Source organism: Pimephales promelas, chromosome 8 (assembly GCF_988280905.1).
Source record: "Pimephales promelas chromosome 8, fPimPro1.hap1.1, whole genome shotgun sequence".
NCBI classification, from domain to species: domain Eukaryota; kingdom Metazoa; phylum Chordata; class Actinopteri; order Cypriniformes; family Leuciscidae; genus Pimephales; species Pimephales promelas.
This window is the reverse complement of record NC_142776.1, coordinates 21,576,232-21,833,610: the sequence shown is the minus strand read 5'-3', so window position 1 is coordinate 21,833,610 and position 257,379 is coordinate 21,576,232. Positions and strand designations below refer to the sequence as shown.

The 257,379-nt window shown below is 37.1% G+C and overlaps 1 protein-coding gene across 5 annotated transcripts; it reads right to left on the bottom strand.

Annotated features, from left to right (window-relative positions):
- Positions 1-39,026: 39,026 nt before the first annotated feature.
- lpp (LIM domain containing preferred translocation partner in lipoma) lies at positions 39,027-256,113 on the bottom strand. 5 transcript variants are annotated; one of them, XM_089134150.1, is made up of 13 exons: positions 245,640-245,768; positions 229,039-229,197; positions 228,126-228,229; positions 224,211-224,257; positions 192,195-192,403; positions 162,629-162,735; positions 150,201-150,323; positions 115,067-115,642; positions 84,573-84,654; positions 68,353-68,522; positions 47,116-47,294; positions 42,941-43,061; positions 39,027-42,849 (listed from the first exon to the last, which is right to left on the bottom strand). In XM_089134150.1, exons 5-13 carry the CDS (start codon positions 192,382-192,384, stop codon positions 42,721-42,723), a joined length of 1,677 nt encoding a protein of 558 aa, XP_088990276.1. In that variant the 5' UTR covers positions 192,385-192,403; positions 224,211-224,257; positions 228,126-228,229; positions 229,039-229,197; positions 245,640-245,768; the 3' UTR covers positions 39,027-42,720. The 5 variants fall into 5 exon arrangements, with proteins under 5 accessions (XP_088990276.1, XP_039547411.2, XP_088990275.1 ...); XM_039691477.2 differs by lacking the exons at positions 228,126-228,229; positions 245,640-245,768 and adding an exon at positions 255,991-256,093; XM_089134149.1 differs by lacking the exon at positions 228,126-228,229.
- Positions 256,114-257,379: the final 1,266 nt, after the last annotated feature.

The window sequence follows — 257,379 nt, the reverse complement described above, 5'->3', positions numbered from 1 at the left end:
GTGCTCCTTTATTGAAGTCAAATATTCATTTCCCCAAAACGTGAGGAAGTCGACACAGACACATGTAAATGAAAATGCTCAGCAGTCCAAGAAATTCTCCAACTGGTTCGAATAAGGCTAATTCGGCATCTCTGGATATACCGGCAGATGCTTGTGTTGTAGGCTGCACAATGCCTATAGGATTACGGAACATTTTCAGCCTGGTTGCCCACTTGCATTCCGCTCGACTGGGCCTGGGCTCCTTATACGTTTGAAGCGCTGGAGTATGTAACTGTGTGCGGTTGCAGTGTGCTGGATGACTGGATAGGTTGCGGTAATGCACTGTATTACAAAGTGATCCTCTCACTAACTGAATTTGGGCAGCCAAATTGTAGGGTATGTCTCCCCAATTCATTTCTGCATCATCCTTAATCAGTCAGCTACAATCCTGACAGCAAACATGCAAGCGTCTCCTTTTAAAGCAAAGTGAAAGTACAACACCTCAGCAGGAAAAGAGCTGAGAGGCTGATGAAACAGGGGTCCACTTAGAGGGTTTAAGAAATCCTACACGTCCCTCGACCATCAAAGACAATCCGCACACAGCTCTACCCTCACACGCACATGCACGCGCACCGTGCTCTGACATGGCCTCTCATCCCCGCAGGAGGGCATTAAAGTTTGAAACCGGATTAATAGCTAACTCGACTCGCCGGCAAATTGAAAATCTCGACTCTCTGTATGTTCGCCTGATACATTCGGCTGATGTCTCGTACAGAAACTCTGCATCTGCAGTTGCCCATTTATAAGGAGTGTGCGTTAGGCTCTAAAAATAACCTTGCAGTGACCTACTTTTCCTTTAGGATTCATGTGTATTGTTTGCTTGAAATAAACAGAAAGGCGAAAAAAGCTTCAAAATTGTTCAGAGCTTTTATTTGGGAAATCAGATTGGGTACCTAAAACTTGTTTTGCTCATGATGAAGAATCACAGGAGGCAGAGTGGTTTTGTGACAGGTGTAAGGAGGGTATATCAGCCAGCCAGGGTTGTGTTTGTTGACTGTTGTTGTGTTTCCACATCTTTTTGCCCTCTGGGACATGATGCGCTGTGAGACGCAGAGCAGGGCAGCAGTAAAAGGGAAGTCGGAGATATCGGCACTGAGGAGATTGCTCTGACATGCTTGTCGGATTCTGTTCTGACCGATGAGGTTACCACGGGCGATGAAAAATGACACCTCCTGCAGTCTCCTCCGTCCTCCACACTCTTTCTTAGTCCTGTTGTTAATAAATGCAACCTGTCAACCTGAGCAACTCAGGATGTGGAGATGAAGAAGGACCAAGAAATTAGCAATCAGTCTTGGGTTTACGTAACGTAACCCTGCATTTTAAATGACTTGAGCGTGAAATGATCTTCTTTTCTGAGGAATCTCCAAGAAGATGGACTGTTTCCTGTTGTAGTTTTCCTTCTCTTGCTCGCTCATGTGATTTGATAGTGAAACCAGTAAATTCAACAGGCAGGTCAGGAAAGTGGGAGGCTCATTCCTCCTCTGGGATCCGATACTCTGACATGTGTGTGTTTAGCCCCAAGGGTATGGTTCTATGCCTCTCAGTAACACAACAGCAGTGTATGCTGGGACTTGCAGGTACCGCCGTATTTATGAAACATAAACAATGAATTTCTGTGGATATTAGGAAATCCTTTTTCATTCATAAATTGTCTCATTTAAATAAAGGCAAACATATACATACAGACATTGTTTCAAGCATTTCAGGGATAAGGCCCAAAGGTTTTAACATACATGAAGCACACCATCATATTATAGAAGTTTGCATAAACACTCAAGAAGCATTAGAACAGTTCCGCAAATGTGTTTGGCCACAATAATAATGTTGAGCTGGATTTGCGATCTGATGTGACTGGGGTGTTTGACACTGGGAGTCAAAACCCGGAACTCAACTCCCACCATATAGGAGTCCATGGAATGGACTCCTCGACATCAAAAAAGGGTCTATAATAATACAAGACTGCAGTCGTTATTTCTCAGTAAAGTTATTTTTTATTAATACAATACACTTTGGTAACACTTTATAATAACAACACACTAATAATCATTAGTTAAGCATGAGTAAACCGTTAATTCATCATTCATAAAGCATTAATAGACATTAATAAGCAGTTTATAAATACAGCTATAAATGCTTTCTTTTTGATTTAAAAGCATATCTATAATTTGTTAAATACTTGTATTTTCATCCTTTATTAATTATCAATTTATCATTTCTAAATGAAGAATTGCATTTTTTATAAACCAGCTATTTAAGAGTTTTCAGTGGTTCATAAGATTACTTCGAGCATGTAAGTAAATGATCAATAAACTATTTAAATGTATTCATACATTTTATTATTCAGACATCTAGTGATGGTTACTTAGCGTGTTAATAAATGCTTTATTAACATGTATTTATGCTGTAATTCAGGGTTAATTCGGGTAGTTATAAAGCATTTAGTAGTGGTCAGTTCACTATGTTTGTGAGCTCATCTAAAGTGAGGACTAATTCATGCCTTGTAAAGCATTTATAAAGGAGATTTAAAGGCTGTTAAATATTTCTATGTTCTGTATCACTGTGTTGTGTTTGTTACACTTTACTGTTTAGAAGATTGACGAGTCTTTAAATCGCCTTCATAAATGGCATAATAGTTCTCACTTTAGATGAGTTCACAAACACAGTTAACTGACCAGTAATAAACACTTTATAACTACCTGTTTTTACTAGATTTACTTACACTTCCTAAGTGATCTTATGAATGACTGGCAACTCTTAAACAACTGGTTTATAAATAATGCGGTAACACTTTAAAATAACTACACGCTAATAATCATTAGTTAAGCATGAGTAAACCATTAATTCATCACTCATAAAGCATTAATAGACATTAATAAGCAGTTCATAAATACAGCTATAAATGCTTTCTTCTTGATTTAAAAGCATATCTATAATTTGTTGGTAATACTTCATTTAGAAATTATTAATTGATCATTAACAAAGTATGAAACTACAATTATTAAACGCATTACAGATATGCTTATAAATCAAGAAAAAAGCATTTATAGCTGTATTTATAAACTACTTATTAAAGTCTATTAATGTTTTATAAATGATGAATTAACTGTTTACTCATGCTTAACTAATGATTAATAACGTGCAGTTATCATAAAGTGTTACCTACACTTTTAGTGTCAAATTAGTCAAATTTAACGGTGACATAACCTTGAAATGTTGAGTAGCCTATACTGTTTTACAGAGGTCACAAGAAACATGAAAAGTTCTACAATGAAAAGTACAGAAAGTAGGTGGCCTGTTCAAATACCCAGTTTTGGCCACTTGACATGCACGAGACTGTCCCAGGCCTGTCAAAAAATGACAAAGCGAAGTACACTTAACGCACATTAAATCCACAATATCTAATATTCTGCATCGGAGCAGTCTTTGAGGCTAAGTGTATCACATCATTCATCATGTTCAGGAACTGAGCTGACCCATTTTCGCATCATGTCAAATTTTTCCAGTGTATGTTAAATTAATTAAATGGTACATATGTAAACCATTATTGGTGCAGTGACAGCAGAGATTATGTGTTTTGGTAAAATGTTTACAGATGACACACCACAATCACTCACTGTTTAAGTGTCTCCAATGAAACAAAAGTCTGCAAAACACTTGCCGTCTTAATGCCCACTTGAACACTTTGGCCAAACTCTGGAAATACGTTACGTAATACCCATGATCATAACTTGTTTAGGCACAAAAATCTGAACAGGAAAGATAAAGATACTAAAAATAATAAATAAAAATACATTCAATAATGTCCACTTATTAATGTGTCTATTAACTATGTGAGTATTTAATGATTTATGGTTAGTTTACTCATTATGAACACAAGTTAACATGGAAAACAAAATTTATATTTATTGCATTATGTAATATCAATTAAGGTACAAAGCTGGCACAGATGTTATTTATTTCTAAAGTAAGCTAAAGTAAGCTAAAAACAAAAGCTGTTTCTGTGAAAGCTCTCAACTCTCTTTTTTAAAACTCAGACTCAATGGCCTTGGCTCATTTTATGTGAAGAACATATATCAGAACACATTTTCAATGAAAACACACTGTACACCCCCCCTACACATTATATTGTGTTTCCAAAAAAAAAAAAAAACTCCACTATAGTGTTTTTACAACTTCAAAGAGAGGAAAAAAATAGAGAGAGATTGATAACGACAGTCAAAAGAGAGAAAGATGTCAACTTGACCGTCACTCTCACAGCCGCTGTATTAGAAACACCCTCACAGCAGCGTAAACAAGTTTTTTTTTTTTCAATTTGATGCAAAGGTAATAACATACAAAGTACAGTGTTATAAATATACATTAAAAAAAAAATATATAAAAAACTTTGCAGCATTCATGATGCTGATGACTGTTAAATGCGTCATCACAGTCTGTGAAAAGAGTCCATGATGTGCATAGATAAACTGCTAAATCTTCTAAATAAAAACTGCAATATTTAATTAAAAAAAGAGACTTAATTTTGATTTCATGGTGACTTTTGTGATGTGGTTGTTGCTATTGTAATGGGTGTGTTGCAGGTTGAAGGAGAGGCAGAGTCAAAAGGCTCCGATTCAAACATTTACTAATGAATCAAATCCAAACAGGTACACGGATGACGGGCAGAAGGTAATCAGACACTCAAAACCTGGTAACATCAACACTACACACACCTTACATAAACGATAATGGACCAGGACTGAGGGAGAACACAGGGAATAAATGCATGGCTGAACAATAGGAACATAATCAGGTAAAATGCTGATTTCATGCAGCCGCCATTTTGAAATCGCTTCGGTGGGAAGAATCATAGAAGAGTCGTAAATGCGATGCCGTATTTATGTATAAATTAGTTATTCTAAAAATGTACACACATTTCTTTCATACTTTATATACAGTGAAATTCATATATAAATAAAATAAAATTTTATATATATATAATTCAGAAGGTAAAAAAGAAGCCGGAACAAACTATATACATAGCCTATATTGGATGAAACATCCAATAGTGTACTGTAAATCGCGGAAGCAGCTTCAGGTTGGTAGTCCAAGGCATTGTTGTCTATATGAAGAGCTCTTTTCCAAAACGCTATAAATCCATTTCAATAGTTTTCAGGAAAACTACATTTTTTACCTAGACCCACACATTTTGTGAATATTCAAATTATCCTTTTTCAAATGTTTTATTGGTTCAGTCTGAACATTTTGAACAATGATTATTAAATCAAACAACAATATTGTTAATGATAATTTAAAAGTTAATTTTATTATTTTCCAAAACGCTATAAATACATCCTTTTTTTGCATCATTTTTAGTAAAGTCATTTTTAGTAAAGTGTCAAACCTCAAACAAATAGTACCAATTTCAACATATGCATGAAAAAAACAAATTATTAAAAATGATCAATATGTGATAACGATATTCAAAAAAGGGATGGGCACCCCTCCAGCACATGCACACACACACAGGCTACATAACATGTGAGCAAAGCGGAGCAGCATGACGCGTTAAATATAAGTAAAAAAAAAATAAAATAAAATAAATAAACATATAGGCTACCTTTCACATTTGTGTTTAATAATATTGCATTACTTATTTTTATTATTTCATTTATGTTGAGTAGGCTATGAAAAGGGAACCGCATGAGATGAGTAAGATAGGATCAAAATTCAAAAGCCGCCCAATATCGGAAAATATTTGGAGTGCGTCAGACATGATTTTGACCACTTATTAAGTTTTGTTTTGTAGAAAGCTTGTAAATTTCGTTTCATATAAATTGTATCTTCATTTTAATAAGTGTTTCATCGACAAATTGACTGGATTAATACATTAGAAGTAAATATCAGACAATATAATCAGGACACAGAGGCGCGCAGGTGAACCGGAGCGCGTCTCATATATGAACCGAAACACCGCGACGCTTGCCTCACACAGGCCTGAGAACTAGGCTACAGAAAGCTTTAAATGTCTACTTTTAAACAAAACAATTAAAAACTAAAATAAATCGGCAACTCTCTGCGTATAGGCTAATTCAAAGTATGCGTTTCTCTATGCGCGTTCACTGCGAAGATGGCGAGTAAGCATCATCAACTTTATCTTTGCTGCTGACACTAACAGAAAACACTAGTTATTAATAAACAATTCAAATGTTTCATGCATAATCATTACTTTTGCCGGTTCTTTGTGGCAAGCTTTATGCATACGTTGAGATGCGGAATAGGCAATTAAAAACGCTCATATGGTTTCTCTCCCATTTAATTAAATCAATAGATTACTGATAATACAAATGGCTTAAATGATCTACTACTAGTCGACTACTAGGACTCATTTTGAGGAATGAATGAACATAATAAACCTCTGTTCAGAGTGCCGCTGTGCTGGATTGCGTGGAACGCTCATTGAATTTAATGATTTATCGCATTTAGCCTGAAAACAGGGCTGGCGCTTATTGCGTTTTGGAAAGAAACTGTATCTTGCAGTACATTTTAAACAAGGAAATATAGCGATTTGGCATGAAACGTTGATGGAGCAGTGAAAGGGTTCTGTCCACAGCAGAATGACACGACAAACTCATTTTTTTTAAAAATGCTGTTATCGCGGTTTGGAAAAGAGCTCTTCATATGTACTTCCGGGGTTATTCCCACCAGAGCCTCGCTTTCGATTTCAAAATGGCGGCTGCGTGAAATCAGCGTATAGACCGAACACAGGTAAATGAACTGATGAAGACAAGACACAGGTGCTGTAACTAAACACTAATGAGGAGCGGGAAAACTGGGACACAGGACTGAACCAAAAACACTAAGGAGGGAGAAACACAGGACACACCAAAACATTCTCATCCCAAGACGTCATCTAACTGACGCTTTTGACCATACGTCAACATCCGACATTTTTGGGTACCCTTTAACGTCAGTTAGATGACGATCCTAGGGCGTCATCTAACTGACGCTTTACCTTTAGCGTCAGTTAGATGACACGGGTAGCTTTAGGTCTGGGGTAGGGTTAGGATTAGATAGCGTCATCTAACTGACGTTAAAGGGTAGGCTACCCTAAAACATCGGATGATGTCTTGGGATGAGAATGGGCTGGACACACATGTAACAGCTATGGTGTTAGAGTCATTATTTAAAAGACACGACAACTTTAATGTCTATGCTACCGTGTTCTGGGGCCGGTTTCACAAAGCTATTTTAGACCAGTCTATAGTGTTAGACAAGTCTAAAATTTGTTCACTAGTCACAAAAATAAAATTTTTGACTTAATTTAGACCATCAAAATTAGACACCTTACCCCCAGGCTAACTTAGGTCGAAGACTCTATGTCTATCTGAAGTCTGACTACTATATCTAAGCCATAGATAGTCAAAGTATAAGGTACATTCCATTCGACCGTAAGTGGACAGCGAAGTGGACTTCTCAGGGTATTTCGCCATCTCAATTGAGATTCCAGTCCGAGAGGAACAAACATGTTCAGTTCGAAAAGCACTGCAAACGCCGTATAGGGAATAAGGGAACATACATCACTTCACAGGAGAGCAACTTGTCATTGTTCACCGGAGCCTCGTTTTTGATTTCAAAATAACTGCTCAGTGAAATCAGTGAATTGTCAGCGAAGTCCACTTCAGCTGATGTACCGTATTCGGGGAGTAGGGAGCAGTGAACACTGCATAGGGACCCTTTTGAAAGGAATGCACCTTGTGAAACTGTCATTGTTCAGTGACTAGTTCCGCAGGTTACCTTTACGCCAGTAGGTGGCAACAACTGAACGAAACACACTGCGTTGCAGAGAAAGATTCACATTGCTTTTGTCTTCGTTTGGAATTATTTTCGTTGGCGTAACAAAAACAGACCACATGTAAGTAACTCATTGTTATCTTATCTTGAACTGTTAAAAGAAACACACTCACATTTGTGCTGCTTGTCCTAATATCATTGCACCTGTGACCTGATGATTCCATGCTTATATTCTTGAAAACAGCTCTCTCTCTCTCTTGCTCGTGCAATATTGCTTAAAGGATGTATCAGCGATTGTGGTTAACGTCACTTCTGTTTGTGTTTGAAGCGAGATCCCAAACAAACCAAGTTAGCTCGCCCCTCCCTCCCATTTCGTGCATCATGAAAAAAAAATAACGATCATGTACGCGCATTTCTTAAAGCAACAAAATCACACTATTTTCAAATTGATCTGAATATATTATATATTCTCACACAGTTCACATAAAATCAGCACTAAGCTACTCACCTGTCCAGAAGAAACAGCGCTGGCTTATTCCTCAGCTCAAACTTTAACATGTTTGTACAGATTGCTAAATGCTTAGACCAAAAATGAAGATGCCAGGGCACCAGTGGCAGTTCTACTTTGAATTACACCCAGGGCGAGACCACCTTCGAAAGTTAGCTTACACTACAGGAAAGATTCATCTTTTTCGAGATATTGAAGCCAAAATTTTATCCTCTCCCTTTTTTGTTTTTGGAGTGAAGGTCATACAGTCTGTATCCTGAATTTTAGTCAATATGAGTCATAAGCAAAACCCTAAATCAAAGTATGACTGCTATACATCAAGAATCTGCTCATATTGCTATATTTGAAACCATCTGCTGACCAGTTTCTGCCCTTTGGGAGGAGATAAAGGACTAGGAAATTCCTGAAGCATAATTCATTATTAATTCAAAGATTACAGAGAGTTCCAGGAATGTCACCCTGTGAAATTAGAGCAATCTTGCTAAGTTGTAAACACAAATAAAGAGGCATTAAAAGTAAAATGGAGAGCATGATTTCTGTTTAATTGGCAATAGCAATCAAATGATTTAAGTAGTTTAAATTGTGCGATTGTGAGCTATCTGCGTTTCCAAGGATAACTGGCACTATATAATACAGAGATAGTTGAATTTAATGCTGAAATACTACACATGAAGGTAGGTCATATATCATATCAAGGCCTAGGATTTTGTGTGGATCTGTAGTGGATACATTCTTAGTACTGGAAATATTAGCAAATTTTTCAAATCAAGGTTCAAATTTTATGGCTTATCATTTCAGCCTTAAACAGGCAATTCATCTTAATTACCACTAGGACACTGGCTATTAACCAGTTAATATTGCATAAAAGCACAGGACAAGTACTGAACAAGACTCAATTCATACCTGTATTCTTTTCCACCAACAAGGATGCTTTGAGGTGCAGCAAATCCATTTCATAAAAGGGTAAAAAAGGAAGCATGTTTCCATAGCAACAGAAAAAATACAGTTTAAATGATGACAAACAGTAGGTCTCTGAACCTCCACCTACGTGTGTACTTGAAAAATACAACCTCTCAGAACCTCTCAACTTGGCAACTTAGTGAATTCTCACAACACTAATGGCTGGCAGCAGTCTTGGCTTAAATAGGTCACGGCAGGGGAATAATTGTATTAAGTCTGCTGCAAATAGACTAGGAATTGAACAGGAAAGAGGGCTTTCTGTATTTGACATTTACACAATAAAACCTCATAAAGATATTTAAATCAATTACAGAAATGATAGAATTGCTGAAAAGCTTCACATGGTAAAAAAGAAATAAAACGGAAGAACTTGAGCTCTTAAGAATTTCAGGAATTTTTGTAACCTGAGACAGACTTTGAGACAAATTGACGCTTAGCTGTCCCTGTTATAGACCCGCATGCAAATCTGATTCTGTTGAAGTTCTGGCTATTAAAGCAAACTTTTATAAAAATGTCCCTAACTTCCAGCACTTGCCAGTTGCAAGAAAGGGGGAGGAAGAGATGAATCAGGGTCAATAAATGATGACAGAAATTTCATTCTTTGATGAAGCATTCTTTTAACTTACTGTTCTCATTTTATTTTGGCTGGGTGATGGTGGTGTTGTGAGTGACTGTTTGTGTGTGTTTTATAGATGTCATAGTTTGGCCATCGCTTCAAGCCAAGTACAAGTTGTACCCTGGAGCAAGGCCAGAACTGAACACAGGAATATGAAAAGGGGACAACTGGGAGGAATTGAACTTTGAAAATAACAACAGGTATAGAGAACCTACAAAACGTACATACATATAAATGCATTGGCATAGAAATCAATTCACAAAAATTAGTCATTAAGAAAGTACAATTTTTTTCTTTATTTACTTTAACCTTTAGACTATTACTCAACAGCTCATTCCTTGTCTACAACAGCAGCAGTTTTTCTCTCTTTCTTTAATTTGCTGACAAACTTTAAGATTTTTGTGCAGATTGCTAAATGCTGAGACCAAAAATGAAGATGCCAGGGCACCAGTGGCGGTTCTACTTTGAATTACACCCAGGGCGAGACCACCTTCGAAAGTTAGCTTACACTACGGGAAAGATTAATCTTTTTCGAGATATTGAAGCCAAAATTGTATCCTTAATTTTTGTATTCATTGTCAAAGCAGTGCAGCAGCTAGCAGACAGAGCAGGCTATCTAGCGTGCTCATTGGCTACCCTGCAGCAACTGAGCCCGGCATGATGTCACGTCCAACGAAGGGCACTAATGCCCTCATCGCGTCAGAATGGGTGTGGCTTGACGTATATAAGGAGGGCTCTGAGACTGTCTCCCAGGTTTTCATCGACTGAAGTGAAAGTCGCTCGTGGAGTAAACACGGCAGGTTACGCAATACTCGTTCCCTCTTCTAGAGAGAACCGAGGTTATGTTAGGTAACCGATACGTTCCCTTACGAGAGGTTCTCTCTTATTGGGTTACGTTACGGGAACCCTTTGTCAATGCCATGCACGCCAAGCATCCACTTCATGAGTGCAGGGAATCCCAGGGATCCCAGATAACGGCAACTAGCAACGCGGGCTGGCACAATCACTCATAGGGAATACAGACCTGCGCTCTAAACAGAGTGCCAATCACTTTAGGGACATAGCCATGTCTAGGTTTGAGGACGACTTTAGAGTCATTTGGTTGAGAGAGGAGATCTGTCCTCACCGGAATCAGCCATGGGGCTGTTTGTGACAGCCGCGTCAGCTGCGGGAACCAAGTTCGGGCTAGATGGAGCACCAAGTGGCGTGTTTCCCTGATTCTCTTGGTTACCTGTGGCAACAGTGAGAACGGAAGGAAAGCAAACTGCGGGCAGCTGGGACAGATTTGGGCCAGCTTGTCCTCGTTCTTTGAAAAGGACATTGGGCAAAGTCTTTTGACACAAAAAAGGTCGACTTCCGCTTTGCTGAAAAGGCGCCATAGTGACTGGACTGTCTGGGGCTGCAGGCCCCTGGACAGCTTGTCTGGGCCGTTGTTCAGGTGGCCTGGCACATGTGCAGCTCTCAGAGAGCGCAGATGGTGCTGAGACCAAACGAGGAGGTGTTCTGTTAAATCGCAGAGGTTCCTGGATCTGACATCGCATTGATGGTTCATGTAGGACACTACAGAAATGTTGTCCCAACGGACTAGAACATGGTGGTACTGTATGAATGGGAGGAAGCGCTTCAGTGCGTTCTCGACCGCTATCATTTCCAGACAGTCAAAGAGAGCACCCCAACCTGAGTTGAAAGCATCCGTCGAGATGACCTTTCAATACAAGACAGTTCCCATCATCACTCCCCGCTGATACCAGTCAGCCGCTAACCAGGGCTGCAGAACCGTAAAGCAGCTCTTGGTCACTCTGATTCATTCGCAGCTGGAGGCCCAAGCTCGGCAAGACGCTCAAGCATTCAGCCAGAATTGTAGTGGGTGCATGCGCAGTAAGCTCAGCTGGAACACTGCAGCAGCTGAGGCCATACAGCCCACCATCCTCCTCTGAAATGTCTTCAGAGAAGCGATGCTGCCTTTCTGGAAAGACGTGGCCAGGTTTTGAACAGGGCACGTGCGCTGTGTCAATAAACCAGCCGTCATAGCCACAGAGTCCAGTTATATTCCTTGAAAGGAAACTGACTGGCTGGGCAGTAATGAGCTCTTGGTCCAGTTGATCATAAGACCCAGGCTTTCCAGATGACTGAGGAGCGTTGTTCTGTGAGATAAAAGTTCTATCTCTGACTGTAACAGAATCAGCCAATGATCCAGATAGTTCATAATTTGCAACCCTTGTTTTTCAAGGGGGCAAGAGCCGCGTCCATGCACTTCGGCTAAAGTCAGGCTGAACGCCAGGACGTGTGATATACCTGACTGTCACAGGCGAATCTCAAGAATAGCCTGTGACGGGATATTATCTGAATTTGAAAATAGGCATCTTTTAGAACGAGAGAGATAATCCAGTCCCTTGGGTGAATTTGCGCGAGAAGTTTTCTGGTCATGAGCATTTTGATCACTCTTATCATAAGAATTTTGTTCAAATGTCTCAGATCTAAAATAGGTCTGAGGGCTCTGTCCTTCTTGGGTAAGAGAAAATAATGGCTGTAAAAGCCTGATTCGCTCAGAGAAGGCAGTACCGGTTCTATAGCTCCTTTGCACAGCAGGTTCACTATTTCTGCATGGAGTAGATGTGCTACTTTCACATTCACTGTCGTTGCGGATCGTGCTCGAAAGCGCGAGGGCGGCCATCGAATTGTAGCGAATAGCCCTGTCTTATTGTGCTCAGCACCCATTCTGATACCCCTGGAATCACTTCCCATGCTTTTATATGTACAGCTAGGGGCAGAATGGCCTCCGGGTTCTGATCACGCACTTTGTGGGCTTGAGAAACTGAACCAGAGGAATGGGCAGCTTGCTGTCAGCGGTAGCAGGCTGTTTCATATATGACGTCCCAATTGCTTTGAATGGGGAGCGTTTTGTTGTCACTTTGTGATGCGCAAGTAGCGCTTAGTGTTTATTAGTAAGAGCGAAGTGTTTATTTGTAAGCGTGAGTGCTCTTGACCAGTAACCTATTTCTAAGGGGGCTGACAGGGTGAGATATCTCGACGGCAGTCTGGCCGTGGCGGGACCGAAGCGTCTTTTCCTTCTTGCTGCCGCTGGAAGGACATCACATGCTCACGTCGCCGCGAGGACGGAGGCTGAGCTGGATGTCAAGGCCCAGGCAGAGAGTGCAGATCATATGGCGGTCTCTGGTGCTGGGCGGGGCTCTGCACGAACCAGAGGAAGTGCAAGACATTTTTAAAAAAATGTCTCGTACTCTTTTAAAAAGGGGTGTTGCGGTGGCAAACACACACAGAATTGAGCTTAAAAGGATACTCGTCGCCAGATAGCGTAGCTCGCACGGATGGCTGAAGACGGCGAAGATGACCGGCTTCTTCAGGCACTGTCCTAAGCTGGCTTTGTTGCTTCCTCAACCGCAGCGGCGAAGAGCTTCACTGAAGAGATGAAAATCAGGGAGACAGCCACCGAGCCCCGCTTATATACGCTAAGCCACGCCCATTCTGGCGGGCTAAGACGCGATGAGGACGTGAGCGTCGCGCCGGGCTCAGTGGTAGGCTGCTGCAGTTGCTGCAGGGAAGTAAATGAGCACGCAAGACAGCCTAATCTGCACTGCATTGACAATGTATACAAAAATGAAGGATAATAATAAATAGGTTCCGTGGTGAATAGGTTCCATAGGTTCCAAGTCTTCAAAAATTAGTAAAAAAAATCTCTGCAAACTTCAAAAACGAAACCTGTGAAAATGCTGATGGGGTGCACATGCATATTACATGTTTAGTCTATAGGTATAGGTATTAGTCTATTATTATTCAAAGCATACTTCAATCTACAGAAACAAGTCCTGTGGGCGAAAAGCCTTGTTGATGCTAGAGTCAGATGACAATGGGCCGACTGATTCAAGCTGATAGAAGAGCAACTTTGACTGAAATAACCACTGGTTACAACCGAGGTATATATATATATATATATATATATATATATATATATATATATATATATAATATATATATATATAAACGTATTATACGTTTTTGAAATTTGTATGTTTAATTATGCAAATTTGGTATTATTTCATTAAATATGCACAATTTTGAATATATTTTCGGTAGATAGATCTGAACATATGTTGAAGCCAGGTGCAACATTATTATTTGGTCATTTTGTTTACACACAAGGTGAAAAAAAAGTTCAGAGGGATTTCAAGATATATGCTTTCATTAGGTAATCAAAATTTCCTTAAAATTGTCCATACCGATAAAAAAATCGATTTTCTCCATTTATTTTTGATTAAACTGTCACATAAATCAGGCCAGGAATGATTTGTTAACAAATCCCTCTGAAAATATCTTCAGAATACAGAATTCTTCAGAATATCAGAAAACTAAGTTTGGTGTACATATGTACTACATAGGCTGAAATATTTCTACTTGGAGAATGACAAAAAAAATAAATAATTTTGAGTAGGGCATTTGAAGATTCAAGTTGGATTTTAATACATTTCTCTTGGAAAAAAATGCTAAAAAAATAGAATAAATGCTCAGGCCCTTAATAATAATATATAATATTTCAATTTTAATGAAAACTGATTATTTAATAACATGACAGTCATATAAGGCCTACAACTGCAGTAAATCAATGAATTAACATTGGCAGAGTACACCACGTGATACGTCTGAGCAAATCACGTTAGCAGAAACCTGCAGTAGCCAATGAGTGGCCATAAACCCCTCCACCACGTTAAGGTGGCAGTTCAAGGAGGGGTCCTTGAACTGTCTCATGTATAATAATGTTAGTCTGTATTTTTATTTTAAACTAAAAGCCCTACTAGAGACAAGGGTTGTGAATTAGCTTTAGCTAAAACACTATGATCAGATGACTTAAGTTTATCTATGTTTTTTGTATCCGTCCCTATCTAAATAAACTTAAATTAATAATAAACCTACGATGGCATTAGGGTGAGTAAATCATGGGCTAATTTTAATTTTAAAGCATTTTTTTTTTTTTACAATTTATAATTTTTTTAAGGAAATATTTAAGGCAGTAGCTAGGTGGAGAGCAAGCGGTCTTTTGTGGCTGTTCGAACACTACTTGACTACATAAGCTTTTAAACTATGAAGGCAATCCGCTCCATTTCATTTTTTAACTATCTCTGGAAGTGTTTGAAAGTGGACAAGCTCAAAACGTTTCAGACCCTGTTAACATCTTTATTTAGTGTTGTCCACTTGTGATTGACCAAAATGCATCTTAATACGAGGTTTAAACAAAAGGTGAAATTAAATTGTAATCAGCATCAAACATGCAAAATTACATTTTGGGGTGGCACCCGGGGTCAATCAGATGTCAAGGGTGGCCAGTGTCCACCATGGACACCCCTCTAGCTCCGTCTCTTCACATTTGTAGTTGGTACCTTGACCTCACTTAAAAGGGATGGCCATTATTTACTCCCCCTCATGTCATTCCAAACCTGTTCCTTTATTCTCTGGAACATAAAAAGAGGTATTACTAAAGAATGTTGGTAATTAAACAGTACTACTGGTGCACATTAGCTTCCACTGTATGGACAAAAAAACTAAAAAAAAAAATTTTTTTTTATCTTTTAGTGTCATTAGAGTTTTTGGAACAACATGAGCGTGAGAAATTGATGACATAATTACAATTATCTGAACTAGTATATCTTTAAATTTGAATTCAAGTATACTTCTAAAATTTAATGGATTTTAGAGTGAAATTCATTAAAAATATTCAATGAGGGGGAAAAGAGGGGTCTAAGTGGAGTTCTGACCAGCTGTGAATGCATGATTTTTGCTTCTCCTTTTGAACAGATGTGATATTCCCTACATCTATGTGCATGAGCTGAGAATTATTCATATTTATAAAATATTTTTTGTCTGACTTTGTATAAAACAGCTATTTCTGATGAATTACTATTTGGTGAGACTAATTACTGTAGACTTGTGCAACCCATGACATGTTTCTTGGGAAATTATTAGTGTCATAACTTCCTAAACATCCTACAGAGAAAGAGACACGAACACAATATTCAATAAAGGAAAAAAATCAGGGTGGGACTTTTACGTTATTCTTTGGGAACTGATACTGAACAGAACTTTAACAGCTGGCATTATATATCAGGATTTGCCAGATTGAATTCGATTTTGCTAAATTTGTGGCATAATTTTTTATTTAGGAAAATACGCCACGAATAATTTTGGGGGAAACATATCAAGGGTTGCCCTAGACTACAGTAAGAAAATGAAATGTTAAAGATGTACAGTACTTCCAAGCAGTAATGTAGAGATTAATCCACACCATCGGTTTTTAAGTATGCAGTCTGCCACACGGCTGGGAAAAGGGAGGAACGAAACACTTTACTGCGCATACCCTAAACCGCTATCAACATCTTCAGATGTCTTTGATCATGTAGCTTCTGAATGATTTACCATGAAGATGAGGAGCATTCCAAACATGCTTGGCCAGCATGGGATACGAGTAACCAGCACTACACGGAAATCAGAATCGCCCCCAGAGACACCATTAAACTTTAACAGGGCACAGAGTTCAGGGGGCTCATGGCTGCCAAGTCAATTTTGAGCAGTGAACGTCCAATTAAACCCATCTAATGATCCATCCACACTCGAGAAAACCACTTTGTGTAATCTTACTACAAACAAGACAGTTGTGTGACAAACCTTTGCTCACGTGATGCAGGGATGAAGGTGACTGAAAAAAAAGCCAAAAAGGACAGAAAGATATGAAGATGATGCCGTTTCACTCGTCAGCTGAATAATTAACAAGACTTGACAAGATCCGTTGTGTTCCCACAAAGCAGATGTAACGCATTTGAAGCTAGCCTTTTAGAACATAGAGATCAACTCTAGTCTGGAGGATAAAAGGTGTCAGGAATATTTAAGCATGTCTTATATGAAATGTTGACAGCGTGACCCCCAAGGCATGAAGCGATTTGGATCTTTTAAGGCTGTGTCACTGAAGGGGCTCAGTCTAGATTCCAATATTAAACACTCACACCCTTTCATCTTTTTTAACTCCCCATCATGGGTGTGCATTCGGTTTCAAAGCGTCGGATGAGACCTAAGAACAATCAAGATTTGTGGCTGGAATTTCTGCTCCTGAATGGATCCCCTGAACTGCTTATTGATTGGCTCTATGAACATTTCACAAAAATAAAAGGAAGGCACTCGTGTCTCCGAATAATACGACTGAACAAATTGCATGCTGTGCCTCTGATTGCTGCAGAAAACATCCTTCAGATAATCTGTGTGATAAGCAGAAAAGCAAGTCACTGCTAAGTGATGACTTGCCTGGGTCTGTGTGTGTGTGTGTGTGTGTGTAAGGCAGTGTGAATGAACATAAATTGAAGAACCCAGAGGTTAAGCCAGGGCACATTTACGAACAACGTGTTATCGATTTGGCCAGTGCGTCATAGCAGCTCGCAGAGGCCGGGGTTGTCATAGTTACATATTAGAATTAACAGTGCACCCTAGCAACTGAAAGGTCAAGGCAATTCATGTCCGGATGAGATTTCTTGTAGGAACATGTTTTCTTGCTTATAACCACATTCCCCCAGAACACCTGACTGCTGTTCGACATAGAGGGGGCTTTAGCTTGCACAGTTTGTGCTCATAATTACTGACCATCATTTGCAGCCACATAAGGACTTATGAAATTAAAAGGCCAATAATGAGCGTGAATGTGTCTGTGGCAAAAAACAAGCAAGACTAATTACATTGTAATGTGGACTCGGCATCTGTCTATGCGCACCAGCTGATCTCAAGTTAAAAATAGCATTACTCAAATGCAAATATTCTCTGAAATGGGGAGAATTGTTGAATGATCGGTGAGCCCATTTACCAGATATAAACTCTACATTTATAAAAGTACTGTATGTGGATACCGAAATACCATCCTTAAGTTATTCCCAATAATTAGCATTAATGATTGGCATGTTGATGTTGGGTTGTGCTCCAGGTGCTCCAGGGCAAGTGAAAATAAGCATTTTTGAAGATAGAAAGATATTTATGTTAAAAATATTAATAAATTAAATGTGTATTTTTTTTTCTTCAAATACTGATATCATTTTTTTTGTGTGTCCTCGATGCTTTATGGATTTCAACAACATGTGTGGGGAAACAAGTACCTCCAAAAGAAAGACACAATGCTGGATTTATGGCAGTGGTGATGAAGCAGAACAAGCATCAGGTGCACTTTATCATGCACTGCCTGGAGTGCTCTGTTGTTACATCCCTTCTTGGCCACCTGGTTGTGTCTCCTGGATATGGAGGGCGAGGGACACAACCAGTTGAGACATGCAAAGTTGTATTCAACTCAAGGAGCTCGTCATATTAGGTGACATTTTTCGTCAACATGAAATAAAAATGTACAATTCTTATATTTTTACAGAATTTTTTGCATATAGCGTTCTATATGACGTTAAAGGATGAAAACGGGCTGTCATGATTTGACTTACAAAGGGTGTGGCTAAATATCCCCCACAAACTGACATTCAGATCTGCCTCCATTAAAGGGATACTCCACCGGGTTTTCATATTAAACTATGTTATTCCCTTAATTAAAACGAGCTGATGCATACCTCTCTCGTCTCAGTGCGTGCACTCTATCGCTCTGTATTGCCGCAAAACTATGTTAGCACTTAGCTTAGCCCAGTGCATTAAATATGGGCCAAAAAGAGAAGCGACCAAACACTTCCTCGTTTTCCCTATTTAAACACAGCTACTCGATTAGTGTAACTCGACCTAGGCTGGTGACACAAAATAAAACCTTGTGTTTTTCTAAGCGTTTAAAATTGATGACTATATTGTATGGCGGAATACCATAAAAAAGTGCTTTAGAGCACTTCAACTTGGCGCAATAATACCTTCACTCGTGAAAAGTCCTCTTACCGGCTCCCGCTTCCTCGCTCTCCCCCCTCCCTCTTATTTCCGTCAATGCAGCCAACGTGACATGCGACAAAGCGGGACACCAAACGATCTCTGCACTCGCAGTTACACACCGTATAAAGATCGACGGACTGCATTCCGGGGCATTGTGAAAGCTTTAACCTTTTAACATGGGTACGTAAAAAAATACGCACCATAGACGCACTGCAAATGTGTGAAACGGACGTTTAATACTAGACACACAACTGACATTAAAATGACAAGTTAAACAAAGTTGGACAGAATTCAATTTAATTTGGTACATTTTAGGTAGATTCAAAGTAATTTACCTACAATGGCCTCAAAGTTGTACATTGATGCCATGATATTGTCACATATGAACTACTGTATGACCAGCTGAACGCAGACATGAAGGACTGCATTACAGTCAGTAGAAACAGTTTATAAACATGCTTTGAAACAATGGATAACAAGTCGAATTCATCAGCCATCATTGTAATATTAAATATATATATATATATATATATATATATATATATATATGAAGGTATATACTGTATATATACCTTCAATGAAAAAATGTTGTCAAGTCAAGTGAACTAGAGATATCCCCTGCTTAGTGTGTTGGGAGCAGTGTAAGCAGCATAGGGACCCTGTGAATCGGAGTGCAGCTAATTATTGTAAATGGATTCTCTGTCATAGTATAGAGAAGATTGACAAACACATGGACTAGGAGCATGAAGGGGCTGTGCTTTTTTCACGAACCATAGTAAAAAAAAAAATAGATCAGAAAAAAAAAAACATATGAAATACAAACATAAATGTTGTACATTAAGAAAAAAAAAATCTAGCAGCCCGGTCATCTGCAAATTCAGCTTTCAAAATAGACTTCCGGAAGCAAACAAGAGCCAAGTTTGAGCGTTTCATAAGGCTAGAGAGTTAAACATTAATGTGAGACTATAAAAAGCATCCCCTCTACGGCTAGGTATTTAGTGATTGCATTTGGGTGCTAGTGTCAGGAAGCCTTTGGATTAGATTGCAAATTAATAAAGCACAATCATAAACAGAAAGACTTTCATGCATGCATCTAAATTTTATAGAAAGAATGAAGAAAAAGAGCGAAAACAACCCAATGCTCTCTAGACTTTGAAGAATGAAGCCTTTGTAAAATACAGCTGATTTATATGTCCTCAGGAAAAGATTCCTTTGCAACAAAGCCACAGGCAACTCACTCACACAAACAGAAGAGGGTCATGAAACAGACAATCTTATAATCCTGTCTTGCATATATAACAACTGTCTTATGAAAGACTGAGAGATAGCATGCATGGTGAGGGAAAGATTTTGATGAAAATTGCAGCTGAAAATACCTTTGAACAAATTGCTGGTGGGTTGGCATAACCAGATGTTCATCTTGTGAACAGTCATCATGTTTCACATCTTCTCTAAACAGCAAGTGAATAACGGTTACACCAAACAACTGTACAAAAAGATTCACTTGGTTAAAAAAATAAAATAAAATATGGTTACACTTTATTTTATGCTGTCTTTGTTTTACAGTGTACTTATACAGTACATTTAAGTATTGAGTAATATTAATGATCAATATGTTCAAATTATCCGTTCAAGTCGCACCGGAAAGATCGTATCTATGAGTTGAACACACATAAATGCCACCACGAAGTCCGTAAATACCTGTGGGACGCTTAGGATTTTCTTTGAGCCTCGATTTGTAGCATGGAGGATTACCACAAAACTCAAAGCTATTTCGCAGTGACATTTACACCAAAATAAGCTAATTGCCGGCACAAAACATGATAGCATTGTAATATAACAATAAGATAAAGATTAAAGGGGTGATGAACTGAGAAATCAAATTTTCCTTGAGCTTTTGACATCTAAGAGGTCATCATATTATAAGAATATCCTGTAAGTTTCAGAACGGAAAACGTTCTTGTTAGTCCAATAAAAGCTTTTATTGACACCAGCCTCTACAAACGACTCGTTTTTCAAAGTGGGAAACTATGACGTCAAAGAGGATAAAACACCACCCCCCCAGAAGAAGATCAACGCCTACTTCAACACAGCTGGTTTAGCCCCGCCCACCGATTCTCGCATTACACGCATAGCTAAATAACATAGATGCCTCCCTCGTGATGACAGACCGGATCAAAGATACCGAGCAATACAAAATATTGTGCGGTGCCTGGTTTTTGAAGAAGACAGTCGCTGCATAAGCTTCCTCTGGATTCCAATAGGACTGCATGGATAAACTTTATTTTTAATGACGTTCCAGCTGATGAGGGTAAAACATTGTCCGTCTGTTCGCTTAATTTCACTGAGGATTGTTTTGTAAACAAGACTAGATTTGCAGACCGATTAAGAACGGTGCCGAACGGTGTCTATATTGGATCTGACAGGTATTGTGCAACACATGGACTCTGGGTTGAACACGTGGGCGAATCATTCCGGTTGCCATTTTACAACACTGGATGTTTTCAAAACAATTTCCCCAAAGTGCACTGACGGGTGAGTTGAAACTCATTATAATATGCAAAACTGTTATCCACTCACAGGAGTGGGCGTTTACTTCCATGTCTTCAGTGCGAGACGCCCATAAAAACCCAGCGTTTTTCAGGTAGGCTCAAAACTAGGGTACAAAATAGCCTATTACTTATTCATTTTGATGTTTTTGAATGCAAAAACCAAGTGAACGTCATAAGTTGACCTCAGACAACAATATAGCAAAATTTTAAAAAAGCCGGTTCATGACCCCTTTAAAGTGACTAAATTAACGAAAAACATAAAAAAGCAAAACAAACCTGATTGTTTTTCATTTTCTTGAAATCGACTTAAAAAAAAAACCTTGCTGTATTTTTGTGTAGTTAATTATGAGAACCGCCATCTTGCTCCGACGAAAGTGACTTTAATACACCTGACAAGATGTGTAACAACGACACTGTAAAATTAAAGTGTTACCAAAATGCTCATAAAAACTCTTAGAGAACAAGCTCCCTCTTGATAGTCTCCATTGTGAGTTCTTGTTGATCTAAGTATTCCAGCTTTGTTCATTTGTACTAACACTTCAATTAGGCATTTGTGTAGAGGAAAGAGCCACTATACTTGTAGCTGATAAAGCAGTCTAGGACTTGGTGTCAAGCTGGCCAGTGTTGTATCTCCTGAGATTGTTTATATCCTTTGCCTAAAACTCTTTCAAACTGGGGCGGCCACCCATACTGTACCTTGTGCTTTCATGATGCAATGATAAGGCAATATACTGTACACAGCACTTTTCCTACAGCTTATTCCGTAAGCCTTAAAAACAGGATATGTGTTTAAAAAAAAAAAAAGACAACGAAAGTACCAGCAGTCAGCTGTTTTTATTAATTAATTGATTGGTGCATCTTGGTTAATCCATCCCGCTGATTTCAAGTCAGGATCTGAAGAACTGAAACTCCACTGTTTATTTACAAATGTCAGAGCAGTAATCTGCCAAATCCCACAATCCCCTTAAGCAGGACCACTTAATCCTTGACAAAATTGTTAGCAAGACCGTCACTGTTCAGTGTAGGAGGGAACCAGAGGCACAGGGAAGACATACATTTTTGTTATTGATCCAATTTAGGTTGAGTATTATTATTCAGATGTCCAATTTACGTACACACACGCCTCTCGGTGTATATATATATATATATATATATATATATACACAGTGATTATAATTTAGACATTTAATTTAGACATAAAACATAAACATAAAATATGAATCATGATCCTCTGCATTTTGTTCTCAAAAGTCTCTGCATATGCACAGTATTAACAACAAAGATCTCTTTAGGGATTACAATGTGCATCACCCTAAATTAAGTGCAATTGGGCAGACAGTGTGTATATGAGACAAAGAGAAGGGAGGAGAATGAGAGTTTGAACCATCTCTGCACAATGCACTTTCAAACATGTGGTGGGAGAAAAGTTCGACAAGTTTGATCTGAATAATTTATCACGTCTGTGTTTCAATGCACTTTGTTCTCTATCCAAAGGATATGCATTTTAAGCTTTAATACCATTTATGGCTGAAGTTATTATGCGTGATCAAATAATTCTCAGTCCAGGGATTTTCAAAGAAGGCTTCTTGTTTTAGTACTCTCAGCTGTCAGAACTTATGCAAGCCACATGGGCATGCTATCTTCTAGCTCCTTATCCCTTCCTCATTTCAAAATTACAAATATATAACTATGTCCTGGGTGTTTAAAAACTTAGCTCTTCATAAGAAAGGCCTAAATTATTCATAGCGTTAAACATTTATTTTGTTAGAATTTCACATTATCAAAGCGAACATTCTCCCAACAATAAATGCATGCATCCGACCGCACTACACTGGCGCGGCCTAAAATAATCTCGCTCTGTGATTTATTTAAGTTTATTAGATAAAGGGTCTCTAGGAACCTGGCCTAGATTTAATCACACACTTTGTTCATGAATTACATACATATTGAAAGGCACTGTAATTTTAAAAAGACTGAATTAACCAGAGTGATAAAATGCAACATGCATTTTGAATGTTTTGAAAAACAGTACACTGGTACGGTGAATAATGATTAATATGTCTGCTCAGAGCTAAAGAGGCTTTATGATCTCATTACTTATACACAAACATATAAGTATCTAGAAACTTAATTGCACTTCATAAAAGGAATGAATATTTCAGCAGCATCCAGCATCCTCACATGGGTGTCGTGAACCTCATCAGCGAGTGACTGAGTTCATCTAAATCAAGCGTGCGTTCCATGCCGCCGTGCTAAATTATTCACCATATTTATCTGTGGTCATTCAATATTCATATGCTTTAATAAATGTGGATTTTCAAGAGGGGGGTGGGAAATATATGAAGCACTACATACACAGATCTACGCAGCTGTCTTTAAAGGTTAGAAGGTCATGGAGTGAAGGATCTCTTTAAACTTATGAAGACTCTATTAGCTTTAGATGGGGCTGCAGCAGAGGCCCCTGGTGCTTTGGTGGGTAAAGTCAGTGGACTTAGCAGGATCTAAATGGTGGTTTGAGGTGCATATAAAACAGGCAGCGTCCAAGACCGGCTTACTAGTTAAGGTTACACAAAGACAGCGCTGATCCAGGAAGAGAACGAGGAACCGCTCACGAACTCCTGCCGTTGTAAAGGGCTGGGATTTTTTTTTTTACAGATTGTATCTCATCAAGTGAAATAAAGTAAATGGGTGAGAATATATTTTAACAGTGCAGTGCAGACCGCTGCTGAAAGTGGATGATGTGATTAAGGATCAAAGGTAAGGACATAACTGAGTGACACGGGAAAGCGCATCGAGCTGCTTTGAAGGGCAGAGCCATTCCTTTCTGAGCAGGTCAGGTTAGAAGAGAAAGCTGTCAAACACATTTCACCGAAAAAGCACCAGTGACTAAGGATTAATGCCTTGACAGAAATGGTCTGCTATCCTTTATTATGCAAAGAAGATAAAAAAGTGAATCTACTCTTCTGAAAAAAAAAAAAAAAAAAATTACAAAACCAAAGGGATAGGTCATCACAAAATGGAAATTATGTCATTATTTGTGACTTTTTTTTTTTTTTTTTTAAATGTGAATGGGGACTGGGGCTGTTAAAAAGGATGCAAAAGTGCCAAAAAACAGTCCATACATTATTAACAAGGTTCGGGAGGAACACGTTCTAATGATCAAACAATCAAGTCATTGCATCAAGCTGTCAGCAATCAGTAATCAACAGGTCCACTCAATCAGCACGAGTTAAGCCTATAAAATACACAGTTGACTCACCCATATTCCTCGACAGTTTTCAGCATTTGGTTTACCGCTTTGCTATGATGTCCCAAACGCAACTTTCACCATCCGATAACGAGCTCAACCATGCTCCGGTTCCTCCCCGGCATCTTCCTATCGTTCGGCCGTACCAACGATTCAACCTATTGGAAAGTGGACAGTCTTGAGTCTGAGACAAGCACTGATAAACTCTGATATTTAGGCCTCACACAGGATGACTAATGTGCAATTATACAACTTGTAAGTTACCTTGCAATCATCAAATCTCTCTCCTAAATCCACCCCAGGTTCCAAGGCGGCCAGCAGGCCAGGAAAAACTCGAGAGGCCCCGAATTCGCCTCGCCCGACTCTGCCACCTTCTCGCACAAGCTTCAGTTTACCGCACACTTCAGCCGGCAGCGCCAGGATTTCTGCGAGCCTGGGTTGAATCGCGGGATCCAGCAACAAATGTAACTTAGCCTAATGTAAAGCGGAGTGTCACGCAATTTGGCTATTTTTGAATGAATAAATCAAAAGTAATGATACAATAAATCAAATCTCGATATGTAGCCAAGTGTCTATGAATATTAAAGCTCAAAAACACTGCTATAGAAATTAACTCTGTTCTGCGCGTTTCTGTGAATGAGCGCTCAATGTGTGCTCTACTACACTGACACGCGCGTGACACTCGTGGAGTTTTCAGTGTCTATGAGGACATGTACACATTTGAACATCATTGCAGAGCTTTTATGAGTGACTTCACAAGAATTTTACCATTTCATTTGATAAAACTATCGTCATTCATTTGTATCATATACACACTCACAAACTTTAAAGTCTTCATGGTTGGTATATCACAGTATACCCTACAAAAACTCTACAAAAAAATAGACTACACCACTGTTCTTACTAAATGTACTGATACCTTCCGCACAGACTACCGATCCCTTAATACCTCTCGCACAGTCGATGCCATGTTTATTCTAGCTTTTTTCGGTTTCCTCAGATGCTCTGAAATGGAAGCTTTAGCGGTAAGTTCTGCCAGGAAGACTCAATTGTTGCGTCACTAATTACCTTCTCATCTACCCAATCGTGTCTAATACTTTGCGGTATATAAGACCGGTACTTACACATGTTTGAGTTCGCAGATGCTGACACTTCCATTGATCTCCATCCTCCCCCATCACCTCCAAGATGGTTCCTTCCCTTCCATCCTCCCCACCACCACCAGGATGGTACCTTCCTATACCTCCCAGGGGGTTGGCTGTGCACCTGCCTTCGTCAAGCATCTTCATCTCCTCCTCCATCCAGCAAGAATTGATCTCCCAGTGGACGTAACCAAACACTCCCAGTCAAGCTTTCCTGACTGGCGAGGCTTACCTTTTCCAATGCCGTGACCATTGCCACAAGAGCCCTCCCGTTTGAACATACATACTTATCCGTCCAACACTGTAAGAATTGAACTCCCATCGGACAGCTCTCCCAGCCAAACAACCAGGCTCTCCTTGAAATGCCAGCCTGCGAATCTCTGCGCTCTTTTCGGGGGGTCTTTAAGCAGGCGGCTGTCCTTTGCTCACTTTGCTTTATGGGGAGTACTCTGGGTTCGGGCCCAATATCCAAGCTCGGAGCCCTCCCCCCAGACATCACACCAAATACGCATAACCATTTACTCTCTGATCCTTTGTAAGTGTGAACTCATTAATTGATGTTTTATTAACAAGGTTCGGGAGGAACACATTCTAATGATCAAACAATTAAGTCATTCCAGCCAGCTGTCAGCAATCAGTAATCAATAGGTCCACTCAATCAGCACGAGTAAAGCCTGTAAGTCAAATCACCCATATTCCTTGACAGTTTTCAGCATCCCTCCACCACCCCATCTCCTCACACTTGCCTAGTTATCTCTCTAAACAGAGATACGAAGGGAGTACTCTGGGTTCGGGCCCAATTTCCGAGCTCGGAGCCCTCCCCCCGGACAGCACGCCAAATACGCATAACCATTTACTCTCTGATCATTTGTAAGTGTGAACTCATGAATCACAGGAAAGTGCTGAGTGTTAGAGAAAGTGTGGTTGTCAGGAGGCGCATCATTGTCATGTGTTCTGGGACTGTTTGGTGATTCAAAAATACTGGTTCGAAATCAAAGAAAAGTCCAAATTAAACTGACTCGTAAATGTAAGTACACTTTGATGGCCTAAGACACGAAACAAGCGGTTTCGCCGGTTTGTGTGAGAAAACAAACAGTATTTATATCGTTTTTACCTCTTGTAACCACTGCCACGTCCAAGTTACCTGGGGGTCTGGGCTTCGGTCTGCGCAAGCACCTGAAAGAGCCGGAAGAGAAAACTCACCAATCCCGGATGAGTTCGCGATAGCATACGTTGTTAAACCAGCTTCCATGTAAAAAAACAAACAAAACAAAAAACAAAAAAAACAAAACGGACCACCTTGAATGGCCTGGATTTTCCCAGTATAGTATGATATTCTATAGAACATTACAGTCAACATGAACTCAGGAACGTTGTCAGGGCTTGCATGATTAAAACGGCAAGGGTGAAAAACTGACAAGGTGCTTCACCATTGACCTCAAGTTCTACCAAAGAAAACCTAAATAAGGCCTTCAGAATTATTTTAAGATACCAATCAGAACACCAGCCATTAAACTGAACTGTAGTACATTGTTACGTGAATATGGAGGTTCTCACAGGGTGGCAAACTGTTTGTATGAAAGCATGGAAAACAAAATTATCTTAGCATATCTCAACCTCTAATGATCTCTGACTCAGTGGGTACTTCTCTGTTGCTTTGTTCTGAGTTTTGGGAAAATAGTTGGAAGTTACTGAGAAACCATAAAACTGAGAGCTCTTGCTTTCATTGGAAGGTTATGTTACAGTTTGCAGCCAGACTGAATTAAATGAACACAAGGTAGTAAATCTTTATGAGGGGCACTAGCAGAGCTCATAATTGATTAATGGTTGTCAATGCAGAGCAGACAGCTTGAACTTCTAAAATAGCTAGCGAGAGCATTTGTTGTTGTTGTTGTTGTTGTTTTCTTCTGGTTTTATTGGCCTTGTTGCCAATGCAGTGACCTGGGTTCTTCCACTGCAACATGTACATCTGTTTTGAGTCGTTTTTGATTTGTCAAACAAATCAACAAATCAACAAATAAATAATTGGAACAAAATAGCACATTAAACACTTTTCCACTCTTCTACAAAGGAATAATTAACACTAATTTGGAATATAGTACACATGCTGCATGGACTGGATTTATAATAATTTTATGGCGCATTTTGAAGGTTGAAATTTTCAATGCACATTCATCGTAATTGCATAGAAATTGCCCGATGCATTACTCATATTCTGTCCACAGAAAAAAAAGAAAGTCAGGTTTGGATGGAACAACATGAGGATAAGTAAAGTTAACGTGAAGACAACGTTAAAACATTTTGGGTGAACTATTCCTTTAGGCTAAACAGCATCTTTTATATGACCTTTTTGTAAATTTGCAGGGTGCTTGAAGAAATGCAGACACATGAAACCTTATGACCTTGCATTACCAATCAGCAGCCCAGTCCACCTACGCTAAAGATAAGCACAGTGCACAGCACAACCGGGGGTTTAATTACCTAGCGTAATCTCATTATTTTGTTTTCTAAACAGACTACTGAACAGCCTGCTAGCTGTGCACAACTAATTGCCATTTCTCGAGGACAGAGTCACTCAGATGAAAATCAAAGCCAACAGCAGAGGGTAAATTAGGACCACAACAGAATTGAAATATCAACCCTCAGGCAGAAAATCATCATTTCTGCCACATCACTGACCTTTTTCTCATGTTTTACTGCACATTGACTATCACAACAAAGTGAAAAAAAAAAAACAGATAAAAACAGTACATTATAGACAGTAAGTTAACTTTAATTATTTAAAAATTAGTTGGATTCCAAGCTAACAATGGCCCTCAAATTTGATTGGCAGAGTGGCGTTTCGAGCAGTATGTAGACTCGATTTTCATTTGAAAACATGAGATGTCTTTTTTAACTGTGTATTAACTGCATTTCTGAATGTTTGCTGTGATTGTACTTGTCAAATGTTTGATAGACAGAGGTGAATCGTTGTCATTTACGAATAAGAATGCATCTGTGTTTGAATCAAGATCGCAATCAATTTAATGATTAATTGTGCAGCTCTAATTTACAGTATAACATAATAAATGTATTATACTTATAGGGGCCGTTTCCCAGACAGGGTTTAAATTAAGCCAGGAGTTGGCCTTAATCTAGAATAGTTATTTCCATCTTAAAACATGTCTTTCATATCTCTGTAACCCAGAATAAATAAAGATTAGTTACACCTGGACTATGGAGTCCTGAACTAAAATAAATTTAAAACCAACTGTGCTAATCAGCATGATAGAGGTTGTCTATTGTAGTGTTACAAATTTATTAAATGTTTAATATATGTTCCAGTACAAAAGGATATAAACTGAGAAAGTATATTAGACTGAATTTAGCATCTGAGGTAAGAACAAGAGATTCTACTAGGGCTGGGTAATAAATATCGATTTCTCGATATTAATCGATTTTCATTTTTACGGACCGATATCGATTCTTAAATCTCAAGAATCGATTAGTCATCCTGTTTCATTTGAATGAATGGAACATTGTATTGCGGCTGCGCGCATCCAAAAAAATTGCATTAATCTTTGTCCTTGGTTACTATTGATATGAAATAGTATATAGGATGCTTTTCTGCAAAGGGGACAGGACAGCACCGTATTCACACTTTGCAGTCACGCGGGCAACAAACGCTGACAAAATGGTGACAAACAGTGGCCAGCCAGGGGAATTGCAGCCTTGCAAATTTCGAATACTACAGTCAATTAACTATTGAGAACATATGCCAGTGTCACCGAATGTTAAAATTACAGTAGATATCAAGAAAAGATTTGCATATTGTTTTTTATATATATATATATATATATATACACTATGGACCGGGATTTTGTGTCCTAAATAAAAAAATTGCATGAATACTGGGAGCGTGTGATCCATATACAGCACCCACTGATGGTTTCCTTGCTTTGAAGCTGGCAAAGTCTATACCAGACTTGGAGTTTGGAGATATTTACAAATTTTATAGAGACTCCCTCACCTTACACCGCACAAAAAATGAATGGTGCCGCAAGTATGCTCTGTGTGCAAGTAATGCAGTGTTTCAGAACCTCCGACCAGCTCTTTGTCTGTTATGGTGGGAAACTGAAGGGAAAGGCTCTCTCAAAAAGAAAAGGCTGTCTCACTGGATAACACAGTCTCATCCCAAAAAGTCATATAACTGACGTCTTGGGACGTCTTTTGACCATACGTCAATATCCGCCTTTTTAGGGCCCCCTTAAACGTCAGTAGATGGCGATCCCGGGCCGTCATACAACTGACGCTTTACCTTTAACGTCAGTTAGGTGACGGGGTAGGTTTAGGTCTGGGGTAGAGTTGGATCCCATAACCTCATCTACCGACGTTTAAGGGGGCCCTAAAAAGGCGAATATTAACGTATGGTCAAAAGACGTCCCAAAACGTCAGTTATATGATGTCTTGGGATGAGACCGGGTTGCACTGGATAGTTACTGTCACTGGATAGGCAACATTAGTGCTCCCTTGGTGTGACTCCTCTTGTCCTCTTGGGCTCTAGAGCATGGCGCCGCGCTAACAGACATCTGTAGAGCTGCAGGCTGGGCGACACCCAACAGATTCGCCAGATTCAACAATCTCCGAGTGGAACCTGTATCCTCTCATGTACTCGCTTCATCAGCTAGTACCGGACCCGCTCAGGTGTCTTCGCTTGCTCGCAATCCACTACACAGACTGGATACGTGCGATAATTTCTTTAGCATCCCGCAAGCCCAGAGTTCCTCCAGCACTGCTGACGTCGACACCAGTGTCTATATCCTGTAGGTTGGCTAGGTGCATCCGTGTGCATGGTGCCCCCCTCTGGGAAATGTGTATTTCCAATGTAAACCTCTTTGAGCATGTGTCTTTCCCTTGGCAAGCCACCTTGCCACCCCTGGGGTTGAAATATTCCACCTGAAGCTGGACACCCCAGTGTTCTCCAAATGCATCCCTCTGACAAACGTACCGAGAGTTAACATCTTTAATGAGGGAAATAATCCCACAAGGCATTGTGAATGCCAATCAAATAAGAAAAATATGGCGAAATTTAAAACTAATTTAAATATATAAAGAAATGAGCCAAAACATTATGATCACCTACCTAATATGCTGTTGGTCCTTCATGTGCTGCCAAAACAGCGCTGACCGATGCATGGACTCTACTAGACCCCTGTAGGTTTCCTGTGGTATACTATCTGGCACAAAGACATTAGCAGCAGATCCTTAAAATTCTGGTGGTTGCAAGGTGGAGTCTCCATGTATCGAGCTTGTTGGTCCAGCACATGCCACATATGCTCAATTGGATTGAGATTCTGGGAATTTATAGGCCAGGGCAACACTTTCTTCATCATATTCCTCAAATCATTTCTGAACAATGTGTGCAGTGTGGTAGGCTGTATTATCCTACTGAAAGAGGCCACTGGCGCCATGGAACAGCAATGTCATTAACGGAAGTACCTGGTCTGCAACAACGTTTATTTAGATAGGTGGCCCGTGTCAAATGACCCAGGACTTCCCGTGCAGAACATTGTCCATCACATCACTGTCACGGTTGGTAAATCCTATGTCTGCTTCTTGTCGCGTGTTTCTGTTGTTGTTTGTGTGTGCGCTGATTAGAGAGGCATGGCCGCTCATCAGCGCTCGTCAGCAATCACCCATTACCCATCACCAGCTGCAGTCTATCAATTCATGTGTATATATTCTTATCAACTTCTCATCTCCTTTGTCAGATCGTTGTTTGTGGTTCCTGGTGTGTGTGTTCCCATTGTCATTCAGTCGTGTCCTTCTCCTGTTCCGGTTCTTGTTCTTTGGATTACTGTTCATCCTTGGATTTTCACCACCACCACCACTGCACGCTGCACTTGTCATCTGACCATCGGAGTCCCTGCGCCACTAACCTGTCTGTCTGGACTTTGGAGTATTTATCTGTAAAAGTTTAGAGTTTAACTGCATTTGCTTCCGTCTGATCAATCATGGCAATCACAGTTCATCCACTGGCTTGTCGTTGTCCCACAGTGCATCCTGGTGCCATCACTTCCTCATGTAAACAGTGCATATACGATCGTCCAGATGATGTAAAAGAAAATGGGATTTTTCGGAACAGGCGATGTGATTGCGAGAACTGATTGTTTGCTTACACCTGTTCTACCCACACCCTAATATGCTATCCTCATTTTAAAACACTCCTGCCTGCCACTGATATATATATATATATATATATATATATATATATATATATATATATAAAAATGCAGTAGGTATTTAAAGGTTTATAATGTATTGTTAAAATATGGGACATTATTTTGATTATTGGCAGTTTGTTCCATTCGCAAGTTTTTGTTTTGCAAGTTTTTGTTTTTGCCAGTTTATACATTCCGTTTCCATTTAGTGAGTGTATTCATTTAAAAAAAAAAAAAAAACTTTCATTACATTCAGTTCATAAAGTTCATAAAGTACATAACGCATTATTCTTCCCTAGTCACTGGTGGAGGCAACATCTTTCTTTACCTAGAGCGACACTGTTGTCTAAAGCAAGTACAGCTCCATCTCGCTATGCTTCAGTGAATCACAAAACCAAATGTGTTTGTGATATGTCCACTGATATGGAGAGCTTTACAGATGTACGGCTGTATACAAAATTCCACGTTGTAACTCAAAGAATTCTAGTACAGACTGTAAACATTCTCAAGCTGACCTCATCTCGCCTCCACCAAACAGCTGGAAAACGTATGCTAATCTCTTTGCTGGCCTGAACACATTCTTTCTAATGTTATCAGGAGACATCACTTTTCTTAACGATACACCAGGAATCTGTCAGTGTTTCACATTGCTTGAAGTCCAAGGCTAGAGCTTTCTATTTATGCTGTGAATGTGATGGTGCCATGCGGTAAGAAACTATGGCAAAAAAAAAAAAAAAAAAAAAACTCATCTGAATAGACACACAGACACACACACACACAATGCATCACAGCATGACTAACCCCTCTAGGCGATATGTGATGGTGAATTGCGTTGACAGGCTGCCCCAACATTGGCCTCTATGTTTTGACGTTCTCTGAGTGTCTTTGCACGTTATTTACACAGAAAACAGTTTGTGCCCTTTACTTTGCTCTTCCTTTTCCTTCCATACCCTGCAGTCTCCATTTCTCTCAGCTCTCATTTAGAATAGACTGGAGGGCAATAGTATGGAAGTCTGTTTCCACCATAAGAGTACAATAACGTACTTGTGGCTCAAGCAACACGAAGGCCCTATTTTTTTATTAGGATGATTAGGCCCAAGTCTGGGTGGCTGTGAGACCGGTGTGAGGGCCCTTTCATTGCTGCCTGCAGCTTTAATGTCTTTTATAATTTATATATCAATACGTCACTATACCCCACAATTACTTTTTACTGTGCAATGTAACTTTATATCTCATATAATGTGACTATGTTGCTGTTGATCTCAGCAAGATCCTCAGAATAATGTTTTGATGGTGCCACAGTACAAGCGTAGGAGAATGAAGATGTGAATTGGTTACTTACATGACATTTCACCTTTAAAAATACCTCAAAAGCTTTACTCCCTGAAATCACATCTCCAGTGCTGTCCTTTCTTTAGCGAGGCTTCTCTAGGGCTCGGTTGACTCAGACATTGCATCACATCTCTCGTTGAAACCAGGGACCCACAAAATCAGGCCTCTAAAGCGAGTGCACCACCAGGGGCGATTCGTTTGAAAGCTAGCGATGACAGCAAGCTCAGAGCACATTAAACAACTAAGACAACAATGTCGACCTACATTGTAATGTTATGTAAATCTGACCCAACAACTGTTTTCTCTTAAGGAGCAACATTAGCGAGCCAGATCGTGGCTCGTTATAACGTTCTCATGCGCTTGCCACTTTTAGAAGCAGGCATTCAGAAATGCCATAGCCGACTCCTAGAGGGACCCTCCTGGCTTTCTCTTTTACATGCACTCATACAAACATGCTTACACAAACACACAGATTAGCAGCCACATCACGTTGGCCAGGGGGACACACACTCATCAATTTGTTTGTAAACAGCAGATTAGTGCGCAGTGAAACCAAGTCGTACACTGGGTCCCTGAAGGGAACACACAAACAAATAGACTAAACGCATATTAAGAGAGCGAAGAGGTACACAAATACACACACACATACATGAATTTAGCTGCATTTTGCTGTTTCTCTCTCTTCAATTTTACCATTAGGATAAACTTCCAATACAAATCTTCTTTTCTAAATCACATGCTTAAAGAGGTAAATGAGAGGTCACAGATATATAATGCAAATAATATACACTCAAAAAAATATATGTTTGGCTTTAATTAATTTTAATTTGTCAACAGGTTCCACATAATTGGATTACATTAAACAAACATAATTTGTTCATGTAACTTCGACATAATAGAATTATGTCATTTTAAATTACCCAATTTAAGTAGTCTCAACGTGAATTTTTAAAGGCTTCCTGACATGATTCAAAGGCATTTTATTATATTCATTCATCAATTTATATTGTATTTGATTCAGTGACTTTAATTAAATTGATAGATTTTAGCTAAATATTTGCTAGCAGAAGCACATATTAGCATCTTGAATGCTAAGATTTACATGCTCCTTCATTCAAAGCAATTGAAAATAATGAAATCAGTCGACAGCCAAATAAAATGCTCCACTCTTCTCCACAATGGTAACCCACTGTAATTTAAATGGTTTACTAATTCCAATGTAATTCAACATTAAACACTATTACACACTATCAAGTCTTCCCCTTTTCTAAATTTCTCAAAAAAATAAAAAACAACACATAAAATAACACTTAATTTTAACATTTATTCTCTCTTAATTCAACCATATGCAAAGCATGCTGGGAACTAAAATCACTGCCCAGTTTCAGTTAAGGCAACACAAATCAATCATGTAATCCAACACAAACTGATTAAGTAAACTTAAATTGTTCATTTAAGCAGATTGAACAAAATAAAATTAAGTTCGGGCAAAATGGCAGTCGGCTCGCACTATACTGCCATCCTCTGGATGTACACATTTTTTTTACTTAACATAAATGTTTTTTTACAAACATAAATGGTTTGTGTTTAGACAACACATTAGGATTTTGTACAGTTAAGTTGAGACACAATAACATAATAGAAAAAAACATTTAAAGTCAAAAAACACAATTATTATAAGTAAACTATGTATAAATATATTATGTAAAGTGCACAACCTACCTAGTTCATTTTGTATAGAGTGTATAGAATTGAGATTTGATCAAATACTGTTGTACTGTGACCCCAATCCTAAAGAGATCACACCATAATACTATTTGAAGCTTATGGCATGAAGTGGTCTCTAAAGACCCAAGTATTACCATTAGAAAACAAACAAACAAGCAAGTGAATATACAGTACAGTTTTATATCTTTCTTTAATATATATATATATATATATATATATATATATATATATATATATATATATATATATATTCCATTCCTCTGGATCGCTGTTAACTTTCAATATTGTGAATGTGTTGCTCCAATTTATCAATCTGAAAATTGCTGGACGACAAACACAGGATGACAAAACAAAGGATTAAATCTAGTAGGGACTCAGAGGGCCTTTTTTTAGTCTCTTAAATTATTGTAACAACTCCTTCAGCTTCATTCCAGTATCAAAACCCACTTGGAAAAATGCGCCGAGACAGTAGCAGTTTGAACTCATCTAAATTCTGATTCAGTTCTGATTGTCACTCAAATGCCATCTAAAGTAGCCATGTAAGTATGTTCCGCATGTTCATTACCACTGATACCAGCAATCAGCGTGATCATTTCTCCTTTAGGGTGTGCAGAGTATAATGGAAAACTGTCTCTGTTACCTGGTAAACTAACACAGTCTCATCCCAAAAAGTCATATAACTGATGTCTTGGGACGTCTTTTGACCATACGTCAATATCTGCCTTTTTAGGGCCCCCTTAAACGTCGGTAGATGGCGATCCCGGGCCGTCATACAACTGACGCTTTACCTTTAACGTCAGTTAGGTGACGGGGTAGGTTTAGGTCTGGGGTAGAGTTAGGATCCCATAACCTCATCTACCGACGTTTAAGGGGGCCCTAAAAAGGCGAATATTGACGTATGGTCAGTTATATGACGTCTTGGGATGAGACCGGGTTGGGTAAACCTGCCAAAATGTGCAAAGAGCTGAAATATAAATTTAAAGCAGCACTATCCAAGTGAAAAATAAATATACTAATATGCATTTGAAATATATTTATTAGTATATACATTTACATATTTATACACTGTAAATACATGGCAAATACTTTTAGTACAGTATATTCAACTTATATACTTAAAGGAGCTGAATATAAGAAATGTATTTCAAATAATCATAAAATGGCCCGAATATGTCACTAGACATTAAGAAATCATGTTCATTTAAAAAATTATATCACTAGGCGCGTTTCCATTACAGATTTGCGCAAAACTTTTGCGATATTTTCCAAATGTCGATAAAAAACTATTGCGAAATGACGGTGTTTCCATTAACCGATGTTATGCGACTAAAACGTCTTTTTTTCCCTCTCGCGATAAGTCATTCCAAAAATCATGGCAACGGACTTTGGTTTATAACCTATTTCACAGCCATGCACCGCAGACATTATTATTAATTAATTTTAATATTAATTAATGCATTTAATAAAGAACTCTATCTCATATTATGTCCCAAACGGTCGCTGCAAAACGAAAAATGAACGGTTGTTGTATTTTTAAAACGCAAAGTACACCAACATTTTTTGACCACACCAATGCTGCGCTATATACATCTCAACGAAATTTCAGATATTAAATTTCAAAATAAGCAACATAACTTAAAAACATGCGTTTTTTGCTCCTCATCCTCCCTGACTTTGCACAGTGTCTGTGCAACAAACACTAAAATTAGGTCACGGGCGATGTAGCCGAAAGTACAGAGTCAGTGTTTGCAAGTTGAACGCATAGGTTGAACATGCAAACTAACTCAAACGCCGTTTACAAAAAAAGGAATTAAAAGTTAAAACAACGATGTCGGACGATTTTGATTCTGTACTTCCGGATACGTTGCCAGTGACCTTTTGAACGTAATTACGTATTACGTGACGTTACAAAAGCGCCTCACAGAATAGAGAAAGGCTAGCATTTGTCCTTAGAAAAGTTACATTTTTGGAATAAGTTTTGAAATAACCGATCGTTTCGCATGATAAGACCCTTATTCATCGTCTGGTGTCGTTTAAAGACATTTGAAGCTGCATCTGAAACTGTTATTAACTGTCTTTTAGACCTTGGACCGTCTGGTTCCCATGTAAGTCCATTATATGGAGAAAAATCCTGGAATGTTTTCATCAAAAACCTTAATTTCTTTTCGACTGAAGAAAGAAAGACATGGACATCTTGGATGACATGGGGGTGAGTAAATTATCAGCAAAAGTTTTTTCAAAAGTGAACTAATCCTTTAAGCTGTGCTGTTATTTATAAAGATTACTTTGTTGTATCTGAAGCACACCATAATGGTACCATTGGTACAATTCAAGTTTACCTGGAATGCCATTGCAATAATTAGTAACACTATATTTTACAGTGTCCGTGATGCAGAGTAATTAATTAATTACTTAGTAGTAGACATTGTGATAACATGTAACAAAATGTAATTAACATGTAACTAAGTTATGGAACAACCTGTACTTACAGATTGTAATCACACTCATGTAATAGGCAGCTACAGTTACACATATGTAACAGGCCGAGTAGGTTACATACGTGTTACCAACTTGGTACAATGTAATTATATAAGAAAGTACTTTGTACTACTCAATGTAACAAGTACTATGTAACTATGAAACAAGCCTGCAGTTACACATGGTCATTTTGTACATTCTAAAATAGTGTACCAAGATTGTATTTAAGTGTACTTCATGTGTATAAGGTATGTAGTACAATTTTGATACACTTTATTTTACGTAGCTTATACCTGTGTAATATTATGTTATTGCAATGTAACTAGGAAGCTACCACATGCATTTAAGCTGTGAACGAGGGAATTAGGCCTAATTCAAACTAAAGAACACATGGATTAGGTTTGTAGATACACGTGTAGTACACTTAAGTACAATCTCGATACACTTTATTTTACTTAGCTTATCCCTGTGTAATGTTATGTAACTGCAATGTAATTAAGAAGCTACCGCATGCATTTAAGCTGTGAACGAGGGAGTTAGGCCTAATTCAAACCAAAGTACATATGGATTTGTAGGAACACATGAATTACACTTAAGTACAATCTTCATTCACTTTATTTTATTTTATTTACTTTATTTACTTTATTTTACGTAGCTTATACCTGTGTAATATTTTGTAAATTTAATGCAATTAAGAAGCTACTGCATGTATTTAAGCTGTAAACTAGAGGGTTAATTCAGATGGATAAGGTATGTAGATACACATGAAGTGCACATATGTACAACCTAGATACACTTTGGAAGGTACAAAATGACCATGTGTAACTGCAGGCTTTTTACCTTAGTAACATATTTAAGTACTTAAGTTACATTGTACCAAGTCGGTAACATGTATGTAACCGACTTGGCCTGTTACATATGTGAGTGTAATCACAATCTGTAAGTACAGGCTGTTCCATAACTTAGTTATATGTTAATTACATTTTTTACATGTTAATACAATGTCTACTACTAAGTAATTACTCTGTATCACGGACACTGTAAAATAAAGTGTTACCCAATGTTTTATTTATGACCTGTTTTATCAACATTAAGTGTAATTGCAATTGTAATGTCACCAAAATACATTTAAAGTGTATGCTGAGTGAATTCTGCATTTCAAAACTTAAATAGAAGAGTAGATATTGTATGTATATATATATATATATATATATATATATATAGAGAGAGAGAGAGAGAGAGAGAGAGAGAGAGAGAGAGTATATAAGTGTACATAAGTATACTTGGAATAGTTCCACTTTATAGCACAAACAAAGAAATTTAATACAACTTTAGTTTAACTTCAGCACTGCTTTTGGACAACTAAAATGTATTAGGTATAAACTTAGTTGTTCCAATTTAACAGACTTTAAGTATACAATGTACAATGTGCCACAAATACATTTAGTTATACTTAAGTACATATAAATAAATTGTACTTCAGTATACTATTTTTTTTTTTTCACTAGGGCACACACAAATAAAATAACTGACAGCAGAAAAGAAAAATAACCACTATGGAGTTTTTTCAAAAAGGTTTATTAATTATAGAGGAAGTTCTATGTGAAAAACATCAGAGTGTAAGAACAGAATCCAAGTATATACTTAGAATGTCACTAGAGCACAGATTAGGTCCTTACGTTATTATTTCTTAATGAAGGAAAAGAAAAACACATCAAACTGTCCTATTGATGACAGTTCAAATATTCTTACCACCAGTCCTATATCATGTATTTCAAGGCACTTGAATGCTGGTATTAAGCATTTGCTGCGACAACAGTTTCATATAATCAAGTTATTGCTAATGGTCACAAATGGAAAATGTAGTATAATGTATTTTGAATGTTACTTGAAAAGAACAAATTATCTTGAACAACTGAAATGCGCAATAAATGCTTGAAAGATGAAACTTTAATTCAAATCAAATCTATTTGAATAAAAGAACTTGAGATGGGTTTAAGTAGTAAAGCAAAAGAATTGTGCCAAGTAATACAGTAATAATTCTCTTTTCAATAACACTCTTATTGTTTTTAAAGACATTATACACTTAATTTCTAAGTTTTAAAATATTTGGTCTTTCTATATAAAAACTGGAAATAAAGATCAAGATGTTCAGTTCAAGATGCAAACATGCATAACCTCTAGGTAGTGTGAACAGGAGGAAAAAAAAATATGATTCAAAAATCATATCCCTCAACACACAGCATAAGCCACAGTGTTTGTGCTCGAACAACACCACCTCAGTTTCACACAGGCTAGAAAAGGCACAAATAGAGAAGGTACTAAGCAAAGGAGGTAGAGATTAAAGCACGGATGAAGCTCTTATTGCTTAAAGCTTCAGCAAATTTTATTTTACATACTGAAAAACTCCACAAACTGCCATAATAAATCAAGAGGAGCAAATAACCAGGTATTTATATCCGGTTTGCATATATATCATGACTTTCACATCTGAATTTACGCTTCAACCAGAGAGGAAGTTCCCTGGGGCATCACTGCAGCACACTGATACGACTAGGAAATTTCCTGAGGTGTTAACTCTCTAAACCTCAACATTTATTATGACACTCTGTAGATATACATACATAATTTCAGATTTTCCTAAACTGTGTGCACTGTAGCTTTAAGAACAGCTCGAACACTTTCTCTCTTTAAAAAAAAAAAAAAAAAAAAAAAAAAAACGTCTGCATATTCTTCTTGGTAAAGTGTCAATGCAAAAACAAAGAAGAAATTTGCATAATGATATCATCCACAAATTAAAAAAAAAAAATCCTAAATGGTTTCCTATTTTTAATAATACTTATGTGTCTATCTCTATCTTATGGAACTAATACTACAACAAATTCACAATTTAAGGATATTTAAAATTATCAGGTTGTGTCTCATCAGCCCTTTGAATCAAATTAGATAAAATAAAACATCCTTTCAGCCCTGATTGTCACACTTTAAACCTAATCTGACAGCTTTTCCTCTGAGAATTTTAAATTAATAGCAAATAGTTCTCATTCTGCCATGACATTATTGCACAATTCACTGTGCATATCTAAAGATGCATACATTTGATCCCTATACCTTTTCACCATGTTTCACTCATGATATACAAATAAATGCAATAACTGAGCACAATTAGAAGAAAAATAACACCAAACCACTACAAAATTCCAAGCGCAATATATTTCTTACTAAATTCACTTGAATTAAAGCGGTACACTGAGGAAGAAACAGGAAACCTCACTGAAGAACCACAACGTATTTATGCTTCTGAGCTACTGAAGGCCATTCACAGTCCTTAAAGGATAAAATACTCTTCTCATTAGATTTCAAAAGCATACAATAATATACATACAGGCTGTCCCAGAGAAAGTAAATGTAGCTCTTTGGTAACTTTCATCTCAAAGGAGTTCAGAAATGTAAATCGAGAGGCTATGCATTCACACTCAAAAACTTGCTGACGAAGCAGGTCCAGGTCGTACTATATATATACATATATATACCGTCATATCTTGTGAATCTTGGTGAACACGAAATCTCCAAGTTTTCAGGTTTATTTGCTACATAGCCATGTTTGAATGATGGGCAATTACAACTTCCAAGTATTTTTGTATTTAAGTATTTTTATACTTCATGTATAACTAGTAGCTCTATTTGAAAGTGTAGTAATATGATGCCTAGCGATCAGAGAGCATGTTCCCTTTTTAGAGGTAGATTCTATGATGTTCTATGAGGGTTTTTTTTTCTTCAACATCCCACTTCCCAAATGAACAGGACTTTTTGTTTTGCAGCTCTGTGAACATCTGAGTTAGAATCTAACAGTCTTGTCTATATGTTAAGGCCTACTTTGTTTAGGTGCATATAAGCAGCTGTAGCGGACATTTATCAGGGTTGCCAACTCTCACGCATCTGGCGTGACACTCACACTTTCAGCATCAATCTCATGCTTTCACACACACGCAAGAAATGTCACGCCACAATTCATTTTTTTTTAGCCATGCCTCATCAGTCTGTGTGCCGAGAGTACAGACTTCAACTATAGTTGCAAACGTTGTCGGACGTGCGTTTTGTGGGCTAGCTAATTGCTCAATAAAAATTGACTCATGGTACAAATTACGTTTTGGCAAATCGGGCAATTAAGTGGCATTTTTAAAACCCCCAAATTATCAAAATTGGTCCAGATTGTGTTGAGCCTGCCACACTCAAATGCGGATGCTGAGCGAACCTTTTCAGTTATTGGCCTAAACAAGATTGACACCACAGACAGTCACTTGATGGCATACTGTGGGAAGTTTGGATCATTTTACTGACTCGATTGTTTGATCTTGTTCATTTAAAGGGCTTTAAATGTTATACTTTTAACAGTCAAATTCCCCGAACACATCCAACTATGCAGTCTTTATCATATTATGAATTAAGAAACCCTTATAATGCAGTCAAAATAAATTACAGGGAACATAAATAATTACTTTACCTTCCGAGTCTTTCGTTCATTTGTCACGTGACTCGCAATGAACGGATAGTTCATTAATGGATCGAACCCTGCTTCAGATACAAACCTCTTGCAGAGGCAGTAAAGCAAGTACCACTGTGGCATATAACAGGCCTAATTTGTGAAAATTGTGTGTTGTGGTTTTCTGGGGAGGTGGAGTAACTATGTCACTTTTGTTTTGAGATTTCTTGTTGTTTAGATGTTGTTGTTTTACATGTTTGTTATTTGTTATTTAACCACCTCTATCTTTATTCTTTTATAGTGCAATCATTAAATTAATTGTACCTTTTGAAAAAAAAAATATATATATATATATGAATTCATACTATTTTTTGTTGTTGTTGCATAAATCAGGGTACTGATAAACAAGGACTGGCATTTTTAAAATTAGGGTTAGTGTTACCAAAACTTGTCTCTGTGGGTGCACTGAAATTGTACAGTCTCACTCCAGCCAAAGTCCCAAAGTTGGCAACCCTGCATTTATGAATACATATCTTCTAATAAAAAGGGTTGGGCAGAATAAATGAGTGCAATTTTAATAAAAGGCACAGTGTGTGGTGCATGAGTGACCAGACAAGTCATGGCCCCTAAGTGGAATGACAGCTTTATGTGTACATGTGCATTTGTCTGGGTATAAATATTTGTGTGCAGTGATGTGACAGGATATGGTGTTTCTCAGATTTTGATGAATGCAGTGATATTAAGGACCTGCATGTACATGTGTGTGTGACTCAGAGGTCAGTTGTAGCCTTGGCAGTGAGGGCTTGGATGCGACTGGTGTTGCAGTTTTTGCAGAGAACATGGCCATCCAGAGGGTAGCAACCCTGGTTGTCTCCCTCAGAGAGAAGGCAGCCACAGCCCTATGTTGAGCACAAACACAAAATAGTTTGACAATTCTGTTTACAAAATTATTTATCAATTTGTAGCCACACCAAAGTGCTTTTTACTCGCCTCACAACGATAGCACTGCACATGGAAGTCACGGTCTAAAGCCACAATACGCACAGTCTCCTCCTGTCCAGGTGATGGCATTATGGGCTCGTTACACACAGAGCAACGAGGGGCAAATTTCCTGGGAAAAAGGAGGGGGAAATTAGAGAAAGAGAGATTATGACAAAATAATCCTGAGGACAGAGTTTTCCAAAGTTTGCCTGTTATGACTTTTTATATAAATTAATTTGATAAAAAAAAAAAATGCTTAACACTCTACCGTTCAAAAGTTTGGGGTCAGTAAGATTAATACTTTTATTCAACATGGAGACATTCAATTGACCAAAAGTGAAAGTAAAGGCATTTACAGTGTTAGAAAAAAATATTTCAAATGAACAATGCTCTTTTGAACATTCTATTCATCAAAAAAAGAACAATCCTGAATAAAATGTTAGGAACACCATACTAATATTGTGTTTGACCCCCTTTCGCCCTCAGAACTGCCTTAATTCTACGTGGCATTGATTCAACAAGGTGCTGAAAGCATTCTTCAGAAATGTTGGCCCATATTGATAGGAAATTATCTTGCAGTTGATGGAGATTTGTGGGATGCACATCCAGGGCACGAAGCTCCCATTCCACCACATCCCAAAGATGCTCTATTGGGTTGAGATCTGGTGACTGTGGGGGCCATTTTAGTACAGTGAACTCATTGTCATGTTCAAGAAACCAATTTGAAATGATTCGAGCTTTGTGACATGGTGCATTATCCTGCTGGAATCAGCCATCAGAGGATGGGCACATGGTGGCCATAAAGGGATGGACATGGTCAGAAACAATGCTTAGGTAGGCTGTGGCATTTAAACAATGCCCAATTGGCACTAAGAGGCCTAAAGTGTGCCATTTAAAAACATCCCCTACACCATAACACCACCACCACCAGCCTGCACAGTGGTAACAAGGCATGATGGATCCATGTTCTTTTTCTGTTTACGCCAAATTCTGACTCTACCATCTGAATGTATCAACAGAAATTGAGACTCATCAGACCAGGCAACATTTTTCCAGTCTTCAACTGTCCAATTTTGGTGAGCTCTTGCAAATTATAGCCTCTTTTTCCTTTTTGTAGTGGAGATGAGTGGTACCTGGGATCTTTTGCTGTTGTAGCCCATCCACCTCAAGGTTGTGCGTGTTGTGGCTTCACAAATGCTTCTTTGCATACCTCGGTTGTAACAAGTGGTTATTTGAGACAAAGTTGCTCTTCTATCAGCTTGAATCAGTCGGCCCATTCTCCTCTGACCTCTAGCATCAACAAGGCATTTTTGCCCACAGGTCTGCCACATACTGGATGTTTTTCCCTTTTACACCATTCTTTGTAAACCCTAGAAATGGTTGTGCGTGAAAATCCCAGAAACTGGGCAGATTGTGAAATACTCAGACCAGCCTGTCTGGCACCAACAACCATGCCACGCTCAAAATTTCCATTTACTCATTTAGCTGACACTTTTATCTAAAGCGACTTACAATTGCTATATACTGTATGTCAGAGGTCGCACGTCTCTGGAGCAACTAAGGGTTAAGTGTCTTGCTCAGGGACACATTGGTGTCTCGCAGTTGATTCGAATCCGAGTCTCTCACACCAAAGGCATGTGTCTTATCCACTGCGCCATTACCACCCCGAAATTGCTTAAATCACCTTTCTTTCCCATTCCCATTCTTTCCTTTCCCATGAACCAGCAATAACTATTACTCTAAAATTACCTCAAACAAACATTTTTTCATTGTTTACACACCCATAAACATGTGTGACTTACAGTGAGGAAAATAAGTATTTGAACACCCAGCTATTTTGCAAGTTCTCCCAGTAAGAAGTCATGGAGGGGTCTGAAATTCTCATCGTAGGTGCACGTCCACTGTGAGAGACATAATCTAAAAAAAAAAAAAAAAAAAAAAAAAAATCCAGAAATAACAATATATGACTTTTTAACTATTTATTTATTTATTTAAGTATTTTTCTATCAGCTAGAATTCTGACCCTCAAAGACCTGTTAGTCTTCCTTTAAAATGTCCACCTCCACTCCATTTATTATCCTAAATTAGACAGACATGTTTGAGGTTGTTAACTGCATAAAGACACCTGCCCATCACATTCAATCAGTAAAAATCCAACTACTAACATGGCCAAGACCAAAGAGCTGTTCAAAGACACTAGAGACTAAATTGCACACCTCCACAGGGCTGGAAAGAGCTACGGGGAAATTGCCAAGCAGCTTGGTGAAAAAGGGTCCACTGTTGGAGCAACCATTAGAAAATGGAGGAAGCTAAACATGACTGTCAATCTCCCTCAGACTGGGGCTCCATGCAAGATCTCACCTCGTGGGGTCTCTAAGAAAGGTGAGAAATCAGCCGAGAACTACACGAGAGGAGCTGGTCAATGACCTGAAAAGAGCTGGAACCACCGTTTCCAAGGTTACTGTTGGTAATACACTAAGACGTCATTGTTTGAAATCATACATGGCATGGAAGGTTCCCCAGCTTAAACCAGCACATGTCAAGGCACGTCTTCAGTTTGCCAATGACTATTTGGATGATCCAGAGGAGTCATGGGAGAAAATAATGTGGTCAGATGAGACCAAAATATAACTTTTTGGTCATAATTCCACTAACCGTGTTTGGAGGAAGAAGAATGATGAGTACCATCCCAAGAACACAATCCCTACTGTGAAGCATGGGGGTGGTGGCATCATGCTTTTGGGGAGTTTTTCTGCACATGGGACAGGGCGACTGCACTGTATTAAGGAGAGGATGGCCGGGGCCATGTATTGTGAGATTGGAAATTAGAGCATTGAAGATGGGTCGAGGCTGGGTCTTCCAACAGGACAATGACCCGAGAAGCACACAGCCAGGATAACCAAGGAGTGGCTCTGTAAGAAGCATATCAAGGGTCTGGCGTGGCCTAGCCAGTCTCCAGACCAAAACCTAATAGAGAATCTTTGGAAGGAGCTCAAACTCCGTGTTTCTCAGCGACAGCCCAGAAACCTGACTGATTTAGAGAAGATCTGTGAGGAGGAATGGGCCAAAATCCCTCCTACAGTGTGTGCAAACCTGATGAAAAACTACAGGAAACATTTGACCTCTTTATTTGCTAAAAAAGGCTACTGTACCAAATATTAACATTGATTTTCTTAGGTGTTCAAATACTTATTTGCAGCTGTATCATAAGGGAGAAGTTGCAAAATAGCAGGGTGTTCAAATACTCACTGTAATTTCTTATATTGAACATAACAGTTTTTAAACTTAACAGTCATTGAAACTTAAAAAAAAACTTTTTGCAACAAAAAACAACACCATAAAAGTAGTAGTACAGGAAAGCTAAGTCTGATGTAGAGATTATTAGTGAATAGAGACTCAGGTTTGAGATGACCTTAGAGCGAGTAAATTATGACAATTTTCATTTTTGGAGTCATTCTTTAAAAAATGAATCAATACATTGTACATTTCAATCCCATTTAGATATTGGAAAGCGGTGTATAAATTATTACTCTAATTCAAATGGAAAGGCCATCAGCCATCAATAAACTAATATTACTATCCAGTTGAACTGATTTTAAAAACACAATTTTTTTTTAGAAAGGTCCACAATATATTAGTGTGTTCAGCAATTTCAGAACATAGGACAGGAACAGAGATAACAGAGAGAGAGAGAGAGAGAGAGAGATGGTGAGGATGTGTACACCAAGCAAAACAGTCAGGTGATTCAACTTCTTCATTGGGTTTTGTCAACAAACAGCAAAATGGAGGAAGTTCAGCAGATGGTGGCCTAATTAAACCACAGTAGTAACAATGAGTACAGTAAGGCACAACTGTTCCTCGACACAATAGCATTTCTGTTGTGATCACATTCTCATAATCACAGATTCCCTCTGAAACCTTTCAGTTCCTTGATACATACAAAAAAGCTGCTTTCGATATAGTGACATCACTGGACATTATATTGAAAATACATAAATTACCTGCAAATAAGATGATAAATGGTTTTGAATGGGATGTTTGAACCCTGATGAAGATTTATAGTCACACACTAAGATGACGAAAAAATATATATGTAAAGGAATGAATATCCCATGCCTTTACATTGGTCCTGCCTGAATGTAGTATTCAGAAAGAATCAAGCATATTTGTGTGTCTGGTCTTACTTGTGGAAGTCTTCGATGCAGTGGATGTGGTTGGCAGCGTCCACGGTGAAGGGAACACCGTCCAGACTCCGATGGCAGACCACACAGGTGAAGCACTGGGGATGATAGGCCTTCCCAGTCGCCCGCAGGATACGCTCCATTATGGGCTTACAACATATGTTGCAGGTCTCCAGGGTGTTCTAAAATCAAACACAATAAAGACCTTACATAACGTACAAGCTCAGCCAAAAGAAACTGTGAAAAAATAAAACTGAGATAGATGGATGTCAGCATATAATTCAAGCTCTGATATTGAGAGACGTGGCTTGGCAGTCGTAATAACCTTTAACAAATGCTGATTTACAGTGATACAAAATAGATCACTGGGAGGAAAAAGCAACTTTCCATTCTTTTGCACGAAGAACCATCTCACAAACTTAAGCACACTCACTCACACCTTGCTTCGTCCAAATGCATAAACGTGAAATGTAAAGAAAATCATACAGGTTTGGAACAACATGAGAGTGAATGATGACAGAATTGACATTTTTTAGTGAACTTGAGTGATCTGTATCTTTTATATAGCACTTCAGAATTTTCCCTTTTGGGTGAACTATCCCTTTAACTTTTACTTTATCTACAAGAGCAGCTTAGGCATTCTGATAGATAACTACTATTGAATTCCTTGCAAGAAACAAAGTCAACCAGTTTTAGAATGGCACAACATTTTGGGTGAACAGACCCTTAAATCCATAATCTATCAACATTTAATGGGTTTCTGGAGGATAATGTGAGCATCCAAATGGTTGTCACAAGTGTATCTCTGTCCTCAATGCCTCAGGGAAAATGGGGGAGGTTCTGATATAAAGTATATATAGCGAGCAATGAAATGAGAGTAAGATCTGATTAGCTACTCTCTGATTCACAAACAAAGTCATTTTTCACTCTTGCTTTCGTTCTGCGAGAGGCGCAGCAGTAAATACGTCCACTTTCTGATGACTGCAGGCTTTTCCTCTGCCACGGATGCTGGGCCGCGGGCCAGCTGATGACTTTTCGCTCACATTCCTCTTCTTAATGTCCACCCCGAGCCCTGGATTTGTTATTTCGATATTTCATATAAAAGAATCTTCTATCCCCCTCCCTCCCCTCTAGCTAAGCAATTACAGCAAAGGATGGGGGAAATCATTTGTGTGTGATCAATTATAGGATGACTTAGGATCTCTTTGAAAGCATGTGTGAGACAATCTTCGCATGAGAGGCTATGATGCACAAATATTTCCTGGATTTCTCCATTTGGGATTTGGTGGCCCAGACACATCTCAGTATGTGTGAGTACTCCAGGCTACAGCTGTCCTCTTTGGCTGCCTGTCTCTTTGGCACAGACACTCAATACTGTTTTCAAACACAGACTTCCATGCCTATGTGCATTTGTGGCAACACTGTAAGCCATCACGTTTTCTGCGCCAATGAGCCCTGCTGATTAGAGCTGACAGTCCTGTGGGTATGATCTTGGATAGCTGCTCACTCTAAGGGAGTGCGATATTTACAAAGAATGATATCTCTATTTTCTGGGATTTTGTTGATATTGATCATTTCACGAGTGTTTTCGGACTGGTACTTTGGCTGGTTTAGGCCAGATGTGGACAGCTGACTACCAAAGATTGTTATTTTCTTCACATTCTTTGCGGTTGAACACAAACTGTTGAGAAAGAAAACGCAGTTCCAGCTAGTAATAATGGTAATCCAAGTCTAAATTATAAGGTAACGTTAAGGTAATACCAGTTTTATCCAAGATGGCTGATGTGAGAAAAAAGTTTTTGATTCAAATATTTGATTAAATACTAAAACATATTGATACAAAAAAAAAAATGATATTTGTCTAGGCTAGGCTTTTTTGTGTGGTTATGTTAGGACTGCACTGTTAGCTTTGCAACATGCTAATATCAAACTATTTAAATCAACTGCGAGTCTCCCATGTGCTTTGTGTGACAATTGGCGGTTATGCGACACACCAAGGTGTTCTTGCCAATGTACTTTGCAATTCCAAATCTGTCGCTTATGACATTAGGAAGCTGCCTTAGAAGGCAACTCACTTGGTTTTGGAACAGATCTGCTGTATATAGAGTTTTCAGCAGCATGGACAGAATTTACTGGAAAGAGTCCCATGTATCAACACAGCCAAAATCTGTTTGCACTTCCTGTGCACTGGGATCATTTCCCATGCTCTCGATTCATCCGAAAGCTGAGGCGGAGGTCAAAGGACTTGACCCTGATCTCCTACGTTCCACTAATCATTCATAGATCAACTCAGATTTAGATCCCAGTGTCAGAGGAGACTTAATGCTGAAGGATCATCAAGGCTCAAAAAAGGCTGTAGGTACACCAGGGTCTAATTCGTCTCATTTCTTCTGTGAGTATAAGAGAAATTAACATTATTTCCCAGAGCAACACTTGTGTACAAACAATGTCCGTGCCACAATCCTCTGCAAATCCTGGAAACGGATAAAGCCTTTAATAAGCTTGCTGCTGAGAACCCTCGAGGCTTGTCTCATAACTCTGAGGCAAGGAAGAGGGGGAGGGGAAATATAGAAATACAATCTGTATATATATAGCCTTCAGGAGCACAGTCAAATGTTTAACCCGGGTTTAGACTTAAACCAGCAGCTGAATCCCTGCTGCTTACAGTTTTCTGAAGAAACATTCAAAAACAGCCCGTTTTCACAAAATACGCCGTGCCAGAGTCATCGTAGGAACTCTGTGGCGGTGAAGTTTGACCTCTCTTTCCCAGCACAGCTTTTCAGTTTTCTGCAGCTTTTATGTTGACGTCAAATCAGTTTTGATTTACATGCTGTGGATTTACTGTCCGGTAATAACTTTCAAAGATGGCTTAGGAAAATCTGCGCAGTTCACTGGTGGAAGAATAATGACTCGGAGAGCCACTAGAGGGCACTAGACGTCTACTCATGCTTTCAGTTTACTCTTCTCCTGCTAAAATGTGATATATTCACATATATTCCTCTTTTTTCAGCTTCATACATTTCTCTAAGTGTTTGCCCAGAAGGCTAAACAAACATCTAGGCAGATGAGGTAAAATAAATTTAGGTCAGACAGCCTCTTTTTGAACGAAAGGGTGAGTGGAGAGCACTGAAGTCAATTGTAGCCTCTTCTTTCTCTTGTTGCTTTTTCAATTTCCTGACAAAGTGCTCCGACACTCTCTCTTTCTTCCAGGCACTCTTCTTTTTGTGGGTGCAAACACGACACACAATTCTCATAGAGCTGGACAACAGAGTGGAGTGAGGACCTTCAGTCCATAAGAATGGCTAAAAAGTGACACAATCAGCCTTGCGTTTCACAAATGATGATACTCATTTATAGACTGGTCTAAATAAATCAGAAACCAAACTGTCTGGGTTGAATGAAAGAAGGTGAAAAATAAGTAACTAAAACACATATATGAAGGTAAATCACATGAGGTCTGTGTATACTGTAACCACCAACTGCCAATTCACAGCGCTCAACGTGAATTTAAGCAAAACACTCTGAAGTTACTGGATGTCTTCTTTGATAGGAGGCTTTATTAATTTTACATGATTCTCAGTTAGCTTGGTGACATGGATTTGTTTTGCACAGAATATTAAAACACCTGTATACCCTTCAATGTCAATCTGCCAACTATATTTACCTTATGCACATCATCTAAATAGCTTCTGAAATCTAAATAGTTTTAAAACCAAAAAGGGCTTTTATACTTAATTCTTGAGCAATGCCCCGAGACATCATAAATATATAATATAAGTATTTCACATAAAACTTTTTTAATGTCTGTCAGCACCACAATTACGTATTTATATGAAAATTTCAAATTAGAGCACCTCTCTACAATATAATTGTATACAGATACAAAAGAAAACCAATACATATCTGACTGCAGCTGAGAGGTCAAAGGTCAGTTGCATGCTCTGAATAGTAAAAATCTTTTTTTTATTTTTTATACACAACATGGAGACATCTTGTTAAGTGTGGTTTGACCTTTAAATATGGATTGCATATTTTTTGTGTGTTATTAGTAAACATTTAAATGAATATTAAATTAACAGTACATAGATACATGGTTTAAGAGAATGAGGACAGCTTTGAGCTCTAGCAATAACTGGTCTTGATAAATGGTAATGGGTCGACAGAAGGTCTTTAGCATGGAGCGGATTGAAAACCAGACTAGAACCAAACTGCTGCTTTGGATCCCTGGGACTGCGAGGCGCTCAGGGAAACTATCTTTTGAGCTACTTAAATAAAGAGAGTTAAAGGAAAGAGAGCTACAGGGGATTGGATATGAATGCAGAGGCACTGAGCCAAGAACTCTTAACGTCTTTTCCCAAGACATCACCCCGCCATTACATTTCAGAGACATTACTGTAGTGCCTTCACTATGGCAGTTACCTCAGAAGGTTTCACTGAAACTGTAGAATATCTCAACATTTCTTAAAGATCCTTTTGTGTGGAATTCATTTAAAAATCCATATTATTTGAAAACTAATCAATTTATCAGAGTAAATATAAGTAAAAGATTAATAGGGTCAATATCCTTGATAAAGCAGTTGAAAAAAAAAATTATTGTAGTCTAAAACACACAAGTTCTAAGAAATATGCCTGTAGTCATGTTGGTGTCATATGTAGGCCTATTTTTTTAAACAAATTAATAGGTCTGAAAAAATACATACATATATATATATATATATATATATATATATAAATATAATGTAGTATAGTGGCATTGACTATGAACCTTGCCTGCTCCCCTGCTTTGTATTCTTTCCTTATGGTGTCCATGGTGCCTGACTTCACATCAGCTCGGAAGCAGAATTTGACCTCTCTGGACACATGGCTCAGATCTATCTTATAACAGAGCCAAAATGCAGTAGGCAGCACTTGAAGTAACACTCCATCAGGTCGGGGTTACATATTTCCCTCCCTTAGAGGAAGTTATGCAAGTTTGACTGAAAGAAAGAAGCTCCCAAACAGGGTTCAAACAATCACATTTTTTGCCTGGTTACACCTATATTACACGAGAACCATGCAAGTAATGAAAATCAAGCGCTGTAAACAGCTCAATAGATACACACAACACACACACAAACAAGGACAACAGCGCGGAGAGAGGGAAGTCGCAAGGCAATTCATGCAAGTGCTATCTAATTGGGTCTCTCCTTTGAGGAATGCCAGCCAGTTAATCATGTCTGAATACACAGAACTCAATTAGTAGCTTGCTAATGCTAATGCAGACAGATATGAATATTTCAGCAGAAAGCCTCGAACGCATGCTTTGCTGCTGTACTTCCAACATCAAGGAAAACAAGCAGGGTGGATTCACCTGTCTTCATCACCCTCTGTACTTCAGCGAGAGAGCAGAGCGTGGGCAACGCTAACTCTTTCAAGATGTACGGCAGCCATGCCAGTTTGAGGGCAGCTCCAGAAAGGTGTTGGTTTGAGTTGTTGCCTGTTCCCTATATTTTACATCTATCAGCTTGGGCTGAAGGCAAGGTAGGAAGCAATGTCACTTGCAATCACACAAGGGAGTCGGGATATAAAAGAAAGCTCAGACATTAATTCTGTTTTTGATCTTTAGTGCTCTTGTAATTCTTCTAAAGATTTACGTGGCTGAAGCTTGTGGTCAATATGAACCATGTTCATACTGTAATTGTTGCTTTGTTTTCAAACTCTAGTGTGTCATAACCTGCCTCCAAAGTGATGACAGACATGGCTGTTGGCGCAGCCAGAGTGGGTGAAAACTTGCACTGTGGCACAGTCTGGCCAACAGGATGTGGGTATCATGCAACAGAGGACATGCGTTACCAGAAGCTTCCGCTGCACACAGAAAAATGAACCCTTATTGGGCCACCCTGGGAAAATGTCTCGGCACAGCCTGGAACGCTGTGGTTCCATTATACGTACAGCATGTACTCCATTACATTCGCATACAGGGCTTTTTGATGGAAAATTGCAGGTTCTTATACTTAGGACCACTAAAATTCTGCTAGGACCACTGCATGTGTCTCAAGGTCAATAAGGTAAATTAGTCTCTTAAAATATCAGACAATTTGACATTTTGTATAAGTCATATAGTGTGACTCCCCATATATTGTTTTAATCCTCTGGTCCTCTTCAAGTGTGAATAAAAAATGACAGAACTTTTTTATTTCAATGAAATTAATGTACTATATTTTAGTTCGATAGTTTTTTTTTTATTTAATATTTAGTATTTTCAGGGGAATTTTATGCTACTAAATTATATTTACGCTGTATTTATAATCCATTTATTCACTTTGTGAGCATAGACCTGAAAATTACATTTCCAACTTAATTTCCAATTTGTCAATCTTGAATACTTTAAAGCACAGACTTAAGTTTGATCTCTTTTCTAAAACGACACTTAGCAGATTGTTGCTGAAGTGAAAATAGTTTTAAAAAGTGAACTTAAAGTTTCTGAATTTTACATGTACTGTTATGAAAAATGTAATTGTTTTATATGAAATACATATTTTCAAAATCGCGTTTTACTCTTAAACTGCAAGAAAATCAAAGTCATAAAACTAAACAAGTTGTGTTCCAAATTTGAGCTTGAGCTTTGAGATATCTCAAAAAAGTAGCTTTCAGTAAGATTTTGTTTAGGCGCAGTACCAAAAGTTTCCACTAGATGAAATTAGTCTCCCACTCGAATTCCATGAGAAGTAGAAGTGTGACTATTTTTTCCGGATCATTTAACCTGTTTGAATCATGTCAATGTCCATTTTTTTTGTGTTCACATAGCAAGTACCAAAACCTTTACCAAGTTTCGAACCATTCCGATGAAGTTAAATAATAATTTTAAATGAATACTATTTTGAAAATAATTATTAAGAAGTGTACAGGTACACTCACATGTAAGGAAGAGGAGGAGAATGGGCTGACTGATTCAAGCCGACAGAAGAGCAATATTGACTGAAATAACCACTCGTTAGGGGTATGCAGCAAAGCATTTATGAAGCCACAACACGCATGAGATTGATGCGGATGGGCTACAACAGCAGAAGTCCCCACCGGGTACCACTCATCTTCACTATAAATTAAAAAAAGAGGCTACAATTTGCAAGAGCTCACCAAAATTGGACAGTTGAAGACTGGAAAAATGTCTCGATTTCTGTTGAGACATTCAGACAGCCCATTCTCACCCCCAAGGCGTCACTTAACTGGGGAAGCATTTGGACATGCTTCAATATCTGACGCTTTAGGCGCCCTTTAGCGTCAGTCAGATGACGCCCTAGGATCGCGTGTACCCTACCCCCACCCCACACCTAAACCTAACCGCGTCCTCTAACAGACGTTTTTCTTTAGCGTCAGTTAGATGACGCCGTAGGATCGCGGCCTAAAAAGGGCGCCTAAAACGTCAAATATTGAAGCATGGTCAAAGGTGACGCCTTGGGGTGAGAATGCGTTGATTCAGATAGTAAAGTCAGAATTTGGCGTAAACAGAAAAAGAACATGGATCCATCATGCCTTGTTACCACTGTGCAGCTAGTGGTGGTGGTGTAATGGTGTGGGGGATGTTTTTAAATGGCACACTTTAGGCCCCTTAGTGCCAATTGGGCATCGTTTAAATGCCACAGCCTACCTAAGCACTGTTTCTGACCATGTCCATCCCTTTATGGCCACCATGTGCCCATCCTCTGATGGCTGCTTCAAGCAGGATAATGCACCATGTCACAAAACTCAAATCATCACCAGATCTCAACCCAATAGAGCAACTTTGGGATGTGGTGGAACGGGAGCTTCGTGCCCTGGATGTCCGTCCCACAAATCTCCATCAACTGCAAGATGCTATCCTATCAATATGGGCCAACATTTCTAAAGAATGCTTTCAGCACCTTGTTGAATCAATGTCACGTAGAATTAAGGCAGTTCTGAAGGCGAAAGAGGGTCAAACACAGTATTAGTATGGTGCTCCTAATAATCTTTTGGGTGAGTGTGTGTGTGTATATATATATATATATATATATATATATATATATAGATATACACACATATATGTATATATATATATATATATACATACAGTATGAAGGCAAATAGTACATTTCTCTTTTTAAAAGATTTTCCTGTCTTGTAGGCACTCAAATCAAACTCTCTAGAATGCGCAATCTTGTGATTGCATTTCTCCCCATATTTTCTGAGAGAGTGTACAGTAAATCAGGCAGTAATGAAGCAGGCCATAGGGACCTGGCCATTTATCTAAACCAGCCTCCATCCAACAAGTTGTATGGATCTGAATAATCATGCGGTAAAAGTCCAAGAGGAAAGATGGGGAAGGGGGAACACGTTAAACACGCCCAATTACCAGAAATTATGATCTCCAATTAATTAAGTGCTCCAGGCAATTAAGTGTTCTGACAGTAGTAACACGAGCAGCCTGGCAGGAAGAGAGCAGTTTCGACAGGGAAGAGATCTGCAGGGTGCCACAAACATAGCACTTTGCTAACATAATTAACCTCAATGCCATTCAGCCCTGCAGTTCACTTGCATGCAAAAAAAAGGGAAAAAAAGCGGGGCTATCTGGCAAATGAAAGCAGTCTCAGCCATTAGTCTTGTTGAGCTGATCAGAAGTGTGCAACTTACATGGAACATGATGGCATTTACCTGTTGTTGATCAGCAGGGAGGCCATTTCCCCCACTGATCCTGGATTAAGAACTGTGAAAATATCGTTGTGTATTTAACATCATGGTTAAGGATTAGTTGAGTGAATAAGGTCAAAAGTGACCTTCTTAAACCTTAATTTGGCAAGTCTGATCAAATCTCAAAATAAGCCGAAACTCCAAACTTTATAACTTCTCACAGTGGTTCACTTTCAATTAAAGGTAGTCACAGCTCCAAAAGTTCAGTTGTAAACATAAAATTAAAATTATTTGTAATCATATGTAAAATATTACTTATATTAATGCCTTGGTGATAAGAGACTTCTTTCAGAGACATTTTTATTCTATTTTGTTTTATTTTTGCTTTGTGTTGTTAGTGTCTGTATGTAAATGAACAATGTTTACTCTTTCTCTGTGTTACCTGGAACAAGAAATTTCATTTATTTGTCAGCAAAAGCATTTTGTGTCATCCAGTGACACAAAGAGATCCACCATTCATAGAGATCCAGTTTGAAATGGAGAGACTAAAATCACAGACATTTTTCAGATTTTCCGTAGCAGTGTTCTCTCCATATTTAGGATATTTTGCAGCCATTTTCCACTAGATACTTCACTGGAAACTAAAAATAACTAATTTCCATGAAACATTTATTCTTTGACTTCTTGCATCCTGGAACAATATACGTTGACACCTTTGTGAATATAAGTTTGCTGAAAAGTATTTCCTACTCAACCAAGTCGATATTTGAATCTGGTCAAGCCTATCCAATAAAAGAAGACTGTGAGTGCCCTTGGACGGCAACATGCCCAATGCATTATGAGTGTTGAAGGTTTTTCCTAACTTTTTGGCAAAAGAGAAGACAACAGCCCATTTTTCTCAAGTCAGGTATAAGCGATTTCATTTTTTCTTTTGCCTTCCTACTGCATAGGCAACTATGTTCTTTTAAAAAATTCAAAACCATATTTTTTTTGTTCCCCTACATTAAGCTGAGACTTACTCTATACTTAACCTCTAATGGTGGTTCACTTCTTAATTCTAGGTAGTCACAGCTCCATAAATTCAGTTGTAGCCTGACTATTTACTACCCCATTGGGGCTTGAAACAGTGGATCAGTCCAAAACAGAAGCTAGAAGGCCAAAACAAGGAATTGGGCTGAACCAGGAAAAAAAAAATGGATATCAGTTTGTGACATAGACACTGGCCCATGGGGGACTTGGTCAAAGAGTTGAGCAAAATATTTGAGCCAGAGAGAATTTCTGTGTGTTCCTAAATATTTATGTAGAGAAGTAAACACATGTCAAAGCTGATCTTGCACTGGGGGAAAGAGCCACAAGCTGCACTTCCCCCACTAGAGCTCTCTGTACAAAGCTCTTAATTTATGATAATGTGCATCATCCTACAAACTTACTCAGAGAGAGGACACATACATTTAGCCTCAGCTGTTCATAAACCATGGCAAGGTATGACCTGTGTCACCATTACAAAAGTTCTTAAGGGGGAATTCAGAGAATGGACTCTTCCCACTGATAGAGGTGTATATTGCTGTTTTAGAGAATATCGCAATGTGGCATATTTTACATCGCTGCAATCCAAGGCACCTGAAATGACTCACAAAATGTATCCAACAATGTACACTCAACCGTATCCACTGATGAACAACTGCTGCCAAGCTAAACAGAAAATGTGGGTCAATGATATGACACCCGCTAGTTTCCCCCAAAATAAATATTCAGTATTTAATACAAGTAATCAAATAAAAACAGTACCAAAGATTTCGATTTCAAATAAATGCTATATTCTTTTGATTTTTTATTTATTTATCACAGTTTCTACAAAAAATATTAAGGAGCACAACTGTTTTCAAAATTTATACTAATAAGAAATGTTTTAAGCTCCAAATCAGCATATTAAAAGGGGGGTTGACTGCTTTTTTTTTTTCTTTGCATGATTGTGTTTACGGGGTGCAATATAACACGTATTCGTGGTTTTTCTTTTTTAAAAAGTCGTATTTTTCATAAACTTCACCTTTATTGAAAGCCGCACTTTCCTATGTCCTCGAACGGGCGGTCGACTTCCTAATTCTATGAAACCACTCCGTCAGAAACAGGCAGTGGGCTCAGATTGGTTAGTTTGGACCGGTGTGTGGTGATTGGCTAAACTGTCGCTCACGTTGTCCGGAAGGTTAACGCCCATAACCTTTACGGGCAAAACGTGCCTCCTTTCATGTCGATACTACAGTATCAGTTTGAGGCAGAATCAGACCGAGAAAGCGGCGATAAAGAGAGTCCAGCAGAACCTCACCACACACGGCTCTTACTAAACGTTTCTGAATGATAATTTGCTATTTTTTTTTTAACTTTATACACGTTTGTTTTACACAATAGCATCTGACTGGCAACAATAGCAACTGACTGGCTACTAATGTTAAACTCAAACAGCGTGGCATTAGATTGCGTTCTTAATCAAATCGAAAATAACGTCATAAAGCATTATATACATGAAAAATACGTTTACAACATTAGTACTTTGGTCCACAATGTTTGTACGCGTTTGTCGTAGACACAAAATAGCATAACTAGTAGCCTGGTGGCTATAAAGCCAGCGCTTTACATTTAAAATGATGAAGTCTTGGCCTACTTACAGGTTGTGTCCCAACAACTGCTGCCTCTGCTTTTAAAGTTGGAACTGCTTCATGTTTTAGTAACAGTTTCTTGTTGAATACGGCATTGAATTCGTGGAGATTCTGGAAGCTGTCTTCCATAAAATGCGCAGCACAGAGAGCTAAATTACGATCGTCATTTTCAGGAACATACTAGAGCAAACCTAGAGCAATGGCTGCTGAAAAATCTGCCGTCACAGTTATTTTAAATTGTAATATTATAATAATTTAATATATTACTCGTTTGACTTTTTTTCATCATATGAATGTGAGGCTTCAATATGAGGCTTCTTTCAACAACATTTAAAAATCGTATATTACATTGTTAGTGTTTATAATTAGTGTATATTTCACATATAATTTAACAATATTACTGAAAATGATTAAAATGTGTACACAGGCATGCATTTAAGGTGTAAGGAAATGGTCTATTTTTACTTGCTATTTACAAAAGTTGACGCTTTTATTGTCATTAAACTGAAACTTCTTAGTTTCTCAAAACTATATGAAACCCCACGAATACAAAGTTTACATTCTTAAGAACTTCAAAGTAAATGAAATAATTTTCTTAAATCATTAACCCATGTACACAAACATCTCTTAAAATTAAATTCTTTTTACTGTCTATACATTCTGCTGGTGCTGCACAAATTTACTAGCTTTATACTGAGAGAGGTCTATTTTATGTCTATTTGCATACAAACACAACACTCAGCCAACACCAAGAAACCAACTCTCCCATTCGCCAGAGAAACACTTCTGTTCTCTTAAAAGTAGCCCTTTTCAATCCAGTGTTTTACACCATAGCAGTTTTCAGGAACATTTGTCTCACACTACTAATCACACAGCTCCACAGAGAAGCCTCAAGCGCTGAACCTTCTACTCAAAATCCCTGTCAAAACCCCACAGACCAAATTAACAAAGGGCTAAAAGAAGAGGAAACTTATTCGGTGGCTCTGCGTTTCATTGCAGAACCATTGTGAAGGTGTCTATAAACTCTGATATTGTTTTTGCATGAATTGACTAAAAACAAAAGTGTGAATCCTGGGCAAACATTACTGATCTAACTGTGAACAATGTGCTTTTGACTGCATAAAATCAGTTCCCACTGTGCAAGATAACACTGAGATTGTGGAGTATGTGTAAGAGACTCGGTGAGCATGTGCAGCCTTGATTACATTAGGTGTTTGAAAACGAAAAAGGTCCGAGAGCGGGTACCAGATGTATACCACAGCTGCTGCTTTACAGAACATCAGGGTAAGAAGTGAAAACAACAGACAAGCCCACTGATGTCACATTAACAGGATTAGAGACCACTTCATGCAAAAAGGGGGATTAATTGAGCTGTGAATAAGTTTATCTGTATTGCACCACATTCAAACAAGCAATGATAAGTCAGTGATAGGTGTAGCCAGGGAAAGCCAGAGCACAAAGGCTGATTATTGCCACTTTTCTTTGTGGGTCAGTTGTGATGCTGAGAGCATATGAGTGATAAGACGACAGGAGAGCAGGAAGAAGATGACAGATAACAGAGAATCTCCAGCAGGCAGCCTTCCTGTCTATTACTGAAAGGAATGAATGATATCTAGTTGCACTGTTCAAAAGTTCTGTGTTGTCTATTGCCTAGAGGTGGAAACATGCTAACGCTATCAGTGCTGTTCCAAAGAATATGCAAAATAAGAGATTTGAACAAATGGCTTCGTATTTCCTGTTTGATGCTATAGAGAAAGATTACTGGATGTCACTGTGTGATTGCCTTTATTCCCAAACTAAACGGAACTGAAAAATACTGTTCACCACTTAAGCTACAAATATACATGTTTGCTTCCTACATGCAAATACCATTCAAAAGTTTGGAATCTAAAAGACATATATATATATATATATATATATATATACACACACACACACACACACACACACTAATGCTTGATTAATAACTACAAATTATAGCTGTCCATAAGGGGAACTTGACATAATAAATGCCCATATTTATAATCTAATAATTCTAAATGAAATGCAATAGATTTCATACAGAATAAGTGGTGACATCTGCTCCTCTTAAATTAAGGATTGAAATTAGTTTGCTGAATGCTCTTATGATATCTTTTGATGTCAAGATGACTTTTGAAGTCAAGATGAATCTAAATTTTAAAAGGCTACGATGAAGAGCTGAAATCCTGTAATGAAGCAATGAGCATTATGAAAAATTATAATTTTAAATCGGGATCCAACACGTTCAGATGAAAATTGTATTTAAAACACTTTAAACACACTTTAAAAAAAGGATGAAAAGAAGATGAATACATTTAGGCTCATTTCTTTGGTAGAAAGTAAGTGACATTAGATACATAACAGGTGTTTTTTTCCCCCCATCCTGCTCCCTAGTGGCAAACAGAGCAGTAAATTAGATGTTTATATAAGAACAATGAAAATATGAATGCTATGATCCCATCTCTGCTGATAAATAAACTGATAAATAATGTAAAATGTGCATTCTTCCAATCTTAAAAGATTCCTAGACTGACTCGCTGGCCTCATTTGAAGTTTTCCCCCAGCTCACTGGGGGACTGCCATGTCTCTATAGAGACCAAAGTCTCATGCTCATTCTCTAATCGCACAGAGGCGTATGACCCTGAGGATTAGGAGAAAAGAAGAAGAAATTACTTTCATTAAGAAATTCAGATTTCTTCCATCCTTTTGATCTTGTGCCAGAAGAACATTTATGCTGATGAAATGCATAAATAAAGTTCTTAAATTATCCCGGCTCTCTTTAGCGCATGGATCCAAGTTGGAAAACTTCCAGAGGAAGCAAGTACAGTACAATCATTCTGAGAGCTGATCAGTGGGGGTGATTCAAGAGATGGCCTGAGTCACCGATACGTCGACTGATTCATCTGTTGAAGAAGTACACAGAGAGACATAATAGTCTGATGCTGTTCTTTGGAACAAAGGTTAACTATTGCTTCGCTGCCCATTTCCTATTATTTTGAAGTTCAGCTGAACAGAGCAAGTGAATTAAATATGTGAACAATCTCAGTGTCTCTCTCAGTACATTGCATTGTGGCTTGAAATACAGGGAGAGAACATAGTCAGGCATCAGTCATCCAGTGACCTTAAAGGGTTAGTTCAGCCAAAAATGAAAATTCTGTCAGTATTTACTCACCCTCTTGTTGTTCCAAACCTCTATGTGTTTATTTGTTCTGCTGAACACAAAGGGAGATATTTGGAAGAATGTTTTAATCAAACAGATCTCAATCCCCATTGACTACCATAGTAGGAAAAAATACATACTATGGTAGTCAATGGGGAATGAGATCTGTTTGATTAAAACATTCTTCCTTTGTGTTCAGCAGAACAAATAAACACATAGAGGTTTGGAACAACTTGAGGGTGAGTAAATACCGACAGAATTTTCATTTTTGGGTGAACTAACCCTTTAAAGATTACATTACATTATAAACAGAAGGTACATTATAAACAGAACAAGTACATTATAAACAGAAGGTCTTATCGCAATACATGTCGGAAATGGTTTAATTTTGTGAGTTGTATTCATGTATTTTTGTTAATATTACCCTGTAGGTATTCTGATTACCATTGTTGGTATTTTGTATCCATGTGTTTATAATCTGTTTTATTTTACCTTGTAGGTAATTGATTACCATTGTTGGTATTATTGAGATCATGATCATATATGGTGTGTATTTAGGATATGTTTTGTTTTGTTTTGGTATTGTTTTGCTTTGGATGAGGGAGAAAGGCTTCCCCTTCTTTCCTTTCTCATGTTTTCATATATGTATTTATATTCAAAATTGTTATTGAGTGTTTTGATAATGTGTAAGGAAGCAACTATTATTGTTTTGTTTTTCCTGTTATTGGTAACCGGGGTGGGTTCAAATAAGTTTGACTTCTATCCAGTTTTGTTAAAGTTGATGTAAATATGATGAATTTAAAGGCTTGTACAGACTAACCAAAATGCTTCGTATTGCCTTGTCATGTGTAACTATTGTTTGAAATAAACAAATAAATAAAATAAAATATAATAAAAAGAGACAGTCCACACAAAAAAAGAAAATTCAGTCATCGACTCACCCTTATGGCATAATACAATTATATTTCCTTTTTTGTGGGAGAAAAAAAAGAGATTTTGAAAAATGTAAATTTAATAAAAGCTGCATTTGAACCTAAACATTCTTCGAAATATCTATTTTTGTTTTCCACTGAGGGAAAAAAAATGCGTATTTGAAAGAGGTTTGCATTTTTTGATGAACTGTCCCTTTAATATCTGGAACTAAAAAAACAGCAGCTGCTACGGTGTTGAAATGTATTATTAAAGATTTATTATTTCTAATTTGCCTATGCTCCCCTGAATATTCAGTGATGATTCTGTGAAACTGTGCCCTGTATTGAACTCTCAAGCTGGCACCATGCCCCAGTTGCAGCCGTAAGTGTAGATGATTTAGTAAGGGTTTGCTGAAAAGCTGTAGGAGTGGTATAGTGGTTTTGGCTTTGGTGACAGTCCTGGAAATTTATCTGATCCATTCTTTAGCAGTGGGCAACCAAAAAAGTCAGTGAAACCTCTGAGTCAGTGAAAAGTGGTTTTAATGTTTGGCCTTTCCTAAAGTATCAACTACCAATGATGCAACACAGGCTGTCACATAGTCAAAATAAATTTCACCAGCCAAAATATGAAGAAAAAACAAAAAACAAAAAGAACATAACATCTGTTTTTTATTGAAATGGCTGACCTAAAAGCCAATGTGAGATAAAAAGTTACATGTTAGATTTATGGATTGGCATATTTAATATTTGTAAGGGATAATGTACAGTCAAGGCGAATCTTTGTGTTGGAGTCCCGATCAACCAGTAAGGGTTTATTTTGAGAGAATAATCACCTGGCTGTACAGTAACCCATTGATTACATGGCTCCTTCCAATTAAATGAATGGACATGGAATATGAAATATTAGGTTAATAATAAAAATTGTGCGGTCAGTCATACCGTGTTGACCTGATCAACAAGTATTTGACAGTCGAATGCCACAAATGACCAATCTGAATCAAGTATTTCAGAGAGCTGTCTAATAAATCAATATACATGACACTTTGGCAACTGCATTTGTTGTGAAGTGTATTCAGTACTCATCAGTCATCCGAAAAAAATCAGTTTAGACCTGAGATGCCTAAATCAGGGCCTGTGTGATGACCTTTAAGCATATCTCCAGTTTGTTTTAAAGGAGCAATGTGTGACTTTTAGCGACATCTAGTGGTTCGGTTGCGAGTTTGCACCAGGTTTGCACTAAGGGCTCAGCCCACTGCTCACCCCTCCCTTTTGAAGAAGCTACGGTTGCTAAAACGGGACAAACATCTCGTCGGCTGAGACAGCAGAGAATAGCCAGAGTAAGCCAAGAGTGTGTAACATTGTCACTGTTTCTGTACCACAGTCCATTATAAACCACATCATGAATACTGTCTGTTTACAAAGCCATAGTCCGGTGAGGATCAAGGGTTTTAATATATAATTTAATAAAATAATAATCAGCTGATTGTCTCACAAACGTAACCAGCAGCACATTTCTCCACACATACTGTAGCAAACCCATAATACAGCGAGGGAGCAGCTATATATTTTTTCTAACAGGGTAGTAATAGTTTAGCTGGCTAATATGAGCTGTTACTGTGGCTGAGCTGGGACGCGTCTGCATGAGTCCAAAGGTCGGAAGTGCGCGCGCTGTTACAATCATGTCATCTCCGCATCCCATAGATACTATTTACTACACACAATAGGCTTTTTTTCTCTGATTTTTAAAATTCTTCGCGATCGACTTTAGTAAAAGTCTCTATCGACGGGTTAGTGATTCCTGTAACGTACTGTTTTACGGTCAATGACATGAATACTAATCATCAGCTGTCTCACGAACGTAACAGCACATCTATCCCCAACATAACAAACCCATAACACAGCGAGGGAGAACTAAGTTACATGAAACAATCCCAACTACATATTTTACACCACTCACAAGGGAAAAGTCACTACTCACGGAGTGTAAGGCTAGCTTCCAGCTTTCCGCTACTTCTCTGATGAAACGCGTTCTGTAGCGCTGTTTGTTCGCGTTCGGCTACGGTAGGAATATGACGTCACAACATGGCGACCTTCATAGAAGGGGATTCCCTCGGTTATGGAGCTATTAATGTCTCATTCTAAGGTAATAAAAACATTACGGCTAATTAAGTAAGTTCTTTATACACCACTGAAAACATAGTTATGGATGTCATATTGCATTTCTGTTAATAGATACTCAACTTTGTTACACATTGCACCTTTAACATTTTTAAAAAAAAAATATTTTTAATTGAAATGTAGTGAATATAACGCCAATGTTTAAAATACTTAAAATAGTTTTAAAGTACATATGATTATAGTTGAATTTAGACCATTTAATTTGGTAAACAAATCTGACCAATATTAACAATATTCTGGATTTTTTTTTAATTTGTATTGTCTGTATAAAAGAGAAGAACACTAAAGAAAGTGCTGGCTCAATAATACAGTGGTTTCTTAAAAGGGAAATAGGGAAACACTACGGCCACAACAGAATTGTAAATAGGCTACACGTGCCAGTGGAAATGGAAATAACAGTACAAACGGGAAACAATTATGAAATAAAAAGCAGTTTGAGGAATGGCCTGGTTTCTTTGTGAGTTGGGCTATTTTAGTGCTTACCGACTCAGGGTTTCAAAATGTTATACTTGTTACAGTAAAGATTGATCAAACAGAAAAGGACTTTTCTGCATTTTTGCTTTTGTCAACTCAGACAAAAAGTATGTGGTGTCTATATAAACACCATAATCAAATAAAGAATCCTTTTATAACAATATATCATTTGTTTTACAAAGCCTGCTCTCTTATATATAAAGAGCCGGTTGAGAAAGGTCAGACCAGGTTATTGGTGGCTGAGTGTGAACTAATTTGATTGACAGGTCTTCCAAATATGTGTCTATCATAAAGGTGTGAAAGAGTTTGCGACATCACAGACTTTAGCACTTTGTGATGGTATTTATTTAAAATGTGTTTGTGGATCTTTCTGGACCCAATGAATGAGCTATCTGTTCTAAAATACATCTTTCTCCATCGGTGGCCATTGAAAAATGAGCTGTGTACAAACTTGTGTACAGAATGGGAATGCTGATAGCCAGCTTAGTCCATCCATATTTGCTAACTAAATAAATTGAATCATAGTCTACTACTTTAAATATGATCCCTTTACGTTTCCCCACACAGAGTAGTTAAAAAATCTGCATTGCAAAACTTGAGTAAAAAAGTGTTTTGTAATAATGACAAGCAAAATATGATTCTCGAAACTTCCCATGTCTACCAGCACAGATGTTGCACAACTCTCAGATGTGGGAAAACATGACCAGAAAGTTTGTGAATTTTTATAAGAAACTCCTAACCTCTAGTTGATGAGAATGAGAAACGCTAATTGTTATGCATTACTGTAACTGTCACTAATTTCCGTTTCTCTTACTGTTCGCCTGAAGAAACGAGAATATTCAACAGATATTTCAGCAACAAAAACAAAAAGGGAAGGTGGATGGTGGAGGGAGAAAAACGAGGCCCTGATTTGCTTTCCAATCTACAAAGGAAAGTAATCCTATCTGGCAGTTTAATGTGATTTTAATACTCATGTTACATCTCAAGTGTGATTTGCCCGTGTGAATGATTATCAGATGTATGAGATGAAGTTGAACGTGACGCTTGGTCCTTTGCATGCGAGGCCACTGTTTGTCTAATCTTTCTGCCTCTTATGGATTTGACTACCGAGCTAACAAGTGTGAAGCAGCTCATCAGGGAAGAATAAGCAGTGTGACAGGAATAGGTGAATGATTATGAAAAGAGTAACGGTTTGGGTAACATTTCTGAAAGAACCTAAATCCAGGTTTTACACAGAGCCAGATGCAAATTGGCAGATCTTAGACAAGTCCTCAGAACACGGAGCTAACGAAAGCTGAAGCTAGCTTCATATGAAGACAAGGAAGCTCAAGCTTCAAAGAGCATGCAAACTACCGCCGCTGAAATATTTCCTCTTAGATATGTGTGTAGAAATGTGCAGAGTGACGAGTAAATGACTGTATGATCAACAGGTTGCAATGTGTTAGTGTATGCATATCTGTATATGTATATGCATTATGTACACAACCTTTTTTAAACGTTTGGGGTCAGTAAGATTTTTAAAATTTCAAATACATGCTGTTCTTTTGCACTTCCTATTCATTAAATTATCCTAAAAAAATATCTAACATAGTTTCCACAAAATATTACGAAGCAGAACTGTTTTCAATACTGATAATAAGGTGAAATGTTACTTAAACACCAAATCAGCATAATAGAATGATTATTGAAGGATAAAACGACACTGAAGCCTGAAGTAATGGCTGGTGAATAACTACATTATATAAAGCAAAATGTTTAAAATATATTAAAATAGAAAGAAATTTAAATTTTCTTAATATTACAGTTATTTCTGTATTTTTGATGAAATAGGTGCAGCCTTGGTGAGCAAAAAATATGTAATTTGTTTAAAAATAAATCTTAAAAAACGCCAAACTTTTGAATGGTGGTGTATACATATACACTCACCTAAAGGATTATTAGGAACACCATACTAATACTGTGTTTGACCCCCTTTCGACAGAACTGCCTTAATTCTACGTGGCATTGATTCAACAAGGTGCTGAAAGCATTCTTTAGAAATGTTAAACCAATATTGATTGGATTGCATCTTGCAGTTGATGGAGATTTGTGGGACGGACATCCAGGGCACGAAGCTCCCGTCCCCCCACATCCCAAAGATGCTTTATTGGGTTGAGATTGGGTTTTAGTACAGTGAGCTCATTATAATGTTCAAGAAACCAATTTGAAATGATTTGAGTTTTGTGACATGGTGCATTATCCTGCTTGAAGCAGCCATCAGAGGATGGGTACATGGTGGCCATAAAGGGATGGACATGGTCAGAAACAATGCTCTGGTAGGCCGTGACATTTAAACGATGCCCAATTGGCACTAAGGAGCCAAAAGTGTGCCAAAAAAACATCCCCTACACCATTACACCACCACCACCAGCCTGCACAGTGGTAACAAGGCATGATGGATCCATGTTCTTATTCTGGTTTTTGTAGCCTCTTTTTCCTATTTGTAGTGGAGATGAGAGCTACCCGGTGGGGTCCTCTGCTGTTTATCTGCCGCATACTTGATGTTTTTCCTTTTTCATACCATTCTTTGTAAACCCCAGAAATGGTTGTGCATGAAAATCCCAGTAACTGAGCAGATTGTGAATTACTCAGACCAGCCTGTCTGGCACCAACAACCATGCCACGCTCTAAATTGCTTAAATCGCCTTTCTTTCCCATTCTGACATTCACTTTGGAGTTCAGGAGATTGTCTTGACCAGGACCACACCCCTAAATACATTGAAGAAACTGCCATGTGTTTGGTTGATTAGATAATTGCATTAATGAGAAATTGAACAGGTGTTCCTAACAATCCTTTAGGTGAGTGTACATACATGCAGTATTAATATTTATTTCAGAGCTGTGGCAAAGAGGGTAGTTCTTTGCAAATAGGGAGCAGTTTTGCTATCAGAACCCCGAGTCCTGCCTGGCTCATGTTTAAAATGTACCCCCCCCCCCCCCAAAAAAAAAAAAAAAACTCAAATCTGCACCATCCTACCAACAGTTTTCCAGCCAAAAAGCCAAATCAAACTCACACAAACATTCATCAACATCATGAACATTAGAAATTACAGTACAAATGACGTACTTGCACCGGTTGTGCGCCTAAGATATTCTGTGTGACTAAAAATCTTAAACTCAATTATTAGTGTACGAGACCCAGTGTGTGTATAAAGAGTGTTCAGCAGATCACACTCACAATATAGCAGGGTTCACAGTAAGCCTTCTTTTCCACGGCATAAAAGGGCTTCCCTCTGAGCTTGGAACCACAGGTCATGCAGATGAAGCAGTGCACGTGAAAGACCTGGTCCATGGCGGTACAACCCGTCCCTTCACCGACCACATTCTCCCCACAGCACGCACACCGACCTGCAAAATACAGCATTGGAATTACTGTATGGATGGTGATGGCAAATTATATAAACTAAACAAAATAATAATAAAAAACATGGAGGGAAGATAAAAAATGTAGAAGTGAAGTTTAAATGCATAATATGCATATAGTGTAAACAGCATAATTTGCCATTTTCATTAAAAAAAAATAAGAAAAAAAAGCTATTTCAAATGGTTATCAAGTGGATATGGGTTATTCACCTTTTCCTCTCCTCCAAACCACACGGTTTCTGTGTCTATTTTTTATTTTATTCTTTAAATCAGATGTTTCAACTCTAAAGTACACTAACACTTCAGCTTTCAGGTTCAGAGATAATCTTGAATAAACAGTGTGTTTGTCGCCTCTTTCAAAACAACTTTTCATTGTGGTACAACCAATGATAACATAATCTACTCTACTGAGTAATTGCCCGTCTCACGGATAAAAAAAAAAAAAAATTAAAAGACTCAATGTCATAAGAAACAGAATATGAGTAGCATTTCTAAAGTTAGGTTGATACCATCTCCAGGGAATTTACCCTGGAGGAATTTAAAGTGTTTGGATTTTTTTTTTTCCTTTTTAAAAAGGGCAAAGTGATCGGTTGCCCTACAATTGTAGAAATCTAAGGCGCTTAATAAGGTCAGTCACTTAATAGAGACTGAGCTGATTTTTTTTTTTCTCTTTCTGAAGAGAATGGAGATCAATGCCTCACCGCTTGCGCAAATACCACCCACCATCTGTCAACTCGCCCATCACAACATGCTAAAACACATGAAGCTTATCACTCAGACGATGTCAGATGCGTAAAGAGCAGTGATATCTCATATTCAATTTAAAGACTAATAAAATCCATCGCATCTCTCTTCAGACCAATCTTCCCCTAATAGCCACATATAATGTCCCCACTGGAATGAGAATAAGATTAAACAAGACACTGGCACATTGACACACACACACAATCTTTTTATGATAAAACGAAACTTTGGAAGTGGAAAGAGCACAATCTTTGTGTTATAGGGCATCTGCTATTGCACCCAAAAAAGATCCTGATTGCATATTGTGTGACACGGCATTTGGATATCTGTAATTGAGTTGAAGCTATCTTTAATTGAGCTTAAGATGTCTCCAACTCAATGCAAAGATATCTTCAAACCAATTAATGATGCTAGCAGTTTAATTAGCAGTATCAGGAAATAATGCGCTTTAGAGCCATATCTTGTGGTGTTTTCCTTTTTACACATCTGAGGACAGATATGATCTCCAAAAAAAAAAGAGAATGTGAGATATTATGAATTAATTTCCTTAACTTTAGTTCTGTAGTTCCTCATTTTTCTTTTCTCTTTCTTTTGTGCTTCATTTAAGCCTGTTTTTAGAAATGATACACTCTCTGACTGCAATGAGAGCCAGAGTTCAAGCTTGTCACAGACAAAAGGCGAAGCAGCGAGCAGGAGAAATATCAGACACGCTCCCATTTTCACTGCTGAAGCTGTCGGCGGCATCAACAAAACAGACTGAACTTTTCCGCTCTTCAGATTAGATATCAAAGCCGAGCTGAATATGAGCACCTCTTCTCAACAAAGTTTAAATCGTAGATAATTCTCCTCGTGTGTGTGGATATCTGTTCAGCTCGATCGATGCATTGCAAAAAAGCGGTACTTTTATTTCGTTTTACAGTACACAATTTTTTTTTGAAACATTATAAAATAAGATAAATGTATTCAAGATGCAAACTGTGAGATTAAGAGAACACATTTTGAAATAAGTTCTGGAAGGGGGAGGGGAGGGGGGTTATATTCTCTAAAACAAGTCAAACCTTGTCAACCCTTGACCTTGATATTAAGCTATGTTGCTTTAAATGTACACTACAAAAAGTTATATATATATATATATATATATATATATATATATATATATATATATATATATATATGTATATATATATTTAAAAAAAATCTTTCCATTCATTAAAAATGTATTAAAAAATTAAAAAATGTAGCACTGTTTCTTCAAAACTATTAAGCAACTTAACTGTTTGCAACTGATAATAAGAAGAAATATTTCTTGAGCATTAGAATGATATTTGAAGGATAATATGACACTGAAGAGTGGAGTAATTGTTGTTTAATAACACATTAAATTAGAAAATTAAATGTTATTTTAAAGTGTAATAATATTACAAAATACACCTATTTTAAATCAAATACATGCAGTTATGTGCATTAAAAAAAAAAACCCTACCAACCCCAAACATTTGAATGGTAATAAAATTATTATTATTTTTTGTATCATTAAAAAAAAAAAAAAAAAAAAAAAGTGTGTGATGATAAATCCGCTTTATGACTGATTTTGTAGGTAGCCATACAGACCATTACTTTAATTAAAGGCACTGTGAAATGATCCGGCACAAGCTTTCCATGAATTGTCACACCTGCGTATGAAACAGCAGCATAATAAATGAATGTCATGTTGATAAATAATTACCACTTAGCTCTATGTTGCGTGGCCCATGTTGAACTGTCACTAAAACTAATGTGAGTTCCTTCACTGACGCTGAACTCTAGATAATTCCCCCTTCCATCCCGCTGAGCTGTACCTGCAGCAGGGTTCCGCTGAGGAACAGCACAGAGCAGGCGGAGGAAATAAAGTGGAGCCGTATGCCTGCCGCAGCTCCCCAGGGGACCTGTGGGGGTGGGAGGAATCCCAGGCAGAGGTAATCACTTCAGATGGGCTGAAACAAGAGTGGCACTGGATCACAGGCCCCTCTGAGCCAAACCAGTGTATGAGAAAGACAAGCACAGAAAAAGAGAAGAGAGAAAGTAAGTGAGAGTGGGGAATACAGCCAAGGGATGAGCGCAGGTCACCCTCAGGAAATCCTCTTTTCCATTAGTAGGGTGGGAATGCCTTGGACTCTCAGGAGGTACAAAGAAATCCTCAAATGCCTTTATAGGTCACTTTTGTCAGGTGACGGACCAGCTAAACTGCAGAGCACCTAACACTCAAAACAATTACCTAAGTAATGTACTTACTATCCTTATACCCTATATCTTAAATAAAAGATACACTTTTACAGATACATAACTTGCTATTTAAAGTAGCTTTAAAAAACGGGGAAAAAAATAAAATATATATATATATATATATATATATATATATATATATATATATATATATATATATATATATATACATATATAGTGTATTGTTTAATAAACTGATTTTGATATATTTAGCAAATTTCATATTACTATTGTTATGTGTGTGTGTGTGTGTGTGTGTGTGTGTGTGTGTGTGTGTGTGTGTGTGTGTGTGTGTGTGTGTGTGTGTGTGTGTGTGTGTGTTATTAGAGGATTATTTGGTCAAACTTTGAAGATAATTATTGGTCACACTTTAGATTAGGGTCCAATACTCACTATTAACTATGCCTTGGCTTTTGCCTCAATAAATTCCTAATTACTTATTAATAGTTAGTAATGTAGTTTGTTAAGTTTAGGTATTGAGTTGGAATTGGGAAGTATTAAAGGATGTAGGATATGGTCATGCTGAATAAGGCATTAGCATGTGCTTTATAAGAACAAATACATAGCCAATATCCTAGTAATACGCATGCAATAAATAAATAAATAAATAAATAAATAGATGATAATAATAATAGTGAGAATTGGACCCTAAACTAAAATGTTCTCAAGTATCCAGTAGGCTTTGGCTTTAGTGAATTTAGCAGTCGCCCGGGTTTCCACAGGCTATAAGTCACGTTTCTCTCAATATTGGAGTCAGTTGGGAATACAGTTAGAGGACCCACATAAATTGCATCAGCAGCTCTAAAGAAATCTACAGTCTCACAAACTGTCCAAAGTCACACACAAATATACAATGTGAAGCCTAATGTCTGCAGGCAGGAGATCAGCGAGTTACAACCGTCTCTGTAAATGTCAGCCTAATTGTTCTTTGTCTCATTTGTAGCCGCAAACATCTCTGGTGAGTTTATTTTTCAGTTTATAAATGACCACATCAGCTGCTCACGTATAATAAAAGCACCATTCATACATCTCTATCAAGCTCAATTGCTTTTCAAAAAATCCAACACTGGGCAGAGAGGGCTCATGAAAGAGCCTTCGCTCCCCTGCGTCCCTTGCTCTGGGAATGGAAGGCGAGTCTTCATATTAAAACTTCAAATAGTTCCTTTGTAACCAGAAGGGGTGGGAGTGGAAGAGTTCATTTACACGTTATACACTTTCTCTCCTCTTTCTTACAGTATATGCAACCTCAAAAAAAAAAAAAAGAGAGAGAAATAATAAGGATGGAATGAAGGAAGAAGAAAGAGGCCGAGTGTGTTGCTCACAAGCTTTGTGAAAGGCTTAAAGCGGTTAGGCATTTTAATTGGATAAAAGGAGAAGATTAAAGAGTTCTTGACTCCGTTCCATAAATAATTGATTTCTAATGTATTTGTGGTGGCAGGCAGATGCTGTTGTTTGGCGATGGTGGATGTTTTGAGTGGCAGGCCTGCTAAGATTTCCTGCACATCTCCGTCTCGCCGCTCTTTGTTTTTTCACGCTGCGATGCAAGAGAGGTGCATGAAAGGCGGCGCGAGCGCGAGCAGCAATTTTGATCTTACATTGCCGGAAATCAAAGATCACGCGTGTAAAGAGGGAAGGCAAAGAACTTTTTTTGTGGAAGGCCAAACTTTCCTGACTCGCTGAGAAGAGAAGGTGTGATTCTTTAAGGAGGAAACACAGCCTTCTCAGTACTGGGAGACAAAGCGCATCGTGACAACGCGCATGTAAACAAATAAGCACAACAGATCCACAACACATATTCTGGGCTTGTAAGAACTTTGTTTCTTCAGAAAGAATATTTTGCGGTGTAAACAACAGAGCGTTATTAGACAGAAATAGTAGCGATAATGCAACATAGATTCCCACAGATGGAATTCATCTTGTTTTTTAGGAACAATAGCAAACAGCACATTCCTGCAGCTGGAGTGAAAAGATTTAAAAAACATCTGTTTCAACAGCAAATTCCGCTCCAGCAAATTATGCTGCTCTAATTCACAAATTTATAACAGAGCAATGTTACCAAACACACGCTTTGAAACCCCCACCCACCCCACACAAAAGCTGGGGAGGAAAAAATAAATCTGTTGTGACAGGCTGTGTGTGTGGAAAGAACGAAAAAAGATACAAAGTCATGCAAAATGTTTATATATAGATTGCAAACAAACGTTATGGGGTCAATGTGATGCAAATTTTTTGTTTTATCCATTAATTACAGTAAAATTTTAATACACCTCTTCTGTAATAAGCATGAGTAACTTCTGCTCTAAGGTTAATACAAATTCATTTTTTTTTTATTAAAATTAATTAGAAAAAAAAGCTGATTTAATTTTTTTTTTAAAACAACATTTGTCCACAGAATCCAAGGCATGGCTTTATTCCCTAAAAGACGTGACAAATATTTATGAATAAGTAACCTTACCTTTTGTATTTACATTTAACATTATGCATATACATTTTACATTATAAATATAAAAATAAATGAAGAGTTCAGATGCAAAAGCCTCTAAGTGCCATTTGAAATTTACTTCTAAAATGATCATTTTTATCAAGCTTGTATATTTAAGTAATTTCACTTAAATGGCAATGAAGATTACCTATTAATTGTAATTTAAGTGAAATTAATGAACTTAAATATTCAAGCTTGATAAAAATGACCATTCTAGAAGAAAATTTCAAATGGCATTTAGAGGCTTTTGCATCTGAACTCTTCAAATATTCAAGATATAGACAGATATGTTATTATTTTTTACTTGGTTTACACAATATGACATTTTTACAGTCATTCAAACATTACTTTTCTGGAAAATGGAATAAAAAAAATTCAAAACCAAATGTCAGCATAAACGCAATATTTCTAATGACAACATTTCACAAGAAGTTTTTAAACAAGACTTTTAAAATATTTTTTGTGGATACTAAGTGCTAAAATGTTTTCAACAACAACACTAAAAGCTTCAAATTTCCACTTCTTTGTATTGGTTTGAAATTTCTGTCGTCTTCTTGTGTTTTCCCTATTCGCTAATTCTGTCTTTTCTGTGTGCAATAGTCCAAAAGCCATTCTACATAGCTGTATGACTGGTTTTATTCCAGATGACAAAAGGAATGGGTCTCATCAATGTGCTTCAATCTCTCAATGCCCCTTACCCATAACCCCCTGTAATCTCATTCCCATATCAGCAAATGATGATGAGGCAGAATGGGATGTGACTCTGGAGCAGGGAGAAAGGATGGGGGGTACATGCCACAATGCATTACCTCTCAGTCTGTCAGACCTGCAGGGCAGCGTGCAGATGACAGAGAGGGTGTGGGAGAAATGTATGGGTTACATGTCCTGGAAGTAGGTGGGAACTGTGACATGAACAGGTGCCAGAGTGTAAACAGGCCGAGTGAACAGAAAAAAAAAAAAAAAAAAAAACCGTGAGAAAGCGAGATAAAGAAGAGAGTTAGAGCGAGGAGGTGAGGGAATGTGTTGAACTGCACGTCTGTGTGGCACAAAACATTCTTTCTTGGGGTCAAACGCTCACCCACGAATGAAATCTAGCAACATGATTCATTGTAAGCCCTCCAGCTCCTTAAACTAGGCCTGCAACGCAGACAATCTTGCAAGCCTCAGTGGAGCTGTCTCAACGAAGCACAATCGCCGACCCGCGCTCTCCGACAATGAAGGTTCGTGTTAGATGATATCACCTCACTTGAACCATCGCGAAAAACAGGCCCTCCCTGACCATCTGAGGTAGGAGCTGGGAGAAGAGAGAGAATGAGTGCTGGGAAAAAAAAGAGCATGAGACAAAGAGAGAAAGGAGAGACTGTTTTAAGTGCGACTAGAAAGCAGTGTGTCCTTGGTCTTGAAGAGCGGAAACATAAACACGCCATACAAGAATAAAAAAGGCAAGGACGAAACAGCAGCCAAGACTCATGTGTGCATGGAAGAAAAATATGCAGAATCCAGACAAGGATCCAACTATATATTCAGGACCTAATTTAATTATTTAAAAGAATAGTTCACCTAAAAAAAAATACAAATAAAAAACCTTATGTTGTTCCAAACCAAAATTTTTCTTCCATAAAACAACAAGATGAATTTATGAAAAATATCCCGGGCATTTTATAAAGAAAGTGAATGAGGCCTGTCATATTCCATAATAACAAAAAAAAAAAAAGACCCATAAAAGTAGTCCATACAACTTGTGGGTGGAATTTTAATCATTCCGCGTTTCAGTACTAAATTGAGTTCATGGCACTTAAATAGTCAAATACATACAAAACAATGTCAAAATGCTGGTCTAGGTGTGTATAAGTGGTCAGTTATGTTTTAAGTGAACATAAGACAAATGCATGCGTTTAATGGATTCATGCATCAGACCTTAAAGTGACAGCAGCCTAACATCCCTGCTGCAAAATTATGAGATAATATTTTAAAAAACTATCTATATGGCAGTTTTTCTCTATGGTATTGAAAATTAGTACATATTTTTAAATCAAAATTATATTCATATCTATTCTCTTTAGCCTACAACTTGTGATGTCTTCTTGTTGACTGCGGTTTTTATGTCTTGAATCACTTTCGTCTTATGTATACTTTCATTGTACAGCACGATGATCAACTGTTGTTTCTTGTAATTGTGCTTTATAAATAAATTGAGATTAAGATCCCTGTAGATCTTTTTTTCTTCTCAAAGTTGTTTCAGCTATGCTTTCCATGTCCGATCCAGACCTGAACTCCTCCTTGTTTTGTTCAGCATAGGTACATATGGGCCTTTGTGATCAGCAATTATTGGGGAATGGCCTGATATTGGGGAAAGCATTTGACATTTTTATAGGTATTACCATTGTTCGCACATTGATATAGTGTACTGTATAATTTAGAGTAATGATGTTCTTACCATTTGCCTTACAGAACATATACCATTTGAAAAGTCTTCTCAGCTTTGTCTATTTCTTCAAATTGAACAGGTAATATGTTGCCCACAGTAAGTAGTTTGACATTTGGCTCATATAATCTGTGCTTTACCCTTGGTCGTGCCATTTATTCATAAACAAAAACACTTTTCTTACTCTTGCTAATGAACAAGGAAAAACTAAAGTGCAACTGTGGAGTCTAGAGCATCAGCTCTCGGACAAATTTCAGTGTTTGTATTCTCATTCACTCTTGGTCAGTTGCTTGTCTATTTTATTAACCAGAGACTTAACATTGCCCAAGGCAGGTAAGGAATGGATCTTTTCCTTTTGATTTTACACAAGCTCTCTTTCCCCAGCATCACTGTGGGAACCCATTGGCAGCTTGTAAACAAATGATGCTGCTTCTAGTTCAGCAAAACTATTCTTGAGCCCATTGTGGAGAAACATATTACAAATTCCAAATGGCCAAATAAAACGTGAAACATTTCCAGCTATGTCCTGTGTTTGTAGTTAGTAATGCTTTGATGTTAAAACATTTAAAATATTAAATATATTGGAAACAAAATATAACAGTTGTACTGTAACACTTTTGCATGCTTTATTTAAGAGCAAAACCCCATTTTATTCATAAATTACCCATGATCCATTCTAACTAAATGCTATGCTTTAAGTGCCAACTCTAAATGTTTCTTGAAGGACAATAATAAGCATTGGTTCACTCTTCATGTAGTTCTTGGCATGTTTTAGGGTTACAGTTCTTTAACATGACACAAATCCCATGTTTTTACATACACACAAGTGGGAGTGAATTTTAAAGCACACTCCTGAGACTTCGCTAAGGGCAAGTGTGTAATATGCAAATGCTCAACCAGAGTATCTAGGACAATGCACAACGCTCTCTGATAGAAAGCTCTATTAATACACTCCGGGACACTGTAGCCTTTTACAGAAGTGTTGATAATGTTGCGTTTGAAACACAAAGCTGAATGCCACTTGACCCATTTACTACAGTCCAACGTCAGGGGTCTTACATGCTACTGTATGTGTTCAAAAAAATCTCAAACTCTTCCAAGTTTCTTCATCAAGTTTTCATGCCAAGATGTCTCATAAATTATGAGAGCATCTCCAGCTGACTTTAGTTCAATTCCCGACTCCTAACCACAGCACAAAGAAAGGGAAAAAAAAAGTTTTGGTTGACCATTGAGTCATTCGCCTTTCGAAATCTTTAATCTGAGTTGTTCGAAATCTTTGAAAATTGTTCTGACGCATTTTTGCACCCCAGAAGTTTTATTTTTGGAGAACCAAACTGTGGAACTAAGGAGATGCTCCTCATCTAAACTCTTTTGAGAGCTCCCTAATGAGTTACACACACTCAATATCTCTGAGTACAAAAAAGAACAGGATCTCTCGCAGAGTACAGTGAGACAGAAATATCAATTAATCAGAAACTTCAGAGACAGTTTTGGTAGCAATTCACTAACATGGCATATAATGTACAGTGTGCCTCAAAGTCTGCATTATTGAGTACTGCGTCCCGCTTGTGCTCTTTAGAAATGAAAACACCACATAATGGAGGAAGGAGGTGCTGAGTGTGTTGGCTTGAACTGTGATGAATGCGGACGACTATAAGAACTATTACGGATTATGTTCTAGCACAGTGTACAAATGAATAACCACCTAACCAATCTCTGCTAATAATTACACTAATTTATCTAGCCTCAGACTTTTCTCAGACTTAAGGTTTGTTGTATTCAGGATGAGAAACAGAAGAAAAAAGATGAAGCCAAGTCCTCTGTTCCAGCAGTACAAACTACAATAACGCCAACTGAGGGAGCGCTAAGCGTCCAGCCGGGAGAGATCATGGCATTGACTCTGATTAATTTAGTTAATTATTAGCCTTGGGGTTCCAATTCAGCAGTCACTCACAGCACCCGTTCTATCCCCCATCCTGCCCTTTTAAAAGGAAGGAGGCCTTGAACAAGTAATCAGATGGGTAGCAATTACAGAGTTTCTTATACTCAAAGGGTTCTTCATCTTTCAGCCCAGATCTTCAGAGGAGTTCTGGACGACATCCTGCAGGATCATAAGATAAATCTTAAGGGACGGAGATTTGTGGGGAAGACAGGCAGAAATGGAAGAGGTAAGAAAGGAAGCGATCTCTTTATCCCTGCAATAGGTTTTTGACCCCATGAATATAATTTGACTATTTCTATTGAAATAGGACGCTGGACTGGGACAAATCAAATGGCTGTTTTAAAGAGGACCTCTTATGCTTTTTTATATTTTTGTAAATTAAAATTTTATTAGTTTTTTTATTTCTTTTTTTTTTTTCAATTTTCTTTAATGTGTTGCTGTTTCAGCATGAAAAAGGTCTTCAAAGTTACCTACTCGAAAGGGAGATATTCTCTATATTCTCAGTAAGCACCATTTCTAAACTCCCTGGAACTCCTCAATTGTAGTCTTGAGTTTCCTTCCAGGAAGGAACATCACACACACAGTGGTGTGAATAAGTGTTTGCCCCCATGCTAAAGTTGCCTAAAAAGAGGAATACAAAAAATCATCTTTTGGATATTGATCTTAATGCCTTAATTAGAAAAATGAGGAAAACTCCAACCTTTAAGGACACAAATTTTCTTTGTGAATGAATAATGTATCATAAATAAATAAATGTTTTTCCTTAAAATACAGGGTGCATAATTCAGGACACCCCTATGTTAAATTCCCATAGAGTCAGGCAGATTTTTATTTTTAAAAGCCAGTTATTATTTCATGGATCCAGGATAATATGCATCCTGATGAAGTTCCCTTGGCCTTTGAAATTAAAATATCCCCACATCATCACACACCAGTAGCGGTTCTAGGCACGGGCGAACCGGGCAGTCGCCCGGGGCGGCATCTCCTCATGTCACATGGGGGGCGGCACGAGCATCCTCTGTGCCGCGAAGGTTTTCTATTTTTTTATCATTTCGATTCAATTATTGGCAATGGCGCCCCTGCTTGCTGAGAAGGTGCCGTGCACAGAAGCGATATCAAGGGGGTCTCTTGATTAGTTCACGTATCGCGTCTTTTGCGCGCTCAAGGTCGTTATTTCAAATAGGCGATTAGGCGCACGGGAAGCGCGCTCATTATGCGCTTGCGGGAGGCGCGCTCATAACTTTTCAGTATGGGAGTGCACGTGCACCCAAACACTTGGGTGTTTTTTCTCTTGTCCGTAAATAAATCTTTTAGGAGAGCTTCAGCAAGCGTTTTTCTGTGGTGGAAATACATTACTAAAACTTCCTAGTCGTCGTGGAGAGCGCAGTGCATGGTTGTATAGCAACGACAGCCATGGGCAAATCGGTCCGAATTTTACTATTAATAATAAAAGATAAGCTACTGTGTATTATAAATGTCAGGAATGTATCTTTATTGTATCTTTGAATGTATCTTTATCTTTTTATAGAGATGATTGAATGCTGTGTGAGGTTTATATTTTTATAAAATCTTTTTTGTGTTAACCTTTTTTTAAGTTTAGTAGCCTAGGTAAAATAAAAGACACTCCTTTAAAACAAATCTTTAATGTTATTAACTTGGTGAATTGATTTCATTGTGTATTAGGCTTTTTGAACAAGATTCTGTGTAGGCTATGTGATCATGTTGGTCACTATATTCATGAAATGAAAATAATTTACATAATGATCCACTTTATGTGTTTTTACAGTAGCCTATATGCCAAGTACAGTTTTCTATTTTCTAAATAATCTCTGATTCTGTCCTTTTCCCTGACATTTTACGAGTGACTTTGGCTACAAAAGCTATTTTAGGTCTAGTTTGGATAGTTGTTAATATGAGAGCTGTTCAAAATTATTTAAGAGATAAGTATTGTGTTACTAAATAAGTATCTCTGACCATTTTACTTTTAAAAACTCCATTTCGTGACAAAGTATAGTTTAATGAGTCATAACTAAAAGTTTGCCATGCATATAATTCAAGGCAATAACCAAAGTGGTTAATTCCTCCCTTTAAAGTTAGATTAATCTAGCAAAATAACTGGATTCTATTAACTGTGTTTTTCAAATGAACGGTATGTGATTTTATTGTTGGGTATTTGTTGTTTTTTTGGTGTGGGGGAGGGGGGGGGGGCGCTCGAAGGGGGTCTCGCCCTGGGTGTAATTCAAAGTAGAACCGCCACTGTCACACACCTTCCACCACACCTAGAGATTGGCATGGGGTACTTTCCATAAGATCATCGTCCAATGCAAATCAAATCAGCTATTAGGCTAACTGAAGTAAAACCATGCCAATCACTAGGTGTGGTGGAAGGTGTGTGATGATGTGGGGATATTTTAATTCCAAAGGCCAAGGGAACTTTATCAGGATGCATTTTATCCTGGATCCATGAAATAACTGGCTTTTAACAATAAAAATCTGCCTGACTCTATGGGAATTTAACATAGGGGGGCAATGACTTATGCACCCTGTATTTTAAGGAAAAACATTTATTTATTTATGATACATTATTCATTCAGTCCTTAAAGGTTGGAGTTTTCCTCATTTTTCTAATTAAGGCATTAAGATCAATATCCAAAAGATGATTTTTTTATTCCTCTTTTTAGGCAACTTTAGCATGGGGGCAAACACTTATTCACACCACTGTATACACTATTATACAAAATAATCCTGTAGATACATATCCAAATTTTCAAATAATTTTACTTTCTTCTATTTCATCAACAACACGTCAGGGGCTAACTACGTTAGTTTAGTTGCTCGCATATAATGTTAGCTCACTCGATCCTTCGAGCTAACGTCACATTCTCCACCACATACTGTAAGTTGAAGCTATTTATTAGACAAGGCATCTAACGTTAGTCCATTTGTTAAAGGGGTGATGAACTGAGAAATCAAAATTTCCTTGAGCTTTTGACATCTAAGATGTTTTCAGAACTGAAAACGTCCTTGTTAGTCCAATAAAAGCTTTTAATGACACTAGCCTCTGCAAACAACTCGTTTTGGCCCTGAATTGGGTGTGTCAGATAAGGGAGACATGGGCTATGTCCTGTCAGTCCAAAATCCAATTAATTTATGTAATTAAATTAATGTGCTTCAAATGATTCCAAACAGTACATACTGTACAAGAGAAAGTGCCTTCTGGTCCATTATTCCAGTAGAGATTTTAATTCTGTATATCTGCTAAAAGTTGTTTTGTCAACTTTTAGGAGTACACTGCAATATAGACGCCTCCTCTAAGCTAACAGATAAAAACTAAAAGCCACAATTTCATGGGGTCTTTGACCTTTACATTCAATGCAGCCTCTTTCTCTCTCTCTCTTTTACATTCTTTAACCTCATCACACCACTGGATTTCCTTTTATTTTAGCCCATCTCTGTAATCCCAGGAGTGCTGTGCTCTTGGCTAGATGCTGTGGCTGTGTGTGACATTCTCTGTGACTGGGGATGCCTGGTTGACCTGGGTTCACTGCAGACCCATTTACAGGCTGACTAGCCTACATTTAACCTCCCTCTAGCCATTAAGGCAGTTTGCAAACACTGTGTATATACGTGTGCGTGCGTGTGACTGTGCAATGTGCACTCATGGCACGCGTTTACTCCAGGCCACTCTCTGCTGACACATGCACTGATGAAAGCAGGACACATCAGGCCAACCCACCCTCTCTCTCTCTTATTTCTTTTAAACCTTGATTCATGCAAACCATTTTTTTAACATACAGGGGACTTGAGTGCTTTTAAATTAAAGCGTGTGTCAATATAGAAAAATAGGATGCCAAACCATTCCTGAAAACATGTCAGGGTTGTGAGGTTAGGGGCTTCCACATCTATAAATGCACATATACACTACAGTTAAACATTTTGTTTAACTGTAGTTAAACAGTTAAACCAAGCTGAATAAAGCAAACTGAATCAACCCTGAACTGACTGAATAATGGCACTATTGTCTATTTTAGTTAAAGCAGAATTGAATTCTGTTTATTCATTTGTTTTTTTTGATTATCACTGTAAAGCTGCTTTGAAACCATTTGTATTGTATAAAGTACTATATAATTAAAGATGACTTGACTTTGAACATTTAAATGATTAACTTAAAATAATATTTATATTAAAAATGTGTGTGTATACATTATGAAATTTGGCCTCTCAGACAGTGGAGGAAATACTGTACATGTGGAAGGCAGAGCTCCATTTCCCCACTACATAGTGAAAGTAGAAGCTGACAGTAAAAGCTGAAGGGAAGAAGTGCAGGGAATGTCTTCTGCCACTTACGGTAAAAAAAGGGGAAACTGCTGGGGGTGGAGAAATGAATGTGAATGCAGCCAAACACACACACTTTACGGTTACTCCCACTTCTGCAGAGCAACAAAATTGTCTACTTACAGTACACCAGGGGTGCCCAGTCCTGTTCCTGGAGATTTGCCTTCCTGCAACATTCAGCTCCAGCTCTCATTAAATACACCTGATCCAGCTAGTTTAGATTTTCAGGAATGCTTGAGAATTACAGACAGGTGTGCTTGAGCAGAAATGGACCTGAACACTGCAGGAGAATAGCTCTACGTCTGAAAAGGCCAACTTCTATACTATACAGTAGGCGAAAAACAGAATGTGACCTGACTAGTATGTCCGAATTCATAGTATTCATAAACAGTAGGTGAAAAGTACCCAAATTACAGTGGTGGAGGAAGTACTGAATCTCAGTACTTAAGTAAAAGTACAAATATCGAGATAAATATTTACTTTAGTAAAAGTAGAAGTAACACAATGACAACCATACTTAAGTAAAAAGTAAAAAGTAAAAAGTACCTGATTTTAAATGTACTTTAAGTATTAAAAGTAAAAGTACTTGCATAACAATTTATTCTCTTATAATGTCTATTTTTTTTCTTGATTAATAAAACGTTTAATTCTAACCCGTTCCACCTAATACTCCTATAATGATGTTCAATAATGATGGAAAAAAATTGTTGTCACCATTTCTGAAACAAGCTTGCAATTAGGCAATATGCACATCATGCTTATGCTTACTATATATTAATAACTATGTTTGGCAGTAAACGCGATTCATTTATGGTGTAATTCTGAACCTCTTGGCTTTCCATAATCCTAACCAAACGTATATTACACACAGTGCGTTTCTTATGCATATAAAAACCAATTTTCGCGTATAAATTGCACGATAAACACACGTGTGAGACGCATTTAGTGTGACCCGGGTTGATGTATCTATGGCAACCAAACGTCACTGGTGAGACAAACGTGCAACGAACGGGCGGTCAGATTACGTCAGACGATCAGAAAATGTAATGAAAATGTAACAGAAGTTGTAGAAATGTAGTGGAGTAGAAAGTAGAATAATTGCTGCAAAATGTAATGAAGTAAAAGTAAAAAGTATGCTCTATTTATTTTACTTAAGTAAAGTAAAGATACGTGAAAAATGTACTTAAGTAAAGTAACAAAGTATTTGTACTTCGTTACATTCCACCACTGCCAAATTACCTACTACTTCTGGCGAGATTCTGAATGTGCATTCGATGGACACTTTACCAACCGATGAGGCCACAGGAGAGAATTTGTGAATGGAGGTGAAGCGACGCAACTGATACCATATGTCACAGGACAGTGAAAACATGGCGGATGTAGAACCAATATATACTGTAATATGCATACAATGTAGACAAGAAGACTTATGCAAAGTTATATGCTGCACACAAACTTACCTCTAATACTGTAAGTTTCTAGTGACCCTTAAAAGTACTTGGACATTTAAGTTAGTCCGTTTTGCAATGGATAATTACAACCGGTTATTTTGTAAAGTATACAAGATTTTTGTTAAAATGTGATGTCAACATTTTTTTTTTTTCATTAAATATTATTCTATTATATCTTGCCTCTTATCTCTGAAAATATCTTGGCAAAATCACCTTGTTTAGTGCAGAAAAATAGCGATTTATAGTGGCGAGCTCAAAATACTGTCTTTCTCTAATGCGACCATGTGTCGAACGCCTGGCGGAGGTACAAAAAAAATCGTCCATACAAATCATAAAAATAAGAATACTGCTGAGGTTTAGCTGACAGAGAAGTCAATGTACACTGGTCACTTACCAAAATATTCCTCAGTAGGGGGGTTGTCCATGTCATACAGCATCTTCTTAGTCAGGCGCTCCAGTTCCTCCTCAGGACGACCCTAAAACACAACACACCACGGTTAGACATACACTCTCAATAGGACTGAGAAACGATTAATTGCGATTAATCGTATCCAAAATAAAAGTTTGTGTTTACATAATATATGTGTGTGTAGTGTGTATAATTATTTTGTATATATATATATATATACACACACACACACATATGTATGTATATATTTAAGAAAAATGTGTTATTAATATATCAAATATTTATATTTATAAATACTGTTAATTTTGTATAAATATATATAAAGTATATTTTATTAAATATTTACATGCGTGTGTGTATTTATCTATACAAAATAATCATACACACTACACATATATATTATGTAAACACAAACTTTTATTTTGGATACGATTAATCGCGATTAATCGTTTCACAGCCCTAACTCTCAATCACACAATGATCAGCTTGTACTAAATGTATAAGAGCACAAATCTTGCAAACATTATACAGAAAACGTTGACATTTACGATAACACCAGGCTAATGAAATGAGTTGAAGCAACAGGTTTTCATGGATGTGCACACGCATCTCTTAATTAGAAGGATCACCAGCCTAACGAGATCATCAGCCTAACAAATAACTCAGACCGCAAGACTGTTGCTGAGGTTTCAGTAGTTAAAGTGAAGTCGGTGACAACTACACTCTCTTGATGCACTCAAACACCCAGAATCTTATCATGATGAAATTCATTAACTTCATCTACAGCTCATTTTTAATTGACAGGTTGTTCCTCTACTGTTATTGCCAAAAGAGCAGAGCTGGAGTGTATTTGTATTTGTTTGTATTTGCAGATCTTGCAGTGTGGTGAGGTGCACTATACAAAGGAAAGTGTTGGAGAATGTTAATTATAATAGTAACAAACTTAGTCAAACTGTTACTTGAGTCAATGATGGATTAGAATCGGGATTAATAAAACCACATATTACAAATCACATTTTAAGAGATACAATTTACTTTGTGCCTGTCTGAGATAAATGGGATAAGTGAAAAAAAGAATAATTGCCAAGTAAAAATCACATCTGTTGAGGATGCCATGAAGATCTGATCTACTATTAGTGAATAAATTACATATTACAGCTTTAATTTGGGCTCAGATACACTTATCATGCCTTTTTTCCCCTCAGTTTTATTTCACCACGGAATAACTGGATGATCAAATCCACCTCTTTGGAAGGGAAACGATCGAGCCAGGTAATCCACAGACTAACAAACAAACACCCAGTTTTAACCAAATGTCAGAGGTTTTCCATCCAAAACCATTAAAGATCACACAATGGCCATTTAACAGTGCAAAATGAGGTCAAACAGGAAACAAATACATCAACAACCCCGTTCAATTACAACAAAAACACAGTTCTGCAGATCACCGGGGATAAAGATAAAAGGAGCCAGAGGTCTGGATGCTTCTGGTGTTGGTTTTAACACAGGATCTGCCAATATGAGAAGGATGTAGATAAAAGCACCAATTACAGTCACAAAATCACAACCTTTGGTTTGTGACCAACAGACACAAAACACTTTCTGCCTCAGTTTAGTAACAACTTTATCAACCTTGAAGTCGTTCACTCATGCAGTTCCTTCCTCTATGGTAAGTTATATTACCGTTCTATTTCTTGTCTCAAGTTCCTGCACCAATATACATGCTGTCTGGCCTGTGAGACGCGTTCTATCAGAACGATGCAGAGCCGATGACTGCATCTCAAACTGATGTAAACTTGTAAAGCCCACACAAAAAACTTTTAATTCAGCATATCTCTACTTCCTGCAGACAGCTAATTATTATGTTGGCGGTTAATTACCTGTATATGGATACAAAATATTGTGGATGGATGCAAACCATCTAGGAGTACTCAGGAAACTTGTCTGCAGATCTATTTGTTAACCTGTGTCTGAGTATCAGGTAGACCCCGAACCCCTTCACAGAATGAATGTTTTCTAGAACTATGTGTGTGGATTCTCATTTGAGTCTCTCAATCGCTCCATGTGGTTTGACAATTTGACATGTAATTTAACAGTCTGAGTGGGCACAGTGGATTATTGTGTGGAAGAAAAACAACTAATTAAAAAGTGTTGTATGTAATTATCTCTCCTTACAACTTGTATAATAAACTGTTCTTTATTTATGTTAATATTAGCATTATATTTAGCATTATAGAGAAACAATTCTTAAGTAGGGGGAATTACCTCATATAGCTATCTACCTCATTGGCCTTTTACATATCTTGGCCTTTTCATGTGTGACTCTAATGAATGAAGACATCATAATCAAAGAATCCCCTGTTGTGAAAAAAAAAAATCATATTAAACAAGACATATTTTAGGAGTTTATTGAAAATTACTGTGGAAAAACATTGATCTTCCTACTGTGCAGTTCTGAGTGCAAGGTTGCAGATGACCGTGACACTGTGAAGTTTGGGTCACGTTAAGAATGTTAAGAATATCCTACAGAACTGATTTTTTTTTTCTGTGCATGTTAAAAAAAATAGTTCAAATGTTTGGGTTTGGTAAGGTTTTTTTTTTTTTTAATGTTTTTGAAACTAGTGTCTTATGCTCATGCTGTATTTATTTGATCCCCCCCCAAAAAAATACAGTAAAAACATGAATATTGTGAAATATTATTAGAATTTAAACTAACTGTTTTCTATTTGAATATATTTTAAAAATGTAATATATTCATGTGACGGCAAAGCTGAATTTTCGGCAGCTATAACTACATTCTCCACTGTCACATAATTAGAAATCGTTCTAATATGCTAATTTCTGATTATCACAGTTGAAAACAGTTGTGCTTTTTAATATTTTTGTGGAAGTATTCATTTCTTTTGGAATTTTAAAGTATGAATCTACATTATTGTTGTTAAAGACATGGCGATTAGGCTACTTAAAAGACACGGATATTCGGCTACTTAAAGCTACACTGTGTAACTCTTTTAGTTTATTCTTAGCTAAAAACACTTAGTTCTTTCAAAAATATATGTGCTCATTAATGTATATTTACTTCGTTCAAGTAATAAAGTAATCTCGTGAGTGTATAACATGCCATTGAAAATACATACGGGTAAGGGGTTCTAATGTCGGTCGCCATGTTGCCCCTCCATCTTGAAAGTACATTAGCCAGAGAGGGACATACCGGTTAATTCAAGCTTCGCCTTTCGCGTTTATGTTTGAGTTAACAATCATGGACGAGGTCGCACTGGAAGCCATGTTAATCTTGGACTACATTGGCCACCGTAGGAGTTAAAACGAAATCGGAATTGAGAGGAACAGAAACTAATATTCACTGGATGGTCATATACCTTTTCACCACTACATGGGGGTAAAAATCACACAGTGCACCTTTAAAAGACACGGATATTAGGCTACTTAAAAGAAGCAAAATCAATAACAATTGAACAGAAATAAGTTGAATATTCGTAGTAGCTTTTTTTTTTTTTCAGATTAAAGACTTAACCAAGATATGGACCTCAATCAGAAAATGATGTGTTTGCAATTGTGGCCAGTGATTGAAATGTTATTGTCTTTAGTGTCTGGAAAAGGTGTATTGCAGCTGATTAGTGATTAAGACATTGAAGGTTTTTCATTGAAGTACCGTCCACACTCACTTTAACCATTTAGTGGATTAATATCTGAACATCTAACAGTCGTTCATTCAAAAACCAAGACAGGAATAGAAGACAGAGTGAGGTAAAGAGGCCAGAAATATGTAAACAGACTTCTGAATAAAAAGAAATGCTGAATAAAGACTTCCAGTACAGCTACTTTATGCCGTGGGATGAAATACTCACTTGAGTGTAAAAGCACATCTCTCACAAGCTCAAAGAGCACTGTGCGCTGGTTTTTCAAGAACACGGTTAGGGTTTGCATTTCTGCAAGCATGAGGTCACTGTTCTCTTCAATAAAAAAGATTCCCTGAAGAGCCATTTCCTCCTTTTCTTCCAAAAGGAACAAATGATTGTGATATCCATGTGCCTCTGAGAGGTGTGATTTCCCTGGCTTTTATTGGACACTGACTGTTATCTAAAGAAAACAGATAGGCCTACTCAATGAATGTTTCCTTTGGCAACCCTGTAATCCCCCCATTAATACAAGCTGACTGATAATCTTTGTTTTAATTATACAGGATGAACACATTCTGTAGACTCTGGCAAAATCGTGGTACACCTTCCTTAAGCCCCTTTCACACATTGAGGCTTGCCATTATTGACGTGTCACCATATTTGATTTGGACTCATGTATTCATGAGATGACTGACGTTCTGAATTGATTTGAGAATTAATAATCACTTATACTATGTTTAACCCCTTAACTGTCACCCCCCCTTTTTGAGAATGGGGGTTAAATGCTCTATTCACACTTAAATGGTTGTAATTCAAGAATGCCTTGGAATATATACCCAAGTTTGGTTTTGTTTTAAAGAAAACACTCAGCAGATTATTGCTGAAGTGAAAACACTTCAAAAAATGAAAGTATGAAAAAGTTATGGAAGTTTTAATTCACAGTAAATCAAATATACTGTATTATATATTTTTTATTTTATATAAAATATATATTTTACAAAATATTTTTACTCTAAAATTACTATAAAATCAAATCCATAAAATCTAACCAAGTTATGTTCCTAATTTGAAGTTGATATCACAAAAATTGAAGTTCCCATGAGATTTTGTTTAGGCGTAGTACCAAAAATAGCCACCGGGTGCCATTGAATTCCATTGAATTTAGTTGTGTACATTCTGCCTTAACAAATTAATACATTTCTGTCCAAATATCAATTTTGTCACAAAATTTGGAACCTTGAGACTCAGACCTTTCTGACCATATGTGTTTTGTCAAGATTAGAAAAGGTTTTGATCATAAATTATGAAACATAAGGATGACCAAAAGGGGAGGAGCCTCATAAAATAAGTACCGTTTCTATGGTAACGCAACGTTCAATTATAAAATGGTTTTCACAGGATGAATTCTGAGTTTATAAGCTTTCAAATGATACCTAATTTATGATAACTACTAAAATATGTGATATAATAAAAAAGGCGATAAAAAATATTATTATATTTTAGAGGATAATATATACATATATATTATAATTTTTAGAGTATAATGTTATACTATACTTTTTATTTTTTATTGAAAAATACTAGATTATATGTTTTATTATGAACTTTTAGCATAAAAACAAAAGTTTCAATGATTAAAAGTGGGTGGATCAACTTTTTGTGACAAAGGTCAGACCTCCTGTTATGATGCAGATTTTTTTAGGTGCACTCTTGTCATAAATTCATTAATTACTCTTCCTACATAATTTTTAACACAAAACAGGGGTCGAATATTTAATTAGAAGTCTTAGACCTTTCCAAAAATATATAATTTGTCATAATTAGTAAAGTAAAGTTAGGCGTCCCGGTACCGGGACGGTGACAGTTAAGGGGTTAAAATGTTAGTGGGTCAGTACGATTTTTTTTTAACCAATTTTAACCAAGGATGCATTAAATTGAACAAAAGTGAGGGGAAAGACATTTATAACGAAAGTAAAAACTTTCTATTTCTATGACGAAAGTATAAACTTTCTATTACGAAAGTATAAACTTTACGAATCTATAACGAAATTATAAACTTATATAACAAAAGTATAAACTAAATATAGATATTTTCTATAGCGAAATAGATATAGATATTTTCTATAAAGAAATAGATGGATATTTTCTATAACGATAACGATAAAATATCTATAACGATATAGATCGTTATAGATATTTTCTATAATGAAAGTATAAACTTTCTATTTCTATGATTTCTGAAGGATCATGTGAATCTGAAGACTGGAGTAAAGGCTGCTGAAAATTTAGCTTTGCCATCACATTAATACAGGTAAAGTACTGTATATTAAAACAGTAAACAATTATCAAATTGTAATAATTAAAACTAGGGCTGGACAACGATTAATCGCGATTTATCGCATCCAAAATAAAAGTTTGTGTTTACATAGTATATGTGTGTGTGTATAATTATTTTGTATATATAAATACACACACATGCATGTATATACATTTTTATACATGTGTGTGTATTATATATACAAATTAATTATACACACTACACACACATATATTATGTAAACACAAACTTTTATTTTGGATGCGATTAATCACGATTAATTGTTGCCCAGCGCTAATTTAAACACAAACTTTTAACCAGGAGTGTACATTTTACTCTGTCCAACAAACAAAAGTGATACACTTGCAGTTTTTACTTTGGGAGCTTAAAACTTTTGGACCTCATTGACTATCATTTGAATGGACAAGTCCAGCTGAAAGTTTCTTTAAATATTATCTTTTGTGTTCTGCAGAAAACAGAAAATTATACGGGTTTGGAACAACTCAAGAGTGAGCAAATAATGACAATTTAAATGTTTTCTCTTTGATGTTCTTTAGTGAGATGTAATCAGCTACTTATTGTTTCAGTGAGCAAAATCCATGGAGTCTGATAGAATAATAGCCATTTGGATTTGAGCAGAAGTAGAACGGGGACGTATAATGACTTGGTGGTGTGCCAGAGGGGGGCACAGGTGAAGGAAAGGAGGTAGGGATGAGGAGAAGACTCAGTCAGAGGCTATAAACCTCGACTCTCACGCTGGTTTATCGGCATTCTGTCAGGAATCATTAGACACCACATTGTTGTTGTGTGTGTTCACCTGCTGCCCCCCACAGGGAGCATTCTCAGTGGGGCCATGGGCTAAACTCCAACCCCAAACCCCCACCAACTGCACCAAACTGCTTTTACTCTCCGCTGAACATCACTTTCTCTCATTCTCTAGCTCTCCATGACAGCATATTTACAAGCAAGAAACATATGCAACAAAAAAAAAAAAAAAACAAAAAAAAAACTTTCTACATTCTTTCTTCTCTTATTTGGGGTTGCCAAGCACAAAAAAAATTCTTTGGACAACTAAAATGAAACATGTTGGCTTCTGTTGTTGATTAAACTGAACACAAAACTTATAATTAGTGCACCACCGAGCAAATATCTTGACAAAGAAATGCTACACTTAAATGAAAATTTCCACCCATCCCCCACCGTCATGATTCATGAGGGGGAAAAAAATCCTTCATCTCTCACTATAACCCATCTGTGTGAGGATTGAAAAGAGATGGGCCTTTACAATAATGAGAGGCGCCACCTCCATTCTGGTGTTTAACATGATCACAGATGTTGAATGAGAAATTGACAGGGATTGTAGGAGAGAGGGAGAATGAGCAAGATACTCTTTTCAACTGTCATATAGGGTTAAACAACTTGTTGCTGTTATAAAACACTGTGTTCAATGGAAAATTATGCCAATTTAGGGACCCATGCCAGTTTTTTCCTAAACAAAGAGAGCAATTTAAGGAGTTTAATGCACTCTAAAAAATGCTGGGTTGTTGAGTTACATTTTTAAATTACATTTTTAACTCAATGGCGTGGTTTGTCCACATTTTACCCAAAATTGTGGTAAAAATGTAACCCAATGCTGGGTTTGTTCATATTTTACCCAAAATTGGGTTAAACAACCCAGCATTTTAGAGTGTATTGTAAATCTAGAATGTCTTTAATTTAACTACTAAATCCAAACTTTTCTTGAGAACTGTATATATATATATATATATATATATATATATATATATATATATATATATACATATACACATATATGTATGTATACAGTATGTGTGTGTATATATATATATATATATATATATATATACACACACATTTATATATATATATATATATATATACACATACTGTATACATACATATATGTGTATATATATATATATCAAAACATATATATATATATATATATATATATATAAATATATACATATATACATACATATATGTGTATATGTATATATATACACTTCTCAAGAAAAGTTTGGATTTAGTACTTGCATATTATATATATATATATATATATATATATATATATATATATATATATCAAAACCACATGAAGCCAACAAGAACATAACATGTTTTAAACTATTTCTTTTCTTCATCGTACACACTTTTCAATGGCCCACTTTTAATAAGTTATTCTCCTTATAAATTCATATAAATGCCTTCAAACATTGAAATGCTTTACAGTCAAATTTAACATAGAAATATTGCGGATTGGATGGCATTGTTTCAGTACCTTCCCATTCGGACCTTGTTTACAATGACATGCATTGCTTGGAATCAGAGTGTTTGTGTGTACATGGCGATTTGAAGTCGTGCAGAATGCGGACATACCACAAATATCTGTCATATTATGGTACAAGGCATTAAGTGAATATGTGCAACAAATAAGTACAAAAATACACCTGCAAAGGACAGTCGGCTACTGAAGAGCAGGAAGAAGCGAAGAAAACACAACAGAGGCAAAAACAAGCTCAAGGCCACCTACAGAGGAGCTAGCAAACACACAAATACCAACACACGCAGAAAGTATACATTTGCCTCTGCATAAATGGGTCATGTTGTTTTCAGCTCTAATTAAAAAGTAAGAGGGGAAAATACAACAGGCAAGTCTGAAGAAAGAAACTGTGATGATGGAGAGCTGTATGAACAGAAAACAAAAAACAAAAAAACTTGCCATTGATAATAATTAAAAAGAAAGATCAAGGAACTTTCACTACTGGAAGTCTGCACTGATACGAAGAGCATATGAAAACGCTGCGCTGCTGAGAGAAAAATCGGGTTTTTGCCTTGACGTACCGGTATGTAGCTTGCAATGTATGATGCTTCTCCAGCTGTATGACGGAGGTGAGCGTGCGTGTGTATAAAAGTAGGTCAGGTTTTGGGAACTGACACATCTCCGTGCTAACAGATAAGAGCAAATCTGAAGTGCTAAGAGCGGCCCTAGAAGAAGAAAGCCAGCTAGAGGAAGAGGGAGACACACAGAGAGGTATAGCGTACGGGTTATAAGAGGTGTTCATCGAGGGTTCAACACACAGTGGGAATCATAAGTGACAGTTAGCCGTTCTATGGTGTTTTTTTTTTTTGGTTGTTTGTTTTTTACCTATAATTACACACACACAAAAAAAAAAAAACTAAACATTTTCTCGGAACACATCCTCTTGTGTTCTTTCAGCGTGGCTGTAATTGCCGGTCGTTATGCTGTTCTCGCCTTTAGTAAAGGCGCCATTTATTTACATTTAAACACTGACGGGGAGCGTAATGAACATCTACACAGGTTCACACCTAAAAATCAATTTCCTGACTCTCTCCTGCACTTCAACCTTATGATTCTCTGGTCCGGCTTCCCTATCATTTGCTTGGCATGAAGAGAGTGCCGAGGTTCCTTCCCATCACCTGGCAACAAACTCTAGGCAAATGACAGACGATTTGAATGAGGGTCTGAAGGTTATCTCCTGTCCAAACACCAGCACGCCAAATTATCTGCTCCACAGACAAAACACTCATGCTATGAGCTCGATGCTTCCTGTCTGCATGCACCTATGCACAAACAGAATGTTATGAGAGACTAACAGTGCGGTTCAGCAACACAGAGGGGAACTAGAGCATGATGAGGGCTGGAAAGCGACAGTCTGTCTTATAGATGCCGCTCAGCAGGGGTCACTGTTTTGCAGAGAGGATGGTACAGTAGCACACAGTACACCCAGACACCCAAACACAATAATCTTGATCACACGAGGCCAGAAGGATATAACGTATGGGCACTTTTCGTCTTGTGGGAAGTAAACAATGTAACTAACAACTAACAAATGTTGAACGGTGCATAAATGGATCACAGGAGAATGTTAGTAAGACAGCATTGAACTGATCAAAAGCAAAAGTAAATACATTTATAATGTGTAAGAGATTTCTATTTCAAATTAATGATGTTTATTTAATAGACCCTGTTGGTAAACATGGTGACGTTTTTTTGTGGGCGGAGCTTAGGTGGAGGCAGAAAGATCCGTCTGGCCGCTTCACTAACGCTAGTTAGCAAGGATTGTTAGCTTGTTTTTTTTAACAATGACTGGAGAAAATCCGATATTATCCTAATGTGTAAGGTTACTCAGTGTCCAGGACTGTGATTGTTATTTCCAAAAGTTATTTCTAACGGACGGAACCAGATTGGCCGACCTGTAGCCGCCTACACACTCACTCAATGCATGGATGATCTGAAAGGATTAACGTACGTTACCTCGGTTGAGTGGCCTGACTTCTACATCTACCTTATAGAGAAACTGATCTTAAAGAGAAACTGAGGCCATATAAATCTTTAGATGCCTATATGGTCCTGTACAAGACTTGTGTGTACGATCCGCAGTTCTGTCGAGCCAGCGCCGAGACCACGACAATGTAAAGAGTGACATTACGGTGCGATTTTAATGATGTGAATATTTTCTAGAAATAAAAGTTCCAGATACAGCATATTCATTTTTCATCAATTCTTGCACCAAACAACACAACAAGATGACATTTAATAATAGTAACAATTATTTAAGCTCCTTATTATGTAGTCGAATCTGTGCTGTTTTGTATTGGACGCCTCCAGTTTTCACTTTGTTTTGCCTCCAGCTAGCGCCGTGACGTAACTGTGACGTCGGCGCAAAAGGGGTCTATACTTTCAATACATCAAATAATCCTGAAGAAAAAACAATGATTTCTATTAATAAAAGGAAAAATAGTACTGCTTTTAACATTGAATAAGAATTGTTTCTTAAGTAAGAATATAATTTAATTGTCTCTTTTCACAAGATACATTTTCCTAGATTTTATTTCCTGTACACATAACACACCCCATACTTCACTGACACCTTTCTATTTGGTAACCAAGCACACTAACTTCTGACAAGACGTTATAAAATGATTACATTGATTATGATTAGTATTACACTAGTTGTTTAGATTATCATATTTACAATGTACAGTAATAACCCTTTTCTAATTAATTTTCATATTTTAAGGGTAAATAATACATTTTTCAGAGTGGCCCCTGTGAAATCCCACTGTATACCGTAAGCCAGGTGTGACTGACAGGAAATAAATTAACGAGCTTCTCCCACCACCGACTTAACAATAGCAATTCCTTGGCTCCTCCGAGGACTTCTTTGGCAACAACAAACAGAGTGTAATACTGTAACTGATTACAAGTCTCATTGTGGTCAATTCTGAAATTGCTGACAAACAAAACACACAATATAGATACAGATTGATTGGCAGAGCAACGTTCTCTCTCTCAGAAAGAGATGGTGAAGTATTGATCTGAGCTGTAATTTACTCGCTCTAGGACCGTGGAGCCGAAGAGTGTCAGTGCTTTATTATTAACGGCCGGCGCAGGGCTCGGCCCGCCTGATATACAGCGAGCCCACTCTGACAAATGAAACACGCAGTACTGTAGTCAGCAGTTTAGGTCCTCGACAAAACATCCACGCTTAGCCAGTGCAGACACTGACCTCAAGTTTCCTCCAAATAGCCCATATGGAGCATGGAGCAGAGTTTCCTTCTCACAGAGCAGATATGTGACCACAAGCAGCAGAATGACAAGTTTGTAAAAGTGTTAAAAGAAGAAAATTAAACAATTCATACAGTAGATGCCACCAACGTCACTCCAAATAGAACAACGCCATATTTACGACCGATCTCACCCAGAACAGCCGCCCAAACTTTAGGCTCCGGCCCAGTTTTCTTTTATCCGTTATTATCTCCCCCAGACTTGCCCCAATTTGTCTTCCATGATATATATCATGTGCATAACCCCTCCCCATAGGCTACAGTGGGGATCGCTTGAAGGCCAATGGGCTGTGGCTGGATGACTAAAAAACGTAAAAGTAAGGCACCAATGATTTATATTCAATCATGGGAAATATAACAGGTATAATAAAAATAAAAATAAATAAATGTATGATTTTAGTGGTTGTTTGCTCTGACTAGGTAGCGTTGCTAGCTAGTTAAATGGCTAACAGCTAGTAGTTTGCCAGCTGTTAGCCATGGTTCACGGCTAGCTTTCATTAATCAGTGAATTTAAGAGTGGTACTGTAACTAAATGCAACCTTTGCAATTAATCTGTGAAGTTTCATCCCTGCTAGATATTCTATGGTCAACTGTAAGTGGTATAACCGGAAAGTGGAAGCATTAAGAACAACAGCAACTCAGCCATGAAGTGGAAGACGACTTTAAGTCACATATCTGAGGCGCATATAAGAGTCACCAACTCTCTGCTGATTCCAAAGCTGTAAATATCTCCTAACAACACAATGCAATCACTAGTAAAACTTCCTGTTGATAAAGTATCTGGTAAGAATCTGTTCTATATTAACAACGCATTAAATCACATTAAACATTAATAAACCATAACATATAAAACAAATGAAGTGATATTTCATGTCTCAAGTCAAGTAAATTATGGGTCTTTTTTGGACAGGCATCCAATCATAACTAACTTCCGGAAAAGGGGAAGTAGCCAATGACATTTGAGATTATTAAAATAGTAAGTCCCGCCCCTCTGCTGCCAAAACTAAAATAGTTTGAGCAAGCAAAATCAGCAGGAAAGTAGATCGAGCGCGATAGCGAGGGGAATGACCATGCGCGCGAGGGCTTGTATTGCGTGCAGAGGAGATGTCATGCACATGCGCACGGTTTGGATGCGCTTGCGAGTTCCCGTTTCCTCACGTGTAGATCTATTATCCTCTTGTGAAAGTCATTTACTGCTCATGCCAGCATCAGTTGTGCGCTCGTTTATTTTAGCCATACTGTCGATTTGCCGCCATAGAATTTACCCAACACAAGGAGGTTTGATTAAATTGTTTCATTAAATTGAAAAAAGTAGCACAAACAGATACAATAGAATAAAGATACAAGTAAAGAGAAACGTTTTTGAATAGGTCTAACACTAGTATTCATAAACAGAAACTGAATAAAGTAATCAAATGGAAAATAACACTGAGCAATATTTTAGTCCTGAATAAATTAAATACATAGGCTATGATTCCTTTAACTTAAAGCTATCTTTTGCTGTTTTGACAACAAAAATTAATGACAGACGCATATGGCTGCCGTCACTTTAAGAGCTAGTGCACGGATCCTGTGTTCATTATACTGTCACTTGCGTTTCATTAAAGACAAAAACCGACTGTGTTTAGAGTATACTCACGAAGACCGAAATTGACACAATTTTGCGTGTTAAAGCAATAAAATCAGCGAAAATAACTTTTGTTACTGGCCAGCTGTTTTTGAGGCGGATTTTCTATGAATGTACGCATGAAAATCATCTCAGAGAGCGTGCGAGCACTGATTAGTTTAAAACATAAAAAGAATTTTTTACTGGTAAGACTTAAAAAGACGTGAATATTCCGTCATGTCCCGACTCTCAAACGTGAGTGTGTATTATCGCCGAAGCACTTGATGCTTGCCTTGAACACATTTTGGGAGAAGAGATAGAAGACGCGGTACCGCTGAACACTCATGCTGTTTGTGAAATTACGTCTGGCAGATAGTTGTTAAAAGAATGATTTGATTTTATAATCTGTGTGGGTTATGATTGCGGGAATTTCCCGCATTATAAATGGGAGACCTGCGGAAATGATTAGAATTTTGGGCAATACCCGCAATCCCATGCCGAAATTCGAGCCCTGCTTGAGATCTACAAGGACATGTTATGCAAACTTTTACAAGGTGAACAGTTTAGTGTTACTAGGACAAGACTTGGGTGGGCTGGTGGAGTTGGGGATCTGGGGAGCAGCACCCCACAGAGAGAGAGAGGAGAAAGTTGGGGTAGAAGTGAAACCTGATTCGATGACATCCTACCAGCACCGTCAAATTGGTCCTTCAACCTTTACACTTTCAAACATTCAGCAACCAGAGACCAACTGCGGAGGCCCACAGCTACATCAATAACCAACCAATTTTAGATCTCTCAAGTGCAGTGCCAAAAAATGTAATTGATCACTTGTCACAAGGTTTGAGTATGAGTATCATTAACTAGAGAGATCAGCTAAATTAGACCATGGGAATTCTGTCTCAACACCAACAAGGTGAGAAGGTGTCAGCAAAGTGTCCATAAATAGCTCAAGTTCATTTAAAGTTGGATCTACACAACGTTTAATCTGCCCCAAAATTATGTAAAAAAAAATAATAATAATCAAATAAAAATAAAAAACACAGAAGTTACATATAAACTCAACTTCTTTCCCAGTAGGATTCCTTCCTAAGGTTCCTAAACAGACAGGACGGTCCAAAGTGTCCTTACTTTTCCAAAACAACTTCTCCAGTTTCCTTAAATCCTTGAATACATCTGCAACTGATCAATCATGACAAGGCTGATGTGTTCATTTTCTAGAAGGGTTGTACACGAGAACACTTCCTACATTGCAACACAAATAGAAAAGAAAATATAAATATACCCCCATTAGAAAAAACAAAACAACAACAAAAAAAACCTTTAATTTCAGATTCAAAGCACAACACAACATAATGCACAATCTGACCTCACTTACACTGTTAGCAGCATGTTATTGAGATTGGCTAGATTTTAGATATAGAACACATGCAGGCCATGAATACACTCTAATCATTGGTAATGATGTTCTAAAGCATAAAAGGCCAGCATTGATTATTGTTACATTACGTAAACCAAATACTGTGTGTATGCTGTATTTTTTCAGTACTCGGTACCAAACTATTCATGTAGAGCATGATACAAACAATGGCAATGTGATGTGTTTTGTTAAGAACAAAAATATAAAGAAACACATTTTATGCATGAAAATAATAATATTATATGGATGTTTTTAAACAATTTTTGAGTAAAAAAAAAACAACAATGTAAAGAAGTGTTGTGGGAAAACCCACCACATGGTGAAATTTTTACATACATATTTCACCATATAAAAGCTGGTATCATGCCCATTCCAAATCTGTTTTTATTTTTCCATAGCTTGTTGGTAGCAAAATAACTTTGGCTGATCGCTATGATTTTCAGGAACTGAATTTTGAGAAAGACAGGTTTATTTAACTGTCACCATCCCGCTAACGGGAAGCTTGGCACTCTTTTTCTATTGCCTTTTTTTCACATATTTTAGTAATCATCATAAATAAGGTATCATTTGAAAGCTTACAAACTCAAAATACATCCTGTGAGTCCATTATGACATCATTTGAGGCACTTACATCCCCAGGATTTAGAAGATTGAGGTGAGCAAGATCATTTAAGTGAGCAGCAATTTTAGACTCCGTTGTTCTCTTGTTCTCCATCTCGAGATAACGCTATATATACTGCGTCGTTACAGTTTAAACAGGATTGCCGCGAAATGAGCACTGAAACACCTTCATTGTACATGTCATGTGGTTTATTTTAATAGTTAAAAGCTCTTTGTAGTGTTAAGAGATTTTTTGCACCTCCGCCAGGCGTTAGAGAAAAAAGTATTTTCAGCTTGCCACTACACTATTTTTCTGCACTAAACAAAGGGATTTTGCCAAGATATTTTCAGAGATAAGAGAAAAGATGTAATAGAATAATAATTTAACGAAAAACATTTTTTTTGACAAAAAACTGACATTCAAACTATCTTTTGACCTTCCTGAAAACGGCCCAGTGCGACATCTGACGGTTTTTCACATTTAGATAAAATATTTTATAGTGGGGCCAATGAAAACTGATTATTCACACTGAGCTGATTTTTTAATGTTATCATGCCACACTAATAGTCTAAATTTAGCTGTTGTTTTTTAAACTCCTTTTAGGTCATAATCATTCAATGTTCTTCTTTGGAGAAGACCGTCAAAACGAAACGAAATAGATTGAGAGGTACTGCACTGCTTATGAGGGCTTTTTGTTTTAATGGTCAGCATCTGCTGTATTGGTAAGCTTCAATGTTTTCTTTTTTTCTAATGTATTTTTCTGAACTAGAATGTACTGTAGGAAGGGAAGGTTGCTGTTGTGCTGTAGCCAGAACCTCTTAAACTACACCGACCCTGCTGTCAATCAGTTTAATGGCTTGTCACTCTTCAAATTCACAAGCGAATAAAGAACAAGGTCAGAAGCATGGGATGCCATTTCCAAGAACTAGACCCATGTGCTTCCAGGGCTCAAAGTGAAGCAAGATCAAGAACATCTGTGTTTATAGAAGGTAACAAATAAAATTACTGAGTGTCAACAGTTTATCTTTAGCTATTTAATCTGGTTCTATTTCTTATATTTAATGCTTTTTGATCCAAACAAAATCTCCCAGCACTGAGAACACTGAGAGCTGATTTGGCTGTTTGTTGCTAGCTAACACTGAAGAGAAGTTACTCTCCAGGAACAGATTAAACCGTGTGTGTGTGTGTGTGTGTGTGTGTGCGCGCGCGCGCGCACTTGGTGAGCAGAGCAACTCCAATTGTGTAAAACAACTGAAACGCTGGCTACTCTGTTTTCACTTTCTGCTATGCAGTCTGTCATCAGAGCAGGCTTTGTTCCTTACTTATCGATTATGTGAGTGTTTCTAAACAAACAAACAAGCACTATGTCGAGTGAAAAATCATAAACACATTAATTTATTAAGGACAAAAGCTCTCTAGATATGAGGTGAATATGAGGGGCCTTAAGAAAATGTTAATAATTTTGATCTAATATAATTTTTGGGTGATAGTTGAAGAATATTGATTCAACAAAGTGCATTTTTCTCACCCTACTAGAACACTGTTTTTCTTGTTTTTTGTATAATCCAATCCGAATCCATTCTTTTGCAATGCTTTGGAAGTATGTATTTGTATTTTTCATGTATTTTATACAGTACTGAATTTAACCTACTACACAACCACTGTAATGGACACATATATGCATTGCTATTGTAAACGTAATGATTAATAAACAAAACAGTCTTTATTATAATCCATCAACTAGGAAAGAATGGGAAGAACAAAACAATCACCTTCACAATGACAATAGCAGAAAACTATAGGAAACACAGGACTTAAATACATGGAACAAACAAATGTGAACCAATTAGGAAACAGCTGAACAGAATGACTAGTCAATGAGTAACCAGTGAGACTAATGAGAACTAAGGCATGCAGGTAATAGAAACAAAGCTGAACATAATAGGATGTACTTGTTACAGCTATCACCATCCATACAAGTTAACCAATACTGGGGTTATTCTTCAAGTTTGATGGACAGTATTAAGACTGCGGGGACTACTTTGGGGAACAAATATCCATTCCACCATGCTGAGGGGATGCATGCTCTAACAGCTTAGACTCCATAAAACTAGCTATCAGAGTCACTCTTCCCATCCTTCACATCCTTCCTCTTCCCACCTGACCATTCATTCCCACCAGCTACAGCCCAAGCTGCACACACACACACACACACACACACACACACACACACACACACACACACACACACACACACACAAAGAAAAGGAAAGTCCTGGCTTACATTCTTCCTGCCTACCTTGCAGGGCTGAGAAAAAAGTATTAGCCCACGAACCCAAGAGTATTACATGTTATGAACACCTTCAAGGGAATATGGCCAAGGATTAATAGAGTATAAATCCTGGTCTGCTACTTCAGGGGTCATACAATACTCTCCAGCAATACTAATCCCACAGCAAAGGCCTACAAACCTCTAGATCCAGCACTCCATGAGGAGGCCTCCAATGATAACCTTTCACAATGGATTGTAGAAACAGCACCTGGAGAACAGCGACTCGGTATAACGACCCTCTGAGTGAGGGGAGCACTCTACAGTAGCTCAACCGCTTACTGCTGGTGAGCGGAGGCCTCAGCATGATGACCCTCTAGACACCCTCATGAGAGGAGGCTTAACCACACTCTACCCTTACAGCTTCACCAGGGAGGCTCCAAAAGAGCCACACATGCTGGTGTTACCTGTCTAGACAGGGCTTTAAAGATGAACTGAACTGAAATTTGAAAAAAGGTGACATAACAGATGTATTTTATTAATTATCATTGGTACAATTTTTAAAATGGCATAATTTGTTAAAAGGGATAAAATGGTACATTGAAAGTGTTGTTTTTGTTACACGGGCGCCGCCATGTTGGATTTCAACATTCGACTACGTCACTGGCATGGTAAGCCACTCCGCTGCCTACCCGCACCAGCAGAACAGCCGTAGCTTGTAAACAGTCTGAGGCGCGCTGACATGGCTGAAGAAACAGAATTTTTAGCGACACACTATCTAGAGATATGTACTTTCGTCAATGAGTACATGAAACGTCTGACAATGTCTGCATTAAATGTTTTATTTACACAAGTTACAAGTTCAACACATCACGTTAACGTTACTCGAATCCTTGATATTCGGCTGAGGGGAAAAGATTCCTGATATATAGTTCACGGTAAAGGATGGGATTCTCCTTTCTAAATGCACCCTCGCCCATAGAGTGAACTGCCAGTACGCTGTTAATCTAAACAGTCTGAGAAAAGTCTGAGAAAACAAGTTAGCCCAGCCTAGTCGCCTATTCGTAAAATACCCTGCTACTGATGGGGCGCTCGCGTCTCAGCTCGGACATCCATTAGAGACAGCATAGCCTCCCCCAACACGTTTCTCTCACCGAACAGCATCCGAAATGAACGGTGCATGGTGATGCATTTTTCGCCGATCAATAAATGTTCCAGGTTGACCTCTCTGCAAAAGATCGACTCCTGTGCAGTATGCATACTCCACAGCGCTCGCGCCCACAATCACTTCTCCCCAAACGATCCTGTACTGTAAGTGAAGCCTAAAACTGATCGTCCTCCATGTGGTGGTAGTCAGACACTACCGGCCTGTCCCTCGCGGGCTCAAATGCGTAATCCATGCCGTTAAAAGTGCTCATTTTCGTCAGTGTATATAGGACCTGCAGCTGTTGTCTATGGCGCTCCGCGGGTCCTACCATGCCAGTGACGTCATCGAAATTGCCAGCGCTAACAAGCGCAATTTTGCGTTGCTTATAAAAAGCTATATTAATATTTTTTATTAAAATGTTTAGTGTAATTTACGTTTAATTGTCATAAACAACACGTTTTCATCGTCGAATTTTTTCAGTTCAGTTCATCTTTAAAGAGTGGAGGCCTCAAATCTTGAATTGAAAGAAGGCCCAACACACACTCTATGCTACTGAAAGATCTATCAAGGAGGTTCAGATAGAGCCATACACTCAAGACCATTATCTAGCCAAGGCTCTGGAGAGCAAGAGATGACTAAATAAAACGAAAGGAGGCCTAACAACATGCTGCCCTAAAAACCATCTAACCAAGGAGGCTCAAGACACATTGGTGCCACCATCTAGACAGAGCTCCAAAGAACGAAGGCCTTGCATGACGACCCTCTAAAACAGGGATAGACATATGAAGGAGGCTCTCAGAGAGCCATTTAACTTGATATCCTTATCAAGGCGGAGATCTAGGGAGCAGAGGCCTCAGGCAAACAACTCTCTAGAATGAGAGGAGAGAAAGCCTTATGCATTTGGTGTCACCCTCTAGATAGAAATGATTTGTCGGAATGAGCTCACTACAGGGAGAAAGCACCTTGTCAAGAAATATGCACATAACCAAGAGGGTTCTACTCCATGCTCATCCTAAATGACCAATGGGAGTTAACAGAGGGCTATCTACAACCATTATAAACCTGTAATATGATTCTGTCTCTAGACTCCAGCACTCTCAGAGGTGCAGTGTAACAGGAGGAGTTTGCAACCCAGAGCAAACAAACCTCTTTCTCTTGGGGTCCAGAGACCAGAAGATCTCTGCACCTTCCTCAGTCAGCAGACCACAAGGAAGCAGACTAGACGAACCGAATGCTCAACTGACCATTCATAGCATCGAACCATCCTCTTTCTTAGGGTGTCAGGAGCCCTATTATTAAGGATTTTACTTCCATTTCAGCATGGAGACATTGCCATCAAGGGGAGCCAGCTGAGTTTGGTTGTTTTGTAGGATCTCAACACCCAAAATACTCCCGAAGGTGCCTTACGACAAGGAAGGGTTCATAAACAGGGGCGAAAAAGCCACTTCCTGTCGGGTTCTCGAGATGGAATGAGCTCAACAGGAACTGGAGGACCCTACTTCTTGACCCGTCTCAGGAGGAGGCTTCTGCTCTACAGTCAAACCTAAGGAAAAAAAATGGCTATCTAGAGTAGACTCCATTACTCCCGAACAAGTTCTCTGATACTCAGGCCAACACTTCCTGAAATGTTTTTCTGAGTGTAATCCATAGTGATTGCCTTAACATGTAAGCAAACAAACGGATCCTGAAGACAAAAGAAATTGAGGACGTGTACTACATGCACCGGTAGTGACGTCTCTTGTTGTCACCGGCCAATGATATTTTCACATTTAGATGTGTGCTTCAGACACCGGTCATGCTGAAGGCATTCCCTTATAGTGTAATACATTTGAAAGGGAACAGACTTATTGTAAAATATTATAAAAAATAAAAATAACTATTTTTCAGCACCTATTAGTCTCCAGTCACAAGATCTTTCAGAAATCATTCTAATATGCAGATTTGGTGCCAAAGAAACATTTCTTGTTATTATCAATGTTGAAACCAGTTGTGCTGCTTAAATATTTTGTCGTTGTTGTAAATGAAAGGAAATGAAAGAAAACTTTAATTTTTGTATCAATATAAAAGTCATAAAAAATAATAATAATGGTAATTAGCATTTTTTAATGCTAGTATACCTATGTGACGGTGAAATGAAGTCGTATAGACCTAAATGTGCAGTGTGTGATTTTTAGCTGCATCTAGTGGAGAGGTTACGACTCATCCGAAGCGTTGACATTTACATTTATTCATTTAGCAGACGCTTTTATCCAAACGACTTACAAGTGCTATAGATGTCATAGGTCGCACGCCTCTGGAGCAACTAGGGGTTAAGTCTCTTGCTCAGGGACACATTGGTGTCTCACAGTGGATTCGAATCCGGGTCTCTCACACCAAAGGCATGTGTCTTATCCACTGCGCCATCACCACCCCTGAGTTGCATGAGTGAGTTGCACTCACGATTGCAACCAAGAAAAGCTACATGACTGACAGAAAAAATATGTCATCATTTGAGACAACAGAGAGTAGCAAGTTAAGCAATAAGTTTCTTTCTTGAATATAATTATTACTTGTTTATCATTGTGTCAGTGTTTTATTCGCTGACTTTAGCTAGCTTCTGTGCACAAAGAACAACATAGTGACACGCTCTGTAGTAGTAGCAAAATGGCTATTTCAATGTAAGGGGAACCGTGGCGAATGTAGATAAATGGATCGTTCTAAGGTAATAAAAAACATAATGGTTCATAATGCAAGGTTTTTATACACCACTGAAAACACAGTTATCTATATTACATTGCATTTCTGTCTTCAGATCCTCCTAAATATTTCACAATGCAACTTTAAAATGAACTTAACATTCTATGTTTTATTAATTTTGAATATTGTGTGTTTAAAACATGTTAAAAGTAAAACTATATGTATAAAACCAAAAAGGTCCTGAAGTTTTGGTAATGGGCCAAAATTGGAACAATGCCAAAAGGGGATTGAATGAAGAGTATGTGAGGTCAGAGAGCATTTCAATGATGTCGTAGAAGAGGTTATTTTGAGCAGGTGTTGATGAGGTCCAATGCAAATGTTGATATGTGAGTCAGGAAGAAAAACGGCCTCTAGAAGCAGAAAACAGGAGAGACGGGTGGGGGAGCGCAACGTCAAACATACGAAAGCTAAATATTTGACAGCTGAAACCATCATTGACCTTCTAGGGGGCTTTAGCCGCCTGTAGGGGTTGAACAGTTGAGAATAATCCTTCCCCTGTCAATTGTCACTCAAGCTCAGCAATAACACAAGCTATCATCCAGCTTAGCCTTTCCCCAATTTAGAGAGAGAGATGCAGCAAGAGAAAGAGAAGGAGAGGAAGATCAGAAAAGATGGAGAGAGTTGAAGAAATCACTAAATGAACTAGCAGCCATGAAATTCCCCCTCCATTGGAAAAATGAGATCAAACGTTCACTGGCAGATTTGCTTAATTAAGTGTCCTTGAGCTGTGTTGATGTGAAAAGCCTTCACTTTTACACCTTACATCTAATATCAAATACGTGAACCAATCAGAGACGAGATCCTGAGGGGGTCAGCCAATCAGCATGCAGCCATGAAGACGACTGGATTACGGTCTCATAATGACGCTGACCCTCCGTGACAGCTCTCAATTAAATCTAATGATCACTGCGACGAGGGACACAAAGCAATAGCGTGAATGGAAGCGAGTATGTAAGCGCAGACCTCTCAATGAACCACGGCCAGGAAATGGTCATTGCCCGCTGCTTTTAAGCCATCTATTATTTGCTTGATATATGAGATTATTTATATATCAGATTAGTCGGTTTTGCATCGCGCTGAGGGTTATGGAAATGTCCCGACATGACATCTGGACAGATTGACAACGGTAAAGACAAAGTTGACAGCTTTGGCTTTTACTCTAATCTGGCTTTTATATTGTGCCGCTGTTCCGTTCAGAGATTTAAGTTAAAAGTGTGGCGATACATACGGAAAGGAAAATAAACAGATTATGGCTAAAAGGCCAGGAAAAGCTTCTCATTAGAACAACAGAATCAGTTGAGTTGGAAAACATCAGGATCAAATGCATTGTACTGCGAGAGAGGTCACCGCGCTGTCGTGTTTTTTTAAGTGTGGATTGCTTTCAAGGGGAAAAGGATTGTTTTAGAGCTCTTTAGAGTTCACGTTCGGCTGGATGTTTGATGACTGCGCTTGCTTGACAAGAGAGGAGTCTGGTAATAGTGCTCGTCTAAAGAGACCTTAGATTATGAAGCGGTGACAATGGAATCACTCAGTCCACATTTTCTTCGCTTCAAACATCGCTCAATCTTATATAATTAGATTAATAAGACCTAATTTCAATGAGTTGTTCATCAAGACCCAGCTGTTAAGAAACACTGAAAGTTAATCTGCAGCAGGCTGGTGAGGCAGGTGTAAAACACATGTGATTTCACAGTGTTTTTTGTCGGTTTGTTGTTGTTTTTTAAGGTGAGGGACATCCCTCATAAAAGTGTTAATGGTGGGCTTCATCAGAGTGGTCACTGTGGCACAGCATTAAGCACACACTTAATTAAAGTCCAATTACAGCTCACCATGAGACAAGGCCAAGCAATCTCAGCCACACAAAAATGGCTAGATGAAATCTTTTTTTTTTTTTGTCATGATATATTCAGTCATTTAGTTGGTGTGGCATTTCATACAGAATGAACAAAGAGTGTAGATATTTTTGTGTATGTGTCTATGCAAAAAGTATGAAATTGTTTTTAAAAAAAAATCTAATTCTACTAATGAGATCTGGTGGATAATATGGTATTTAAAGAATGCTCTTCTTTAACTCAATGTTTAGGAACCGACATTCTTTTATGAATTAATTGCAGACACAACGCATCTGCATTCATGTTCAGAACATACTGAAAATGAATTCAATAAGAATATTTGGGTGGGGGTGGAGAGGATGTGTGGAATCAAAGAGAATTCAAAGAGCCGTACAACATCTTCTTTTGTTGTTCTGTTGCACTATTTTGGGACTTGGGCTGCCATCTCACAACAGTGTACTTGTGTTTCGAATAATGTTTAATTTGTTTTCTTAATACATGAGGCTGTGCCCAACATTGTGATATTTATTTTGTGTTTAGTTAAACACAGTCCTTGAGCTATTCCCAAAGGCTGGGGCTGCAGTTGTTTGTACTAGTGCATAAAATCCTTGAATTAGTGTGGGCTCAAGGGTATGTTCTTTTCCCAAGATTGTGGCTGTGGAGAGAGTTTACGCAAAGACCACAATAGCCATCTTCATGAAGCAGCCAGTATAATAGCTCTCTGGGGCAACTCCAAAAAAGTATTTTAAATTCCTAATGCTTTTTGTCCTTTTGCATTTTTGAATAACACAGTTATTGTTAAAGTTATTGACAGTGTTGTTTCTTTTTGCAAAGCACTGCATATTTTCTGCTTCACAATAAATAAACAAACGACAGACATTTTTGCTGAAAAACAAAAAACTTTTGCTGATAATTTACTCACCCCCATGTCATCCAAGATGTCCACGTCTTTCTTTCTTCAGTCGAAAAGAAATTACGTTTTTGATGAAAACATTCCAAGATTTTTCTTCATATAATGGACTTCAATGGGAACCAAACGGTTCAAGGTCCAAAAGACAGTTTCAGTGCCTGTTTGAGGGCTTTAAACGATTTAAGACGATGAATAAGGGTCTGATCAAGCGAAACGATCGCTCATTTAAAAAAAATAAAAATAACAAAGTTTAAGTTTTATAAGCTCAAATGATCAGCTTGCTCTGTTAGGGTTAGCGTTAGGGTGTGATAGGTGTTCGTGACTCTCCTATTCGAACTTGTTCATCAAAATGAAAGGCGACCATTTGAGCTTATAAAACTTAAACTTTGTTATTTTATTTTATTTTTTTAAATGAGTGATCGTTTAGCTTGATAAGACCCTTATTCATCGTCTGAAATCGTTTAAAGCCCTTTGAATAGTTAGCAGTTTGCACTGAAATTTCTTTTGGACCTTGAACCGTTTGGTTCCCATTGAAGTGCATTATATGGACAAAAATTATGGAATGTTTTCATCAAAAACCTTAATTTCTTTTCGACTGAAGAATGAATGACATGGATATCTTGGATGACATGGGGGTGCGTAAATTATCAGCAAAAGTATTTCTTTTTTTTTTTTTCAAAAGTGAACTACTCCTTTAAAAGGCCATTATAATCTGTGTGGAGCAAGAAGGACCTACAATAACACAAGGAAAAAGTTACATCCCAATTGCCTGCCACTTATCATCCCATCACTCTTATGTATTAATAACAGTGTACTGTACTACTCTAATTGGAATGGATGTTTTACATCCTTGGGCTGATTGTGAAAGACATGACAAGATATTCTTGGAAAATTTTAAAAAGAGAAACAGTTTCTCAGGCGCCTCAGGCTGTCTTTCTGCAGAGGACTCGAAGGTAGTGACCTAGAAGTTCTGCCAAGGGGGAAGACCAGCGTTAAGACAGGAAACTGCCATGTGTCATTCATTGTTCATTCAGTGTCAACACCTTGTTTGTTCTCTAGTTCTGACCGATGTTCTCTTGCCTGGTTGAATTTTAGAAAGTCAAGATGTGCACCACAGCTTTTAAAGTCTTGTGTTTTTCAACCTAAGAACCTGACGATTCATGACATATAGCAAGGACTTGACATTAACACAAGCCAACCTGCCAAATACGTGTGGATTTCAGTGTTGGCGTGTAACGTAGTCACTCCTACTGGCCACTTTGGCGGGTTGAATTTCATATAAGATACATTTTTCAATTGTAGTCTTTTAAAAAGGCATCTGAAATAATAAATTAAGTGCAATCTAGTGTTGGCTGTAATATTGATTTTTCGATACATATCGATGCTGACATATCTGAAACTCTTTTGCAGAATGAGATACAAAAGATACCAGCTGTGTGTTCTCACTCAATCTCTCCGACAGCGAGTTGACACACAAACCCTTTACTCACTCGTTTTATTTGCTCCGGATGAAAATTGTTGGTGAATTCTGGCGAGGGATTGCACATACTGTATTGAACACAATTTTACTCATTCCCACAGATTTTGCGCTCACACCCTAAGTGCGTGCACATAGAGTATATTGGCTATATAAAACAGTATATGTGGGTCCGTGCGTCAGGTCTTAAAGTGACAGTAGCCTATTATACCGGCTGCCAGATTATGAGACGCTATTAAACATATCTATGTGGTCGTTATTTCCCTATGGTATCCATCTTCCAAACTGTGGCCAGTGAAAATGCTGAGTGGCTAACTTTGGAAAACCACTAGCCACAATGGCTTGTAAACAAAAAAAAGTTAATGTCAAGCCCTACATACAGCATATGTTAAATCAGGCTCCCAAATTTATGGGATGATCCCTTTGGAAAGGACCCCTTTCCTACAACATAAAGGCAGCTATATTTTCAAGAATGAAGACTCATTTATATAGTATGGGAGAAATGAATAAGTGTGATTGTATAAAGCCAACATGGAAGTTATTGGCTTTTATATTATAATTGCACTAAAGTAAAAACAAATTTACTTTTAAATATTTACTTTGTATTAAGATGAAACGATAAGTTTTGAAACTACAGTAATGTTCTAAACAGTTTTACAGAGAATATTACCTTAGAACCACCATTGATAAAGGTAAAAGTTTGAAATTGATCGTGAAGAAACAAAGTCTATAGCCTATGGACCTTTCTCACAATAACTGGAAATACGTAATTGTTGTGGTTGTTCCTGTCAACCATGAACACATCAGAAAAACCAGCCCGTTCTCATCCTTTAGCGTCACATAGAACGCTATATGACAAAACGGCGCTATATTACGCACATGGCACCCTTTATCGTTAATATTCACGCGAACCCAAGGCGTCATAAATCCTTTAGCGTAATATGAGACTACACACACCTAAACCTAACTATCACAGCGCGTGTTATATTACCGATAACAGGTGCCATGTGCGTAGTATAGCGCCGTTTTGTCATATAGCGTTCTATATGACGCTAATGGATGAGAATGCATTGGAAAAACACACCCGGGGAAGAGAAAATTGATTAGAGATTCTTCACAACTTCGAAAAAATTCAAACTTGCCATGGTCCAGTTGTTGATGACTTTGTAAAATGGTGTGGTGATACTTGTCTGCAGCTGAATGTATCTAAGACCAAAGCTATGACTATTGATTTCAGAACTAAAGCTCATTCTTCCCAATATACGTCCATTAAAGGTGAGAAGGTGGAGTGTGTGGAAAGTTATTAATATTTAGAGACTATAATTTACAATAAACTGCGTTTTGATGTGAATACCAAAAAAGAAGTCTGTCAGTTTTATTCAACAGTTATGCTCTTAGGTAGTGACCTTTTTTTTGCACTGCTCTTGCTATAGAACGATCAAAGATGAAGAACAGTTTATACAAATATTAATTTATCCCTTGTACACTCAGATTGTTAAATACTCAGAATGGTATATATTCATATTTTAAATGTATATGTAGCCTACTGTTGTGTGTTCTTATTTATCTTGTTTTATATTATGGTGTAATTAATTATGGTGGAACTACTTAATACACAAATCATAATACATAAATAATAAACATAAACAATGGCGGGTTAGTAAATGGTGACTAGTAGAAAAGATCACAGGATCAATAACATCCCTCCGGATAGCCTGAATCCTTTCCCAACTTCATCAACAGGGAACTTAGGGTAGGAATGAAAAGACAGATGGCTCCTTTTGGGTCATAACAAAAACAGACCGGTATGCAACTACTCTTACTAGCTGCTTGCGCTATTTCTTCTGCCCTGGGGTGCGTTTCCCAAAAGCACCGTTAGCCAACTATGGTCGCAAGTTCCGTCGTTATCCACACGGTTGAACAAGTTGGTTACCCGAAACCATCGTTCCAACGAACATTCGCAAACAGCATCGCAAAGTTGTGTAGTTTGAACGACAGCTTTCGACCTATGGTTAGAGGGATTGTTTCTATATTGCATGACATTTGGAGGTAATAAATCCTTATCTTGAGCAAAATAAGCAAGCTGACATTCAGTACAATCGGTGTATTTTATTTAGAATAAATACAAATGGAATTTATGTCTTTTAGTTTGTCAAAAGATTTAACGTGTAACGTGTTTGAAGAGTGCGCATGTGCGAACGTGCTCTACTATGCAAGAACGAGCCAAATATTGAGTCTGGTAATAAAGCAAAATAACTGAGAACAATTAGAAATAGTCGTCAGATTACATGTTTGTAATTTATATTAAAAAAAAAAATCGAGCGTTAAAAGTAGTTATTATTCCACCACGTGCGAAACCAGCGTTGTTGAACGATACTTTGCGACAGTGGGTTTCGGGAAACAGCTAGTTGAGTCGTGACTAGCTAGTTGATTTCTCCAACGATGCATCGTACTATGGTAATGAAGCAGCGAGCTACGTCGTTGTACGGGAAACGTACCCCAGAGTGGAAGAAGATTACCACGACAATTGCGTATTTCCAGTCACAAAGTTCTATATGTACTTACTCTGCTGCGAAGTTGACTTGTAAGGTTCTGGTTTAATGTTTAGGCGTCTATATAGGCTAAATCCTGCTCCTGGGCCACCACCTGCACATTGTAGCTCCAACCAGCTTCAACACTTCAAGTTTCTAGTGACCCTGAAGACACTAGTTGTCCTAAAGTAGTCGCATGTACTTATGCACTATGTACCGTGTAGGGTGTGAATTTTATACAGTTAATTTGTCATTTAACATCGGAGCCCCTCCCCGTCTGTATCATCCGGGTATTTAAATTTTACTTTTTATATTTGAAAAAAAAAAAGGTTAATTTTCATTATTATATTTAGGTGGTTAGAGCTGGAATTTTAAAGTAAAATAAAATGGTGTAGTAAGATTACATTTATATGCGAGCAGTATGTGTTTGGGTGATCATCTCTTGAGTGACTGGTAGCAGTTTGCAAAACCCTGATGGGCATCACCAAACACGATTAATCGCATTACCTAACCATTTACTAGTTACTTCCTTTGAAGCATGGTCCTAAGAAAGAGAATTCGGTTAAACTGACAAAAATAAAACAAATATGAATATATTTTGACAAAGCATCTCCATTTCTCTTTCAATAAATAATAAGTTAGAACTAGATGTCAAAGAATAAAATAAGAGCAAATAGAGTGAAAGTGAGAGAGTAATATGAATGTGTGAGGTAAGATAAAATAAACATTCAGTTTTTATTCAGACAAATAGAGTCAGAAATTGTAAATCCCTACAGAGAAGCGGCATTAACAATTCATAAAGGTTAAAATAACTGTTTATTTCGAAGATTTCAATGAGGGATGCAAAGAAACTCCCTGCTGTATTGCCATCTGAAGCAATTAAATCACATACCCACTAAGTAAAGCAGTGAACACACTTATGAGCCACTTACACTCACTCATGATCTTTAACACACACATACTCGCACACACATTACTATGAAACCAAGTCATCAAGTTGCTGTTGCCTTAAATGAGCTGTTATGACTTTATAAAAATTCAAGGTTTCATTTTAAATATGAGCATGTTTTGTGGTAACCAGACTTTGAAAATGTTCTCCCTCTCTCTCTCATACACAAACAATAAAATCATAAAAAAAACAAGCTATAAGCTTAAACAAACAATCATAGGACAAGAACGCAGATTATTAATTACCACAAATGTATTATTCATACATACACACACAAACAACACACACAGCTACACACTTTCAAAGTATTTTCATGAATTTTTCATTGTGCACAGAATAAGGACAGCTGTGTGATTACGTGTACCTTTCCATCACCACGGCCTGCTATTGGATAAAAATGAGAAGTATATTTCCAGAATATCCTTTCTGGTTTGCAGTGTTTTGCAAAGATGTTCAGACCCTTAATCAATGCTCTAATTGCACTATTCTAAATCCAATTTATTTCATGCGTTTTATTTGAAAGCACAGATTGGTATTATGTGAATAACAATAATTTAAAAAAATGTATGCAGAGAAATTAATAGTATGTTATTACTAATATACAAAAGAACATGTAAAGTACTTGATCATAAGTTTAACTTTAGTGTGTTAATATTACATTTAAACTATACTAAATGTACTAAATTCAGCTTCATTAATGCAAATGTGTAATTACATGACAAGTTTCAATAGAAATTGCATTAATGTATATTTTAGTTTACATAATTGCTTGTCAGTAAATAAAGCAGACAATAGATATAATTCTGAAATGACATATAAAGATGTACTTTCAGTCGTAACTGCATTTAATATAAAGTTAAACTACAATACATTTTCATTTATTTGCAATGCAATTAAGTGCTTGAAAACATTAAATGTGAAGTGAACGTAAATTATATTAGTATGCTGATGATACTTAATTTTCACAAGGATGAGTGGTGACCCTTCACAAGATCTGAACCCTTTTCTAGATGTGTTAAACACAAATGCTTGAATATTGTTTTCTACCATGTACTTTTTCATATTAAATTATTCAACAGCTCTGTTTTTTTTTGTTTTTTGTTTTTTGGACTACAGATTCACAACTTGAACAATAATCCATGTGTGTTTTTATCCAGAAAATATCATTTATTTAAGTTATACACAGGTAGCAGCCAATAGTAAGGCCATTTTGTCCTCTAAATAACATTTCATCCGGTCAAACAAATAGTGCATGCCATTTTAAAATAATTCAATATGTGTTTCAGTGTTGTAAAATACACATATCACAGACAACATAATTACATAAATTCATTAAAATTAGAGAATTGATTATGGGCCTGAATGCTTTTCTAAGTAAGCTTTTCATGGATCTGTTTTTGTTTGTACTACTGTTATTTGAAAGATGTAACCCTTACCTTATGAGGAACAGAAGGCCCACCGCCAAAGGGTGCCAAGCTGGCAGGAGGATCAGTGATGTAGGTTTTTTTCGGGGGAGCAGGCTGGTACCCTTGGGTGGATGGAGGAGGGGCGTGGTGAGTCGGTTCAGCTCTCCATGTGTTCTGACCCCCATAACCAGGAGCTCCACCATAGTGCTGGTCATGATAGCCTCCAGATGGAGCAGGGCAGAATCCCGGCTGAGGAGGCCCGTATGCAAAGTCAGGGCCTCTGGGTTGAGCCGGCATGTACTGGACCTGGGCTGGACCACGGACCGGCTGCTGCTGGGGTCCAGGCTGGGCGGCCTTGACCTGAACATTGAAGGTTGGCTGGCTCGGAGTAGAGGCGGTGGTGTAGGACGCTGGGACAGGCTGGGGCGCAGGCTGGTATTGGGGGCGTGGAGAAGATGAAGCTGGAGGAGGGATAGTCGAAGGGGCCTGTGGCTTCGGGGTGGATTTTTTAGTGGCGGTTAAAGGGGGCTGGGTTGGGATGACCATGCGGCGATAGCCCGTAACAGGGGCGTTGTTGGAGCCTGTCGCAGCTGGGCTGGCAGAATTCTATAAGAAATAAACAGATAAATTGAGAGCTTTTTAAATGTTTTAAAAATATATATTTTTAAATCAATGAAAATGTAATGATGACATGACAAACTTTTTGAATGTTTTTAAATGAATTATTTAAAAGTTAGTTTTATAGGCTGGCTGGTCGTTAACTAATGGTTGTTGATGATGGGACAGACATGTTACAATGAGAGGTGGTCCTAGTGAACATCAGGGGGCGTAGAACCTTCAAGCACCACAATTTAACCATCCCACATCTCACAGCGCAAGTACAGTAATTATGCAGCCTGTCTACTACAGATCGATCCACAGGGCAAGTGCAACAACCATCAGTTGCTCGTGCCCAGACCATATCCACTCATAAACTATGGCTAATAAAGCTTTGAGATTTAGAGTCAAGAGTAGGGTATAAATTAGTTTGTTAGACTGGACAGAGAGAAGTGATGGTCTGTCTGACGAGTGTAGAGACAATTGTGCTGATGCTAGCGGGCCGCATGGGACGGAGTCTAAATCAGAAAGATTTGTGTCCCTGGATTCCTGGGTGCTTTGGCTTGTAGCTCACCACAGAGAAGTCTATTCAACGTCCAACAATGGCTGTGTCACAGAGCCTGAGGACAGGCTTGATTTCTCTAGATGTAAAAAGATTATTGAAAATGAAAATAAGCACAAACCCAGTGACAACCATCAAAAGATCAAAATAAATCCTCGCTGTAGAGCATTTGGTGCTTTGTCTGCACTGTAAATGATTTCTGTTGTTTTCACAGGATTATACTGTTTTTCTCAACAGTTTCTTACTGTATAATCTATGTACAGTAAGTTACAGTAGATTTAGTTGTTTTCACAGTATTAAATTGTTTTTTCAACAGTTATGTACTGTGCACACAGTTGACAGTATGTTACTGTAGAATTGCAATGCATTCTGGGAAATTATCAGTTACTGTTAATCTAAATACAGCAGTGCAATTGACCGCGAAAAACACCACACACAGTTCCACGGGTAAAATTGCTAGCCTACTAATGTTATTCTTACATTTAAAATAAAAATGTAGCACTGGTTGACCATTAACAGTCATAATTTATGACATAATTTATGTCAGTGGGGTGTGCATGAGAGCATATTTGACTTTGGAAGAGTTTCTCTGTCGTGTCAGTGGTGCTGCTGTCTTTTCTGCCGACCTGCAACTTCTTCATCTGGTAAGTAATAATTCTTATAATGTGTATGCAAACGGATTCTAGCTAATAACTTAAAGTTATTTAGAATAGCTGACCACGATTTCTATATTCAATTTAATATATTCTAGACATTTTAATATAATATGTATATGATAGGCTACTCTTCAATGTAGCCATTTGGGATGTTACTGTAAATTCAAATACATTAGTACGAAATGACCGCGAAAAATAACCACAACAAGCTGCCATTTTATGAAGAAGTCTTCAGTTCCCTTCCCTCTGTAAGAACACGCAGGCCGTGCATCGCGTCGCTGTCGGTCGGCAACGTTTTCGCCATACATCTGGTTAGTAATTCATATTTTTATGCAAACCGAGTTACTTACGTTAACGTTAGAAAGAAGTGGCCGCGGAATGTTCTACGTCTGTAGCCTATAAGTCAGACGCGGATTTCTTTTATGTTGATAGCCTTACTTGATTAAATGTGATTTTATTGACATATATTTCATATGTAACCTCTTATACGGTCAAAATGGTCTAATCATTTTGTTATTTACCAAGTTAAGTCGGTGGAAGCCCAGCACGTTCATTATTTTATGACTTACAGGGGTTAGGAATTGCTAATCGATAAATGTATCCTGAAATCGGACATCCAAGGTTAGGATTCGGATTTATTGTTATAAAATTAAAGTGCCGATTCCTCTTATTGATTTTTTTCACGCTTATTTTCGTGTAAATCCTGACCTGGCGTTCTGCCATTATAACGTTAACGTTACCTCAGTGATAAAGTTGGACCGCGGAAAGCGCCCAAGGTGTATTTTTGTCCAAAATACAAAGCTATGTGTGACATTTACAGTATTTGTTGTGGTCTTTGTTAATCTTTGGTTATCATTAACAACACATACACGAGGGAGTTAGCCTGGTGTTGAACACTTTACTAGCGAACTTAGAATCAACAACAACAACAAAAAACCCGGGTCATACCAACTACACAAACTGCCTGGGGGTGTTCCGGTAGGAACCATTCACTGCATATACTACAGTATTGTCGGCTATAATATCATTTTTTTTTTTTTTTTTTTTTTTTTTTTACTATGTGTAAACTGACATGTACTCATTTGAAGGGAACGATGCCTTGTCAATCTTTTTTTAAGTCATGTAACTTAGTATCACACAAGCAAGATTTAGCCTACGTTTTCACGTGAACGTAAATGAATTGATTTTAAACAACAGTCCAACAAACAAGATTTTAGTATTAAGTGAATTACACTTTAGACATCATTTTGTCTGTTTTTGCTGTTTAGCCAAAACAACAACAAAAACGTACTATATTTTAACTGTCTTGTCTGTTCTCCTTTTCCACAGGTGTGAGCTGTGCATGTTAAGAAGACCCCTATCCATCTTGATGACCGATGAATTGTAAATCTAATCTAATTTAATTATTCTATTTATCTAACTACTACTACTATACCTTGGTCCAGTACTGACCCACTGTGAACATTTTAAACGGATTTTTATCCATCTGTGAAGTGTGAATTTTGTCTATCTGCAAGTTGTTTAGAATTGTTGTGTGAAAATAAACGTTACTGTACAGTTTAAGGTTTAATTGCATAAAAGCTTGGATAGAAAACTTCCTATTGCAAAAGTTAGAACATAAGTCTGCATATAAATAATTATTGATACTGTAATGCAAGTTTTTCATGGCACATGTGCATGATGAGGTTGTTTTGTGTTTAGTTTTTTTTTTTTAAGGACACTGGATAACTTGTCATTTTGTTATACTCATCTGGATTGGTGGTTTACTCGTCAAAGCTTTTAAGTTTATATGTGTCTCCCAGCCCTGCAAATCTGGTCCCTTAGATCGAAAGCAGCCAAAAACCCTTTAAAATCAGCAACTGACCAGTTAGACAGTCTATCTCAAACCAATAGAGAATCTTAGACTAGTTTAAGCTGTTTTACCCCAGCAGGGAGTGGGTGGATGAGTTGTTATGAACTATCTTTCTAATAGATTGATCAGATAGCACCCCTTTAATCTTTTCTATTTTACCTGTTCATGATAATTTTTGCATGTATTTATGCATAATTGTTCATGATTGTCATGCATGATTTTTATTGTATTATATTACATTTTTATTATTAATGTATTTAATTGTATTAATGTATTTAAATGTATATTATATAAATGTACTAATGTGTTTGTAAATACACAATAAACCTTGTGCAGTTTAAGCTTCAATTGTTCTTTTTTCTATTTCCCATTAACAGTTAAAATAATATTTCTACGGATTTTCTACAGGTTACACAGTAGCACTATAAAATAAATACAATAACATTTCATACTATACAGTATTATTAAAAATTAACAGTGTAATTCTGTACTTTAATATGGTAAGAAATTACAGTAAAATAATGTTATTTAATTTGCAGTATGCTTAACAATACTGTAGTTAGTGTTACGGTAATTTTACTGTTAAATGAAATACAGCAAGTACTGGATAATTGTTGCCAGTAAGTTACTGTTAATTTGACAAGAAATTTTTTACAGTGTGATTGAATTAAAAGAGATACTTCCATTCTATAATATTTGGCTGATTTTATTCATCTATAGAAGGTTGTTCTGTCATAACTAACCAGCTAAATGGAGACCAAAGAGACTCTAATTTCATGATGAAACATTCAGTAATACACTTCATGATAGCACATCATTGCCTCAAGCAGAATTGCACGTTTTAAACACGTCTGTGAAGTGAATGTGTCTTGTGGTGATGCCCATCTCTTCATGAATTCAGAGAGGAAGTGTTTGGTTGTGCGGGGAAAGGCACCGTTGCATCATGTACTTTAGATGGGTTTCATGGTTAAGGTGGTTTGCTGAAGTAAGTGGGTCAGAAAGAATTTCTTGTCACCTACTGTTAAACGAAAAAAAAAAAAAAAACGTCAAACTAAAATGTGGGCAATTTCTTTAGAAAGCGTTGTTTTTGTTTTTGCGTTAAATTGGATTACAAATGACAAGTGTATACATAGTGGTGTATTATACATATCTTGTAATTAATATTCAAAATAATGTGCTTTCACAATCTAGAATTATGCATGTTCTTCTCCATATTGCATATTTCAAAAATCTGAAAAAATATTAAGTACCAATAATTATGTTGTACAAATATATAATAATTATCTTTGACAAAAAAATGTAATAAGTAAAAAGTTAAAACTGAAAATCAAATGAATCATACAAATTGACAAAGCATAGCCAATAGTAAGTTATTATTATGAATCAAGCGTTATTTAGTGTGACCTTGAATGAAATGAGAGTGAAGATCAAACATAATGTAGTTTCATTTTATTTTTGAAAAAATGATTAACACACCATATTTTGCCAGCTTCAATAAGCAGAGGTTTTAAACCTGATTTCTTGTACGCCGTATTCAAAAATATATCAATTTGCTCATAACATACTGTATTGCTGTCTGTGCATATACTGTATAGCTAAAGAGGGCAGAAGTAAATGACTCCTCCAAGGTGACTGTGCCAGATACAATTACATATTAGAAAATCAAAGTCTAATAGTCTGTTTCAAATAGATCACCAGTGTTACATTCTCTATTATTGGCCTACAAACTAGCTGGCATTAACCTATGCTTTTCTTTTTAGGTTACCGCCTTAAGTCAGAAAATGAGAAATCAATTACTGTCTCCGTCACATGATGAGGAGAATGAAACTACATGCCTGAGGCAGAGGCTTGTTCTTTAAAGACATAAATACGGTCTGTTATTACTGCTCAAAACACTCTTGCATAGTCAGAAAGGGGATTGAGTGACACAGCGAGCGTGATGACCAATCAAGGTAACCAATCAAAGAGGTATATTAACCTAACAGAGCAAATAAAGATGAATGGCAACTCCTGCTCTTTGTCACGTTCCAAATTTACATTTAACAGCCCTCCTCGGGGAGCGGGGGGGATTCTTACAGAGTTCTGTCCTTAGTTTAACAGACAAAATCATCATGGATATGATTGTGTAAATGAAGGACAAACTGTATTTGACTTATCTTTATGTGTCTGAGCCGCAGCTACTGAAATAAAGAAAAAATGATAGATGATGGCGAGTTTGTTTTCTTATTTTATCTCAAGAATAATACCTCAGGCTCCATGACACAAAAATTAGATAGACCCGAAAAAGGCCCCATGAAATATTTCACACTCTTAACTACAATTTTGCGTCTCAGTGATTAGGGCCGATGTATCTGTCTGCATGCAAATGTAAAATACCCTAAACGTGCCCTTCAGGAAGTGAAATTACTCAATTTAAATGTTTCATGCTATTTTAAATACTTGATATTATTAATTTATCTATAAAGACCTTAAACCCTAACATTTACTTAGCAGAAGGCTGGAAATGCAAATAGGACCCTCAAAATAATTATATTGTCATGGCAAATTATACACCCATTAGATTAGAGGAGAGGAAATCACTCCTTTATTTGAGGGTGAAATCATGGGTAGAAGAGAAGATTGGGTACATCACAGATTTCCTTGTGCAAACAAATTAAGAAAGTTCTGTTTTATGGAAGTCTTAAACTATGTCAGTGAAACCATGGAAATCTGTTCACAACTTCTGTGTGATACGTTGTGTGTGTTCAAATGAATAAAGTGACATGGTTGTAGCTTGAAAGTCAATGGGTTCGTGACTTTCATACTTTCATTTTCATAGATTCAAACTATGGGTGTCACAATAATATAACGCTACTGACGATAACTGCGATAAATTATTAACAATAGTACTCTATGTGCAGCATATACACAATATCATTTTTGTGTATTTTCATGGTTTCACTGACATAGACACTCCAACACTGTAGTTGGCAGTATTGCAATGTAATGCTGGTTTTAATCATGAAGCGTAAAAAAAAAAAAAAAAAAAAAGATGATGCAGCGTGTAGCTTCTACTGTCAGTCAAAATGTCGGAGGACATGACAGGTGAAGGTGAGACATTCTATCTGCACTTGAAAAAAGTTTTTGGGGTTCTGTAAAACAAGATAAGGTGTTTGACACAATGTCTGCAGGAAGTGCAGATCAAGTTCTTTTTGTACGGTTACATTTACAAACGAATTTTTGAGTGTGATTCATTGGCCATAGAAAACAAAAAGGTCAGATATAAGAATTTGACTAATAGATACTTTTTTTAATTTCTAAAGATATTGCAATACTGTTGTAATTGTGAATAATAAAGCCATAATAAATGTGTGGAGAAAATATTGTATAATTACAACCCTATTACAAATGAAAAACTAGACGAAACATTATTCGCAATATATTATATACACTCTAAAAAATGCTGGGTTATTTCAACTCAAATTTGGGTCAAATATGGACAAACCCAAATGTTGGGTTAAAAATGCATTTAAAAAATGTACAGTTGAAAGTGAAAGTTCAAATTGGAAATTACCTTTTTGGTTACACTTTATTTCGATAGTCACTTTAGACGTTCTACTAATTATAAGTAACTTTTCAACTACATGTCAACAAACTCTCATTAGAGTATTAGTATATTATAGTAGACTGTCAGTAGACTGTTAGGTTAGGGTTAGGTGTTAGGGTTCGGGTTAGGAGAATAAGATTACTTGTAGTCGCCAAGTTACTTATAGTCAGTTGAATGTCTGTTGGGGGACCAACAAAATAAAGTGTTATCAGATATTAAGCAGACAGTCAACTAATCCTCTAATGACAGTTAGTTGACATGCAGTTGAAAAGTTACTTATAGTTAGTTAGTATAATGTCTAAAGTTTTAACCCATTTTTAATCCAACATAACCCATATTTTACCCAAATTTGGGTTCAAACAACCCAACATTTTTTAGAGTGTATAAATTACATGGCTTGGTTGAATTCTGAAGTAGAATGCAGTCTGTTATTTCTTGATAACAGACCTCTGCTAAGTATAACACACCGTAGCCATGAAAAACAGAGCGTTGCCATGGACACAGTTCTGTTCACTCTGGAGGATAAACTCCTTTAAATCAATAAACTCCTCTTTAAATCAATATTTTGTGTCAAATTATTTATTTATTTGGTAGGTATGTAGCCTAATAAGCGAGATAATGTAGAGCGATGCGGTTGTTATAGCGAATACAACCACTTGAGGCTGATCCTATATGTAACGTTATAATGTATAACGTTATGGTATATGTATGTAACTGTCAGTAATTAATTTATTTGCCAATCAATGGTCATTTTTGGCAAATTTTCACACATTTGCCAGTTACTGAGGGTTTCGAGTAACAAATCCACAACAGCTGGTGCTCTGTTGTTACTGTATATATCGTCGTCATAATTGTTTCGAATGCTCATTGGTTTGCTGGCAAATGGGGGATTTCATGCAGTCCACAAATCACTCGCCCAAGAGGAAAAATGTGCTGTCACTGCCAGATCTCGATCAACGAAAATAACACTGCATTAGATACAGAACTGACTAACACAGTCTCATCCCAAAAAGTCATATAACTGACGTTTTGGGACGTATTTTGACCATACGTCAATATCCGCCTTTTTAGGGCCCCCTTAAACGTTGCTAGATGGCGATCCCGGGCCGTCATACAACTGACGCTTTACCTTTAACGTCAGTTAAGTGACGGGTTAGGTTTAGGTATGGGGTAGAGTTAGGATCCCATAACCTCATCTACCGACGTTTAAGGGGGCCCTAAAAAGGCGAAAATTGACGTATGGTCAAAAGACGTCCCAAAACGTCAGTTATATGACGTCTTGGGATGAGACCGGGTTGAACTGACTAAATCTAATGAAAACAATAGTCATAAATTAAACAATTTTCATTGTAATTTAATTTTCTCCATTTTACGAAAAAAGGGGTGATGAACTGAGAAATCAAATTTTCTTTGAGCTTTTGATATCGAAGAGGTCATCATATTATATGAATATCCTATAAGTTTCAGAACTGAAAACGGCCTTGTTAGTCCAATACAAGCTTTTATTGACACTAGGCTCAGAAAACGACTGGTTTTTCAAAGGGGGAAACTATGACGTCAAACAGGATAAAACACCACCCCCGCAGAAGAAGATCAACGCCTACTTCAACATGGCCGGTTTAGCCCCGCCCACCGATTCACGCATTACACGCATAGCTAAATAACATAGGCCTACCTCGTGATGACAAACCGGATCGAGCTACCGAGCAATACAAAATATTGTGCAGTGCCTGGTTGTGGAAGAAGACAGTCGCTACATAAGCTTCCTCTGGATTCCAATAGGCATGGTTAAACTTTATTTTTAATGCCAGCTGATGAGGGTAAAACATTGTCCGTCTGTTCACTTCATTTCACTGAGGATTGTTTTGTAAACAAGACTGGATTAGCAGACTGATTAAGATTAAAGAACGGTGCTGTGGCGTCTATGTTGAATCTGACAGGAATGATGCAACACACGGACTCTGGGTCGAACATGTATGGGTGAATCATTCTGGTTGCCATTTTACAACATAGGATGTTTTCAAAACAATTTCCCCCAAGTGCACCGACAAGTGAGTTGAAACTCATTATAATGTGCAAAACTGTTATCCACTCACAGCAGTGGGCGTTTACTTCTAAGTCTTCAGTGCGAGACGCCCATAAAAACCCAGCGTTTCTAAGCTAGGCTCAAAACTAGGGTAGATAATAGCTTATTACTTATTCATTTTAATGTTTTTGAATGCAAAATCCAAGCGATCGTCATAAGTTGACCTCAGACAACAATATAAGAAAATTTAAAAAGCAAGTTCATGACCCCTTTAAACTATTAAAGACAGACCTTATTACCTTATTGTAAGTAGACCTATAGGCCCTGTTTACACCTGGTAGATGCGTTTTGGTTGATCGGATCACAAGTGAACGATGCTAAATAAAGATGTAAACAGGTTTTAAAATGTTTTGTGAGCTAAAGTGAGCTTATCCACTTTCGACCACTTCCAGAGGTAGTTGAAAACGCATTTGACAGGATTGCTTTCGCTTTTGTAAACACTCATGAGGTCAGTCAACAGCCGCAAAAGACCGCCTATTCTCCACCTATTGACGTAACCTTATGGGAACTGCCCTAGACAGATGGGGATTTAAACTTTGGTAAAAGTTTGGTATGAAGACGAAAAACGTACCAAGCACAATGCTCTCTCACCATTCCTGATATCTAACTTGTGTCTGTCAGAGCAGAAATTAAAGCTGTTGCTCTCTACTGTATATGTTTTTCTGTCGTCTCCGGGCGCGTTCATATGTAAATTGTGCGAGCCTATTTTGTCCATTAGATCAAAAAAAAAAAAAAAAAAAATCCATACATTTACCCACCCATAGACCCTTCTCTCAAAGAAATCAGGACAGAAGTGGTTGACAGAAGTGGACAAAAGAGACGGATTAAAACACCAGGTGTAAACAGGAATGTGTCTCCCTTGTCTACCAAAACTTAATACCATGTAAACAGAGCCTTACTGTAACTGTCTGAGGTTGTTAATTGATAGGCTATGAGTTTGTTAAAGTCACTTCAACTTGTTTTTTAAAGAATACATTTTTTTATTTATTGTACTTATATTTACTATAGTTATATTTTATATAAATAAATATATATATATAGAGAGAGAGAGAGAGAGAGAGAGAGAGAGAGAGAGAGAGAGATCCAAAGTATCTGCATTGCATTAAAATTGATTTATTGTGTGCGTGTTTTCCACAGAAGAAACTAAGTTTTGGAACAGCATATGGGTGAGAAAATGATGAACAATCCCTCGAAGTAAAACTTAAATGCCAGGACAGGCAGATCTAAAGCATATGCTGATACTGTACCTAAAGATGAACATTACCAACAAGATATACATTAAAAGTTTTCAGAGCAGTGGATATGACCAACTGTTGTAACCCAACCTTATCGTATGACCATTTGAATATGCACACATCACACACATTAACACACAAACCAGCTCTGAAGTGAATTAAATCAAATCAAATGTGCTGCTGTGTGTGAAGTGAACCAGTAGTCCAGTAGCTTCTCTGAACAGTCACTTACTTAAAAAACTTACTTTTCACTTAAAACTCTTTACAAAGACTTAGTGAGTCTAAGTAAGTCTAAGTCTTTACAAAGACTTAGACTTACTTAAAATGACTTTTACAAACAACTCTAGTGTTTCTCTGTAACAATTTCTCTGTAACTCCAAGGAAAGGCTTTTTGACACATTAGAATAGATTAGGAGCGAGCGTGCAGGGCTTGAGGGCCTGGGTAAATCTGTTAACTTTGCATTTTAAAACGAAAGGGCGGATGGGGGACGTGCAATTGTACAATTCAGAGGGGAAAACCCTAGCGCTACAAAAAGAGAAGTTCCTCTCGCCACCTTTTTGTTCTGTACACATACTTTGTGTCTGAACAGATGGGAGAGACGTCTCACTTCGGCCTCCTGGATTGCGGGTCAGGCAGAATCAAAGTGCGAAGGAAGTCTGTCAGCCAGAGAAGGTCTGCGTAGCCCACCCTTGTTACAGTATTTTCGGTCAGCTTTGCTCATCCATGTCACAGTCAAAGCTGTCGAGATGTAGTAATTGTCACCTCTTTAGGGGCTCCGATGCACTCACACAATGAAAAGCAGATGGGCACGGAGTATTGCGACTATCTCCTTCCACACACATTAAAAAACAATATCTTCTCTCTACACTCAAGCAATTTTGAGCACCCGTTTTAGAAAATAGGTTGATAAGTTATATTAAATAGGATTCAAGTTGTTCCACTGACAAAGGCCTTGGGCTGTTTTGAATTCTTGTCCATTTGAATATAAAATGCATTTGAGTGAAAAAGTGAACATTCCTTCAATAATCAAATGTCAAGCTCTGAAGAACATGTGAAACAAAAGAATCCACTTAGGTAATATTAGCTACCCTTTGAGTCTGAGCGGAAATGGAGTCTCTGCAACAGTTTCATAACCACTGGGCACACACACATACACAATCTTAAACCGATTATCCCTAACAACCTGACAGTATGCGTAAGGTCAAGTAAATGTCTTTAACTGTGTTCTTTTATTGTGGAAGAACCCGACCGTCACATATGAAGTGTGTTTAGGTGCTTAAATCTTCATAATTGCTCTGTAAAGAATGTCCTGTTAAATGTATGTTAAAAATAAAACCAAGCTGTGGTTGCCAGAAATTTACTGTAAAAACTACGAACACAATGTTTCCACTATTATGAGATAGCATATTGGTGCGTGTGTATTTTACATCATTAAGTTACATGATAGATATTAGAAATCTATTGAACAACTAAAATCTAGTTTGTACAGATCCAAATCATAATAATACAGGCAGTACCACGTGATGAATTAGAGTTCATTGTAATGTCCTGTACATTACCGTTAAAAGAAATGAAACAAAATGATTTATATAAAACATAAACATGATGTTTCATGCATGTCCTTGTACTGTTTTTACTTGTAAAAATCATACATTTGACTGTATTTTACTGTAAATATATATATATATATATATATATATATATAGCTTGTACCGTTCCAGTGGCGGCAAAATTGGGGATGTGTATTTGCTGCATTTTACTGCTAAGTGGCGCTACAATCACAGACTTTGAAAAATGTCAGTTTATTCTCTCTATTACGTAATCTGCTATGGCTCATTGAGGGTGGTAGCAGATAAATTAAAACGAATTCATAATCATAACACTGAAATTACAGTGCAAATTTAGAACTGAAACAAATGTACTTTCAAATTTAAGCAAAGTAGGCTAAACATTGTGTGCCCAGTATTTCTGCAATTTCGAAAAGCTAACTGAAACAAATTAAACTAAATGATCATACAACTAAATCATTATCAGGACTTGCTAACCGACGTAAGTTTGTTTTATTATATGAAGAATTAGGCTATGTTTACACGGAAACGATTCTGAAGAGAAAACGCAAAAGTGGCGTTGCGTCATCACTTTTTTATTCTGCGTTTAGACGAGCGTTTTGTGTGGGAAATCCGCGTGCAAATGGTGACGCAAAAGTGTGTGAAATTCAATGTAGTATGCACTTCAGGCGGCTAGGAGTGCATACTACAACAACACCAAGTCCACGCGCCTGCGTACAACCTTCACTGTCAAGCAGACTTTTGCGTGTTTACCGTTTACATGGGAACGCGGCGGTGGAGCGTTTTTAAGATTTCCACTCTGGAGGGTGGTTTCACTTGTTTTTGCGTTTTTAAGCCTTTAAAAACACTGTCGCCGTGTAAACGAAAGGCACATCCGATAAAATATTTTTACGCTTTCACCCGGAAACGTTCTCGTGTAAACGAGGCCTTAAATAGGCTTACAGTGGGTTGTCAAGATTAGCATAATTTTAATGAAAACATTTCTACCTAAAACAGTGGTAAACAGTTTAGAATTTTCACATTATATGGTAAATGAAACTTACCGTTAACTAATACGTTTTTTTTACTGTAGCTTTTTTTTCTCAGAATTTATCTATAAAAGCCAGTAAAGTGATTTTTTGTTGTGCCCAAACGTGAAAAGAGTTGAGATCTGAATCTGTCATTATCTTTATTCTCAAACATTGTGCCTTCTCTTAATCAGATAAGTCAAGTAAAGGTTTACCCGGAAGCTGTAATTGTGACTGAAGCAAGCACAATATCAATCACAAAACTGTCCATCAAAGACACTGTTCTCAGAAAAACTTTCATTTACACGATTTGAGTGGGAGTTTGTTTTTTTGAAATTCCACATAGGTGGCTTTCATCTCTCCCCTTCTGTTTCATTATGAGCTTTCGTTCCTCGCCTAATCATGTTCTTCAATAGTTTCACAGAAACTACAGACAGAAAAAAAGGTATTCCTCAGAGGGTTTATGCATGACCATGATACCAAGACATCAAAGATGTCAAAGCAAAGCAACGAGGAGGATCACATTTGAACATGGTACACATTTATCCACAAAGCATGATTTCAGGGAAATATTACTAATACTACAACTAATAATACTGATAATATTACAAGTAACTGCTGAACCTCATGGTTCGAGAACATCAGTAATGTAGGAGAATGTAATATTCAATGAGCACTATTTTGAATTCCCCTGTGTTAATGATAACAGAGTATCAGAGTCAGCTCTGTACATCATGTACATTTATATACATAATTTTACTGTAAAACAAGGCAAGGTTTATGCTAATAAAATAGCCAAAGGTTATTTTAGTATTAAGTTTATGCTATCACTTTCATCATTTGGAAAAGAGCGGCCTGGATATTCTTCAGCCAACTTCTGGATTGAAACAACATGAAAGTAACAACACTGTGACAAAAATGTTAATTTTTGACTGGTTATTTGTCAAAAACATACAGTGAGGAAAATAAGTATTTGAACACCCTGCTATTTTGCAAGTTCTCCCATTTAGAAATCATGGAGGGGTCTGAAATTGTCATCGTAGGTGCACGTCCACTGTGAGAGTGTCACTTGTCACAATGTATGATTTTTTAACTATTTATTTGTAAGATACAGCTGCAAATAATTTAAACACCTGAGAAAATCAATGTTAATATTTGGCACAGCAGCCTTTGTTTGCAATTATAGAGGTCAAACATTTCCTGTAGTTTTTCATAAGGTTTGCACACACTGCAGGAGGGATTTTGGCCCACTTCTCCACACAGATCTTCTCTAGATCAGTCAGGTTTCTGGGCTGTCGCTGAGAAACACGGAGTTTGAGCTCCCTCCAAAGATTCTCTATTAGGTTTTGGTCTGGAGACTGGCTAGGCCACGCCAGACCCTTGATATGCTTCTTTCAGAGCCACTCCTTGGTTATCCTGGCTGTGTGCTTCTCGGGTCATTGTCATGTTGGAAGACCCAGCCTCGACCCATCTTCAATGCTCTAATTTCCAATCTCACAATACATGGCCCCGGCCATCCTCCCCTTAATACAGTGCAGTCGCCCTGTCCCATGTGCAGAAAAACTCCCCCAAAGCATGATGCCACCACCCCCATGCTTCACAGTAGGGATGGTGTTCTTAGGATGGTACTCACCATTCTTCCTTCTCCAAACACGGTTAGTGGAATTATGACCAAAAAGTTATATTTTGGTCTCATCTGACCACATTATTTTCTCCCATGACTCCTCTGGATCATCCAAATAGTCATTGGCAAACTTAAGACGGGCCTTGACATGTGCTGGTTTAAGCTGGGGAACCTTCCATGCCATGCATGATTTCAAACCATGACGTCTTAGTGTATTACCAACAGTAACCTTGGAAACAGTGGTTCCAGCTCTTTTCAGGTCATTGACCAGCTCCTCTCGTGTAGTTCTCCGCTATCCACCTTTCTTAGAGACTCCACGAGATGACATCTTGCATGGAGCCCCAGTCTGAGGGAGATTGACATGTTTAGCTTCTTGCATTTTCGAATGATTGTTCCAACAGTGGACCTTTCTTTCTCTAAGCTGCTTGGCAATTTCCCCATAGCCCTTTCCAGCCATGTGGAGGTGTACAATTGACTCTTCGCTAAGCCCCACCCTCCCTAGTTACTGTTGCTACGCCTGTCAAGCTTTCGCGGCTGGACCATCTATTATAGTGTGGATGCACCCAGTGTCAGACATTCCCAATGAGATAATTAGTAATTTTTGGCGAACAAGTGAAATATCTGAGAGAGCAAGACAAAATGGATATATTCACGACATTATATGCAACCGATTAGAGAATAATTTCTTAAAAATTGAAGTTAAAGTCTAACGTTATAGTCCCAGCACGAGCAGCAGCGCCTCATACGCTGACCGTTCAAATGGGAAACACAAATTGAGGAACAGCTATGTTCATACACAGCAGGGTATGTGAAATTAATCTTAATAATTATAAATCAAACAGCTTATCAATAAATCTTGTGGAATAACACTAATACCGGGAGAGCCGCGATCGGATTGGGTTAAGTTAAGGGGTAACGTTAGTAGGATGTCGATTAACAAAATGCTGAAATATATTTTAAAGTATGTCAGTGAGCCTTTGTCTTGTCTCTTTAATCGTCTTATTTTACGTTATCATTATGACCAAAGAACCGTCAATATTTCCAAGCAATAGGTGTTTTTGTTAAGCATGTCGACATTTACCAGTAGTTGTGAATGGGTCTCGCACATAGATGCTAGATCACGCCAATCATTTTTCCCCTTGGCTTTTAGATTTCTGGAAGGAAAACAATTCCTCTCCACCGTCCAAACTTTTAGTATACCGGTATCAGATTTGCACAATCCATACGCACAATGCTTCAGCATGTTTCCCTCGTTCGAAAGCTTGCCAGACCTCCCGCGCATAGTTACAGTTGCTACGACATGATTGGCCAGTGGCGGTTTTCGGGCGTGGCTTAGCGAAGGGTCAATTTTGTGTCTAGTGTCTTTGGATAGCTCTTTGGTCTTGGCCATGTTAGTAGTTGGATTTTTACTGATTGAATGTGATGGGCAGGTGTCTTTATGCAGTTAACAACCTCAAACATGTCCATCAAATTTAGGATAATGGAGTAGAGGTGGACATTTTAAAGGCAGACTAACAGGTCTTTGAGGGTCAGAGTTCTAGCTGATAGACAGGTGTTCAAATACTTATTTGCAGCTGTATCATACAAATAAATTGTTATAAAATCATATATTGGGATTTCTGGATTTTTTTTTTTCCATTATGTCTCTCACAGTGGACATGCACCTACGGTGACAATTTCAGACCCCTCCATGACTTCTAAGTGGGAGAACTAGCAAAATAGCAGGATGTTCAAATACTTATTTTCCTCACTGTACATCATTTTATTGGAAAACAGGTTTGTGCTAATAAAAAAAGCCAAAGAGCTAAATAATAATTAATCATAATAATATTAAACAAGGATACAAAGTATATATATATATATATATATATATATATATATATATATATATATATATTACTGGAAAACAATGCAAAAAAAACAAAAAACAAAACGCTAAAGGATTAATTTAATACTAACAGGATAAAAAAAAAAAAACATATTTTCCTCTCTAGGAAATGTATGGACCTTTAGAAACAAGACAAAAATGATTGAATAACTGATGTCTTGCCGGTTCATGTTCCAAATACCCTTGGCTATTGCTGACTTATGGATGCACTCTCTTGATACCTAGTCCGAGAGGTCATGTCTAGGTCAAACATGTCATCAGATTTCGCGGTGGCCAATCAGTGCTCTCACGTCTCTGTGGGAGGAGGGTTTTGAGTCCTTGCTAATGTTTAGTGACAGAGCTTTTGAGGGTGAGCTGTTTAGCAGTGTTACTCAAGAGGGAAAACATTGTAATGTAAAAAGGCAGGTCCCAATTGCGGCTTCAGCATCTCCGACCAAAAGCCGGGCAACGCTATTGGTCGGATGCGTGTAAAACAGACACACGAGCGATAGTTGCAGTTTTTCAGACTAACACACAGTGACTGGCTACATGGAGTGCCAGTGGGCACACTCCTTTCTCCACAGTTGGCTGCTTCTGTCAAAACTCTGAACCTGCTACCATGTTGACCTTAAGGTCAATGACTGCCACAGGCAGTTGGGCACTGCATTCCCACTGGCCCCCTCCTACACTTTTATACCCATCTCTGTATCCCACTGCGTTTTTTTTTTATTTTTCTTGTCTCCTTCAATCTCCTTCGTCTTGCTGGCTGCAGCCTGCTCTGCCTTAGAAGGAACATTCCACACTAAAAAAGGTGCAAACGATTTAAAACTTTACAACTCTACAGTTAATTAAAGGAAATGTTCTGGCAAAACTGAAAATTCAATCATTATCCACTTACCCTCATATTGTTTCAAAGGAAACAAAATGTTTTTTGTTTTTTTTTTTTGCCATAAAATGAAAGCGTATTGGAACAGGGGTTGTCAAGTTCCAAAAAAATAAAAAGGTAGAAAAGCACCATAAAAATGGTTCATTATGACTCATGTACTATTGGTGCGTTCTATTATTCATCCGTCTCGGAGATCCGAATCGGACGACAGACGTTGCCTAGCAACACGCCCCCTTTCCTCGGATTTCTCCTCTCGGACGTCAGACAACCGTGAGGACACCGAGCAAGAATTCCGTTTCGGAATTCAAGATGGCTGCGCCCTGTGACTTGTAAGAATGAATTGTTTTAATTGTTTTTGAACCGCTTTGGCATTTTAAATGACGGTTATAATCGCTCGTATTACTGTGTCCCCTGTAGGTATGGGAATCGGTTGTTGTGAGTGCAGTTACTGACGTTGCTAGCATTGCTAACAGAAGATTAACATGAAAAACATTAATAAAGTGAACAAGTTCAAGTTCAAATGGCTGCGTTTTAATAAGGTGTAGTCATAATAATTTTTTTTTTTTTTTATGTAAGTGCCTGGTACTCGGCCAGTGCTACCATTATAACAGCTTTCCGGGTGGCGTCCATTTTTTTCTCCGACTCGGACGCGCAAAACAAATAGAACGCTTGAAGTGTGAACGTGAAGTCAAATCCGAGGTCCGAGTCGGATCGTTGGCTATAATAGAACGCACCATATGTTCCAAGTCTTCATAAGCCATCCGATAGCTTTATGTAAGAAGCAGCCTGAAATATAAGTTGCTATTCACTAAAACTTAATTATGAAAAATAATTATGTCCAGCGTGTTTTGGAGAAAAGCATTTACTTCAATGAAAGTTTTTTTTTGGACTTCTTAAATTTTTTAAATGAAAGATCAAATGAATAAACAATGCAGTTTTATTTTTTGCAGCCATTTTTGATCATCTCAAAAAATGTCTGTAATCTCATATCTCAATCTCATATCTCTCATTGTGGAGCGGAAGCATAAAAGGAGGAGCGGTGACGCTGAAGGACGAGAGAGACCATGATTAATGTTTCTGTTTTATTATGTGTGGCAGCAGTCGTCCGTTAGGGCGACTTTACTTTCGTTTTTGTATTTGTTTTTTTTTTGTTTTTTGTTGTTTTTTTTAAAAGTTGTAGAATGTTCACAGCTCCCGTCTCATATATATATATATATATATATATATATATATATATATATATAAATTTGGTCTTTTAAGAGCACATCTGGAAATCACTTTCATTGTTCGGACAAGAGCATGCCTGGATATTCTTTAACTTCTACAACTTAAAGTTATATCAAATGTTATATGTTTAAAATGACATGAAAGTGAGGAAAATGTAACCAAAATTTTAATTTTGCTGTTGTGTTTTCAATGGTTGCTAGGGTGATGCTAGGTGGTTTTTTGTGTTCACAAATGGTCACTATGGAGTTTTTATAGACTTTTTAGCTTAGTTAACACATGTTAATAGCAATTAAACAAACCAATAAACTAGATTTCTGACATCAGTGATGATATTGTTTACTACCTCTTAATCAAGGGTTAGAAAGACAAAATAGAAAGGTGCTACACATAAACTCTCACTTTTTTTAAACAGGCATGAATGTGTGCGAAAGTAAAAATCGACGTAAGACATTCCTCCTTTCATCACCTTTCAGATATTGATTATTGATTGTGTCTATGATGAAACTTTTATGAGAAACACTGGAATAATGAGCAGAAAGTGTTTTTTATACTAATATCTGAGTACTAAATAACAATTTTCAATAACACCAAATTATGATTTTTTTTAAAAAAGTTATGTGTTTTACTCTCCAACAATCAAAATTAATAATGTTGCTCTGTGAATACATAAAATAAATGCGCTGTGTCTAAATATGATGGTTATGGATATAATGGAAATCACTCAACCATATGACAGGAACATTGCGGTGGTGATGGCGCAGTGGATAAGACACATGCCTTTGGTGTGAGATACCCGGGTTCGAATCCATTGTGAATGTGTCCCTGAGCAAGACACTTAACCCCTAGAACTCCAGAGGCATGTGACCTCTGATATATATAGCAATTGTAAGTTGCTTTGGACAAAAGCGTCAGCTAAATTAATAAATGTAAATGTAAAATGTAAATGACAGGAACATTATTCATCAATATTCTTATTTCCTCTGTTAACAAATTAGTGAATTTGATTATTATTTATCTAAACAACGATATCACTCAAAAAACATATATTTTGTCAATTTTTTGTAGCAGCGGAGCAGTAATGTAAAATATGTATCGTCTTTCTTAGCAGGAGACGGACAACAGGATTATGTCTCAGAGTGGCAACAAAGCTGACAATAGCTTTAAGCAGCCGCACACCTCCTCCTTTCTATTTACAGGAGAGATAAGAGGAAATTGGGAGAACCGAAGAATGAAAGGCAGGCGACGACTGTTCTTCTATGACCTTCTATATGTTTGGAATAGCATGCTGTCTGCAGAGCAGAGTACATTTGCAGTACATTTAAATATGGTTAACTGACGCATTACGTGTCCATAAATTATTTTTATCAAGATTTTCGGGAAAATTGTACAGTCAAACCAAAATTTATTCAGACACCTTGCTATCCTAACTTACATAGAGTAAATATACTGTACAATAGTGTCTTGCACCAACTAGTAAAAAAAATATAAACAAATTATACATGGTGTCTGAATAAGGTTTGGTTTGACTGTACATGAAAGTTTAAAGGGAACGTGTATATCTTAGATGTCGGGACATGAAACCGCTTAATTTAAAGTATTAATTCACCCAAAAATTTAAATTATGTCATTAATGACTCACCCTCATGTCGTTCGAACCCTGTAAGACCTTCGGAACACAGTTTAAGATATTTTAGATTTAGATTTCCGAGAGATTTCTGTCCCTCCATTGAAAATGTATGCGCGGTATACTGTCCTTGTCCAAAAAAGGAAATAAAGACATCATCAAAGTAGTCCATGTGACACCAGTGGGTTAGTTACAATGTTTTGAAGCATCGAAAATACATTTTGGTCCAAAAATAACAAAAACTATGACTTTATTCAGCATTGTATTGTCTTCCGTTTCTGTTGTCAATCCGCGTTCACGAGTCCGCAGTGATGCTGCTGACGTGTATCTGGTGTGTCCGTGTATTCCGGTTCAAATAAATATGCCTGGGCAAAACAGTGAAAGTCTTCCTCTGTGTTGAAATCCTTAGACATGTTTGCGAAGATTGTTTAGTTTACAGCGTGCGTCTCCCTCAGACTGTAAACAAAGTTCGGGCGCACTGATAAAACGTCAGTGTTTTACGTCACTGAATTGACAACAGATTGACAACAGAACCGTAAGAGAATACAATGCTGAATAAAGTCGCAGTTTTTGTTATTTTTGGACCAAAATGTATTTTCGATGCTTCAAAAATGCTTTTGATCTTCGTTCTAGTCCTCTTTTTTTGTCTCAAAGTCTGTTTGCCATGGTCCAAAATGTTTGAACAAAACAACACCACTGTGAGCTTCCTGCTAACCATAACCCAGTTGTCCAGGTCTGTCGCAATGGTTACTATGGCAGTACGAGCGGAAACCGAGGGTAACACGGTTATGACCCCTGCTGACACGTCCCGTTACCTTGGTTAAAATCGCAATTTTCTCACGATTTACAAATAGTTGGGGAACATTGGGGATATTATAAGTAATCAACTAAACACAATATAAAATACTGGCCTAGAGGTTTTTGGATATTTTACTGGAAAAATCCTACATATTGTACCTTTAAAGCATTTTAATTAGTTAGCAGTAAATTCTCATACCACATACCATTTAAAAACTGCAATATATCTAATTTTATAGTAAAATGCAGTCAAACTTAAATTTTTTAGAAGAAGAACAATAATTCACAGTGAAAAACCCAAATGTACATTCAGTTGTGACAATTCACATTGGATGGTTTATTATTAAAATTATTCTTAGGTTTTTTTTTTCCCCTTACATTTTATAATGTTGTAAAATTAATGTTTATTGAATTATTTTAGTCTAATGTGTTCAATCTGTAAAACCTAAAATGTTTCTACCATATTTTTCATGATGAAGTTCAGCATGGCAACCACAGCTGAAGTTTTTTTTTTTTTTTTTTTTTTTTTTTTTACCCTAAATTTCACGGATTTGTTAATCTGTATGCTTGTGTACTTCCAAAAGTTAAAAAAAAAAAAAAAACTAAATAAATAAAGCTTCAAGCTGATACACAAATTTAAATGCACCACACAGATTTTTGTCCAAACAAATGCTCTTTAGGATGAGAATGTCCCTCCCCCTGATACAACCTGCAACCGAAAAATAAGTAACAAAATCATAAAGCTGTGAAAGAACTAAAACCTATTGTTTGTTTACAGCAGTCCTTTGTTTAGCACTTTTATTAAACCATCATTTTAAATGTGCTAGTTAATTTTAAATGGTCTTTTGGAGTGAAGGAATAAACAAATAAATAAACTTGTTTTAAATTTAGCATTAAACATTAAAGCATGTCACGCTAAAAGGACCTTTCAGAAATGTTTTACTTTTGACTACTTGTTTATCAAATTTTGAAGTGCCACAATTGTGCAGAGCATGTGACATGGATTACGCAATCTAGCATGTGACATAGATTATCGAGTCATATGATACCTTCCAAAGGGGCCAATCACATGTATTGCTCTTGAGACCGGCATTTACAATAAATAACATTAAAACATTTACGACAGTGATCAAAAGAACCAATGTTTTCTTGGGCAGGTACAGTAACATGCCCTCCCACCTGACCCCGAGGAGCCGCAGCACCCACACAGACATGAACTAAGGGAGCCGTATTAGGACCCTGAGCATAATGGACAGCACGAGCAGTGTGAAACGCAGGAAACGCAGCAAGAAACAGAGCAGAGGCAAATGACAAGTCATGATTTTACAGTCTCAGATCCAGTCCGTCAGCTCATGCCGCCTGGTAAATGAAGAGTCTTGACAGAGGTTTATGAGCAAGAGACAAAGAAAAGACAGTGATGGCAAAGGATTTAATTGAATAGAGAGCTTGGAGTGGGCCGAAGTGTCAGCACTTTAATTGTTGTTACAGAGTGCTAGTGATGTAACTCGCTCTATAAACACAATATAGGGACTAGAACGGAATGGACACTCACCAGAGACTAATGTGGCTGAGAAGAATATCGCTCAGCCTTGATGTAAGGACTCTCAATGATGTCCAATGCAGATGTGAGGTAATTATTCACAATACTGTGAGCACCATGGTACATTGTTAATATCCCAAAAGACCGTGCCAAACACAAAAAAAGCTCTGTTGGAAATAACAGATTTCCAATCCTTTGCAGCCCATAAGCCTTAACTCAGTAGTAAATTAGAAAATTAGAAACAAGAGACCAATAAAAAAGACCAATAAAATGTGGAACATCTTCCTGACTGTGATACTATAATTTAAAGAACAGAGTTGCTTTCCGAATAGGTTTCATTTCAATGAAGCCAAAGTTAATGCCTCACCTAACCTTGGATTCTTCTTCATGGCTTAAGAATGTTGAATCAAAATTTTTACATGTTCATACACCTGAAAATCAACTGAAATACAGTAAACACACAATGATGTACACAGTGTTTATAAGGTTGGGATAAGTGTGATTTTTTTTTTTTTATGAAAGAAATGAATACTTTTAATCTGCAAGGACACATTAAATTGATCAAGTGACAGTAAAGCCATTTATAATGTTATAAAAGATTTTTATTTCAAATAAATGCTGTTCTATTGAACTTTTTTATCCATTAAAAAATATTGATTAAAATATTATATATATATATATATATATATATATATATATATATATATATATATATATGTGTGTGTGTGTGTGTGTGTGTGTGTGTTTCCACAATAATATTAACCAACACAACTGTTTTCACAATTGATAATAATAAATGTTTTACTTAAGCAGCAAATCAGCACATTAGAATGATTTCTGAAGGATCATTTGACACTGAAGACTGGAATAATAGCGGTTGAAAATTCAGCTTTGCTTTCATAGGAATAAATTACATTTTGAAATATTCAAATAGAAAACAGAAAAAAAAGTATTTTAAATTGTAATACTATTTCACAAAATTACAGATTCAACTGTATTTTTGATCAAATAAATGCAGCCTTGGTGAGCATAAGACTCACATAAAGACAAATGGTTCCAAACTGATAAAAACACAAAAGATTAAATTTTGAAGTGCTGTTTGTCTATACAATGGAAGTCAATGGGGTCCAAAACAACATTCACCATGAGCCTAACGTCAGGTGTGGTCTCTCTTTCAGAGTGTGGTTGAGTAGCTGTGACCCCAGAGCGCCCGTGTGGAATGATACATGGACAACAGCAGCCGAGGAAGCACTCAACTTGTGCTAAACTGTGTGGAAGACTTCAATAATGCAGGGGTATGGGGCTCAAGACTTGAGATGGCTCCTTCAGGCCTAATGTCTTCCTCTCCGACAAAAATTTGTAAACAAAGTGTCAAGGATGGAAACATAAAGAAAGATCTTGTGACTGAGACTACTCTTCACTTCAGTTCCTTTTAGCAAAGTGCTAACTTGGGGTGGAAACCTACTGTACAGGGACCTACTGTAGCCATCTATGAGCGGATTGTCTTTTTTTTGTTTTCCCAAAAATATTTTTGTGAAGGTTTTAACTAAAATATTGATTTCTGGTGTAAGAATATGTATCTAATATAGTCAGGAGAAATATCAGGTTAACAAGTTTCAATTTGGTCATATTAGTTCATGCATTATACAGTATCAGGAACTAACATATTTTTTGTTTACAGTGTTTTTGTTGTAGTTTTACAGCATTTATTAATCTAGGTTCATTTATATAAATTCTATTTGCTCAAATATACCAAGCAAATACAGTAATATTGTGAAATATCATTATAATTTAAAATAACTGTTTTCTTTTTTATGTATTTTAAAATGTATATCTGTGGTGGCAAAGATGAATTTTTAGCAGCAATAGCTTTAGTCTTCAGTGTCACATCATTCTTCAGAAATCATTCTAATTTCCTGATTTGGTGGAGAAACATTTCTTATTGTTTCCAATGTTGAAAACAGTTGCTGCTTAACACTTTTGTGGAAACATTATTATTATTAAACATTATACCATTATTGCTGGTTTATGATACCTGATGCAATACTAAAAATAAAAAAGTGACCTTAATTTAACATAATACTTCAAAATAATGATTCCCCCACTCCTAGTGTCACATAGTGTCACATTCCACTCAACAGATAAAGTGTTGTGGAAATTAGGGTTCACGTACTGTACCAACCCCGAAGTGATCAAATAAAATGATTCCTCCCAGTTAAGTCTATCATCTTTCCTGGTAAATTTTTAAATTTAATTTCATTATATATCATACACTGTCTATTATAATGTTCTATTGTTGTAATTTTATTGTGTGCCTTGTTGTATTTTATACCTGTGAAGCACCTTGGTCAGCCTTGGTTGTTTTAAGTGTGCTATACAAATAAAATTGATATTGATATTGATGTATCAAAATGTATAGGCAAGACAAGTAGTTTGTTTAGGCATAGGTTGTAGGGAATTACCAACACTATCTCACGCCCAATTCGTACGAATTCGACGAATGATTAAAAAGTGTCTAATTCGTACGACCTCACTCGTACGAATTTGTACGATTTGTCTAAACCCATGTGATGGATAGGTTTAGGGGTAACACAGTCTCATCCCAAGAAGTCATATAACTGACGTCTTGGGACGTCTTTTGACCATACGTCAATATCCGCCTTTTTAGGGCCCCCTTAAACGTCGGTAGATGGCGATTTACCTGACGCTTTACCTTTAACGTCAGTTAGGTGACGGGGTAGGTTTAGGGTTAGGTTTAGGTCTGGGGTAGAGTTAGGATCCGATAACCTCATCTACCGACGTTTAAGGTGGCCCTAAAAAGGCGGATATTGACGTATGGTCAAAAGACGTCCCAAAACGTCAGTTATATGACGTCTTGGGATGAGACTGCGCTGTTAGGGGTGGGGTAAGGGGTAGGTCATTCGTACGAATTCATACGAATTGGCCGATTTGTAAAATATGTACGATATAGCAAAATTGAACTAATTCGTACGAGTGAGGTCGTATGAATTGTTACGAATTAGCCACTTTTTAATCATTCGTCGAATTCGTACGACTTGGTCGTGAGATCGGGTTGGAATTACAAACCTTTGCACATATATTCAAACGCACATAACTATAGAATCAATTCTTAATGCACATGTGAACGCCATCAGCGTTTATCACAGGTTCATGTTTAAAGTCTGTTTAGAGAGAAGAGTGTCATATTAGAGGCCCCTAACTTAATAACAAATAATCAATTAAACAGAAGTGAATCAATGAAAACTAATTTAGCTGGAAAATAACATTATGCAAGAACCGCTATAAAACCAAACCAATCTATGTTACCTTAAATTAGTTTATCTCTTAATAAGTTTATCTCACTCTGTAAATCGCTAAATGAGGGTGATTTGATTTGACATCTATTTAAAAACTACAATCACATGTCTCTGATCAGATTTATAAGCATAATCTAGAACAAAATCAAGCACAGGAAATGCTGTGAATAAACTGGATCTCTGTGATTCTTGTTTTCAGGGTCATTGAGTTATTATAGTGTTATCAATATTACTAAGCAGATTTCAGCACTGCATGAGTCAATAAACACGTGCAGCCAGACAAACAACAAACTGTTACAACCTCACAAAGGTCTTGTCCCACATATACAGTACTCCTCATTCCACAAGCCCTATATGACAAGCAGCACCAATGGTCTTTACACCTACTTCATGTACTCATGGACTCTCATTCTCTCTCAAACAAAGTGGAAGAATGAATACAACAGTGTTGCAAAACACTGCAAATCTTGATGGTTGTGGGAGGAGAAGCATCAATATTTTATTGTGAATGCTGTACCCTAGCTGCTCCCCGAGTGCAGATCAAACAGACTGGCCCATAAAAGCTCTTCAACTTAATATTTACGGCTAATTTTAAAAGAGTGGCATTGAGGTCACGAAAAAATTAAAAAAAAAAAAAAAAGACAATGAGCGAGGATAACCAATGTGATTGAAAGGGATGATGGCATTTCTGCCATTACCAGGAATAAAAACAGCTTGTCTAATGAAAATAAGTGCCAAGAATCACAGATAAAGCCTAATGTTCAAACAAAAACTAATGCTGTCAAAGACAATTTAACACATCCAAAGTTAAACAAATGTTTAACACTGTTTAACAAAACAAATAATTCAAACTGTTATAACTGTTTCATGGAATTCAATGTGCTAAATATCAACAGACATCCCAACTAGAATTAGCCCTCTGTAATTAAAACAGTGTAATCTGTAAAGCTTCATTTCAATGTCATTTGTCAATTTCCCTTAATTTATTTCTATGGTATATTTAACACGCGCACACGCATACACAACGCATACACAAAGCGTGGAACTTATGCTATTGTTGGATATTTTAATGTCACAAAAGGGGGTCACATAATGAGATAAGTCTCTGTAAGCTGCCGCTCTGATAAGGTTAAGCATCCCGTACATTTATGCGACTCTATGAGTTCATGTTTAATTAAACTATTACAACTTCATTTACAGCCTTCCTGGCTTCATATGATTACATTTTAATGCTTTTAAGAGGGGTCAGGGCAGTCTTTTATGTTATGGTTTTTCAAAATGATGAGCCCAACCATCCTTATTGTTTCACAGTTAATTCCAAGAGAGATACTTTCTCTATGCGCTCAACCAAAGTCAAAATTTGGGAAGGAAAATTCCTTAAGTAACTACTGAGAGATCGATGCTCTGCTAGATTTAATTCCCAAACCAAGTAAACTTGGAAAAAAAAAAAAAAAAAAAAAAAAAAAAAGCATTGTATAATAACCAAAAAGAGTAACGAGCCATAGAACTAAACTAAAATGTGTGGGACACACACACACAGTCATTGACCTCATGATCGCAGAAGTTACCGAAGACACCTGATTGGATAACGACAGAGTCCATTGAACATCTTTTTGCACCCTTAATTAGTAACTCCTGCTTTGTTTGACACATAACTGTTCTTTTCAGTAGATGTCATTTGCAGTTCATTAGCTGTAAGGTGGGAAAGCGTAACAGACCTGAAACATCTTAAACAGGAACTAGCTAAATCTAGAAGTACTTACAAAACACATTTTAGTTTACTAGTTTGTGTTTCACCAGAGAATTTCCCCTACTTATTCTTAGATGACTGTGAGAACGCACGCATTAACTGCTGACAAGGTCAGGGATTGTGTAAAATAGGGGAAAAAAAGGTTGCTGACTTGCTTATTTGGTAAGGCCATATTTGAAGGTACCTAATGTTTCATAGGGGGAAAGCAATTGAAATAAATCTGTGGCATTTAGACCTTTTAAATAAACTCTGAGTTTTCTCCATATAATGCACTTCAGTGGTAACTGGTTCAAGGTCCAAAAGACAGTTTCAGTGCAAACTGCACAGTGTTCAGATGGCTTTGAGCGATTCCAGACGATGAATAAGGGTCTTATCAAGTGAAACGATCGCTCATTTAAAAAAAAAATAATAATAATAATAATAGAAAAGTTTAAGTTTTATAAGCTCAAATTATCACCTTGCTCTGTTCTGTGATGCACTGTAAACAAAAAAAAAAAAAAAAAAAAACAGTTAAATTTATGGGAAAAATCCGGCAGCTGTGGTTACCAGAGTTTTCCTGTTAAAAGTACGGTAGCAACATTTTAGGTTTTACAGACTTTGACCATATTTAATTTTACAGCAATAAACCATATTTCATTATTTGATTTAATGTTAATTTACTGATTGAAGTATTAATATCTGTTTTGTTCAATTGCAATACACCGACAGCCATCAATCACAGCAGTAACGAGAGTCAAATCTCATCACAAGCAGCTCTTCCACAAGAAGGTTCATACTACTATATAGACACTGCACAGTGTCATTCACACAAACATTAAACACCATCATGGTGGTAGAATGTTGAAATTTAAAAAAAAAATGAAATAAAAATTAATTTAACAACATTAAATGTAACATAAAACCCTAATGAACATAACTGATAAGGAAAAAAAAGAAAATTATGAATAAACAGTTAAAATACATTAAATGTGAAGTGTCACACACGGAATTGTGGGAAAGTCAATTTACATTTTTTTTCACTGTAAATTATACAATGACGACTTCTTTTTCACTTCCAAAAACTGTAAATTTAACAGTATTTTACAGTGAAATTACATTAAATGCACCATTATATATCACAGTTATTTACCCTATAGTAAGGAAACTTTCTGTTAACCAATTAACAGTTTTTCACGCTAGCATTTTTACAGTCTTTTAAGGCCATTTCACACTGAGTACGAAATTTTCGTATGCTTTTTTTCGTGTTCGTCAGCCTAAAAATTCGTCACGCACAGAAACCTTGAACACTGAGTCCGATGCATATTTATTAAACCTTTGCGGGGAAAAAACGCAAAAATACAAAATGGATTCGTCAAGCAGTGAGGATGATTTTGTTGTCCTCTCTATAATATTATATTACGTCCATCCAATCCTGAAATTGTGCCAAGAGGAAGCACCTCCTTATCAATGAGTTGTAAATTTATCCCGAGCAATTCAAAATTTACCTCAGAATGTCAGTGGAACAGTTTGATGCTTTACTTGGCCCGGTGGAAGCGCTGGGCAGACAGAACAGCTGTATAGGCTGTTATATATTGTGCCCAAATAATACATTATCGAATTGGCTGCTCAATCACACCTTATTCGATCCGAAATTTCAATCTGATTGAAAGGGGAGGTTTATTCCTTTCATAATCCAATCGAGAGAAGAGAACATACTTGATCGAATTGAACACCGAAACTGAAAGCACTGTGCATATGTGCAATGATGTGCGGAACGATCTCCATAGACAGTAAACGAGCTCCCCCCGGCCCTAAATTGTCAAAAAACCTCTCAAAATGCTGGCTGTGGATGCGAAAAACACAGAAAATCGAACCCGATCCGAATTTTTTTAACGTGCGAAAATTTCCGGATGCGAATTTCGACGGCCCACCAGTGAAGTGCAACAACCACCAATGTGCATCCACCGGGATGATATAAAAATAATACTTAAATCTACAAACCATGGGTATAGTGACCCTATACACTTTTTGCAAAAAAGTCATTAGAAAAAAGACATTTTCTTGTTAGATTGAATATGACAAATACACTGAGGAATACTGGAGTTTGACATCTAGTTGTAAAAACAAATGAATGGGGGGAAAGCAAGTAAATAATATCCCAGGTTGCGGACCTGAGGTATGCGTTTCAGGATTAATTGGGATTTTTTTCCCCCCAAGATCTATTAAAATAACCTTTTCCTACTGTATGTAACTTCAACATGTAAAATTATTCAGGTGTTGAATAGCTATCACGTAGAGTTGTTTCTCTTATACCAATTGCAATTGTAAAATGAGATGTTCTCCCTAAAGAACAATTAATTACATTCCCATTAAGAGTATTTCTCATTCAACATGGTGGGTGTGAAAGGGGAAACGGCTATGCCAAAGTCAGAACTGCCTTTTGGATGGATCCTACTGTGTGTATTCGTGTATGTGAGTCAGGAGAGATGGGGTTTAATGATCACATTTCATTTGATCTTGTTACATCCACAGAGCACCAGCTAAAGCAAAGAGAACTATTTTGATAGGTTTGAAAACATCAGGTTGAGTCAAAGCTGCAATACAAGTCCAGCTGCCATTTCAGACACACACACACACACAAGTAAAAAATAAAAAATAAAATAAAAGACCACAAAGCAGGTCCCTTTACTACAGGTTTCAACCCAAACAGGGATAGTCATTATTCCTTAAAGCTTTAAACAGGGACGAAGGGGCGAGGGGAAGAGAACTTCTATTGATTTCTGAGAGAAGGCTCTGTGATTTGGGAGCACTGTGAACTGAGGACGCCTGTTACTCTCTGCTTGTACAAGTGAAAGATTACAGACAGAGCAGCTGTGCCAGTGGCCTTAGCTATAAAACCTGGCACATTAAACAAGCCCAGAGTCACTCTAACAAATAATTCATATAAGATAAACAGAGGGGAAAATAAAGGCCTGGCAGATCAGCTGGATTGATAAAAAGGTCAAATCAGCCAGAAGCAACAGCTGGAATGTAGGGGATTCCAGTAATGTAGGGGATTCCCTAACGCGGGGTTAAATGTAACACGGACCTATTGCATAGTTAGTCAGGATCAACCAGGTTGTGTTTCTGCTCTTTTTCTCTCACTGCCAGAAGACAGTCTCTCGCGAATTTGTGAAAAATACTTTGTGAAGATACTGGACAAAGGGTGTTTTGACACCTTGCAAGTTTTTTGACATCATAGTTTTGTTGATTTTTTTTCGGTTTCTGAGTTGGGTATGTACGTCCTCAAATCTAACTATATATTCCCTCTTTCGGTCCTGTTTGCTAAAACATAGCACCATTTAATCCAACTTTGTTGGACTTTCACAAATAATGTTGGAGTTTCACAAATAATGTTGCTGTGCATTGATCATGTGCATTTATTTATCAAAAATACGGCCTGTTTTTAATGCAATAAACCCTTTGAATTTTTATTTTTAATAATTTAAAAATAATTGGATTTTATTTTTAAGCTATTTTGTATTATTATTATTATTATTATTATTAATAATAATAATGTGTGAAACGGGCGTGAGTGCGTGTTAGGTGTTCCAGGTATTCCCAAATGTCCCTACAATATAGTAATACCAGAAATTGTTGCCCTTGTGGGGTCATTTTTTTTGGTCCAAATGAGAAAAACAGCTTCTAAATTTAAAATTTAAAATATGCATAAGTTTTCTTCTGTGCTTTAGGGGTATGGTTAGTAGATGCAAAATACAGTTTGTACAGTATAAAAATCATTATGTCAATGGAAAGTCACCATAAAACATGGAAAGTTTGGAAATCCAAATACAGTTAAAAAAATTAGCATTGATTTATAGAAATTATGCATATTTATCCATAGAGTTGGCAAAAAACATTTATTGTTCTGTAAATTGTGAGTTCGCTACAGTCAAAACAATTAACACACTATCACGTTTTAATTATTTCACCACATTGTTTTCATGTAACATATTACAGAAAAATAAAATTGTGAGCTTGTTTTAAGTCAAAACAAATCATGTTTTAATTATTTCACCACACTGTTTTCATATAACAGAATATATATATATATATATATATATATATATATATATATATATACTGTATATATACACACACACATACATTCACACACATTTTGTATTTATTTATATATGAATGTAATTGATCAATTTTATATCAGCAGTGTCTGATTTGAAAAGCAATGAATTCAGGCATTCTGGGAAATTTCTTCCATTATGTTTCACATAATGAAGGTTATTTGATTCAAATAAAATAGAAAAAAAATATATATATATATATATATATAAATAAAAAAAATATAGATATATATATATACACACATTTCTATGGTGACATTTCAAACCAATGATAAATGAATTACTTATCATCATAGCAGAATTATTTTTAAAAACAAATATTTCTACATTAACAGTAAATTCGCCATCTCTTGCTGTGCCATTGAAAAAAGCCTGGAAAACACTGGACATACCAAAATCATATACTCCACGCTCATCGCTCTGGTGGACAAACGCTGTCATAAATGGCCAAATGAGCAGACAGATATCAGAGCAACTGAGGCTGATCCTGAGATTTAACCCCGATACCAGAAATTACTCAGGCTGTTTTCTCTCTAACACTGTTTTCTCTTGCTGTATAAATTTTTCAAGTCTACTGACAAAAGCTTTCAGGCTCCTTTCTGTTACTTGTAGCTCTCACAAAGTACATTTACAAAGATCTGCACTTAGACTATATTTTATTTAGGAAAAAACTTACCTGCCACTTCAAAAGTGTGCAGGTGCATGACCTTTAAAAATGCGCGCCTGTCAATGTGTGTAGACATTTGTGTACTTTAAATGTGAGTGTGCATATTTTTTTGTGTGTGTGTGTGCGCGCACGTGTTTTTGTAGTACTTGTTACTAAATCAGCCTCACTTTGCTGAGAGCAACATTAATGTTTCCTTAGCACACTGTTGGCCTCTGCGTTTTCCAGAACTGAGGTCAAAGCCTGTTTCGTTATGAATAAAAACAGAGCTTTTGGCCCAGACACTGATATGTGACCTCTGGACGCCTCATCACTTTGTTTCCCCCAGGAATTTCTACAATGTTGCTCCATCACGACTGTGTCTTAGGAAACAAGGTGTGTAAAAGGCAGTACCAGATGAATAGGATATCCGAATGCTAAGTTTTCATGATATAGTAGTCTAACAATAGTGGGACAACATCTTGCTATCCAATGAGCCCACGGGAACCAAGGAACTGTCATACTGGCAACGTTGAAAAAAAAAAAAAAAAAAGTGTAAGCTCAAAAGGTACCAGTTCAATTCATGAGAATTTGATTGACAGAATTGCAATTCAAAGACAAAAAAAAAAAAGCATTAATAAACGAATGCACTAAATACACATACATAAATAAACTGGCATTTCATCCATCTATCCATCTGATCCATCCGCCGTTGTATGGCTTTTCAAAACTTCAAACTGTTTTGTCAAGTCAACATTTAAAGTTTTTCTTGACAAATTTAGGTTTTCTAATGAACATTTAACATTTAAATTTTGAATTGAAATTCTGTATCCTGTTTGCTACCTCAATATAAGAATTGACATTCTCAATTCGATTCCCCTAAAAAGTACCATAAAGGTTGCTCCTTGTGGCTAAATTTTAACAACACCCAAGTAAATCACTTTCACGGTGGCTGTCATCACAAGATATAGGACAAAAGCCAATGTGAACATGGCAGGTGTAGTATGTCCATTAATATATTTACATATAGAATTACATGTAGCTTAAGTGACAGATTTTCGCTACATGTTGCACAACTGTATTTTTCTTTTTTGAAGTGATCATATTTCAAGCAATTCAAAACCATTGTGGTGAACAGTTTACATCTTAAGTGTCTCAGCTGAAGGAAATAATCCTTTATTTATCAGCTTTAATTTATTGGCCAAATTTTCTTATCGGGCCGATAACGACAACATAAAAAAATTACATTTTCAGCCGATAGCAATATGGTAGCCCATATATTGCTCATCCCTATTTCCTAAAGAGTATTCTTGATCAGTGAGAAGTTCTGCAACTTAAAATTCAGGTCATATGAATACAAGAATTTCAACGGTAGCTATTTCAAGATTCAAGATTAAGAGTTGTCTAGTTTCATTACTTTTACAGAGCTGTATTTGTGCAGACTTTATGCTCAATAACAATTTTAAAAGAGTGCCTGTCGAGGACTCCAGAGATCAGCAAATGCAATAGACCAACCCCAGAGAAGGAATGAGGAACATAGACCGCTTGCCAAAAGCAGGGTGTTTCTAGTTCAGAGACGGCACTCTCCATTATTAAGCTTTGGCCATGTAATAAGGCAAGCTCTATCTGTGGTGCTGTTTGCCAAAAGGAGGGACTTGTGGTTGCTCCAAATGCAACAGCATTGACTCTGAATGCACTGGCCTACATTCATTGTGTGTTGAACTATTTAGTAAAGTGCCCTAGGGCTCTCAACTTGAGTGTCTGCTCTTAACTTCATTTGATATCTATTAATGATATGGGTCATTATAATTTTAGACTATAACACTTTCCAAAAATGAGAAATGACTGGTACACTTACACATTTTCATTTGTTTTTCATCTGTCTCGACGAACCACCTAAATTGGTTAATCTATTTTTGGGTGTGATAACAGGTTCCCTGTGTGTATGTGTGTGTGTGTTTTTTTTTTTTTTTTTTTTTTTTAAGAAGGGCCTCCACATTCAATTCGATTCACTGCTGGACTGAAATAAAGGCTAATAAATAAGATAGAGAAAAATTATAAGCAAGAGATTTTGAGTTATTTTCACAGGCACAAGTCTGCAACTTACACCGAATTATAGATGAAACTGTGGATGGATGACTTTCTTTTATTTCTCATATCCACACCAAGTATGCATATATTCATAGTGAATCTTCATTGCATAAAATATGTCAATATAATATCTCACTATGTCAACCACATTAACTTGTAAGGATAATCTAATATTTAAACTTATAGGTTTGGTCCTCAAATTTGATTGGCCGTAGGATACATTGTTTCAGTAGGAGTCGTTGAATTTACTTTTTTTGTTCAAATACACTGATTGATTCTTGTTTGGAAATATTTTCATTGAAGGAGGAGAGTATATTGTGTTTAAAATGTTATCTATTTTAACTTAGAATATTAACTTTATGTTTAGAGAGTGGTAAAAAATTATAACTGAATTATGTATAACATATTGATGTTTAAATGCAACAATTTCTAAATCTATGAAGCTTTCAGAATGTTTTTAATATGGTTTCATATTAGATTCATATATGTTCAGGTAATGTGGTGGGAGGAGGTTTGAAGGGGATTGTAATGTTTGTAATGATGGTACCTGCGGCGTGCGCGGTTTGTATGGTGAGCTGCTCTCTAGGTCAGCAAGGATGCTGGTCAAGGAGTCGATCTCAGCGTCCAGACTGGAACGTCTCTCTTCTATAGTTTTCCCAGGTCCTTTTATCTGAAACACACGGACACAATAACCTGTAATGAAATGAAGTCTTTTTGAAAAAAGTGTTGCTTTAAATCAGCTAACCCACCTAATCACAGTTGAACATGCAAGCTAAAAATGAAAGAAATATAACTAAATATTATACACAAAGAAAGGCAATTTAATGCTTAAATACAGCACATCTTCCACTGTGGGCTACCATTACACAATACCTTAAGCATTTAGTAATGGTTTCTCTCTTTTATTTGATGGTCTTTGTGTTTTGTCATTACATGTTCATTAAAATTAATCGTTGCCTCAGACATTTGGCTGAAAGTGAACAACTGTAACAATAAGACATGATTGTCTGGGAGAGAGTCTTTAGGAGAAAATCTTAATGATGTGAAAAAACAAAACAAAAACAAATAACGCTTTGTTGGTGAGACAGCTCATCTCATTAATTGAATCCCCCCCCCCATCTCTCTCGCTGTCCGCTTTATCTGTTTTCACTCAACTTGAAAGTTTCACTGTCTTCAAACTAACAATAACAAAGTCTCAATCTCACAAAGTTGTATTCACACTTTGATAGCAGGATTCTTTTTAACATGTTTACATCGAGGTAGCACGGCACATCCATAAATAAATATACCACCTCACTTAATCTAAATATTGGGTTTCAATTGATTCATGTGTAATGCAGAGTGTTCACACCAGGTAGCAGCACAAATTATTCCAGAAATCAAATTTTCATTTAGAGACCCCTTAAAAAAGCTGGACCAAATTTCCTGACCCATGTGACTGTAGACATCTTAATTATTACTTTCAAAAAATAATGTCCCAATATTTTTGGCAATAAAGTGTGTGTGTGTGTGTGTGTGTGTGTGTGTGTGTGTGTGTGTGTGTGTGTGTGTGTGTGTGTGTGCGCGTGTGTGTGTGTGTGTGTGTGTGTGTGTGTGTATATATATATATATATATACTATATATGTACACACACACACACACACTCACCTAAAGGATTATTAGGAACACCATACTAATACTGTGTTTGACCCCCTTTTGCCTTCAGAACTGCCTTAATTCTACGTGGCATTGACTCAACAAGTGGCTGAAAGTATTCTTTAGAAATGTTGGCCCATATTGATAGGATAGCATCTTGCAGTTGATGGAGATTTGTGGGACGGACATCCAGGGCATTCCACCACATCCTGAAGATGCTCTATTGGGTTGAGATCTGGTGACTGTGGGGGTCATTTTAGTACAGTGAACTCATTGTCATGTTCAAGAAACCAATTTGAAATGATTCAAGCTTTGTGACATGGTGCATTATCCTGCTGGAAGTAGTCATCAGAGGATGGGTACATGGTGAAAACATCCCCCACACCATTACACCACAACCACCAGCCTGCACAGTGGTAACAAGGCATGATGGATCCATGTTCTCATTCTGTTTACGCCAAATTCTGACTCTACCATCTGAAAGTCTCAACAGAAATTGAGACCCATCAGACCAGGCAACATTTTTCCAGTCTTCAACTGTCCAATTTTGGTGAGCTCTTGCAAATTTTAGCCTGTTTTTCCTATTTTTAGTGAAGATGAGTGGTACTCGGTTGGGTCTTCTGCTGCTGTAGCCCATCCGTCTCAAGGTTGTGCGTGTTGTGGCTTCACAAATGCTTTGCTGCATACCTCGGTTGTAACGAATGGTTATTTCAGTCAAGGTTGCTCTTCTATCAGCTTGAATCAGTCGGCCCATTTTCCTCTGACCTCTAGCATCAAGGCATTTTCACCCACAGGACTTCCGCATAGTTTCCGCATACTGGTTTCCCTTTTTACACCATTCTTTGTAAACCGTAGAAATGGTTGTGCGTGAAAATCCTAGTAGCTGAGCAGATTGTTGAAATACTCAGACTGGCCCGTCTGGCACCAACTACCATGCCACGCTCAAAATTGCTTAAATCACCTTTCTTTCCCATTCTGACATTCAGTTTGGAGTTCAGGAGATTGTCTTGACCAAGTTAACACCCCTAAATGCATTGAAGCCACTGCCATGTGATTGGTTGATTAGATAATTGCATTAATGAGAAATTGAACAGGTGTTCCTAACAATCCTTTAGGTGAGTGTACATACATACATACATACATACTCACCTAAAGGAATAATTCCAGCAGGATAATACACCATGTGAAAAAGCTCAAATCATTTCAAATGGCACACTTTAGGGCCCTTTGTGCCAATTGGGCATCGTTTAAATGCCACGGCCTACTTGAGCATTGTTTCTGACCATGTCCATCCCTTTATGGCCACCATGTACCCATCCTCTGATGGCTACTACCAGCAGGATAATGCACCATGTCACAAAGCTCGAATCATTTCAAATTGGTTTCGTGAACATGGCGAGTTCACTGAATTAAATGGCCCCTACAGTCAGCAGATCTCAACCCAATAGAGCATCTTTGGGATGAGGTGGAATGGGAGCTTCGTGCCCTGGATGTGCATCCCACAAATCTCCATCAACTGCAAGATAATTTCCTATCAATATGGGCCAACATTTCTAAAGAATGCTTTCAGCACCTTGTTGAATCAATGCCATATAGAATTAAAGCAGTTTTGAAGGCGAAAGGGGGTCAAACACAGTATTAGTATGGTGTTCCTAATAATCCTTTAGGTGAGTGTACACGCACTATATTGCCAAAAGTATTGGGACACCCCTCCAAATCATTGAGCAGGTGTTCCAATCACATAGCCACAGTTGGCCACAAAGTGGAAGCAATTTGGAACAACAGCAACTCAGCTACAAAGTGGTAGGCCACGTAAAATCACAGAGCAGGGTTCAGAGCATGCAAAGACGCAAAGTGCGCAAAAGTCGCCAACTTTCTGCTGAGTCAATAGCTACAGACCTCCAAACTTTGTGTGCGCTTCATATTAGCTCAAGAACAGTGTGTGGGTTTCCATGGCCGAGCAGCTGCATCCAAGTCTTACATCACCAAGTACAATGCAAAGCGTCGGATGCAGTGGTGTAAAGCATGCTGCCACTGGACTCTAGAGCAGTGAAGACGTGTTCTCTGGAGTGACGAATCACACTTCTCTGTTTGGCAATCAGATGGACGAGTCTGGGTTTTGCGGTTTGTGGTTGCGGTTGTGCCAAGTGTATAGTTTGGTGTTGGGTTGTTTTTCAGGGGTTGGGCTTAACTCTAAATGCTTCAGCATACCAAGACATGTTGGACAATTTCATTCACCCAACTTTGTGGGAACAGTTTGGAGATGGCCCCTTCCTGTTCCAACATGACTGCGCACCAGTGCACAAAGCAAGGTCCATAAAGACATGGATGAGTGAGTTTGGTGTGAAGGAACTTGATTGGCCTGCGACCCAAGCCTTCTCATCCAACATCAGTGCCTGACCTCACAAATGCGATTCTAGAAGAATGGTCAAAAATTCCCATAAACATACTCCTAAACCTTGTGAAAAGCCTTCCCAGAAGAGTTGTAGCTGTTTTAGCTGCAAAGAGAGGGCCAACTCCATATTGAACCCTATATATATTATTTTTTTTGAAAGTAACAATTAAAATGGTTTGGTCCAAGCTTTTGCAGGGGGTTTCTAAATGAAAATTGTATTGCTGGAATACTTAAGTTCATTAGATTATGCTTTGATTCATTTATAATGCATTTAATAAATGCACTTTACTTGAGCAGTGTGACACAACTGTTTAGTAAATTTGCAAATTACTCTGCATCTGGTTTCTAATATAATATAATATAAGGCAAACTAAGAACTTCCCAACTGTTCTAAAGCAAAAGCTGTATATATAACAATTGACTCTAAAGTCGAAGTCTTGGATGAGCAATACATCTGAAATCACTGACTTCTGTCCTTTATGTCAGAGAGGGAGCAAAGAACAAAACTATCAAAGGCATTTGAGGAATGGCAGCCATGTGACAAAAAAAAGGTGTGAGGAGCAGGCTTTGACAGCATTTTCACTCCTCATCAAAGGGGGCAAAACAACCTTCTCCCCTTATGGCTGAAGGACACTGATATCTCTTCTTGTCCTCTGTGGCTTCTTCTTTCTTTTCCATCATCTGTACATGACACTAGATAAATAATGCCCTTTATCTGAACTGACAGTTTTTTTGCGAGTAGTTTTGGTGAGTGAGCATTTAACACTGCGGCTATGATATAAATTGTAGTATTGAAATGGGGAAGTTTTAAATAACAATAATAATAATTTTTCAGGGGATACCCCGATATGTTTTTTTTTTTTTTTTTGTTTTTTTTTTTTGCTGAGGGTTAGGAGAGGAGAGGGTATTGCCCAAGGCACTGAGGATTTGGATAATTTAGATATCTGTTTGGATTACCTGTCACAATTTATTACAATCCTAACTTGCCTCTACTTGGAGCTTTCCAAACAATCAAGGGAAAGGGCAAACAAAGATTTACATCATCAATGCCAAGGTCTTTAACTAAGATGAACATAAACTTGGACATTGGGTGGTGATGGCGCAGTGGATAAGACACATGCGTTTGGTTCGGTTCGAATCCACTGTGAGACACCAATGTGTCCCTGAGCAAGACACTTAACCCCTAGTTGCTCAATCTCTGATATACATAGCAATTGTAAGTCGCTTTGGATAAAAGCGTCAGCTAAATGAATAAATGTAAATGTAATCAGAGGGGGACTAAACATTAAGAATGAAATGCACCTGCTGTTTGCGTTGTTTAGCACTAGATTCATTAAATTATTCAAAGCAGGTAACGGCACAAAGATGGATATAATGCCGAATCCTATTGGCTCCATTCCCGGTCTTATGGGTTCGTTCTGAATTCTAAGTGGCAATCGCACATATTTTACTTGGACTATACAAAACCTAAATTTGCTTATAAAAGCATCAGTCAAATGTAAATATGAGGAATAACTGCTGCCATAATCGATAGAAAATGTACACAAACATCTCCTAAATTAGCTTACAGTAAAAGCATAAACAATATATGGCAGCAATTAAATGTAAATATAGTATGCTATGTTGCGTGAATGTGTTGTGACTAAATTTAGAATGGTTTCAGAACAGTTTAGGTAAATAAGGGAGATAAATACACAGTGAGTTCCCTATGATTATGTGATCTAAAACAATTTCTGAGGCTATTTCCATAGTGCAATTCCCTGTATTGTTTCATTATTAATTACGCTGCGTGCAGCAATTTATAAAAGAATCAAGACTTTTTATTTATTTTAGGCATGTTCCTATAGCAACCGAGAATGAGTCATGGACATGCCACAAAAAGATTTGCACAAAAAGACAAAAAAAAAAAAAAATTACTGTAATAGCACATATAGCTATTGGAAAATGCACATTTACACAAGTAAGCGGCCCCTATTTTGAGATATGTTTTAGGTGAATTATCTTAATCGCATTAGGAGGACTGGGCAGTCCGTTCAACAGAAGGACATAGTGTTATGAAAGAAAAGGCATAACGATCTAATGAAGCACTTCCATCAGTTATGTAAGCCATCCTTTTGCATTCTGGTAAGCACCGTTTGAAGAGAGGAAGCTGATTTAAGTGCTGAGTTTAATGAAAAACCACAGAGACAGATAAGTGAAGTTAAATAAAGACTGCATGTGTTGCTACGTGTTCTGTTGCGGGAAACAAAATAATTTAGGCCAAGTATCATTTGATTATTCATGTTCACCACGGTACTCCGGCCTCTTCCTCTTGTTAGTTCTGCTTAGATGCAGAAATAATTCAACATCCCCTTTTCCATTCATGAAAGATGTAGAAAACTGGAATAAGGGAAAGCTGCGGGTCGAACGGATTGCCACTCGTTTTCGGTAAATACTCACACGCACATGAACACGGAAGTACTGTTATCAGAATCAAGGGCTAAAGGTCTTCAGGGGAACGGCGTGCTGAATACTACAAAATGTGCTTTGCTGTGGATTCCTTTCTATGTCACAAACCGTCTGCCGCCACTGATCTCCTCTCATCTGAGATGTAAAGTGGGATAAACTGACTCCAGGATGCCATTCATTTCTACAGAGGACTCGAGATCCTCGCCTCTACAGTCTGATGTCTTTTCTGTACTAGCCTAATTATCCACCAATAACACCGTCTGCCGTATGCTGACTCCATAGAGCTAGATCAACAAACGCGCTGATTCCCTCCGGACAGGCTTCCTCCCTTGCAGAGCACCATTCGTGGGAAAGCGATCCAGTGGGGGGTTTTATTAGAGCTGAGAACATGCCTGTAGTCACATTTTGAGCAGCAAAAAAAGTGGCCTTATTTATAAAAAATAAATAAAAAAAAGCTGAACCACTGATGAAGACTTTACAAGCGTCTCACACACACAAAAACAGCTGCGTCTCGGCGTCGCCCAACAGCGACAGCAAACCTGGAGACCAAAAGAATGCAGGAATACAGAAAGATTGCGTTAAACAATTAAAAATTCAATGAGTAATACCGATGAATATTGGGCAGAAACAGTTTTGAGGCTGTAGTTTAATGACTGGACAATTGGCGTTTGGTTCTAATGGGTGACTGACTCCCTGAAGGGGGGAAATGACTGAGGTGAACCAATAGGTGTCAGCCTTCTCTGTGCCCTCGCTCATTTCTAAAGGGGTGCCAAATGAACTACAGAGAAATATAAACAACTAGGGCACACGCCTGGTAAACAGCCACAAAAAAGAGATGCAGACTTGGCTTGCCTTTTGTCTGTTTGTCGTAAACACGCATGAAAGGGATCTGAAGGTTGCTGTGCGTATTAAAGCAAGGTTCATGTACCTTCAGGTCATTTTAATTTCTGCAATAGATAAATGAATGACTAGAATTAAGCCAGAGTTTTCTCTTAAAAAAATGATTTGCATGGAAAAATGAATGGACACAAAAGTATTTTATTTTATTTAATTTTTTTTTAATTGATGTCATTGGAGGAGAGGCTTTATTATGCTGAATAAACTGATTTCGTGGGGAAAAAGTATATCATTTAATGAATCGACAGCCAATCTTCAACTTTTTTTTGTTTTTGATTGATCTACATAATTTACAGCTGTTTTAAACGTCCCTGATCCCAATTCACATCTAAACACTATTCTATGCCATTTTGTAGTGATATAAAACATGACTTAACATTTCACTGTAAATAATTATGTCCATAAAGTGAGCAAGATTATATTTTTTTAATGTCTTTACAGTTCCAGAACATAAATCCTGCATCGATTCAGTCTTACACCTATTCTTTGTAGTGACAAGTTAATTATGGGCATATCAAGGTTAAACTGCACCATATCTTAGTGTGTTTAATGATTAAGAAGTTGTTCCCTGTAGTCCTTTAGAGAAAGACACCGGCAGCACAGATTCTCTTTTGGATTCAAAACTGCAAAATTCACCAAAAGGCGACAGCTTTGGGGCATTATTTGTAAATACATTAATCATGGAAGTTATTATCAAATATAAGAAGTTATTTTTTGTATTGTGGAAGTTACATTCAAACTCTTTGTGCCTCAAACTTCTAAAAGAGCAAGTGCCTCCTCAGTTTGAATGGACATACAGTAATGCCTCATTAAGTATATCCCAACTATTCATTAACAGTTTACAGTAATTCAGTCATATTACAGTTGCAGGCTGCACAAGACTTAATTGCTTATATACCAGTTACTTATTGATGATTTTCGTTTCACCTTAAAGGAACACTCCGACTTTTTGGGACTTTAGCTTATTCATTTTTGGGACTTTAACTTATTCTATTACTCCAACTCTGAACAAACTCTCTGCTGCTTACCACGGTGCGTCTCAGGTGCTGCGGTAATCACTCCGCCCAAGTAGCAGTCCTTCGCCTTCTGAGAATATAGTTCCCAATATTTATACGGTTAAAAGATGGCTGTGTCTCATATGACCTTGTTATTTGTACACTATGTGACTATACAAATCACAACATGTAAATAGGAAAATGTTTGTGTTATTTTGTCACTTATTTGGGATTAGTATGCTAGCTGTAGCCATTTACATCCAGCCTTTGTGCTAAGCTAGGCTAGCGGTGGGTACGTCAGACAGAGTTACAGCACGCACGGAGATGAAAAAGGTATGTATGGACTTATCTAAATATGGGGGATATGGTGAATAAGCTAAAGTCCCAAAAAGTTGGAGTGTTCCTTTAACATATTGTTAAAAAAGGAATATAAAGCATTGTTTCTCCGTCATTTACGTGGGTGTGCTAAATATCACAGTGGTGATGATACACTGTATAAGCTGCTAATCCAAAGTTGAAATATTATTTGCCAACTGTATCATTTATTCATGTATGGACACATTTCATATGGCCAATTCGGACCGACTTTTCACTGACAGTGTTTAAGATAAAAATGGGGGCTGATACACAGGCTTATATGCAGTATATTTGCTCTATAAGAGATGTAAACTTAAAAGAATTATATGTAACAGTCAAACATTTTAAAGAAATATTGAGACTAGTTTGCATAGTGGTAGCCTACATTAACTATTATTAAGGGGGATGGGACTAAGGCTATTTAGAAGACAGAGTGAGTTGAAAATGGCATTTAGGGCCCTCAAATCAAATATTAGCAGTAAACTAAATGTTTTACACATGAACCAAAACATTTAAAAAGCAGCTTACTTCTCATTATTTTGTTTCTTAAACAAATCAACAGACAGTTTGTCATTTCTAAAATAAAATGACCACAAGGGACACAGACCAAGCAAGTGTCCTGAATTTATATTAAAGAGCCCCTATCATAGCATTTGAAATGTTCCTATTTTTGTTTTGGGAGTTCCCAAAAACAGTTAAACGTGCATGCAAGGATAAAAAACACTTTATTTGTCTTATAATATGCATTTATTTTTACCCGATTTGCTCAACGACTCCCAAATGATTCGTTCGACGATTCATTTTCCCAAACACCTCTTTTGAGTGACGCGAATCTGCGGCGATTGGACAAATGACCCAGTCAGTTGTTCTTGGTAAACCGTAGGCAGAGACTGTCGGCAACGGAACGCCCATAACCAGGATTATAGCTTGTCAAGTGTTGAAAATTGTATATAGTGTTTGAACAAACGTGTCAGAAAAAGTGCACTTTCAACACGGTCCCTTACTCGCGTCTCCGTCAAGAGCGAGCTTTCCCGGCGAAACTCACATTGCGGTGGCTTTTGAGGGGCAGTGCTTATTATATAGAGCGAAGTCATATTTGGCTAAGTCGTTTAGGAGGTAATTGCCATTTTTCAAAGAATGTCTGGTAAATATCAAAAACAAAACTAACTTTACCCCGCTTAGAAGCTGCGCGGAGTGTACACAACACACACAACACAATATAACTATATTGTGCATGCTACAGAAAACATAAAGGCAAACATTATTAATAATACTTACAGATTGTGATTTGGAGGAGGACGAACCTGATCCATATACACTGCATACTGAGCCCTCCTTCGGGAACAACCGGCTTGGGAATCCACATTTGAATTAATTTATTTTTTTGAATGATTCGTCATTAAAATGATGAGAACACAAGGTTCGGGCTTTACTGTTGTGGTATCGTTGCAAATATGAACTCTAACCATTGATTCTTCACATGCTCGTCCCTGGGCAATTAAAACAAGTGGCTGAACTGTCTTTGCAATGTAAAACATTGAGAATGTTATGTATCTACGTCACGACGTAACAGCTAATGACTCGTTTCAAAAACAATTCATTTCATAGACTCAGAGTCGACTCTCACTTTTGAAAGACAATAACTTTATATACGGTGCACTTTCAGATATAAATCTTTGCAGGATGTTTTCATTCCCTTAGAGCTATATTCCACACTACATGAACAGTCATTTTCAAAAATCCATTATAGGTGCTCTTTAAGGTTCAGATATCGAAGATCACTTTGAAAATCAGAGATTCCAAATCTGACTTAAAACTGGAAAGTGCTTAGATTCTGACAACAGCAAACAAACAAACAAATAAAATAATAATAATAAAAAAAACACAAAACAAATGTCAGGTCAGGTCAATCAATTAATGTTAGTGATCAGGTCACTAATTAAAAATGCAAATTTTTTCACTGTGTGAACTTTGAACAAAAGGTCAGATTGCTTTGCTTCCACTGAAACACATGATTTGGGACCAGTAGCGGTTTTAGGCACGGGCGAACCGGGCAGTCACCCGGGCGGCATTTCTTCATGTCAGATGGGGGGCGGCACGAGCAGTTAAAAAAAATCCTCTGTGCCGCGAAGGTTTTCTATTTTTGTATCATTTTTATTCAATTATTGGCAATGGCGGCCCTGCTTGCTGAGAAGGAGCCGTTCACGGAAGCAATGTCAAGAGGGTCTCCTGATTAGTTCACGTATCGCGTCTTTTGCGCGCTCGAGGTCGTTATTTCAAATAGGCGCACGCACGGGAAGCTCGCTCATAAACTTTTCAGCACGTGCACCCAAACACTTGGGTGTTTTTCTCTTCTCTGTAAATAAATCTTTTAGTAGAGCTACAGCAAGTGTTTTTCTGTGGTGGAAATACATTCGCTACTAAAACTTCTCTGTCGTTGTGGAGAGCGCAGTGCATGGTTGTATAGCAACGACAGCCATGGGGAAATCAGACCGAATTTTACTATTAAAGGGTTAGTTCACCCAAAAATGAAAATTAAGTCATTAATTACTCACCCCCATGCTGTACCAACCACGTAAGACTTTCGTTCATCTTCGGAACACAAATGAAGATATTTTTGATTAAATTTGAGAGCTGTATAACTACCACATTGGCTGCCTAAGGGACTGCCTCTTGACGGCCCAGAAAGTCAATGAAGAAAATGTTTAAATATCCCAAGTGACTACCGTGGCTCAACTATATGTTTATCAAGCAACGAGAATACTTTTTGTGCGAAAAAACAAACAAAAATAACGAGTTTATTCGACTATTTCTTTTCTTCCTTGTAGGCCAGAACGAGACTTCCTTAGATTTCCACGACGCATGCGCGAGAATTGCGATCTGAAGTAGTTGAAAAAGATATCAATTCTCGCGCATGCGTCGTGGAAATCTAAGGAAGTCTCGTTTCTAGCCTACAAGGAAGAAAAGAAATAGTCGAATAAACTCGTTATTTTTGTTTGTTTTTTTGCACAAAAAGTGTTCGCGTCGCTTGATAAACATATAGTTGAGCCACGGTAGTCACTTGGGATATTTAAACATTTTCTTCATTGACTTTCTGGGCCGTCAAGAGGCAGTCCCTTAGGCAGCCAATGTGGTAGTTATACAGCTCTCAAATTTAATCAAAAATATCTACATTTGTGTTCCGAAGACGAACGAAGGTCTTACGGGGTTGGTACAGCATGGGGGTGAGTAATTAATGACTTAATTTTCATTTTTGGGTGAACTAACCCTTTAATAATAAAAGATAAGCTACTGTGCATTATAAATGTCAGGAATGTATCTTTATTGACTCATTCTTTTTATAGAGATGATTTAAATGCTGAAATATGAGGTTTATCTTTTTATAAAACCTTTTTTTTGTGTTAACCTTTTTTTAAGTTTAGTAGGTAACATAAAATACACTCCTTTAAAACAAATATTTAAATGTTATTAACTTGGTGAATTGATTTCACTGTGTATTAGGCTTTTTGAACAAGATTCTATGTATGTGATCATTTTGGTCACTATATTCATGAAATGAAAATACATTTCATAATGATCAACTAAAATCAACTTTAATTATGTGTTTTCTTCTCTTTTTTTTACAGTAGCCTATAATATGCAAAGTGCAATGTTCTATTTTCTAAATAATCTCTGATTCTGTCCTTTTCTCTGACATTTTAAGAGTGACATAGGGCTACAAAAGCTATTTAAGGTCTATAACAGTTTGGATAGTTGTTAATATGAGAGCTGTTCGAAATTATTTAAGAGATAGCCTAAGTATTATGTTAATACATAAGTATCTCTCTGACCCTTTCACTTTTAAAAACTCCATTTCCTGACAAAGTATAGTTTAACAAGTCATAACTAAAAGTGTGCCATGCATATAATTCAAGGCAGTAACCAATGTGCTAATAGTTCCTACCTTGAAAGTTAGATTAATCTAGCAAAATAACTGGATTCTATTAACTGTGTCTTTCAAATGAACAGTATGTGATTTTATTGTTGGGTTGTTGTGCATGATATCATTAAAGAAAAGGGGGGACAATCCAAATACTGAATATTAAGTACATATTAAATAATAAATCCTGTTCATAAGAATTTCAAATTTTCATTCATGCTGTTAATATCATTTTTAAATAAAAATCGTTTTTTGTCTTTTGACTCTGGAGGTCATTTGCCAGTTTGGGTGTACTGTATATTGTGATGACCAGATTAGCAAATCTAACCTGAAAACCGAAGGAGGTGTCATCCATGGCCGGAGGAGGCGGGAAGCTGGAAGGGGACGGGAGCCCACTAATGTCAATGGCAGATGGAGGAGGCGGAGGATAGTCCCCTGTTAAATGAAATATATAAAAGATGAGAGACAGCAAGAAAACATACAATCAATCAAACATGTTTAAAGGCAAGACACCATAAGTACTATGATAAACTCTCTTCCTCAGGGATGAATCAATCCACAAAAGGTCGGAGTGGGTGGAAAACTTTTGTAAAATCTGATCGATCAAGCTGACATAAATCGAACACACCTAAATGTCACAAGAGGCCAGATGAAAGCTTTAAGGAATATAATACTTTCACATAAAATGATGATTACCTACATTTTGGTTATATATACAGCCTTCTTACAACATGCCGGCCCGTGTAAGTACTTAAAAGTGTTAGAGTGTGTAGAAATTGAAAGGAAGTGAGGCTTACACACACTTACCATATTGTCACTGATAGATTAATACATTTAACAGCAACTATTTGGTAAACTAAGATGGTCTAAGCCATAAGTAGGTGTTTGTACAGATTGAAAATGTAAGTACTGTGCTCAAAACAAGTTAGATGGGACATTTGTTTAGCCAAGTGTGTGGCAATAAGCCAATCGCAGAGTTGTAAAGTCCACAGCTAATCCAGGGATTGGGTTCCACTGCATGTTTCAGGCAGGATCAAAATCTGCTTGCCAAATTATATTCTGATTTGGCTGCGCTCGGCGTCCAATTTAGGACTGAATCATTTGACCGTCTAAGTACCAATCCACAAGTGAGCTTTCCAAATTACAGCATTTTAGAGGCATTAGGAATACACTGCTTTATCATGAGTCTTTGGATGTATTTTTATTCTAGTTTATTTTCTCATTATTGTTGTCATTTGTATCTGTCGTTTGGATCTAATTGATGTCGGAAATTTTGTTTATCCAAGTCTACTTGCCGAATTAATTAACTACGGTCTTGAAAGGACTAAAACCCTGAAATATGAATGCAGACAGAATACGTCACATGCCTAACTCTTGTACAAAACAAAATTGCTATGAACATGGCATCAAAAATCCCCCAATAGGACATTACGTGAACTGTAATAACCTTGTGACCTCTGTAAAAACTCAAGCACTGATATAAGCGTCCTACTTTCCCCTTTCTCCTCCTCTGGTGATCTCTATTTATACTTTTCTTTGCCTTAGCTAACATCCTAAAGTCACTTGTAAGTTGCAAGTTGACATGAAATTATTATCTCAAGTTCCTTAATACCTTATGTCTCTCCGTCATCCAATGATTTTTTGGATTTCTCAATTCAAGGCAACACGAGAGATGTAAATGTTTCAAAGATGGCATGATTTATTGAGGAGCTCTGGAAGACCTGGGCAAAGAGAGATCAAGAGATGGAGGTATGGGACAATACCTAGCTTGAACTACAGAGCAAACGGAAAGAGGAAGTTAGTCTTTAACAAAACATGGCTAAGAACAGACATAAAGACCATATTACCAGCCTGATCTTATGAGAAAAATCCAACTATTTTGAATAAATAGGATGAATAAATCATAAATCTGTATGAATTTGTACTACTTCAGTCATGCGAAAACAAGATTTTTAGAAAAAAAAAGTGTGAAGGTCCAAAAAATGTACAGTAAATTAATGTAAATAATTACCAGTTAGACTCTTTTTTTAATGTCAAAAGTCTATAACCTCTCAACGACAGTCATTTTTCACTCAAAACGAACATGATGGAGATGACCTAATATCAAGTGAGCTGCCTTCATAGGAGATGCAGCCTTCCGAATATGAAGGTTGATATAAAAGCTAAAGTATTTATTTGTTTTGGCCACATTATAAAGGCAAAATTTATATATTTCACAGAGAATCAAATGAAAAGAAAAAATGGCAGATAAAAGAAATTTTTAGTAAGGTTATAGTATTAGTCAGTAAGGTTTTTATAGTAATTAATATTTTCTATTAATAATAATTAATAATAATAATTTATTTATAAAGTAATTTGTTCTCATTGGAGTGCGTTATTCGTTCATAGAGTTGATGCCTAAGGCCAGGTCCGCACAAAGTCGGTGCGTTCCCTATACGATTTTTTTTCCTCGTTCGGTGTACGGTGAAAACGGTAACGACGAAGATGGCGTGTGATGCAGCCGACACATGATGTGATGACATCATCGTTTCACAAAATATACCGATTGGCTGTACACACGAAACCGCAAGGGTATCGTTTTCAGATTTATCCACTTTGGGACCCGGTTTCAAAAAATAGCGGTTTCACTCTCCCCAAACACCAGATCCGTGTGGACGAAACGCCAATACGGTACAAAAAATGTATACGTATACAGCGAAACGCGTCTTCGTGTGGACGGGCCCTAAGTAGTGTTCTTACTAAATAGTCACTTGTAAGGTTCAATTCAGGTTAGTAAGGCAATTGTATATTTTGGCAGATACGGCAAGGCAGCTCAAGTATTGGAACAGAGTTAACACTTGTCGTTCCCTCACAAATGAGAACAGTCAATCAGTAACACTTGCGGTGCCTAGCATGAATCATCAGGCCAACTTCATGAGCAAAACAGGTAACACCATATAATGGGAAAATTAGCCTGCCAATTGAGATTTAAGTCACTCACAGCTAATACTAAATAGGTCTCTGCCTTGTGACACAGTGTTACGAAAAACAAATACGGACATTACGGACAAACACGGACAGTTAGGTGTCTGGTCAACGAGTTTGGGGACATGTTATCCGGTTGCTGATTCAACTATGGAAAAACCAGGGGGCCCCTGTGCCATGAATGAGAGAGGCTCCATTTATGCCGCCCAGGAAGCAAAGGCAGTGCTTACTCGCTAATGAGACAAGCAGCAGGAACACCTAGTTATTACCACACATTTCCACTCAACTCTTTATTGAGCAATTACACTCAAGTACCGGCTTTGTGAGAGCCGAATTCTAATCAGTAATTAAAGTTATTTGAAGGGACCATGAGAGGTATAATTGGTAATCAGGAACATGAATGTTGTTAAGGGTTGAGTTTTAAAAGGAAAAAAGAAAAACAGGCTTTAGATGAAGCCAGTGAAGCATAAGAGCGGAGATGAAATACACTTCCAGTAACGGGACGATTATGTGTGCATTTTTGAGAAGTGACCCGTAAAAAAAGGGTTTTATTCCAATCCAATCATGCGCTTATGCAGCTGTATTATGTGTTTGTGTACACAGTAAGCTCACTTTATAACACGGCCTGCAACATAATTGTATTCTCCGCACTGAAAAGAGTGGTGATTGACAAAGAAGTCGAGATATAATTCAGTCCGACCTTAAATTACGCATACTGTATGATACATTTCAGTATGTAAAGAGCGGGGGGAGTCCCCCCGCTCTTTTCAGACTGGCAAAGCAGTTCTAATTACTTTTAGACAGCGATGAGACAAGTCCTAAATCTATGTACTGTAGTATCAATGTGTATGAATTAAACTGCAAAATATACTTATTCAACATTCTACATAAATCACCCATATGTGACCAAATTTCATGATAGGCGACTAACTAATTGCTTACCGTAATTATTGTACATGTGAAATAAAGAAAACAGTTACAAACTGAAACAGGAAGTGCTTCTGGACCAGTGTTGTTTACATCTTGTGAAATGGTCTATATATATATATATATATATATATATAACGATTAGTTTGAATCCTTGATTCATATTGGTCACGAGCTGTGCTTTATTCACGATAAAACACGGCTATGACCGCTTTACCCAACGGTTCTATTGATCGCTGCGCAACACTGCGGTTTATGTTGTTTTTATTTGAGCTTTCATGCATTTTACACATTGGAACGTTGTTGCTGTTCACGCTCAGGGACTATTTTTTCTAGCGGAATGAAGGCTTTTAGTGATTTTACTTCAAGAAAGTTGCATTAATACATTGTTTTTTTTTACTTTAATATTGTGTGGCAACCGTTTTATAAAAGCAATAAGGTACTCGAGGCAAGTGCTGTATCGTGAATAAGTACCGGCGTCGTGCCTAACAACACCCTTCAGCCGTTACTTATTCACGACACAGCACAGCCTCTCGTACCTATATATATATATATATACACACTCACCTAAAGGATTAACACCATACAAATACTGTGTTTGTCCCCCTTCTAACATTTCTTTATAAATGTTGGCCCATATTGATAGGATAGCATCTTGCAGTTGATGGAGATTTGTGGGATGCACATCCAGGGCACGAAGCTCCACCACATCCCAAAGATGCTCTATTGGGTTGAGATCTGGTGACTCTGGCCCTGGGGGCCATTTTAGTACAGTGAACTCATTGTCACGTTCAAGAAACTAATTTGAAATGATTTGAGCTTTGTGACATGGTGCATTATCCTGCTGGAAGTAGTCATCAGAGGATGGGTACATGGTGGCCATAAAGGGATTGACATGGTCAGAAACAACGATGCTCAAACGATGCCCAATTGGCACTAAGGGGCCTAAAGTGTGCCAGGAAAACATCCCCACACCATTACACCTGCACAGTGGTAACAAGGCATGATGGATCAATGTTCTCATCCTGTTTACGCCAAATTCTGACTCTACCATGTGAATGTCTCAAAAAAAAATTGAGACTCATCAGACCAGGCAACATTTTTCCAGTCTTCAACTGTCCAATTTTGGTGAGCTCTTGCAAATTGTAGCCCAGTGGGCTACAATGAGTGGTACCCAGTGGGGTCTCCTGCTGTTGTAGCCCATCCGCCTCAAGGTTGGCCATGTTGTGTTCTCACAAATGCTTTGCTGCATACCTCGGTTGTAACGAATGGTTATTTCAGTCAAAGTTGCTCTTCTATCAGACTGAATCAGTCGGCCCATTCTCCTCTGACCTCTAGCATCAACAAGGCATTTACGCCCACTGAACTGCTGCATGCAACTGCTGGATGTTTTTCCCTTTTTTTTTTTTTTACACCATTCTTTGTAAACCCAAGAAATGGTTGTGCATGAAAGTCCCAGTAACTGAGCAGATTGTTGAAATACTCAGACTGGCCCGTCTGGCACCAACAACCATCCCACGCCCAAAATTGCTTAAATAACCTTTCTTTCCCATTCTGACATTCAGTTTAGAGTTCAGGAGGTTGTCTTGATCAGGACTACACCCCTAAATGCAATAAAGCAACTGCCATGTGATTGGTTGATTAGATAATTGCATTAATGAGTAATTGAACAGGTGTTCCTAATAATCCTTTAGGTGAGTGTACATATATATAAAACGGTGTGTCAATAATTATGTAATTAAAACAGTAATTTTTGGTACAATAATTACAACAATTAAATAATTACGATAAGCAATTATTTAGTTGTCTACTATGAAATTTGGTCATGTGAGTAATTATATATTAAAATATATAATAATATAAAATTATACAAATATAACATTTTTAAATATAGAAATTATTCATATTATTATGAAGACAACATGTTGTTTACAAATACAGTACTGTCTTTTGCACTGTACTGCAAATGAGCAAGATAAAAAGTGACCACGGTAAGGAAAAACGTTATAGAAAGAGAAATTTGATAGCCTTAAAATTTAGAATTTTAAGAAAAAAACAACAACTTACTAACACTTTCTAAACTTTCTGAAACTTTTACTTAACTTACAACAGTATAAACCCTTTTCAGTGCCTTTAGGGTCCCCAGACCCCAGTTTGAAAACCCTTCAAAAGGGAACTTTTTTTTTTTTTTTGATCAAAGCTACTTGGCACGAAAAGTTTGAGAGCTAGGACTAATGGTGTGATATAATAACTATAATCCATACAGTATAATAATGCCTATAATCTTGTCATTAAATGCACAGAAGTTATTTGAGGCTGTGGACAAGGTTAATTTAATTTTGCAATATATCTCTGTTTGAACTCGGCTCAACCTCTGTCCATCCGGCAGTGGAACTCCGTGGAATGTCACTTTTGTAATCTGTGCCTTTTTATAATGTACATATTTAGATTCACTGACATTTTTCTCTGCACTGCAAATTCACCAATGAATTTGATTTACAGCAGAAGTTTTAGCAGAAGCATCTTTGCAACGGCATTTAAACACACCGCAGTAAACAAAATGAATGGCTGGGTGCATTTGGCAGCGAGGATCTCCGGTTGTATCACTGGCATGAAACTCATCTGGGAAGTGTCAAAAATCTCTGTCAAATCCCAAAATACATACAAAAATCAAACCACAAACAAAATGAACAAAAATGTGCTGGTTGATGATGCACAAAATTATAGTAGTATTTAAAAAAATAAATAAATAAATAAATAAAATAATTAAATAAATAAAAAGACATAAGTCTATCCTTCACAGGCCTAGAAGAATAAAGTGGTATAATTACAAATGTGACATTTCAAATGGTTTATCTTTGTGGAGAAGGTCTCAAAATGTGCTACGGCAGAGAGACGTCCTAAATGCATTATTCTATCTGTAATTATCCATCCGTATTCTCTCTAGCATCCGCAGCACTTTTGAGGTTTAGTCCTGCTCTTAATTAGCTATAATATTCAACCGACTGATTTATGGCTTCATTTGGCTGAAAACGCCACTCTGGGTTTGAGGTTTTTTGGAGATGTCCTTCTCGAATCACAGAGACAATGCTGGTTTGTGGAGATCGGAGAGGAATTCAAGAGGGACAGAAAATAGAGTTTTAAAATTTAGAGACATAAAAGCAGGATTAAACTATTGTGCGGGAGCAAAATGGAACAAGTAAAATGGAGAGGTGATGCCCTCGAATCCATGATCCCAGTAGTGTGATCTTCAATAAAGCAGCACCGTTCTGCACTACTAGTGAAAAGTGAGAGCTCTGGAAAAATTACATCTTAAATAAAAACTAGCAGGGATTTAAATGAGAATCATTTTGATTCGAGGCAAATGGAAACTCATAGTGTAGCCATGTATATTTAATTCACATGCAGGGATGAATCTTGTAAATCTGCAGGTGGACATGTTCCAAAAAAGATGTTTGAGTCCAGAACCATAGTGCAAAAGAAAAAATGGAGGTTTTTAGTGAAAGTATAGAGACTGAAATGAAAAGTGAAAATGATGAAGGTAGAAGAGAGCATGCACAGTCCATTGTAGAAAATAAAAGAGGAATGTAAGCTGGATGAGAATGAGGGGTTTGTACTGTACCAAGTGGAGGAAATTCGCTATGTAGCAAGGCAGACAGGTCACATGGTAGTTAAATAGGGGCTAAAGGATCATGCGAGGACAACACAAGGACACATAACCCAAATGGGTGCCAAAATATACTGGGTACATGGTCTCTGATTTGCTCAGAATTTGCATTGGGACTTGCGAAACAACACATATGTTGACTGTGGGGTACACATGCTAGCGGTACTGTACTAATATGTTCCTGGTTTTCAGACTTTGGATGTTGATTTCAAAACCACTGGCATATATCTAAGAAAAAATGCTGTGCAAAGGCAAAACAAAGCAATTTTGAGTTATCTTAGAGCACTAAAAAATAATAATTTTGTACAAAATATATTTGACCGAAAGAAATGCATATAGTTTGGATGTGCATCACACTTTAAAATTTAAGCCAAATTATTTTGGCTTTAGTACAATGACATAATTATGCTGACAGAATGTCATGATTAAAAATGTCATGATTAAAATACACAAATAAACCTTATATATATATATATATATATATATATATATATAAAAGGTTTATTTTATATATATATATATATATATATATATATTTACATGAAGAGTTCAGATGCAAAAGCCTCTAAATGCCATTTGAAATTTTCTTCTTTAATGATAATTTTTAGCAAACTTGTATATTTAAGTTCAGTAATTTCACTTAAATAACAATTAATAGGTAATTATCATTGCCATTTAAGTGAAATTACTGAACTTAAATATACAAGTTTCATAAAAATCATCATTAAAGAAGAAAATTTCAAATGGCATTTAGAGGCTTTTGCATCTGAACTCTTCATATATATATATATATATATATATATATATATATATGTATATATATTAGTGCTGCCAAACGATTAAAATATTTAATCGCGGTTAATCACATTAATGTCATAGTTAACTCGCGATTAATCACACATTTTTTATCTATGATGATGATTTGATAGCTCAGTTCAAAACTACAAAACACACAGATCGCCTTGGTCTTGTCAATGGGACCACTTGCCAACTTTTTAAAAGTAAACTTTCCATTCAGAAACTTATTGGCATCCATTTTGGCATCTCGCGCTCGTAATCCACTCAAAACGTAACGTTAGCCTACTATTTGGCTGACTCGCAAACCCAAACGACTGTGAGTGTATGCCTGTTGTTTCGTTTCCGGTCTAGCTAGATGCGCTTGCACTTTGGTCGACGAAGCAAAAAAACGTCCTCGCGCGGCACAAGCCATTGTAATCAACGGGTTTCAGAGTGCAGCGCCGCGCATGCCACATCCTGTTGCAAAAGCATGTGAACAAAACGACAAAGTTTGGCTCTATTTTGCACCCGGCACAAATGACTTTATTCACTGACGCATTTATCATTCCTATTTTGCACTCGCGCAAAGCGGGCTTTTTCCCTCCACAGGAAATGAACTAGGAAATGAGCTTGCGCTACCTGGGCGGGTTGGCGCAAAAAGGAGGCGTGTTGTGCCGCAAACATTCCCTAGTGCTATTTTGCAGTTCCAGAAAACAATTGCACCAATGACCAGAAAAAACCTGGTCTAAAGTCAGTGGCGCGTTTGCTTGTACGTACATTCACATGGTATTTTAAGCGTGCATGCTTGGCCATAACACAGAGTGTGAACAACGCGCATACACTGTAGATGATTCTCTCAGCTACACAGATGCATTTTACTTTTTGCAAATGATACATTATTATAAGGAAAAATATATTAACATGAGGGAAATTATTGTTGTGTTCATGACAATGGGAAAAATAGGCATAAAGCTTACACATTTACCCATATTATCATATGCATGTTTAAACGAAGCTAATTTTGGGTGGGTTTGTCTCATCCCCAATGTCACTTCTATTTCTTTGACGCCCCTGACGAGAACATCGATCTCCTCGGCTGTGAACCGATTGAAGCGCGACTGTTTATAATAGTATTGCGCCACGGAACAAGCGCACCTTGTTCATCACGCTCTTAAAAGGAATGTGATATGACACTCTTATTGGTTTGTTTCCAGTTACGCCCAAACCACACCTATGCATAATGAAGCTACTCCAGACCAACCCCTTTTAGATTTGCACTAGGCGCAAGAGGCATTCATCCCGCCGGTTAAATAGCAACAGCGCCGGGATCCGCCTACAAAGTTACTTGCGCTTTGCGCTTTGACACTTGCATTTCAGATCGTTAAAATAGGGCCCAAAGAATGTTAATCGCTCGATAAAAAAAATGATGCCGTTAAAATGGGTTTGCGTTAACGCCGTTAATAACGCATTTAACTGACAGCCCTAATATGCTTTAATATTTTAGAATAGGAGGTCCCTTGCATAAGGTAATGTGACTGTGATGTGTCTTTGACTGCACTAAGTTTAAATTCAGAGAAATAAAATTAAACTGAAAATTGTTATTTGATTAAAAAAAAAGCCAGTTAACTTTGAGGGACATATGTAAATATAAATCAGCCATTCATAAGGAGGTCACATATGCTCTTAAAAGTGCGAGCAAAGTTCTAAAAACATGCAGGGAAGAACAGAAGATATTTTATTCGAAAACTTTGCATGGGTGGAATGGACAGGCAAACAACAAAAGATTAAGTCTGTGAACTGTCTGCACAGCCTTTTGTCAAAGTAAGCAGCATATGTCTGTGGTTTCCACGGGAACGTTAAGATTCTCATTTGTGGGTTTCCTGTCAGGTTTCCACAGAGAGACTTATGTATGGAGTCTGACATAACAGCCGGTAGTCAGTTAGCTGATGACCAGCCAAATGTAGAGGAAGAGAGACAGAAATAATTTGAAACAAAAAATAAAAAAGGTAAGCAAGCAGTGAAAATATCTGATGGGAAAAAGAAAACAGGACACAAAGATTAAGAAAAAAAAAATAAAATTCATCTGAAAGTTGTTTGTCAGCAGCTTCTGAAAGCCACCCTCTGTTTCTGGAGGTAAGATCCTCAACCGCTACTCAACGTCCTCTCGTTTTGGAGGAAAGACTTGCCAGTGTTTCCAACACTTTCAAGTGTTTCCATTCATTTCATCACCAAAAGATAATCCTCCCTTATGATAATCATTGGCTAGACAGCATAGTAGACAATGTAAAAACAGCACTTTAAGCCACTTAGAAACTGTGTAAATGTCTCTAACTGAAACATAAGTTGAATTTTGTACAAGAATTAGATGCACATCCTCTTAGCTGTACTTAAGGGACATGTCACAAACTTTACAGATGCCTTAATGCAGTAATCTCTGGGTCGCATGCCAATGGGAACTGAACTCAATAATATGACATATCATTTCAAGTGACAGGCTGACGATTGACCCTGTTTTAAAGATGGAAAATGAACATATGACATGCATCTTAAAGACATGACAGCTTTTAGTCAGCTTAATTCAGACCACTGCTTGGAGTTTCGTGTCTCGCTCCAGCCCAGGAGCCGAATGAGATTGTCACGAATTAAACTGAAGTTTGATTTGCCCTAATTTTTCCATAAACCTCAAACCTCCATGTATTGCAAATGCAAATATGAAATTCAGCCATGTTTTTTTTTTCTTTTTTTTTTTTTTCTGAGGCTTATCGACATAACAGAAATCAATTCTGAAAAATGAAAGCACAGATTAGTTGAAGGAATTTAAGAGGAAGGAATTTGAAAAATGTGTGTCAGTTTGCATTAAACCGGAACACAAAAAGAGATGCAAATTTTAGTTGGCAGACACAAAAAAGCAAGAGGACAGTTAAGTATAAAAATAAATAAATGCCTAATAAAAAGTGACCAATATTAAATGACAAATAAATACACACGTTACATAAGCTTAGGATCAGCAAGGGGTCAATTTAAAGTACCATTTAAAATTGATCCCAGCAAAAACACATTAAATTGATCAAGTGGGAAAGGAAAGAGTGTATATAAATATATTTCAAATAAAAACATTCTATTTATGAAAGAATCCTAAAAACAAAAAAACAAAAAACAAAAAAAACAATGGTTGCCACAAAAATATTAAACAATAATAATAAGAAAAGTTTCTTGAGCTGCAAATCGGCATATTAAAATGATTTCTGAAGGACAATGTGACATGTGACTGGAGTAATGGCTGGTGAAAATTCAGATTTGCATAATGAGCAAAAGAAATCAAAGACTTAAAGTGCGCAAACTTGAATGGTAATGTAAATTATCCAAAGGAAATTAAGATATAAGGATTTCAAAAATGTGTGTCAGAAGATATATATATATATATATATATATATATTAAAGCAAAAAAAAAAAAAAAAAAAAAAAAAAAGCTTGCATTTTTTTTAAAGCATTTGCCCAACCTTTTGGGAAATGATCATTATACATTTTTTTAATAAAACTTATTTTGCTTGACTGATGTGAAAGAAAAACAAAATGTCCATTTTAACACCACCAAATCATAAGGTGGTGGTGATGGCAGTGAATAAGACACATGCCTTTGGTGTGAGAGACCCGGGTTCGAATCCACTGTGAGACACCAATGTGTCCCTGAGCAAGACACTTAACTCCTAGATGCTCCAGAGGCATGTGACCTCTGACATATATAGCAATTGTAAGTCGCTTTGGATAAAAGCGTCAGATAAAATGAATAAATGTACAAAGTTAGTCTTTAAATATTTTAGCAGTGGACTGCACGAACACCAAAGTGGTAAATATTAATCTCTGGTTAACCCCATTTTCCTGTCTTTAAGTAAATCAGAGGTTACGTTGGTAATCCAACGTTACGTCACCCAATTAATATTCATGAGCCAGGTTGATACAGTTTATAATGAGTCCTCCCCACTTTTACTGGTAAACGCTCCTGCCAAAGACTGTTCCTTCAACCTTCTAATTAACGAGGAGGTTGTCAGGACATAAACAGCTCCCCATCACATCCGCAGTGCCCCTTAGGTGAACTCCATTCCCACATTACCCCAATGGAAAAGTAATGGCCATTACATAGCATGTTCTCTTCTAGAACAAAACTCTTTCTCAATAGTAATGCGAACAGAGAGGGCATCTGTCCCATACTTAGTTTAGTTTTAACATGACTATTTGCAAGAACAGCCGTTTATTCAGCAATCTAAATTGCTATTATTTCTAAGCATATGCTTTAGACATTATATAGCCTCGCCCCTTTTCGACACTGCACTCGTTGACTTCTGTGTTCTGGTTTGTATTTCCACAGCATGAAGGTAAGGAATGAAGGAATGAATCACTTGTTTTTAAAATCTTCCCGGTCTACTGACAGTGTTATGACATCCGCGTCAAACATTACAATCCTCATGATATTTTTATTAACTCTAGCTAATTACTCTTCGACAGCCATGCCATAGAGAGCTAATGCAAAAAAGAAAAAAAAAAAAAAACGGAAGTTTCCAACAGAAAATTCTAAATATGTCTGCTGCACTTGTTTCTTTGGAACATAAGGTCTATTAAACCATGACTGGATTACTGTGTGCAACATATCTGAACTTACAAAAGAGGATGTGAATCTGATCGACACAAGGTGATGGTCACTCCTGCATAACCACAAACCTCATTCTTTTTGAAATCTGAAAGAGTGCCCTGTGCCAGTATAATCAGGACAGGGTTCAGGCTGGGTGGACTACGGGATGATAAAGGAATCCGGCAGAATGTTACACAAGATAAACAAGCCATTTTCACAAGTCCCAGACCTTAATAACAGTGTTGTAGTCAAGACCACCTCACTTGAGTCTGAGTCAAGACCGAGACCAGAGAGAGTCGAGTCCAAGTCAAGACCGAGTCCATAGAGAGTCGAGTCCGAGTCGAGACCAGAGTTTAAAAAATATGATCAGTTTAGGGTAAAAAGGCCACATAGTAGGTGGTGTTAAAAGTAATTTTATTACAATTTGTCATGCGCAGTTGCGCACTAGAAAATCACCAATCACTGGGCATGTCAATCAATTTAAAGAAATATTTTATTAACGTACATTAATAATCATGAAAAATATTTTGAATTAAACTTGAGTGGACTCGGGAATAAGTCCGAGTCCTAAAAAAAAAATGTTCGAATACGAGTCAATTCCGAGTCCAAATGCACACGAGTCCATGACAAGACCAAGACCATTAAAATATGGTCTCGAGACCGAGTCCGAGACGAGTCCGAGTCTCGATTACTACAACACTGCTTAATAATGCTGTGGGGAAGGGTACATCACATATTACTTTTATTTGATTAATTTAAAAGATTGCATGCTTTATATTTACAAACTCTCATGTCGTTCTGAACCTGTTTGACTTTCTGCCTCCTCTGCAGTACAAAAGATGATATTTAAAAGAACTGTTTTCATCAGTGGAATGCAAAAGACCCAATACAACTTTCATAGTATTGACTGAAAAGAGAGAGAGAGAAAAAAACAATTTCACGGAAGAAAGAAAAACTATTAAGCAAAAACCCTTCAAACTGAATTCTTAATTGTTTTAGTCGATTACCCGTTTGAACTGGACTTTAAATGTGTGTTTTCTTGGCACCAGATATAAGCTGGGTCTTTTGGTTTAGTCTAATGATCATACTGTTATATATCGTATTAAACCTGACTAAATCATTCAGACTTAACAGCCATAATCACAAAGACACTGTGTACGGCTGTCACTTTCCTTTGTCAGTCAGACATAATAGCTTATTTGGTCTCCGCTGTATGCAACCCATGGTTGTTGGCCATGTGATGACAAAATTCACAGCATTGTTTGAGCTATAATAAGTCGAACCACAAATCTTTCCCCCAGCGGCCCGCAAAAGGAGAATGACCTTTGACCAGTATGGTGTTCAGAATTCTCTGCACTCTATGGAAGGGCAAAAAAAGGTGTAATGGGATATGAAGTGATTGATGAAGGCAGCTGCATGAAACAGCAGAGACGCAACACAGACGCATTAAGATTCTTGGAAAACGCTCATGTGTCACAGTTACAGCGAGGAGTGATGCTTTCTGCTGCTTCTTCTGCCAGTGTGTTACGTTACATGACTTGCTGACTGATAAATAAAATTGATCTAATTCAGTGTGCATTAATCAATTATTCGCAAATCAATATTTGTTGAGAAAAGTCCCTTAAAGAAGATTATTTGTGGCAAACGAGTAAATCAAAGAGGCTTCAGACATCAATATATCTAACAATATAATTGTGCCATAGTTGTTTTTGAAAACACAAATATGCAACGCATTCTCATCCTTTAGCGTCATATAGAACGCTATTTGACAAAATGGCTACACTATGCACATGGCACCCGTTATCGTTGATGGTTAGGTTTAGATGTGGGGTAGGGTAGTCTCATATTACGCGAAAGGATTTATGATGCCTTGGGTTTTCGTGTTATATTAACGATAAAGGGTGCCATGTGCGTAGTATAGCGCCGTTATGTCATGTGACGCTAAAGGATGCGAACGGGCTGAAATATGTCCCGTAAGAATGAATAAAGTTTAAAGGGATGGTTTACCCAAAAATTAAAATTCTGTCAGTATTTAGTGACGAGAATACTTTTTGGTTAGTGAGTTCACGTATAACAGCGCAGTGCTTCTGTGTTGCACATTACTCGCATCACACACATGACAGCGTCGGTACGTACAACAAAGAAGCACTGCGCTACATGAACACTACATGAACTCACTCAAGGCCCACAGAGAAGGAAATGAATAGTTGAATAAAGTCATTATTTTTGTTTGTTGTTTTTGCGCACAAAAAGTATTCTCGTGGCTTCATAAACTGGAGAGAGGCTACACAAGTTCCCCAAGGACAAACAACTGATTTGTGCCTGTAAGGTAGGTAGGTACAGTAGATCTCGGGTATCCAAGCCCGACCCTGGATTATGCAACAGAGGCGTTTTGTCCTCGAATAAAAGGTCACCACGTCTTAGTCCGCTCGGACAACATGTAAAAGCAAAATTTGCACTCAATGAGAGCAGCACATGTGCCTGGTCACCTGAATTTGGGACCAGACAGACTGTCCAGAAACAATGTCCCAGCAGGAGAATGGTCACTGCACCCGCAGACGGTCCAACTGCTGTGAGAGACATTCGGCAGAGCGCAGCTAGACCTGTTTGCGTCCCAAGAAAACGCTCACGGGAATGGGCCCTGTTGCCCACTCAATGCTTTTCACCCATGTTTGGCTCCTGCCTCAGATATTGGAACGAATCAGGGAAAACGGATGCTCAGGGCTACATGTGGCTCAGCTATGGAAAAACCAGGCTTGGTTCCCAGTTCTGATGCAACTGACAAGCACTGCCCCATGGCCAGTACCGATGAGAAAAGACCTCCTCTCTCAGACCAAGGGCTCAATTTGGCATTCTAGCCCGGGGCTGTGGTCCCTACATACATAGGCCATCAACGGGTACCGGTTAACCTCCCGGAGGGAGTGTTAAACACGATCACGCAGGCTAGAGCGCCATCTACTATGACTCTATTCCTCAAAATCATCTGTGTTTTCTGGCTGGTGCAAAGCCCGAGGCTTTTCACCCCTAGACTGCGGGGTTACTGAAGTTCTCTCCTTCCTCCAAGAGCTACTGGATAAGGGCAGAACCCCATCCACGCTCAAGGTTTATATGGCGGCCATAGTAGCGTTTACAAAACCCGGGCCGCGACTGGCCAGTCATTGGGGAAGAACAATCTCGTCAACTGCTTTCTTAAAGGAGCTAAGAGGCTGAATCCTCCCAGACCCCCCTCGGTCCCCATGTGAGACCTTTCCACAGTTTCGGAAGCAATAAAAGGTGCCCCGTTCGAGCCAATCCACTTGTCTGAAATGAAACATCTGTCATTCAAGACAGTGTTTCTTATGGCTCTTGCTTCAGTGAAGCGCATAGGGGATTTAAAAAAGCGTGGAGTGTATGGAATTTGGTCCGAATTACTCAAAAGTCATACTCAAACCAAGACACAGATACGTGCCTAAATCCCTCAACACACCGTTCAGGGCTCTTTGTTGTATCTATGCCATGCCTGCAACACACTCTGGTTCGCTTCTGCGATCAGATTATATCAGCCCATAGAGCTATATTTATAGGCCCAGGCCATGCCCGCTTTGGATCTGAGGTCACCAAGGGCCTCTCTCGATAGGCTGCTGCAGTTGCCGCAAGACAGCCAATAGGCACGCAAGCAGCCTTGCATATGTCTGCATGCTGCTGCAACGCTTTTTACATTAATTCAAAATTAAGGATAATTTTTGGCTTCAATACAGTATCTCCTGGAAAAGCGGTTTTCCCCTAGAGAGAACCGAAGTTGCGTTAATAAGCGAGTACATTTTCCCTGTTCCCATTTGCCTGTGTTCTCTTTCATTGTTAGTTTGCTTCGTTGCTCATTACTCTCTAGTTTGTCTCCATGGTTTTTGATTGTGTTCACATGTGTCCCTGATTATATTAATTATCCCTGTATGTATTTTTATACACATCTGCCCTGTTTTTCATTCTGTTCCTTTGTCAGTTTTCGTTCACATGTTAGTCTTGTTTTTTTTTTTTTATATATATATATATATATATATATATATATATATATAACGTATTTGAGTATATCTCCTTCGTTGTGCTATTTGACCAGCGTAACATGACAATCATATTGACAGAAAATGTAGGGTAGGGTACGATAGCATGTGCTCTCAAGTAAATAAACAGTATTTTTTTGTTTTTCTTTTTTTTTCATTCAGGTAATTGTACTTCAAAGATTTGGGACAATGGCAAAGGGCTAAGATGCAAATTCAAAACAGACTGATAATACCCTGAAAAATGTTGATAGGTTTTATGCCAAATTGTTTATCATGCAAATTGTTTAGTATGTAAAGTTTCCAAGTGGCCACCCAAATATTTGGTAGTTTAATCCTCTTATATCAAAAGAGACAATGAAGTTACGAGAGATAAAACGGCAGTGATGTGTCTGGATTACACTTCCCAAAATGAGTTTTTGGATTACAGTCCTACTTCAATTTAACCTAAAGCCCCATGTGATTTTAAAATTAAGTACTCATATTTAACTTTAGTGAAAATATTTGACACATTAATACTGAGCGAGAGAAAAAAAGGCAAACACACAAACACAAACCTTAAATATTTCATTAAGAAACAACTATTTTAACCCAGATGTTATTTGCTTTTTTTTGGACCCTTTAACAGAATACATTACTGTATTCACTGATATGATAATACTTGCACAACACAGCTCAGAGAGCATTACCCAAATTCTTGTATCATCTTATGTGCTTATTCACAAGTACTCCTTTCTTCCATTTGTAATAAACGTATGTTTTCCAAAAAAACAGAGTGTTATTTTTGACACAAAAGTTTGTTTTGAAGTGTGTTTGACTTTTCCAAAACCTGATTATCATGATTGGGTCTTGTAGATAACACAAAGCATTACAACTTCCTAAACCAGCATAGGGCTGGTTATATATATATATATATATATATGAAGAGTTCAGATGCAAAAGCCTCTAAATGCCATTTGAAATTTTCTTCTTTAATGATGATTTTTATCAAACTTGTATATTTAAGTTCAGTAATTTCACTTAAATAACAATTAATAGGTAATTATCATTGCCATTTAAGTGAAATCACTGAACTTAAATATACAAACATTCTAGAAGAAAATTTCAAATGGCACTTAGAGGCTTTTGCATCTGAACTCTTCATATATATATATATATATATATATATATATATATATATATGTATGTATATATATATATATATATATATATATATATATATATGTACAGTATATGTAAATTTTATGGAAGTCAATGGCCAACTTATGACAGGATTTTCTTTTTTGAGTGAATTATCACTTTTAAATACTCCATCTGCAAAGGGTTCATCCCAGCAAAAATTGGCATTGGGTACACACATTTGGTGCAATGTAATGATGTAAAGAGCAGCAGACACAGCGGGTCACGATAAATGTCAGACACAGAGGCATGTGCTGATCACTGCTGCCCAGTAAAGTTCTACATTAGCACTTTGAGAGTCTTATGTTTTACTTATAATACGGATTTGATAGAATTTGTTGGAACACACTTTGCACAGCAGCACATTTGAGCCAAAAAGTAAAAGAGGAACCTGTGAGGGTTATAGAAAAGTTCAATTGAAAACTCAAATGAAAAATAATAATAACAATAATTATAGGACATAACAATGTGTAAGATTAAATGTAATTCTTTGCAACTAAAAACATGCCACATTCCATTGCCATTTCTGTGGACAAACCACGTCCACTACTGTGTAACATATTTGTTGGTAGTGGGAAAGGGGAAAGGGAGAAGCGAACTGGCACTTGCCAATGGCATTCACCGTGTCAAGTCCTCCTAAGTGTTGCTAAAAACAGAGTCTGACAGACCTTTTCTCTGCATTGCACAGATGCTATTTTTCTTATAGCGCAGCAAACTCACTCGCACAGAAATTAGATAAAAAGTGTGTGTGTGCTGGAGTTTGAGTGTGCAAGTATTGTGTATATTTGTTTGGGGTTGTGCATTAAGTGTTAAGCAACTAAAGGCATCCTCAGAACGAGTAAATAAGATGTCGAGGTCACTGTTTTTACACTGGTAAAATTGCAAACGAAAAAAAAAAAACACTTTGTTCTTTCAATACCGAAAAAAATACACAGACTTGTCACTAAAAAGCAACACGGTCGGGAAACTATGTAAAGCAGGTGTTTGCATGCCCTTCATTCTTTTGTTTGGTTTTGCTTTCTTGAACAACCAAGTTCCTGTTTTTACTGACAATCCGCTGTGAATTAGATGTGCAGGTGTTTAACTGTTGGGCGCTGAGTTGGATAACTCTAAACTAATATACATAACAGGCAATTTTGAGGTTTGTCACAACATAGAGTGCCATGGTCATGTAGAAAACAATAACATAATACTGGCTAAAGATATGGGTCTCTGCCAATAGTCACCCATTGATAAAAATAGGACATTAAAGAGACATAAAAGCCATAAACTGGCATGTTGCCACCTCTTGATAGAGAGAGAAGCAGGATATTTAAAGATTCAAAACGTGGTAACACTTTATTTGAAGGGGTGTGCATAAGACTGACACGACACTGTCATAAACATGACATAACACCTATGAAGGAGTCTTCATGGATGTTTATGACTGTTGTCATTAAGTGTCATTTGGTAAATTACAACACTTTTAATGCAAAGTTGACATTGTTAGGGGCCAAGCACCGAAGGTGCGGAGGCACCTATTGTATCTGTGCCGGTTCTTATTATTATTATTATTATTATTATTATTATTCTTCTTCCGACTGGGCGTCTATGGCAGCCCATAGACCGGTTTGCGGGAAAGTTGTTTTGGTTTGACATTCTGATAGAGGACAGTCCCAACTTTAAATACACCAATTTTGGTGTCTCTAACTCATTCCCTCTAGCGCCACCAACTGTCCAAAGTTTCACTTTTATTATGCTAATAACTTTTGAACCGTAAGGCCTATCAACAAAATTCTTTTTTCCTCTTGTTCCTGAGCTCATGCCGATTCGATCGCATCCTATGACGTCATTTTCCGTCATAAAAAAACGGCCGCCATTTTGAATTTTCCAAAAAACCTACTTTTGCGAACTCGTCCTAGACGGTTTGTCCGATTTTCACCAAAATCGCACCGGATCATCTCCAGGCAGTGCTGACAAAAAGTTATGGAATTCAAGATGATTCAAATAACCGTTTTCGATAAACGCGTAAACAAAATTTACGTAGCGCTTGCGAAAACAGACGTGAGGTTGTATCTCCGCAACGCTTACTCGTTTTCACACCAAACTTGGTACGTGTTATCACAAGCATGACCTGAGGCTACGTGCTGCGTTTCGGCGCAGCGCCACCTAGTGGTCTGGAGATATGAAAAATGGCTATTTTTGCTCGTAACTTCTGAACGGTTTCTCCAAAAATCAAAAACTTGGTCTCGTTAGATTCAGGGCGTCATGCCGAGTCGACCGATATCCAATTTTCCCAGATCGGCCATTTTGGCTGTCGGCCATTTTGAATTATGTGCTAAAATGCTGTATTTTTTGAACGCATGAACGAATTGTTACGAAACTCGTTATGGGTCATCAGTACGATGCCCTGAAGGAGCCTGAGAAGTTTCGAAACAGCGCCACCTAGTGGTGAATTGTTTTATTCAAACGCTAATAACTTTGGGTGTGGTACACTTATTTTCACGGGAGTCATATTTTTGAGGTCCTGAATCGTTGCCGAGTCCAACGATACCAAATATGTCGGGTTTCGTCTCACGGATGGCGTAGCGTAGCGATTTAGCGCGAAAAAAACACTTGCCGATATCTTCAAAACCGCTGTTCCGATCGAGACGAAACCACCGCCAGAAACACGGAATCATAGCTTGTTAACTAAAGGCACATGCCCAAATGCGAAAATAATGATAGTAAGGGGTAGTAAAATTCAAACAAAGTCATGTGTCAGTCATTTTTTACGTGTTTTTTCATATAAATGTTTATAACTCGGCAGTAAATTGAGATATTTGCACCAAAATTGACACACATATGTATGGGGTCACTCTGAGGACACATAAAAAAAATTGTGGGACTGAGCCTCTTGGTGGCGATATAATAGAACAAAACGTGAAATTCCCATTGACTTCAATACAGTTTTGTGAAATACAATGCTATACTAAACAAATGCTTTGGTCTAACATTACGAAACTCAGTGTGTGCCATAAGCAGCATGCCCTGAAGGTACTCAAAAGATTTTGAGACAACGCCACCTGTTGGTCAAAAGTTATAATTAATTTCTGAGAACGCTAATAACTTTTGAACAAATTTGCCTATTGCAATGAAACTGATCTTAATAGATTCCTTATGTTATGCCGAAAACATAGATGTCAGGTTTTGCATAATCAGCTAAACTTCCTGTCCGCCATCTTTATTTCTTTGAAAAACCTTCTTTTTCGAACTCCTCCTAGACCGTTTGTCCGATTTTCACGAAAATTGAATCGTATCATCTCCAGACGGTGCCAAATAAAAGTTATGGATTGCGTGACGATAGACAAAACCGTTTTCGTATACCACAGCATCAAATTTGAGGCATGCTGCCAAAATGACTATTTAGGCTTTATCTCTGCAATGCCTTCACATTTTGACACCAAACTTTGCATGTGTCATTGTCACCTCACTCTGACCACATCACATCTATTTTGTAACTGCGCCACCTATTGTTCGAAAGTGATAACCCATTAAATCATATTATAAGTTAATGTTTATGTGATTTTCTTAGCCATTTGCCCAAAGTTCTCTCAAAATGCCCTTAATTGCTCCTTGCTGCAGTTGGTCTGCCACTCCTTGCCATTTTGGCATATGTTGCCGCTTCTTGCGCTTGGCCCCGGTAATGGCTGCTTGCAGCTATATTTTAAAATGTCTTTGTGACAGCTTGAAAATAACAAAGACAAAAATGTCTTGATTGACAACTTGACATTAACTAAGACAAAAATGTCTTGATTATGAAATCTTGACATTAACAAAGACATGTCTTTGTTATGACAACTTGACATTAGCTAAGAAATCATAACTAGTCCAACGTGTTCCACTTTACTTGAGGTAAGGGGAAATATTAATGACACTGTTGTTAAAGCATTTGACAGTGTAATAACCCTTAATGACATCTTTATAACCAGTACAATGTGTTCCACTTCACTTGAGGACAAGTAAAATATTCATGTCACAGTTATAATGGTGTCATGACAACCAAAGGTAAAACCAACCATAACATATGACAGGGTAATGTAATGTTAACACAAAGCTAAATAACTTCTTTAAGTTTGATAATTAGACCGGTTATGACATATTTGTGACTGGTTATGATTTCTTGGTTAAAGTCAAGTTGTCAAAACAAAGACACTTTAAACAAAGTCAACTTTGCATTAAAAGTGTCATAATTTACCGAATGACACTTAATGACAACAGTCATAAACATTCATAAAGACTCCTTCATGTTCATGACAGGTGTTATGGCATGTTTATGACAGCGTCATGTCAGTCTTATGCACACCCCTTCAAATAAAGTGTTACCTCATATTTATTTATTTTTAAAGCAGGTTGTTTGGATAAGAAAAAATGAGAGAAATGATTATATGTGATTAAATAAATCTAAATGTGATTGGCTTTATCTTAATTAATGTATTTAACACACAAACAGAGTATTAATGAACATTTATCAGCTGTCTTAACCAAGCTTGTTATTTATTTATTTTTAAAGAATTGGTCAAATTTCAAGACCAATTTATGCAGAAATCCAGGTAACTGCAAAGGGTTTATGCACATACACACAGGTTTTTCCACATTTCCCATCAGATTAGTTTAATGTGAACATCAGCATTAAAAACCTCATTAGCCCTGTAAAAACTCTCACTTTGACGGGACACCTTTACAATGATTCCCTATTACTGTTTGCTTTATCTCCTTGTTCTTTACTTCATATAAAGTACCCTTGCTCAGATAATTGACACGTTCACTTATCTCCATTAATAAAAAGTCAATTAGCTTGCCAAGGAATTGGGCTTATCCGCTGTAATAGAGGCCTAATGAACTGCCCTCGAATCAAGGCCTCAACTCACCCTATCTTCCTGCACATTTTCTCACACAATAGCGCAGGGGCAGATACAGGACCTAAAACAGCTTTTGTGTTCTGTATCTGCCTTTCAACCTTCAATTAGAAATGTTCCAGACAGAAGCTCAGAATAAGTCAAGAGGTTAGTCAGACATGAAGTCATAGCACTGAATACAACAGACGGTGGCGAACAGTGATAACAGGCAGACTTCAAATATGTATGCCGTCTGACTACTCTACTCTCGCACATGTAGTCGATACTAAATGATAAAACGGAATGAATAAATCTCTATAGAGGCATGCTAATTCAACTTTGGCATGAGTCAAAATGTCGGAAGAAACACTTTTATTTTTTTAAAGCCTGCATTCTGCATTTTTTGACTGAATAAACAGTCAGCTTTAAACAGGTCATTGAACAGAATGCAACATAAAAAGACATTCCAAAATATACACCCCCTAAAAAAGGGTATACTCAATGCCAAAAAGGTATTTGGTTGGCTAACACTAAACATTCCACCTGTCTGTTGTTTAAACTATCCATAGACACATCCAGAATTAATGCCTGACAAACAAATAATATATATATATATATATATATATATATATATATATATATAAACTGTTTGTCACTGTTTAGTCTTGACTGATCAGCCAAGACTGTACTTCAACAGTTTTTTTATTTTTATTTTTGTATTTTTTTAAATGTTTTTTTTTAGCCTTGACTTCACATTGTCATATGCAGCTGCAAGCTGGCAGTAATAAACAGTAACATAAGGGAGATATTACACAACGCATCCACTTCCTGTGGCAAATATTGGATAATATAAGTCTGAAACTGTTTTTCAAGCACCTTGTTTAGATAGAGACACCCTAAAATTTGCAGAAGTGTGAACCGCAATGCCCATGAGAGCCATTCTAGCGTGAGACAGACTGTGCACAAACTGTTCTTCTGTGCTCTTTTAAACTTTATGTGTAACTGTAAGATTAATGAAAGTCAATAAATAAAAAAATACTGTTTCAATGAACTAGTGCAGAATTTCTGCAAAAAAAACAAAGAAAAAAAAAAACAAAGAAAAAAAAAAGTCTATTTTTTTTTTTTTAAACCTTTGTTCAACCAGGTAAAATCAGTTGAAAACAAGTTCTCATTTACAACTGCGACCTGGCCAAGACAAAGCGAAACAGTGCAACGAAAAACAACAACACAGAGTTAGACATAGGAATAAATAAACAAAATGTCTAAAATATGATGTAATAAAATATTGCCTTCATCCTAGCTCATTAATTATCGTTTCAAATTATTATAGTAAAAGAACATAAATTGCGTAATTCTTAAACTGCATCAAAAGCCACAGGAAAGGTTCCTCTTTGCGGACATATTCTTACATGTGTAGCAATGTTTTCCTCCTTCTATGAATGTTTTACTTGTAGGTGAATAAGGAATGCAAATGACTTATTTTTTTGTTAACAGTCCCTTGTGAGACTGGTTTACAATAAATTACCTTTCTCCATCATTTACTGGAAAAAAAAAAGGTGATATGCAAGGGACTTTTTTGTGAGAGCCAGGCACTTGAGCTGTGTCTGTGATTAGTATCAATCTGATTTTAAAAAAAATCATACAGAACGGAGCATTTGCAATGTCAAACTTAATTATTATTATTTTTCTCCAGTTATAATGTAATGTATGTTTATTCATTACAATCCATTAACTTTGACAGCCCTGATCATTGCATTAAAAGAAGACTGATCTTTGAAGTAAACATTCAAAACTTGAAAAATGTGTTAATTCGGCGCATTGATGGCAGTGGAGCATGTTTCTCTTTGTTCACTGCAGCATGGTAAGATTAAAATGGGACAAAGTAAGCTCGATAACTCTGTTTTGTACAAAGCTGCCTGTTTGACTGGGACAGACGTGTGAGAACTCCCTCCAATAATCTCATCATCACTTTTCATCTGAAACAAAGGCAGGTCTCTGTCGCTCTCACACCATCAAAGAGGAAAAGGGTTACAGCATAAAATAAGCCCTCAAGGTCCTCTATCTTTCTTATTTTCCAGTGAAATGCTTAAAAAAGAAAATAACTTAATTAATACAATTTCCGGCATAGAGATTAAGTTAAAGTCACATTTCTAATCAGAAAGGTTTTTAGAGGGTCCAGAAAGCCCACACTGTAACCATGGAAACCCCTATAGCCAATTAATGCAAGAAAAGAGCACTTTTATTGCAGAAACAAATTCCCATTAATACATTTTTAAAATTTTTAAAAAAATTGCCAAAGGGCAAGCCGTTAGCAAGGTTGATGTACATAGAATATATATATATATATATATATATATGATATGGGACATAAGGTACACCATATGCTAGAAATTACAAACAAACAAACAATAAACAACCCAGCAAAAGACGTACTTTTGAGACAAAAGACACTTTTTAGTGTCTAAAAAGAAATCAATGCTTTTATTCAGAAAGGATGCATTAGATTGACAGTCAAGTGAGGGCTTTAAATCGATGCGTTTCTTTTGAGCATTGAATAATTTTGAATTGAATACTTTACATTTTAAAACACATTAAAACAGAAATTCTTATAAACTGCTAATAATATTTCACAGTATTACTGATTTTACTGCATTTTTTAATCAAATTAAAGCATAAATGTTATTCTGCCACGTTGCACATTATATACTATCTCTAATGGTACAGTAATTTATGAAATTACATTTACATTTATTCATTTAGCTGACGCTTTTATCCAAAGCGAATTACAATTGCTATATGTGTCAGAGGTCGCACGCCTCTGGAGCAACTAGGGGTTAAGTGTCTTGCTCAGGGACATATTGGTGTCTCACAAGCCCCTTTTCCACCAAAACATTTTGAGAGCCGGTTTGGAGCCGGTGCCTGCGCGCGAACCAGTTCTTTGTGTTTCGACAGCCGAGAACCGGTTCCAAAGTGGCACCAACTCTTTGCTGGACTAGAACCGTTCTTTTACCACGTCATGCTTACGTCGGGGGCTGGGGCGGGTTTAGATGTGTTCTAAACATCTTTTCTGACCATAATAAAGGATCACAAAGCCAAGAGAAACATTTGCAGAAACACGATGGAGTCCGCCTTTGTAATTGTTATTGAAGTTAATGCAAGCGTTTCTATTTTTGTCATTTTTTATTGAAGACATTATAAGCAAAGAAGAAAAGTCACAATATAGAACAAATAAATGGAAAGAAAAGACACAGTTACAGGGGTACATAACTTATAAGAAAAAATTACATATCAAACGAAAAGATTAAAAGACGGTTACACTTTATTTCGACAGTCACTTTAGACATTCTACGAACTATAAGTCACTTTTCAACTGCATGTCAACTAAGTGTCATTAGAGTATTAGTAGGCTGTAGTAGACTGTTAGGTTAGGGTTAGGTGTTAGGGTTCAGGTTAGGAGAACAAGTTGATTTGTAGTTGCTAAGTAACTTATAGTCAGTTGAATGTCTGTTGGGGACCAACAAAATAAAGTGTTAGCAGATATTAAGCAGACAGTCTACTAATACTCTAATGATAGTTAGTTGACATGTAGCGGCAAAGTTACTTATAGTTAGTTGAATGTCTAAAGTGGACTATCAAAATAAAGTGTTACCTAAAAGACTTGCATATTTCAATTGTTTTTAAAGCTTTCTTGGCATACGAGTTAGAGATAATCCGAAAGTAATGTTGTGTTTGCAAGCGTTTCTAGCTAAGACGTATGGCGACGTACACAGTGACGTAACGACGTTGTTCCCTGGGCGCTCTAGTCAGTGGAAAAACAAATATGTTCTGAAGCGGTTCGCAAGTTGAACCAACTCCGAACCAACTTTGAACCAGCACCAGTTCCGAACCAGTTCTTTTTTTGGTGGAAAAGGGGTAACAGTGGATTTCAACCCTAAGATTTGAACTTTAGTGTCAACACTAAATTACAGTAGTTATAAAATCACATTCAACCAACAAGCTACATTGAGTTAGAGCAGGGGTTCTCAAACATTTTGGAGCCAGGGATCCCTTACAGGGGAAACAAAATTCCAAGGACCAAGCTGTTTGTTTCAGTCGTTTGTTTAAAACTTCGGCCTACATCTTATCTCGCACTTTATGCGGCAGTGGCTAAGTGGTTCATGTAACAAAAGTTACTACAACTTTTTATTTTTTAAATCATTTAACGCAGATATTTTTGTTTAAATATTGGGTTGATGTAATGATCAACATTATTATTATACAGAACTCAACACAATAACTTAAAAGGTTTAATTAAAACAATAAATTACAATTTTAAGTTGCAACCACACATTTTTTTTGTGGTAACAGGTCCCCTGAATGACTTTTTAGAGCTACATCCCTAGTACAAATATAGCAATAATTAGCTACCATGCTATGTAACTAATTAACTTTTTATGTAAGGGACAATAGCATTAACTAATAATGACATTCAAACAAACTCAAGCACATACATCATCATCAAAGTCTCTTTTCCAGGAATATCATCATCAGAGACAGGGACAATGAGAGGAACATTAACAGCCTGAGCAGCGGGGCAAGAGAAAGATGACAGGGGGAGGGAGCTGGCACAGCAGATGAACACATTCTTGGCACCTGCCACCCATCAGGGGCTGAACAGTGACACTGAGGCCATCTTTCTCTATAGAATGTGCCACCCAAGACCTCCAGTGAATGTGAACATCACATGCTACTGGACCCCTGGACTAGAGTCAAAAAGTTCCATAAACATGCACGTCCCCAACATAGATTCTCACTATAGCACACAGTCCTGATTAGACATCGTGTGAGGCGATTACACATGAACAACTCACACACATTCACCGCCAACAGAGTCACTGATGAAGCACTAATGTAAATGAGCTTGGCGTGGTGATTTTGGTCATTAATGTTGAACCAAATGAACAAAGGACTTTTTAAAAAAAAAATTGTACAGTGAACACACAAAGTATTTCTTAAATCATTTTTATCCAGTCATTTTTTTTGAGTTGAGAAATACACATTTCAGCATTATTACTAATCTGCGTGTGCATTTTGCTTTAAAACCAAGCAAGTTGACTCATGAAAATTATATCGCAATATTGACCTCAATAATCGCAATATGACATTTTCCCCAAATTGTGCAGCCCTAGTTGTAACCCTGGAACCGATTAATCTAATCCATTCAAGTCAATGAATTTCATTGCTTTTAAGCTGGTGGTCTTAAGGTGAATTTAGTGGATCAGATAAATTCCCACAGTTGTCCTAACAGTTGTTATCCATCACAATATCTAAAGACATGTTACAAAAAAGCCTTATTTTAAACAATTTATATATTTTATTATCAAAAACCTAACAAAAAAAGAGGGTTCTTATGTGGATGATTAGAAGTGCCACTTATTATTCAATTGATTAATTTGAAAATAAAAATGTAAATGGACAAATTTCTTCTCGATGTGACAAATTAAAAAACATTTAAAATGGTTTATGTTTAAAAGTGCAATTAAAAATTACAATAAAATAATCAATCATATTTCAAATTGACAAATAAATGGACATTTATAACTGAATTTAATTGCTGTTAAAAATACTAGTTTAAAGGGTTAGTTCACCCAAAAATGAAAATTCTGTCAGTATTTACTCACCCTCATGTTGTTCCAAACCTCTATGTCTTTATTTGTTCTGCTGAACACAAAGGAAGATATTTGGAAGAATGTTTTAATCAAACAGATCTCATTCCCCATTGACTACCATAGTATGTATTTTTCCTACTATGGTAGTCAATGGGGAATGAGATCTGTTTGATTAAAAACATTCTTCCAAATATTGTCCCTTGTGTTCAGCAGAACAAATAGACACATAGAGGTTTTGAACAACAAGAGGGTGAGTAAATACTGATAGAATTTTCATGTTTGGGTGAACTAACCCTTTAATGTAAAAAATAAAAATAATCATTTAAATTTTTTTTTAATTTATCAATCAAGTAAAAAAGCCATTGATCAGTCCAACGCTTCCACAGGAAACAATGAACTCTCAACTGAATTTTAGGACTGTCTTTTGACAGAAAATAATCTTTTTACTATATTTCTTTAAAATAAACTTGGTTTAATATTTCTTTAAAAATAAAATGCAAAAGCATTCATACATTTTGAATTTTGAATTAAGTTTTGGGAGCTTTTATGAGCTAATTTATAACAAGTAGTCAATATAATTTTATGTTTTGTGTCCAAGTTCTTTCATGACATAAGAAGTTCATATGACTCATATGTGTTACATTCCAGGTTTAACTTGACAACCAAATCAGTGTGTTTTGTGAACACATCATTCAGATCTTATGTATAACAATTTTGTTGTATAGTTGTCTCAGTTATATTGAGAGATAATAAACTGCCATGAAATCGAAAGCCGATTTTTAAAAGTGCTAAGATAGACTCGGCATATAAATGGCTACCAGTGGCGGCCTTTCATGGTTAGATGGTCACCTGTCCTCCAAAATAAAATGACATTGGCAAGACGACAGCTTCAAAGAGCCAGACAAGACGTTTTAGTATGATGCAAGATGGACCAAGAGCCCTTGTGTCCAGCAGTCCTGGTACAGTAACATCCTTGGATATTTCAAGCAAATTTTGCACCTTGAGTTTTTGGGTAAAAGCCACATTTTAGTCTGTGTAATTCAATTTGCTGCATCGTTTCTCTGCATTTTGACTCCAAGTCGATCATGGTGTCCCAGTTCTGATCCTCCAGTGGAAAAACACATTTTGCAAACCCGTACATGCGTTCTGACCATGGTCATATGCAAATATGTACAAATGCTAATAATTAAAAAAAGTCAAGGCTATAACTCTTACCAGATCCCTCGTGTGTTCCCTCAAGTTGTTTATAGGGGTTGAACTTGGGCTTAGGAGCCACAACAGGAGCAAACTTCTTCGGAGACTGTTGCTCGGATACAGAAATGCTGGTGGTACCCATGGGTAAGCTGGTCTCCATCCGTGCACTCACATGACCTTGCTGGTCACCATCATTATAGCCACCCCACATGTTTCTGGAGTCAAGAAATCTAAAAAAAAAAAACCAACAAGACCACGTTATTGTATTCCGCTGAGATTAACAGGTCCCACAGCTTCCACGATGTTTGATGAAATGAAATGTAGCAGTGTCTGAATTCCAGTGTTACATTCCTTCCTAAAAATTCAGTTGCTTTTATGCATAATATAGATATGGGTGGATGAACCAATGTGATTCTTTTCATCAGGGACTGAATTCCCATCCCTAGAGCTTTGCGTGTTCTTCCCCCTCTCTCAGTTCTTAGCTGTGGACTTAGCAAAGGAAACTGAGCATTTCAAAACACCAGGCATGGGAGAACTAGATAAAGTTCAAAGTGCCATCAAATCTTATTATTACATCAGGAAATCTGAGTGTGCCCCAAAATTCTCTGAGTTCGCTCCAAATAGATCATGTCATGACAAAAGTTCAAATGACTACAATATTCCAAGTTAAACTTGAAAACCCGAGCAGTGTGTTTTCATTCGGACCAGTTTTGTGAACTGTATCCTACGATTTATAAAAAGATTGAGCTCAAAGAAATAATTTGTTCAGAAAGAACTCTCATGAACATGCCAAGGAGAGTTACTAAGTTTCTGTTAAACTAAAAATTTGGTCTCACACAAAGCTTATTTGTTGTACAAGATTACAAGATACAACATTAAGATACAACATGTAACTAACACTGGCTTCATACATTGATTTTTAACAAGAGTAGCAAAAACACAATGTGCATCATTTGTTCATCATTTTTGTAGAAGTAGTTAAAGGAGTAGTTCACTTTAAAAAAAAAAAAAATATTTTGCTGATAATTTACTCACCCCCATGTCATTCAAGATGTTTATGTCTTTCTTTCTTCAGTCGAATAGAAATTAATGTTTTTCATAAAAACATTCCAGGATTTTCTCCACACTCTCAGAAAAAAAGGTACAAAAGCTGTCACTGGGGCTGTACCTTTTCAAAAGGTAAACTTTTGTCCATTTCATGAGCTAATAAGTACATTTTAGGTGTTATTATGTACATTTTTAGTGTTAATGTCCATTTTAGGTGCTAATATGTCCATTTTAGGTGCTAATATATGTACATTTTAGGTCATAGCATGTACATTTCAGGTACTAATATGTACATTTTAGGTGGAAATATGTAGATTTTAGGTGCTAATATGTACATTTTAGGTGCTAATATGTCAATTTAATGAGCTAATACGTCCATTTTAGGTGGTAATATGTATATTTAGGTGCTATAATGTACCACTAAGGTACCAATATGTATAATATAATATAAGGTACCAAAAACTGTACTTTTTGAAAAGGTACAGCCCCAGTGACAGCTTTTGGACCTTTTTTTTTTCTGAGAGTGCATATAATGGACTTCAATGGGAACCAAATGGTTCAAGGTCCAAATGAGAGTTTCAATGCAGCTTCAAAGGGCTTTAAATGACACCAGGCGATGAATAAGGGTCTTATCTAGCGAAACGATCGCTCATTTAAAAAAATAAATAAAAAGTTTAAGTTTTAGAAGCACAAATGGTTGCCTTGCTCTGTTCTGTGATGAGCGTTCATGACTCTCCTGTTCAAACTCGTTCATCAAAATGAACTTTTTTTTTTTTTTGAATAAGACCCTTATTTATCGACTGGTGTCGTTTAAAGCCCTTTGAAGCTGCACTGAAACTCTCATTTGGACCTTGAACCGTTTGGTTCCCAATGAAGTCCATTATATGGAGAAAATACTGGAATGTCTTCATCAAAAACTTAATTTCTTTTCGACTGAAGAAAGAAAGACGTGGACATCTTGGATGACATGGGGGTGAGTAACTTATCAGCAAAAGTTTTTTTTTTTTTTTTTTTTGGTGAACTACTCCTTTAAAAAAAAAAACTTGCAGTATTTTTTCTGATTAATAATAAAAAAATTAGGTTCTAACAGTGATTTGAACACACTTGTCCCTATGTATGACTTTTCACCTCCCAGCTTCCCAAAGGGTTATGATTAAACCATAAGGACCACATTTATGATACTTATTGGTTTATCCACCACTTCCATTTGGCTATGCGGCAAGGGCATTCACACAAAAATGTTAGATCGACATGGATAAATAGATTACAGAATGTTCATTTTTGGGTGAACTTTCCCTTTGAGAAAGTGTTTCAGCGTTCAGATAAAAAGTTTTAGGACTTTTTAAAACCAAAGGTGGTGCTAATCATTCCTCAAGTTCTCTGGGACGTGCCAAGGAATCAAAAAAGAGAGAGTAATTTGATATAATCCCTTACAAACACAGCACTCACACTTCCATAGTTAGAAGCAAATAATTGCCATGTTGCTAACCTGTCTCAATTTAAATAAAAAACGAATATGTCAACTGAGCGTAATGTGATGAAGACCTGGGAATGTTCTAGTTGTGTCGAAACTCAGACAGCTGCCAGAGAACATGACATAAGAGCAGTTCAGCTTTCACTGATGTGGTGAAAGCTGTAACAGCAACATTAACAACATTATTGATGACTTCTAATGCATTTATTGTCAACTTCAGGGTCCCATGCCAGCTCTAGCCAACTTAATAAAATAGCTTATTTACTTTAATCCTTTGTTTGTCTTCAACTTGTATCTGAGACAGACATATTTACATAGCTGTTGTCTACCTGTTTAGGCATTTAGCTGCAGGGGTGCTGCTGTCTATTTTGACTCTTCAAATTGCACCAACATAACAGCATACTTCTACTTCTCTACTTATTTGCATTATTTCCAAACGTAGAAGATTACTTGAAAGGAGAATGATTAAACAAAATATTAATAATTGCAAAAGTGACTGTATAGGTTTAATATGGCCTTTAACAACATGAGGAGGATGATAAATCGCTCAATAAATAAAATGTTTGTTATATTTATTGAAAATGAAGTGGAATTTGACAGGTTTTTTTTTTTAAGTTGACATTTTTAAGTCATTCAGCTTTTCTTGAACATGAAAGAAAAGAAAAACACGAAACTAAAAAAAAAAAAAAAAACATTTCTAAGAACTTGCCCCATTGTTTAAAATCGGTTTTCGGTTAATACACATAAGGAGGCGTACAAGTGCGATTTGTTGTGGTGTTGGAACAAGGGCAGCCGCACAACAAATAGAGACATGCTGTATTGGAGCACAAACAAAGGCTCCTTTCCATTGCTTGCGTGGATTGCACAAAGGTATTTATCTGCCCTAAGCACCAGCACAGACAGTTAGAGAGTATTCAGTGCAGCATCTCATGTTCTAAATGAGAAGAGGAACCATCTTTCCTGTCAAAAAGCTGAGCAACTTTTGTTCTTAAAGAGAAACCTGCCTGATGATTAAATATAAAACGTCTGGTTAAATTAACAGCAGTCCAATTTTCTGTGCATATTACATTAAAATTTGCTTAGCACTGCACAACTGTGTTTCCTTAGGCTACATAGGGTTAAATGTTGTTTACAGTTTGAGTTTGGAATAAGTTGTATTGTTGTTTTTGAACAACAATTTAAAATGCAAGTAAAAAAAAATAAAATAAAAATGTTTACATGCAGCAACAGAATAGAGGCCCATTGCCATTCTGTGATTTTGTGTGCTGTGTGCAGTTAAGATAATTGTGGATCTTTTATTATTTTTTTTTTTTTTGCACAACTGTTAAAAAACAATTTTATTTGATGGAACATAAAAATATTATTTGGTATTATTTATATTTATGTTAAAAATATTTTTGACTACACTCTCAGGAAAAAAGGTCCAAAAGCTGTCACTGAAGCTGTCACTTTTTAAAAGGTACACTTTTGTATCTAAAGGGTGCATATTGGTACCTTAATTGTACTTATTAGCACCTAAATGTCCATATTAGCACCTACAATGTACATATTAGGACCTAAAATGTACTTATTATAACCTAAATTGCACATATTAGCACCTAAAATGTACTAAATGTCCATACTAGCACCTAAAATGTACATATTAGCAAATAAATGTACATATTAGAACCTAAATGTACATATTAACACATAAATGTCCATATAAGCAAATAAATGTCCATATTAGCACCTAAATGTACATGTTGACACCTAAAATGTACATATTAGCACCTAAAATGTACTTATTAGAACCTACATATTAGCACCTAAAGTGTACACATTAGCACCTAAAATGTACTAAATGTCCATACTAGCACATAAAATGTACATATTAGCAAATAAATGTACATATTGGCACCTAAATGTACATATTAGCACCTAAATGTACATATTGGCACCTAAAATGTACATATTAGCACCTAGAATGTACATATTAGCAAATAAATGTCCACATTAGCACCTAAATGTACATATTAGCACCTAAATGTACATATTAGCACCTGTCTTAAAATGTAGCACCTGTCCTAAAATGTACATATTATCACCTTAAAATGGACACAAGTTTACCTTTTGAAAAGGTACAGCCCCAGTGACCGATTTTGTACCTTTTTTTCTGGGAGTGATTTTTCTATTGCATTATAATATTCTGGGTTTCGGCCCATAATTTTCATTTCGGTGCATTACTACTTTATTGTGAACACTCTTGTTTGTAATTGACCCATAAGCATGGTATACAAATCTCTAAATATCATCAAATACATAATTCAGAAAGAAAGAGTGACAAAAAAAGAAAATAGGAAAAAGAATATCTTACTGGCTGAAGTTTATAATAGCTGTTGTTTTACCATCGCAACTGTTCTGAAATTGAATGAAACACTATTTGAACTATTTCAACACAGCATTTTTCTTTTTCCCCCCCTGCTATCGGTCTTTATTGTGGGTGCCATTGTTGCTTTTTGTAGCTGTGTACGCTGCTTGCCTGCTTCTAACTGATGCAGACTTTACGTTTTCCCTCAAGAGACGAGCAAAAAGAGCCCACGCACATGTTCTAATATCATCTAGCCACACCACACGGCAAAAACTTCTTAACCAAGCTTCCCCATTGATCCTCCTGCATCAGAGCTCTCCATTCCCCATCATTCTGCTCACACACACATCTATATAGGGCCATAAAAGGGAACAGCGCAATGACAGGGGACATTATCACACAGTAATGGTTTTAACACACCTGAACTCTCTGGCAAAGGATGGAAAAGATGGTGTCACAGCACACACGATGGGATTGAGGAATCTATATAGCACATTCTCTTCACAAACGCTCAAAGTGTGTCATACTTCCTGACCTGTCCTGCAGACTCTATTATAATGCCTGGAGAGTGTGTGAGAGAAGAATAAAGCACAGCTTAACCTTAACCCCGACCTCTTCAGTGAAAAGGAAAACAGTGAGTAGGGGGATCAATGTGGATCAAAGAGACTATAGTCAGATGGGAACAGATTCAAAGGGGCCTTCCTTTCCACCATGTTTTGCAAATGCAACATGAGCACAATAAAATAGTCATTTTTTTCTGGAACTCTTAACATGCTGTTATCCTGACACAAACAAACTTATTTCGATTTGTTTGAGATTTATTAAAGGTTTTTTTTTTGGTTTGTTCTTTTTTTACATTTCTTAACTTAGGGAAACATAAGCAAACCCCAAATTACCATGAAACTACAATGTTTACAATGTATTTATACAATGGGATCCAGAAATCTGAAACCAATTTTACAATTAATTCTATATTTTTTTAATACTTATATTCAACAAGAATGCATTAAATCGGTCAAATAATTACATATTTTGAGAAGATGAGGACTCTCCCACCTATTGATCAATGTTAAATACTGTATGATCATCAATTGGGGTTTTGTTTTATAATTATGTACGGACAACAAATATGTCAGAATTGTATTATTGGCTATATATATATATATATATATATATATATATATATATATATAGTATTAATATTGTTGTCTTAACTTGAATGTAATGTATGGTTAATCATTTGGCAGAACGGGTTATAATGGGGGAAGGTTTTAACTTTAATTGTATTTGCATTCTGTTAATGCTTTGAAAATGTTTATAAATAAATTAATACGTAAAATAGGAAAGTTATTTCAAATTGTATAATAATAATACTTCAATTACACTGTTTTTACTGTAGTTTTTTATCAAATAAATGCAGCATGTAGACTTATAAAACCTTGAACGTTTGAATGCATTAAAATTATTTTCTTTTTTCCGTTTTCTTTCTTTTCAAGTTTATTTCAGCAATATCATGATATATTAACATATTACAGATTCAGCATCATAGTATATTATGGTACCCAGGTATTATAATTTGATATCATTACTGCATTACAGTACTATTGCTGTGCTTTTTCATAAGGGCTTTTTGTAACCATCTTGTATAAAAGATACATTTATTGTTAAAGTGGTCATTCGTCCTAAGGGGCGTATGCTGGAGAGTTAAAGGATCCCCTAGCTGACAAATCAAATAGATAAGTCCATGCGTTTATAGATATAAGCTTACTCTCACCTTTCCACTGCCAAACTTCACAGTGACACGGGGTGTGGGTGTATATGTGTATTACAATCTCAATATAATTTGATTAGCAAGGACTTTTCTAAGAGTGATCAGAACATGGAGACAACACAGGATGACATTTCAGGTTGAACACAGATTTCATTTTGTCTTCTCCATCTACGGTTGCTATTATTTTCATGGAAGCCATATTAATGGCCTGTGACAATCTGTCAGCCTTTACTGTGTTGTCAAGCAATGACATGGCAGGTCATGTGTTGCAACAGACAGTGAGTGCAGGCCCTGATCTAAAGGTTCAAGTGACATATAAACAACGCCACAGACACTTGAGAATAAACAAGATAGCACACTGCACTCTGACATGAAAAGTCATCGCACACATGCACACTTTTCTGCATCTCAAGAGGACAGATGATGGAATGAGGACTATAACGCAGACTCTTGCACTGAAAAAAATTAATAAATACAAATTTGTTAATGATTTTTTTTAGCATTTTCCAGTAAGAAATATTTAAATATTCTTAAAACACTTTAAATTTTCTTTATTCTAAATTATTTAAACAAAGCAGTTCATTAGTTCAAATGATTTTATTCAGATGTGTGTGTGCACTGTATGTGTGTGTGTGTATATATATATATATATATATATATATATATATTCTCTTTGTTTTAAACATTTTATCTTTTAACAAACAGAAAGAGTGGTAAAACTTAATACAAGACATTTTCTCAAAAATGTATCTTGTTTTAAGGATGTTAAGATATGTTTACAAAAAATATATATAATATCATTAAATATTAATATTTTTAATATTTACAAAAAAAAAAAGCAGTGTGTAAATTTTCCTGGCAGGAGAGGTTTCTGTTAAGTCCAAAGTACATTGTGCATGACAAATTTTGTCATCAGCATAGTATGTGCATAGTCCGATTTTTCTCTTTAAACATACTTATCTGTAAGTGAATCAGTTTAAGTAAGCTCTCAGCTATTAGCGACATCAATGGCCGTTGACTGAACTGAACTTATTGCTTGAGCGCGCACTCTTGCACACATACAAGAAACCAAACTTGATTGAGTGAGCGAGTGAGTGAGTGGGTGGGTGGGTGGCTGGATGGTTGGATGGAGAGTAAACACCTCTGGTTGGCCATTGTGTTGATGCGCTCAACATATATGTCTGTGAATGTGGGGGTGGGACATGTCCCCAACACTTTTTGCCAGGGTTGATATTTTGCCAACACGCTTGGCAAAAATTCGACCACTGGACCATTACAGTAAATAAGTAACACAGGCAGATCTATGTATTTATTCACGCAAAAATTCACGATACTAACAACATATATTAGATCTCACTGTACAACCAATTAAACCTAAAGTAGTACCATCACTTTTTTGGTCGGACATCATCACATCTTTGTATACGTTTTTATTTATTTACATCAGTAAGCTACAGGACATCGTCTTTCAAAACACGACCTGCGTGAAAGAGTAAAAAAGAATGAATGAGTCATTGTACCTAGCACATTTGAAAATGCCCTTCCGAATGCGTCTCTTTCCCCAGAACATTTCAAACCAAACTTACGTCCGTGGTTGTAAATAGACGTGTTTGATGCTCTTCACCCAGCGCTTACACAGATACACACAGGAGTGTTTGAAGCAGGCCGTCAATCAGTGTATAAATTAGGGATCTGGTGATAGACCCCTGTTCGTGCAAGTGCTCGGTGAAGACGGCACGTTTTTGAAGCGTTGATCATTGTAGACAATCAGAGACATATATGTTGAGCATGTTAACTTAATGGCCAATCAGAGGTGTTTGAGAATCCGTTCAACAGCTCTCAGAATTCTAGAGGGATATGCTGGCATCGTAATTTTTTTTTTTTGCGATTTCAGTACCGAAGTCAGTACTTTTGACAACCCTATTTTGAATTGGTTTGATGAATATGTGGATGAATGGAGGGATGAAGTGTTGGATTGGAATAGATGAGTTGTTTGAAATCTAACACCTCATACCTCCATGGGATGGATAGATGGATGAATAAATAATTTGAAAGAGATAGATGGATGGATGGATGGATGCGGTGTTTGAATGGGATCAAATGATGGGGTGTTGAATTAAAATGGATAGAGGATGGATGATTGAATGTAGTAAAAAACTATGTTGGAGCTCTGTGTGTCACTGATCCCCTCACCCATCAGGAATCTGATTCTGACCAGTTCTCAAACATTCTCATAACAGAAGGCAGCTGGGGTCAGAGAAGGGTTGCTGATGTTTCTTATCTGTGTAAATTGAGTGAATACAGCAGGGATGGAAAGGGAAAGTAGGAGCGAGATGCAGGGTTGAATTAGCACTCATATGCACCGTGACACAATACACAGCAAGCTCAGCTACACGAATAACAGCTTTAAAAATTAAAGGTCCCCATCTGTGCTCAGGACCCCGGCCGAGCCCACTTAGCTCTCTGCGTTCCACAGCTGGTTGAATGGTTGAGCGGGCTAATGCAACATTACACAGACGAGGGATCGCCTCATCCCTACACTGCTCTGTTTGGAAACATGGCCTTTTCAAGGGTTCAAGTGGGCATTACGGATCTCAAAATGTTTCGTGAGTGTGTGGGGTAAATATTTGAGAGTACCACTAGGCTGACATTGTGCCACATGTTGACATATTAATAAAAGCAAACGACCGCTTTGGAGCACTTCCAAGTACTGAAAGTTTAATAGTGTAAGTGGATGGCAGAATTTAAACTGGTCTGCAGAGTCAGTGGACGAGCAAAAGTCCGGTTTTCTCTTAATCCCAAGAATCATCTCAGTCAGAGCTGAAGAAGATTTTCATATACTAAACAACTAAAACACACACGTATATTAAAGCTGCAATCAATACGATTTTGTTTGAGTTTAGCTGGCTCTTATTTGTCTCAACTTCCAACAGTACTAGTGGTTTTGAACTTTAGACTAACAACTACTGGCCTGGATAAATGAAGTTTATTTACTAAAATCTTGAAAACACACAAACACACACACACACACACACACACACACCCATATATATATATATATATATATTCCTTTTCATCTGTTTTTTTTTCTCATACTACATTTGTTTTATGCCTTGGCATCCACCTTGAGTACTGGCTCAAAGCAGTATATAAAATAAAAATAACTGGGTCAACTGCATGATGCAGCTGGTTATGTGATTTCAACATGGTGCCACCCATGAAGGGGCGACCCTGTCTCTTTTAGACCAAAACCACTTTTTTCTAGAAGGCTGAAATACCTGGACTCTTCATCTCATGCGAGTACACATCATTTCAATGGTATTTCTCAAAAGTTGAGCAGTTTAAATACGATTACATCAATATCCACTCAGGAAGTTGAATGTAGAACAGATATTCAAAATTTAACAGACAAAAGAAAATATTTTTTGTAGCATCTCACCAGCTGCATGTAGTGGTGAATTTCCTGAACACTGGCAGAAGCCAACACTGGTTGCAGAGAGAGTTATTAATATTTGATCAAGTTTACCTGACCTTTATCCCTCTAGTTTATCCCGCCGAGACAAAAGTGAGAGAAAACACAACTGACTAAAACTACAAGAACTTGCTCATTGGAGCCCACAAGTTTAGTTAACTGTCTTCACCATAGTTGTGTCACTGGTGATACTGCAGGTAGGTACTATAAAAAGCAGAACGCATTGAAGACTTTGATTATACTCAATTATTCATTATCTAAAGCCTCACTATAGAAGATATTTAACTGTCAGATCCTCTAATCTCCAACATTGTCAATGGAACTGTGACAGGAAACAATTTAGAAACGAGATAAAACAGTGGGACTGGACCTGTTAGGCGGGCGTTTGCAATTAATGAAGAACAACGGTTATCCATCAGTTGTCACTGTTATCCCAGTTGATTTTCATGCACTGGAAAACCTCAGTCTACTGTACATTTGCCTATTTGATCTGCTTTTCCGGCAATTCAGCATTTATTGCAGATAACAATCTCAAACTGTCTCTTTATATTATCTGACACAAGGGGGAAGCTCTGTCAAGCTGTCTACATTTAGAGAAGTGGTCATATCACCCTGGAGTGACGATAAGCTAATTTAGCCAAAAATGTGTGCTTGCTTGTTAAAAAAAAAGGGGATATTTATTAAGGTTTGGCTGTTGGCATCTACATCTGCTAGGAATCATTTAGCTGGCGCAGGGTCAATCGCATTGGAGGTCAGTTTCTCTACTGGCCACATCCCCTGGGCACACATCTCACACTCACAAAGACCTAATTAGGCTAATAAGGAAGCCTAACAAAACCAGCACTAATCAAATGACAAGGCCACCACTGATTTGTTTTCCAAATTAGCCGAGTGTTTGAGAAAGCTCATGCCATTTGATAAGCATTACAAATGGGATTAAAACAATGCATCACTAATATGGAGGAGATCTCAATTCCCCCTCCATCTGCAGCAGACACGGAAACGAGCTCGTTCGCCAGGCAAATCAAGATGAAGGCAGACCCTCGCCATGTTTAGCATACTGCCTGCTGAGCACTTTTAAGCCATGTTGGCATTTGATCGTTTCGTGCGAGGACATCAAGAGATACGTTACCCCATGTTGATTTTTAAAGGTTGAGACCTCCAAACAGGCCTGAAGTATCGACTCTCTTCCATGTCTGCTTAAAAAATATGCACTCAATTCCCCTGATAACAAAACATGTTTATCAAACCCATAAAAATTTCACGTCTTCACAGCTTGTCAGAATGTTTCTCAAGTGCCTTTATGGATTCACGTTTTTTTTTTTTTGGGACTCTCCAATTCAGCTCCCCCGTGACATGGATCCAAAGTCTCAAAGTGTAAAACGGTAAATATAAATATCAGAGTTTTGATTGAGAGTGGCAGCTCCATATTGGCAAAGGATGGAATCAAATGGATTTGGACAGCTTGCATAATAAGCGGGTTTTGATTTTAGAGACAGCCAATGGTGTGACAGAACATCTTAGGGATTCGAGTCTACCACCTTGTTAAAGATTGACACATGTCAGCGTCGTTCACCTCGATAGACCCCAAGGCGATCTTCGACCCATAAACAAACACAAACAAATGAGGGAACGATCATTTGAAAGATATAAACACGCATGCATAGGTCATTTGAGGATAAGTGACATAACAGCATTAAGAGAGCATTTAAATGCACGGCAACATAAGAGCATTAAAATATAGTTATGAAAAATATATTGAAAAAGGCATTAGACAATATGACTTCTTCAAGCCTTGATGGGTCTTCCATTGATTTACAGAAAACCTAACATGATTATTATTTTAAAGCAGAATAGTAAAGACATATTATTTAAGTGTTATTTAATACGCAATAAGGAAAGTTTCAATCGTTCTTCAAAATATCCTTCTTTGCATTCAGCAGAAGAAAGAAAATCATAGAGGGTTGCAACAACTTGAGGGTGAGTAAATGATGACAGAATTTTTGGGTGGAGTCGTGGCACACAAAGCCTACAGTCGGCCAACGTCGGCCTGTTGGTGAGGGTCTGCCGGCCTAGTTTTTTGCTTAACGAGTAAAAAAGCAAAAGCAAAAGCACAAGTGATGAAAGCGAGCAAAGTCAAGACTGCATGGACAGAAGGCAGTTGAAATTTTAGGTCATCTTACCTGAGCATTCGAATGTGTGAATATTTTCATTGCAACATGAGCCAACTTGAATGAAAGTGATCAGCATGATTGATATTCAAAATGGTAAGCAAGCACTGCTTTGTTTACGGTTTGTATATCTGCAGTTCTATTTTAGTTTCTCTTTTTGAATGATGAATTTAGAGTACTGATACCTGATGAAATAGACAGTTATGTCCTTACACACAACTGGCAGTCACCTTTATTCCTTTTAGTGTGTTCAAGCACAAGTTTTTGGCTTAGACACAGCCGACTAGAGGCGACAACACAGTCAGCTTTTGTTGCCGCTAGTTCTTTGATGTCGGCTTGATGTGTCACAGCACTTAAAAAAAGAAGTAATTTTAGAGCTTTGGGGTTTTTTTCTATGTACTGTAGATATATGGTAAAAATTCTGTATTTGTTCTTATCAAAATATCAACATGACATCATGACTTTTGCTTAAACATACACGCCACTTTCGAGTCAAGTGGCGTGTTATCTCTACGCATTTTGAGCTATTCGCGTGTATCCGCGTGTATGCGTGTATGTCTACGCCATTAACGTCTGAGTGATTCCGCGTGTCTGTACACGCCGTCAAATGTCCGTGCGAAATGAAGCAAAATGTAGATCTGTACATCTGGGGAGCGATCTTTTTTTTTCCTAGGATGGTAAGGGAACAGTCATAAATGCCATTAACCCCAGTGACGGCTAGGTTTAAGGACGGGGCAAGTCATATATTTATATATACAGTAATGACGTTAAGTCAACGGCGTTCATAAACACGCTGAAAAGCGATTATGCGTCTTGATAGCACGCCAAAAATGGAAATACGAATTGGCGTGTCATACACACGCTACTTCACGAGATCAGTCTGCAAAATATATACAATCACAGAACAACATAACTACTAATTGCAAATCTGTTGCCGTTTTTTCCCAATATTGTGCAGCATTGGTGCCATCTCCAATTCCAAATGACTTTGTTATCCTAAAAGAACGTGATGAACAAAAGCAAAAACACCCACAAACGGACCCATTAAAACTTTTCTCTCCAAAGTGGAAAATCCAATAGAATAAATTGCATCCTCAAAGGTTTGGTGAGATTAAGAAACAACTGATGTTTCAAATACGATTGGCATGATAAGATTTCCAATTTATATATGCACATATAGGCCCTTGAACAAGAGTTGGCATGTTTAGTTTAGAGGTTCAAATTGATTGGCATGCTAATCTTAAAGAAAGATGATTTAGATAGCAACCTGTTCCGACTAAAGGGAGTACAGAGCAAATCTAGCCTTGATCCCCTAAATCAACTGCACTCATTTCTGGAATGATTAAAACATTAAAGGTTAAAGCCCAGGCCGGGAACATCATTTGCGTGTTTCTTCTCACTGCAGGATCACAGCAGAAGTCTGCTATTAATACTGAGAGTTCTTCTCTCTCAATGGCTTGGTGTGCTTTCAGTTGACTCAGTTCAATCCTTCCCCATGCTGAGATGTGAGAAGAGGAAGTGTGAGGGTGCAGAAGTCTCTAAGGTCATGTGAAAAAAGGATTATCCTAATGTCCACATAACTATATTTTTAAAGATAGCCTTGGGTCTTCTAAAGTTGATCAAATTTACAATATAGGAAGTTTTCACTCACAAGACCTTCTGTACAAACATGCAGTCTACTGTATATTATGAAGAATTCTTAACACACAAACAGTCATGAGGCCGTGACTCTAAATTCATTTTACAACTGGTTGTCATCACTACCCTGATTTATAATGCGGGTTAAACAACCTACAATTGAAAAAAAATATATATTTCAACAATCTGTCGTGTCATAAATCAGTTTGGTAATTGTGTTTATGACCTGGAAACCAACAGCATTCATATACTGCATTCATAAACTCAAAATGAAATATATTTGCAGAAAGGCCATGGAGTCAGAACACCACAAGACTCAATCTTGGTTCCTTGTTGCATACATGGTTAGTTAATGACAGTTGGACGCAAAGGTTGTTTCCCCAATGGAGAAGCAGACATTGGAAAGAAAGTAAGAGAAATTTGCCTTAGGTTTCGAAAAGTTGTCACAGTCTCATATACAACCATTACAATCTGTTCAAATTGAAGATGAAATGTATAATATTAGACATGGAGGATTGGTGGCATGTGCAAAAAGATCATGACTGTCACATGAAATGTCTTTAATATCATAAAAATGTTCTTTCTTTGTTTTCGATATTTCCATTTCAGAAGTGTTAAAAATCTGGTATTCATCATATGAAAGACTTTTGATGTTTTTGTTTGTTTGTTCTTGTTTTTTTTTTCAAGAAAGAAGCATTCCAACCGAATAATTGAATTATCTGTTGAAATGTGTGAAAAATGGATCTTTTACGTAAATAGCCTCATATAAACCTATACCTTTGCTGTTTTTTCCAAGAAAGTAGAGAGAACGGACTCACAGCCAGTCTGAAGAACAAGTGCAGAGTGACTAAATTCAAGGAGCACAATTATTTATGGCCACTTTTTTGCTGGCTTGCCTGGCACTTTGGGTTGATACAGCAGGCCAAGTGAGAGAGAAGAGCTCCACTCGAGGGCCTCTTCTACAAAACCTTAGATGTTTAATGAAGAAACGTGTCTCTACATCACGGCGCAACATTTGGGAGGAAGAAACCAAAAATAATTTAAGGCCACCGAAAAGGGGCCCCTCCAATTTGTACCTGGCCCAGGAATTGCTTACTTTGGGCTGCATACAGGCCAGGAAATGGAAGTTGTAATCAACATACCTTCCCCCTGTTATGATAGGTTCGGGAGTTATTGATTAAATTGTGAAAAATTTCACCATTTAATCAACAACTCATGCATACGGCCGATCTGAATGTGATTGGCTTACCCACACGACAGCCTTGCATATGTCAGCAATGATAGTCATATCACAAGAAGAGTTGGTTTAGTCATTTTGATTAAAGATTTGATTATACAAGCTCAAACAAATATATGCATGGATGAATTATAACAAACAACACCAGTGACGTGTTAAGAAGATAAACAGGGTTCATTTTGATTTCAAATATGAAGTGTGGCTCATCCAATGATCTCTTTCGGGCAGATCTACCTGTTTGGCTAACCAAAGGGGAAAAATAAGAGAAGCCTATGGCGCATACATTTGTCACACTCCCATTTTGCAGTCTGTAAGATTTTTTTTTTTTTTTTTATGTTTTTGAAGAAGTATCTTATGCTCACCAAGGCTGCATATACTGTACATGATCTACAGTAAAAAACTAATATTATAAAATATTTTTACAATTTATTATTATTGTTTGAATACATTTTAAATTGTAGACTAATTTATTGCAGTGATATATTTTAGCAGCAAAATTTAGCTGAAATAGAATTGTCATCCTTGCTGAATCAAGATATGAATTTCTATCAAAAAAAAGTCTACGGTACACTGTAAAAAATAACCGTGATTTTAACGGTAAAATACTGTAAAAATGCTACACTGCAAAACAGTTAATTGGTAAACAGAAAGTTTCGGTACTATACACGGTAAATAACTGTGATGTAATTTTACAGTAAAATACCATTAAATTTACAGTTTTTGAAAGTGAAAAAGAACAAATCATTGTATAATTTACAGTGAAAAACCGTAAATTGACATTCCCACAATTCACTTCACATTTTATGTATTTTTGTTGAAATAACTATGGTTCGTCGTAGTTTTATTTCTAATCAGTGTACATTAGGGTAATGTTAATTAATGTTTATTGCATTTTTTTTAATTTCATGTGTGTTATGATGGTGCTTAATAATTGTGTGAATGAAGTTGTGCAGCTTCTTTAAATAAGTATTGCTTTATACAAGTATTCACTTGTGATAAGCTGTGATTGCTCATGTAACTCTCATCACTGCTGTGATGATTGTTGGTTGTCAGTGTATTACAATGAGCTGAAACAGGTATCAATACATCAATAAGTTGGTAAATCCACATTTTATCAGAAAATAAAATACGGTTTATTACTGTAAATTTTAAGTTAAGTCTGTAAAACCATTAACGTTCCTACGGTATTTTTAACAGTAAAGTTCTGGCAACCACAGCTGCCGTTTTTTTACCTTAAAATTTACGTTTTATTTTTTACAGTGTAGTGTAAATTTACAATTATGCACTTTGCAAATGCTTTTGCCCAATGTGAAACTGTGTGTGTGTCCTGGGAATTGAACCCACAACTTTTTGCCATTGTTGGTGCAATGCTTCACCAGAACCACTTTATGTATTCATTAAAAGGAAGATTTAGAAACAAAACATGTTAGAACTGCAACCGCAAATAGTTCACTTTTTAACAACTTCGGAAATGGTTAGCGGATTTCTAACAGTTTGTACTCCAACTCATCTCCATTTGTACACTTGAGCCAGTTTTATACCATGGCGAAAAGTCCCTGAAAGCGTCCGTCATCATGAGATGAATGCGAGTGATCATACAAATCAGAAAATTGGACACATTCGGACATCTGTGATTTATCTATCAACTCAGCAGATAAGAATAAAAGCTTGCCCGACGACAGCCGTCTGCGATGTCAGGTTAGGGAGAGACCATATTTAATCCTTCACCCCATCACCACTCGTTCCACAGTACACTGACCCCTGTCACACCCAAAGAGGATTATTGAGGAAGTTCAAAACCTCTGGTTGCTTTTCTAGCCTCTAATTCTTAATTGACCGATGGCTGACGGCGCTTAACTGATGGCTTATAAACGAACTCAGACCCACTCGTAAATGTATAATCCATCCAATAAATCTAATCTGATTCCACTCACATGCTGTAAACATTCTTAGGGATGTGCCAGTAATCTAATATTCCAAACTTCTCTTGCTGTCAGCAGACATTTACGGTTTGCTTGTTCAGATTGGTGCAATGATCACGACTGTGCTCATTTTGCTCAGCTAACCAGGCGTATTTGATCGTAATGAGACTTTTACATATATTTGACCCCTCTAGCAACACATATCCTGTGTAGCGACCATGGATCAAACCTTGGCACTACAAACTACCAACTGTAGGAGGGATTTACCTCAGAAATCTTTGCTGAACTTTTCTTCTTTCCTTTATCATGGATATTTGCGGGTCAAATACACTTAATTGGATTAGCTGGATGATGAAATTATCACTCTTATTAAATGTGAAGAAATGTGAAATTATTTTTGAATTTGGAGCTTACTAGACTGAGAAAAGCCAGAAAATGTTTTTTGGCTTATGTGGATGACAGACAACAACTCCCAGAATGCACTTGCTTCGCTGCCCTAGAAGGCCACGCCTACCGGTCACAGAGCGCAGTAGTTAAACAACAAGTCTAGGCTACAAGTAGGGTGGCCATACGTCCGGATTTTGGCCGGACAGTCCGGATTTTAAGCTCTGTGTCCGGCGTCCGGTGCAGCCTCAAGCCGGACACTCATTTGTCCTCCTTTTTGGAGTTGATCTGAGTCGGCCAAAAAAAAAAAAAGCGTCTAATGCCGTAGATCTCTAGTCAAACACATGATTGCAGGGTTGCCAACTCTCACGCATTGAGCGTGAGTTTCACGCAAAATTGAGCCAATTCTCACGCTCTCATGCCACACCCCCGATTTCTCACGCTGAAGTGTGAATCCGGCTGGTCAAATCCCTGAAAGATGAGTTTATCTATAGATCTACCTGATGAGCCATTGGTGATTGACTAGTTTTACCGCAAATTAGTTAAAAAATACACTAATCTAGAGCTTAGCTCCTAACGGCATGGACGCAAAGCCAGGACTGGAGCAAAAGCCCGTTCCTCTCTGCACTACCTCTCTGCCATCGTGCGCGTGCTGCATCTATAATTCTATTATATATATATATATATATATTATTAACTGTTGGCAAACTAAGATTGTTTGTAGAATTTGTCAAATTCGTATTTTTACCTGGGTGCGCTTTCCCATACTGTTTCCTTGTGTAAGCAGTTGGAACATTTATTAAACATGTAGAATTCCATAGCATTACATATAGTATTATAAATTCAGACATTTGTGATTTATAAAAAAAAAACATAAGAATTAAAATTTTTTAAATCAATAAATCATAATTTTTTTTAAATTAGATTGAACCCGGAGCAGTTTTTTCCTGTGAGTGAGACTGGAAAACCCGTAGTGGATTAGAGTGGAGTGATAACAGAACACTAAGACTATGCAGCACGCGCACGACACAAACCCCCAAACGTTGATTTTATGAATGGGAATATGAATATTATATGAAATATGAATATGTATTGGGTTTAAAACCATACCCCCCCTGTAGTCTTTAGCCTCTGACCAAAAAATCATCCGGTGAAATGATGATTTTTACTTCATCGGAGGATTTTTTTTCCAGACAAAAAATACATAAATCTCTCGTCTCAGGGGGATATGAGGGTGGAAAGCACGGTAATTTGAAAATACTACAGGTTTCCTAATACATAGCTTAATGCTAAATCCTGAAGTATCCATTTAAAGAAGAGCAGGCAATCTTCAATTTGTTTTTTGTTTTTTAATTTATAATACAACCCAAGATACAGTATATGAAGAGTTACTTATGGCACTTAGAGGCTTTTGCATCTGAACTCTTCATATGTGAACATGACAGAAATGAAATAATATTTGCTAACAATTGACATGACTGTCGCCTCTGAATGACTATCAGAACAGAGGTAAAACTCGCCTCAAGCAGAACTGTTACAAACACAGAAGAACTCCACAGCAAACTCTCTGACGCACAAAGAAAGTTTTTTGCATCCTCTGTTCAGGAGTATGAACGTAATGAGGTGTCAATATCAGATCGTGATAATCATCTCTCTGCTTTGACGTCTCTGCCACTCTGTCTATCAGTCAAAGAACGCTTCATCTGATTTTAATAGTATCAGCAAGATAAATATCACATGCAAAACGGCAAATGGGAGAGGATGTGGACCGTTTGAGCATATCAGACTCTTAACTGCCACGTTTCATCTCCCCTCATCTAATAGAGTTCTTCATCTGGGAAGGCAGGTTTGAAGAAGAAAAGAGTGAATTTGCTTTCAAACTTCATAATCAGACTCAATGAAAACGCATCACTGGTGCCGAATGTAAAAGGGGGAGCACAAGAAAGAATGAACCGTCAGCCTCATTCCACCAGTAAACTCAGATTTGAAGTTAATGATGTGCAGCCACTTTGTACTGTAATAGATGCCACAACAAATGAAAAACACTTTTGTCGTGTTTCTCCATGTAAAACAGGGCAGGAACTGTATGGCATCAAACTAAGTAGCTCTTTATTAGTTATTCTTTCAGTAAATTTATGTCTGTCTGTATTGTTTCCTCAGTTCTATTTTTTTTTCTTTAGTTTTCTCTAATCAGGTGAATCTGAAAGCTGTATTAAAGCATTACTAATGATTGATTGCATATTGTTGTTCTACCTTTAAACTCTTAAAGATAAAGGTTCCAAAAGGGGCTTTTCACAGCAATACCATAAGAACCATGTTTGGTTCCCCAAAGAACCTTTCAGTGAACTATTATCTTTTACTGACAAAAGCATAGATTTCCAATGTTTTCACTGACCAACTTAAGTGTATATTGTATTTCTATAATTTATTATATTTTGATGACTGCAACACACGTAAATAATTTACCCTACCGTAAAAAATAATCGTGACTTTAACGGTAAAAGAAATGCTACAGTGCAAAACTGTTAATTGGTTAACAGAAAGTTTCCGTACTATATACGGCAGTGATGCGCGGGTTGATCCGAAATGAGCGGGTGCCTGCGGTCACCCGCGGTTACCCGCAGTTACGGGTCATCCAAAAATGTTTTTAATGATATTCGGGTCGCGGTCGGTCGGGTCGTTTGAAAAAAGATGCCAGTTAAACATTTGTATTAATATGGTACTAGACACAATTTTTGATTAAATAACACACGAGCTCAAACTAAACAGTTTTCGGAGTCGGTTCTATACTGGTGATTCGAGAACTGTTGTCTCTGTGCGTTCGGTAGTATCTATGCGCTCGCAGTGCGTTCGCAGTATCTATGCGCAGTATCAGCTGCTCGTGCTCATCTCATCACTTCTCTCAACAGTGGCACCAACATGTCTCGGTTCAGTGAACTGTTGGAGTTACTGGAGTAAAATACAATTCAGGATATTGATTTATTTCGATTCGGAGGGACTGTCAGGCATGTCTGAAAGTGAGTAACTTTAGTAACTTGTGGATCAGCACTGACACAAGACGCGAACTGTTTCGAACGATTCAGTTCGATTTAGTGTACTGGTTCGACCGGTTCACTAAAAAGAACCGGTTCAAAAGAACGATTCGTTCACGAACCGGCCATGTCTATGATCATTACAGTCTGCAGAGAGATGGAGGCGGCAAGAGAAAAGGTGAAGACTGTGGAGTGGAAGCTCCGCAAATACACAAATCGAAAGAGTAAAAGTGTGAGAGACGTTTGCTGAAATAATGAAAGATGATGACCAAAGTGCTGGCTTTGCCTTTGTTATGTGTAGGCCTACGTCTTCTTACGATGCTGTGTTGTTACACGTCTATGGCCCAATAACGCTCCGATGAGCATTTACTACTTTTAAAAAATGCGGTCAGGAAGCGGGTCGGGTACAATATTTTTTTGTAACTTTTTTTTCGGTCCGAGTTGCGGGCGGGTAGTTGAAAACGTCGGTCGGTTGCGGGTTGTTTATACATTGACCCGCGCATCACTGATATACGGTAAATAACTGTGATAGATTTCATGGTACATTTAATGTAATTTTACTGTAAAATACCGTTAAATTTACAGTTTTAGAAATTGAAAAAAAAACTCATTGTATAATTTACAGTGAAAATTTATCAGATAAAGGATCGAAAAACAGTGGCAAGTGCTTTTCACCATGTCACGACTCAATGAACCCCTTAAATGATTTTGAAAACATTATTTTAAGGTAAAAATTTAATTACACTTTTTAATGATTTGGAATTTGGGAATTGAGGATACTAAATGTCCTTGCACACTGAGTCCGAAAGTTCTTTATGTGTTTTTTCTTTTTTTTTTTTTTTTGATTTTTTTTTATGACGGACGAAAGTTTTGGAGGCAGTGTGTAAACCTGATTGACACAATGTGAGGTAGTACTTATCTTTTAACATGCGAAAATTTCGGACGAGAATTTCAATCTCAAGGACCTTAATTCTTGCAATTTTGCAAGTGGAATTTTTGCCCAATCTCACCTCATTTAAAAGTCAGCTACTCAACAGTATGCTGATCAATGTCTTCACCTTTTCATGATGGGCCATACATTTTCAATAAGAGACACAGGTCTGGACTGCAGGAAGGCCAGTCCAGCACATCCCTTCTATGGTGTAGACTACAGTGTCTAGAAACCACTCTGTTGCAGCACATGCAGAATGAGGCCTGGTCTGGGATGTCTTGCTTGCCAGGAAAGATGTCATCTTGATGGCAGTATGTCTCCAATATAAACCTTAATTGACATCAATAGTACCTTCACACATTTACAAGTCACTCATGCTGTTTGTACTGATGCATCCCCATACCATGACAGATGTTTGCTTTTGCAGCTGTCGCAAGTCTGGATGGTTCCTTTAGTCTTTGGGCCTGATAGCTAAAAGTCTGTTTTTGTCAAAGCTGAACCGTAGACCCATCAGACCACAGCACAGATTTCCATTGTATTTTGGACCATCTGAGATGAGATAGGGCCCAATGAACTCGGCAGCATCTCTGCATAGAATTGATGCAGCAAGTAGCATTTCTTAATGCCGCAGTAGACTGTGTTAAGTAACAATGAAGTACTCTCAAGCCTAAATGGTTGGAGTTGGGATTGAATTAATTTGTATCCTTGTTTCCTGTGTTTTAGCAACCCTGCCCATTTAATTTACTGTAAGAACATAGAGTAAGACTTTGGCATTCAAAAAAACCCTTTTTTTTAAACTGTAGTGTTGTAATGGAATTAGCAATGTAGTGAAAAGTGCACTCACAACTCTTCTTGACTGCAACAACTGATGTGGGCAAAGAGCTTACAGAGAATTTATAAAAGGAGTAAAGAGACAAATGACTTCTCGGTAAAGTGAAGGAAAGGAGGTGATGGATTAACCAATGGCATGGGAATCTCCAGCTCAGTGAAGTATCTAACATTAGCATTTTATGGAGAATGCTTCCCCTCAGAGCACCTCTCCCAGGGAGCCGGTAACTGCGATGGCTGTCATGGAAAGCTTGGGTTGTTCTTCAAAGTCAGCTGGCAGCAGGACTCGGTGTTCATTCTTTGACTCGCTCTGTGTGTGCGATGAGAATTTGGCCCGAGAACAGCAACTTAGAGCCAGGAATCCAAAGAAGCAACAAACAGTCTAAGAGCAAAACAAGGAACCCTGCACTGAGCCCCCTGCACAGGCCCTGTCAGACACACTGGCCCCAGGCTTACACTTGCTGTAATTCCCTTCTTCCTGCTGCCACTACACACAACCACATTCTGCAGCTGATACTGCTCACTCGCCTGCCATCACATTAATCTAAAATAGCTTCAAGGAATGGTGGGAGACTTTTTTTTTTTTTCCTGATTTACACAAATATTTACTTGCCTGCAAATTACGCTGGAAGGGGTGTATGAATATGGAACTGAGTTTCTCTATACTGAAATTTTCAATCTGAAAGAATTATACTAAAAAATAATATACATTTCTTTAAAGAAATGAATGTTTTTGTTCGGCAAACTGATGAAATAAGACATTTATAATGCTAAAAAAATATTAATATTTAAAATAAATGCTTTTCATATGTACTTTCTTGTACTCAAAAAACCCTGGGCATTTTTTTATATTATGGTTTCTACAAAAATATTAAGCAGCACATTGTGCATATAAAATATGCACCAAATCAGCATATCAAAATGATTTCTGAAGGATCATGTAACACTGGAGACTGTAGTAATGGCTGCTGAAAACAAATTAATAAATTACATCTTAAAATATATTAAAATAGAAAACAGTTATTTAAAATTGTAATACTACTTGTATTTCAAAATATTTTTGATGCAACTATTTTTTTCATCAAAGAAATGTAGCTTTGGTGAAAATAAAAGACTTCTTTCAAAAACGTTTAAAAAATAATAATTTTGGAAAAAAAAAAAAAAAGCTACAATTATTTACACAATTCCCTAGCAGTAATTTAAAAATAAATGTACAAACTGAATATTTTGCAGAGAATAAATTCAATTCATTCTGCACCTCAGCTGTGCTGAAAATAACCTGTTCAACGGTTATTATCATTTCAGTCAGTAAAGCGACATAAGATAAATATCTGTAGATATATATGTGCACATAATACTGTCTCTTTTGTATGCAAACACATGCTCTGACAGTATGGATGACAGCTACGGAAAGAGAGCAATAGGAATGTTTTGCTTTCAAGTGAAGTCAGAGTTCCTTCAGTGAATAGGTGACTGGGGACAGCTCACATCTCTCGGAATGGGTGAGTTGTGTCATGAGTACCTAATCCACCATGGCCCGTTTAACCTCAAAAATGGCCTTAAAAGCCAAGAGTTTTACTGAATAAATTGACAAATTAATGAACCATTGTGAATACTGAACACTTAACATGTCCCCAGTAGTCAGGAAGAGTCACTCTCTGAATAATAAACGCCTAATTATTCACATAACCTTAGTTTCAAGTCAGTATAATTTTAGATGGTCAAAATTAAATATGTACTGTACATCTTCACTCACATAAGTAAGATTCGTTGAGTACAGTACAGAATACTTTGATATAGTGGTCCGCCATCGCCCCCTAGTGGTCCGCAGAAAGATGACCAAAACTAGGCAATTGTTTACAAAATCGTCACTTATTTAGCACTTTCGTACGTACGTGATCAGTCATGGCTGTTCCCTGGAGCGTACGATCACACCGTTGTGATTAGAACGTTCAGTGTATCACGTGATCAACTGCTAAATCCAAATGTGCTTTCACGCGTTGGCTGGCGCTGAGAAATGTGGCTTTCAAAACTAGCCTATCTTGCAGATATTTTCAGCACGCACAATACGCTCAACTTAGCACTGCAAGGAAAAGCGGTCACAACAGGACAAAATTAAAGAGGCCAGAAACAACTTAAAGCTCTGGTGCGCACGTATCGATCGCCGTGAATTTGACTGTTTCCCCACTCTAGCGGACTTTCTTCTCGAAACTGATGAGACCCTGGGTGACGACACTGTCACAGCAATAAAGGAACATCTACAAGGCCTTAACATGCAGCAGGGAAAATACTTTCCAGAGCTAGATGTGGACTTTGAGAGGATCAGAAATCCATGATTAGGTGACATCACTGAGCAATGTACCAAGCTCTCAATACAAGAAGGCAATAGTTTTGTGGACATTGCATCAGATGGAGGTCTCAAAATGTCATTCAAACAACAGCTCTTAACAGACTTCAGGGCTCAGCTTCATCCTGAACATCCAAAGCTTGCCGAATCTGCCCTCAAAGTGCTCATGCCCTTCCCAACGACATACAAATGTGAAGTTGGGCTTTCCACACTGGTTGGTTTGAAAACAAAACAGCACAACAGACTAAACGTGGAGCCTAGTATGAGACTGAAACTCTCCTCTTTGGAGCCAGACATTCAGAAACTGATGCGTGAGAAGCAGGACCACTCCTCTTATTAATATTCACGTTAAGTTTTAGATGGAAATCTCAAAATACAAAATCTATTAGTTTTGCAATGTACTAATTTTTGTTTCATGTGTAAAATCAGTAATTTCAGTGATATTTTCTGTATTTTATTATTACCATAGTTCGTAATTCGTGGCTCTTTGAAATGACATTAAGTGGGGCCTAGGCTGTTATGGTATTTAATTTAGTTTAATTGAATTCCATTTATTTAAAAAAGAAAAATCCATATGTGCAGTTTGTTGTTCATATTAAGTTGCAGCTCATTTCACATTTACTTTTTCAAATGAAATGAAATTCATATAATAATTTCTGATCATATTATTGCATTTGTGTTTAAATAATTTGTTTTTGACTTGAAACGGTTGCATATGAAACTTAAATTTAGCTTATCATTCATATTTTGTTGTTTTTTGGGGGGCATTTTGTTAGGTGGTCCTCAGAAAAAGAAAAAAAAAACTGGGTCCTTGGGATGAAAAAGTTTGAGAAATACTGCGCTATAGTCACTACGGCATCAATGCCTCAACGTCAACTAAAAGACCCCAAAGCCTGTACCTAATAGTTCTCTAGGGTTTCCATGGCAATGACCACTCAGAATTTCACTGGAACAGCAAGAGTGCAAGAAAGATGTATGTCCACATGTATGCCCACACCTCACAGTACTTCTACACCAAATATATTCAACTGACTATGAAATTCAAACGTACTACAAGACATACTGTACTGTGGTATTACTGTGTTCTATGCAAATGTGACATGGTAATACCTCAGCATATAAACAGATGATCATTTAGTCCTATGGTATACCAAAAAAAACAACAACAACAGGGTATTCTTTGATACCACCAAAGCACCATGATATGGCATAAGGTTGCACTATTAATAGAAATAAAAACCGACTGACCTGTGATATTTTCAAATCTCAAAAACTGTAATTGAATAATAATTTCAGAGGGAAACATCACACTCTGTTACAAATGAACTCATCTCTGCTCTAAGTTTGTTATGCTTATACTGTGGATTCGAAAAGGCAACACGCACTAACCGTCTTCTCAAACTTGTAATGAGAAGCGGTTATAATCCCGCTGTTGTCAACAAAACAGAATACTTAAGGGCTCCTTGCTATTTTCCACCAAAAAAAAAAAAAGCTTGATGGTTAAACAATTGAAAATGAATTAAGCGAGTTGTACTTCAAAGCAAAATTGTTATTATAAATTACATTCTCATTATATTCTTAAATACAATTTCTTTTTATTTACAATTTATTTATATAAGTTATGTTGGGCCAAATTGTGCACAGGAAACCAGGAATTAAAAACAAACCTCATACTTCAGTCCCATGGCAAACGTTCAGCTATTATTTCTTCTGAAAAGTAGTGTGGAAAAAAAAAAATATTTTTAGTGAATGTTAATTCAGATGGTTTATGTTTTGAAACAAAATCCAATCACCAATTCAAGGCCCTGTGCAGCACTGTATGTGTTCTTTATTACGTGCAGAATGTTTACTAAATACTGGTGTTCTTCGCTCAGTACCAGCTTTACCGACAAATACAACTAGGCACAGTTTTTCCTAGCAAGCTCCTCAATAAAGCAACATGACTACAGTTGAGCTATTTTAAATGATTAGTGTTTGGACTATGTTGTGTAGCTACATGGAGCCCTACAGCCCCAGAGAAACTCAAAAACACAAATATCTGGCTGCGAGCTCAGAGCAGTGGTACAGGCATAACGTGACAGAGGACCCTGAAGCTCATCTCTCAGATGGCCAGCCAAATGGAATTCCAAACAGCGGTCAAGTCATGCCTTGAAAAACAAACACCACTGGGCATGTGTCAGCTCTCAAACACACGCACACATGAACATGTACAACTGATGCCTCAGTTCTGTTTGAGAAGGACATGGTTTCGACAGTATCGAGGCGGACTGGGGGAGAAGAACTACTATATCGCTTGACATTGGAATCTCAATGTAGATCCTAGTGAGAATTAATGTTTTAAAAATGTTCTAAATTGGAGTAAATGAAACCAAGTCTTTTTAAAAAAAAAAAAAAAAAACTTAAGAGTGTCCTGGTGGTTAATAAATGCTCTCTGACATTGACACATTTTCCTGATCCAATTCCCCCTTCTTCTCTCTATTGGCTCCTGGTTTCCATTTAAATGAAGTCGCAAAAAGGCCAAAAACTAAAAATGAACTCTCTGTTTGGAGTTTTAGGGAACCCAAACTGATTATAAACGACATTTTGACTTGATAATGCTCTTCAAATGTGTTCCACAACACGTTACAATACCTCTGTTTGGGGTCTCAAAGTGAAAAAGTTTCAACAAACTGTAAAAGTTCACTCATGTCAATTATCTTTTTAATTACATTTATAGTATATTCATTATATTATACAAATATTGTATGGAATTCAGACTGACGTTTTGGGCTTAAAATTTGTGTTTATCTGAACAGAAATTATGCCTACTTTGTGATACAAGCTTCAACAATATCTGCCAGTGGGTTTAAAGTAGCAACGAATGTTTTTTTCTTTCATATTGTGAAGTTTTTGCATTAGTTTTATTTGACAACTTTCGACTTTCGACTCTTTTTTCACTCAGCACGTTTCCATTACAGATTTGCGCAAAACTTTTGCGATATTTTCCAAATGTCGATAAAAAACTATTGCGAAATGACGGTGTTTCCATTAACCGATGTTATGCGAATAAAACGTCTTTTTTTTCCTCTCGCGATAAGTCATACCAAAAATCATGGCAACGGACGTTGGTAGGTTTATAACCTATATCACAACCATGCACCGCACTAGACATTATTATTATTAATGGAAGGAGACGTAGTGTGTTATCCAAGCATTAATGTCAGGGAAAGACACAGAGTTCCTGGTGTTTCTCCCTTATTTCTGCTTCGATGTCTTGATGGCATTTCTTTGAGGTTTAGAGAGGCTATTCCTGTAATTATTGTTTCTTTTTTTAATGAATTTAATAAAGAACTCTATCTCGTATTATGTCCAAACGGTCATTGCAAAACCAAAAATGAACTGTTGTTGTATTTTTAAAACGCAAAGTTGAACACCAACATTTTAGTTTGACGACACCAATAGCAGCCTGCGCTATACACATCTCAACGAATTTTCATATTTGTTTCACTTTTTGCCCCCTTTAAAACATTTAAAATATTCACAAATTAATATGGGAAAAAATGTAGATTTTACTGGTTTTCTAAGGCCAAATACATGGAGTTATACGGTGCTTCTTCTGAAAGAGTGCAGAATCTATTATCAAAACACAACGAAAAAAGTAGCAGAAACAAGCAGTAAAATCATTGTTTATGCACACTGTACTCTTTAACAAAACATGGTTTTCTCAGTCTTTTGTTCAAGATGTTGCTTTTTTTGTTTGTTTTGTTTAAATTGATTGATATATTTGTGATATATTGAATGTTCAAGGAATTCAGTCAAAATACTAAATATTCTGGGGGCCATGGAAATTTTGTGAAAATTACCAAAAATGGCAGTGGGGAAAGAGTTTTCATGCATTTAGAAAAATAGGTAAGGTGAAACTTCATTTTATGCTGACTTCAACAAGGTCAGAGCAACATTTTGAAAGAATCTATAAGGTTAAAAGTCATACAGACCACGAAGGCTAAAAATTAAATGTAAACAAATAAAGACATTAAAGTGTCTTCAAGTCCCCTGCTTAACAAATCAGCAAATAAACAGTCTCGCATAGGTTTTTAATCCATCTCTCTCTCTCTCTCTGCTGTGAGTTTATGTAGCTTTCTATATGTGCTTCAATATCTATATATATCTAAGTGAGTGAGTGTATATAATAAAATGTTTTTTTGAAAAAAAAAAAAAAAAAGACACAGCTAACCTGTTTTCAAGAATATCAGACTTCCAACTACACAGGACACAGAAGTGGAAAGCGTAGTTTGATAGAATGATTTGGAGAATAGGTGTGTGAGGAGAGATACACAGTGTACAGTGTGAGAGATAATGTGTGTGAGTGGCGCTATGAGCCGACACACACACACACACTTAGCACATCACTGGCTCCCCTCCTGAGGCAATCATTACAGGGATTTGTTCTGCTTGCACTTATAGTTTTAGCAGATCAATCGGAGAAGCATGCGCTAAAGCCCATTATTAGTTCTAAGGGCAATCTTAGTTTCGGGTGGAGAGGGGGTGGATTGTCCACACTGTGCTGCTTGTTTGAAACATGGCTCCTTCAGAAGCATCCATGACTGTGAACAACATTCCCCGGAGATGAATGAGAAAATCAATTAGGAGGTGAGAAGCGTTTAGTGCTATCAGTACATGCAAAAACAAATTCATTTAGTGTAATGGAGGCGCCTGCCCTCAGAGATCTGACTGCGACTCTGAAATAACTGGTATATGTTTTATAACATCATAACGTAGAGATCATACAATGACAGAATCACAACGGATTCTGTGCAAATCTAAAATGAAACCTAGTTTCAAAACTTAGTCCACTGGCTAGAAAGCCTATGTATGTGCGCTGCCGATGCAAAGGAAGACCTGTAGGGATATTTTGGGTTAAGTTCAATAAGTTTGGCTGAATCGTCAGAATTTGTGCCAGAAAGTTTATTATGTTCTCCTTTCTTTAAAACAAGCAAGAAACTGTGTTTCAGTGAGGCGTTTACAATGAAGGTGCATGGGGCCTATTTGTAAAAGATAAAATACTCACTGACTACGTTTACATGCCGCCAATAACCCGTTCAAAACCGGGATATTAGCAATAACCCGGTCGAGAACGACCATGTAAACATCGGCAAAAACCTGAATATGCTCATATCCCGGATTTTTAAAACCGGGATATTATACCTGGGGTACCCATTTTCTAACCGGAATTTCTGGTCATGTAAACACGTATCTACATATCCCCATAGTGATTTGTGTTCTGCGCATGTTCTATTCGCAAGGAATCTTGGTCTTTTGAGTAGAGAAACTTCTCGGCACATACAAAAATCCGCGAGACATGGCGAGACCAGGTGAGACACAGCACAGCATACTTTTGGAGCGAGCTCAGTAACATTACCTGCATCAAAGCGCAAACAAAGGCGAAGCATCTGCCCCGAACTATTCATTATCCGCGTGCTGCTGTTGTTGTCTTTGGAGACAGGAAGAAGAATCGGAAATGACGCGTATTGCACCTTAATGTTGTCCGTACGTCTAGACGCTAACCGCGCGTCGCCGTTTACATCGGGATATTGCAATTCCATGTATACAGGAGAAGCTCTCTATGCTCACACATGTAAACGGGTTATCCCTAATGTTTCATAAACCCAAATAGTGACCTTAACCCGACCATAACCCGAAAATTGACAGGTTAGCTGAGACTTCAGATGCCCCAACACCTGCGATGAGGCGACTAAACGCCTGTGAAGAGACGACTCGATGCCTGTGAAGAGACAACTCAACACCAGCGATATGTTATGCCCTAAATTATTAAATGATTAAATAAATGTATTTTCCATGTACTTTTCTGTAATGCACTTTTTGTAAAGCTGCCTTGAAACAATATGTATTGTGAAAATAATAAATAAAAAATATAAAAAATAAATTTGAATTGAAAAAAATAACATAAAATATGTATGCATTTAGGCATTTTTTTTATTTATTTATTTTTTAATAGGCTTTTCTGTCTATTTACGCCGTAACCACTGTACCCGGTCGTCATAGCGACGCCTTTCGTTCCTCGTTGCCCCATCAAGCTATCGCTGGATCCTCTCTTCGGCCAACAAACAAAGGGAAGTCTGCACCTCCCCGTTTGACCACGGCGTATTCTTCCGAGTTGCCATAATAATAGTAGTTAGTTTAGTAACTATCTCTGGCCAAACTATTTTAAAATGGCGGGGTTCTGGATACTACATCTGGCACGTGCAATGATGATGAAGTGTATGGTGACGACTCTCTCTGACCAATCAGCAGTCGGCATTGTTTTCACGTCACATTTTAGTATCGCCTCAGCTCGCTCAGAACCTCGCCGGAGGTGATACAAAAAAAGTACCCAAAAGCAGGAACAGGTACAACTTTTACACAGTGGAAAAGTAAACAAAGGCGAGGCGAGCCGAGCCGAGTCGGTACTGTGTAGTGGAAAAGCGTCATAAGTTACAACTTGTGCGCTATAAATATGTGTGCGTTGCGTCATTACACAATTTGAAACAGAAGTCTCTGACCAAGGATCAGAGACAAGGATCATTCAATTACACAAGGAATGTGCATTAAGTAAATATTCAATTTTTATGGTATATTGGCATTAAAGACATTTCCATTTCATGCTCCCATTTACATCCAGTAAATTTCATGCATTTCAGTCTCTCAAGATCTGGAGGAGGTTGCACAGGGTGTCAGATGAAGTCTGCCCTGGAAACCAATGACACTCTGCTTCCTTCAAGTGAAGTGGAAGGGGCAGTCAGGTGGTTATCAAGTGCGTGATTGTTACGTAACTAAACGCATCATGTTCTGTTGTTTTGTTGTTGTTGTTGTTGTTTTTATCTGCTGGGCTAATTGAGTAAAAGTGAGTTTGTTTCATGAAGGGAATGGCAGTGAGATGGGAACCAGGGCTTACATCACAGAGATGACATTGTGTCCTCCCCCTGGCCTCTCTGACACTCAGGTCAGATTATATAAGCAAACCCTCTCTCCTTCCCTCTCTTTACGTCAGGAGTGCACAGAGTCAGTTCTTTTAGTGTACAGAATGTAAAGCAGCCAAAAGCTGAACTGAAATGAACTGGTGACTCCCAGCTCATACCACTTTTAAGCTTCTGAGAGACAAAAAAACACATGGATGAAGTCAAAACAATATGAAACCCTACGGTCTAAAAATACTTACTCTTCCACTTGGCTTCTATTCTATACATCATAACAATTGTCAGGGCCACCCACTGGGAAATATCATTCGTTCAAAACCATGCTTCTCATTACCACATATTAATCATCAAATATGTTCTGATTAGCTGTTGCTATTGACGTCACGCAGAATTAGAGAAATGGCAGTGTTAGATTTCATGAAGTAAGAGATAGAAAAATTAGGAAAGATAGGAAAAGCAAAAAAATAAAGTGTTTGAATTTACCTGATTCTTTTTCAGGAGCAAAAATGAATCACCAGGTGATCACAGACCTGAAGGTGAAAGAAAGAGAGATGTATGAGGACTTGGAAAATAATAGATGTTAATATTGTTCATATTAAACAGTTTTGATTTGTTTTTTTTACAGTTTTTTTTTTAATCATATATATATATATATATATATATATATATATATATAATTGCAGGAAAATATGTGATTAAAAAAACTGTAAAAAAAAAAATACATATATTTATATATATATATATATTTATATATATATATATATATATAATTGCAGGAAAATATGTGATTAAGAAAACTGTAATATATATATATATATATATATATATATATATATATATATAAATGTATTTTTGTAAGATCCACAGTACTTATATACTATTTCCTATAAATCAAATAGGAATTCATATACAATTTCAATAAAGGAATTCATAAAGGAATATAAAGGAACGTACAATGAAGGAATTCATATACAACTTCATACTGTCACGGTGCCGGTGGAGTGTAGGCAGAAGAAGGAGAACAAGAGGCAAATGCTCCAATGCAAACACTTTAATTTAACTTAGAATAGCAAACAGGCACGGGTACAGGCAGGAATACACTCACGACACGGAAGGGTAACATCAACATCGACCGAAAATGACAGACTAAATGAGGAGGAACTAAATACACAGGGTAATCAAACATAATGAGGTGCAAACAGGTGAAACAGGACGCTGAACGGGAGGCTGATGAGGGAGTGAGTTCAGGTGTGCAGACGAGAGGATCATGGGAAGTGTAGTGCTGAAGACAAGACAGACTGGTGCAGACGAGGACTGTGACACATACATTCATAAAAGTGTTTTTTTAATTTTTTTTATCTCACCAAGACAGGCATTTTGGCATAATTTTGTGTGTATTTTACCACTAGTGTGTATTTGACAGTGAAAGTACTTAACTTATTTAACTGAGATAAACTTTTTTAACATCAAGCATGTGCCACGCTTCATTTTTAAATTCATGCTTATGTCTTTCTAACATTTCAAAAACTTTAAGCAGCTCTGCAGTTATATTTACACACTGTGATGCACAAAACAGAAAAATCTCAATCGATTGACACTTTAAAAGTTCCATACATATAGTGTATTGCCATAACAACTGTACTATAAACTTTCTAGGACAATGAGCTCTGGAATAACAGTGAATTCATTTAAAAACAACATAAGCAGAAAACTTAAAAAGAAGACTAGGAAAGACAAACAAAAGAAAAAGTTACAGAATGCTAATTATGAGGTTCCACTTGTCTGTTTGAGGAACATCCTGTTTGAATGCACAGGTAGGAGGTGGGGGGTCTGTTTCCTCTCCAAGGGCCTACAGACGCACTCCCTACCCACATAGTGTCTCTTTTGTTGTTTGATAAATTGACACTGCCAGTTCCCCACGTTGCCAAGACATGAGGAAGACCGCCGGGAAAAAGAAGTAGGAGCAGCGGCGCTACATGTGATTGGTATCACTTCTGACTGACTCTCTTCATGTTTTTATCTGCACTGTCTCCACAGGCATTAATTTCAAAGCTCTGATTGAGGGTGCTAAGACTATATAGCTAAGCTATATATATCATTGTGTTCAGTCAGCCATCCATATCATTGAATAAGTTGTATCCTGCCAGATAAGCCAATAGTTCAGACAGACACCCATCAGCCATACCAAATCCTAAATTGTATTATTAACATATAAGGTTACAACAAAAGGTCCATTTCAAGGCCATCCAGTACCTGACAGTGCAATGCACCATAGTTAAATATATTACACAAAAAGTGGCATACGCTCTTTCCTTTTAAAATAAAGCATTTTACTCTAGACCCAAGTTTCACAGACAAGGCTTAAGCCTTTAGTCCCAAACTGAAAGCAACAATATATATATATATATATACTGTATATATATATATATATATATATATATATATATATATATATATATATATATATATATATATAGGCACATTTATAAAAGCTACTTAAATGTTCTAATTGAAGGCCTAATCCTGGCTTAGTCTAAGCCTTGTCTGTGAAACCAGGCCTAAATCTTTGAAAAGTAGTGTAAAAGCAGTGTATCGATGAAATTGTCATGAAAATGTTTTGTGTTTTATAGTTTTTGTTTGAGTTAACCATTGCCTCATTAAAAGAAAAAAAGTTGTGTTTTTTTGGCTCCTGACACTTTGCAATTAAACTGAAGAAAACTAAAATCAGTCCATGACATGTTTGCCTCTAAACCCCATTTTTCAAGCAGCGCAGGAGAAAAGCATCATGTGATTTTCAGAATCTCCAGCCAACAAGCAGTGAAATACGACTCAAAGAAATCTAGCTGAAAGCTGGCAAAGTTTCTGTGCCGTTGGAATGACAACACTAATAAATGAAATAGACTCATAAATTCTTCATGGCCAGTGGCCATAAGTGAATCCATAACTGAAGAACAATCTGTTGCATTCACATCTGCGTGACGACGACCCTCTCTTATGTAATTGATAAAATAATAATTTTTCCAAGAACATTATGAAAGCCTGTATTTGCAAAATATGTGACTCATTGAATTGAGGGGGGGAACATTATTTACTCAGCCTCATGCCTTTCCAAACCTATACGACTTTCTTTGATTTCCTATGGAACACAAAAGGAGAATATTTGAATGATATCCTGGAGAGTCTTCTCTTTTTAATAATGAAAGTAAATGGAAACTGGAACTTGTAAGGCTACACAATGACAATGGCCTTTTGTAAGGTACACATGCAAGGTCATTTTTAGCATAATGGCTCTTTGCTAAGGTGGATCAGTGCTTAAAAGTCCACTACCTCGACCCTTGGTTCACTGCAGTCACACATTTAACATGTAGACCTTCACAGGGTCTTAAGTGTTAACAGAGGCCAGGTGGATGCACACAGCATGTGTTACAGAGGAACCAGAGAGCTAACTCAATGTCCAATGAAAAATAAATTTAGATGAATTCACATTCGCCTGTTAACTGTGTATTGTGGAGAACAGAAATAACCTGCTACAATTTTAACCACAAGAGCAAAGTAAATCTAATATTAAGGAATGTATACATCTGCTATATATATATATATATATATATATATATATATATATATATATATATAGTATGATAACAGAACAAAATTATTATATTGTCATAATGAATAAATAAGAATTATATTGTTGAAATGAAACCCTTAGTTTAGCATAATCTTTTATACTATTTCTCAGGAAAAAGTAATATAGTTACCTCCAAACATGAAAAATAAATACATTTTAAAACTGGATACGATAGAAAGGATCACAGACCCGAATGAGCAGTTTATGAAAATCAATAATTATCTTAAAGGCATAGTTCACCCACACAAACTCATTTTCTCACCTTCAAGTTGTTCCAAACTTGTATACATTTCTTTGTTCTGCTGAACACAAAGGAATATATTTTGAAGACCAAACAGTTATGGGGAAACACTGACTTCCATAGTATGGGAACAGAAATACTTTGGGAACAGAACCATCCCTTTAGAATAACAGAAAATGAACATCAGGTTAATTCAGGCTGTAAAATGCCATTCACTGCTACTCCCCAAAAGTGATAGACTTAAATGAATAATTGAAAATATATATTTTAAGGGTCCCTAATATGCTAATTTACAGGAGCAATTTTGTTGAGGTGGTCTACTAGATTGAGTTTTTCAAAAACCTCATTATTTTACTAATTGACATTGTTTCAGCACCTGTTTTCACCATCTGTCTGAACGCTCTGTTTTAGTTCTGTTTTCTTTAAAACCTGCCTTCCGAAAGGCCCAGTCTGTTTTGATTGGTTAGCTGGCCAAGTCTGTTGTGACTGCTCATCACTTAGAGCGTTTCGGAAATATAACGCTCCTTACCATAACCGGCGAGTATCAGCTCCAGAGGCTTCCTGAGGCGCTGTAAATACAACAACCATGCCAAGTATTGCATCAGTTTTGTCATATCAGTTCGAGCCAGAGTCCTATAATGGAATTCAAGAAGAACAAGCTGACTTGTACAGGACATTATATGCTCCCTTTGTGCTTTAAAACTTAGCAGACTGTTCACATGCACAAACAGCTGTATTACACACTGAAGAAAAGTACATATCAAAATGTTACACTCACTTTTGTATGATATTGAGGTCATTATAACATGCAATTTTATGATCTTCAAAAAATGGGCCCTAACTTAATATACATTTAGTATTGCGAGAACCACCGTTCACACGACATGGTGGAGGAGGGAATCATAATTCTCAAAAAAAAATGTCCATTAGATATTTCCAGGGAAGGAACAACATAGTTCTTCCAAGATATGTTGTGCCATGGGGGGAGGGCAACATATTTTTGCAAGAACACTGATAGTTCGCCAAACATAAGAGGGGGGGAAGAGCAAACATATGAAAGCTTCTAAACAGTTTCTCTTTGTTTTCAGTTCTTTGACAGTGAAAGAGACAAGAATGTGTCTGAGACAGACGATAATGTTGAAGAGGACCCTGATTATAAGGCATCCTTTAGAATATGAGTCTCATAGACTTTGGCGTTCTCAGTGGCATAAAAATAAAAGCCACGCCGTCAAAGTAAAAGTCACAACAACAAGTGTGGCTTAAGTCACTTTAGAGTTCCTACTGGCGTTGCGAATGCTACCAGAAAATGTTCCTAGGGGAACCATTAGCTCTCAGGAAACCATCCTGGTGGTTATTTCCTACAACTATCCGGTGCTAAATCCCCAATATGTAAGGAAATGAAAGAAGCTGCAAAGAATATTGCAGCAGAAAGAACCATTTACAGGATCAGGACAGTTTCAGCTTCAGTAAAGAAGGTTTTAGGACGTCGCAGAGTGTCCAGCAAGCACCAGGACTGTCTCTTCCTCAGGAATCAGCTGTAGAATCGTGTCACCACCAGTGCAGAACTGCTCAATATAGGCAGCAGGTAGTTTCAAGTGGACCTGCACACACAGTCAGGCCAAGACTTTAGGACAACAACCTTATGTAAAGAAATACAGCAAAGAAGCCACTTCTCTCCAAGAAAACATCAAAGATGAGACTGAAAGCACAAGGATTGGAAGTACAAGCCCCCTTCCGGCTGTTTGGGACATCTGGAAAAGCGATTGTCCAGAGAAAAAAAAGTGAACGCTACCATGAGTCCTGCGTCGTGCAAACAGCGAGGCATCCTGGGACCATGCATGGGGGTGTTAAATTGACCCCAAACATATCCTTGATAACAAAAATTGTATAATATAATAATATAAGACATTAAAACACCGAAAAATATATATTTCTTTTTCAATGATTGAATTCTATGTCAATCAGTGAGATTTTATGGTGATCTGCTAATTTGTTCAAAGTCGTGCAATAAGTATTCCAGATATATAAGGGGTTTTATTTAAAGGGCTATTTAACAAGTCAACAAAGAAGCAAAGTTCCTGACCTAAACCTTTGTAAAAAAAAAAAAAAAAAAGTTTTTTTTTTTTTTTTAAAAAGGTGGGAAAAAAGAAAAACCTTCATTGTTCAACCTTCATTAAATTGTTTTTAATTGCTGTTTAAATTGCCCTAGTTGGTAAAAATGATTTTTGAAAATAATTTATTCGGTTGTGTACACTATTCAAGGTGTAAGTAATATATGTTGTATTTTTAGATTTGTTATAAAGTGAAGCGAGAGAGAAAACTTGCATTTCATCTGAGGCCAAAATTCTTCTTGCACTTTGCTTCCTCCAAAATTTTATGTGTTCCTACTTTCATTATGTCCTATAATTCTCGGTCGTATTCCCCATAATTTTGCCCAATTTTTTTTCTGTCTTTCCATTCTTTTCTCTCTTTTCTCTCCTTTCCGGCCATTCCATTGTTTCCAGGGAATATTCTGCATTGCCAAACTCAGTTAGAAAGGCGTATGTTAAGTTGTGAAAGATTGATGTGCCATTGACTCGGCCGGTCTCTTGTCTTGCCATAGGCTTAAATCATTCATACAAACATTTTGAGATGTTTCTTTTGAAGTCAAAGGAGGCGCATACATTTATTTAGACTATAGGTTTAGTGTTGATGCATTTAATGTGTCTGAATCATTAAAATTTCGCTTATTAGAAGTGCAACACGAAGAAGTTCTGATTTACTCTCTGTCAGAAGTACAAGCTTATAGCCTACAGGGAGTTACAGTTTTTTTGTATTATATTCTCCAAAGTAGGCTGCTTTAGCTCTGCCTTAACAATAACCACACAGATGTGAATACCCTAAGGAATAGCTTGGCTGAGATTTATTCCAGAGTCTGTTCTGGTAGGTGGGTGTGTGTTGTGTTGTGCTGTGCAGAGATTGGGGACTAACCGTACCCCACAGCGCTATACCACGAGGCAGGACATTCTATCCGGTCCACCATTGATCTCAGAAAGTGACTGGTGTGTATAATGCAATTTATCAAATCAGCATCTGTCATCCTCATGGGACACTCTGACACGATGCAAATTCACTTCACACCATCCAATAAAACATCCTATCAGCCTCAGCCATTAACATGATGGACTGCCCTCCGGTAAGTAGGATTGTGGATCACAACAAGGACTTTTATAAAACACTAAAACAGCTGGACAAACTCATAGCTCTCATTTTTGAGGTTATTCTTTTGGCTTGCATGTTCAGGATGTTCAGTAAGCTCGCCCTCTCCCCGCCCACCTGTCCAATCCTAGGTTAAGAGCATGCAGGAATGTCCACAATGCAAGGACTATTAGCTAAACCGTTCAGCTACCAGAAACTTCCTTCCATATTTGGACCCAAAGTGCACGGATTTGAAAATCCAGCCCTCTTCCCGTCTCTCTCTGCCTTCTATCTCAACTCAGTATTTACAAGAGTACCACGTGGCCATAAAACACACTGAAAAATAACAAAGAAAAAAAAAAAAACCTGCTGAATTCAAACATGTGATTAAAAAAAAATAGAAACTCAAAACAGACTACAAGTCACAAGTCATTTGCATGATGAAATTTTATTTGAATTCATTAAAAACAGATTGATGCTTATATTGCTGTACGGTTCAAAAGTTTAGGGTAAGTAAGCTTTTGTTTTAATACTAAATTAGTAACTTTTATTCAGCAAAAATGCACTATATTGATCAAAACAAGTGGCATTTATGATGTTACAATATATTTATATTTCAAACAAATGTTGTTTTATTCTTTAAATTCATAGAATCACGAGTAAAATCTATCACATTTCCACAAAAACATTAAACGGCACAACTGGTTTCACTTCATAAGATGAAATGTGGGCACCAAATCAGCATATTTAAATAGTTATTGAAAATGAAATATAATATGACACAGTCGACTAGAGTAATTGCTGCAGAAAATTTTGTCATCACTGAAATAAATTACATTTTAAAATATAAAAATAGAGTAGTTATTATAATTATATTATAATAATGTATTATGACGACACTATCAGCTAGTAATACTACAACTGAATCATTTAGTTTAGTTTTAGTTTTTTTCCTCATTTTTTATATACATATTTTTTAATAAATAAACTAGGCGTGCAACTTAATGATGCAATCGATAATAAAATAAATCGACAATGAATTTCAAAACCGACTAATCGGGTCTGTGCACTGTCATCGGAAAACCACCATGACTTAACTTGACAGCATTTACCAACCCGATCTCATGACCAAGTCGTACGAATTCGACGAATGATTAAAAAGTGGCTAATTCGGAAAACAATTCATACAACCTCACTCGTACGAATTAATACGATTTTGCTAAATCGTACATATTTTACGAGTTGGCCAATTCGTATGAATTCGTACGAATGACCTACCCCTTACCCCGCCCCTAAACCTAACCATCACGTGGGTTTAGACAAATCGTACGTATTAGTATGAGTGAGGTCGTACGAATTAGCCACTTTTTAATCATGCGTCGAATTCGTACGAATTGGTCGTGAGATAGTGTTGGCATTTACACATAAGGCATAGCAACACAGAACCAATCAGTTATATTTGTTTTCGTAATCGTTTACATAAAATACAGTGCCTCTGTGCTGCAACATTAAGCTGTCCATTTAATTCACCTTTTCTTTCGGAAGTAGCTTCTGTGGTGCCATCGAAGTGTAAAGACGGTATTATGTAAAGCTGTTAACATCTTTTGACCTTAACATTCCAGCTTGCCTAGTAGCCCAAAAAAAGACCCAGATTCGGACAGCTGTGAGCGAGGGCTGCCACTGTTTTGCAACATGGCACATGTGACTGTTTCCCATAGGTCAGACTCTTAAACAGAATGACTGAGTAAAACATGACCCAAAGCCATCATAGGTCATCAATGTTTTTGCAACAAGCAAAACAAATGCACATGTGTGTGGAGTATAAACCAGGCTTTTAGCTTCTATATAAATTTCACTCAAACCCCCCAACACAATTTTCCGTTTAATGGCATGTCTGCGCTTTCAGCCCTCTTTTTAAGCCGTTAGGGCTCTAATGCTGCAGGACAATGCATTAAATCCTTTGTTTGAACTTTTGTAATTTGTTATCATTCCATCTCTTTTTTTTCCATTATCCCAAATAGGACGATGATATAACTTCAAACTATAATGAGCAATTGGCCAGCTTTGAGGCCTTGGCTGGATATTTCTATGTAACGTGTCAAGGGCAGTGATCTAGGAAGCCCTGGCCCCAAACAGCATCCATGCAGAGCTGCAGGACAGCTGTAATCTCACGCTCTCCCATCTCTTTCTAGCCAAAATTTTGGAACAGAGCAGGCAAGCACCCCAGGAAAAAAAGGCTTTTGCTGCTGAGCTCTTTGGATTCAGCATGATCCTTCTTAGCTCTCGCTGGAATACCTCGGATCATCCCAAACTATCCAATGATGCGTCAGTTAGGAGTTCTTTGAAAATATAAAACTCTATCCATGATAATTTGTATTTTTGGCGTGCTTAATCCTGTTTGTCAGGGTTTAGGCTTATAATGGCACAAAACAGCCATGGCCCCTAATATAGCCGGTAATACAGTCTTCTATTTCCGCCCATGTTTGGTGATGGGGGGATACAGAGGAAATCTTTGACTTACTTTATCCACACTTCTCTGGGGTGTCGCATCTCTGACTCACTTCAGTATATGACCAGGCTCAGAAATTAGAAACAGATATAAACATAAACATGCAAACAAAGATAAAAGTCTGTGAAGTTTTTGAATACAGATGATGAAATGTCACCATAATACATTAAAGGGACAGTTCACCCAAAAATGAACACATAAGGTGACCAGGGTCTGCCCGCACATAAAAAGGGTTCATACAACATTTTTTTTTTTTTTTTAAATCTTCTGAAGTTATTGAAAGCATTATGTAAGATGTTATTCGCTGATAATCTCCCCCGCTGCTGTACCTCTCAGTTGCACTTGCATATATTGGTGCATTTACTTTATATATATTTTTTAAATTTCACTTTAATTTTACACATTTAATGTATGGCTTTAGAGGGTTTGGAATATAATGAATACTTTTCAGAGTGATTTTTTTTTTTTTAAGTTTTGATGGATTTTAGAAGTGTGGACATTCTATCAATCTTTTCTTTGCACAAAAGAAAGAAACTCATATGGGTTTGGAACAAAATGAGCATCAATAAATGATGGCACAATTTTCATTTTTGAAGTAAAATATAAAAAGTAATTAAAAATGTGAAGCACTGTGCTTAGTATAATGATGTGGTATTTGTACTGAAATTGTAATTTTCCTTTAAATTTTATAATTAATAAAACAATAAAATTTTACATTTATCTTATAAGGCATGGAGACACAACAGTAATTCCATGAAAATAAAACAAATCAGAGTTTGCTGTTCAGCTAAATAAATCTCCATTAGACTAAATAACCTCTAACTCACAGAATGGATCTAAATGCAATATATTGATCTGAAAATAAATAGCAACAGTGACTGAACACGAGTGAATGGATTTTTTGTTAATTTTCTAGCCTTTGATCTCTATAAGATGAGAGTGGGGCACATAGAGCAGACATTTCTTGCTTTAGTTCAGTCATTAACATTAAAGGAACTAAAGGACTGCTGTTTTCCTTTGCTGATGATACAACTAGGATTTTAGCCAAACTCTTTCATTCCGTCCACAAAAGGAACGGCTTGAGAACATCTATTGAATGAAAACTCCCACTCCCACTCTCCCATATGAAATCATTACAGAGGTTATAGATGAGGACCGCTGACGCAGTCAAAGAAAGGTCCAGGAACGTAAAATAAAATAATAGAGACTGCCAATTCTCACTAGCTCAGAGCTCACGCTTGCATTTGACTCCAAATGATCCAAACAGTTTAGAGACAAAATGTTCTGATGAGTGTAACCGAGGATCACAAGCTGAGACCGAACAAATCAGATTATTAAGCGAACAAACCTCACACTTGTGAATCATTTTCCAGAGACTACAAAAGAAGCCCAGAATCATATGGTAAACCTTGCTTAGGTCAATGCAGCCAAAAACATCTGAATGACTGATGACTCACTATTTCATTGGAATTCATTTCTGTGTAAGAAATTTATTGACTCTAAAGTTCGGTTTGGCCATGTGGCCACATATAATCAATGCATACCTTTGACCACATATAATTTATGATACTAAAAAAAAATTGATTATATATTATGTGTGTGTGTGTGTGTGTGTGTGTGTGTGTGTGTGTGTGTGTGTGTGTGTGTGTGCGTGTGTGTGTGTGTGTGTGTGTGTGTGTGTGTGTGTGTGTGTGTGTACATTTGGGGTCAAAAAGATTTTTTGGTAAAGAAAAGAGTAAATACTATTATCCAGTGTTGGGAAAGTTCACTTTCTACATGAACTAGTTCAAAGTTCAGTTCACACATTTTAAAATGAACAAGTTCAGTTCATAGTTCATACTTCAAAAAATTAACTAGTTCATTCATAGTTCTTTTTTCCATATGTTGTGAGCTTTTTTATATTATTATTATTGCCACAGCCCATATACAACCACAGAAAACAATTATTTTATCAACAGGCAAAGTTTACACAGAAATGTACGATTTTTCCCATCCTCGCCGACCTCGTCATAAAATCCGTTTAAAAGATCATCCGACGCCTCCAGTCCTCGCTGCTTTGTCGACGGCGACCGCGGTGCGACACTGGTCTCTTGTGTTGCCAGATTGGGTGTTTTTTTTTCGCTACATACACTGTAAAAAAATATTTTCAAGATTTGTTTTCACAACATTTTTTCTTTTGTCAAATCAACTTAAATAATTTATTTAGTCCAGATAACTTATTATTTTGAGTTTCTGATGATTAAATCAATCTCCTTCATTGTATTAACTCCCTTTTTCCATTTCAAATCAACTTAAAATATTAAGGCAACCTTATAAGGTTACTTATTTTTTTAAGTTAAACCCACAATATTTGTTTTACAGTTTATTAAGGCCTGTTTATGTGTGTTTTAACTGTGTTTTCGCCTGGAAGGCTCTATAGAAATCTGGCACCTTATCGCACAAAGTTAAACTGAGAGAGCGTGCGTTCACAGACACCAGAATGAACGCGTTCACAGTAACGTTCATCAGGCAGTAATACAGTACGTTCAGTTCACGTTCGCCCAAAATATGAACGCTAAAAATATGAATTGAAAGCGTTCAGGCACAACACTGCTATTATCCAACAACACTCTAAAAAATGCTGGGTTGTTTCAACCCAAATTTGGGTCAAATATGAACAAACTCCAAATGTTGGGTTAATTAATTGTAACCCAACTTCAACTTTCACTTTCAACTGTAAATGTTTTAATTGCATTTTTAACCCAACATTTGGATTTTTCCATATTTGAGCCAAATTTGGGTTGAAACAACCCAGCATTTTTTAGAGTGAAGGATGCATTCAATTGATCAAAAGTGATAGAAAAGAATGTTTCTTACAAAAAAAAGTTAACTTTTTTATTCATCAGATAATCTGAAAAGCACCAAATCAGCATTACAAAATGATTTCCGAAGGATTATGTGACATCAGCTTTGCTGTTCTGTAATATTTCACAATATCTATTTTTCTTTTTTTTACTACACTGTAAAAAAACATTGTTGGTTTAACTTAAAAAAATGAAGTAACCTGGTTGCCTTAAAATTTTAAGTTCATTGAAATGGAAAAATTGAGTTAATACAATGAAGGAGATTGATTTAATCATCAGAAACTCAAAATATTATGTTATCTGAACCAGATAAATTATTTAAGTTGATTTGACAAAAGAAAAAATGTTGTGATTACAAATCATGGAAATATATATTTTTTTACAGTGTATATTTGTGATCAAATAAATGCAGCTTAGGTGAGAAATTACCAACCCTATAATCTTTAACTGGTTTACTAAACATGACGAGTTAATTTTACTCAAATGCTTTCCACATTCACCATATCTGAATCCAATAGAGCAACTTTGTGATGTGAAACCAGAGATTTACAGCCGACAAATCTGCAGGAACTGCCTAATGCCATCATGTCAATATGGACCAAAATCTCTGCGGAATATTTCCAGCAACTTGTTGAATCAAAGCCAAAAAAATAATAATTAAGGCAGTTCTGAAGGCAAAAGGGGGTCCAACCCAGTACTAGCAAGGTGTACCTAAAAGAGGGGCTTGGTGAGTGTATGCGCAAGAATATTCTTAAAATGATTCATTATAAATGTATTTTTTAAATGATTTCATTTTTTCACACTGAAGTGTTTTTTAAACACAAAATACCACTGTAACATCATGTGGTAAAATCACTACAAAACATGGAGTCTAGCTTACTGCTTTATACGACTCCGTAACATTCACATATTCCAAGAACACTGATGTTGCTTGGAAAATAACAGCTGCTTTTGACGAGAGCATCCTTTGCCAGACATCAGCTGGATGACGCAGGGAGAGGGAGAGAGAGAGAGAGAAAAAAAAAGAGGGGACAGAGAAGTGTCTACTGGCAGGTGTTGGCAGCCCAGTGTGAGGGATAAAGACTTCCTGCCAAGTAGATGATTTGGGTCAGTAGGTAATTGCATTCCTGGATCACAGAGGGCTCGGTGGCAATTAATCCTGACTGTGAGCCACGTGAGCTGGGGAACACGTTCACTGTGCAGAGGCAACTGTGGTCAGAGAAAGGGCCTGTCTGCTCCGGCCAGGAAGCCGAGCGGCATTCTTGTCCCCAGAACAGACAATGCCAAACACAAACTAACATTCTTTGCATCCTCTTGTGGTAAGAGTGCACAGCAGGTGTGTGTACCTCTCGGCAATAGAGCTTCCCGACAAATATCATGCATCGGACAAATGATTGGTTTGTGTCCACCAAGTTCCAGAGGAAACAAATCGAATCAAATTAGATGAAGTATCTTTTCGTTTGTGAAGTGCTCATTTAATAACCATTTCTCATTTAAAATTCCAGCAAAAATAACTGGGCCAATTAGAAATAAGCGTGTCTGCCCACGATAACAAAAAACGAGAAAATTTTAAATGATGGTGTATGAATGGCATATTTTATGTATTTTTGAACAAATGAATGCACCGTCTCATTAACCCAACTGTAGTATGATATACAAACCTGTGTTAAAAAGTTTGGTGTCTGCCACTCTAAAAAATGCTGGGTTATTTTAACCAAATTTTGGGTCAAATATTGACAAGCCCAAATGTTGGAGTAAAAAATGAAATTAATAAATTTAACCCAACAGTTGGGTTTATCCATATTTGACCCAAAATTGGGTTAAAACAACTAGTCTTTTATGCTCCCCAAGGCTGAAAAAATGCCATTAAATCAGTAATATTGTGAAATTACAATTTAAAAACATCTATTTTCTATTTGAATACCTTTTAAAATGTAATGAATTCCTCCTGTGATGGTAAAGCTGAATTTTCAGCATCATTACTCAAGTCTTCAGTGTCACATGATCCTTTAGAAATCATTCTAATATGATGATTTGGTGATCAGAAGGAATTTCTACACAAAACCTTACAGAAATCTTAAATGCTTGCAATGACTTCTGTCACTATTAGGAAGTTATCATGTTTTTACACTTTGGAATACTGATCCATGTATAATCCCTTCTAAAGGATTTGGTAATACTTCAGTCATTAGTAGGGGTTACCACGATCTTCACTTCAGAATAAATTATGCATTTTTCACATTAATTATGAACCTGTATATAGTTATTAGTAGTCCTCTGGGAGGTAAGAAAAAAATAATACTTATATCTAATAATGAACTAATGCATTCAACTGAGTCCTATTACAATTTCTTAATCTGAGTTTCTTGTTAGTTATTATATTTACTAGAATATTAATAGTGCATTACTCATGTGTTCCTGTGTAGTTATTAATTAATGACAGAAAAGTATTTTAAGTATTTCCAAAGGTTTTAACTTAACATGACTCCATCAAATGTATTTCTATTTTATAAAGACAAATAATAAGCCCTTTCCATGCACAGACCAAATTCAATGGAAAGCCAATAGTGGAAGGAGAATTAGTTTAAAATGCCAGCAATGGAAAATCAAAAGGGTAATTTTATTCTCTATAGACCTCAGAACACGTTGCTCCTCTATTTAATAACTCATTATAGCTCTTTCTAATTCTTCTCTGGCTCGACTCTTTTTTACCCCTTCTTTTTCTTTTCATTGTACTTTGCAATAATAAGATTAGTGATTTTTTGGGAACCCAATGTTAACTTTGCAATTAGAGAGTGATAGTAGACACTAAACCTGTTAATCTTAATTTATATTACATTTTTGAACATTAAACTTAAAAAAAAAAAATTTTTACACCTGGTATTAAGATGCGTTTTGGTTGATCAGATCACAGATGAGACACATTCCTGTTTACACCTGGGTGTTTTAATCGGTCTCTTTTTTCCCCACTTTCAACAAAGGGAATTGGGTGGGTTATTCAAAGGTCTATGTATGCTTTGTGTTGGGGTTTAAATTTTAAATTCTGATCTAATGGACATAGCTTGTGCAATTTATGTGAATGTGCAGCTTTCATTTCTGCTCTGATAGCTGCAAGACCACGCCGAATGTGATGAGTGCATGTTAGAAATCGAAAATGGTGAGAGAATATGTGCTTGGTATATTTTTCATCATCCTCAAACAAAACTTGGGTCTTAAATTAATCAATGTTCCCTCTAAGCTAAACACAGAAGTGCTGTGCTGTTACACTACGTGAAGCCACTCAGAGGCCCATAGAGAACAAAAAGAATAATTCAACAAAGTCGTTATTTTTTTTTTTTTTTTTTTTTGCGCACAAAAAAGTATTCTCGTCGCTTGATAAACTTAAGATTGAGCCACTGTAGTCACTTGGACTTTTTAAAAATGTTTTTACTAACTTTTCTGGGCCGGCAAGTTTCAATAACATAGAAGCCTATGGAGGAGTGAGACAGCTCTCAGATTGAATCAAAAATCGCAATTTTAGTTCCAAAGATGAACGAAAGTCTTACGGCGTTGGAACAACATGAGGGCGAGTAATTACTGACAGAATTTTCATTTTTGGGTGAATTAAACTTTTAAAGGTGCATAGCGCAAATATCTGTGTTTTCGAAGAACAACGCCCCCTCTGGCGACATGCTTAACTGCAACCAGAGGTGTGCACGCTCATGGACCACATGCACATGCCCGCTTGCACAGGTTGTTCATAACCAAAGGAGCATCAGCCACACAAATCTTTTGCTACAGTCATAATGTCTTCAGAGGTAATCTGCAACTCATTGTAAATATATGAAAGGAAAGGCATTTGAGTAAATTACTTATGTGTGTGTGAGGGGGAAACAGGGGTAGTAGAAAACTTAGGTTTTTGATTCCATCTATCTTCATGTTGAACTGTTTTATGTGCTTACTGTATCCACTTATGATTGCATTATTATGGAAACACATTCATGAAAAATGTAAGTTATTACTTTGTATAGGATCCCATTTGAGCCATAGAGCAGACCGGAGATCTCTCCATGTGTTGAAAGCATTCCCGATGTTGACTCTCGTCTTATTCCGACGTCTGGCACTAGACAAAAGTTTTATTTTCTTTGTCTTACGTGGAGTTTGCGTTGGGGTTTGGAATGAACTACAAGCCAGTCTCTTTGAATCCATCTTCTACTTTTGTCGAAAGTTGACTTAAGTTTTGTCGCTCGAGTTGTCTTCGCTGATACTTCTCGAATACACGAATCTGCCAGACATAGCCAGGCGAGCGTGAACGCACATGACGTCATGCCCAGTCTCAAATTCGAGCCCGAATCCCTCTCATTTATTTTACTGTAGAGGATTATAGAGGCGGTCGCAGTGATCAGAGAAGGGCTCATTCAGCCCATCAGGCAATTGTTTAAGCATGTATAGGTTAGAAAAACGGGTATTTTTAACATGAAATGTTGCATAATGCACCTTTAAGGTATTGAAAAAATTAAACTATATTAAAATAAAAATGGTAAAAATAACAGTATTTCTAGAATAACATTTTAAAAATGAATGATTATTTCAAAGATTGAATGCCGGGGGTTATGTCTATCAATTATAATATACATGTTTATTTAGGGCTGATGTGATCAGTTTTAGTTCTTAAAAAAAAAAAAAAAAAAACATTAGGACTCATTTTCACACATATAAATGTAAATGGTTGGTTCACATTTCTTCACAGCTACAACCAAAGCAGTGAATTTGCCACTTTGTTTAGCTCTAAAAAAGCTCAATTTTTGTGATTTAAGCATGAAAATGTTTTCCATAAATGGGTCCATCTCGCTGATCCATCCTAAAGCCAATGAGGCACAGGAATGGCTGGCACAGTGCTGGTGCAGAAACAAATATCACAGCGACTCTCTCAGCAAGCTATCATTTACCAGGCCAAGATCTACCTCTCCTCTGGGACTATGATCTAAGCTTTTGGGTTGCTCTGTTTTTAAGCCAACAAGCCTCATAACAAAATAGCAGGACTAGTGAAATGGCATCTAGTCGGGCACATGCAACCTTTTGAGCCGGGCTCCATTAACATACAGCCTGTGCGTCAGAAGAAATTAATCTGCCAATGACCTCTGATACAAAAAGAACAGGGCTGAGGCTGAGCCCCACAGGGGTGGAGGATAATGCCTTTTTTGGCAGATCACAAAACTGCGCCTTTGCAGCGAGGGGTGATAATGATGACTGTTAGATATTGGCACTTTTAATCTGACCTAAAGACTGCGTGGCTCTACGTTGGATTAAAAAGTGCTAATGGGCTCTATGATTATGTACTTTCGCTTTTTGCATAGTCCCATAAAGTGTGTATTAAATATTAAAAAGTAAAAAAATCCACATAATATGAAGCAAAATAATACATCAAAAGTAAATAGGCCATAAGAGGCCATATGTTACCGTTATTTAACCATGTAACTAACCATGTATTTTAGGCAAAAACCAAAGCTCTATAAAAGAAAAACGGGATGAAAATAATGGTAATATAATAAAAAGATACAACTGTTCAATAAAAACAATTACAATTATTAGCTGTAAAATAACAAATAAATAAATAACCTAAATGTAGCCCTTATAACTCCACAGCAATAAGTGCTTAAATGAATCCAATCTGATGGGCCCATGACATGGTTGCTCTTTTAACAATACACATTTCTTTTAATCATCTTGCAAGGTGGTTTAACATAAACATTCAGCTGTCGTCAACAAGAATTTGTCATTGTAATGCACCTATAGCCATGTATGTGCTACATTTTTAAGTGTATTGCATGTACAATGGCACACTGGAAATTTAGCTTGTAAGGAAAAGGATGATTTTAAAGCAGGGCTGCCAACGCAATTGAAACTGTTCTCACTCCACACATCCATATTCTCACGCAGTGAAAAAACATTATGAATCAAAGAGGACACTATGGAAAGCTTCTTCCCACCATGGAATTATTATTATTTATTTATTTTTAATTGAGACTTTTTACCTTATCTCTTATCTTGGGACTTTTTATCTAGAAGCCCTGTTTTAAGGTAATTTGGACTGATTAAAAGAACACACCTATACATACAATTCAATACAGTTTCCAGCTGTTTCCAGTGGCAGTAAAACAACATTATTTCTTTTTTACACACTAATCATGATTACAGGGGCATATTACTGATTAATAATGACTTAGTTTTGTGCGGTACCTTGCACAATTCTATGTTATGACCTCACCGCACTTCCACCAGTGCATGATTCCCCAGACAGCAAACTGACATTGAATCAACGTGGAAACGACGTCTCTCATGACATTGAAACAACGTTGATTTGCTCATCGAATTAACGTTGAACCAACGTCAGACGCGGCATTCTTCAAAGCTAAATGAAATCGAAAATTGGTTTGCTTTCATAACGTTGAAACAACGCGTTGATTTCAAGTTGATTTTCCGTTAGTTTTGAAAGAATGACGCGTCTGACGTTGGTTCAACGTTAATTCGATGAGCAAAACGATGTCAGATCAACGTTGTTTCGATGTCATATTTCCACGTTGATTCAATGTCAGTTTGCTATCTGGGTCTGATACATATAAATGTATTTCTGACAGAAATTTTCAACAAATCACTGTAAAAGTGTTCAAAGACTTAAAGAAGCAAGCTAAAATGGCATGATTGCTTTAGCAAATGCGTTTTTATCCAAGTGTCGCAAAACGTGCAAAATGCTATTTACAATGAGCCTGGGTTAAAATAAAAATAAAAAAATCTAAATTGATTTGATTCTTAAAAACAGCATATATTCTCAGGGGATGAACTGCAAAACTCGATCTCCAAAATATGTAGGCATGTTGATTAAAATTAAGGACCACCCTAAAGAAAACTGCAAATGTTTGCAATATCTCATGCAGATTCTTTCATTAAAAAAAGTCTTAACTTTCAATCATAAACTCATTGGAATTGCATGTAAAACTAGAAAGCAACCAAACCCTCTGTGTGAGTCCTTTTATAACCAGATAATAATCCAATTTAACTTTAACTTCACTTTCTTGCAATCTGCGCAGGCTTCTAATTCATCTGGTTAATCAGTCAGGACGTTTATTTGTTGTTAAGAGATTCTCTCAAATTGACGACACTATATGAAAACAAGCGGCAGACATTTTCTCAAAATGGAGACACTATATCTAAAGAAGCAAAGGCCAGCATAGAGAAACAAGTATGCACAGATTACAATCAAGACAAGATGGATTCTCACAGCTTGTGCTACTTTATTTCAGTGTGTCATAAAATAAATATAAAAAAAATATATTTTAAAATAAGAACCAAACAACAAGACCATTCATTACAAGGGAGGTTCCACTCTTCTTTTAAAACAAAATCCCCTGTCCGCCTTTTAAAAGGAAGGTTAGCAATCCAACGTGCTGTATAATGGAAGCACTTACTGTTATTGCCCTCACACTAATTTAAAAGAAAAGTGTTAACCATCAGCTAACAAGATGAGTCACCACACATTTCAGGGCATGAATGAATAAAACAAAAGTTAAGAAAGACTTTGGTAGTTGAGATAAAACAAAGCAATGATTTGTGAATAATAAAATGTTTTGACTGATGCCAAGTGCTCCAGCTGCTGCTTGCGCTGGCTCCAAACTGAAATAAGACAAGACAACTCTGCCTGAAGCCAACCAGCACTGGATATGAAGACCCTTCAGTACTGTTGACGAAAAATAATGAGATTAGCACACCGTTCTATCATTAAAGTCGAGTATATCGCACCTCACGGCTATGGAAAATCCCATTAAGGTCTACCTTTCGCTGCCACAGCTATGGTGGGGTACCAGAGGAATGTGAAGGTAGAAAAAAGCTAGGAAGTATCTAAACTGTTGCCGTACTTGTGGTCCAAAATAAAGGAAGTGGGATGCTGTGTGATTAGACATTTCTAACTAAGCAGAAATACTGGTAGATTTATCAACTGCAAGGAACAATTCCAGAAGGTTGAGGCAGGGTTGTACAATCTTGCTCCTGGAGGGCCACTGTCTTGTAGAGTTTGGCTTCAAACTCAAACAAACACACCTAAACCAGCTAATCAAGAGCTGTGTCCAAAATCTTCCCCCATACCCTTAAATAGGGCACTAGGGCACCTTTATTAACTAGCCCGACTGATAAAGGATTTTGAAGGCCGATACAAATATTTTTTGGTTTTAAAATCTGATATATCGGCCGATATTTTTTTTTTTTTTTTAGAAACGCGCAACAAAACATTAACAGATTTCCCTAACATAGTTATTTGTAGTTATTTATGAGTTGTAACTAAAATAATATGATAAAGCATTTTAACAAGAAACGTGTTTCTTTTATTGTCACAATGGAACAAAGGAACATCAAAAAATATTAAAGTTCTGATAAATAAAATAATAATTAATCCCTACATTGCCTTATAAGCTACCTTATAATTACAATGTCAGGTTAGCTAGTCTATGATGAGCCATAATATAGCAATAGATAACGTCATACTGCAAATTGTAAAACATACATTTTCAATTTAAAAGGCCAATGCGAGATGATTGAAGCGTGTTTCTTACATTTTTATTTTATTTTTGAAATATTTATTTATCGGCCATTATAACTGCCGATACCGATAGTTTGGAAAATGTCTAATATCGGCAGGCTGACATATCGGTCTGGCTCTATTATTAAACCCCACCCCCGATTATTACGGATGGTTTGTGAATAATAAATGTACTTAGTTAAACTTCCTGGTGGTATTATTTATTGTATCGATGACATTACATGGGGGCTAATGGTCCCCGGGAAGTTCGAGTTTGAGACTCCTATAAAAAAGTGGCCAATATAGAATGCGGTTAGAGAAACACAATGTCCTGCCTTTACAAATCCATTCCTTCATAATGTAAAAAAAAGTCCTGCAACCCTGTATTTGAGCTTTTTAAAGTTTCCCTTTAAAGGAAGTATAGCTCAACATACTTGACAGTAGTTATTCACACCATGAGTAACACATTCCACAAATCCTCAGCATATATTACCAAACAAAGACAAGAGTCACATAACCATAGAAAATGCAAAGCCATCTCAGAGCACATGTAGAGCACAAGACCCAATAAAACCCAGACAGTTGCAGAAAAATCAAGTGCACACATATATAGTGCAAAGTACTTTAAATTAACAGTACATTTATATATGACCAAATATACAGATAATTAAAAAATGACCCACAAAAAAGCCCCTAGTAAAAAGTGAAGTGGCTTCTACCAACAAATACACCCACGAAAATGAAGGCCTTAAGCAGCACCCTCAACTGCTTGTTTTAAGATATACCTCCGCTGTGAAGAGCGCATCTGCAAGAGCAATGTACCAGAAGGTAAACGAGAAGAGAAGAGAAGAGAAGAGAAGAGAAGAGAAGAGAAGAGAAGAGAAGAGAAGAGAAGAGAAGAGAAGAGAAGAGAAGAGAAGAGAAGAGAAGAGAAGAGAAGAGAAGAGAAGAGAAGAGAATACTCACAGCATCCCATGTGTCTATGGACTAGAGAGAAGCCCTCAGTGAGGAGGACCTACAGCCAGGCCCTTATGCTGTTCAAATGACTCATAGTGCTTCTTCCTGCTGCACTGAGGAGTCATGAGGAGGTAAACATTTCCAAATATGGAAATAAAAAACGTGAAAGATTGGGGGCAAAATTTGATTCGGCTTGCTTTTTTCGGTCTGGAATGCCACTCTTTTTCACTGGCCAGAGTAGCATAGAAGCCAAGTTTGTGGTTCGTACCATTTGCAGAATAACAATGATAATTGCTGCGAGTTATTTAAGAGGGGGGCTGACACACTCACAATGGCCAACAAGAATAAGACAAACCACAGTATCTAAAAGTAGTCTTGAATGCCTACAGTGAGGACAACAGAACTGAACCGCAAGACCCTCAGGCGGCACTATGCTGCTGCTGACCCACACAAACACACAACTGAACTTGATACAATGCATACCACACAGAATCATATTTATTTGTGTATGTGGAGTAAAATGTATGAATGAATATATTCACATTTAAATAATCACGACTTTGTCTTCACTTTTTTACTATATTAAAGGAGAACTCCGGAGCAAAATGAACCTTTGGTCTAATAATACATCGGTAGCCTACCAGTCAATCGTTCTCTGAGATTTGTTTTCATGATAATCGAATGTAAAGAGTTTTATCTCTAAAAACTGTTTAGCGTATAATGCTAGTACTGGGGGCATTTAATAAGTAAAAGGAAATCGCTAGTTTATACCACTAACAAGGCTCAAAATAGCCCCACACTCACACAATAACATAATGAGGGTCCCTACATGCAAAACGAAGCATTGAAAACGTTGTAAGTGTACAGACCGTTTAATAAGAAGATACTTTATGAAGACAGTTCACTTCGCGTATACAGACAGGAGCCATCTTAGAAAATAGTCTCGATAAGTCGATCCCCAAACGCCGTTCAATCAGTTCAGATCACTCAGCACATCGTTCGTGGTTCGACTTGTCGAGACTATTTTCTAAGATGGCTCCTGTCTGAAAACAAATCTCAGAGAACGGTTGACTAGGTACCAATGTTTTATTAGACCAATGGTTCATTTTGCACCAGAGTTCTCCTTTAAAGTCACACTGAAACAGAAGTACCAAAAGATCTTTTCTTCCATATAGTGGCGTACAATTGAGCGAAACAAATTAACAGGGAAAAAATGTATGACGGTGACTTGGTTCTATCCATCAGTTGCTGATTGGATATAGGTAGAACTGTGCGAGTTTGCAGTTGATTCTAAGCAAGGAGCAGGGCTAAGTGGACTAAATCATTGGAGAAGTCCAAGATACGTACATCACCAGAGCATTAGATTGAGGTACGAGATTTTGATGAAAAATTACGAGGTTGTTTTATTTTTATTTTTATAAAACAAAAGCCCCTTTCACACAGCGCGTTGATCCCGGGAAATTGCCAGAACGCCCTCTGTGTGAACGCAAACACGACCCAGGATTGATACTGGCATCGATGCTGGTTGGGGGACCTAGTAACATTCGCCGGAATCAGTCCCGGAACGCGCTCTGAGTGAACAAAAGCCAGGACCAATGCCGTAAGGGGTGTGTCATAGCGATGACGCTCGTGCCACCGCGCGACTTTGTTGCTCTTAGAAGAAAGTTTGTGTTCATCATCAACAAAGAAAGGACAAACAAATGTCTGCAAACTGGAACAAAGCAGAGACCAGGAGCTCCTCACTATCCACACTGAAGCTGAGATCGTTCACCAGCTTTGTGGAACGGTATGTTTTCGACGCGTCTCATCGTCTCATCCTGACGTCATGTGTCTTTCCGGGATCTTTACGGGTTGCGCGAACGCACTCACAGATCCCGGCAAATCACTGGCAGTGTGAACGAACCGAAATCAAACAAATTATCAAATTATCCGTGTATTTTCAGGAATCTCTGTGTGAAAGGGGCTATACATGGATTAATCATTCCCAATAGATCAATAACATGCATTTCAAAAAAAAAGAATTGTCACACAGAGTGACTTTCACTGAAATTTCCATCTGATCCATACACAAAAAAATTGGATAACTACTTTTAAAGGGTGAGTTTACCCAAAAATGAAAATTAAGTCATTAATTACTCACCCCCATGCTGTACCAACCCCGTAAGACCGTTCATCTTTGGAAGATATTTCTGATTAAATTTGAGAGTTGGATCACTGCTACATAGGCTGCCTAAGGGATTGAAACTTGACGGCCCAGAGAGTCAATGGAGAAAATGTTTAAATATTCCATGTGACAACAGTGGCTCAAGTATACTTTTTGTGTGGAAATAAAACAAAAATAACGACTTTATTCGACTATTCCTTTTCTTCCTTGTAGGCCTGAGACAAGAGATTTCCACGACGCATGCACGAGAACTGCGATCTCCTTTAACTATTTCAGTTCAGTTCTCAGGCATGCGTCGTGGAAATCTCTTGAATAAAGTCGTTATTTGTGTTTGTTTTTTCACACAAAAAGTATTCCCGTCACTTGATAAACTTATAGTTGAGCCACTGTTGTCACATGGAATATTTAAACATTTTCTTCATTGACTTTCTGGGCCATCAAGTTTCATTCCCTTAGGCAGTCTATGTGGTAGTGATCCACCTCTCAAATTTAATCAAAGATATCTTCATTTGTGTTCCGAAGATGAACGAAGGTCTTTCGGGGTTGGTACAGCATGGGGGTGAGTAATTAATGACTTAGTTTTCATTTTTGGGTGAACTAACCCTTTAAATGCATCCATTTTTTTTTTCCTAATGTAAATGTCATGAAAGTAGTGTCCCACTGCAAAAAAAGTAAATAAATGAAACTAAGTTTATTTTGATTTAAAAATTATTGTTATTTTATTCGTAGTAGTATTAGTATTATTTTGTGGCAAAATATGAGCCTCCTTGTGAGATTCACCCAGAAATTTCCTTTTGCGTAAGTGAAATGAGGGTGAGTAAGAGACAAACTATCCTAGTCAGCATGGAATCACTCCTCTGCTTTATGCGCTCTGAGCTAACGGATGGAATGGTTGTCCTTCGCAACTTCCAGAACATATTGCAGGGACTGACCAAACATGGAAATTGGAGTGACGCTCTGGAGCTAGAGCACTTTGGCAGCCTATTTCTATAGTTTTTCATAAAACAAAAACAAGCACAACACCTGATTCCTGTACCACATTTACATTCTTCTGTGCCACGATAGCTTTCTGCAAGAGATCAACATTCATACAGGTCAATATTCATTGGGACTTATAAAATATGAGCAAACTGAAGTGCATAGTGGTTCAGCATGAGTGCACAAACTATATGAGCAGTGAATGTCTAGATTGAACGTACAACCAAGGACGGTCATAACGACAGAGAGCTTCAAGTGCTCCATCCAACTCGGCTAAGCGGTATACACTCAAAAGCCAAAAAAAACGATGTATCTATTTCACATCGAAAGCCCATTTTCCTGTGAAAAGCGGTTGTTCATTTTCTGACAGAGGTCATAATAAGACCTGTGAGTAAACCTGTATTCTGTGCAGTGCGATGATTATTATCATTATCAGCTTTTTGGGAGAACTACAGCATCCTGTTTTAAAAGAGCAGAGCGTTTTCTGAGAATGTTGAGTCGTTTAACATCTTCTGCTGATAAGCTGTAGCTGTGACTGAGTATGGTTCAACAACACAAGACCAGATCTGACCCTATAAAGCAGTCAACACATTAACAGATAACTGGCTCATGCTCAACACATACACAGGTCACAGGGGTCACTTGTGCGCAGATGTTTCCATCCATATACCCTTGTCGTGCCAAGCTTAATTTGAAAGCCACTAAAAAACTAGGTTACATTCATAGACGAATTAAACCCAGAATGTATTCCTGAAATCGTGAAATTAATTTCACTGATTGCCTCACGTAAAGAGCAGAGCTCCATGATATCACAATCATAAAAGATAGCATATGTAATTAAAACATATTCAAGCCCTGAATGTCTAATCTTTTGCAGACAAGAGCATTGTTTATACAAAGCAGAAGTCTTTAGAAATTCAACACGAAGCAAATTATGGTTAGTCCAGGCAGAGAAGGCTGGTATTTCGTTGTTATTAGTGCATTTCGACAGGGTTTCACTTTAGAGCTAAAATAGCCCTTTAATGCCTGAAACCACAGAGGAGATTGTAGAAGTAATAATAACCCATTTACAGGGGGTTAAACAGTGTCAGAGAGAGTGACTTCAGGTGATTAAAGATGCCTAATTAACTGTGGCCCAGCACTCACTCGGAGGAAAGCTGGCCGGCACAACCCACAACTGAGCACATCACCGTGGGACTTGGGTTATTTTTGCATATATTTTTGTGAGGTATCCCTGTATAAAATGTGATGGGATTCCATGCTGATACAATATAAGAACAGACACTTCAGGGAACATGTGGTCATTTGAGATGATCAGCTTTATTCATTAGTCATGCCTGCTTGGTCAACTAACGGAAGCCTACACTTCCGAATAGAGATATCCTGTTTCTAGAAATGTATAATTTAAATGTTTTATACAAAATTACTGAAATATAATATTACATATATGTAAAATAACTTAAATGAATGAATAAATATAGTTAAAAAAAAAAAACATGGACTTTTAGTATACAATATTACTAGAGTGTATATATATATATACTACACACACATGCTTGTACATTTAAGAGAAAAATATTATGTATATATAAAATATTTATATTTATATATAATATAAATTATATATAAATCTATACACAGTATACATGAAAATATTTTTCCCAATTAATCGTTTGACATAAATGTAATATTTCATGTTTGTAAAAATAAATAATAATAAATAAACTTAAAATAAATTAAATGTTATCATTAATTCTTGATGCATTTCAGGTTTATTCTGCCCTCTAGATCAATCATAGCTTGATGACTAATACAACATTTCAATAATTTGTAAATATGGCACCCTTTCAACATCACATGTATATATATATATATATATATATAAATCTGTGATGGATGAATCCCAAAAGCCAGAAAATCCACACTCCTGAGATTGTGCTAACAAACGCAGCTCTTAAATATATATATATATATATATATATATATATATATATATATATATATATATATATATTTATTATTATTATTATTATTTTTTTTTTAACAGCTTGGGGTGTCTAAGACTCTAATTACAAAGAAAAAGCACATTTCAAAAACAAAAAAAGAGAACCTGGCATGAAATGCAAAAAAAAAAATAATAATAATAATAATAATAATAATAATTAATTAAATTAAGTGTAAAAACATCTCTAGTTTTAAGAATGTTTAGAATTATTTTAATAAAAAACAAGACCAAACTACTGATTGCAAATTAGACGTAATTTATTTTTTGCGTTCTGCAAGTCATATGGTCATATAAAGAGGTGTCATTATCTTGCTGCATCTTAAGCTAATCATAGCAGGTCAGAGAGCTTTAACACCTAGCTCAACCAAGTGTAGAAAAACACTTATCTATCTGTTATTAATGATGTGAATATTTTTAAAATCAAGTCAGTGGGTTGAAACAAGTCGTGCATCTACGGAAGCAGATGCGCGCACAAATGTACAAAAATTCTGTGTACACCGTCACACGATGATGTCATTTCACCTTCACGCTCGTGTGAAACCGGCGAGTATAAACCAGGCTTCACATAACTGGTATTTGTCAAAGAAAAGGGAGGATGCGGCCAATACATTCTTATTTGGTTGTCAACGGACAGTGGGCCAAAGGAAATGTGAAGGTTCAACAAAAGAGAGTGATGAAACACTTCATCAATAACAACCTGGACAAGCGGAACAGCGTTTAATCCACATAAATCGAGAAGGCCTGTCCGGCCGTGGTAATAAGCATACGACTCTCATGTTTCTAAATGTGTGTGAACACATCTCAGCTGTCCTTCCTCTTATCGGCTCGCTCCTTCCTCTTTCTATCTCCGGCTAAAACACTGCATGTCCTTTTTACGGCTGCAGGTGTCTTCTTAGCCTTGTATGCTAATGTGGCAATCTGTCTTTCTCCTTGCGAGCACTTGAAGGGAATGTGAGGAAGCTTGATTACCCAGAGTTCAGAGGGAGATCAAAGTCACAGTGCAGCTGACTTTTAGTCGGGCAGCGTTCCTTATACTGTGTCAATGAGTGCAGTGAGAAATGAGCACAAGTCTGCTGTAAATCATAACCGCGCGAGCATCATCCGTCTCGCGGTCCGGAGCCTGTTCCACACCACATCCTAAAGGACAGAGTCGCTGTACACTCATTCATCCACCTCTCATCCCGCATGTCTGTTTCCTGTGTACTTAAACTACACAGATCCGTCCTCACTATATGCCTCTTGGAAATTGGAGTGCAATAGAAAAATGGAGCAGAAGTGCAGCTGTTCTATCAGACTACTTGAATGTGTCATCGAGGACTGAGACTCATTGGAAATTACAGCTTTGTTCAAAACTTGTTCATTGAGCAAATTATGCTTTCAGATGGAATACATTACTGTCAGACTAATTTAAACACATCTGATTCAGCTGTAGGCACAAGGCCGCAGTTACTGTAATCACAGCCGTGCTGAAATCCAGGACTGGGATATTGCTTTTATACAAAAGTTCATAATTAGTAACTGAAATTTCAGATAAAATGTGGCCAGTAATATTTTTATCTAAAATATTTTAGTATTTCACTTATTTGTGCTCCACAAACAAGAACATTTCCAATAAAACAAGGGATATGGCCAAATCTAAATTCTGGCCAATTCAAGCAGAAAATGATTCCAATGTTATGGCTGAAAACTGATAAATGGCTGGTTGTATAAATGAATAAATATTTTGTAAAAAATAATTAAATCAATATATTGTTAAGCATCACAACATTATAATTTAAAGTATTACAGTTGGATAATCGTTTTGAGATTTGATAAAATTAATAAATAAATTGTGTAATTAAAGATTAAATATGAGTAATAAAAATGACAGCGAAGGTCATTTAAATACATAAAATATTGAATATTGACTTCTGACACAAAAGTCGGTTACACTTTATTTCGATAGTCACTTTAGACATTCTACTAACTATAAGTAACTTTTCAACTACATGTCAACTAAGTGTCATTAGAGTATTAGTAGGCTATAGTAGACTGTCAGTAGACTGTTAGGCTAGGGTTAGGTGTTAGGGTTCAGGTTAGGAGAACAAGTTGACTTGTAGTTGCTAAGTTACTTACAGTCAGTTGAATGTCTGTTGGGGACCAACAAAATAAAGTGTTAGCAGATATTAAGCTGACAGTCTACTAATCCTCTAATGATAGTTAGTTGACATGTAGCGGCAAAGTTACTAATAGTAAGTTGAATGTCTAAAGTGGACTATCAAAATAAAGTGTTACCCAAAAGTCTTCTGCACCATCCATATGGGTAATGTTTTAGTGTCTAAGACACCTTTCTAATTGTTGATGTTGAAAACAGTTGCTGAATACACAGTAAAAAATTATTTTTGGGTGAAGTAAATACTATTGAAAAAAACCAACATAATTTACTTGAAAAAGTTAGTTAAGGCAAGAATTAAAAAAAAAAAGAAAAGTAAATTCCATATCAGTACAAGCAAGAAGAAATGAAAGTGTAAATATCAACTCAATAAAATTAAGTAAAAATTACTCAACTTTTCTGATACTGGGGTTCCCATCATGCACTGGACCTTGAATAATTAATGAGATTCATTTTCATTGGTTTCCAGCTGTATTTACACTGTTTTATCATTGATTTTTGTTGTCAGTATTAGTAACTTGCCATTTTGTGACATTTCGAGTAAACTTTTTGCTCAAAATGACACATTCAAACAAAAAACCACCCATCAAATGTTACCGCCATGTGTATTGTCTACCAGGTCTTTGCATTCACATGATGCTTAACATCTGACATGGTGTAATATAAATTACTTAGATGATCTAAGTAAAGCACATACTATAAATGACTAATAAAATTCAAGATTATTGTTTTAAATGTAAAGGCAAAGGAAATCGATATTAATCAACCTTTTACTAGCCGAGTAAAATTATTTATTTTTTGTAAAGTTTACTTAATTCCATATTGCAAGTAAATTTAACTTAAAGATTTCTAATTAAAGCTACTGATAAATATGTTTAGGTTTTTTCTTGGCAAATCTTTGTAAATTTACAAGCATTTTCTTTTCAAGTAAATACTCCAAATGTTTTACTGTGCACATTTGAATTGTTTTATCTGCGATGCCTGTGCTTCGTCCTAGCTGTCACACAACTCCCTTCTTATATGACGCTCTTTACAGGCCTATTTAGCATCAGCACTTTTAAACATATTATTCTAAACAGGCACTGAATGTAGCTAATAAATATAATTTTACAATGGAAAGTCTCTGGGGTCTAGGATTCGATTCAATGAGTGAACTGAATTGTTCATGACACCAGGATTAACTGTTACATACTGTACATCAATTATATTAAATGCTCACTATAATTGCTCTGTTTATTTGTGTATTTATAACTTTCAGTTGTCACTCTTGCTCCAGACAGCATCTGATGATGGAGTCTCCATAGCAACAGAAAGAAGGCACGATATATTTTGATCCTACAGTAACTTACAGTCATACGGCACCGAGTCAATATTCATAGAAAGTCTGCACTAATGGCAAAACGACAGTCAAGGGAGTGAGCATGGAAGACTAGGCTCAAAGGCAGGATTCATCTTTTAACTTTAAGCATCACTAGCCTGTCAAACACGTCCTCTTTTTTAATGCCTACTGTTGGGTGAGATGTAGTTTGGAGTTAAAACTTTTTGGGGGGAGGCTAGAGGGGGGGGGTTGTCAGAAATTATTCAGTTTGATGGCTGGGATGCCTTGATGTTATTGATTAGAGATTCATTTCAAAGTAGAATTCTGAACGCCGTCTTTGTAAGGAAACAGATAAATATTTTAGCACTTAGCTACTTTTAAGATGAACAATGTCTGTATTCTAGACATTTTAGATGACTTGAAATGGAGATATTTGCTTCTCTGACAAGAAAATGTCTTTCAGGAGGAAAGATTTCTGTTCATACTATTAGTTGCACACACAAGTGTAGCCAATATTGGACTAAATGCACGGATTGCAGCATTGGATTCATGCTTTATACAAAAAAAAAATCATCAAAATGATAATCTCATTTACTTGCAAATGTAAATAGAAACAATATCTATTTCAGCAATTAAACCCATGAATGACAGGGACTATACAAACCCATATTATTATCACCAGTTGGTTTGCTGAAGATCAATAAGCCGCTAGTACAAAGCGCAACAAATGGCATATTAAACATTAAATTCACAAGACTGTCTAAACACTGGGTGCAACATAACTACCTCCATACTGTGGTTTAAGAAGCAGTTTAAAAGCAACAGGCTCAAATCACCCAGACAGACGTTCAAACTAGTGTGTTTCTGTTTCTGCACCCAAATTACCAGAGCATTCATGCTGTGGTTTCAATAGCCCTAATGTAAATATATGAGTGTAAAAAAACAGAATAATGAAACTATAAAATATAAACAAATACACCTTAAGATAAACCACCCATTTGTTTGCCACCTTTGAAATCAGAAACAAATCTCTGTCAATATTTGTGGAGTTTTGCGTGTGTTGCAGAGACTTCAAGGTACCCTGCATTCATCTCGCAGAGCAACATATATCCATATGTCAAATCAATTCAGAGAAAAAAGATTTTAAATCACAATATAGTCAAAGTAACATTCAGGTATTCCCTCTATTAACATGTAAACAAGTACACATAATGTGTTACAAAACTCTGGTGTAAGTTGTGCAGCATCACACTGACATTTTAATTTAACAACGCAAGCAAAGCACATGGCCATGATGATCACTGATCTTTCGCTGTTGTAAGCAGAAGCCACGTCTCTGTTACAATCCTCCAGCACGAACCCTCCAGCCTATTTACTTCCGCATTCTTCAAAAGAAACACAACAACGCAAGAATGTTTCTGAATCACAACACGGTCCGTTTCAGAAATGCGTTGCAACAATCTACTAATCGTATTCAAAGTACGCCGAAACCTTCTAAATGTTCGCTCAAATCTTTAGGCTGCGAGGTAAATACAAGAAACAAAGTTCGCCCCCTCCTGCTAGCAATCCCACGCCCTCCATTTCAATGGCACAGCTCGAATCTCTCACTGAAGAACATATAGTTGTCAAAAATAGTTCGAGCTGTGGAGCTCTCGCGCATTAACAACGCTGCGCTGTCTCGGGCCTGCGATCGTTGTTTCAGCGGATGGAGCCGCCCCTCGAAAGCTTTAATAGTTCTCTTACCTCTCTTTCTAGGAATCACAGACTTTCAAATCCCCACTTAAAGTGAAACTTCTTTTTCCCAAAACTAGGAGAGTAACAGGCAGTGACGTCAGAAGGCGAAATTCCAGCCGGCAGCACACACACAGTCACAGAAATTTGCCCATGTATGGCAGTCTCAGCCAGCTCTCATGCAATATCTCTTCCTCACAATGGCCGGGTGTATTTATATTATTGTGCAAACAGTGTAATAACTGTGATTATTCATTGTGAATTGTGTCACCATTTATTAAAGCCTGTATGATGTCCTCTTTGTGTCTGCTGCAAGCACTGCATTTAGGGATCAGGATTACATTTTGTTACAAAATAAAATGAAATGCATATTTTGATTAATTCAGCCATGCTGTGGTGGCCTGAGAAGGACATTCTGTGGGCCAACTTAAAAACTTCAGAAGGGAGAATGCTAATAGAATTTGACAAAAATATGTGGAGTGGAAGCAGTGCATATATATATATATATATATATAAATGTGCGTGTGTGTGTGTGTGTGTGTGTGTGTGTGTGTGTGTGTGTGTGTGTGTGTGTGTGTGTGTCCTGTAACATTATGGGGAAAATATCTGAAATATTTGAGCTTGTGGGAAAATTTGGTGATCCCCATGAGGAAAACAACTTATAAATCATTCAAAATTATGTTTTATTTATTATTATTATTTTATGTAAAAATAAAGAATGTTTTCTGTGATAGGTTTAGAGTAAGGGGATATATAAACAGTTTCTACAGTATAAAATCATTGTCAATGGAAAGTCCCAATAAAACATGAAAACACAACATATGCATGTGTGTGTGTAACATTGTCCTGTAACATTATGGGAACAATATCTGAAATATTTGACCTTGTGGGAAAATTTGGTGATCCCCATGAGTTAAACAGCTTGTTTTTATTATTATTATTTAATATAAAAAAATAAATGTTTCGTGTGATAGTTTAAGAGTAAGAGAATATAATCTAGCCTACAGTTTCTACAAATCGTCAATGGAAAGTCCCCATAAAACATGAAAACAAAACACATGCATGTGTGTGCAGTAGTGGTTTGATAAGTTTATGTTAAACATTATTATTATTATTATTATTATTAATAATACTATTATTATTAAATAAGAATATTTTAAGGTGTGTGTGTGGGGGGGGGGTCTTCAAAATAAAATGAAATATTATTATATTATTGCTATGGTGGTTACCCTTTCCTTCTTTCTTTTTCTTTTTTGATGCCACAAACTAAAACTATTGCTGTTAGTCTGTTTGTGTTTTGTGTTTGTTTTTTGTATATTACCATTTAATTGTTTTGCTGTTTTATGCATGCATTTATTTATTTGCATTTGTATTTAACTTTTCAAATTGTGCTGAAAACCA

Excerpts from the sequence above, each read along its gene's own strand:
- lpp (XM_039691476.2), bottom strand. The coding sequence starts at position 192,384 with ATGTGGGGTGGCTATAATGATGGTGACCAGCAAGGTCATGTGAGTGCA. Across the intron at positions 115,643-150,200 it reads ACAAACCGCGCACGCCGCAG|AATTCTGCCAGCCCAGCTGC; the intron begins GTACCATCATTA and ends TATTTCTTATAG. Across the intron at positions 84,655-115,066 it reads GGCCTTCTGTTCCTCATAAG|GGTCGTCCTGAGGAGGAACT; the intron begins GTAAGGGTTACA and ends GTTGTGTTTTAG.